Raw genomic sequence first — 284,486 nt, 5'->3', positions numbered from 1 at the left:
TGGTGGGACACGTGTCCTCTCGTTTGGTTGAGGGATCTACACGTGTTCCGGTTTCGTGGCAAAAACCGACGGTCTTTGTCGGTTTAATCTTTGACGCGTGGCTTGGTTTGCCGCGTGGGTTTCGGGTTGGGCTTCAGGCCTTTTAATGTGTCCTTTATGTCGGGTTTTGTTGTATTCGGGCCTTCTAGGTCTTGTGTACTTGGTTTGGGCTTGGTCCGGTTGATTGTCGGGTTTTGTTGTATTCGGGCCTTCTAGGTCTTGTGTACTTGGTTTAGGCTTGGTCTGGTTGAGCCAAGTTCCTTTAATAATAATATAATTCGAGAGGCAAAAAAAAAAGATGGCTTTTTGAAAGATAGTTTGTACCTTTGGGTTGACGGTTTGCGTCCATTCTGGTTGCATACCTCACCCCTTTTATGAAATGAAATACAGCTGTTAAAAGAACAGGAAAGGAGCTTTTGTAAGTGCCCTCCAGCCATGTCGCAATCATTCGTAAGTCGAAGTGTTTCGGTCTTATCCAATTTTCTACTATTGTTTTTTCATATTCCTTTGAGTTATGAAATAATGAAAAAATGAGTGATGATCATTAAACTATATAGTTGTAACATAGAATAATAAGCACAAAGGCGTTTTTGGATTAGTCCAAAGAACACTGTGTCTTTATTCGTATTCATATATTCATAGTCAGATGGCGTTTGTCGCATCCTATCTTTGTCGCTAACATAACAACTCCAAGAACATAATCTTCTTAATACAAGATCATTTGCTCAGAAAATCACAGGATGTGGCAACAAAACTATAGTTATATCATTATAAAATATGGTAGTTAGACCATTAATCCCTACTAACAATTATTGAAACATTTCTTTTTTTGGTTAACCAAAAGTTTCAGACATTTTTTACAGCTCACCAAAAGTTCATTTTCTCAGGTTAAAGACATGTTAATTTACTTTCTTCGAACATTTGATTGTCTTAACCTTGTACGTATGGAGAGAGGCGACCAAAAGGCAAAGCCGACCTCCACCACGTAGAATTGATTGCTTTTATATAAAGATAGCAACACTCTTTTAAACACTTGACATCATTCATTCACACAAAACACTTAAAAACCAAAACAATGACTTTGTCCACTTCCTTCCTTCTTCCTCTCCTCTTCACCCTTTTCATCTTCTCCACCGATGCACTCACATCACCATCCGACGTGTCAGCTTTAAAAGCCTTCAAAGCCGCCGTGAAACCCAACTCAATCCCTCCATGGTCCTGTCTCGCAAGCTGGGACTTTACTGCCTCCGACCCATGCGCCACACCACGTCGAACTCATTTCACGTGCGGCATCACTTGCTCGCCCGACTCCACACGCGTGACCCAACTCACTCTTGACCCGGTCGGGTATACCGGTCGCCTCACGCCGCTCATCTCTGGCCTCACGCAGCTGCTCACGCTCGATCTCGCCGACAACAACTTCTACGGCTTAATACCATCTTCCATCTCCTCTCTCATCACCCTCCAGACACTAACTCTCCGGTCAAACTCGTTCTCCGGGTCCTTACCCGAATCAATAACTCGGCTCAACTCAGTCGAGTCCATCGACATCTCGCGTAACTCGCTAACCGGGCCGCTTCCGAGATCACTCAACTCGCTCTCGAATCTCAGACGACTCGATCTTAGCTACAACAAGCTCACCGGCTCAATCCCAAAGCTCCCGCAAAGCCTCATCGACCTCGCTCTAAAGGCCAACTCTTTGTCAGGACCCATCTCGAAACAGTCCTTCACCGAGTCAACTCAGCTCGAAGTAGTCGAACTCGCCGAGAACTCGTTCGCCGGAACACTCGGAGCTTGGTTCTTCCTTCTACAGTCCATCCAACAGGTCGACCTAGCGAACAACAGCCTCACGGGCGTCGAGGTCCTCCCTCCGAAGATCGCCGGAGGAGAAAGCGACCTCGTGGCGGTGGAGCTCGGGTTTAACCGAATCTCCGGGAACGCTCCGGCGAGTTTCGCGGCGTACCCGAGGCTCACCTCGCTGTCTCTGAGGTACAACATGCTTCACGGAGCGATACCGTCGGAGTACGAACGGAGCAAGACGCTGAGACGGCTTTTCCTCGACGGGAATTTCTTGACCGGGAAACCGCCGGCGAGATTCGTTAAACCGGAGTCGGAGGTGATGGGGAGTTTGGGGAATAATTGTCTGCAGGGATGTCCAGGGAAAGCGAAGATGTGTGCTCCATCGCAGAAACCGTTTTCCATTTGCAAGCGGGCTTATGGTGGGAAACCAAAGTCATAGTTTTGTCGGTGTCGGTCACCTTTTTGTGTCAGTGATTTGTAAAATAATGGTCTTTTATTGAGTTTACTATATAGTCTTGAAGAAATAGTACTGATATTATTTATTCATCGAGATCTTCGGATGTTGGCAGAAAGTAAAACTGCGTTTAACGTAAACAATCTAATGTATAAAAATTTGCACAAAAAAAAAATCTAATGTATAAAAATAGTAATGTAATATTTGTCCAAAAAAATATATAATATCACCCAAATTTAAATTTAAATTTGATTGTGTCAAGACTAATTGTTGCTTTATAAAATGGGCTTTTTTGCTTAATAACCAAAAAAAAAGTTAATTAGATTTTGGGAAAGAAAGTAGAGAGAGATTAGAGATAAAAAGAGAAAGTAGGAGAGGGGAGGTATTTTCAGTTAGTTAGTGAATTTTGTTTTTTTGTTGTGTATATTAGGTGCAATTTGCCAATTTCCCTTATAAAATTTTAGTCCAATTAAAAAGATCAAGCTTATGAATATCACAACGACAGTTCTGAACATTACCTAAATTTTTTTCATTGGTTAATAACTTATTAGTACTTTTCATATGAGTTAGGTATGGAAGATAGTTCTAACTATTTTTAAAATTAAAGATTTCAAGTAATAAAGTTTAGTTTTGATACACTATAGTTTTGGTATTTTATAGACTAAAAATAATACTAGTACTTTGCAACTATTGTTTTTTTAATAGATGTTTTAATCATACATTAGCTATGAAATGCATTTATCAATTTTCACGCTTAAAATTTTATATAGTAACAAATCTAATTTTGGTACATTGTAGTTTTCCCATATTATAAAATCAGTAAATTTATGTATATAGTGTCCGACCTGATACCCAGCATCTTAAAATTTTATATAGTAATAAATCTAATTTTGGTACATTGTAGTTTTCCCATATTATAAAATCAGTAAATTTATGTATATAGTGTCCGACCTGATACCCAGTATGAATCCACAGATTTTATTATTTGAAAATTACTACTAAAAGGCATAGCCAAGTCATCTCCTGACATTGACTCTCTTGAGATTCTTTCTCACTCTAGTGCTGTATCAAATTTATAGTAATTATTTTTTTAACAACTCTCTTGAGTTTTTTATACAGAATATCGATATGGACCGCAGCTCTATAGCTTAGATTAAAAGAAATCTATATAAATACAACACATATTATTTTCAAGCTTAATTCAAACTAGATTAGGATCCGTGCGAATCGCATTCGCACGGTTTTCTAAATTTTTTAAGAAATGTGAATTAAAAAAAAAATGAAGTTAATTTTATTCTCAAATATTATTAAATATTATGATATTAAGTTGTGGTGAGAATATATATTTTGTTATAATTTCTTTTAACCTTATTCATTTTATAGTTTGAATATGTATTTTTATTACATATGTTTTAATAAATGTTACTACTTCATAAATTTCATTATATTTTTTACCAAAATTTATTTTTAGAACTTTATTAATTTAAGATAAATAGTTTTATATCTGAATGCGAAAATAAATGATAATGAAACTTTTTTGGATGTTGTTTAAATTTATAGACGGATTTTGAAAAAGATAAGCTCAAATACAAAACAAGAAAACAAAATGATTATTAGTATTAACAATGGGTGTATAAATTAAAATAGTCAAATAGTCTATAAAATAAATAAAATTTGGTGTAGAAGTTAACAAACTTTTAAATTTTTGTAAATAATCAAGTGTTTTTGATAGAAAATTATTATATGATGTGGTGTGTAGTGATGATTATCTATATTTTCGCTATAATTGATTTTGAATAGAAATATTACACCCATTTAACATACATAATTCGTAGTAAAATCTTTCTTCATTTTATTTTTACAAAAATCTTTCTAAAGCAAGAATATAGGGACTATCTATAAATATGACTTACATTTTTGTACATGTATAAATATATCTATTTAATTTAATTTGTTAAGATGCTAATGAATTGGTCCAAATAGGCATTTGTATAGTATATTTTTTAAATGACTCGATTTTAATAGAGTAGACAGCTTCTGAGTCACTTAGAGCATCAACAATGAAGTCTTTAGAAGGGATTTTAGTGGGAGGAGAGACCATAAATTGAGAGGACAGAGGAAGAAAATCGCCACTAAAGAAACGTTTTTTTACACTATTTTGTGGGTCCCACGACACGTGGCGGTTCGCGATTGGTTCTGTTTTTAATTTTTTTTTAAAATCAGATAAAAGAAAATTAGAAATCAAAAACGGATTTCACCGTTAATGATGCTCTTTGTGAATTGCACAGAAACAATTAACATTTTAACCAAAATATATTTTCACCGAAACTTTGATATTTTGGTTTTAAAATAATTAAAAATGGAAATTTATATACAATCAAAGATGTGTTATGTAAATCAAGACCATGGTTCCAATTAGTTCAAACAATATAAAATATATCATCTGTAGAAAGTGGTCTAATGGCACTTTGAGAGTTTTCCAAACAATTAGTTCAATTTCACTTGAAAAGAATGATTTACATCTTAAACATGGTGTTATAAAATGATTATAGACCAAATGTTCAAAAGTTCCGATTTTTATCAAGAAAAATTAAAAGTATTCAGTTTTTTACATATTTTTACAAATTAATTTAGGTTTTTTAGAAATTTTACAAATTAATTTGGGTTCGGTTTACGATCTAGCATGGTTATTAGAAAATGTAGAGAAAAAAATTGTATAAGTTGCACGACAAGTAAGAAAAGAAAAAAGATCGCCTTATAAAATCCTAAATAAATCATAAATTATCAGTAAAAATAAAGTTATTATTTAATTTTATTATTCAAAAATAAAGTGGTCTGAAATCAAACCGAAATAAAATAACCAACAAAAATTAAAGTCCTGTTTAATTTACCAAAAAAAAAAAAATCAAAGTCCTGTAGAAAACATACGAACTATCATAGCTAAGTTGTTTGTCGTCCCATTAATAAAACTGTTATTTTATATTTGTTATTTTTGGTATTGGTACCAACCAATTTTGTCACTATCAGCATTGGTGGCTTCCTCCGAAAACAGCTGTTTCTTGACTCTCCATTTTCTAGTGGCCAACTCTATAATCAATGTTTTTTTTATTCCACTCATCACACAGTTTAACTTTGATGCTCACCAACAAAGTTGGTAGATTCTCTTCCAATGCATCAGTTAGACCTGTGGCTTCGGGTAGTTTGGATAATTTGGATTAATGGATAGTTCAGTTAGACTCAAATTTTGCAGAATTGAACCGTAAAATTTTTCTGTTAGGTTTGGTATTTGGGTAGCTTTTTTAAAAACTGAAATTAATCAAAGTTTTTGGTTTCGATAATATTTCAGTTAAAAGATTTAGGTAATATCGGTTAGATATGGATAATTTTGGTTAGTTCGATTAATTCGATTCAATTTTTGGTTAATTTGGCTCAAAATTTTGGGTAATTTTGGTTACTTCTGTTCAAAATTTTGATTAATACGGTTTCAAATTTGGTTAACAATTATTTTTTGAAAAACCAAACTATCTGATTACTGAACCGAACCAAAAACCAAAGCTTTTTATAAACCATCCAAATCAAAGCCCTCTGTAAATCTTTTGAATCAAACCAAACTTCTCACTGAACTAACCAAACTAACATAAATTTTGTTCTGCAGGTTCGGTTCGTTCGGTTAAAAATCTCAGCCCTAGCATCAATTATCTAATTTTTTCTTCTTTTTTTTGGATCAAAATCTAATTATTTCTTATGTTTCATAATCATCTATATTTTATATTTTCATACATATTAATAAAATATATTAAACTTTAATTAGAAATGTATAGTTTTTCTGTTTTTATATATCATAGTTCTAATAAATATTTGGTATATGCAATTTTTAGAAAGTTTATTACTAATCATTATTAATTCATAAAAATATATATCTTTTTGGCCAATTTATTTTTTGTTTTCAAAATTATGTAACATTATAAATGAAGTAAGTATTATATTATAGGATTATTTATACACTAACAACTAAATTGTGATAATGATAGTGACCATATATAGTTCGATGTTTAATATGGGAGGGAGCGTATTCTTGGAAAAACCGAACAAAAACAAATAGTGAAATTTATTTTTGTTTGTTTTTGATAAAATATTTGATTTTCAACTGGAAAATAATTTAAAAGTGGAAGTTAAAAAATTAGAGGTTTAAGTATCAACAGCTACCACGTTGATGAATTTCTAAAAGAAAATAGATTTTGATCCACAATTTCAACACGCATATTTATTTTTGGTTGTAAATTTTATCTAACCAAAATTTTAATTTTACATAATCTCTATTTAAAAATTTTATATTCATTTTTATATTTACTTTATAAAATGTAATCTATTTTTCTCAAAAATTTACCACCATCAGTTCAATGAGCTTAAACTATTTTGTATATAATTATTTAAAATTTTCTAATTTAAAAAATGGTTAGTATTATATAACTAAATATATTTATGATTTAATTTAATTTATTTTATTTACTGAACTATATTAAAATATCATATATATTTGTCAATACAATATTTAAATTTTAAATATATCACAAAGTTTTAGTAACATAACATGGAATGTATATCACGTTGAAGCAATGTTAATTTTTAACTATTTTTGGATCCATATCGTTAGTCATGGGTGTATTATCCAAAAACCGAACCGAATAGGAAAAACTAAAACCAAAACTAAACGGGACTAAATAAAAAAACAAACAATTTTTATTTTCTAATTCAAAAATTTGAAACCAAACCATGAACCAAACGAATACCCGAATATTCAAAATATAATAAAACATTGATTTAACTTTGTATTATGTAACTGTGGATTTAAATTTGTATATATACACGAGAATGATGCGTCCTGAGAATATATGAATTAAAAGGGAGGAGGTTATAACATATTAATATTCATAATAGAGATATATTTAGAATAATGGCAGTTAATTATTTAAAAGTAAGTCCAATGATAGAAAAGTAGTATTCTATTGAATAGTAAAGGTAAATCAACACAATAATAATAACACAAGAAACTGTCCTTAAATTTATATCTTCAGTTTTTTAAATATGTGAAAGTGACATATCAAAAAAATAATAATAGTAAACCCAATAAAAAGTTTCATTTTTACACAAACTTTTTCTATGCCTTTTTGATTTTGATTAGTCATTGATTATTTAACCTTGTCAATATGTGGGAAAATAGTCTATTTAGACCTTAATAATTTTAGTCATGCCAAATATAATTTAAACAAGTGGTCAGTGAGTGTTAAAAGAAAAACAAGTGGTCAGTGCTAAATATGACGTTAATTTAATTATAATTAAAAAAACTTTCTGAAATTTTAAAAACGTGTGAAAATCTATATTGATTGTACAAAAATTATTCAACCATTAATAAGATAAAACAACGTCGTTTAGATTTGAAATCTTATTGATTGTAACTGAATTTTTATTTTTATTTATTGGTTAGGTGTGTTTTAATATTTCAAAATTGTACTTTAGTCTAATGGCCAGAGTGTTTGTTTTCGATTCAGGATATTGACTGTTTTAGTAGTGGCAATAAATATACATCATAAAATATTTATAACAAGTACAAAATTAAACAGTCAACATCTTAAATCAAAAGCCATTGTCCCTATAATTAGTGTTCCTCGTGGGGTTTTCAGAAAACAGAGTTAGAATCAGAATGTTTCTCGTTATGTCCACAAAGTTAGAATCATAAGCGTTTTTCCCGTTCTTCACATGTTCTAAGCTCAAATTAGTTTATCAGCTCTATATAGGAGAGAACCCTTTTTAGAGAAAGCAGTGTAGACTCTTGTAGAGAATATCAACGGTTGCTTCTTGATTGTTAGAGGGAAAATGGTTTAAGATTATTTGTTTTCATTGGTGTCAAAATTCTAACAATTCCCTAGATCACTTTGCTTACTCCATCTGAGTTCTGAGAGGGATTTGATTACATTGACTAAAAAAATGAAAGGGGAATCCTTTTGATCGTTGGGATCTCACTTGGTTTTGTGATCGCTGTGGTGCTAGCTAGCTCTTACAGCTTTTTGCTGCTTTATGTACCATATAAAACTATGTGGGATGTTTTAGTCCTTTGGATGAGAATATGCAGCTAAGCAAATTAAGATATGAGATAAGCAAACAATTTTTACCTTTTATTAAATTTGTACAAATACGAAAACCAACAAAACAAATCAGAAAACATATTTACAAATATGCTAAAAATCTCAATTATATAGATGAAGTAAACATAAAATCATCATGATTACATTTTTGAATATTCAACAAAACTTTATAAACACTCGTTCCGCAGCGCGGATATTTAGTTAGTATTAACAGTAGTCTTTTTTAATAGAATAGATTCCCAAATAAAGAAAACCAATATTCAACAGTTTTTTTTTGTTTTGGACGAAGTCTCCAAATATTTGAAGATATATTAATCCACGTGGTAAGTTGTAATAAAGAAAAACAGAAACACTTGCTCAATTTTAAAGATGATATATTGATCAACCAAAAATATATTTACGTGTTTATATATATATAAATAAGAAGAAAATAATTGAGCCAAAGGTAGTTAAAAAAATCAACATGCTTAAAAAAGATATATTTTAAAATTAAAAAGATTAATCAACAAAGCAAAGTAGAATCTGATTAGTACAAGAATTTAGGAACGCGGGTAATCGTGATTTTATGTGTCATCAAAAAGTTTATACATGATTGGTACAGCGGGTTAGAAATTGTTGTTATTGTAAGATACTTACGATTGGTTAACTACCCAATGCACTGATGTTTAAATAATAAATTTATTTATAATTTATATAATTATAAAACTTTTAAACCATGTTAGTATTTTTTAAATAATATTTTTTTAATTATTATAATATAAATTAAAGTATAATATATATTTTAGTCTTTTTATTATTCCAATTTAAAATTTTAATGAATATTTTTATATTTATATATATTTTAAAAAAAAAATTATTTTCCCCTCCCGCAATTACAAACCCTAACTGGAATCAACTTTTAAATTTTAGAAGTTTATAAGGATTTGAAACGATTATATATAGTATTTTTTATGATTGTTACAAAATACTAATAACTGCTACTATTCGTACAAGCTTTTGCGGATGGTAGCGGAGAAATTAGCCATACTCTTAATCAAGATATAAATTCAAGATATAATTGTTTTCAAAGAGAAGAAATAGTGACAAACAAATTTAAAGATGAACCAAAATCATATTTTCTAAACGAAAGCACCCAACTAATTAAACAGATATTTTCTCTAGCACTTGAACAACGTCTTTCATGGACGGTCGCTTCTGAGGCAAGGAAGAGACACAACTATAGCTTAACCTAAAGCATGCAACCACTTCATCCTCGTGGTGAGCCACGTCACTGCTGATAGTCCCATCGACCAACCTCAAGAACCAAGTTTTCTCATCGACTTCAGAATCTCGAACAAAATCTCGATCGACCAAGAAAACTCGACCAATGAGAAGCTCCAGAAAGACAACACCAAAGGAATAAACGTCCCATTTGGGGTTTGGTTTCTCGCATGTAGACCATTCTGGTGGATGGTGATGTGAGCTCGATGTTGGGACAGCAATGAGTGAATGGGCTGAAGTCATTAAGCGGTTAAGGCCCGTATCAGCAATCATAGGCTCAAACTCAGAGTCAAAGAGAATGTTATTGGGCTTGATGTTGCCATGCACGTGCTTCTTGTCATGGATGAAGGCAATTCCTCGAGCTATGCCTCTTGCTATCTTGAGCCGTGCCTTAAAGGAGAGAGGATTTTGGGAGGATGTTGAAGACGAGCCTGATTTTGCTGTTTTCATATCAAAAGAAATGTTATGAGACGAAGGAAACCGACTATTAGGGCTGGGGTAAAAATGGATCCAAAATCTGAATAAGAACTTAACTCCAATCCAAAAATTCAAATACAAACCGATCTGTAAAAATACCTGAACATTCTTTTGTACATTAGTTTGCATATCTGACTATTACATCATCTCCACAATAGAGCACTATTTTTCTTCTTCTATATTTTATCCTAAAATAATTTAATTTCAAAACAGTTGAGTTTAATCTTATGTAATTTTAGATAATGTCTTGTTTTAATCTTTCCAAAAATCTAGAAATCTAAACCCCAAAGGCCAATATCGATAGAGAAATACTCTAGGATAGTTCTAAATATTTTTTTGTTACAAATATAACATCTAAAGATTAAAATGATCAAAATATTTCATTAAAGTGTAAATATACACTTAACCATCTCCAATGAGGTATCCACCCATTGGAGTTCTAAATATATGAGTATGTATATATAGATGTATGTATATGCTATATAAATATATATAGTTGTGGGGTCCACAATTTTTTGGAACCCTAGAGCCAAAAGTTCTAAAAATCTATGGGGAGATGGTCTTATATTTATAGAGTTAACTAATCTAATTCTTAGAGTTTAGAACTAAGGGGTGCGGTTTTGAAACTAGGATTTAAAATTTTATAAAATAAAAAATAAATATTAAAAATTAAAAATAAAAATTTAAAAATAGTTTAGAAAGCATTTTAGAATTTCAAAAAAGAAGTTGAAACAAAAAACTTGGAAAAAAAATTCAAAAAAAAAATTTATAAAAACTTTCAAATTTGAAAAAAAATATAATTTGAAACTATATAAAATTTTTTTTTATTTATTTTAATTTATATATAATCGTCTTTTAGCTATGTATTTTTATTCGCTGATGGCCAAAAAAAAAGAGAAGCTATGTACTGTATTTAAGAGAATTGCTCATGTAAAATATCCAAACAGGTTATATTCGTAAACCCAAACAGAAAAATTTGAAATAACGGATATCCAAACTCCATCCATTCCGACTAAAATGCACTAACCATTTAGGCGTATTTTAGCAAATACTGAAAAATGTAGGCGTTAATGGGAACTTACCGTAGATGGAGGAGCAATGCAAGCTTCCATTTGACACATAATCGGAGATAAGAAGCTTCTCTTCGCTCCCCCAAACGAAGCCACGAACCCTAACGAGATTCGGGTGTCGAAGCTTAGCGAGACCCTGAACCTCTCTCTCGAACTCCTTCAACTTCACCGCCGTACAGCTCTCCGCTCCTATCCTCCGCACCGCCAAAGCCATGCCGTTCTCCAGCACCGCTTTATACACCACGATGCCACCTCTTCTCGTCGTGCCCAGCACGTAAGCTGACGCCTTCAGTAGAGTATCTAGCTCCAGCTTTGTCTCTCCGTCTACCGTCACCAGTTGAGTCTCAGCGTTGTTGTGTTTCTTCAACTCGTCAACTGTTTTCTTGTCTTGTTTCTGGTTCTCTATGTCGCTCTCCGACGATGATGATGTCTCGTCGTACCTTCCCGTCACGCACCACGAGCCCCATCCCGGTTGTTTAGCAGAAGCTGGAGGAGATTCCGTGGCCTCCAAGGCGAACACGCTCTGTTTCTTTGCGGAGAAAGCGTCGTTTTTCTCGAGACAGTCTTTCAAGACTTTGAAAGTGCTGTACTCTTGGTAGGTTTGTCGTTTCCTGAGCTGGTACACGTAGAGGACGAACATGGCTAGGATAGCTAGACCAGCGATATCCGCAACCGTGATTCCCACGATTGTGGTTGGTTTGAGTTTGCTTTTGTTATTAGCTGCTTGCTGGTTTGGTGGTGATTCCGCTTGCGAAAGGTTTGTTGGAGATGAGTGCCTAGGCATGACTGCTATTGCTGCTGGTGAAGTAGTTTCGGAGACGTTTTGTGGGTCTGAAAGCGTAGAAGGGATTGAACAAGGGTTGTTCTTCAGTGGCTGACCGCACAAGCCTAGGTTACCTAGAAAAGACTCCTCCCTTTGGTTAAGCATCGGAGGGGTACTTGGGATTGGTCCTGTGAGATTATTGAACGAGAGATCGATAGTGATGCCTGCTGGAACTTTCTGAGCGAACGTTGGTGAGATGTCTCCGGATATTTGATTGTGTGATAGGTTGAGGTAATGGAGACTTGTCCCTTGGAAAAAATCCTGTGGAAGAGATCCGTCTAGAAGATTTGAAGAAAGATCAAGAACGGTCAGGTTCTTGACGAGGGAGAGATCTTGAGGGAGTTTGCCCGTGAAGGCGTTTGTTGAGAGATTCAATAGCTGAAGAGTAGCCGCGTTGCTGATGCTATCAGGCAGTTGACCCGAGACGTTGTTGTTTCCTAGGGATAGGACACGAAGCTGAGTAGCGTTGGAGACTGAATCCGGGAGTGACCCGTGGAAGAAATTGTTGGAGAGATCCAAGATTGTTAGGTTTGGGATTGAGAACAAGGTTGGAGAAACAGAACCTAGAAGCTGTCTGTTGGGAAGAACCAAGCTTGTAACTCTAAGCATGTCTGTTGGAGTGTTTGGGTTCCCAAGCTCTGTGCAGGTAACACCTGTCCAAGAACATGGCGTTTCATCGTCGTAGTTCCAGTTTTGTAGAACAGAGAGAGGGTCACTGGTGATTGTGTATTTGAAAGAGAGCAAAGTAACACCATCGGCGTTGAGAGCTTGGAGTAGGGTAGGGAGAAGAAGAAGGAGGAGATGGAAGATGAAATGATTAGAGAGGTCCCTTCTGTGGGAAGTCATGGTTTTGAGTTCTTGGGGTTTTTTCTCTCTCTGAGTATGCTTATGAAAACTGTGGATTCATAGAATAGAGAGATAATGCTTTTATGAGATGTGTATTCATACCATAGAGAGGGATAAGAGAGAGAGGGTGAACCACTGCAAGTAAGTGATAATTGTTTTGTTCACCAAATGTGTGAGAGATATTGGAGCAAATCAAAACTATGAGGTGTTGAGAAGGTGGAAAGAGAGAAAGGGGTTGGTTATTTTTATGGGAGTCCTATTTTTATTCCTTTTGTTTTTATTTTAAAATTCCTTTTGTCGTTGTTATTTCTCATTTAGTTCTTTGTCGTTTGTCGAAGTTTGTGAAAATGTCACGAGAAAAATATCATGTTTCTTTTTGTTTCATATGATTTGTTTTTTTGTAGTATAAGTAATTTATACTAGATATGTTTTGTTCCAAGAAATGAGATTTAAAATTTTGAATGTTATGACTGATAGAGTAAACGACGACAATCTAGTGGATTTTAAGGTATGTAAATTTCAGATTCTTAGGCCAATTTATTTTGAATTTTAAGACTTTGCAGTTTTCATTTTATACCATATATGTTATACTTGTGTTGGTTTGATACTAGAAACATTTCAGTTATATAACAAGAACGGTCATATTTAACATATAAGAATTGTTTTTTTTCTGATAAACTAAAAATGAGGTGTAGTTTAAAATTTAAAATATTTTTAGAATTATTTAACACGCTTTATAATTTACATTTAAAAATTTTAAAGAAAATAACCATAAAATATAGTTAAAATATAGAAGAAGAAGAAAATTATATCTTAAAATCAAAATGTTTATGTAACGAGTTAAATAGAAAGTCAAAATAGATTTAATTCAAAATTAATAAATAAAAGATGAACATATTAGCTTATATATATCTCTCATAGACAGAAGATTTTCTTATTTGGATACTGGAAAAGTGAACAGTTTTATAATACACTCAGTTTCCTAAAACTATGCACATAAAAATCATTCAAAATCAAATATCAGGGTGTTGATGAAGTTAGAGATGTCAAGTTAGAAAAAACAATCCAAATTAACCAAGATCTCAGTTGGTTAAACATTGTATGAATTAGTTCTAGATATATAGGTTGTTGGTTTAGGTTTTGGATCCATTCTTTTCAGTTCCAGGTTTTTGAGATATATGAATCTTAGATTCACATATGTACATGTAACATATTTGTCTAGTTTTCGATTGTTTCTCATCAGGTTTTACTTTACCTAAACGAAAATGTTTCATTTCTTGACCGAAATCACATATTACGAATTACAAATAAATTATTATTTTTTAATTTTAAAAATACTCCTGGAGGAGCAAAAGCAAATAAAGATGTTGATGTATATGCATTGTTATTAGAGATCTAGGGATTTTGTCCTCTTTGATTTTTCATGACAATGGTGAGTCTCATTCAATATTGCCATTGAATAGGTTGTGGCGATCTTTTTGGCACATAAAAGGTGTTCGAGTCAAATAAAGATTATTGCAAAGGCTATTTACCATCAAATGTCTTGATACTCTGACTAATTAGTATCAAAGTGATTTCCTAGAACCATCATTAGAAGCAATGAGCATGAGATATGTGATTTGGAGATTAAAAAAATGTATGTTAGGAAAACATACCCATCAAATAGTAGTAGGATGATATCTTATCCACAGTAAATGAGTACATATAATAACTGTGTAAAAAAAAGACCTTGAGAAAAATAAGAAAATCAAAATATGATCTGAAAGGCCGTTAGGTAGGCAGAAAGAGCCCAATCCATTACAATAACATGTCTAAAAGCACAAGTCTCCAACTTTACTTTTTAACGCAAGAGTAATCAATGCCGTCACTTCACTTGCCGACGGCGAGCTCATCCGGCGTATCCGCCGTCGCTCTGCGGCCAGGTTTTCAGCAGCGCCCCCCAACTCGCCTCTTTCCCTCGTTTAATCCGCTCCGCTTGGCTCCAAACCCGCTCATTTCGCCGAAGAGGAGAGCGACAATCTCTTCACACCAATCGCCTTCGTCTCCTCTTCTCTACGGTTTCCAGATCAGAGGATCTAAGGCACCATTCACCGCGGCATCTTCCTATCCAACGTCTCCTGGCTCCGTTTCCGGTGATAGCCAGGTCGACAAGGCAAAGCTCGCTCAGGTTCTCCTTTTTTGATACAATCTACAGATAAATTGAAGGTAGAATGAAAAGAGACTTCTTTTGAGTATGAGTATGAGTGTGCTTGTGACAGGTGGCAAAGAGATTAGAGAAGACTTCAAGATACTTCAAGAGGCTGGGGAGCATTGGTTTCTGGGGGCAGCTTGTTTCAACTCTTGTGGCGGCTGTCATTCTATCCTTCTCCATTGCTGTCACTGGGAAACCCACTTCACCTGCTACTTTCTATGCCACTGCTAGTGGCATCGCTGCTGCTTTTGTCTCCGTCTTCTGGTCCTTTGGTTATATTCGTCTCTCTGACAGGCTCCGTCGAACTGCCGCTGACCCTGCCAAGGTAGTACCCTTCTTCATTGTAACATTTTGATTTATTAAAAAGAAGCATTATTATTAATATATTATCTTGCTTTGACCGGTCTATAAAGGTTATACTTTAGTAGTGAATGTTCAAATTGTTTAAGAAAGGTTACATTATTGTTTCAGGCCCCTCCTCGTGCTGATGTTGTGAAAGGGTTGAGAAGTGGGATAATGGTGAATCTTCTTGGAATGGGAGCTGCTATCCTCGGGATGCAAGCAACTGTTGGCTTCTTAGTCGCAAAGGCTTTAACTACTTCAGCAACCCCTTTCTACCAAGGAGTCTCTCAAGGATACAGTCCCGTTCTTGCTCTTGATGTCTTCCTCGTTCAGGTATATTGAACACATACTCTTGTCTTTTTTTTTACTTTTTTTTATCTCATTGCTAATTTCTTTTTAAGTTTACTGTTTGACTTGTGAGGATTTTGATGCAGGCATCGGCAAACACCTTGCTTTCTCATTTCCTAGGCCTTGTTTGTTCGTTAGAGCTGTTGCGCTCCGTGACAGTGGCTACCTCGGAATCTATCGCAGTTCCCAGAGTTGCATGAGTTTCTACCCTTTTTAGGCATCACTCCTATTCATAAACCTCAAAGTCTGAGACTTGTTTACTATTGTCATTGAGAACCAACCGTTGTGGACTCAACGACTTTATTATTACTGAATTACAGATGTGATTTATGGTATAAATTATCTATAGTGGAGACAACTCGTATAGATGAGTAAATCCATAGGAACTGAGAGTTGAATTTTTATTAATAAAAAGGACCCATATTCGATTGAAATGTCTGTTGAAACCCAAAACAAAATATCTTGAGACCTGCTGGTCTGCAGGTCTTGCTTGTATGTTTTGAATAGGGAAAAATAGCTTATTTCAACATGTCGTGTCTATTTTTTTCAAACTTTGTAATAGTTTGTATCTTATACTGAACTAAATTAAATTTTTTTTTTTAAATATAAAAATTACTTGTTGTACATTTTCATTTCCAAACTTTATACCAGTGCATATTCTATATTAAAGTAAACAAAAATTTTAAAATACTAGATAAACTTTCAAAATCATGTTTATATATAATATTGAAGGTGAAAGATGTTAGTTATCCATCGTGGGAGGAAGATGGATTTGATCCAGATCATGTTCACTCTCTTCTTCTGATTTGATTTCGTCATAGACGATTCTCTTCAGATCTTTTTAAAATTATCCATCGTGGGAGGAAGATGGATTTGATCCAGAGACAAACTAAGCAATCTCAGTCCTAAACCATATCTGAAACAAAAAAAAATTCTAAGTCATGATCCAGAGACAAACTAAGCAATCTTAATCCTAAACCAAAATAAAAATTCCACAAGTTTCAAAAAGCAAATAAAATTAAGTAAGAAAACAGCACAAAGCACTGACCTCCCTTTCCAAAGCTGGTACAACTTATGACGAAAAACCGAGATTTATTAGGCTGTTTCCTAATAGAGCATGAAAACAGAGAAGCATAAATCTATGCACGAAACAAAGAAACATAATTCAAAATAAAAGATGAAATCAAAATTTCACAAGTCTAAACATTGAAATCAATTTTGGATTTGAAAAAAGGAAAAAAAAATCAAAACTTCACAAATCTAAACAGTTAAGCATAAGTTTGGGTACGAGGGGACAAGATAAAAAAAATTGAAACTACACAAATCTGGGTTTCTAGATTCAAATCAACACTATAAACCAACGGAATCAGAATCAAAAATTCACAAATCTATAGATGGATAAAGAGCCAAGCCAGAAATCACTTGTTGGAAAAAAATTCAAACTCAGATTAGAAGAAAGTAAGGTTTTGAAATTGGGAAAGTGAAAGTGGATTTATGTTTTGAATTAACGTGTTTTGTTTTATCTGACAAAAAATGAATTTAAATTAAAAAAGGAAACCATTGTTATTTGTCTCTGGTTAGGCTAGTGTAGTCTGGTCAGAAATAAGGTCATAAAAGACTTTCGACATGCATAATGTGTGTGGCAAGCAGGAAGTGTCTTTTTGAGTAAAACATAAGACATAAAGTGTCTTAGAAAATAAAAAAATCTTAATTTAAAATGATGTCATTTGGATAAATACTGTAAAATTAAAAATTTTAACAATACATGAATTTTTAAAACAGTACTTATATATTGACCATCAAAAGTAAGCATGGACATTTTGTGTATTGTTTTGGTTTGGTTCGATTTGGGTATTTTAGATATCTGATAGTTCAGGTGAAAAATTAGAGGATCCGTTTACTACTTAGCATATTTTCAATTTGGATTTGTTTCAAATTCGGTTTAGATAATTTTGTGTTTGGTTCAGATGGTAAAACCAGGAAAAAAGTTTGATTTATTGTCTTTTACCCAAATTAATTAAAGAATCGAGAATCTTATCATAGACCTCGAATCATGAAACGTTTTGTATCAAACGCAATGACAAAAAGGCGTTTGGTGCGGCAGCAGTAGGAAGCCATCAATATTCGATAACAATCAATCCGCCTAAACCGAAGACAAACCAAAGGGGAAACGCGAGAAACGAGAGAGAGAGAGAGATCTTGGATCAAACGATCTCCCAAACCTCTCGAGGGAAGAAGAAGACAAGGAGGAGGACCAAAAGAAAAAGAAGAAGAAGAACAAGGGAGGAGAAAATGTTGCCCACAACTTCCAGATCTCGCTCTTCACCTTCTTCATCCCGAGCCAACCCAATGTTCCTTCAGTATTTTCGCCGGATCGTCAAGGTTCTCTCTCTCTCTCTCTCTCTCGTTACATCTCAATCGTCGCATATGATCTCAGATTTGTCTCGATTCTCGACGAAAATTACATTAGATTCGTTCATTTCCTGGAATCGGATTTAGCTTGATTTGCGTCCTTCCTAGCTTTACCTCCTGTTACTTTCTAGGTTTAGCGATTTCTGATATTATGTTTGATTAATGTTGTTACATCATATTCTCGTTTTCTTGATCGTTGCAGTGGCAGCAAATGGATGTTGAATATACTTTCTGGCAAATGCTTAACCTCTGTACATCTCCCAAAGTTGTGTAAGTCTCTTTCAAACTTCTTTTGTTCAACCTTTAAGCTTGTTGCATTTGATAAGATTAGACTCACAACTGTTACAAGTCATGCATATATTAGAGAGTTTCTAGGTGAATAGAGTTTTGAGATGGTTTCACTTTCCCTTTGCAATTGTGACATTAAAGAGAGTTTTAACTTATCCTTGTCTAATCCCAACAAGTTGGCAACTTTTTTCGCTAAGGTTTATTACATGGTGAGTTGTTTTATAGTTCTTATTCTCTTACTTTTGTATGTTTTTTTTTTCTTTTTCATGTGGACGCTATGGCATCAGCTATCAACACACTAAGTATCACAAACGTAAGCTCAACTTTTTTTTTATGCTACTGTAGTCTGCTTCTGTTTTTGCTTTTATACACTTTACCCTTCTGTTTCTGAAAGTATCTCGACCCATCCAATGTTTAGTATCAATATGTGATCAGGGCTTGTTTAATCTGACTATGTAACTTGCAGAGAATCATCTCATTGTGATTTTTTATTTATTGGCTTCTCCTTCTCTATATTATCTACTTAATGCTAATGTTTGTTAAGAATAAGCCAAACGTTTGGTATGAGTTTGTAAATTTAAGTGCGTTTTCTTTAATTTCCCTTCTTTCTTTCTCTCAGAGACGAAAAACCAATGGGCACGTGATGACCCTGCTTTTATTGTGATCTGTAGCCTGCTTCTTATTGTTGCAACTTTAGCCTACTGTGCCACGTAAGTCTTTTGTTTATTTGCATTTTTAAGAGTCTGGTAGTTAAAACTATTGCCTTGGAAAATGAATTTGTTCTGATTTTTTTCTCTTTCCGGTTGTTGATTGTAATCTTCTGTCTCTGCTTCAGGTATGACCATAGTGGCTCTCATGCTGTCGTCGTAGTTGTATCAGTGTTCCTCACCCATTTCTTAATCACTGGTGCAGTTATAGCTACATGCTGTTGGTAAATATTTTCTATCAGTGCTTAGACAAACTCGTTACGTCGCTTAAATATTGTGTTGCATCCGACGTCTGCTATTGCTGCTCGTATCACTGTTTCTCCCATACTGATGGGTGCTACTTATCTGATCTTACTATTACTGTTCTGCTCATTGTATACTGCAAGACAAACGCTCTTGAGAACTAGCACTGAATCTCTTACGAACGTTTCTGGAAATCGTTCTTGCATGAACTTTTGAATCCTTCGCTGCTATTTTCGTTCTTTTGATTCCACTGCAGTTAAAAGTGGTTTCTTATATCAAAATTGACGGTTTCTCTAACTTGAGATACGAATTCCCAGGTTTCTGACGAACTCTTACCTTCGCGAGGAGGCTCCTAACAGTCATGTGGTGGAACAACGTGTTGAATGGTTAGTTTTATTGGCCGATTCTTTTCTTTTCAACTCGGAAAAACAGATTTTTCGGTTTTGTTCTTCAGTATCCATATTCTTTATCCGTGTGAGCTTTTGTTTTATGACATACCTTGTATGTATTTCTCTGTAGGCTGTATACGTTTGATGTTCACTGCAACTCGTTCTTTCCAATGTTTGTGCTGCTCTACGGTAATTACTTCTTTAAACACATCACTCAATTTTTCAAATCTGCAAAAGAAGATTTATGACTTATATAGTTCCTTCTTGTATTGTTACAGTCGTACACTATTTCTTATCACCACTCCTGATAACTCATGGATTCATCGCTCTACTACTTTCAAATCTGCTTTTCATGGTCGGGGCTTCGTATTACCATTATCTTAACTTCCTAGGATATGACGGTAAGTCTCACAGATTCTTTCTTTAACAACTGATTCGCTTTATAACTATTGAGCTAACAACATTGCTTGAATCTATACAGTGCTTCCATTTTTGGAACGAACAACCTTCTTCCTCTACCCTATTGGCATCGTGATTGTCCTGTCCCCTATTTGTAAGCTTAAATCATTCACTGGTTTCACAGATTCCTCTTTCTTGAAAGGATGTCATCTTAAAAAGTTTGTTTCTCCAATTTTGCAGTGATCTTAAGTGGATTCAACCCCTCAAGATATTTCATGAATATGTACTTCAGCCAAAGATTATAAATCAGAACAAGCCACATCAGTGGAATCTCAAGGGCTCTGCACTGCATATACATCACCAAGGAAGAAGAGAGTATGAATTTTTTTTTTTTTTTTGGTTACCTGTAACAGATCATCGTCATGCTCAGTTTCTGGTAAAACTTCAAAGGCTACTTAATAGAATCTAGTAACAATTTTTCTGAACTTGACCATATTTAGCAGGGCATCTTTCTATTGTCCCTTACCTTTTTCTTCCTGTTCATGGTCATTTCCTATATGGTACTTGTTGAGATTGGTCGTTGGTTTCGTTGAGTCTTTGGCATAAACTCCAAGTAACTAGAGAAACTGCAAAAATTGTAATACGCCGAACACAACCCCTATGCTAAAAACCAACGCACTGAACTTTGTTCTCTCTATGGACTTTTCCAAGCAATCTTGACATGTGTGTGTCATTGCAAAGTTTATCTCAGGGCTTGTAACAAAACATTGGAAATGTCTATTTGGTTGATGAAATCTTGTTTGTCGACACTAATAAGCCCAAGAAAGCCAAAGGTGCCAACCAGTTGTTGCTCAAAAAAAAAGGAAAAATATAATGGAGTTTCCCTAGTTGGCTAGTTGTGAAGTACAACTTGTTGATGGGAAACTATCACACTATGGAGCTCTTATACCACTTGTTGATGTTTATCTGTTGAGTGCCCAATGCCCATATTCGAACAAATCTTCACCTTGGGCTTTGATCACCTTTGCTTGTGCTCAAAACACATGATCCTCTAGCTGTTTTCTCGGAATCTGGAATCTCTCGGAATCTGGAATCTCTATACCAACCTACCATGACTTGTAGGTATTTTCCATGTTTCTATGGGGTCTTCACATCTTCCTGCTACGGAAACATTTTCGTATCCTCTTCTCCATCTACTCCATCTGAGCCAAACATTTGCCTCAACTTCTCTTGAAACATTCCCTCAACTGCTCCATATGGAACATGTGATTATAGTTCCTGTAACTCTTTCACTCTACAACTTGAATTTCCATCTTCAGGCTTTTACCCAAACTAACTCCATCATGTTACTTTGTTTTTGCAAGATCAACCATAAGCTAATGGAGTTACCTAGTAGAAAAGTTTATATCCAAGTAAATATCCACCCATTAGAAATACTTTTTTATTTTCAAAATTGTCCTTTAATTTTTAAACTTTTATAATTATATCATAAAAAGTTATTTTTATAAGAAAACACAGTTTTTATAAACATAAAATCACACTTTTTATTTATCTAACAATCTTTTTAATGAAAATTTTGTTTAAACAAAGTTATAACTGTATAAAAATCTTATGAAATTAAAATTAAATAGGGTTGATTTGCAACTTTCAAAAATAAAAGGTACTTGTTGTAAAATAAAAATAGAATATTTTGAGAATATTCATTTTTAGAGGTAAAAATAGAAAAATACATTGGAGAGAACACACATTTCTATTTTAGAGATCCTCTATTTAGAAATAGAAATAGAAAAATACATTGGAAATGGTCTCAATGCATTTCTGTTTTGTATGGTGTATTAAGCGCCACATTTGTTCATGGGCTGGATTCTTTTGATCAAAGTTCTATGTACGAGTTAGTGGTTTGCGTATGTTAGTGAGTGACCATTATGGAGACCATACAAGTCAAGTGAGTGATACAAACCTACAAGTCAAGTCATGTTTGCGTATATCCTCTTTTTATGACATCTCCAACATCACTTCAATTTTATTCTAAAATAAAGTAAATTTCATATCTCACTCCATAATGTAATTTACTCTATAAATAGAATAATTTCTTTTGTTCATTAATTCATTATGGACTGAAAAATGGAGTAGAATTGAAGTATTTGTACTCCAAATTCTCTTTTACTATATTTAGGAGGAATGAAATTTTATATTAGAGATGTTCTTATGTGATTATGACTAATAATTGGATTTTTGTACGGTTTGGTATTTTCGGATAATCACAAATTTATTTTAGTTTTTTCTTCATTTTATTTATTTTTTATAATTCAATTTAAAGTCATATTTCTTCCGGATCTATTTTATTCAGTTTTGATATTTTATTTTATGATTCTGTTTGAATAGACATTTTAATGTAACAAGTGCCCCTTTCCCAAAAATGAGACTGGTGCTACAATATTTACTAAAACTTGATCCACGTCCGGACGAATGTTTGATTTAACTTGTATTCAACTTAAACTTATAAAGATGAGACGGCAAATAACCCCTCCTACATCTAGCGAAGGCTAATAAACTACGATTTGGTTTAATCTCTATTAAAAGGATATGTAATCTTTTTTTTTAGGATATGTGATCTTTTACTGAGTTCAGCTATAATATACTCCATAAAACATCTTCTTTAACTATTCGCTGAGTTCTGACATATGAAGACTCTCTTAAATCCACCTTCGAATCGTTATATATGGATACGACAAGTTCAAATTCAGCATTCATTTAAATTTTTGTATATTTATTTTAAATTTTATTTAGTTCTTTGTTTCACATAAGATGAACCCAGTTTTTCAATTATTTCTATTTATACATTATGATAGTTGAATTTTGTCCTATAACAATATGTATTGGTTGTAAAAGAAAAAAAAATGACAAGTCTCTAGATGTTCTCCAACTCAACTACACTTGGTCAAAGAATATAAACCAGTTTTGAATGATTAAGGAAGGTGTGATAATTATTAACTAATCAACCAAATAATTGTGTATATTTTAAATTAATGAACATGAATTCAATCACTAATCTGAATATGCCAAGTGAAGCATGTATTCATTTTCTCAGATTACGATAGCTCTGTTGTACTTTTAATTCTGACTGGATGCTTGGTTGTACATAGACTTACAAGAGTACGGAATCTCGTTCGTACAAAAACCCTTTATTGTAGTTGTTCATATCTTCCAAACACGCAATCATCTTTTACGTTATTGAAAACATTCAATTGCTTTTTATTATATGCACATGCAAACGAAATATAACAGAAACTTCCCTCTGATTCTTTTTAATGTTTTCAGTTTAGTTGCATGTAATCGAACTTTGCGTCAATCCCCATATGGTCAAAGTAACATATAGTTAATATCGAAAAATTGATTGTTTGTTAAATGAAGCATCGAAATATGGTCGGCACACATAGGTCGAAGCACTTTAATATACTCCTTCCGTTTATATTTTTTTTTTTTGACTAAAGGCTTTCCTTCCGTTTATATTAAATTTCATTTTAACTTTTAAATTTTGTTTTCCCATAAATATCGTTTTACATTTCCAATACATATATTAATCAGTTTCAATGTTATCTTTATTTTTAAATCATTAGTTAATAAAACAAAATAAAAATTATACTCCTTCTATTTCAATTTAATTTTTATTGTAGAAAAAAATTTCGTATTAAAATAAATTTCGTTTTAGAATTTTAATGCAAACCTTATTCATGAGATTTTCTAAATTATTTTTCTAGTAGTTGAAATTTGGTTAAATATATATGTAACTGCGTTTTTATTTTAAAAATATATAAAATCATATATTTTCTTAATCTGTGTGTATAAATCTAGAATAACAATTAATATGAAACAATGAATTACTTGTGTGCAAAATTTAAAGTTTTTATTAATTTGTGTGCAAACAACTTAAATGACATTTATGATGAAACCAAAAAATTATTGTCTAACCAAGATGGTACTGCTGAAAACACAAAGGATAAGCGATAATTACATACTCCCTCCGTTTTCAGATTAAGTGTCGTTCTAGGGAAAACTTTTCGTTTCAAAATAAGTGTCGTTTTATAATTTCAATGCAAAATTTATTAGTAAAATTCTCTAGTTTATTTTTCTATTGGTTAAAATGTGGTTAGATGTATAGGTAATTGTATTTTTTTCTTAGAAATATATAAAATTACATGTTTTATTAATATGTGTGCAAAAGTCTAGAACGACAAATAAAATGAAACGGAGGGAGTAGTGATTATTCCTCTTTGTTCATATTCCATACATCATAATCAAATCGTGAAATTCTTTGAAAGCGAAATTTTTCAAAGAAATGATCAAGGTGTTGCACAACTACACAAGGACTACTACATTAAAAGTTGGATTCCTTGAAGGTTAAACACATACCTCTAAAAAAATAATAAATACTCCCTCCGTTTCACAAAGAGTATCACTTTTCACACATATTAAAAAATTCGTTAAAATGTATTTATATTTTCATTAATATCACATATGTAACCAATACTAGTGTTTTAGATAAATAGATTTATTTATAAGATCAATACATTTTGTAATTAATTTTGAACTGAAAGGTTGTATAAATTGCATTGATATTGTAGAATGACATTCTTTATGAAAAAAAAATAAGTTAAAGTGACACTTAATATAAAACAGAGGGAGTAATAAATAAAGGCAATTTATTTTGACTACGAGCCAATAGAGAAGTTCAGAAACTTCGGAGAACAAACACCAACAACAGAAAAATAAACTAATTAACATGTACTAATGGACGTCTGAAATGGGTATTGGTCTAATGACGAAGTTCTCTATTAACAACAAAACGTATTTTAAAATATAACTAGATTTTGACCCGCACGCCCGTGCGGGTGTATTTTTATAAAATATGTTGCTATTTATTTTCTATGTCATTATTAGAGTTGGACAAAAAATCTGAATCCAAAAATTCGATCGTGATATAAAAAGAAGTATCAAACCCAAACCGAAAATTGATTAAATATCAAAATTATTTAAAATTTTGGTATTTAGAGAATTAAAACCGAATCCGATCCGAATTGAAGTATTTCGAATACCCGAATGTATGTGATATATATATATATATTAGATTTAATGTATTTAAAAACATCCATAATATATATGGTACTTTTAAGTTGGTTTAAATAATTGATAATATATATAAATAGTTATATGTAAATAATTAAAATCGTTAAAGTATACTTAAAACACCAAAAATATTTAAAAATAATTATTGATTTTCTATCCAAATATTTAAACCAAACCAATTTATATATTAATTTTAGGTATTCAGACATATGTTATTCAAGTTTATATGTAATATGTTATTTTGTTTATATATTTTGAGAAATTTAAAGTATATAATAAATTTTAAAAATAATTTAAATGGGTAATCCAAACCCGAACGAACCCGTAAAGATTTGAATCAAATCCGAATCAAAATTTAGAAATATTCGAATGAGACTGAAATATTTGATCCCAGGAAACCGAAACCCAAATAGACCAGTACCGGTTGATATATGAAATCATCATTTTAAAATTTAATGTGAAACAAAAAATCATAAGTTAAGTTGATATATGAAATCTGACTTTTTATTGTATTTTTCTTATATATATTGAAAACATTTTTCAATAATAGTTATTAGAAAATATTTTAGTAAAAACCAATTTTTGATATAAATCAACTTTAAATTATTATTTTGATTTGAAATATATATATATATATATAAAGTTTAAATTTTTCATGATTATTTTAGACCAATGATATTTTTAGATAATTATATTAACTAATTTTCGTATATTTTAAAGTTGGCCCAAATAGATAGTTTCTCATAATATAATAGATTTCTAATTTTTCTTAATATTGTGTTTCCAAACAACATTATATCTTTTTTATACTGCTATTCAAGTTTCCAAACAGACCTCTTTTTTAAGCTATTATTTATGTTTACAAACAAACTTATTTTTTTAAACTGCTATTCAAGTTTCCAAACAAACATCTTTTAAAAATTGTTATCCATATTTCCAAACAAATCTAATTTGTATTTCAATTTTAATAATATAGATATTATCAGATATATTGTTTTAATCTCAATTTTGTGTTTTAAATTCAAGATTTTATATCAATTGGAAATGAATTTGGCAACAATCAGACATACTGGTTTGTTCTCGGGATATTTTAACATAGTACATAATGTCCAATTTAGAAAGATTCTTAAAGGTACATTTTTCTTACATATATTAGTTTTGGTTTTTAGGTTATTCATATGTGAATTTGCTAATGGATTATACAAACGCTTGATTCAATTTCGTTTTAAAAGATTTCATGTGTATATTAAATTTTGGTTAGAGATTGAAGATGGTTAGATAAAATAGTAATAGGCTCAGTTATAGGTTAATAAAAGTAAAATGAATCCCATTGAAATGTTGTAAAGAAACGGAATGGGCTTTGCAAGTGTAAGGCCTGCGTAAATGAGTTTGCAAATAACAAAATCTATTGAATTAAAACCAGTGGCAGGGTATTGTAAATAATGAGAAAAAATCAGGGTAATTTCTCATTTGTACTTCACTTTTAATAGGATAGATTAATTATCATCATACATGTTCGCATATCTAAATGAAACAAACATAATTTAAAAGTAATAGGAAAAGGTTGGATTTGGGGTAGCTGGTACGTGTGTCAAAATGTGAGTAGCCTCTTCCTACGAAACAAGCAGCAACGACTTCATAACTGAAAACAAGTTCTGACTCATGCCACCTCTACTCTCTTCTACCACATTGTTTTATTCCTTTTTATAATTTAATTTATTTTAGTTTTGTATCTTAGAGTTGGTTCCGTTGTTATATGAGTGGTTCGTAATAGAGATATTCTGCGTGGTATTAATGTTTTTGTTCCCAAGATGAAAAGAAATTGTATATAAATGTATTAATGTAATTATTGTGAATTGAATAAGTTCATAAGTTGTTCAAAAAAGGAATATGTTCATAAAGCGATTGGAACCAAATGGTATAAGCCCATTTCGAAACATATTAAAAGATTTAACAGTCATGTAATTATCTCCAATGAAGTTCAAGAACATCTCTTTACTGCTGCCTAACATATATTACCAACAACAATTTCTTACAATCAATGCATTATCGCATCAAATATAATATTTAATAAACTTTTGACGAAGTTATATGTGGTTATCATTGAAAATATAAAAAATGTTATTAGGAATATATGTCGTAGCTTCAAATACATATATGATTATATTTATAAGATAATGCAATCATATACCAAGCACATACAGTATATGAATAAAACATACATTTTATTTTAAAATATCAAAATATAAAGAAAATTATATTTTAGTGTTTGTAGAAAATTACTTATTAGGTTGTCGCATTATATGCAAGGGGGATTAAACCCCAGAAAATTAATATAAACTTCAATTTATGTTTTAAGAAAGAAAGGATGAGGAAGGCGAGAGGAAAGGAAAGCGCACGTGATGAACGAAGTCCACGAACTTCAAATCTTCCGAAGATCTTATGGCGGTGTGACGGTTCCTTTCTTTATTTTCCCTGTCTGCGCCAAAATATTTATTGTAGTTACCATTATGTTCTTTCAATCATTTTATCTACAAAATCATTGTTTATTGTAATTTGTTATTGTTTTTGTTTTTCTGAAACAGCAACACGCCAGTAATGCAACATGAAACCTCTGGTTTCCAACTAAATGTTGACCTCATCTGAAATGTGCGGACTGCTTTGTGTGAATACCGTATATATATCATCATGTATATGATTGAGAAGCATTTTAAATAATTATTTTAACACTGTATTCATTCAATTCAAATGAAGGAAAAGCATTGTCCTTACAAAGTTCAAATACTTAAAGAAAGGGATAAATCATCAATAGATGATGGTAATGCGCTTTTGCGTGAAGCCAGGGGCGTCTATGGACCAAGCAAGCGAAGCATAGGCTTTAGACCCCCCATTTCTAAAAGATGTCAATTTTTAAAAAATCATTACAAAACTAAATTCGTGTGAGTTGTTCCAAACAATCAAAACGGCTTATTATTTTGAAGAATTAATAGCAGGTTATCAAACTGATTTATGATTAGTTTTTATATTTTGTTTAGGTATACATACATTTAAAATCAAACACACTTGTAATATTTCACTGAAAACAAAAAAGAAACTCATCATTAGATAAACCTCTAAATATTTTTTGTTTAGGGTCACATACCTCCAGGGACACCCTTAAGTGAAGCACAAGGGGATAAGATTAGAATGTCTTAAAACTATTGGTGATTTTCAGGTCGGAGCAAAGAGTAAGCTCGTCAGGTCTGACCTTCTCGTTCAGGATCCATTGCAGCCAGGACAAGCTCTTCAAAACTAAGTTGCCACAATAATTAGGTAAGATCCATTAGCTTCATCTGATAGGCAAGAAATTTCTTGAGATTACTAAGTTGAATTAGGTAAGTAATACCATTGCCACAATAATAAAAGCTCTTCAAAACTTAAGTGGCCACAAGACAAGCTCCACCTTCTCTCTAAGATCTCCGCTGCGAAATAGTGTTTTCCGGCCGACGGAATGAGTTTCCACAATCACCGTCGGTCCGATTTGTTTTTTTTTCTTTGCTTTTCATGTCTGTATCTGAAGGGGGGGGAGGGACCGCCGAATTTCTCTTCTTTTGGTTTTTCTGACTTCGGGAGATGGAGGTTCTGACAGCTTCGTCATCGCCGACCTTGACTCCAGAGATGTAGGCGTTCTAAACCTTGTGTCTCCGGCTTTCGTTCTCTCGATCCTTTCCCAAAGGGTGTGGCTTGGCTATTGTGTTATGGTGTCTTGGTTTGGGTTTTGTCGGATGAGATCTCGAATACATTGATTGATGCTCTCGGACAAAGAAACTCAGGCGATGAGGAGATATGCGATGGAAGTTCGGGATTGCTAAAATCCGTGATTGGCGGTTTGGTGGCTTTCGCGGAGATCTTCTCGTTTGTCCGATGGATGCTCTCAAAGTAAGCTCAACCGTGGATGGTGATAGCGATGATATATAAAAAACAGAACAAAAACAAAAATATAATATAAAAACAGAAACAGAAACGGAAACGGAAACAGAAACAAGGTATAAAAATAAAAATAGAAACAAAGTATATAAACAAAAATAAAAACAGAGTAAAAAACGCGAGGTCACCTTATTTTCTATGGTGCCATCTTCTTTTCCAAATTCAATTTTGTAAGTCCAGATTTTTATTTCTTCCTTGTTTTTGAAATAAGTGATATGTGTTTGTACGTACGAAGAAGAAACAAAAATGTGTTGAAAAGAGGAAGAAGAAGATGAGATGTGTATTAACGGTAACCACATTTATTATATTGTTTAATTAATATTTATTTTAATAAATAATTCTCACGAGATCACATAGGTCACAAGTGAAAGGTAATATGACTATTTTTTATATTGTAGAGCTGGTATATTGGTGATCTAGGGGTTTTAACTATTGGATGAATTATAATTTGTCTAAAGGTTATACTGCCTAATTTCCCTTAAAAATTATTATAATATTTAATATTTTACCAAAAAGAATTGTATAACTATTTAAGGGTCTATAGTGACACTCTTTACCATTGAGTGACACTCTTTACCATTGAGTTTGCACCATGTGGTCGAGTCCCTACGGTGTTCACCCATTCCTACAACGATGACTTGCTCTGATGAATAATTTTCCAATGAAGTTTTTGTTTTTGTTTTTTTAAACACCCTTAAGAAATGAAGTAATACGCTTTTTCGAGTAGATTAAATTTTATCTCATCAATATCAAAAAATAACTTTCAATTTTTATTTATAAGATTTTATACGAATTATGACATAGAACTAGGTTTCTTACGATTGTATTAGATGATGTTCGTTTGCTCATCTAGGTGATTCATTTGGGTGAAGATGCAAGTTGATGTTCGTTTTGTACATTAAAATGCTACATTCAGATGGATCACCCAACTGCATTTATGAAAATTCACCTCAAATTCTCATCCAAATGAGGGTAAATCTTCAAGACTCATCTGGGTGAAGGTGAGTCTTCATCCAAATTCTCATCCAAATGAGGGTAACAAAACAAATTCCCGTCAAAACCGAAAAATGTAATTTCTCGTTAAAATCGGAAAACACAATTTCTTGTCAAAATCGGGAAAACATAATTTCGCCAAAACCAGAAAATGTAATTTTCCGCCAAAATCGGAAAACGCAATATCCCGCCAAAATCGTTCGTCAAAATCGGGAAAAGGCAATTCCCGGCAAAACCAGAAAACGCAATTTCTCGCCAAAACCGGAAAACATAATTTCCACCAAAACCAAAAATGTCATTTTCCGTCAAAACCGAAAAACACAATTTCCCATCAAAACTGGAAAAACATAATTTTCCGCCAAAACCAAAAAACGCAATTTCTCGTGAAAACCGGGAAAATGCAATATCCCGCCAAACCGAAAAAACGCAATTTCTCTCAAAAATCGGAAAAACACACTTTCCCGCAAAAACCGGAAAACACACTTTTTCACCAAAACCGAGAAAATGAAATTTCCCTTCAAAACCGAAAAACGCAATTTCTCGGCAAAACCGAAAACGCAATTTTCCATCAGAACTCGAGAAACACAATTTCTCGTCAAAACCGGGAAAATGCAATTTCCCGCCAATTTTTTTTTAAAAGTCTATTTTTATTATTTTAGTAACAAGTACAGCTTGATGTAGATGCAAGTTAAAAAAAGCAAACAAACATAATTACATTCAGATGATTCATCTGGATGAATAAACAAAATGCAGAGACGAACAACACCCAGGTGAAGCATCTGGATAAGTCATCTAGATGGACTATCTGGATGTATTTTTCAGATAAATTTTTCAGATGTACAAACGAACACGGCCTTAGCCAATACATGACAAAGTTACATATTACATGACGAAAGCACTATGATTAACCTAAAAAAATTGTGTTACAAAAAAATACCTAAAATTTTAGATATGAAAATAATGATAATTGGTTTATAAATAATTTATAGCAAGTATTTATTTGCCAACAATTAGCTATACTAATTCGATTTAGATATCAATTCACAAAGCCTCTATATAATCAACATAAAATATAGAAGAATGAGAATTTTGAGCACCTAGCTATGTAATTTAGAACAAAGCTTAAAATGTTAATTTTTCCAAAAAGATTAAAAATTCTAAATAAATCAACACATCATGTAATTTACTTTTCCCCCAAAAATATTTTCCACGCTGCACATCTTCCTATGCAGTTCTAATAAAGAAAAGAAAGAAGCAGGCAATGTTGTGAAGAACTTTTTCGATAAAATGTTGTGAAGAAGTTCTTGAGAGTTAATATTTCTCGTTTGTTAGACAAAAAATAATCTTAATATAAAAATAAGGATTTTTTGTTAAGAAAAAGAAATTAGCTTACTGATGTTTTGTAAACTTGTTTTTGGTAAAACATTTTGTCAGTACTTAGAAACCTATATTAAATATTTTTTGATTAATTAAACGAAAATAGCAAATTTTAACTGATTGCTTCTTTTAAATTTCTAAATAGGGAATAGAGAACTGTGATGATCCATTAGTTTGTAATTGTCTATATTTGAAAACTGAAAATGGTGAGGCAAGAAAACATGCATGTATCGAATTAGGCATTTGTCTCATGTGCCCAAGGGGCCATTCCTTTCTGACTACCAAACCAGCAACACGTTTCCCTTTTATCAGGGCCCCGTTTCTCGCTCCTCTTCGATCTCTTTGATTTGAGAGGGCATAAGTAAAATTACCCTTCTCGAATATAGATTTAAAACTAACACCTAATGTTTTTTACTAACCGCAAAAGTTCTAGATTTTAAAACTATAATCTCGATTACCATTAAATTTCAATGGTTCAAAACATCATATTCTTTCGAAGCTCCTACTATATTAACAGAAAATAGTGTTACAATGATTTATTTTGCTTGGAACTTTTATTCATTTTTGGGTAGCTAGTGGCACATGCGACAATCTTCTTGACATGACGACAACAAAACATTAAACTCAATGACCATATCTCAACTCTTCCAACAAGACATGCGAGTTTAGGTAGTTCACTTCTATATGATTCGCTTCTTTTGTTTGTCATATATTTTGATAATTTGTGCGGAAACTGACGGAGTAAAACTATGGTTTAGTTCAGTTAGTTCAGTTCAATACTTTTTTTTGTAAGACAAAAAAAATCATTATATTATTCATATTATGGTGGTTTGGATAACCATGTCAGAATAAAATAACTAACAAAAAAAAATATATATGCATATATTAAGAAATAAAAAAATAGAGTATTTGCACTTCATACACACAAAATCTACTTTATTTGCACTCTATACCCTATTTCTCCCCAATTTTCTTTCCCCTGTCTTCATCATTTTCCCTCTATTCTATGGTATCTCACTTATTTTAGTATATTTAGCTAACTTGATCAAAAAAAATTGATAACTGTAAAGCTGAACTGAACCGTTGGTTTAGAGCTCAAAAGTGAATAAATTTTGAAAACCAAAAGGTCGGTTTCGATTTTATTTGTTTTGGCTAGAAGTCGCATGCCTACTTCCAACTATGATACTCATGACAACTGACCGTCTCATCGTGTAGCGATTCTACCATTAAGAAATCAAAAACCCTAAAATGCTGGTAGTAGTGTGATATTTGAGTTAATATAAATATATATAATGGGGAAAAGAAAGTGGGGAGAGACAAGAAACGCGTAGAGAAAGATGGTGACATGGCTATGGCCTAACCCCACATGCAAATCCCTCTTATCGTGCCATGTTGACGTTCTCTTTGGGTCCTACTTTGTTCCCTTCACCTTCAACATCCCTTCCTTTATTGTTGCCTCATTTCTTGTGTTCTCCTCTTTATTTTTATTAGTATCTAATCTACTAATTTATCTTTTATCATCTCCACAACACAATTCTCCAGCCAGTGTCTTTCCAGTCTCCTTCCTGTCAAAAGCCTTAATTAAATGTTAATTATTTCTAATTTTGTTTAATTTTTATTTTTCACATGTTTGAGTTCTACTACCTCCACTGGTTAACTCAATATCAAGTTAATTTCTTTTCTTTAAATGTGAATATTTAACTTTTCATTGTGATATGGTCAATAGTTACCTCATGCCCACGATGAAAACGTGGACCAAAGGACCCAAATTTTCTAAGATTTACTAAAAGGAACTTTTTTCTTTATCCATAAAATAGTCCCGCTTACCAGTTTACCAGAAAAGTCATATATTCTTTAGTTCTTTGCAGTATCTTGTTTTACCATTGTTGGCGGTATCTTTTTGAAGATTCCGTCCTATCAAGTTTTATACGTTAACTATTAGAATCCCCACAATTAAAACGTGAACACTAGCAAAGCTAAAACTTTGTTTTATGGCAATTAATTTTCTTGATTTGTTCGTTTGTGTTATTTCAAATAATACCGTAATGTAACTCTCAAGATCGTCTCTTATTTGTATTACCTAGTCAAAGTAAACTATGTGTGCAACTGGATTATCATATTTTGGAATGAAATAATGTGGAATAGTTGATTCCATTAATTTCAAATTTTTTTTACCATTTGCTATGAATGGAATGGAATGGTCATTCCACCAATTCCAAAAATAATTAGATAAAATACAAAGGAAACTATTCCAAAACAACTTTGTTCATGAATGAATGAAATGAATTTCATTCCATTTTCTGCAGTATTCTATTCCTTGAATTCCATTTATTTTTTATTCCTTTGATTTCATTTTAATTCATCAGTTACAGTATATATTAACTATTTAGCGTAAAATATGTATATTCTGCTTAAGAAAATGTGTTCACTGCGTTGTGTAATAATTTGATAGATCATAAAAGAGATTTGTCTTAGAGGAGCGCGTGCAATATCTTAGTTAAGATTGGAAAGTAATAAGTTTAGATTGATTATTTGAGGTTATTGTCCGATCTCACGTTTGTTTGGCCATGTGACGTGGCATTTCAGACCATCAGCCTCTATATAAATACGTACCCCCACCAAGCTCTTCAATCCCAAAACACATTCCAAATTGTAATAAACACAGACTTCTCTCTATAACTCAACTTCTTTGTCTTGGTTTAGTTTTTTCCTCTTCATAAAACAGAGACAAGAAAAGCACAACTATGGCCGTAGACTCTAGCCTCTCGTCGCCGTTGGGACCTCCAGCGTGTGAAAAAGACGCAAAAGCCCTCCGTTTCATCGAGGAAATGACTCGAAATGCAGATACGGTTCAGGAAAACCTCCTAGCGGAGATTCTTAGACGCAACGCTGAGACGGAGTACCTCCGTCGCTTCAAACTTGGAGGTGCCACAGACCGTGATACCTTTAAATCAAAGCTTCCAATCATTACCTACGAAGATCTCCAGCCCGAGATTCAACGTATCGCTGACGGAGACCGATCTCCCATCTTATCCGCCCATCCCATCTCCGAGTTCCTCACCAGTTCCGGAACCTCAGCCGGAGAGAGGAAACTCATGCCCACCATTCAAGAAGAGCTCGACCGTCGCCAGCTTCTTTATAGTCTCCTCATGCCCGTCATGAATTTGTAAGTCCTTCACATTGATAAAAACTTAGTCCTATGGTGTTTCAAGGTTAACAAAAAATATTTACCATCGGGTTACAAAAACAGCTGGTCCAAATTCAATCTAATGTTTCTTTACAAAATAAATAATAAACAAAAATAAAAAAAAAACATTGTAGACTACATATTTGTTAATTAAAACTTTCTTTATTATTTAGTTCAAGCGTTGACCATTTTCTCTTCCTTTCTGGAACAGGTATGTGCCAGGACTAGATAAAGGAAAGGGATTGTACTTCCTATTCGTTAAGTCCGAAACAAAGACACCTGGCGGGCTACCGGCTCGACCTGTCTTAACCAGCTACTACAAGAGTGATAAATTCAGGTCCCGACCATACGATCCTTACAACGTGTACACCAGTCCCAACGAAGCCATTCTCTGTCCCGACTCCTTCCAGAGCATGTACTCTCAGATGCTATGCGGCCTCCTTGACCGCCTCTCTGTCCTCCGAGTTGGCGCCGTTTTTGCCTCCGGTCTCCTCCGCGCCATCCGATTCCTCCAGCTTCATTGGTCTCGCTTGGCCAACGACATTGAGTCAGGCTCTCTCGACTCCGAGATAACCGACCCGTCTATAAGGCAGTGCATGTCCGATATTCTCAAACCGGACCAGAAACTAGCCGAGTTCATCCGGCGGGAGTGCGAGACCGAAAATTGGGAAGGAATCATCACCCGGATTTGGCCCAACACTAAGTACCTTGATGTCATCGTAACCGGAGCCATGGCTCAATACATCCCAACGTTGGAGTATTATAGCGGTGGCCTTCCGATGGCTTGCACAATGTACGCTTCCTCCGAGTGTTACTTTGGTTTAAACCTTAACCCGATGAGCAAACCATCTGAAGTTTCGTACACCATCATGCCCAACATGGCCTACTTCGAGTTTATCCCTCTTGGCGGCTCCAAGGCCGTCGAGCTTGTTGATGTAAAGATCGGCAAAGAGTACGAACTCGTCGTCACGACCTACGCCGGTCTATGTCGATACCGAGTTGGTGACATCCTCAGAGTCACGGGCTTCCACAACTCAGCACCTCAGTTTCATTTCGTGAGGAGGAAGAACGTCCTCCTCAGCATCGACTCCGACAAGACCGACGAATCTGAGCTCCAGAAGGCCGTGGAGAACGCATCGAAGCTGCTTCTCAAAGAGTGCGGCACACGTGTCGCGGAGTACACTAGCTACGCAGACACGAGCACGATCCCGGGACACTACGTTTTGTACTGGGAGTTGTTAGTGAGGGAGGGAGAGAGGCAACCGAGTCATGATACGCTGGCTCGATGCTGCCTCGAGATGGAAGAGTCGTTGAACTCGGTTTACCGGCAATGTCGAGTCGCTGACAACTCGGTTGGACCGTTGGAGATTAGGGTGGTAAGAAACGGAACGTTCGAGGAGTTGATGGACTATGCCATCTCAAGAGGTGCGTCGATAAACCAGTACAAGGTACCGAGGTGCGTGAACTTCACACCTATCGTGGAGCTACTTGATTCTAGGGTTGTGTCGGCACATTTTAGCCCAGCTTTACCGCATTGGACGCCGGAGAGGAGGAGGAGATAAGGGCAGGCCCATGTTTTTTCCTTCGTGAAGTCAAAGGCTTTAAATTGATATAAGCGCTTTGGTATTGTAATATAATTAGATTCCTCGTTGGTGATTAGTTTTTTTATTTTATTTTATTTTATTTTTCATAGTGTTTGTCTCATCTCGTTTATTTTTTCCATGTGGATTCCCTGTGTGTAATTTGTTTTCTGTTTCTAGCTGGGACCAAAAATCCTGATTAGAGAAGTTTTTATATACCCAGGGACCATGTATGCTTTGATGGAAATTAATGTCATTCTATCAGTAAATTTGTTTGAAGATGCATTGTGTAAAAGCGTTAGAAGTTTGGCATTAAAGAAAGACTTAACAGTTAACACGAACAAAGCGAGCTCAAGTTTGGATATGAATAGAGAATTAAGTTTGATTCCATATGAAGGTGTTTTAGAGTTTTCTTCTAGCTGTGTCAAGAACCATCCAGAGACAAAATGGATACTTCTGAAAAGTACCTAATAGATGTACCTTATTGAACCATGATGTAAGACAATCTCTCATATGATTTGTATATAATTAAAAAGTTTCTAACAGACTGTAAGTTTCTGAGTGCATATATCAATTTTCTTTTCCAAGTCTTCAGATTGCGCATCATAAAAAATGATGTAGGAATGTGTTTTTGATGTCTATCCATGATGTAAAAAATCTTAGTGACAACTGCTTAAACCATTACGAAGTATCTTTATAAAGTGAGTATTTGAAGAGCTTTAGAAGAAGGTAATCATTAGAAATTCCACTGATTTTGATAGCAAGATACTAAATCCTTGAACTGCTCCAAATGGTCCATAGGATGTTCATGTGAGAGCTCATGATAAAGCTGCTCTCCCACGATTATAAAGTAAGCATGCTTCTACTCGAAATCATGTCTCTAGAAAATATGAGTACGAATTGCATACATGTTGGTGTAATACTAATCTGGACAGTTGTATTCATTAAACATTCTAGATTGAGCGGTTTGACCGGATCCATACTCGTGTCTGTGTCGAGCTCTTACCAAAGAAGATGTCGACGACACTCCTGGATCGAGCGGTTTGACCGGATCCATACTCGTGTCTATGTCGAGCAATACTAAAGACTTTGTATTCTGCTTTCTTGAACATCTACGAGTTTCTTCATCATTTTGTTCAAAATGGCTTTATAATTTTTATAGTGCTCCAAAACATATATAGATCTGAAAAGATGATAAAATAGATGTGAAGCACAATATAAAGACTTTAAAATATACTATTTCTCAAAACTAGTAAAATTCATAGTATATCAAAGGTCGTAGATATCAAGAACCATAATTTCATTCTTTCTCCACTGTGTGATGATTCGGTTGGGGAGCTGCGCCGATTCTTAATGTAGATCGGCAGGAGAGTAAGGCTTCAGCTTGGTCAAGACCTACAGAAAAAGACCATGATCAAATATCCCATTTAGGAAGTCGATGAACGTCAAGATGCATGTCGATCTATTGAAAAGAGCTATTAGTGTCTCACATCGTTTAGATCTATTGAAAAGAGCTATTGAAAAGACCTACAGAAAAAGACCATGTTCAAATGGCTTTATAATTTTTATAGTGCTCCAAAACATATATAGATCTGAAAAGATGATAAAATAGATGTGAAGCACAATATAAAGACTTTAAAATATACTATTTCTCAAAACTAGTAAAATTCATAGTATATCAAAGGTCGTAGATATCAAGAACCATAATTTCATTCTTTCTCCACTGTGTGATGATTCGGTTGGGGAGCTACCGATTCTTAATGTAGATCGGCAGGAGAGTAAGGCTTCAGCTTGGTCAAGACCTACAGAAAAAGACCATGATCAAATATCCCATTTAGGAAGTCGATGAACGTCAAGATGCAGGTCGATCTATTGAAAAGAGCTATTAGTGTCTCACATCGTTTATGATGTGTGTTCCTTGGGCATATATAAGTGTGTGGGCAATCCTCCACTCTTAAGCTAGCTTTTGGGTGTGAGTTAGACCCATCACTAATATGGTATCAGAGCCCATGGTGAAAAGTCCAGCAGATGATTTCCCATATAAATAGTTGTCTACCTATGTAGCCTATATAAATGGCCCATTTTGCTGTGGTATGTCCGAGATGTTGGGTTTGGACTGTTTCCGCTGGACCGTTTCCCATCCACATTTCGAGAGGGGCTATTAGAGTTCCACATCGTTTATGATGTGTGTTCCTTGAGCATATATAAGTGTATGGGCAATCCTCCACTTTTAAGTTAGCTTTTGGGTGTGAGTTAGGCTCATCACTAATAAGAGTTTCATGCAAGTTAACCAATAATTTCAAATCTTTCTTTATTTTTGTATCACTGCAGATTAAAAATCTGCTTGCTTTCAGTATATATCTCTTTCTCTATGAGTACTTAACGTGAAAACCTCACGCAGAGAATATGATTGTAGGGACGATGGATTTCGAAGAACCCTTTGTAAACAATAGTGCAGAAAGGTAGATATACAATTTCTTTTTGAGGATTCTGAAAAAAACTCAAAGCCAAAGAATCGAACCGATTCTGATCCTAAAAAATAGTGCCATACCCGAATTAAAATTGATTAAATATTCTAACGGTTCATAACCCGATTCTGAATTGATCCGAACCAAAATATTTTGGGTACATAAATGTATCCGTAATAGATTTATATATCTAATTATATTAACTATTTTTAAATTTAATATATAAAAATACATAAAATATATAAGATATTTTGAAATTATCCAAAATATTTGAAAACATATAAAATAGTGAAAATTAAATGTTTAAAATAGTTAAACATAGCATATCAAATATAATTAAAATATCTATTGACTTTCTATCTAAACTAGGTGTTTTGCCCGCACCTGCGGGCTTAATAGTTTAAAAAAAATTATAAACAAATCTACTATAAAAAAAATTTTAAACAAATCTACTATAAATTAAAAACCTTATTGAAAAATTATTCTCATGCTTTTGAAATATTTAATAATTAACTAAATATTATTTTTTATATTCAATATTTTTTTTATTTTAATAAAATATCCATATATACATACATTATATTTATTTTTAAAATATATGATGTAAAATATTTTAAATAATATATAATATAATCTTTTAGATAATGATGAATACCAAACTAATGAATTTTTTTATTTATGGGTAAATATATATTAAAAATATAACCTAATTATTTATTAAGAATAATAACAAATTTAACGTTTTAAATTTAAACGTGAGAGCAAAAAATTATTTTGTAAATAATAGTATAAATAATTTTGAATTTTCCGCTAATTCTTTTGGAAATTATCACAACGATTTTAAACATATAATAATAAATTATTATATGTATTTATTATTATATATAGTAATAAATTATTATTGTATCAATGCTTTTGATATTTGTATTATTATAAGTGATTTTAAACATATAATAATAGTATACATAAGTAATTTTATCTAAGTTTATAATTATTTATGGGTAATTATAAACATATATGTAATACTTTAATATTACTAAATTATATGTATAAGTTTCGCTATGATATTATCTTTAGCATATTTTAATTATTTTAAAGATAATGACAAATTATCGGTTAAATCACTAAAATTATTTATTAATTAATATTAATAGTTAAGCAAAAAATATGAGTAAATGTATAATTATGAATAGCATCACAAATAAGCAAATTCACTTCTCAAATAATAGTTTAGATAGATAGATTGTTTAATATATTAATTTTAATTTTTATAATAGAAATAATTATTTTAAGATAACAACACAATATATAAGAATGATCTTATTTTTAAACATAATTAATATTATTAATATAAATTTGTTTTAACTATATAATAAATTCAGATATAATAGTAAATATATAAATAAATTGTTATATATCTTATTTTTTAACTTTTATAACAAAATAATAATTTCAAGATAACAACACAATATATAAGTTATCTTATTTTATTAAAAATTAATCTGATTAATATAAATTCGTTTTTAATTATATAGAAATATCTTAGAAAATATATTTATACAAAATGGTTTTAGTTGGTTAATATTTAATTATAAATAGTTTATATGTTATTTTATATCTTTTATAATTGAAAAAATAAATTTAAGATAACAACACAATATATAAGAATCATCATATTTAAAAAATTCTAATATTATTAATAAAAATCGTTTTTAATTATATAATCAACTATATATAAAATTCATTAAAGGTAATATTGACTTTAACCACTTAATTATTATAAATTGTTTTATATCTTATTTTAACTTTTATGATTGAAAAATATTTTAGTATAACAAGAAAATTCATAAGAATTATCTTATTTAAAAAATAATATTAATAAAAATTAATATTGATTTTAACCACTTAATTATTATAAATTGTTTTATACCTAATTTTTAAATTTTATAATTGAAAAATATTTTAAGATAACAACACAATATATGAGAATTATTTTATTTTTTAAAAAATAAACAATATTATTAATAAATTTCGTTTTGGTTATATAATTATTTATATATATATAATTCATTAAGGGTAGTATAGATATTAACCACTCTAACTTTTAACGTGGGAGCTCCGTTGCGAAAAATTACTTCGCAAATAATAGTATAGATATTCAAAAAAAAAATTTGTGGGTTAAGATTTTGAAAAATTTAAAATATATAGTAAATTTAATTGTTTTTAAAAGATAATTTAAAAAAATTATTTGAATATGAATCGAATCTGCAAAAATACAAATTAAATTCGAATCCAAATTTATAAATATTCGAACGAGGTTGAAATCTTTACCCCAAAAATCTAAAATTCAAACCAAACACGAATATATACTTCAAGCCCATTCCTAGTTTTTCTAAACAACTGAAACCGGATGGCGAATAACAAAACCGGGCTACTACCGGTTCAACAACTAAGCGAAGCCACCGCAGCAAAACGGTTAACAGCAAACCGTCTTCGTCGTTTTTGTCACGTTCCGGTTTGTTTTGTGGCCAACAATTACTCGAAATCAGACTCGCAGAAAGGGAAAATTAGGGTTTGAGCTAAGAGGAAGAGAAAGAGGAGGAAGAAGAATTATCGCCATCAAGCTTCCTGATGGCGATGACGACGACGAATATCTCTTCCTTCTCCCTTTCTCTTCCTCAAGTCTTCACCATCCGTAACAACAAACCCGCAAACCCTCCTCCTCCCTTCCTTTTCCCTCGGCTCAACTCGAGATTCCGACCCCTCACTCTCACCGCTTCCGCCTCAGCTTCTCCCAACAGTTTCAGCGACGATGGCAGCGGCTTCTCCCTCGACGATTTCGCACTCCATTCCGATTCTCGATCACCTAATAAGGTTTCTTTCTTCCTTCTATTCAATCTTCTTTTTTTCTAAAAAAAAAAACTTAATTTGAATTTTGTTTTTTTTTTGTCTCAGAAGTGGTTACTTGCAGATCTAATCCAAGAGATAGAACCATTAGATGTGAGTCTGATTCAGAAAGATGTTCCACTCACTACTTTGGACGCTATGAAAAGAACAATCTCAGGAATGTTGGGTCTTCTTCCTTCTGATAGGTTTCAAGTCCATATCGAATCTCTTTGGGACCCTCTGTCTAAGCTACTCGTCTCTTCCATGATGACTGGGTATGTTCCAGTTCACTTACTACTGTTTTTGTTTTTTTATGGACTGCACAAAACGACACGAAAGAGTGTGTCTTTTTTGATATAACTGTCTGTTAGGTATACATTGAGGAACGCAGAGTATCGGCTTTTTCTTGAAAAGAACCTTGACATGGATGATGATGAGGACCTGGAAAGCCACGCTACAGAGAAAGGGACTGATACGGAACACGGTGACGACGTTTCTGTTGAGAATAATGCTTCTTCATCCACAAAGGATAGCAACCTCTCTGAAATGATTGATAAAGAAGGTCTTGGCAGAGTATCCTCTGAAGCTCAAGAATATATCTTCCGTCTGCAGTCACAATTGTCTTCTGTGAAAAAAGTATTATGAAAATCCATCTCTTTTTATATAATTAAAAAGAAAATGTCAAAAAGTTTCCTGTTCACACATGTTATGATGTCGCTGCTGGCATTACAGGAATTACAAGAAGTGAGGCGAAAAAACGCTGCCCTTCAAATGCAGCAGTTTGTTGGCGAAGAGAAGAATGATTTGTTAGACTATTTAAGATCGTTGCAACCTGAGAAGGTTTGTGTTAAAAATCACAATGCTGCTTTCCTTTTTCCGGTTCTCCTTCTAAACTATGTTTTTTTATCTTAACAGGTAGCTGAGTTGTCAGAACCCGCGGCTCCTGAGGTGAAAGAGACGATCCACTCTGTTGTTCACGGTCTTCTCGCAACCCTTTCACCGAAAATGCACTCTAAATTGCCCGCATCGGAAGCTCCACCTACTGAAACTGTAAATGCTAAAGGCGATGAAGATTGTGCTGAGCTTGTAGAGAACACTTCGCTTCATTATCAACCTCTCATCTCACTAACTCGAGATTACCTTGCTCGTCTTCTCTTCTGGTTAGATTTTGCCTTGCTTTCTCTCCCTCTCTTGCTTGCTAGGGTTTAGCATGGAATTACAGAGCACAAATAGATCCTCGCAAAAAGAAGCTTTATTGTGAATTAGTTCTATTATCAAAGGCATCTTTTAATTATATCACGGCGTGTCTGTTTTTTCTTTGAAGGTGCATGTTGTTAGGACACTATCTCAGAGGTTTGGAATATCGAATGGAACTAATGGAGGTTCTAAATTTGACATGCGATGCTAATGGGTCTGAAAACGTTGCTTGAAGCTTATCTTTATGTTTCTCAATATCTTCTTTTAAATGTTTTGTATCACTGGCCTTTACTTTCATACTTGAACCAACAAAGTGTGCAAGTGGAGGGGAAGACTGGCCAGCGTTGGAGCTTTAGATCATGCACATATATGCATTTTGGAGCTGGCCTGACCAATTCGTTTTGTATTGTATTGTTGGAAGGAATAATTGAACTCTAGAGATTGCTCTTTGCTAAAATTTGTTTTGTATTGTATTGTTGGACCTGTAAAGCAATAAAGCTAAATGTAACTATATTGGGGAATATACTTGTTTGGTCATTAATACATGAAGGAATGAAATGTGAGTGCTCTTATTATACTCGTGCGCATGTGAAAAAAACACATCGAAAGAGCCAAAATTAGAGTTCGTTTTAGCTTCCAAATTGCAGAATCCTCGTAAACTAAAGAATGACTTTTCACATCAGTCCCCAAACCGGTGACGCGACAAATACGAGCAGCTTGTACAAGTGCACAATCACAAAACCAACTCGTCTCCTGGAGGATCGGCATGGCGTTCACCTGACCGCCACTCACGACCGATGAGCGAGACTCACCTATCCTAGTTTTGAATTGTTTTTTTTTTGGTAAAAATGTTATTACCAAGTTTTGAATTGTTAATGTGGATTGATCAGTGCTTTCTTACTTTTAGTAAAATCTCAGAGTCATGCATTCACGGGATGGATGAACATTGTGTATATAAATAATTTTTACATATTATTACTTATTTTTCATTATTTTACATATTATAAAATAATAAGTATATATTAAATAATCAAGAAACTAGTAGATATTACATATATAATTAATTTTTTGCGATCATATAAATCAAAACAATCATTTTTGTTAATTTAAATCATTTTATGGTAAAAAAATTCAAACAAAATAGTATATAATTAAATTTAAACAATATTAACATAAATATATAGTATAATTTTAATATGGTTATATGTTAAATTAGTCTTTTTAATTTCTTTTTCTAAAACCCTAAAACACTGTAAAAGAATATTTTATAGTTGTTTTTAAAAGAAAAAAATCCTAAGCAAAAGAGATTTGTTTCATATTTTTAGATCATAACAAAAAAAAACCGTAAAAACTTATTTGATCAAAAATAAAGCATAGGCATATGTTAATTCCCATTGTCTTTTGATATTATCTTTTGCATTACTTTATTGTGGTTGCATCTTTTCACTTACAATTGGTTTTAGAGCGGGTAATATAAGTTACTGGTGTGATCCTGAAAGGTGAAGATGTATACTTGTTATATGCAGAAGACAATCATATTGGATGATGGCTAGTATGGTCATTAGAAGGCGCGCATGAAGCTGATGGTTCGAGGAATCAATGTGAGTTCGTGGAAAGCTATGAAGATTGGGTGCATGGACACCTGTGAAGACTAGGTGGGGAGCCTACCATAGTTACAATAGGGGGAAGAAGCCAAAGTCGAAAGAGACAATACAAGGAGTTATTCGAGAGATAGTTCTATGATTGCATCAGAGCTTGATACAATATGCATGAAGAAACATAGGGGTGTGTATGTGATGTAAGTCTTGACATCTAAGCATCTGTTTTATCTTAGTATGCAATCAAACTGGGGGAGAATTGATGACGTTATGGTCTAATGAATGCATATCTCATGAAGGAGAAAAAATCATGGTGATAGACGTCCTGGTGTAGATGTTGCTTATCTCATATGGGGAAAAGCATATTTATTGTAGAAGATGAAGATAATGCAAGTTTTGTGTGGGGGGGAGGGGGGGAAGGGGAGGGTGGAGGCATATCGAATGTGAAAGTTTTCAAGTGAGAAAACATGGTTGTTGAACAAGAAGAATAATAAGATTGACTGACACATCAAGTTAAAAGGGGGAGACTGAAGGTGCAAACAAGAACATGTAGATGATCAATGATAGATGCATTAGTCATTAATATATGAGATATGCGGAATGGTAGAGACCATGTGGATGCAAGATTCTGTAGCTTGAGAAGGATAAACTTGAGGGTTTATATCTTGACGAAGTTGTTTAAGTAATTATTGATGCAGTATTTGTCAGAATGCAACAGGAGGCATGCAGAGTGGTGGAGATCATATGGATGCAAGATGCTGAACTAGGGTAGAATAAGTTTATATTGTGGAGAAAATGCAAGAAAACTAATTTGTGGAGTAAGTTTATGCTTTTAATGAAAAAATATTAAGAATTTCAAGAAAAATGAAAGGATGCTTATTAATATGGAAATTGTATGTATTCATGGTTCCTTGGACAAGAGTTTTGGAAATGTGAAGATCACTATAAAATAGCTATAGAGTTGTTTGTATTCCATAAGACACTGAAATTATTATTATAGAGAAATAGTGAAAATCTCTTAAGAATGTTCTTGAATCGCGCTGAAGTAAACGCTGAACTATCGACGATAAAAAGACAGGTTTGGATAGATTATGAAATTTTTGTTAATAGTTGGTATGATGTTAATAAATTGTGTAAAATTGATTAAGCAAATCTTATAATTGATTGTTTAGTCGATTTTTAATAAAGAATAGACTTTTGCTAATTCTCATTATCTCTTGATTTATTTTTATCTGCTTTATTGTGATTGTATCTTTTTGTTCACAGATTAGATTTTTTTTTCTCTGGTATCTGGATACTTTCCAAAGAGATCTGCTTAACGTCTAATGATCGTCCCTAGAACTAAATCGGGGAGCCAACCCACAGATCATGATAGTTACATCTATACTATTAAAGTACAAGCACATTTGAATTTTTTACTAAACATGCCCTTTTTTAACTCACATTGCTTATTTCATTAAGAGCAATCAAGTAATACTAATAACATATCTATATTGGGTCATTTTTTTTATCCAGCCCACTCCCAACATCAGATCTTTTTTGGGCCATTTGGGCCGATCAAGAAATCATATCCAATTCTTATTTTTTCCTCCAAGTTCAAATAATTTATTTTCAACCATTCTTAATATTTTGTGTAGTGTAAAAAAATTAATCACTTAATTATTATGTTTTTTTCTTTTTAATATAACTTAAGCATTCATAAAAAATTTGATTTTTTTCATTGAAAAGTATAAATCTTTATTAAGAGTATATAATATTTTATTTAAAAAATTAACAACATAATAAAATTAAGTTATACCAACTTAGTTCATTAAAAATAAACTTTAATTTTCTAAACATAAATACTCATTAGATCTGAACGTTCGGGTACCCATTCGGGTACGGATCGGTTTTTTCGGGTATCAGGTTTTTCAGCTTATATTCATCACTGTAGGAATCGGTTTTGAAATTAAACTCCATTCAGATATTATAAAATTTTGGGTCAGGTTCGAGTCGGGTCTTTCCGGGTGGGTTCGGTTCTCATGCATAAGAACCTGAAAATAACCAAATAACCAAAGTATCTAAAACGGGTTTGGTTATTTGTACTCAAAGTAACCAAAGTATCCAATTCGGTTCAAATTTTTATATCCAAATTACTCAAAAATAACCAAAAATAACCAAAAATATCCAATCTATACAGTTTTTTGGATAAACTTTTATTCAAACTATCATATTTTATCCAAAAATACTCAAAAGTATTGAAAATAACTACTATATTTAACTTATAATATTAATTTAAAATATTAAAATAATTATAAATATAATTATAACATAGATTTTTAGATATATATTCACATTTCAGATATCTTCGGATACTCATTCAGTTCTCGGTTCGGGTCGGGTTCGGGACCGGTTCTTCGGATATAGCAATTTAGAACTCATTCAGATATTTACCCCGGGTCTGATCGGGTTTGGAACCCTGATTTTCGGGTCGGTTTCAGGTTGGTTCTTCGGATCCGGATATTGTGCTCAGGCCTATACTCATTTAAAATGAAACACGATAAAGAAAAATAAAAGGCTTAAGTCTTTTATAAAAAAAACAAATATATGAAAATATGACATTTACTAAATATTTGTCAATTTAAAAAAATAAAGGAAAATAAATCCGCGTTGTAATTAAAAAAAATAAAAGAAAATAAATTCGCGCTTTGAAAGCGCGGGTCAAAATCTAGTTTCCTAATTAATTCATAAATGACTCGTTTCATTATGCCCTGAAAAATATTGGAAAAATCTAAAAACATAGACAATGAAGTAGTTGAAGCACGTGATGAACCTAACACGATAGTCAGTCTTTTAAAACCTTGTAGAAGTTGTCGCAATTCTCTCATATATTTACCAAACACGTTCATCGCTTTCTTTTAAAAGCATTAGCCCTCACACTCGTTTGTACGTAAAATACAATTTTGGATTAAGAAAATATTTGTGAGAAATAATTTGTTCCAAAAAAAACTATTTATACGATTATTGATTCAAAAAATTATTTATATCACCGATTCATGCAATGTATTGATTTATTGTATGGTTGATAAATACTGTTTTAAACAGGGGCGGACCCACGTTGTGGGAGGGTGGGGCATGTGCCCCATACTGATTATATTATTTTCCTGAGCAAATATAAGTTGTTGATCAATTAGATCAGTTGGTTACCCGTAATGACAATAGTGGGAAGGGATTAGTGTTCAATTCCCCACACTAATAAGTCTTGTGTCACATTTTTCTTTTTATTATCATTTTCTTCTTAGCTATATCTCATATTTTCCTTTTTTCCTCCATTATCATTTCTTCTTGTTACATTTTATATTTTCAATACACATTAGTTTATCAGTTTTTTTGTCAATATGTTATTTGAAAATATAATAAATCATTTTTAGTAAATCAAGATAATTTGGATCTGATTTACAAAATGTTATTTTTTCATCATATAGTTGGTCAAAATCATTTTATATTAAAGAAATTTATAAATTAACGAAAAATAATTTTTATTAATTATTTTAAAGATTCAGATTTTTAAAATAATTGTAAGTTTTATTTTTCTAAATAAAAATTGCATAAACGTAATTTTACTTATCATTATTTTTACCTTTTGTTATATCATTTATTTGTGCCTCATGCAAATATTTAGTCTGGATCCGCCCCTGGTTTTAAAACCCTTTTTACACATTGCAATCATCATTCTGCAAATAGTTTCTTTACAAATTTGCTTTAACCATTTTGACTTGCTTCAATTTTTTAATCGGTGAAATACGAAATATGTGGAGTTATGAATAGCTTCGATTCATTGGTAAGTTTAAAACCAAATTAACACCGGGAATCACTTATCAAAGAAAAAACATCGGGAATTACAAAGGACAATTGAAGGGAAAACCCATAAGGAAAAGATCCATATATAGTTCACCGGATCTTTCTTTTTTTTTATTTATTTAAAAATTTGGATGGAGATCGAGATGTATAATCAAGGACACTTGGGAGTCTTTTTGCTGCTGAGCTTGTCACGATAGCAAGCACACTCATGCTTGTTCCCGTAAGTTCCTGAAGGAACACACTTACACTCTTTGCAGCATATCCCACAATACTTCAAACATCTATCCTTCATACCTGCTTCTTCGCATCTCACTTCACACTTCCCTCCACACCATTTCTCTAACTCTGCACCATCTTTGATCTCCGGCGCTGGAGCTACCGCACCAGTACCACCACCTTCATCATCATGAAATATTAATTCCAGATTTTATTTACACGTATATTTATACCCTTATAAAAAGTTTCGCATGTTATGCAATGTAGAGTAAGTTCACTTATCTTTGCTGAATATTTAATCAATAAGTATCAAAAATATATATATATATATATATATATATATATATATATATATATATATTACCTAAATCAGGTAGACCAAGTAATACCATAGTTAGTTGTGTAAAGTAGATTAAGAAGAAAAGAGTCTTCGAAGAGATTAACAAACCTGAGATAGTTAGCGAAGCAAGAGATGAAGTTATAAGAAGAAGTGAGGCAACAGAGAATATGGAGACTGCAATTATCTTCATGTTTAATTTCACTCGTTCTCTTTAAGTCACTGAGGATGGTTAGCAAGGATCAAGTTTATATTGTCCTTGTGATCTCTTTATTGGCCTTTTATAGGCCAAGCTACCAACTTCATTATTTTTAGTGGACTTATATTACTAGACATTGATCCGCACATCCGTGCAATTATTAATTCTTACATTTTATCAGTGTTTTGAAAATCGGATCGGACCGGCCGGTCGAACCGGTCCGACCGTGACTCGCTGAAGAAGCCGAGTCCGGTTCGGTCTAAAACCCGAATTTGATAAAAACCAGTAAAACCGGCTGAAACCCGGTAAAACCGGTGATCCGGTTTAATTTGAAAACCCGGTTCTTAAAAATGAACATATAATTAAGTGTTTTAATTCTTACTAGCTAAAATTTAATATTTTATAATTAGTGTTCAACTATCACTAATTAATTAATTTTTTATTTTTCTGAGAAAAATATGAAAAATATATTTTTGACTCTCATATACTATTTTTAGTTTGCCATATTCTTAAAATTTAAAATGTTAGTTGTAAAAATAAATAAATATGATTGTTTTAGCTGTAAATCATTTGTTTTTTTTTTAATTTTTAGTTTACATAGTAATCAGATTTATGTTTGTTGTTTATTTTGAGTTAATAAAAAAAGTATAGAGAAAGTATTATATGTAAAAGTAAAGTTTATATAGTATAAATATATAATTATATACATTTTTATATAAATAAAAAACCCGGTTCAACCGGTTGAACCGGTCTAACCAGTCAACCAGTAGCTTCACCGAGTCGGTGTCCGGTCCGGTTTTCAAAACATTGCATTTTATACATCAATATTTACTTTTTATAATTAGTGCTATATATTTAAGATGTCATATAATATAACTAATTATATTTAAAAGACAAGGACCGAATCGGATAATATGGTTATTTTGATACACTATGTGAATCCGTTTTAATTAAACATATTGGTTATTTAGATAACTTTAAGTTTCTATACATCAAAAACGAACTCATCTAGATCCAAAAGGATCTAACTCAAAACCCATAAATAAATTTAAAATATTGAAACAGACCTAATTTTAAAAAAAGAAAACAATATCCGAAAGGAACAACTTGTACCTAAATGAATAACCAATGTTCATGCCTAACTGATTTTAATAAAAAAAAATTTTTTTTTTTTATGTTTGGCTAAATTAAGTGAAATAAAAGAGTTCTTTTATTTAGTAAATTATTATATGGAGTAAAATTTTAAGTGACAGTAAAAGTAACACATTTTTATTATTTTAGTTTTAAGTTATTATTTTATTCACAAAAACATGTCTTTGAATTATGTTTTGACTACGTAATTTTCCAACGAATTGAAACTAAAATAAAAAAATGGTTTAATAAAACAAACTAAACCGAACTTTTAACCATATATAAAATTTAATTATTTATATTTTATTTTATAATTGGCGCAAGTTTATATTGATTAATTAATAAATAAAATTCTGCACTATTATTATTATGGTAATATAATTAATGATGTGAACTATTGTTAAAGTAATATAATTAATGATGTGAATTATTGTTAAGGTAATATAATTAATGAAATTTTCAAACTAAGTAAAATATAGAAATGCAATTAATGTAATATTGCTATCTATGTTTCCAAACAATTTTAATTTAAACTACTATTCATATTTCTGAATAATCTCAATGTGTACTTCAGTTTTAATAATCTACTAGATTCCCTTCCAGTTTCCATAATCTTAAGAGCATCTCGAGATGACATTTTAAAATTTCCAATATAAACTTATTTTTGTTTTCCAAAAGAAATTTCGAAATTTTATAATTGAAAGTTTGAAATTTTAAGTAGTGAAACTTCATATTAAAACTTTCACTTCACATAATTTAAAATTGAAAACTTCATATTTATTTGCACTTTAGTTCTTACAATCATACATCTCATAAGTGATTCTTAAATATTTTATGTTAATCATTTTAATATTTTTCAAAAATTATTGTTCATAGATATTTCAAATTTATTTTCTAAATTTAAGTTTTACACATAAAATAAAATAAAAAATTTAAAATAAAATTTCAAATATTCTAAAAGTAGATGTAAATAACAGCAATATCAAAATTTAAACTTAACAAAAAGGTTGTTTTTAAAAGTACATGACTACATAACTATTGCAGATAATTATTAATTAATATTTTGTAATATTTTTCTATACGCTAGTTATTTATAAAAGTTTTATGAATTTAAATTGATTTTGCGAAATATAAAAAATCATATTATAAAATAAAATACTTTTAAAAAATTTCTTTTGCAGAAAAACACATTTAAACTTTAAATATGAAATTTTGAAAATTTCAGAGTTGAGTGTCTTTTTAGATTTTATCTTAACCCCAACATGTTCTATTGTTCTTACTTTAGTTTTTATTCTATTTTATAATAAATAATTCCAAACCAAAATTTCAGTATAATCTCTAAAACCTGTATAATTACGAAGGTTTTTAGCATAGTGATTTTAATTACTTGGGATCCTAGACTAAAATACATGCTTATTTATGTGTGTTTTACCATTTAAGGGATACTGGATTTTGATCTGCGCTTTACAAGCGTGAAATATTTTACGATAAAAAATTTCACTAATAATGTAATAAATATTTTGTTAACTTGAAAGAATTGTGCATTTAAAATATTTTTCTATTTAAATCAGTGCTTTAAAATTTGAGCCGAACCCGCATTAAACAGTTAATCTGATAGTGATCTGATAATTTGATTTGGATTTTTAAAAGTATCCATATTAATAAAATCACTAAAACCCGAGAATAACCTATTGAACTGATGAATGACTGATATGTAATGTAATTTAATTTAAATTTTTGTGGTTTCATAACTTATCATCTTTTAATCCAAATTTTAAAGTTTCATTGTTTTGCATTTTTTATGAAATTATGAAGTTTTTACAAAATTTTGATAGAGAAAATGATAGATATAAAATAATTAAAAACTATAAATATGACTTAAGCATATTAGTTCTTTTTATATAGCTTGATTAATTTTATTATATTTTTTTTGTAATACATCTTGTTAATAATTTGGTTTATATTATAACCAGTTTAAATTTGTTGTTAACAACTATTGTTGAGCATTTTTCTTTAGACATTTAAAACATTTTTCATAATTATTTGTTATTATATTTGTTGTACTATGTATAATATTTTTAAATTATGTAATGTCTATTATTAAATTATTATGTTACTTAAATAAATTATATAACCATTTTTAGGAAATAAATAAAATAATCTGTAAATTTAATTGATTACTATTGATATTATTGATTGAAATATTTTGTACTATTTAAATCTGTAAAAATAAGTTATATTTATTTTTTGTTGTTTTCTAATTTAGCTGAATTTTAAAAATGATAAAATTTATCTAAATAATTTGAAAGAAAATTGTTAGAAATTATTAAAAAGATAAGATCTAATATTTTGTATTGTTTGGAGAGAAGATTAATTATAATGTTATTTGGAAATATGAATTGTAATATAAAGAAATGAATATATTGTTTGAAAACATGGATAGTTGTATAAAAAAAGAATATTAATAATTGAATGTAGGTTTAACTATATAGTAGAAAATGTATTTAATTTTAAAACTTACAAAATAAAAGTTATATCCAAAGCAATGTTTCTGTTATAATAAGATTGATACAATAGCTAAAAAGGTAAAATCGTTCGGGATCTTGTGGTCAAAGGCTAGGAGATACCTTTGACACGCCAACATACAATAACATTATTTCTAAACATTCACATAAATATTAGTTTCTGTTTTTGGTTTTATTTGCGTACCTCCATAAATCCGAAATGCTTTCGATATATTTTTTTTTTAAAAAAGTGAAATCTCAATAAGAATACACGAGCCGTACTCTCTCAATCTCATTATCAATTCTTCAACAATAGACCAGTTTTCTTTATTTTCACATTTTATATATTTATAATAAGAATATATGCAATTGTTCATTACAAATTTAGTTATTGGTTACCTTTTTAGCGAACTATAAATATTAGCTTGCTTTAAAAAAAATATACTCCCTCTGTTTTAAAGTACTACATATTTTAGTTTTTTCACACATATTAATAAAACTTATTAAATTTCATTTATATATGTATAGTTTTTGTGATTATTTTCTTCCCATTATTTTAAGCCAATAAAAATCCAATAATTCAATTAAGTTTTTTGAAATTTTCAATTAGTAAATAAAACATGCATTAAAAATGTAAAAGTTAGAGTTTTTTGAAACAATTTTTTTTTCTAGGAGGGAGTATTAGCTTGAGTAGTTTGGAATACCATGGCTATAATATTGATAATAAAGATGTAGCGGCCACAAGTAATTGGATCATTCAATTGTTTATATTCTCAAGAATAAATATGTTAATCTATTCATAAATTGTTGAGGGAAACAGGCTGGTAACAGATGGAGGATGAGCATGAACAAACAACGAGATGGTCTCATGAAGTCCTCTTTCCACGCGGTTTCCGCACATGACTCCCATACTCACCTATTTTGTTTGTTTTAGCCAAATGGAACATTTTTCAACAACTATCAAGGACGAATTAAATGTAATAAAATGACATGTTAGTGTACATTCCATGGTATCACATTATTGGAGCCTGAATCTTTGATTATTTATAACATAAGCTCTAACTACTCCTTTTCATTACCAATCAGGTACAAAAACACCACAATATCTAATAAAATTGACCAATTCATACATCAAAAAAGGTTGTGGTTTCGATCAATACACACATTCAGTACCTGTGCAAATTCATACAAGAACACATGATTAATTTAAATTTCATATGCAGACGATCACATTAAGGTTTTTATATATTTTAACTATGATTCCGTTAGTCAAATGTTAGTTGACTGTCAATTAAAAATAATGTGGCGATGACATGACTTAAATTTGGTGAAAACCAAAATGACGTTATTTTAGTTTTAATTATAAAATAAAATTAATCATAGAGTCAAACCCATGTTGGAAGAGTTTTGCGACATAAGCAAAACCACTACACTTACAATATTTAGTGATTGTTGTATCTATATTTGTATTCTTAATGTACTTCCTCCGTTTCGATTTAATTGTCGTTCTGGAGCAAAATTTTCGTTTCAAAATAAGTGTCGTTTTAAGATTTCAATGCAAAATTTATTAATAAGATTCTCTAATTCATGTTTCTATTGATTGAAATACGGTTAGGTGTATAGGTAATCGTATTTTCATTTTGAAAATATACAAAATCATATGTTTTATTAATATATGTGTATAAACCTAGAACGACAAGTAAAATAAAACGGAGGGAGTATGTATTACTCTTCTGTTCCATCTTCTCATATACTAATTACACCACAGTAAACATTTACAAAAACCAAAATTCATGCTTATTAAAGTTATCATCTTTTTTAATGCTATGAGATTAAGCAATCAATACCTAAGAAAACCTTTGCACCATTTTGCTAAATTCAAAACCAAATCAAATATAACTATGGTTTAGGAGACAAATCTGAAACTAACTTGAGTCAATGATGAGGTTATGAAATAAAAAGAAGAGATAATGGGCGTTGGCGCAATCCGCTATACAAAGAAATCCACTAAATCACCCTAAAAAGAAAAACAAGAAGAAGAAGATTAAAATATTAGAATAACAGATGCAATAATTATAAAAAGACTACAAGAGTATATATCAATTAATTTATGTGGCACACTGGTTTATTTTTAAAATTTCTTAAAAACTATACGGACTAATTATTTTGGATCTTTATTTAATACACGAACTAATTTTTGTTATCTATTAAATACATAAAATTTTAAAATTCGTAGATTTTAGCCATTACTTTAGACGGCATTAAATATATTTAATGGAAATGATAACGACGTTACTGTTTAATTAAACATGTTTTTAAATTATGAAATTTTTTTTTTTAAATACACGAACTATTATGAATACTCTTTTAACACACAAACTAAATTTCGTTTTTCATTAAATACACAAACTTTTAAAATTTTACACATTTTCGATTTAAGTGACGTCAACTATGTTTAACATGATTTAGATGATGTCAATAATGTTTAACATAAGTGAAAACGATGTTAGTGTTTAACTAAATATGTTGTTAAACTGTAAAGGATTTTTTTTTAACAAAAATATTATATTGTTAGCTTTCTTCTCCATTACGTTTTCATAGTGTAAATTATTTTCGATGAAGTTTTCATATTAATTGATCATAGTAAAAATAATATATATACAGCTTAATTCATAACACTAAATTTATTTATCAAGTATAAATTAACTTTGATTGAATCATTTATCACTACAATCAAAGTAAAAATAAATTAACTTTGATTGAAATTTTCATATTAATTGATCATAGTAAAAATAATATATATACAGCTTAATTCATAACACTAAATTTATTTATCAAGTATAAATTAACTTTGTTTGAATTATTATTCATGTTAGACATTTAAATATTATAATTTTTTTAAGTTTTGGTATTTTTTTTAGATAATATAATTCTTAACTTGTTACAAAACAATTTTAAATAGTCTAAATTATTTTTGGATATTTTGTAAGTTAAATGAAAACAAACTATAAAATTAATGTTAAGTTAAGTATTTTAAAATATTCAAACTGTTATTTTATTGAATTTTTTAGGAAGAATTTGTGGGATATTCATAAGAAGCAACAAAATAAAGAATATAGCCATACTACAGTATGAACCTATTGAAGTGACAGGTTTCGTCCAAAATTGACGAAAATCACCCTTTAAGCGCGTGCGCATGTGGAAGCAGATGGAATGTGATATCTATATGATAAATTGCGTTGTACTATACTAATACATAGAATAGTCTCTCACTTTTATATAAATGTTGTGAAGTGTATTAGTAAGTAATACTATGTTATAAAAGTTAAATTTATGACAATTACACAAATTATAAACCCTAAACTCTAAACCCTAAACTCAAACCCAAACTCTAACCCCAAACTCAAACTCTAAATCCTAAACTCTAAACCCAAACCCAAACCCAAACTCTAAACCCAAACCCAAACCCGAACTCTAAACCCTAAATTCTAAACCCAAACTCTAAACCATAAACTCAAACCCAAACCAAAACTCTAAACCCTAAACCCAAACCCTAAACCCTAAACTCAAACCCAAACTCTAAACCCAAACTCAAACTCTAAACCTTAAACTCTAAACCCAAACCCAAACCCAAACCCAAACTCTAAACCCAAACCAAAATCCGAATTCTAAACCCTAAACTCTAAACCCAAACCCAAACCCAAACTCTAAACCCTAAACCTAAACCCAAACCAAAACTCTAAACCCTAAACCCAAACCCAAACTCTAAACCCTAAACCCAAACCATATATCCTAAATCTAAACTCTAAACTTAAACCATATACCATATACCCTAAACCCAAACCATAATCCTAAACCCTAAACCCAAACTTTTATTCATTACGTGACTATAATATACATATTATGGTATGCATACTTGACACATCCACAAATTTTGTATATATGAAATTCTCTAATATTTCCTTATATAGAGAGAGATGATGAGTGGCGACGATGTTGAAGGACAAAACAGTGTAACTGATGAAATAGTGAGTAAGAAGAACCAGAAAGTAGAGAAGGAGATACAAATTGCAAAAGAAGATAAAAAAAATGTATCATACTATACTGTAATTTAAAATAGTATGGAATATACAACGGATGATATATTTCATTTAAAATAATATGGCAATATGTTAGTTATACTATATTTCATTTAGAATATTATGGCAATTTGAACGTCCAAAATATGATAATTATATTCTGGCCTTATGTGCTACAAGAGACATCATCAATACTCGTGTGACTATACTATTTATTGCTCTCGTATAGTATATGAGATTGAACTTTTACTAACTTTTTCAGAAAGTACTTGTATCGTCGTTTTGCCCTTTTTAATCAGATTTGAAAAATATACAGGGGTTTCGATTTGAGATAACACACATACATATTGGGTTGTTTAGATACACTTATATGTCCACTACAACTACTAATTCAAAAGGCACGGTGGAAAAAAAAAGAGATCACGAGTATCGACAGTGGTGGAAGAAAAAACAGGGGTAACCATGGTGATGGTGAAGAATCATATAATCCATAAAAATGGTGGAAGATCTGATTGTATAGAAAAATGAAATAATTGTCAATGGTGATTGTGGTGATGTTAAAAGCAGAGATGATTGAAGAGAAAGAAATTGAAATGATGAGAGAAGGAATAGACAAAACCATAAACATAAAAGAGAAGAAGAAATGATGGTGCGCGTGGTGTGAAGGGTAGAAAAGCAATTAATACAGAAATACATATAATATCATAACCAATAAATTGTAATGGTCATAAACCTGATTTCTTTGGTTGTTATGTTTATGTACTCCAATTTCCCAATTTTTTATGCCCTACGCTGCACCACTTACATTGCTTCCTTAGTGGGCAGGGCCTGGACCTCACTCATGATAACATGAGGAACACAGGGACATAACGAGGTAGCATGGTATATTTTTGGCACCGTCGTATTTTTACCTTTGTATTGTAATTGTTGGTGCTGATTTTGGAGTTCTGAAAGCTTCCCTTACGGAACTCTTTTGGAATATAAGATTTTTTATTTATTTGACCCAATAAGCCCATCTTTTATTTTCTTTTAATTTTGTCTGGTGTAGTAATCTTTAGAATTTTTAATCTATTCACCTGTTAAAAAATAAAGAGGTAGTTTCTTTAGAACATCATTAACCCAAAAATCCATTTTGAGTCTCTTAATGTTATTTAAGAAATCTCTTAATCCAAAAATCCAATGGGAATCTCTTAATCCAAAAATCCAATGGAGAAGAAAGGGAACATCATTAACCCAAAAATCCATTTTACAAACCAAAGTAAGGGTAATTTTTTTTTCTAAGAACCCCCAAAATAAGAGACACCAACATTTTTTGCTCTCCAATGAGAATCTCTTATTTTGGGGGTTCTTAGAAAAAAAAATTACCCTTACTTTGGTTTGTAAAATCTCTTGTCATCATCAGAAAGTAAGCCAACATTGTTTGAAACATCCTATAAAAGTAAACCAAGAAGAATACATTCAAGAGTAAACCAAGCTACACATACCTTTCATCCACAAATTTGGCATATACATTCTATAGAAAAACTTACAATGTGCTGAAGGGATTGGATGTTTCCTTTGAGTAATGACTTAGAGAGTTCCAAGATTTCTTTCTGAGATATCAAAGGTCAATAAGTGTCAGAGCAAGCAAGACTGATGAAAAAACTCAAATGAAAATTCATTTACCTCTCGTAGGATAAAAACATGATAACATAACCAACAGGTTGTTGAACATGGGTGCAGCACGCAGCCACTTGCATTACTCATGAACTCATAGATCAGCATCCTGTGGCTTTTATCCACGCAGTATCCTACCAAGTTCACGAGGTTCCTGTGGTGCAGCCTCCCAAGCAAAGATACCTCGGTTTGAAACTCTCTATCTCCTTGACTCGAGTTAGAGACATGAACCTTCGCTGCAGCTACACATGTTATTTATAACAACATTGACAATGTAGGCCGCTTATCTTACAACCAACATGATGCTTTAAGATTCTCTGCCGTATATTCTCTTTGTTATGTTCAACTTCCTTACCTTTGAACTTTCTCTTCTTCTTAGCCCTCCTCCTCTTTCTCTCTTCCTGTGTAAGCTCTGACTCATCCTTAATCTTCCCTGTCCCCAAAAATATTTCCTCTGGAGCAAGCATTGCTGCATCTGACACTGCCACTGGCGCAACCTGTACACATAGAAGATGTTGCTAAGTACAATGGTGCTCTCATCTCAATCAAACAAAAAAAACAGATGAAAGGAAACAACCATAAGACACTACTACAACCAGGTTTGATGGAAAAGTCAAGATTTGGAACGGAGACAGACAGAAGAATGACTCACTTGTAGTGATATTTAGGTATGCCGGATGCAGATACAGTGAGATGATCCTTGTTATGGTTGTTTGTTCCACCATGGCTGTGGTGCTGCATTCTCATGTGGCTGTAGCGATGGTGTGTTTGAGTTTTTGTCGAAATGTTCATTCTCTTTCTCCCTTTTTCACTTGAAGGTTTGGACTATGTTAGTGAATTTTTGTTAAAACGTCATTGAACCTTACTTTATTAAAAATCATGTTGTCTTGATCTGTATGGTTAGAACTAAGTAATTCTTATATCACCAACTTTTTTTTAGATATGTCGGGTCAGGGTGTTAGAAAACATGTCTAGGTATAATTAGAGTTCAATATGATAGTACTTGTGACGGGTTTTGTGTTGTTCACAATTACATGTATTTTCTTTCAATCCTTAAAAACTTATAAAACAGAGAACTCACGCCGTGTGTCTCTTGGTGTGTTCCTGGAAGTTTATTCATTGTTCAAGTTATGTTCTTTCTCGTATTTTCTGTTCCTCTTTGTTGTGAACTCCTAAGTTCCGTATAAGATGTTTGAGAAATGGTTTGTTTCACACCTTCCAGACAAAACCTTATAGGGTTTTGCCAAAAGCATTAATACCCGTTACAAGCTACATAAAATTACTCTTTCCGTTTTAAAATATTACATGTTTTGGATTTTTTCACACAGATTAATAAAACATATTAAATTTAAATATTAAATACATAATTTTCTATAATTATTTATTTTCCATGATTTTAAACCAATAAGAATTCAGTAAATACAATTTTTTTTTTGAAATTTACAATTAATCATTATTATTTGATTGAAAATATAAAAGGATGTATCTTTTGAAACAAAACTTTTTCTTATAATATATATCTTCACGAAACGGAGGAAGTGTTTGAAATCTTTTGACAAATTTATGTGTGTTTTTCCTCTTCTAGGTTTGATTGCCCAATAGTTTTGTATGTGTGTTTGAAACCCCATCAAGAAAGAGGTCAGAGGCAAAAGAACAGGGATAACACACATGGAAGAAATCAATTTATAGTACACTAATAATCAAATAAAAGGATAAGTAGCCACAAAATATCTAAAAAATACTGATATCTCCATCTCAGCACTCGATAAATGATAACAATCCCAAAGAATTCAGTCCCCAAAGTAATAACAATGAACGTTAACAAACATCGACATAAAAATAATTGCAAAGAACACCGTGGAAAAGCCTCCCCCTTAGATCATAAACCAAACGAGAACAGATCCAAGTATCAGGCTGGAAACCGTCTTGGTTGCACCATTCTGCAAAACATAAAAAAAAGTTGGGATCAGCATTTCATTTTTATTGGTTAGAGGAGCATCTTTATTTATGAAGTTATAATTCCATCGAAGTTAATTTCAAAACAGAACTTTTCAGAGATCCTAATCATAAAGTAATTTTCGAGAATTCCGTGATTCATGCATGCTTTTGCACTATTTTATTCACTAAAAAACTATTTTATGACAAAAAAAAAGTAAACTAGATCTACTTTTTTTTAAGTAGATTTTTCTTTTTTTATGAAAGTAGATATAGTTGTACAATAGAAATTGCTCCAAACGTTATGGTAGACTCTCTTTCTTCTCTCTAGAATTTTCTCAAGAGAGAAAGTGTCGTGGTGGTCCCTGTCTTTTCTTTTGTTTTGTATTCGTGGAGGAGAAGGAGCGATGAATCGTTTCTTACTTGCTCCTCTGCTTTCGGCTCCGAGATGGAGATGTTACTAACTCTGTCGCCGGCTTATGACCCCGGGGGGGTGGAGGTTTTTGCAGCTCTGCGTCGCCGGCTTATGTTTCTGGAGGGTGAAGGCTATCGAAGCTCTACGCTGCCGGCGTTCTGTGACAATGGGTTGTGGTTTGGGTTTCAATTGAGGTGTTGGAGTGATACCGTTTACCTCTTGTTTAAGCCTTGTGGTTTCGGTCTGCTAGGATGAGATCTCGACAGACGATGAAGCTCTCTGACGGCGGTGATTAAGAGATAACGGTGGTGTTTGGGTGATGGAGGTTCGGGATCTCTTAATCTCGTGTTTTCGTGGTTTGGCTTGGAGGCTGTCGTTGTGAATTCGTCGTTGTTTGACGGATTTTCCATGATAGGAGTTAATCCGTGCTGTGGTTAGTGGAGATTCCGGTGGGTTTCCGGCGTCCACCGCTAGTTTACCGGCGCCAAGGGAGAAGACCAGATTTGTGACACGTGTTTCACTCGATGGTGAGGTGAAAACACGTGTGTTGTAACGTGTTGGGTTGGTCGGCTTGACCTTGGGTTCGTCGGTTTTTTTGGGCCTTGCTGTTTATGCCCGTGTTTCAGTCTGTTCTTTATGTCGGGCCTTATGTTTGTATAGTTTTGTCTTAGGGCTTGGGCTTAGACCCATTAATAATATATATTAGATGGCAAAAAAAAAAAGAAATTGCCCCAACAAACTTTTAAAATCAAATATTACTGGTCCGGGACAAATGGACACGTGGAAGTTAATTATGTTCACGTGCTGACGTGCATACTGCCAACTCACGTGACTTCTGAAACCCCATGCGCAACGGCTCGAGTTCGAAGATCTCGAGACAGAAGCTACAGCAACGGTCCGAAAATCGGCGAAACTGAACCGGCGCGGATTAGGATTCCCTTGCTAAATTGCGCTTATAAACGCTAACTTTAGAACATACTAAGGCTACCTTTGTTAAATCGCGCTAAACATGTGAATCAAGAACAGTTTTAAATCTAACTAGTGATTATCTATCTAGTGCAAGCTTAAGTGAACGAGTGTTAATCTCAGATCTGAAACGCATTGTGTAAGATCCAAGTCAAATGTAATAAAATGTACGGACCTGGTCATTTGAATCGGTGGAAGGTCCTGGAGAGAGCGAATCGATGCTCGGTCCCGGAGCATCAGTTGCCGGAAGCGGCGGGCTAGACAACGGTGATGAAGAAGGAGCGTCTGGCTTCGTTGTCGGAGCAAGAGCCGGAACCTGAGCGGGAGGAGATGCAAGAGGAGCTGGAGGAGGAGTAGCCACGGGAGGAGGAGTTGCTGGAGGAGGGGAAACGACGGGGGGAGGAGTAGCGACGGGAGGAGGAGTTGCTGGAGGTGGAGAAGCGACGGGAGGAGGAGTAGCGACGGGGGGAGGAGCGGTGGTGGCTGGAGGAGGTGAAGTGGTGGCTGGTGGAGGAGCTGAGACAGGAGGAGGAGTCGCAGCTGGTGGTGGAGTGGTTGGAGTCGGTGGTGCTGGTGTAGCTGTTGGTGGTGAAGACGGAGCTTGACCTCCGACGCCGGCGATGAGGACTATGCAGATCGCAAGGATAACAAATTGGCGACCCATCTCTTTCTTTCTTTCTTTTGTTTTTATTTCTAATTGTGAAGTGCAGTCTGAGTGATGGTTCAATGTACAGGAAATGTACAAGGAGGAAAATGAGTTATTTAAATAGCAAAAAGTGGAATCACATCAAAAACGCAGATACATGGCGTCGTATTGAAGCCATGTGAAAGTTGGCGGTGCTAGATCTGGTGACACGTTGACGAGTTTATCAGATTATAATGATGGGATGTGTATGAGTTGTATGATTGTATCAATTAGACTACACAGAATGTTTGAATCATTTTAAGGTGGGCACTGAGCCTCCCAATATCCAAAATTTTATAGATATTTTTTTTCCGTAAACTAAATTTAATAGATATTCTCGCTCTATTTCGGATGAATAATAAAATTTTCTGATTTGAATTGATCTGCAAAATTTTAGATGTATTTGGTGTTTCGAATTTCCGAAAATCGATACTTTTTTATCAGATATCTAATGCGAACCATAAAAGAATTATAAAATCAACAAAAAATAATAAGATTTCATTTAAATAATTTTAAAACTACATTTTTAAAACTTTTTAGAAAACTAAATAATTATTTTAATGAATAAAAATATAAAGTTTATATAAAGATATACAAACTATGTAATTTATATACATATACATATATATAATAGACTGGATATCCATTTTTTAAATATTAATATTTATAATTACTCTGTTTTTGATTAATATTAAATATTAGTTTTTGCTTTGATTCGGACAGTAACATATATTTTTTTAACGTCTGGATCGATTATTATCGATTAATTATGCTATTACAATGATGAGAATATTACAAAGACGATTATACAGCCGACAATTTTACCATCTTGTGAGAATACACGCCTGACTGCACCTCTCCGAGCCGTCCTATGAGATCCATGTTCGATGGTACGCCATGCACCAAACTGAAGATCTCCTGTAATCTGTTTCTCCATAAACTGCATAATTTGGTATTTTCTGGGGTTTGAACTTCAGACCTCCGGATGTAGAAGTATTACATGAACCTTTAGTCAAACCCATGGACCAAGGAGACTTCCACAAAGTAACATATATTTAGATTTCAGATGTAATTAATGAATACTAGATTGAATCAAATTTAAATCATTCAACATCCTCTTTTTATTTTTACATCATACATCAAATTCTCTTTCTTTCGCACAATCATTCAACATTCATATCTAACAATGGTTTTATTTACAACAATTCAACACTCAATCTTTTTTTGTTTTATTTTTCATGTCTATTGTTATGTCAATACATGTCCATAATAGTTATCAACTAAAATTAAAATAAATAAAGTTAATTAATTAATTATTACTCCATGTCTTTTATAAAAAAGTATCACTTAGATATTTTCACACATACTAAAAAATTGAGTTAACCCCATTTATGTTTTCATTAATTTCATCAATTTAACCAATATAATTTTAGATAAATAAATTTATTTATAAAATGAATGAATTTTGAAATAAATATTGAGCTGAAAGTAAGTATAAACTGCAATGAAATTGTAAAACGGCATGTAACAAGAAAAGAAGAAGCTAAAATGATATTTAATATGAAACCGATAGAGTAGTATTTTAATTATAAATTATATAAAATTGATCTATGTCACCTAAAATTTGATAATATAATAAAAGCATAGTTGGATAATATCAATATTATAGTAACAAAATCAATATATCCAAATTAAACAAACTAATTTTCTATTTATAGATCATAAAAAGTGAAGAATGTTGATATATATTTACTATAATCTTATTCATTTGAATAATGCGATGAATAAAAAATCACTTATTTAGTGTGGACTCCTTTTTAAAATATTCAGCTGAATTAATTCAACCCAAATGAATCTACATCTTTAACACCATCACTATATCCATTCAACTACTCTATTTACATTGTCTTTTATACTAGTTACTCTAATTTTCCAAAACTGTAAACTCAATTTTAGCTTAGGCGCTTAGCTAAGTAAAAACAAAGTTATGGATCTTACCAACTGCATAATTAGGAAATTGTTAATAAAGGAAACGTTGTTTTTTTTGTTAAAAATTATTTAAAATGCTAATATTTTGAAGTTTTGTAGTATATTTTGTTTTTCAAATATATTTAATATTTCTAGTAACAAATATAAGAACCAAGATATATCCAAAAAGATATTAACCAGTTTTAAAAATGAAGACTGAATCAACACAAAACAATATTACGGATCTTCTCCTTCTATCGATTATCGATTATGATACCAGAACAATATATCACAAATCTTTGGTTATCTATTTTGCCAAGTTTCCTTCTCTATCCCTGGTAACCCTTACAATTTTGGTGTTTGGGTCAGTTACAATTATAACTTATTATCAACTCTAAATCTATTAAATAAAAATATTTTGAATCTATTTAAGATTGCAAATATTTTTTTGTTTCATAAAGTGTCACATTGACATCTTTCACATATATTATAAAAATTATAAAATATATTTATGTTTTTATTAGTTACACAGATTTAACAAATATTATTTGAAATAAATAAAATTACTTATAAGATTATTGCATTTTACAATTAAGTATTAAAATAAAAGTAAATATAAATTATATTAAAATTTCAATTATAATGTTTGTTTAGTATAAATACCAAATCAATACTCTTTATGAAATAGAGCGATTATGAATTTTGGAGATTTATTATCCAGACCAGTGATAAAGATCAAATCCCACTATCTAGTAGCATTGTTCTCTCTTTGTTAGTTTTGGAAATTAACCTGAGTTAGTGTGTGAATTTAGATCACGATATAAAAAAACATTGGCAAATACATAGTAAAAGTAAAGTGGAGTATAAATGTGTGCGTGAAATCATAATATCTGTCTACAAACAAAGTCTGTTACTCCTTTTACAAAAAAAAAAGAGTGTTACTTCATTTCGAAGTTGATTATAAAATAATATTTGTTCCTTATGAAATGAGTAAAGGGGTTGATTGATGGAGTAGTTTGGATGATAGCATATCGAAAGTAGGGTCAGGTTGGGTTTCTCGTTCGTTTCGATGGATTCTTTTCAACAGATCGAATAATGTTCATTTCCGATTATTGGATGAATTATTATTATTATTATTATTATTATTATTATTATTATTATTATTATTATTATTATTATTATTATTATTATTATTATTATTATTATTATTATTATTATTATTCATGTGCGATTGCAGACTGCATAATTTTTTCTATATAATCTATGGATATCTGAATCGAGTGCCGATCGACTACTCTGATAGAATCAATCCACTGCCGATAATATACTAGAAAAAATATGATACATTCTAATGAAAATTCTGACGGATAAAAATATTGTCGGAAATTTCTGAAGAATTTCCGAAAAAATACTGAAGAAATTCAATATTAGAAAGTCGTCGGTATTTTGTTGGAAATTTCCTTCAGAAAATATACAGTGCAAAAACATGTTCATTATATACTTTGTTACATGTGCTTCCCTTCTTACCTAGGTAACAGAGCCTAGAGGATTTATCTACTCACAAAAGGAAAAATTTTGATCGTTGTTTGGCTTAGATTGAGAAATATGATTTGTTGGTTGAGATAGCAGAAAACATACTCAACTGTGAGCATCCTTTAAGGTATTACAACATAAATTTTTGCATCAAACTAACCATCATGACTTCATTAGAAAAGATAACATAGATGTCTTTGATTTAGAACCAATCTGGCAGCTGGTCTGACAGATTTGATGTCTTTTCGTTCTAATATCTTGCTTATATATAGCTTACAATACTTCAAAATTCAAATTGGTTGATTATGTTGATTAGTTTCTTAATATGGCATATTAACCTTTCCTCCAAAATGAAGCGACAGTTGCTTATCTTGTTGATGTTGAGTATATTCTTCTTAACATCAGAAAGTTACCAAGCCAAGTATAACATGAGGTATGGAGAGAAGAATACGAAAACCAGTCTTTTTGGATTCAATAAAGCCTCATAATTCGCAGCATCACCCACAACATAACTTATCTCGTATTAGAAGAGAAGTAGACCTCTAACAACAAAATATATACATATTGTATGAATACTCTAATCAAAGGAGAATGATCTATTATTATGAAGAACCGTAATTTATTTACTTCATTTTCATTTAATTTTAATATGCAACCAAATTTCCAAATGTAAATAATCTTGTAGTAACCTTGTTTCAATCTCACTTGAAATTATTTATTTAATTTAAATGACTATAGGAAAAAAATACAAAAGATAATTGGTATGAGATATAATATCTGAATTATTCGTTTGATAATTATTTTTTTTACAAAATTATACTCTTTATGTTTCTTAAAAAGTGTCACTTTGACACTCAGTAAGAAACTTACATATGATCCCATTAGTTAATTTGTAAATAGCAAAGTTATACTTTAACTTAACCAAATAGTCTATATGTTAATGGTATGTAATTTACTAATTTTATATTCCCTGGTTATTTGAATTAATTGACAGTTATGTTATTTGTTAGAAAGATATCAATGGCTAGTGATAATCAAGTTAAATAGTTATCTTCCAACCAGTGAGATTAGTCTAATCATATTGCCATCAGTGACATAAATATCATGATGGATATATATTGTACTCTTTAACTTAAACATAAATACCAGTTTACGTATCAATTATTCGGACAAGTCAAAATAAATATATGCTAACTTTTAAATTAACTTACAAGTTGGAATTTATATTTTTCAGAAGATATTAGAACCAGTCCGATCAAATCAAGGTAACAACAAACATAAAACAATGACACATTCACTTCACCCAACTGATGAGCAATTAGACTGAAACCAAAGATATCCTCTTTTTTTTAGCATTTCATCCCTTGCAAAATTGATCTAGAGCTCTTCCAGGAATCTCGACAGGGCATCCTCGACAAAAAAGTTAACCTCTCATGTCTCATTTGTAAGACACAAATTTTTTCTGTCTGCAAAAGTAAAAGCTTAATATTTATCTAAAAAGAAAACCTACAAAAGCACTAGCTTTATTTTGGTAGTAAACATGTATAAAAACTAAAAACTCACAAAAACTTGAAATAAAGAATCAGTGAACAAGTGTCTTACCTTAATTGTAAAATACCAGCTAATGTATCACTTACTCGATAAAACATGATATATATAAGCTAAGTTTCAGATTAACTTACTTTGTGTTTTTAACAAGGCACTAGAGCAGCGACTCTGTCACGGGTTTGTTGAGTCGGCGGTGTTGGGTACTCCAGCGACTTTGTGATGGGTTCTTTGAGAAAAATTAACCAGAAATGACGAGAAGACATAATGTAGAAGAAGAACACGTGAATGTGAATATGTTTAGGTTATTGGGGAATTAACATTTTTGGCATCGCCAGGGACAGGGGACCAAAATGTGAACTGAAAACGTAGGCTGCAAATACATGACTAGTCTGGACCCACTTCTGTGGAGACCATGATACCTCTATATAATCCAAAAAAAAAGAATATATCTAGGTTTTGTACTAAAGAATGTAGGGATAAGTTGATATTGATGAGAAAAAAAGCAGTGTAATAGTATATTTAGGTAGTTTACTAATTAAAGTATAATGTACGTATGTGGAGTGTAAATACTCTTAAATTTACTTATCATGTTAAGATATTGGATAGGGGCTCTCTCTCATCTCTTTAGCGCATCTCAAAAAAAATTGCCATAAAAATCATTGTTTCGACAAAATTCTGATATTGTTTTATCTAAAGCTTTTTCTTGAAATTAATTCTGACAACCGGAGAAGAACCGGTTGGAGATAAGAAGAACATACAAACAGCCTCAATCAAATTGGGACGACGATGGTCGGGATTCTGGTGAGTATTCCAGCACCGCCCTTTCTTCCACGGATCGAAGAGACGAAGCCACGTGTCGACTTCATGTCAAACATATTCTTCATCATTATCTTTTAGATTACGGGTTTTGTTGGGCCGAAATGTAATTGGGTCTTTATGTAAAATTGCCCTTCTGGGCTTTCGCTTTAATTAAAACGAAATCGTCGAAGAAAAAAAAAAGTTACCACAAGTTATCGTTCCGCATCCCGAAATGCCCCATGCTTTTGGTTGATTTGTTAAGACAAGCAAAGTCCAACCTTGGTAGACGAGAAAGTACTTTGAACAAACACGATTGAGTGATATTCATTTTTATATTATTTTTTTCTTTCAGCTTCGAAAACACGCTTCCCTCAACAATCCCCAGATTCTCGGAATGATGAGCGGAGGAGCCTTGTTCAGAAACGTCGCCGCCCAGCTGATAAGGCGGAACGGTTCGGCATCCGATCCGTTTGGCAAAACCGGAGCAAGATTGCAATCGAGGCGGCCTTATTTTCCCGGTAGAGCAAAAGAAACAAGAAACGATCAAACCGGACTCTCACCTCCTCCTTCTTCCTCGTCTGTTGGTATCGTGGGATGGTATCTTGGTATGGTGAAATCACGCCCCGTTCTCACCAAAGGAGTCACTTCTTGCCTTATTTACATCGCCGCCGATTTGTCCTCTCAGGTTCTTACTTTTTTTCAAAAATTAGGGTTTCCATATCTTCCTTTGATGTGTTTTGCAATTAGAACTTGTTGAAATGGTGATTTCATTTTACTCTTCATTGTTTGTGTAATTGTTTTCTCGAGTCTGTTTAGAACTGAATTTTAAGAGCAGACATCATTGTTCATTGATTCAACAGACCATTACGAAGGAGAAAGCTTCTTCAGAATCGTATGACCTGGTGAGAACAGCAAGGATGGGAGCATATGGTCTATTTATCTTGGGTCCTGTACAGCACCAGTGGTTCGGTTTCATGTCAAGACTCTTCCCTAAACAAGATATCGTCACAACGCTTAAGAAAATGGCCATGGGACAGACTGTCTACGGTCCTACGATTATGGTGATTTTTTTATCATTCAACGCATTACTACAGGGTAAGCTTCTTTAAATCAGTAGTGGTTTTGATTTAACAACACGACGACAAAAACACATCTTCTTTTTGTTCTTTTCTTTTTGTTTGCTCAGGTGAAGGCGGTTCTGATATAGTTGCTCGATTGAAAAGGGACCTTCTTCCCGTGATGTTAAACTGTGTCATGTATTGGCCTGTTTGTGATTTTATAACATTCAAGTTCTTCCCTGTTCATCTACAGGTATCGATCATGAAACTAGAACAGATAGCTTTACTTTCTCCCCCTCCCTCATTGCTGCTTTATCTCAGGACTGACTCAAACTGCTCTCTTGTTTTTATTTTTCCTGCAGCCTCTTGTAAGCAACTCGTTTTCATATGTGTGGTCCATCTACATGACTTACATGGGAAATCGTGAAAAACCAGCGGCAATTTCAAGCTGAAACACTCCGGTTTCTTCTAGCCATTATGTCCGCTCATTGCCTGTGATTGAAAGTAACACAGATATAGCCACTATTTTGTATTGTACTATTATTTTTGTTCCGCTCAGTACGGGGCAACATTCTTGGTGTAAAGTCAACTTGGCTTTGTCCACAGTCATTATTTGAACCCAAAAATGTACTTTGCATTCTACAAAGAGTGTAAAGAAGAATAATTGTATGATGTTATACTGTAGCATTACTTGGATGAGACACGCTCAGAGATGAGGGAGTCAGGACTGTCCCTGATGTGATTACGAAGTTACAATAAGTCTATTGTTTCTTATGCGGTTGACTCAATGTTAAAGGAAGCCACTGGAGTCGTTATGTATATGATTGCAAATTGGTGTAGACCAAACAAGAATACATACATGATACAACTACATTGTGGATGAGTAGTGCACGTTAAACAGGAAATATATGACAAACTGTTTGTTGAAAATCTGAGGAATCTTGATCCACATGCTCCCAAAGACGAGGATCCAAGGTTTGCTGGAATGCATAGTGAAGAAATTGCCATTTTAAAATGGGAAATCGGCCAAAAAAACACTGAACTTTGCAGGAATTGCCAACAAAAATCTGTATACTTGTCTCGCCAATAAAAGCCTGAACTTTTGTTGACTTATTTAGATTATTAAGAAACTTACGATTGACTGGCCAAATTAGCACACCGTTAAACAAGAGTTAAAACAGCGTTAACCCAACGTTAACTGTTGACGTTAAGTGAAACGACGTCGTTTTGTTTTATTTGATTTGAAAATAAAAAAAGGTAGACTCCAAGGTTCGAACCCAGGTTGTTTGGATCAAATGGCAAGGTATTTTACCACTATGCTAGTGGCACATTCAATGTATGAATAAACACGTTTACTTTTATTTGGTATTGATTTTGAATATAAAAAATTCTCTAAAAATTTAAAAAGTCTTTAAAATTCCAAAATTTTGAAAAATAAAGAAATTATTTATAAAATTAATTTTGAAATTGAAATTAAAAATAAAATTTTATTTTTACTTTTAAAAATCAAAAATCTTCCAAATTTTACATTTTTAAAAACAAATTCCAAAAAAAGAACATTTTCATTTAAGATTAAAAATTGAAAATAAATAAAAAATCGAAAAATAACAAAAAAAAAATTATAAAGAAATTTGAATCTGAAAATAATCAGAATCTATAAAAAATATTTTTTTTTTTTATTTTTTTTTTTTATAAAAATGCCAAAAAGAAAAATTTTCATTTTTCAAATTATTAAAAGAAAATTTGAAAAAATAAAATAATTCGAAAACTAATTCAAAAAAAAAGTGATAAAAATTTTCAAATCTGAAAACATATAATAAGAAACTATAAAAAATAAATAATAATAATAATAATAAAAAATTTATAGTTTCTGATTATATGTTTTCCGATTTGAAATATTTTAACTTTTGGAATTTTTTCGAATTTTTTTTCAGTTTTTTTATAATCCGAAAAATGAAATATTTCTTTTTTGGAATTAATTTTTCAGTTTTTAGAAATTTTAAAGATCTTTTTAAGTTTTTAGATAAATTTTTTTATATTCAATCAGTACCAAATATAATTAAATGTGTTAATAGTTTCATTGTTTGAGCCATTAGCCTAGTGGTAAAGTACCTTGGCATTTGGTCCAAACAACTTGGGTTCAAACCCAATGGTCGACTTGATTTTATTTTGAAATCATGTAAAACGACGTCGTTTCATCTTATTTCAAAACGACGTCGTTTCACCTAACACCAACATTTAACGATGTCAACTTTTTCTGTTAAATTTGCTGACGGCGTGCTAAATTGGCAAGTCAACGGAAACATTGTTAATTAATTCTAAAGTCAATGAAAAGTTTGTGTTTTGTTTGACCAGCCCATATGTCCAGGTTTCTTTTGGCAATTCCTGCAAAGTTCAGTGTTTTTTTGGTCGATTTCCCATTTTAAAATGGTTGGGACTCTAGAATCATATGACTGTTTGCTGTGTTTGCTTGTATTCCAATAAGCATATGTGCTTATCAAGATAAGCTACACAAAATTCCACATCTCAAACGTGAAGAGGAACAAAAGTTTGCACAACTATCAGCAAGAAGAAGAAGAAGAAAAATGACGCAATCAAGAAGGAGCCTATCAGGAACAAGCGGCAAAAAGTTTGCATCAAGTTTGAGAAAACCAGCCAAAACATTATTCAAAGGAGTACAGCAGAAAGAGCCAAAGAGGAAATCATTGGTAGAAAGAAACAGACTTTAAGGGCCGAAGTTCTATAGATTCATACTTCAACTCTGACACTTGGATGTTTGACGATTCAGTTTGTATTTTTAAAACAGAAACCAGTCTTGGCAACACATTTTTGATCCTGGTTTTATATCGTTCTTGCTCTTTATTCAACTAAAAACCGAGTTAAAATCCATTTAATTCATCAAGAATAACGTCAGATAAATGAAACTACCAATAAACTGAAACTCTTAAAGACAAAACGTACTCATGTCAAAACATTCATCAATTCATCATAATACAGAATCAGAAACAACTAAAATTACTTGAGATAAACCCAACAAGATGTTGTAAGATCAAACACAACTGTACTAAAACCCTAATCTTGATAATTACAATTCTGACACACAAACCTACAGAACTCGCCTCAAGTAAAAGAAGTTATCAGAGAGAGAGAGAGCAAAGGGAAGAGCTACTCTGTCTTTTCACATGGGAAGAGGAACAAGAGCAAAACAGAGGACTCCTCCGCACCTGAAAGACCAAAGACTAATGCTGTCGCCATCTTTCAATCCATTGGCCTTCACCACATCGTTCCACCCACAAACCAAAGCGTAGTTCCAAGAACCGTTCATCTCCCACCTCTTGAGAAACACACCCCACTTCTTAGTGCCTTGATCAACAAGAACCGCTCCCAAACCCATCTTTTCTCTCTTGCTGATGTCTTCCTCGATGATTCTCGACTCAGCGGGCGTCAAGAAGTCGTTTCGGATCAGTTTGTGGAATGGGATCGAGAGACGGCTCTGGCTTGGTTTGACATCTGTTTCGAACAGAGTCTTCTCGAAGATTAGCATCGGGTCTTGCGCTCCTTTCGTGTCTCTCATCAGCTGGAGCATCCAATCGGGAGTGTCTTTCCCCTCCCATGTGAATAAAGGTGACACCTTTGCTTTCTTGAAACTGCGCTTTCCTCCTTCTTGCACGGCACGTCTCTTGCGGCTGCTTGTGTTGTTCTCTGTTAGGCACGAAGAGGAAGACGAAGATGAAAGGGAACTAGGGTTTTGTGGGTTTTTGACGAGCGTGTTGTTAGTGTCTGAGGGAATCTTGTTAAGATCGAAGAGATGTGAATAAGAAGCACCGTTAGGGTTTTGAAGAGGTTTCTTTACAGATGATCTTGGTTTTCTTTGGAAAAGATCAAAGATTCTTTTCATTCTCTGTTCGTCTTCTTCTTCTTTTCGAGATGTTTGCTTGCGTTCTTGTTCGTGAAGCAACGCCGCAATGTCTACCAACAGAGAGAAATTCGACCACGTCTCCGTGAGATCGTCGTAATACGTATTCATTGTGATCGGAGATAGAAAAAAAAAAATCAAAGTTTTGAGAGAGCGAGAGAGAGAAAAAAAGCTTGAGGTTGAAGGAAACTAGAGAAGAGAGAGAGCGAGCTGAGTTTTAGAATTATGAGAAGAGAAAGTGAGAGGAAGATTTACAACTAAATACTATCTGGTTTGTTGCAATCGAATCAAATCCTATACGATCAAATATAGCCGTTGTTGTTTAGTTTCCATTTTTCACTACCTCGAATTACCATCTAGTCCCTGTTTCGGTAATTTCCTTTTTTACCAGCCTTGAAAATTCCAAAAAATAAAACATGACCGAACAATCCCAAGTAAATTATTTAAGTATTGATGAAAGTTAAGGTTTTTGCTTTGACAAAAGATACGATTCGATTTGGTAATGAGCAAGAGACGAGGCAATTGTTATGTAAAATAAATAAAAAGGCAATTCTAAGTTTCACATGGGATCCAAAACCGACAATATCATACTAAGCTAGGAGTGCCATCTGATCCGTCACAACATGTTAGAAGCTGTTCAGTTCCAAGGTCTAGTATAGATAATAGATTTGATCATGTAATTTATTTTGTAGGAATCGAACTTGTTGCTCACTTTGTCAGGAAAAAGTGCCTCTATTTCAATATAAACTTTACGCGTCGTGCTTATTACTTCACGAACTTTGTAGTAGTGTGTATTCCACACTGAACTAAACAATTTTTTTAAAATACTATATGAACTTTATGCGTCGTGTCTATTCCTTCACGAACTTTATAGTAGTGCGTATTTCACACTGAACAAAACCAAAATCAAAAAATACTACATAGACTCTCAAAATCGTGCTTATTTCAATATTGAGTGTTAAATGTGTTAGTCATCCGTTAATGTATCAGAAAACGTTATTTTGTATAAATTTGTGAAATTAAAAATTAAAAATTAAAAATAAAATACACTCTCAAAATTGTGCTTATATATATTGACTGTCAAAAGTAATAGTCATCATTGATTTTATCAAAAGACTATTTTGGATAAACTGTATGAAATTGTCCGTCGTTTTTTAATTTTTTCATTTTACAAAAAAATTATCCAAAATGACGTTGTTTTAATAAATTAATGTATGACTTGACTAACACCTTTCACTTACTGACAAAGAAAGACTAACATCTTTGACGGTGTATATATATAATCACGATTTTGAGCGTCAAAGGTGTTCGTCTTTTTTTTTTGTCAGCAAATCAAAGGTGTAGTCATATATATATGTATATTAACCGTCAAAAGTGTTAATATTTTTCTGTTTAAGAAATCAAAAGTGTTAGTCATACGTTAATTTATCAAAATAACGTCATTTTTATAGATTTTATAAAAAAATAAAAAATTACAAATTGACGGATAATTTCATAGAATTTATCCAAAATAAAATCTTTTGATAAATTAAAACATGACTAACACCTTTGACAGTCAATATATAAGTACAATTTTGAGAGGTTTTTGGTAAATTAAAGGATGACTGTTACATTTGACAGTCAATATATAAGCACAATTTTAAGAGTCTATATTTTATTTTGATTTTTAATTTCACAAAATTTATTCAAAATGACGTTGTTTTGATAAATTAACGGATGACTAACACATTTAACGCTCAATATTGAAATAAGCACTATTTTGAGAGTCTATGCAGTATTTTTTATTTTTGTTTATTTCAATGTGAAATACGCACTACTATAAAGTTCGTGAATGAATAGACACGACGCATAAAGTTCATATAATATTTTAAAAATTTAGTTTAGTTTAGTGTGGAATACGCACTGCTACAAAATTCGTAAAGGAATAAGCACGACGCGTAAAATTCATGTTGAAATAGGCACTTTTCCCCACTTTGTCATGCACCTTCTCACGAATCAAATACTGTTTTCTTTTTCTCCCTCTTTTGACTTATAGTTCATGGCATATTAAGCCAATGGAATATAGGCCCCAACAACACTTTAGTCCAAATACGGTTTAGGTAAACCGACGGTAAATGAACAGCCATGGTGGGTGGTTGGGTGGAGAGTTACTTTTTGCAAATATCCAAATTTTCGGAAACTAACGCAGCCGGAGCAAAATGAGCCGGGCATTGTTCAGAGAAGTCACCAACGACGCCGCACGGCTCATACGGCGGAACGCTGCGGCGGAAGACCCTTTAGGTAAAACCAGCCATGCTCTTTTGAACCTTAGGCGACTGCAATCGAGGCCTCAGTTTCTTGGGAGAGGAAAGCAAACCGGGCACTCACCTCCTTCTCCTCCTCCACCTCCTTCCTCGTCTGTTGGTTTCGTGGGATGGTATCTTGGTATGGTGAAATCACGCCCAGTTCTCACCAAAAGCGTCACTTCTTCCCTTATCTACACTGCCGCCGATCTGTCTTCTCAGGTAAAGCAGGAAACGTTTCTTAAAATCGTTATTTAATTTTTAACATGTTTAATGTGAATTGTGGGTGTGGTTTTTTATCAGACGATTGCCAAAAAATCATCAGACTCTTATGACTTGGTGAGAACAGCAAGGATGGGTGGATATGGTCTATGTGTCTTGGGTCCAACACTTCACTGTTGGTTCAATTTCATGTCAAAACTCTTACCCAAACAGGATTTCATCACAACGTTTAAGAAAATGGCCTTGGGAAATATAATCTACGGGCCTATTATGATGGTGACTTTCTTTTCACTGAATGCATTACTGCAGGGTAAAGCTTCCCTTCTATGTAATAATTCAGATTGATTGGCTATTGTCACATTGTAGCTTCTGCTTTTAGTTACAACACACTAAACCATGTTCTAAGCTTAATTTTACTTTTCAGGTGAAGGCGGATCAGACATAGTTGCCAGATTGAAAAGGGACTTTCTCCCTGCGATGCGAAACTGTGTCATGTATTGGCCTCTATGTGATTTTATAACATTCAAGTTCTTCCCCGTTCATTTACAGGTAACGATACCCCCACCACCTCGCTTTAGACAAAAATCATAATACAAATAGTTCGCTCTACTTTTGCTGCTTATCTTAGGACAAAACTGAAAATACTGGTTTCTCACTCATTTTCCTCTTGTTTTTTTTTTCATCTATCTTGCAGCCTCTTGTAAGCAACGCGTTTTCCTATTTGTGGACAATCTACATGACTTACATGGGAAACCGTAAAAAGCCAGACTCCCTTTCAAGCTGAAACACTCTTGAGATCTTCTACAAAGCCATGTTTTTTTTTCCACGAATCGATGAGTTTTGGTTCCCCTTATTTGTCTGAATTATGATGTGAAGACAGAGTCTATCGAGGGCTTTAGATGTTAAAATTTTCTTTTGCTTTCATGGAAAATTTGTTACATTGAATTACAGAAAAAGAAGTAAAGATATATCTTCTAAACAAATGGTGATTTAAACTATATCTATCTATTATATATAAACTATTCAGAACTTGTACAGCCTGAAGCCTCTTTGTCCCCCCTCAACAACACTCTACTGACAAAGAATCGATCAATCAAATATCATCAACAGTTTTCAAATGTAGCTAAAAATAACGGCTTGGCTTCTTCTACAAGTTTACGCCTCGGAAGCACGAGAACAGACTTTCTCTAGATGTATAGCCCAATCCTCACCAAGAACCCGTGGATTCAGCTCCATCGCGACACGAAAATCCGACATAGAAACTCGTTTTCGTTGGACCAAACTCAAACAAGGCTTTATCAGCCTTGTAAGAAACGCATCCAACCCGCTATTCAAAACACCAGCAGAGTCCAATGACAACGTTATCCCTTCCATCTCCAGTTTCTTCTCTAACCTAGTCTTCAAGGTCACCGCATCAGGAAGCTCGCCGCTGTTTCGACAAGTCTCGCCCTCTCTGCAAACAAACTTTCTCCCTGCTGCTCCGGTTAAGGAAACGCCTAGCGGCGCGGTTAAGGGGCTTCTTCTTCTGCAGCTCTGTTCAACCTCTTCTCCTTCTTCCATTGGAAGTCTATGTACATTGGACACCGACTCATCATTGGTCGTGGTGATGCTTTGAGGCTTCCCGAGTGGACCAATCGGACTCGGCCGGTCTCTAAACTTCCTCGACCCGCATTTTCGAGGCGGTTTCTTGAGAAACCTCTGTGGTGGTGGAGGAGGAGGAGATTTAGCAAGGGCTGCGTTCTTGAGAATGGAACTTAGCAAACGGTTGTGAAGAGGGACGTGTTCTCTACCGATGGTCTTGATGCAAAGCTTATCGAACTCGGACTTGGTTATCCTCGAGGTGAGGAACTTACCGAGGTGGTCGAAGTAAGTGTTTGCTCTCGAGTGTCCTATTTTCTGGTAGATGAGGGATTTGACCTCGTGGGTATTGAATCTGGAAGAACATTGATCTGATTCTAACCCCATCTTCCTTCTTCAGCACCTGAAAACAACAACTGGTTAGCTTAAGAAAGTGGAAATCAAAAGCATAGATTCTTATCTAATTCATCAAGAATCAAGATTCTGTGAAATTGAGAGAGGATCCGAGAGTTGGAAGCTGTGAAAGCTTTTCTTCCAAGAAAGTGTCAGAATCAATCAAAATTGAAAAGAGAGACAAGAAGAGTAAGGATGATTAGGGCTGAGTACGAACCAGTAGAAGCGATTGATTCTTGCCGAAGTACTTCTTCCTCTTTGTGTCCTGCCCTAAAGGGATTTTTGTTTTTCTTTGTTATTTTTATCGAGTTCGCTTTTTTTTTTTTTGCTAAAATATTTTATTGACATATGAACAGTTTACGACTTAAATCAAGTGAATTTTATATCTATGCTTTATTTATCAAAGCTTCACAAATGATAAAAATATGTTGGATGTCAAAAAAAAAGAATAATCTTTAGTATTTTTCGAAACCAATCTTTTCGGTGGGAGTAAGATTTACGGAGATTTTGTTGATTTTAAAAGTATAAAACTGTTGGATTTGGAAAGAATTAGAGAGAATTTTGTATATTCTAAAAGTTAATTAGATTTTGATCCGCGTACACGTGCGGATTTTGATTTCTTTTTGGTTTTTGTAAAGTATTTAATGATATTTTAAACACATCGTTTATTTACATATTTTTGTTTCTTAGAAACCTACATGGACCAAAGATGATCCGACTCAACCCTCGGAAAATTTACAATATCTGAATTGTATTTATTTGATATTAAATTCTATAAACACGATATCCAAACAAAGATTCGTATTCCAACTGGTGTTTTGATGTCCTGATCAATCTGATTCTGTGAAAAATAAATTTTTTTTTTATTAAATTATTTCAAAAATTATTTTTGTACATAATATTTTATCTAAAATTTAATAACTTGTGTAGATTTTTTCTTTTAAAAAAAGAAATTGCAAAAATCATATATTAATCCGTGTAAATTCATAACCCGCTGATTTTATAAAAAAAGTTTTATGTATATTCTAATGTTTTATAATTTACATATATAGTAGAATATTTTATTTTCTAATATAGATGTTTGAAATATTTTTTTCATTTGTACATAATATTATATTAAAAGTTTTATAACTTGATGCAATTTGATATAATTTTACTATTCATATATTAACATGTTGTTTTGTTAATTTAGTTTAAAATGAAACAACATACTAAGATTTTAATTTTTTGCATTAATTTTGTATGAATTATTATTAGTTTAATGAAATTTTGTTTTCTTGAAAATTGAACTCTTAAATTTTTATATTTGACTAAACTAAATAAGGTAATATAATATTTAAAATTGTTTTATATAATATATACTACATATTCAGTTTGTGTTTTATTTTCTCCCAAAGAAAAATAATTTTCGATTTGGTCAATATATGAATATTGATTTGTTTAGATAAACTTTGAATTTGTAATTAATTGTGATCCAGATGATATTCCTCTCATCAAGAGTTTAGCTATAAATCAAGATATACATAGGAATTGTTGGACTTTTACAAGCCTATGTCCAATTCTACATTGTCCGATTATACCTCTCATTCTTAAATTCGAAGGGTATTTTTCTTCTTACAGATTTCTTATCAACCGCTCTGATACCAATTGTTGGACTTTTACAAGCTCGTGTTCAACTCTACATTGTCCGATTAGTACGATATTGTTCACTTTGGGCCTTAGAAACTGACCCGCATGAATTTATTTTTGATTTTCTTCCCAAAAAGCGTCGTACTAATTAGAGTTGAATATCTCTTTATATATTAGACTTTCTTTTCTCTAATATCCGATATGAGACTTTGTCTGATATATCGGAGGGATGAGTACTGCTAGAGCTATAAAACATTGTTGTTATATGGTGAAATCAGGATATTGGGTGGTGCACAGTGTTATGATTGATGGAGATTCAGAGCTACGCACAGAAACAAAACATGAAATGTACTTGATCATTTTCGTAAAATCGTCAATACAAAAGAACAAAACCCAAAACTTGGATTGAAAGATTAATATCCACAAATTACACCACAAAACAATCCTAGTACTAATATCGGTGAAAAATAATGTAACCAAACCCAACAAGATGTCGGTATGCTTATTTGGCGAAGAAGGCATGATAATCATAAAATGGAAAACCGATGAGTAGAAAAAGCGAGAAAAAGGGAAATGGAGAATAAATGTAAAAGAAGATCAACACAAATCTTCAAGAGAATCAAGGCATGGCCGACTTAGATGGGGTATATAAACAAGAGATTTGACTTCCAACAAGAGGATCCAGAAACTATAAAGTACTTGTTAGTTTTATAGAACTTAGGACGTCAGTATTAATCTAGCGAACATAACACTTGGACGTTTTCCACTTGATTTAATCGTACTTAGAAGTTTCAGGTCTATGTATGTTTTGGAGCTTTGGAGCAATTTTGGGGCATGAGGAAGCACAAACCTGACAATATCAAGTTGGAGACAGTTTTTGATGACAGTGTCGATAAACACACACATTAGTGTCGGTCGACACTTACCCTTGTTTTACGAGAAAAGCCAACTTTGAAGATATTGCAGAAAAACCAGGAGTTTTACTTATTTGCTAAAGAAGCCAAATCGTTTTATACAATTTCCTAGGTTTTTGAGAATTTTATAACATATATTTGTATATGGGAGATTATGGCAGAGAGTGGAGAGAGAGATATGAACTCTTTTAGAGAGAGGATCTTGAATTCCAGTTTTTCTTACTCTATTTAATATATCATGCATTTTATTCAGATTTTTGATTTGTGCTTTCATGATCATTTCTGAATAATTCGATTGTTAGATTTAGGTTTCCTAAAAGGTTATCAAATGAACTATTACACTTTATAGGATTTTTAGGTAATCCGCTAGTTTTTCTTCTACGTTGTTCGTAATGCTAGTTTCCAGATTGATTTCCTTAATCTAGATCTTGGAATAATCGTGAGACATCTGAGTCTGAGTGTAATCAATTGCATAGTCTTAAATCAGATGAGCTAAATGTTTATTCGCAACGAGAGTTGGTTCGGTTTAAAGATTTAGTGAACTGATCAAACATAAGTTTATTGCTTGTCTGAAGTAGTTGAATTCTCAATGAAAGTTAGAATTCTAGGATTTAGAAATTAGATAGTGTTTGCAACTAGAGTTGGTTGATTATTGCTGTGAGTTTGAGTTTGAGACGATTCTTAATTAGATCCCTAGTAATCTATCTAGTTTAGTCTTAAAACGCCTACAGTTACCCTGAATCTAATACCATTAATCTCTGATAACTTAGGGGCTGATTGGTATCCATGCTACAATCCACAAACGTAATGTTTGCGATTGATAACTTGTTGGCGTTTTTCAACAATCACAAAACACTATAAATTACTTCAAATTGCTATGAATCTCTTAAAATCAAAAGATGATTCCCGTTAGCGTTTGAGGTTGTTGACAGTTGCAGTTAGATAAATGAATATAAAAATATTTTCTAGAAGTATTTTAAGATTTTATATTAGATTTTAAAATGGAAACTATAAACAAAAATATATATACATTTTTTATTTTAATTTGAATTCACAAACAATATCATAATTTATTTTTCAAAAATTTAAACTAAGAATATTCACTATAACTTTTAATATTAATATGTATACATATAGAAGTAAATATATATATATATATATATATATATATATATATAAATGAAACAATATATTTTTAAAAAGTTTTATTATAAATCTTCAAAACAAATTTTATTGAATTTATAACCTTCATCTAAATTAAAAGCAAAATGAAAATAATATTATTATTAATTATATTATATTAATAATTATTATATTTTATCACGTTACTATGTTTTGATATTTTTATAAAGTTATATTATGTTAATATTGATAATTTATTATTAAACAGTTACAATATCTCATAATCAACCGGTCGTAAATATTCATCAAACACAATAATTTTCAAATATTGTACCAATCATATAAAACGCTTAATAACATTTGAAACCAAAATCACTCGCATCTGCAACCGCAATCGCGGCATTTAAACGAGTCGGACCCTTACAACCTTCCTGTTTTAGTTACTATTTACTACATTACATCCCTTATTATTATTTATTAGCTTAACGTGGATTTAACCCTTAAATGTTACACAAAAGGTTATTATTATTTATTAGCTTAACGTGGATTTAACCCTTAAATGTTACACAAACCTTTTATCCGAGAGAGTAGCTTAAAGGTTTATTTGAGCATATCATAAACCAACCAAGAAACCTCAAGTCAAAACAAATCAAGATAAAAGTAGAACCAGACAGAAGTACTGAAGGATCCTAGGCTCATAATCTTTCATGAATCAGGGACCCGAACTTGATTAATTTAGTTTTCTCCCGACCATAAGTTAAGTATTTACCCCTTGAATAGCTGACTTGAGCCAAGTTTTTCAATTTTAAAAACCTAATCATCCCAGGTAAAAATTAACTAAAGTTGTAAGAAGGGATCGAACTGAAACGAAACTACTCATTAGTAATGATCATCTTTTATTTGAATACTTATTTAGTACAATATAGATAGAACAAGCTCCTTATCTATGAAGCAAGTAGTAGAGATATGAAGATGATCATGATGGTGGGAAAAAGTGTTTCATGCATCTGCGAGCTTCTTCTTCTGGTTCTGGAATGAGAGGTTTGGGCGGCGGAAATCTTGTTTGGCAGGGTTCTTTGTAGTACCGTTAATAAAGCTTTGGTACCATTTGCCAGATTCTTTGAGATTTCTATCATCGAGGTTTGTCCAGTTAACGTAACTAAGTCCGAATCTAACGGTAAAACCTTTGCAGAATTCATAATTGTCTCCAAGAGCCCATGCAAAGTATCCTTTTATGTTGACACCCTTCTCCCTGGAAACACGAACAATGCTTATGCATGATGATGACCATAAATCAAATTCAAAAGAGAAAAAAACACAGTAGCTTCCAATCACCTGATGACCTTACGGAGAAAACATAGATGACTGCAGAGATAATCGATCCGCTTGGAATCGGCAATAGCTTCCTCACGGGTTTCTTCACCGGGAGTACTGAATCCTAATTAAACCATCATGATACATGAGCAACTGTAGATTATTTGAAACACACATTTACTTAATGTGGAAAAAGAGATGAGTAGTAGTCACCGTTCTCAGTGATATAGATCAAAGGGTTATTGTATTTGGTTTTGAAGTAGTCCATAACGTAATAAATGCCTTTTGGGTAGTAATAGGCATTGCCGTTTTTTGCGTCTTTTACGAACTGAAAAAAGGAAGCATACATATACCTATCAACAAAGAAAGAAAAAAATTTATTGACAAGTAGCAGGGGTGGATCATGCACATACCAGTGGACCAAGATTTTCACCACGTGAATTGTTATCTGTAAAACCCAAGGATGAAATAATTGGTGGTCACTCACAAAGTATATACTATAATTGAAAAGAGTTAGAAACCTATATATATAAAGGTTGTAACTATAAGAGGAAACAGAGTGGTACATGTGAGCTTCACGCCTGGGTCCATCATGGCAGTGTGATTTGCCCATGTAACTGGGTTAGGTTTTTGCTGGGCGTACTGAGTGGTGTAGTAATTGAGACCAAGAAAATCATATGAACCGGCAACGAGTTCTGCTTCTGCTTCCGTGAAATTGGGAAGCCGACTACCCACAATTTGTCTCATGATGTCTGGGTATCTACCCTTTGTTAGCGGCTCCATGAACCTGATCGATGTACATACATATAAGAAAATACTTTCATTTTGTTGATATATACATACATATATATTACCATCCCAAGAAGAATTCTTTCATCCTATCAGCTGCATCTTTGCTGGCTTTGTCAGTATCATCAAATGGAAGAAACCATCTAGTTATCATCACTGGTCCGATCTTCCCTCTTTGAAACTGTTGGTCACAGCATGCGCAATGATATGATTAGATATAGTCATATACGTAAGACTACACCGATATATTCTCACCTTATATTTTGTCCTGTAAACATCGACCGCCGCAGCATGAGCAAGAAGCTGGTTATGTGCAACTATATAAGGTTCTGTTGAAGAATTTCCGCCGTAACATCTGTCATCAACCTCCGGAGAGCATCGACCAGGTGCATCTGTTCCGATTGCATAGCCTCTCGTAGGCACTGTGTACAGCTGGTTGATCGTGATCCAGTTCTTCACCTTTCCACCAAATTCCTTGAAACACAGATCCGCATAATCTCTAAAGTCATCTCTGTACATAGAATAGAATCAAATAATTAACATGAGATCAATTATATATGTTTTTCTTCTTATCTTCCTTGCTAAGAACGCGGCAGAAATGACATACATGATGGTGCGGTTCAAGAAACCTTCATACTCATCTTGGAGCGTTTGAGGAAGGTCCCAGTGGAAGAGGGTAACAAAAGGGGTTACATTCTTTGCGATGAGGCCATCTATGAGTTTGTGGTAGTATTCGAGACCTCCTTTGTTCACTCCCCTACTCACCTTTCCTTCTGCTCATGTATACGTATCATATATTTAATCTTCCCAACAATCACAATCAAATTACGAGTATTTTTTGTATACATAGATCGTTTATGTGTTCATACTTGGAATGATTCTTGACCAGGCAAATGAGAATCTGTAGCCAGTAGCATTGAGTTCGTCCATGATGTCTATATCTTTCTGCAATTTACAAACACACTCGGATATCATTATATATAGTGAGGAAATGAGGAGTTGAGCTGCCATCTCGTATATGACTCAGTGAGGAATTAACCTGCCATCTCGTATATGACTCACAAGTAGTGTCTCCATTCCCAAGATCGGATCCTCCCTTCTCTGATAGTAAACAGATGCATTACTAAGAATCATAAGAGTTGTGGACATATATATATGTACCATGTAGATGATATACCTGGGTATCGGTGAGTGAAGCCATCCCAAACGTTAAGACCACGTCCTCTGCCCCCTTCCACCTACAATAATAAGAAACAACCATGCAACGTTGGATTTAATATTTTAAATGGTTTTCTACGTCAAAAATTGTTGGTTTGTAACATGCCTGGTAAGCAGCAGAAGCAACACCGAAGATAAAGTCTTTGGGAAACTTTTACTGCTTAACTGATCAGTGTTTCCACATGTGAATGGCTCGTTCTCTTGACAATTAATGTCCTCAATAGCTTTGCAACTTGCCGCAGCAAATAGAAAACCTATCAAGGCTAGTCCATGAAGCTTCATGGTTAATAAGTAAATGTATGTGTTTGTGTTGGATGGAACCTTGTGTCAGCCTAGGGTTTATATAGCTAGCCTTTGTAAAGAAGAGTCACGTATACATTTTCTTTTCTTTAAAATCTTGATATTATGGGAGAGGTTTGGTGGGGTGAATTCCGTGGGCTCAGTTACTTTAGCTAAATCAGTATCAGAACTGTTGATCGGTCGTTATTTTTTGTAAAGTTAAATTTGTAAATAACAAGGGACTATTATCTGAATAAAATGACAAACTTGTAAGTAGGTTATCATATTTTAGCAAATAACGAAAGGGATAATTAAAAAAGTGATTAAAAGGTTATTTTATTGAACAAACTGTTAGATTTTTAAATACATAACCATTTGGTACTAAATATAAGTTCAAATATATTAAAGGGCTTATTAGATTAGGGATTTGGAATTTTTTTAATGATTTCATACTTGATGAAATTTAGCTAAATTTATTTGGATTTTAAGGATTTAGAGTAGATTTTGATATGTGCTTTGAAAGCGCGTGGTTTATTTCCTTTTTAATGTTCTTATTTATAAGAGAAAAAAATTGGTGATTATAAGATTGTGTGTTTTCAAATTTTGTAATATAATACATTGATATTGTTTGAATCTTAGTTTTTTTATATCCAATCCAAATCCCTGGACAAATCACTAAAGAAGATGATCCATATGTAATCAGTTTTGAATTTAACTAAAATTATGCAATTTAAAAACACAATTAAACCCTTTGAAAACCAAAAAAAACACTAATAACTTTTTACCGACACTGGTTGACCCGATAAAACAAAAATAAATCTTATATTATTTAAAATGATTAAATTTCCTACATATTTTTAAATAGTACATGAAATTGAATAAACAATTTGAATTGTGATTCTTTGAAATTTGAAAAAATACTATGTCATTTTAAGAAAATGAAAAATAAGTGATAGAGAAAACCAAATTATATTGATATGTTTTTTTTTCACTAGTGATATTTTCAAATATTAGAATAGTGATTGAGAAAACAAAAGATTCTGAATTTTATAATAAAAAATTAAATTTGCAAATTATTTTTATAATTGCTATTAATTATTTATTAACTTTTAACCAAATTTTTAATTATACAGATCATTTATATTTTACTTGAGTCCTATTGTTTTTATATCTGATCCGATTTCGCGGTGGAACAACTAAACCAAATTACCTATGTATAATTTGGTTCAGATTTAAATGAAGTTCCACTATTTAAAATCCGATGAAACATGCTAAAACCTAAAAATCAGGTATAAACATGTCACCTGATACTGGTTTACCCGATGAAAACTAAGATAAATTTGGCCTATATATGATTCAGTTTAGAAATTTAGTATCAATTCTTATAATGTGTTATGGGATTATTTTACGAAATTTCCACTATTTGAATAAGATTTTGGAAATATATTTTGTTGAATTGGAAACTATATTTTTCAAAGATATGAATTGTTGCTGAAAATATGTTTGAATTGTTTTATTTATTAGATATTATTGGAAAATATTCCTCCATCTGTTTCTTTCTTCACATATTTTTAAAATGTCTCATTATCGAATTCAGATGATTGATTTTGATTTCATAATTGTATGAAACGTATAAACTTATATTTTAGTATTATAAGAATATTTTACAAACAAGAACGCATGATTAATTGGTAAGTAAATAATATTACAAATATATGGAACATAAATTTTTTTTAACGCTAGATAATTATGCTATTACAAACTACGATAAGATTACAGATGATTTTATAGCCGACAATTCTATCTGTTTTATGAGGATTCACGCGTGACTTCATCACCTGAGCCGTCCTATCGAATCCACGCCTGACAGTACTTCTTGCGCCATGCTGCAGAATTTCTTGTAAACATTCTCTCCATTAATTCGCATAATTTCTCTTTTGCTGAGACTCAAAACTCATACTTCTTAGTGCAGAAATATTAATGAACTCTTAGTCAAACCACTGGACCAAGGGGGTTTCCACTTATAGAGAACATAAATCAACTGATATGTTTTATAGTATATGATACATTAGGTGGAATTAATGAAATTGCTATATTTTTCTGTCGAGATTAAAGTTGATTAAATTTGATAATATTTAAATCAATAAATTTCCTACATATTTTTAAATAGTACATGAAATTGAATAAACGATTTCAATTGTGATTCTTTGAAATTTGAAAAACAATTACTATGTCATTTTAAGAAAATGAAAAATAAGTGACATTACTGATTATTTTCTAATATTAGAATAGTGATTGAGAAAACCAAAAAAATCTGTTTTTTATAAAAAGAAAATAGATTTACAAATTATTTTTATAACTGCCATTAATTATTTATTAACTTTTAATAAAAAATTTAGTTATACATGTCATTTATATTTGTCTTGAGTCCCATTGTTTTTATATCTGATCCAAGTCTGCGGTGGAACCACTAAACCAGATGATTTGTATATAATTTGGTTCAGATTTAAAAGGGTGAATTTTCTGAATATTCATAAGAGGCAAAAGAATGAAGAATATGTCAATGCTACAGTAACGCGGGACGGATGGGATAATTTACGCACACAAACTGACCGAAATCTCCCACCAAGCGCGTACGCGTGATGTTGAATCTCCAAAGTTAAAGCTGTCAAACTATACTATATACCATATATTAATTATAGTGAGGTTGGATTTCATCCATTACATGACTATACTATACATGGTTAAAACATATTCTAAAACATTTGACACAAACACGTAAGCTTTTTATTTCTGTGTATGCTGACAATGTTTTATAAATTTAGGGGAGGAAATCAAAGTTAGTGTGACAGCTTAGGAATGTTAACGTACATAACAATCTTCTTAAGAACCAAGTTTACTTTTGTCCCAAAGGTGCAGCCACAAAACAAAATTTATAGGATAGAGAGAAGCAGTATGTCGAGAAAAATAAAAGAAACATCAAATACATAAGACTGATGTAAGATGAAAGAAAATGGCATAAAATAGTTTATTGAATGAGTAGGTCCGAACTGACACTGGCGAAAGCTGCAACCGCACATGTATGTACTGCGGCGCCAAGGAAAGCTTCTGTGAGAGTGTTGCACCGATTAAGTAGCACTGTCTCATTGACTTCCAGGAGAACAACCGTCACAACACACTTTAAATTTGAAAAATCTCACAAGTAACACATGTAAGTGAAAGAGACATACTATATACTACATGTACTTTATAGTATAGTCATACGATAAAGTTAACTAGATACAAGGTTGGATTCTATCTATTGCGTGACTATGCCATCGCGGTTTACAAAAAATTGTGCTGTCTACAACAAGCATAGACAATACTTCAGTAGCATGCAAATACGCACAAATGAATATACATCGCTATATTTCAATAGTAAAACACTAGTAAATATACTTGGTTCTATACTATATACATGTCTCTTATAGTCTAGTGTTATCAGTTGTTCTTCCAACCCAGAAACTTCGGTGGCCAAAACCACGACAACCACAGAAGCAAATATGTGAACTTTGCTTTATCAAAATCTAAATAGATTCACAGAACATTAGTTTCGAATGACCAACTATTGTCTGAGCGTACTTTTTTGTGACTCGTCCAACTCTGTTCCAACCGGATCTGCAAAAGAAATGTCGTTTTGGATTAATTTCCTGATAATCCATGGCGGCAAAACAGAGTCGCTTTCTCCTTATGCTATGAAATCAAACCGAACATACTTAGATTCTTTGCCTATAACGCTTCATTTGCCTTGCCGTAAAATTTCAGGGCCGTCAGAACACTTACTGTCCAAATCCAACTTGCGCCATGTCTCGAAACCACCATGTCTCGAAACCACCACGAGACACCAACTTGCGCCATGTCTCGAAACCATTCTTCTTTTACTGTTTTTGCTTTCTTTTGCCATTGGCCAAAGTGAAGTGAAAGTATAAATTTGATGGACACCAACTAGTGGAAATTAATTACAATTTTTTTATCTATAAACAAACAGAAATTCATGTTCAATCAGAGGATGCATGACTTTGATGAACACTAAGTATATGATATTGGAAAAACATTTCTTTAATACTTGTGTTTTCTTTTTCATTATTTTATTTTCAAAATTTTGAGCACTGATTTTGGTTCTAAATAGATTATTTTATTTAATGGTAGAAAGTTTTTAGTTATATTTTTGTTTTATTGATGACATCTGACATATCTTTAATAAATGATTGTTTTCACAAAATGACACTAAAATTCATATAATATGATACCAAACTAAATAGTAATCGTTTTTGGTTTAAAACTGACCCAACGTAAATATGAATTTTGAATAGTAGTTATATCTTATTAACTAAAAAATCAAATATTCCGATTCGAAACTGAACTGATATTCGGATTAGACAGACCTAGTTTTGACCTTCCCACCATTTTCTTTTCTTTTGTTTTCAAACTTGCTTATTTTAAGTTAGCTTTTGATTTTGACTTCTGAGTTTGCTTTGATTGTTTTATTTGCTCCAGTTTTTAAAAATGGATTTGTTTAATTTATGTAATATATTATATTCTTAATATGTGATTAGATTTCTCCTGATGGTTCGCTAGGCTTTTTGTACAACTCTTGCTTGACTGTTTAATCATTTTTCCTTACATCAACTAGTCTAAAACGCACGAGAGAAGGTGCAAACTAACAGGTAGGTCTGGACACGGATTGGATATCAGGATTTTTGAATGTATTTGTGATTTGTCTTGAATATTACGGATATCTAATTTTCCGATTTACTTTGCTTCGGAAAAATACGGATATTTCGAAAAAACGGTTATCCAGAAAATAAATAATTATTTGCGGATATTTGCGGATACTTACGGATATCTCATTTGTTTTGATTATACAAATAATCTTAAAAATTTGATACAAATTTGTTTTGTAAAATATTTGTTTTGCATGATATAAAAGATAAAAATTAAAAGAAATAGTGAATCTACATATTTTGTAAAATTTTAAACTTAGTTAACAATTATAATAATACAAAACTTAAGAAAAAAATTATAATTGTAATAAATATTTTCTCTTCCTTTTATGTAATATTTTTAGAAAAGTAGTAATGTGAATATAATCCGTCAAATCATATGTTAGAATAATAATTATATAGTTTTCTACATTTAAAACTTTAAATATAATAAAAATACATGTATTTATATATTGACGGATCAGATCGGATATTCGCTTCCCAAAATTTTAATATTTGTGATTTACTTCGATTTTAACTGATATAGAATTTTATCATTTGCTTTGCTTCAAAAGCTTACGGATATCCTGAATTTTTGAATCGAATAGCAACGAATCACGGATCGAATCAAATTTAACAGATAAAATGCACAGCTCCAAGTAACAGAAGATAGACCTGAATATGCCATCAGCACATACGCTTAGTGTGAATCTGAGAAACCAAAGTCAAGGTACAACCAGTTAAATGACATTCCCAATCCTTACATATGAACAATATTCCTTGAAATTTTTTATATCAAGTAAATAATTTTTTTTTTTGACATTTATAGAGGATAGACGATATTCGATATATACCCCATACTAAAGTTGGTATTTAAATTTGCAAAAAAAGAAGAATATATAATTATATACCGAGAAGTAAAAAAAAGCTGAGTGGGGCATAGGTGCATCGAAATGATTACGGATGGAATTGCAGAGGCATAAGAAGCAAATTACGTCCGTACCTTCGATTTTAGATTCCCCACTTTGAATTTATAGGCCACGAACGATCATAGTTTTGCCGATGATAAAGCACCTCCAATAATTAAACGATTTTTTAGCAAAAAAATAAAATAATTAAACGATTAAAAAGCAAATTGTTGTTACCTTTTGTTTTCTTTTGGTGTGTTTGGAGGCTGAGTCTCAGGTTTCATGTGACTTGCATCAAGCGGCAAAAACAGATGAGATATGCGTTGGCTGTGAGCGGTGAGGCTCGTGATGAATGTGGCCTTGAATCAATGTATTTGTTAACCAAAGCATAACACCATTTCCAACTCATTCCATATTTCATTATGAAATGGAGTTTACAATAAATAAATGTTTCAATTATATTCTATTTTCACTATGTAATAGAATAAAAATAATTTTATTCTATAAATAGAAATAATATTTTTTATTTCTAATTCAGTATTATGAAGCAATGTTGAAATAAATCGAACTTTAATATAGAGTTATTCCAATTTCAAGAAAAATAGAATTTTACATTAGAAATGCTCTAAATATACAATCACTTCTTAGGAGTTTATCATTATATTGGATTATTTATCTTTGGACATTTATAGATCAAAGTTGGAAGTTGACTAATGTTATATAAAAAAGAAAACAAAGAGCGGATTTTGGAGTTTCATTACAAAGTTGATATCCAAACATGAAGATTGCATTAAGAAAGTTCATAAAAAAGCTTCTTCAAATTATTTTGTGTTATAATGTTATCTTTAGATTTGTATTTGGTTGTATCTTTTTATTTTATGTGTAATTTTACATTTTATATAAAAAAGTAGTTGTTAAAAAAATAGGTAACAAAGGTTTTAAAATATTTAATGACTTTTAGTGATAAACCCTTAACTAAGTTTTCAACATTATAAACCATGAACGGAAAAACTATCTATTTCTTCCTCGTAACTATTATATTACATTAGATCCACACCAAACTATGACCTAGTGCTATATCTCCTCCAACTGAAAATTATAAATTATTTCTCCATGAATTAGAAGTTTCAAACTTGTTTCTCTCAGAATCAATGGTTTGAAACTTAAATATTCATATAACATAATGTTAGTCGGTTTACTATTAACCAAAAAGTCTTTAACCAGATAAACCAACACAAAATCCAATTGTAACAAAATCTGATGCAAATTAAAAAAAAGAATAAAATCCGACCCATAAACTACCCAACCCGGTTTATCTTCTTCATCACCCAAAATCAGATGATCCACATTCTCGCCAACTTTCATATTTCTGAGGCTAAATCTGATGTGTGCTTGGATCGCATTGACATGAGCTTCAGGGTGATGAAATATCAGTTGGATTCGATGAAGATCGGCGGAAGAGGGATGATAAGAGAAGACATGAAGATTGCCGAAGCTCATGGCAAAGAGGAAAATGGAGACTGAGACGACATATTAGCTTCTGTGGAGTCTGAAGCAATGATAATCGGACGTTAGCAAACAATGGGTTTTGAAAGAGAACAAGAGGATTAAAGGAAGCTAATATGTCGGTGTTACCTTTTACAACGATGGGTAAAGAGAACAAGAGGATGAAAGGAAGCTGACACCAGAAGAAGATGGTGGTTCTGATGATGGACAGGAGAAGACGCGGTGGATATCGGTGGGTATCGGTGGGTTTCGGTGAATTTCATCACTGCCTCGAGTCGGGTTCTAGGGTTTCGAGGGATTGATTTGCTTTCGATTTGGGGGAAATGAGGAAAACACTTACGAAAAAGAGAAGGTTTGAGAGAGAGACATGCGGGTCATCCGAGTCGTGTGGTCGGGTCAAATAGAAAGAGGTTAGATCTGTAAATATTAGATTTTACTAAGGGCAGTTTTGATTTTTACCACGTTTTCAATTAAAATATGATTAAAAAGATATTTTTTTTATTGATGAGATAATATAGAATGAACAATAGAGGTAGTGGGGCAATGGAAAATAAATAGCCCCACTTAGAAAATGAAAACACATATTTTTCTAAATGGGGATATTAGAAGATGAACATTTTTTTATTAATCAGAAAACAATATTTTATTAATAAAGAAACAAAACAAAATGAAAGAAATAAAGAAGAGGCAAACGAACTAAAAGGAATGAACCAGAAAGAAACAGATTTGACCGAGTCGGGTGTTTTATGGACCCATGCTTAATTAGATTTGGGTTATTTTCCGTTTACCTGGTTAATATTTTCGGTTAACAATAAAATAACTAAAATTATGGTTTATGGGTAATTAAGATTTTAATTGTTGATTCGGGGATTAATAAGTCTGAAATTTTTAATTTAGGAAGATATAGCACTAGATCATAGTTTGGTGGAAAACTAATAGTATATGATAGTTATAAATGAGAAATAGATCGTATTTCGGCCCTCAACTTATAAATCGTAAACGTATGTCATTCTCCGTCACGATTTTTTTAGACAGAGGGTAACAGACGTTAATAGAATTGAAGTTGAAGACTGTTTTATGATTCATTTTTAGTTGGAAATTTTAATTACTAAAATCCCTTGTTTTTGTATATGAAACATGAAATTCGTTCTTCTGGTATGAAATTCCATCAGCTTATTCAATTTAACCAAAGCATCTGTCCATGCGTGTTTAAATTAACAGTCTTTGTGTGGATTGAGTACAAAGAGAGACAGGAGACAGGAGATAGAGAGATAGTGATATGTGTCCTAAAGAATGTTGCTCTTATGAAGAGCGGACAGAACCTCCTTGTTGTGACAGCTTTTGGTTGTTAATATGGCATTTTTTATCGAGTAAATTTCTTAAAACAACGTTGTGGTCATGTCGTGTAGACAGAACGAGCTAGTGGTTAAACAAGGTAGATAGATACCAACCTATATGTAAACCACAACGCTACGAGTAAAAACGTAGATTCTAACACGTATCAAGTCATTCAGTGACCACAACGATGCGAATTCTAGCCTCTATGAGAGAGACTACCGAGAGCGCACAAAATGTTGAAAATAGAAAATGCTAAGCGTCCATAAATTGCATTTTCGTCTATACCAAACATGTCAAGAAACAGAAACAGATGACAATCAAAGAACCGAATCCCACAATTCTCGAAATTAACATTTCTAGACGTCCAAAAGGATCTAAAGCTGGGCAAACTGATTTGGATAAGCAAGGAGTATCTATGCTGAGCCAGTCTTATCATCCTGTCCGATACGATATTACCTTTCATTGCTGCTCCTCATCGGGTACTTCTTGACCAATTACCCGTTGTGCAAGTCTGTAGTACAAGATCCCCATTGTTGCCATACAAGCTCTGCACATCAGTTACATGGTTGAGTTTAACAATTAGCTTACAGTTGATGATATGAAAAAGCAGTTGAAAAAAAAAACCATAAACAAGGTCTTACATGATTGCTATGAAAAGGAGTATTTTTCTTATATCCATCCTTGATGATCGATGTCTTACACGTCCTTCTGAACCCTCTTCTCCCTTTGTTGCATCTTTACGAGGTGGTGCAGTCACGGGTAGAGTTGGTAATGCATTTGACCAGAATGGTAGTAAAGCCCGCAAAAACTTGTGACGAAGAGGACCTTACATGAAGCAAAAAATCAACAAGTCTTAGACAGGTAAAAGCAGAAACGCATATATTATTTCAGAAAAGACAAGTTTCTTCTCTCACCTCTTCTTGAGTACTTTTTTTTATTCCCGTCTTCGTCGTCTGCATAATATAGAGTCTCAGAGTTCTGTCTGTCCACAGCGGGTACACCTTTCCGAGCAGCAGCAGCAGCAAACTATATACAACATCGATTGATAGTTAAGAGTAATTGTGACAAATCATAGAGGGTAAATACTGGGAACTACAACTAGTTTTCATGGAAGAAAAAACTCATATTTTAAGAAGAATGTCTTACTCCAGGGCTTGAGGATTTCATGTAATTCCCAGCAGAAGCAGGAACATCTATTTCAACTATCTCTGAAACCGCAGATTTGGAATATTCTCCATTGCCAGCTACTGAATAACCATCAGGAAGATTCTTCCCTTCTTGTGTATGAGAAGAAGATGATGATACATTAATCAATGCATCTGACGCAAATGCAGGGGGTGGGCTACGAGATTCAGAGGCTCGCGAAACTGGATGGTTCCCAAATAGATTCTTCTCAAGGCCAGTCTGGCATATATACAAACGAAAAAAAAAAATTAAACTGCCATGATTAATGGAAATAATCTATGCTCTCATTTAGAGATGTCTTGATGAATGAGGACAAACTAATAATTTTAAGTTTTAACTTCTTTCATGAAGAACAACTTGGATAACATGCAACAGCAATTGAGCCTAGAGAATAAAACTGACCTGCAAAATCGCTTCCCTTAACTGTGCATGAAGCCGAGATCCTGCATCTTTTACCATCTTAGGAGGCCATATCTGAAATTTGTCGACAATATAAGAGCTATGATATAACACTCCAAACAGGCATTTGAAGCAAGGTACAATATACAAGCCTCAGGACCAAAAGAACCTAGATAGCTACATCCACTATATTACATCAATGGGTGCAGTAGTACACACCAGGCTAAAGGAAGCGCTCAAAGTCATCGGAGTTTTAGAGAAAGACTTATAATATATCATCAGCTACTCTTATTTTAATTACGTTACTTCTCCAAGATTTATCTATACAAATCAATAGGTCTTACAGGGGTGCTACAAGAAGGGCAGATATAACCAGCAGGTGCAGTATGGGGAGGAAAACTCTTGATAAGAGAAACCAAGCAACTTGTGTGTATAGCATCTGACACAAATAGATTTTTAGTTTGTAAGTATTAAGAAATTAAAAGAAAAAAAGAAAAAGAACCACTAATGATAAGAGTGAGATAACATACGCAAGCAACCCAAACGAGTGACTTGAAGACCTCCCCCCTCATCAAATGTTGCTTGGCATTGACAACATTTCGGCGGGTCATACTCTCCATCTATCACCCATTCGGAATAAGTCCGGACCTAATTGGTTACAAAACGATATAAACATCTTTCACCATTGTCCCTCCATGTCAAAGAAGAAAAAGCAATTTTTTTGATACATTGTTGAACTATAGATGGGGGAAAACACGGCCACAGAAAGATTAGATCAGATGGCTGCTTATGCACACAAATCAAGAAAAGAGACATATAATATGCCCCGAGAAATAGATCTTGATGACAGAAAGGCATCTGTTAGTGACACAGAGGCGTGAAATGAACATCCATAAATGTCTAACAAAACAAAATAAACACCGCAGGAAAGAGCTGAGATACATAGACAGAATCAGACAAGGGAGCTTCAACTCTGCAAAATTATCGGTTATAGTACACCACACAACCCACCATATATTTAGATTAACATTTAATGTCGCATGTACAAGTATTAGTTCTCAGAAGCAGCAAACTTTTTATGAGTCAAAGACTTTCTAATAGAATTTAGCAATTTGAACAAGGGCACCACATTCCAAAAAAAAAAACAAGAGACTTAATTCGCCTAGAAAACAATCAGGTCAGGGTAACAAGAAAGCATATGAGTTTGATGAGCATACCACACAAGTTTGATGCTCCGGGAAGCAAATGCATTCCCCACAAACAGGGACCTTGTGAACAAAGCAATACAGCTTCGTAGCCTGTACAACAACAAGAGAAATTAAAAACATTAGCATTCGACAAATAATTAACACCAAATAGTTGATGATTTCTCCTACAACATCTATTTTCCCAATTTAGATGATCAAAAGAAAGACATGCACACAAATCCAAAACTATTTTCCCAATTTCTTAACCAAATATTGAGATGCAAGATCCGAAATCACCAACAACGATGAAATGAATCACACCTTTCTGCATTTGCAGACCACCATCGGATAATCCCGAGCTCAGAGTGCGATCTTAGGGTCCCTGCTAGATTAACGGATCACACACAGAAGAAGAAGAAGAAGAAGAAGAAGACAGATATCAAATTTGTTAATCAGATCGGGGACTAACAAGAGGAATCGATATTGGAGGTAAGCAAGATCTCTCTCTCGAGAGAGAGAGAGAGAAAACAAAATGGATCGGAGGAGACTAGAGATGATGGAAGATCAGATCAGAACGTACCAAGCAGAAGCGACTGTTTTAGCCCTGATTCGATTTTCCGGAAGCGCTTTACCCTTTATGGCCTATAATGAATATATATATATATATTTTTTAACTTAAACATCAAACTTGTTTTTCAGTATTTACTTCCAACATCAAAAAATTTAAGGAGTAAAAATTATAATTACAGAAATAACAGTATTTTAGAACATAGAGAGTAATAACAGTAATTGCAATGTCATGGCTAGAACATAGAGATTAATTACAGTATTTTAGAACATAGAGATTAATTACAGTATCTATACTATTATTAAAAGGGAAGCAGTCTTAAAAAGTCGACTTATGCAAGTTGTTTTGGACCCTTTCATTTAACTAATTATTTGTTTGGTTTACCCCTATATATCCTAACAACACGTGATATATATCATGGTTCTAATGTTTCCTGTTTTCACTCTAACCATTAAAATGGGTTACACTAATTTAATTATATTTTCTCTATATTTAAACCATTTAAAACAATTCGTAGCCCCTTTAATCAATTTGCTAACGATACAAAATTGTTTGGTTGACTAACCCACAAACCAAAACAATATCATTCATATGCCATCGACCTCTAAACCAATTAATACACATTTTGAAACTTATTTAAAAGAATATATATCATACATAATATTATACTATATCATCTTACATTATATAGTCCAAATATTAACAAATTCAAATTTAATAAAAACACTTTAGCAACCACCAGTTAAAAAAAAATTATATATCTATATATCTATTCTATTAAAGCATATAAATGTTTATGAATCTACCCCTGAAATTTTTAAGTAATTACAAAAATTGTCTGCACCTTTTTTCCAACATTACTTGTAACTAATCAAAAGTCATTATTTTGCAATTACATTAAAAATTATTTAATATAATTAAGTTTTTAGCCTTTTGAAAATTTGTTTCCTAAATGTTTGCACCATATCTTTCAAAAAAATCTTTCACATTATTAATCATTTGAAAGCATTTATTCAATGAAACCTTAAAATAAAATAAATTTGAAATAACAAATGATTAAATCAACAATTAAAATCATAATACTTGTCTGGATTATCTCAACTCCTTAAAAATAGTTTCATTTAAAATAAAAAACTAAATCACATAAACAAAATTTAATACAATTATAGAAAATATTTTGAAACGCACAAATAAATTTTTCAATACAAAAATGTTGAAGATATAAAATATTTTATTTAAATTAAAAAAATCTGAGTAAAATAAGTTTAACTTCGGTTTAAATAAATAAAATCATATTACGGGTTAGAATTATTTAAAGTTTTCTAAAATTTGGTCATATTGAAAATAACAAAAATAAGTCATATAAGTAAATTTAAGATAAATTTCATAAAAAACTAAAATATATAATTTATCAAAAATCATAATTTTTGTTACGTAAAATAATTTTTCAACAAAAAATATACCCGCCCTTTTTAAGGGCGGGTCAAAATCTAGTTTATCTTTTATAATCAGAGCTACATATTTCTCATTCTCTCCTTTTCTTTTTGCTTTATATCTGTTTACAAAAAAATTATCCCCTAACAACTGATTTAAAATTAATTATTTTAACAATATTTAACAAAAAATCGAGGAAAAGATTTTTATATTTTTCAACATATACCCGAATTTGTTTTGCGTGAAATGGATATATATTTCTCAAAAATATATATTTTAAGATAAAAAATTTATTATCAAAAAGAAAAAAGTTATTATCTACTATGTTTAATAATATAGAATAAAATTTAATTTTACAATTTCTCTTCCTCCCTCTTTTTTTCTTTTTCTCTTCCTCCAACTCTCCTTCGTCATTTCTCTAATTGCTTTTATCAACAACATAAACAGACACAAATTATCAACAACATAAACAGACACAAATAAAATTGTACAAAATCAAAATGGTAGCTATATGTCTATGTAAATGACAAAAAACTATTGTTTTTGAGTATTGCATGCAAGAGTATCTGCAGTTTTGTTGTGCGTCTGTGATACATGAATGAGTTACGAATGATTAAAACTCTACTTTATTAGCTGAATATCTTTAAAGTAAATTGCAAAAGCAGATGATTCGTCTTTCTTTGAAATCATCTTCAACAATTAAAAACAATCTCTTACGAATGTTACATACAATTGAATTAGAATCCTCATATTTTTCATTTCCCAAATGAAAGATTCTAATTCCGAGTGGATGGGTGAAAGGCGAGCTCTTGTATTTCTTGCCCTAATTAACCCATCAAAACTCTTTAATATACTATACCATCACTGTTCTAAATGGGTATCATTTTTCTTTTAATGAACCATTTGTAAAACACCATTTTCTAGTATTTGAAGTAGGATTATAACTTAGGGATCCCTTTTTGTGCTTGCTGCTTGAGCCTCATTCCAAAGTATCAAATATATTTCTGCTAGTTGTAGAGTATCTCTGGGATATATGTTTATGTTAGTAAAAAACATGTTATTTCATTTTTTAAATATAAACAAACTGATAATTATCCATATATAGAGAAGTTCTCCAAAACATTAGTCAATATTTTTCCAAAAAGTTTGTAGTGAAAAATTTTCTAGGATTGACAGGATTTTTGAGAGAGTCCATATTTAAATCGTTAGTAGACATTTAAAAAATACATGATTCGTTGACTCTTCCTCTACTCCACTCTTTCACACTAGATATTATTTTGAATACTTCTTGCCTACAGATTAATCTTAACCGTAAGACATCCTAAGAATATGTAAAATGTTGGGTGGACAACAAATTTTTCAAGAATAAACCTTCGAAATATTGAAGTTTAGTCCGTAAACAATAAGCAAATACCTTGAATCACTATGCACCTTCTCTACTTGATAGCCAGATTTAAACAAGTATTTTCTATTTTTTGATAAAATGTCATCTTTCTTTGTTAATCAACTGGTTCCAGTTAGGTGGAATACTTTCTATAATTTTTGCATCATCCGAGTCCACCAAGGCTCAGATTGCTGGTACATTCCATGTTAGCGAAGTGGTATTGATGAGAGTATCCACTATAAAGTGGTGATGATTTTGTTGAATAATGTTTCTTGTTTAACCTTCTGACAGTATATGGGCTAAGTAAATCGTCTTCATTCATACTCTGAGCGTGAAATGTCCATCTCACGTTTGAGAAGGTGGCCGAGGTCGAGAATAGTGATGTCTGAGACAGTTGCATTGAAAACTGAGCGATCCAAGAGGCAGTAGTCGTCTGCAACGTTTCATTAGTAAGCAAGCTCAATAGTTTGAAGGCGGAAGTGAGGGCGGATCAATGACCTTTAGATTTCTAATTCTGCTCTCCGTGCTAGTTTAAAGGAGGTGCATGATTACTTGGATCAGCCTAAGGAAGCGCTGCACAAGAACTGATAAAGGATCTAACAGACGTTTAGAAGGAGAGTTGTGATCTAAGGAACCGCCATGAGTTGGTATTGAAGGCTCACGAGGAGACCCCAAAGATACTATAATGGCCATGACTATGTTTGAATGTGATCTGTTGAAACAGATTCAAGATGTGTTTCAGAAAGATGCTCGCCTTAAGTCATTGATAATATAGAAGCCTAGAACGAAACCATTTTCATGGGTTCACGATATACTGAAGAGGAAGAACAAGATTGAACAAACAATGTGAGATGAAAGAACTCTATATTGAAATGGTTGGTTCAATTAATATCATCTCACCGGCTTTCACAGAACCAAAAATAGCGAATATACTAAATCATCTTTGCTAAAAACATCCAGGGATACAAAATCATCAAAGGTTAAAAAAAAAGGGAGCTTTGAATGTTCAAAGTTGGGGCAAGGGAGGAGCCTCGCCAAATTTGAGAATATAAGCAGCTTGGTGAACTGGTCTCAGCTGCAATATGACCTGGGCATCAAGATACGCTTCGCAGCAGAAGCACCATACTGACAAGTCACTGTCCTCGCCGCAGAATTAAGCATATCAGTTACAGTAAAGTAAAAAAAAAAAGAAAGAACAAGCAAATGTAGTAAACCACTGAAGCATATACCTGTAGCTGAGTGCAAGGCAATGAGCAGTCTGTTGATGATGCATAAGCATATGTCTGTTCACAAAACGGCTGCACAGAACCTCTTTACAACAAAGACATACCCAGTTCTCTACCGGGTTTTCGCACCTTAGCAAGTAAAGATAATTAAGTTAATACAATAGCAATGTCAAAATCAATATACTACCAAACAAAACAACCACAAGATAATTAATAACAATAATATAACACATTATTATTATTATTATTAATTTTTTTTTTTTTGACGTTGTACAGACCAGAACATAAAAGGGATCAAAGGGTAAAACCTTGAACAGGGAGTATCAGGATTTGGTAAGCGAGCTAAATCGGGAGAAAGAGAATTCAAGTGGTCGCAAGATGTTCGGGCTTCGACCCAACCCGACCCGGCTCCGAGAATCCAGTCTTGGGTTTCATCTGCAACTTCCTGAGAACGAGAGTTTGATTAAGAGAAAAAGAACAGAGATCTAGGAACGATATCGGAAGATTAAGAGAGATTAAGGTTTTACCGGATTAGAAGATGAAGAGGACGGTCCTCCGTTCGCCATCGAATGAAAGCAACGCCGAGAATATCTAAACGCACCGTTTGGGAATGGTTTTAGTCTCGGGCACCGTTTTTTAGTTTCGACTCTTTATTTCACCTATATTTATATTTGTGTGGAAATTTGTCAAAGAGTGTTAAATTAGAATAGAAAACAATTATTTTTTTTTGTCAAAGAACAGAAAATAATTCACCTTTCCGAAAACTTAGAAAAAGATAATTTTACGTTTTCAAAAAGTTGAAAACAAATATTTTCCACCAAACTTTTAATGCTTCATTTCAAAATGGCGTTGATTGTAGTTATTGTTTGCAAAAGAAAAAAAAGAGTTCTTAAATAAAAAGTTAATGCTTGGATAAAAATGACATATCTATCTATATTATTAATATTGATGTACATTTTGATACAGTTTGAAAATATGCATGCATAACATGATAAACAATGATTGTTTGAAAATATGAATATTTATATTATTAAAATTGAAATATTTTTGATACTATTTTGAAACATGGATAACGTGATAAATGAGAATTGTTTGGAAATATGGATAGCAAATTAATTATTTCATTTTATTTATATATTTAGCCATTTCATTTATAATAAATTAAATACTTCCTTTTTGTATTTATTATTTACATATTATGCCATTGTATTTAAAATCAATTTAAATTAATTAATTACAAAATTTGTTGTTTATTTGTGGTGAAAAAAATACAAACTAAAATATACATATTAAATATTATATAAAACAATTTTTAAATATAGTATTATCTTATTTATTTAAGTCAAATATAAAAATTTCGAGAGTTCAATTTTCAAGAAAACAAAATATCATAAAATTAATAATAATTCATAAAAGATTAGTGAAAAAATTAAAAAATTTAGTATGCATGTTGTTTCATTTTAAAATAAATTACAAAAAAACAACAGGTTAACATATGAATAGTATAACTACATCAAATTTTATCAAGTTATAAAATTTTAATATAATATTATATACAAATAAAAAAATTATTATCAAACATCTATATTATAAAAAATATTCTACTATATATGTAAATTACAATACATAAAAAGTACATGAATTTTTTTTAAAAAAACCAGCGGTTTATGAGTTTATGTTTAACACAAATTAAATCAAACATCCGTGCGGAGCGCAGGTTAAGTTCTAGTTGTAGTTATTGTGTAAGGCCCTTGTTTTGATAGTTTTAATTAGCTCTTGGGCAAAAAAAAAAACTGAAACCGAAAAATTAAACCGGAACCGAAATAAAATATCTGAAATCAAAATCAAACCAAAATTCTCAAATACTCTAATAGTTCCTATATTTCAATATCTGAATAATCAGAACTGAACCGGAACCGAACCGAGAACCGGACGGATATTCGAATATCCGAAACAAACAAATTTCAACTTTTTGATATAAGGTAAAATGTCAATAAACCCACTAAAACCCGAGTTGGACATGATTAGTACGAACATTGTTGCGACGAGACAATATTATCTTTTATTTACTCTCTGATATTATAAATATATGGTGTTTTGATTTAAAATATAGTAGATACTTATAAAATTAACACCTTTAGTGACTAGAACTCTGGTTGGATTGACTAATATGCAAATGTGTAACCATTAGATCACTTAGATTAACATGTTAACTAATATATTTTGTATATATATTTGATTCATATATTAAATGCGTACCCGGAACCGACTTGAAACTGAACTAAAACCGAACCGAAATCTCATAAATACCTATTGGATATAAGAATGATTTATCCGATATACCCAGAACCAAATGGTTCTTACCCGAAACAGAACTGAATACTCGAATGCGCAGGGCTAGTTTGAATAAGAATTTATTAAAATTTTGCTCACATGGTGTAGTTAAGATATGAATCCTCATAAAACATGTAAATTGTTTGTTGGCGAATCATACGTAATAGTTCTTATAATTTATAACAGCATAATTATTCAGCATTAAAAATAATAATAATAAGTTAAACTATAAAGATATTATCTAAATTTAATAGTAAGATTCTTTAAATTAATATTTAAAAACTTAGTTAAGTAATCTAGACCTTATTATGTCAGTTCCAGTCTAACATATGTTCTTTCTGTCACTTTTCTAAACACAAGAATGTCATTTAAAAGTTGTTTTTTTTTTAATTTTAAAAAGAATGGTATTCTACATTAGGGATATCGATCGGCCTGACCCGGCCCGGCCCAGGCCAGCTCCAACCCTGCAAAGTCCATTGTTATTTGAGCATGGTTTGAACCGGTCCGGCCCGTAAAAGTTTTGAACCTAAATTTCAAAATCCGGGGTCATACCCTAAAAGTAGAATCTTTTGGAGTTTTTGGAGTTTTTAAAAAGATGAATTAAAATTGAATTCATTGAATTTAAAACCAAAATTAATTTAATTCCAAATTTAAATAATTATCCATATATTTAGAAAATCTAAAACTAAACAAATTTCTTACTTAATAAACCAAATAAAATGTAATAGCGAATAGAAATTAGAAAAGAAATTCTTTCAACTCTAAGAGGTAAAAACTATAAGATCCAGATCATGATGTTCTTCATACCTTCCACATTCTCATTGTTAGCAAGGGCAACATATAAAATATAAAAAAAAATTAAATTTTGATACATATACATATATATATATATATATATATCAATATAAAATAAAATTTTATAAATATTAATATTGTTATGAATAATATATTGTGGATGTCCATTAACCAGTCCGGTCCATCAAGAGAAGACAGCCGGCTCATTTATAATAGAGTTAGAGTCTAGGTCAATTTATGGTTCATTGTGTATTAGGTTCATTTGTCTATGACGGTCTATGTAATCCTATATAGCAGAACCCTCTGATTGTGAATATGAGATACAGAAAGGACATGTTTGTTTCTCCATCTGGATAAGCCATTTGGATGAAGATGAGAGTTTTATTTGTTTAGACACTAAAAGTGCAACTCATTCAGATGGATCATTCAGATGATTTTTGGAAATCTAGGTTTAATTTTAAAGTCCATTCAAATGAACCAATTTGGATCATTTGAATGGAGATGGTTCATTCAAAATGGTATAATGTCTATTATGCCCCAAATGCAATTCACAAATTATAAACCTAAACATAATATTATTTTGTCCCACGTAAAAATTGACAAAAGCACAAAAACATTTTTTCTGCCAAAACCGAAAAATTTCGTTTTCCCACTAAAATTGAAATTTGGTTTTCTCGCAAAAACGTATTTCCCGCCAAAACCACAAAAATGCATTTTCCCGCCAAAATCACAAAATGTGTTTTCCTGCCAAAACCGCAATATTTTATTTTCCACCAAAACCGAAAAGTATCGTTTTCCCGTCAAATTGAAAAATATCTTTACCGCAAAAACGTATTTCCCGCCAAAATCAAAAATATGTATTTTCACACCAAAACCAAAAAATGTGTTTGTCCGCTAAAACCGAAAAATCTTGTTTTCCCGCCTAAACCATAAAAAACTTGTTAATTTTTGAAATAATTCTAATGTAAATATATTAAACTAAATAATTAAATGTAATATATTTAAAAATAATATCAACCATATGACTAAACTAACACAAGGATATTTTGGTAATCTGTTTACTAAACTCATTTGAATGGAAATGAAAATAAAGAAAAAACATATGATTCATTTAGCTGATTCATCTAGATGAAATATCTGGATGAACAAACAAACATGTACAAAAATCTGAATGATTTGAAATTCGAATAATTCGAAAAAAATGAATCATCTAGATAGATCATATAAATGAATCATCTGAATGGAAATAACAAATGGTGAAACAAACAGCCCCAAACACATTACTTTCACAACAAATATATTATTTTGATCGCTGACTGTAGATCCTCTGAATCAAATTTCATGTACGAATCAGTTCTTACACATATTTTGGTAGGGGACGGTTGTTATATTTGTTTACTACATAACACTAAATTTAGACTCAGATGCCCCTGTAGTTATCAAAATGCTTAGATCATCACATGTTATATAAATTAATTCACCATAGCACAGCGTTTGACGTTTCCACGATTCTAAAACATCCAAGTTTTCATAGAAATTTTAATCCAGTCTATAAAGTATGTTGCAACATATATATGTCTAAGCGGCCTTTGTAATTTAGACTTTCATTCTACATCATTCATGAATTTTGAAATCTTGTTATAAAAAATAAAAATCAAATCAATCTTAAATTAATACGAAAATATAAGAAAATAAAACTTAGAATATAAAAGAATATTCTAAATTAATATTTTAGAAAGTTAACTATTTTACTCCTACAAAAATTCGGGTTCCTAAGGCCGAGAAGAATCCTCCAAATTCTTATGAGAAACGTTTCAGACTCAAGGTCTAAGAGGAGGATGTCAACCAAGTCAAAGCAACGATAAAATGACATTTTTATATCTGAAAATTTGTATACGTTGCATTCCAACCCAAAATTTTAATGTAGTTCAAACTCATACATAAACTATTAATTTGTGGAAAATCAACATTGACCCGATTCCATGAGTCAGTTGTTAACTGTAGACGTTTCCAATTAGACGTCTTGTGTAAAAAGTAAAAATGATGTCATATTGAAAACATCTACAATTAACAGTTGACTCACGGAATCGGCTCAAAGTTAATTTTCGAAAGAAAGAAAAATTTAGGTATGTTAAAACGCAATTTGGTAGTTAATGTATGAGTTTGAATTACATTAAAAATCTAGGTAGGAATGGAACTTATATGAATTGTTAAGGTATGAAAAAAGGCACATATATTTCGAGTCTCACTGGATTGCTTCTAGTAAGGTCACTAGAGCATAAATGGAATATTTCTTGTGACAATCGACATTTTGCGTATTAGAGAGAATTAAACTATTTGGTTTTACGGGAAAGGTAGATGTATATAGAGGTATTTGACTGGTTAACCTAATGGTTCTCAGAATATTCTCAAATATATCATTATTACTTTGTTTAATAGATTTTGTTTATTTAAAGAATCGTACCTACCCTAAGTGGTTATATTTTTAAATTAATAGTTAAACCTTTTTTGTATATATTTGGCATTTTCTCTTTTACATAGATGATATACATATACAGATTATGAATGAGAGAACTTCGGTGATCAGAAAATATAGAAAATGTAGTTTCTAAACGATATCAAAACTAAATATTGTACACTAGAACCTCTATAAATTAATACTCTTGGACCAGTTCAAAATATGACACAAATCAATAAAATAATAAGATATATTTTTTAGAAAATCTTATGTAAATATATGGTCCCACTAAAATTATAAATTAATAATATATAGAATACATTTCATTATATTGTTAATATTATATTTACAATAAAAATACCTTTATTTTCTCTTAACATTTCAATATATTTTGATAATATTTAGTAAAATTATATAGAAAAATCATATATAAGTTATATGAAGCATAAAAATATGAACCAAATGATATAATAAAAAATGAAAGCCAACATTCTAAAATTTATTAATGTACAATACATACGCTAAAATCAATTATATTTTATTTTATAAATAAAATATTAAATAATAAAAAATCTAAAAAAGAAAACTTTTTGTAAATTAATATCTCTAAAAATTAATAAAATTTTAAAGTCCCAACATTATTAATTTATAGAGATTCTACTATATTTTATATGGTTGTCAATCACTACAATATCTTAGTTTTACAATATAATTTACCGTGTATTGTTCACTGGTTTTCAAATTTAAACCATATACCCTAAAATCTGCAAACCTAAGTCCTAAATCCTAAACAGTAAACCCTAAATATAAAATTTCATATGAAATTGATGTGATTTCAATCATAATATTTATTGAGAAAATTAACCGAACAAGATCGAATAAAAATTGTGTATCTAAACCATACATGTCGCATAAACATTAACTTAAATACTTGACCAAATGATACGTATATGTTTAGAATGTACATCAAATTTCATAAGATGATATCAAACCAAATAAATTTGAAAGCATAATATACTAATCTTATATCAGCAAGTTTTAAGAGTCTAATCCCAAGTGGAATTAAGGGGGGTGTATTGAATCTGAAATTTGTAGTTATTTGATTTTTAATGAGTTTTTAGATGATTGCAGGAGAATTAGAGCATTTGGCGTGATTTTTGTTAAAACACTCTAGAATCTCATCTAAAACAGTGGGATTTGTATTTTTATTTTTATAACTAAAGAACTCCCTTCAAACACTCTAAAAACACTTAAAGCACTCTAAAATCTCTAACTTAAATTTTGTTCAGTAACAGTGGATTTCAGAGTGTTTTATAAAATGTCAAGTTCAATAACACATGATTTTAAAGTGTTTTTTAAAATTCACATTTGAATAACAGTGGATTTGTCATTTTAATACAAATCACTTCAAACCTTTAATTGAATATATCCCCTAAGTGTAATTTGAATTATAAATACATGTCACTTTTGTCATGTGACATTTTAGAACCAATAAAAATTATAATGTTTTAGCTTAAACATATTCTTATTTAATAGTATGATAGGTGGATAGTTTCTTTGGATTGGTTCATTATTGTTTATATTGGAATCTCATTGATCTGATTAAATGGGTTTGTAGGTTCTTCAGCCAAAAGTAGTTTAACTTTTTGAAAATTTCTTGTAAATTTCTCAGATTTAGTTGTTGGGTCAACTTAAAATAGATCATAGCACATGCAATTTGCAGTCTTATGCTTTGATTATTTTTTATGTTTAACTTCGAGGAAAAATAATAAAAAGGAGAAACAAATAAAAGATGCTTCTTGTCTACCGTTGTGGTGGTTTTCTTCTACTGATACCGAGATGCTGTTTTTATCTGTTTATAAATTTGCAGGTTCCCAAACTTCTACGGTTCGAATAAACTAATACAAGAAACATGTGCTTCAAAGTTGGACCTTGAGACTTGAAGAAACACAACACAGTCACAACACAGATTAAAAATCCTATTTTTTAATTCTAAACGTAAGCTGCATTACATTAGTTACAATTAATTAAACAAAGTACAATAAGTCATTAATAGGATGGATCTTGATTCTTGATTCGGATTTGCTCTTGGGACACTTTGCTACGGTATTGTCCCCTTCGGTTGCATTGTTTGGCCGCGCTTCACGGCCATTTGCTGGTCTACAAGGAAGCAATCTGCTTCTCTGATTCGCTCTTCCATTGAAAAGAGAACCTTTTATTAGTTTTGATTATTCTGCAAGTTAACAATTTAATAAAGAGGAAAGAAAAGTTGCATCATGGTTTTAATCTAATTGGTTTTAGAGTCAGTTCTCTGCATTTGAGGCTCTCTTTTTTCTTTCTTTTGGCTTTTTTTTTCCTCCTTTCTCTGTGTTTGTGCTTTTAGATCTCCAAGGGAAGAAGTTAAGTTAGTTGCATAAAAGGAACAATCTGGTCCCCACCCTCAGTTCTTGGAACATCTTTATTTCTATTTTAAGGGGAATCATTTTGGTTATGGTTAAACTAACTTGGATGAAGTGGACGTTGTGATTCTTGAGGCTTTTCTTGGTCTTTCTTCTGATCTGAAAGTAATTGATCTTTAGCTTTTCAAGTCTTTTTTTTCCTAGGGGAAGAAAAATGAAGTTCATGAAAATCGGGTCGAAGCCAGATTCGATTAAAACTGATGGGAATAATGTCAGGTAATATCCAAATCTTTATTAGGTTTGTATTTTTTTTCCATCCCAGCTACTGCGGTGATCTATACTCGTTCTGCTGGTTTTGATGTCTTGTAGAGAGAACATAAACGCTTGCATTTTTGTTCCTTTCAGAGTATTGTAGTTTGATTATTGCTGAGTTTTGATGTTTATTTTATCTAACGCAGGTACGTAGAAAATGAACTGGCTAGTGACATTACTGTCAATGTTGACGGATCGAGATTTTGTTTGCATAAGGTATGTAAATTTTCTCTTCATATGACTTATGTTCACAATCTCTGTGTTCTTTTATTAGCAAGCATTTTATACATAAAGAAAAATGAAGATGTGATTCTAGAAACAAGTATTGGCTTTGAGCCCTTTATCAAAAAAAAAAAAAAAAAAAAACAAGTATTGGCTTTGTTGAGCTTTGATTTTTTTGTTTTATCCTCTGCAGTTTCCTCTTCTGTCAAAATGTGCATGCCTACAAAAGTTGCTCTCAAGCACGGACAAGAACAACGCCTCCGATGAGGTTGATATCTCCGGTATACCCGGTGGACCAACTGCATTCGAGACGTGTGCTAAATTCTGTTACGGTATGACAGTAACCCTAAGCGCCTACAACGTTGTGGCCACAAGATGTGCAGCCGAGTACTTAGGGATGCACGAGACGGTTGAGAAAGGAAACTTGATCTACAAGATTGACGTGTTTCTAAACTCGAGCCTCTTCCGTAGCTGGAAAGACTCCATCATTGTTCTCCAGACCACTAAAACGTTCTTGCCACTCTCCGAGGACCTCAAAATGGTTAGCCTTTGCATCGATGCCATAGCGAGTAAGGCCTGCGTCGATGTATCCCACGTCGAATGGTCTTACACGTACAACAGAAAGAAACTGGGTGAAGAAAACAATGGTGCGGATCAAGTCAGGGCGGCTCGAGAGGTTCCACACGATTGGTGGGCCGAGGATCTGTGTGAGCTTGAGATTGAGTTATACAAGAGGGTTATAATGAACATTAAAACCAAAGGTATACTTGGCGGAGAAGTTATCGGAGAAGCTTTGAAAGCTTATGGATATAGAAGACTATCTGGTTTTAACAAAGGTGGGATGGAACAAGGAGATTTGGTGAAGCATAAGACGGTTATCGAGACACTTGTTTGGTTGCTACCAGCTGAGAAAGACAGCGTGTCTTGCGGTTTCTTGCTTAAACTGTTGAAAGCAGTCACCATGTTAAACTCCGGAGAGACGGTGAAGGAACAGCTTGTTAGAAGAATAGGACAGCAGCTAGAACAAGCTTCTGTCTCCGAACTCTTGATAAAAAAATCTCATCAAGAAAGGGAAACACTGTACGATGTGGACTTAGTGAAGAAGATAGTTGTTGAGTTCATGGCAAGAGATCACAACAACAGTGAGATAGAGGTTGAAGATGATGATGACGAAGGATTCGAAGTTAAAGAGATAAAGAAAATTCCTGGGATTTTATCGGAAGCTTCGAAGCTGATGGTGGTGAAACTGATAGATAGCTACCTTGCTGAGATTGCTAAAGATCCAAATCTTCCTGCATCTAAATTCATTGATCTTGCTGAGAGTGTTTCTAGCATCTCCAGGCCTGCACATGATGGGCTCTACCGTGCTATTGACATGTATCTTAAGGTTCCAAAATCTATCAAACACTCTTTTTCAAATCTTTTAGTTCTGTTGTTCTGTTATAGAAAACTGAAACCAAACAAAACAATTTGTGATCCGGTTTGGTTCGGTTTGGTTCTGTTTGGTTTCAGGAACATGCAGGAATAACAAAGGGAGACAAGAAAAGGATGTGCAAGCTGATGGATTGCCGGAAACTGTCGGTGGAAGCGTGTATGCACGCCGTGCAAAACGACAGGCTTCCGTTACGTGTGGTGGTTCAAGTACTCTTCTTTGAGCAAGTGAGAGCGTCTGCTTCGTCTGGAAGCAGCACACCCGATTTGCCTAAAGGCATAAGGGAACTACGCAGCTGCGGGACGTATGGGAGCTCAAGATCAGTGCCGACAGTTATGGAAGACGAATGGGACGCGGTGGCAACTGAGGAGGAAATGAGAGCATTGAAGAGCGAGATAGCGGCGCTAAAGCTGCAGGAAGAGAGTGGACGGAAGAGCGTGGATAGAGCGGCGGTGACGGCGATAAGCAGAGTGAAAAGTTTGATAATGTCAAAGAAGATGTTCGGGAAGAAGTTGCAGGGCAAAGGAGGAGGAGGAGAGAAGAGCAGTGGAGTGGGTGGTGGTGGCTCGGATTCGTCGGAGAGTCTTGGATCTGTGACTGAAGAGGCGGCTAAAACGGCAACGCCTTCGAGAAACTTGACTAGGAAGGTTTCTGTGTCTTGATGAGTAAGTTGTTTACAAACATGTTTGAAAGGTTTTCCTTAGATTTATATGAATCAACTGTAATTTTCTTTGACTATTTTGTTTTGGTCTGTTTGAAAAAGAGATCCTTTACTATAAGAGATGTTATATGGTTGCCTAAGATTGCTGGATACAAGTAATTGTGTTTTTCTAAACTGAAATATAATGTAATATTTTTTGTATGTTTTGACAGATACAATATAGTTTCATCGTAAAACCATACATTTAATTATAAGATAAATATATATTTTTATTCTATTACTCATTTTTAGGTGGTCTCGTATCAAAATCAAAAAAGAATAACAACAAAATAAATGCTCATATGAAACGATTTTGATGTCCTAACTAAATGATATGCAGTTCTATTACGCCTCCTAAAGATATATGTGATCTTGAAATTTTGGAGCATGTTCTTGAGATCTTTAATGTTTTTTAACTCCATCGAAAAGCTCGCCATTAGTCAAGGTCTCTTTCCATTTCTATTATCTTGATTGTATCAAAGCATTGACACCTCGAATTATGGAACATTCTCTCCATAATCCATCTAAGTGCTTCTAATTCAATATGCAACGGAGATTCTCTTCGTCTATATTTCTTGTATCGAGGAGTTGTGTCTGTCCATCACCATCTATCAATCCATATCCATCTATATCCACTTTATAAAGATCTAGAGATCTAAAAACCATCTACCAAGTAAATACTCTCCAAAAGTAAGACTTAGAGGTGGTATCACAGGCTCAAAAGCTCAAGATTTAAATCTGTAGTAAAGACACTAGCCAAAATCATGCTTAACATTATCCTTGAGGATATCTTATCAACTATAAGATGAATATAAATTAATGTTTTTACATACGAATTTTCTCATCTAAATTAATTTTACTAATTTCGAAAAAAACATATGTTCTTATTTCTTTTCATTTATCTACATAGTTTTTAAAATTATCACATTTATCAATTATTTATATATATTCAAAAAAGTTTTGGAAGATCAAATAATAATATTCCATTTTGAGGTGGAAATTTATTTGAATAATCTTCGCTTTCACCTGATATTTTTTTCGTGAAAACTAAATATGAAATAACCAATACAGTTTTTCACTGGCATTTCGAATAGATGTCCCGAATTCAAGTTGATGACGTTGCATCACTTATTCTTGAAAAGTTTGACATGAATATGAAAAAACGAGATATTATTTTGAAAATTAATACCAGTAGATTCCAGATAATTAGCAAATTCCATCCTGCATATTTTCCTCTTCAATTACCTCTATATTCTCTAATGGTGAATATGTTTTTTTTCTTGGCACTTGATTGGTTTTCAAGACACTATGGAAAGTACTTCTAAATTTATCACCATGTTTTATATTTTGTATTTATAATTTTGGACAGGCGCTGACAAAAAAAAAATCTGGAGAGGCACGGGAAAGCTCCAATCATAACAAGACCATGAAAGTTATTTCAACAGTTTCTTGTGATGGTTACAAAATGATCGAATCAAATCTTTTTTTTTTTGTTTGGTTAGTTAAAGAAACTCCATTGCAATAATTATGGAAGTTAAAAAAAAAAGCGCGGAAACTGGTGGCTATCAAGTTTCAAGAGTTTTATCCCATCAAGATATATGCGGTCAACACTATCTTGATGCAATGTCTATAAATAGGTATTATGGATTTATGACATATTTATTATATATACATGCAACCCAAAGTGGATATAAACTACCAGATATCTTCAACTTTATGGTTTAACCACAAAAGAAAGAGCAGACAAAATTTGTAGAATTTTGAAGTTAAAGTTGATGATCTCATGTCCGGATTGACCATAAAAAGAGGTGGTGTTTTTGGAAAAACTACAGCATGTATTAGCTAGTTTCTACAATTATATTATGTTTACAACATCACATATCGAATAATATTGATTTATTTTAATCACGGTTATTAGACCATCTTTAATTTATTTTACTATTTCTTCATTTATAATAGAGATGTATTTTGCTCTAATATTCTTTTTTATAATAGTAATCTCTTATAAAGTATTTCTTCTTCTATAAATAAGGAAAATAGTAATTTCTATTTTAGAAAAATAAATGATGGTATGATGGAGTAGTTTTGTCTCCAAATGCTATTATAGATGTAAATACAGAGAAGAGTTGAAGATGCTCTTATGCCATTGAATTCTAGAGAAGAGGTCTGTCAAATGCACATATAATATTTTTCCTTGAAAAAGATAACAACATTGCTACCGGCGATGATATCAACCATTTTATATCTGCAGAAATTCTAGACAAGACAAATGAGCCATAGTTGTATAAAATAGTAAATGATAGTATGATGCATGGTACTTGTGGAGACGCAAATCATTGTCAGGATTATATGGCAAAAGGGAAGTGTTCTAATTTTCCCCAATAATCATGGTATGATAACATCTATATATCAAATGGGTTTTCATCTTATAAACGTCGAGACAATGAAAGTTCCATCGAAAAGAATGGGGTCAAATGGGATAATAGATATGTTGTACCATATCACAAGGAACTTATGAGTGGCTGCATCCAAAGTCGGGAAATAAAATATTTGTTCAAATACAGTCATAAGGGTCCGAATTAAGTATCAGCAGCAGCAGATGGCGAGAAATGTGAAGTGATTGATGAAATAAAGCCCTATTTTGATTGCATGTATCATTTAAAAATATTTAATATGATTTGGTGTTATTATTTGTCAAATAATATTACCATCTACCATCTCTTTGTTATTATTTTAGGTATGTTTCTTCATGTGAAGCTAATTTGAAAATGTTAAATTTTCTTACTCATTATCGGTATCTTATCATTAGAAAATTATGCTTCCATCTACCAAACCAACAAATTTATATTCATGACAAAAATAACCCTTATAAAGTATAGTTCATCGTATAAGAGTGAGCGTGTCTCAGTTTTTAAGATGGTTTGAAGCGTGTAAGATTTATACCTAAGTGAAGACCACAAACTATATGAGAAGCATACTATCTTTACATAGAATAAAAAAGAAAGAGCATGAAAACCAAAGAAACAATCTACTGTAATTGGAAGAACTGCACATGTTGGTAGATAAACAGAAGAATTGTACTATTTGAGAATTCTCCTTAATTTTACATAGGTCCATAACTTTTTGAGGATATCCAGACTGTGGTTGGGGTAATATATTGTTTGATGATGATAATGAATACATTTTAGACATTAGGGAAGCGAGCGTATGTACTGGTTTTTATCTACATACGTTTTTTGTTATTATGTTGGCCAGTGATTGTCTTGCACAACTAGAACTTGTGTGGGAATCAACATGGTAATATTTAACAGGGAAAATTTTGTATCACCAAAAGAAAAAATCATAATAATCAGGCTAAAGTATATATCTATCTAATATCTTTAACATTTTCTCTGAGTTGTAATGTGCAATTTGTTTTTATATTTTCACTATCTTATTGAAAACTTTATCAAATTTTGGATTAACGGTAATCAAAGATCAATTAAAACTCCATTCTTTATGATATCGAACATTATTTAGAAAAGAATATTTGCTCTTTAGAGAACTAAACAAAAGATCTCTAAACCAGATAATTATAAAAGTTATAATGGAAATTTTCTTGTACATGATGATCTCAAATAAAACCAAAAAAAACAAAGAGAAAAACAAGAAATATTACTTTGTATGATAACAAATGAGCAAAGAGTTATCTGTAAAGATATATTGGACGATATGGTTAAAATAAAGATGGCGTGTTCTTTTTATATGGTTTTGGAAGAACATTTATAACGTTCTTTGAAGTATAATTTCTACTACTATTCATGGACTAGATAGAATTGTTATCAACACTGCTTTCAATGAAATTACAACTCTATTATTGCAAAGTGGATGTAACGCTCGAAAACATTATATGTTTGATTTTTCAAAACTCTTTAACCAAATATTCTCTATGTCACTCTTCACGATTTCAAACATCATTTTGTTTTGTTCTTCCAAAAAAACCATAATATCCAATGAAAGCTTTTTCTCTTATTCGATGGGATTTGAATATTTCCCCCCATTTGGAAGTGGTAAAACATGTTAGACAAACAAAATTCTTTACAATAACAATTTTGAGGAATAGGGAAGTTTGGAAGTGCACAAACCTACCTAGCTACATAACATTTGAACAGAATATTTACATATTCACCTTCGAAACCACATAAATTGCATCTTGGATCAACCTTCATCCTTCTGCTTGCAAGATTTTCAGTTATTTATATGGCTGCAGAAATAGTTCTCCACATGAAGGTTTGAATCATTGGAGCTTTGGGAACATTCCATAATAGTTCTTTATGAAAATTAATAGAAGAATTAACAGTTGCTCAGTCCAATAAATATTATCCCTTGATACTAAACAATACCTTGAATTTATAGAGTATTCCTCATTTCTATTATGCTTTCAACACACAAAAAATCCCCTGAACGTATTATTGGTAGGAGAGCCAAAATAAATTTTCATTAAAAATATCAACTCTCCAACCAGTATTTTCAAATTCAATTAGATCACTAACTGATAGATCCAAGTTAATGATCCCGATTTTTTCATCCAAAAATTCATCCTACAACAAAAGTCAAACCACAGATCAATTAAAAAAATAGTAGAATAATTTGGAGATATCTCTGAAATAAGTTATTATATATGTGGAGTACATGTTGCAATATATTTCTTATGTTTCAAAATAATGTATATTCTGGAGTTTTTACACTTATTAAGAAAATACGTAAATTTTAACAATAAATGCATTATTTTTCATGTTTATCTATTTCCTATGATTTTGAATCAATCAAAATTCAATAAACACAATTAATGTTTTTTGAAGTTTACAAATTTTCATTATTACATTGAAAATGTAAAATATGGATCTTTTAGAAACAATTTTTTTTTCTAAAACATGGATCATTTTGAAACGGATGGAATATGAATTACAGTATTTTAAAATCTTTTTCTATGCTTAAATTTATGTTTTTTTAAATAAAGTCTTTAGTTGAGGGAGTTTATATATTTACCTTATAACTTGCAACTTCTAATATAGTAATGGTTTTTTAGTAAAAAATATTGACTTTGTGTATTAGTTTTTAATTCGTAAAGTATTTGTAGAAACTTTTTTTTTTGTAAACTATTTGTAGAAACTTGGGTATTTCAGATTCACGTAAGCGGACGAAATTCAAGTATTTTAGAGATTGGACAGCTTTCAAAAAGAAATTCATCAGAAGAATTAATCTAGATAAACTAATCAGTATAATTAGACCTGACCTTTGGAGGAACCTGAAGTAACTTGGCTTGCAGCCTTTAGTAATATCAATTATTTTCAGCAGGTTTACAAAAAAAAAAAATATTTGGTATAATATTGTATATACTATAATTAAGGTTGTCATAGCTCCAAGTTTTAAACTCAAAACAACCCATTTCCTATTTTGCTTCAAATCTTTTAAAGACCGGTACTGATTATAACCTACTATAGTTTAGTTATAGAAGCTTTAAACATATCGAACATGGTCAGATATACTCAATCGTGTCTACGTGAATTTGAGAAGGTATGCACAGCTAGATAAATTTCAGTGGATTATCATGGGCTCATTGGAAATCAGGGCGTCCATCGTTACAGATTCCCGAGTCACTGAAACATCATTACTTCATTACTAAAATTTGGTTCATCATGAGAGTATTGCTATGAAGAAGTCAAATTATGACCTAAGGGGTTAAAATGAAAGTAGTTGACCCAGAAAAAATATACTCCCTCTGGTTTTTAAAGATCCATGTTCTAGGAAAAAAAATTGTTTTAAAAAGATACATTTTTTACTTTTTCAATGTATTATTTAATGAAAATCTGTTAACTTCAAGAAAATTAATTGTGTTTATTGGATTTTTATTGGTTAAATATTATGGAAAATTGTTATTCACAAAAATCAATGCATTTTTAATGTGATTTCTTAATATATGTGAAAAGTCTAGAATATGTATCTTTAAAAAATAGAGGGAGTATGACGTTGTACATATTTTGACCAGGGAAGCCTCCAGAGAAGCTTTAATGATCTTGTCGGGTTATACACCATAGTATATGTTTCTATTGCTAAATAATTCAATTTGTTTTATTTGTATCGTTGCTTGGGAATCTCCGACACACGTGGCACCTTCATCTCCAACCGTGTTGCCATTATGAAGGGAAAATGTTATTTTAGTATCTGACAAAATAAGGAGGAAAGAAACCTATACGTAAATACTCATTTCCTCGGTTTCTACTAAATAAATGTCACTTTAACATTGTTTACATGTATTAAAAATCTAAAAATATATGTAAATGGTTATTAATTACATTTTTTGATTAAAAATATTTGAAATAAATAAAATTAATTAAAAAGTCAATGCAGTTTGTGATTAACTTTTAGCTGAAATTAAGTATAATTTACATTTAAATTATAAAGTGATACTTTTGTGTAACAAAAAAATATTAGAATAACACAAATAGAGGGAATAAAAAAAATAAAAAGATTAAATACAAATTAGCGTGGATGCTATCTCAAACAACAGAGAGGTCGTATGACTATTTTAAGGCGTAAGGGGGCATCAAATTGACAGCTTTCAACACAATACATAAGTAATACTAGTAGTAATCTATTAGTTCATTTCTTAAAAAAAACAGTTCAAAAGAAAAAAAAATTCTATTAGTTCCTATTCTGTTTGTAACAATTGTTGGGTCGTGCGTGCAAGGATTCTCTCGAGTATAAGAACCATCTTAAAAAGCTTGCACTTACTTCAATACAATATCATTTCTTTAAAAACAGTTGTCCTCTGAAGATGAGCAAAAACGGTTTCTGAAAGGATGGCAACATTAAATATCTATATTTTAAGAAAAAATTGAAAAAAAAAAAGAATTTAAAATCTCTAGCAAATGAAAATAATACTCCCTCTGTTTTTTAAAGATCCATGTTCTAGGAAAAAAATTTGTTTCAAAAAGATACATTTTTTACTTTTTCAATGTATTATTTAATGAAAATATGTTAACTTCAAGAAAATTAATTGTGTTTATTGGATTTTTATTGGTTAAAAATTATAGAAAATTGTTATTCACAAAAATCAATGTATTTTTAATGTGATTTCTTAATATATGTGAAAAGTCTAGAATATGTATCTTTAAAAAACAGAGGGAGTAGCATTTAGTACTTTTACTGGTCTGAAAATAATAGCATTTAGTACTTTTACTGGTCTGATTAGTAAGGTAGAATATGAGTTTGAATAATATATATATATATTGAAATATAAATTTCAATTTCAATTTCAATTTGACATATATATATACAATTTAATTTGAGATTCATTTGAATTCTGACGGAACAAGGAAAATAGTTCATACCACATTCAGATATCTCAACTGAATTACCCATAAATAATAGTTTCTAGATTTTCGTAAATGATGTGTTGCCAACGCTTTGTCTCCGTCATTGTAGCATGTGTGTCGCCCAAGGCATAAGGGACATGATGACTTGACGTCATCCTCACCTTCTTCGGCTTATCACCGACAGTCTGTTAAGGGTACCAAACTCAACAATGACAACTAAACACGATAATTGTGCTCGTTGTTGGACTTAACCCAACACTTTATGGAACGAGCTGACTCTAAAGTCAATAATTTTATACTGAGTTCAACTACTTTTTGCTGTTGTTCTTTAGTTTTCTGTTGAAGTATATCCTGCAATCACTGATCTAATTTGAGTATCTTTGTAGGATAGACCTCAACAGAAAACTGAAGAATAACAGCAGTAAGTAGTTAGAATTCAGTAGTTACTCATATAAAATTATTGATTCTAGAGTCTACTCGTTCTGTAAGGTGTTGGGTTAAGTCTTACAACGAGTACAACCATCGTGTTTAGTTGTCACTGTTGAGTTTGGAACCTTTAACAGAATGTTGGTGATAAGCGGGAGGAAGAAGATCCTACCCGGTAAAGCTACAATAATAAGTCACTCGGTAAAAACCTAAAATACCTGAATTTCATCAAAATTTAGCCGAATATTTCATATTTATCTAACCTTTTGTAAAATAATAAAAATAAAATATGAATAACTGAAATAAACATTGTAAACTCTAAATTTGACATTTAAAATTACATATTACTTGAAAATGTTACAAAACAAGAATTGAAACTGCAAACACAAAACGATACAAATAACTAAATCATAAATTAAAACATAGAAAATAGAACACATGAAGTCAGAGTCTTGGAATCATGTTGCTAGGTCTGGTATAATCAGGTTCTTACTGGGTCGAGTCTATTCGGTACTTGTAAATTTTTTGTTCCAATTGTTCCGACAATTGGGTCGGGTCTATCCAAAATATCAGATTCCTTTTTTGTTCCAATTGTTCTGATAATTTTTTTGGGACCTAACTAGGTACTTGTAAATTTTTTTTGTTTGGTTTCAACTCTGATATTTTGGATCGGTTCCGTTAGAATTTTTGGATCCGGATTTTCAACTAATAACAATTTATTTCAAATAATTTAATAAAAAGTTGTAAATATAAGAACCAGTAACACTGAATTTTAGTAAATATTTTAAATGAAGCACTAATCTTATATTAAATAAAACTCCGGATTGATTTGGGTTTATAACTAAAAGTACATGTAAAATACCTATAAGTTTTGGGTAAATCGCTGATCCAGGTTGCTTCGGGTACTTAAGACCTAAAATACCTGAATTGGATCAAAATTTAGCTGAATATTTCATATTTATCTAACCTTTTGTAAAATAATTAAAATAAAATATGAATAATTCCAAACATTTTAAAACTCTAAACTTAAAATTTAAAATTACATAATACTTGAAAATGTTACAAAAATAATAATTGTGATTGCAAACAAAAAATGATAGAACTAAATCATAAATTAAAATATAGAAAATAGAAAACATGAAGTTAGAGTCTTGTATTCATGTTTTAGCTCTTGTATAATCAGGTTCTTATGTCGGGTCTATTCGGTCGATTCTTTATTGTTCTAGTTGTTCGGATATTTTTTTTTGAACCCAACTAGATACTTGTAAAAGTTTTTTCGGTTTCTGATCCGATATTTCAGATAGATTCCGTTAATTTTTTCGGGTCCGGACTTTCAACTAATATTAATATATTTCAAAATAATTTAATAAAAAGTTGTAAATATAAGAACCAATAATACTAGATTTTAGTAAATATTTTAAATCAAACACTAAATTTTATATTAAATAAAACCCTCTAAATGATTTTCAATTTGTCTTGATTTTTTTTTATATTACTAGCGTTTGATACAAAAAGAGCTCCAAAGCATATATAACATGTCTTTGTTTAGAACATGAAATATTAGGGGTTATTTTGTATCAGCTTTTACATGTGTGTTTTGTTCAAATTCAATGAAAAAGTAATGAAGTCTTGGATCGTACGAAATAGAATTAAAAAAAAAACAGATTCACATAGAAACGTAATAAAGTACAACCACAGAGATCTTAACCACCACGAAGATATCTTGTTCAGGTCTAATCTCAGAAGTAACGTCTCGCCCAGCCACTGTTGTAACCACGAGAGGCCACTCCTAGCTATGCATGACCCAAGTCTCTAATCCAGAGCCGGTCCTGACTATTCTAAGGCTGCAAGATAGAAATTTTTTTTTGGCTGGTTTGCATATGTTTTAAGAAAAACTTTGTAAAATAAATGTTGGAATTTCGAACTACATTCAAAGAATAACATAAGGTAACTTGCCACCAGCCCATAGGAACATTATTTATTTTGTGGCCGAAATATTTATGATAAAATTGATGGCCGGAAGCGAATGCTTGATTGGCGTGGTATCAAGGCCGGCTCTGCTCTAATCACGTGTTACACTTGCATTCACAGTTGCATCATGACCATTTGTTAAGGTTCATATTCTTAGTTTGAAATTTATACTGTTTTCTAAAACAAGCATATTATAATATTTTATACGGCCCAGTGAAATATAGAAAGTTATTATATATTTCTTGTCACATTACCTTTATTATTAATTATTATTCTAACTTATGTACTTGTAAACTGTGTTTTCTATCAAATTCTAATTAAATTAGGTGATTTCTCCGTGCTCATATATAGATATAAATATTTATAAAGTAAATATACTAAAATAATTGGTTGATAGTTAGTTTAATTTTTAATTAATTTATAAATTGTATGTATAATTTATATTAATAATATTATATTACTTTCATTAAATATATGATTTTAGATATGTTATATCTAGTCGGTTTGTTGTTTTTACAGTCGTTTAGTTATCATTTGGGTATATTCGATTGCATATGTTTCTCTGAATTCAACTATAATATTTTTTATTCTAAATATATTAAATTTTGATCATTTTCTTATGAATTTTGGATATAAGTTGAATTTTTCGAATCATTCATGTTATGAATTTATTGAGTTACATATATACTTTCAAATTCAAAATGATGTATAAATTTTTTTTATTATAATTAAATCACATCAAATTAGTTAGTTTTATTTATTACTTAAATGTGCATGTATTTTCATAATATTTATCAAATTATATGTTGGACTTTAAAAAATATTAGAAAATAAAGAGATAATCAATAGGAAGTTACATAAATAAGTAATTGATAAATTTTCAGAAGCTCATGAACGCATATCAATATTTACAATAATTAAAATATTTTATAAATTATAAATAAATTTATGCCTTATATTTATTGAATGATAATGTGAAATTTATTTTAAATAATTTTAAAACTGAGAACTCAGATTTGCTTGGGTATTTTTATTCTGGTTATATTAATTTCCACAAACATAAAAACATAAACTTCAAAAACAAACTAAATTTTAAGAAAACAAATAATTTTAATAATGATAAAATATAATACATCTACCTTGTTAAAATGTATAATGTTATGCTATTTAAAAAGCTTTTGTAATTATTTTATCAAAAGATGTTTATTATTAATATTAAATTTTTAGTTTTTGATTTCACTTAAAATAAGCAGTAAAAAAAATGTGATTATTTCTCAGAAAACATATTATATAATTAAAATATAATTTATAGATATTTCTGGATGTAATTGTAAGATACCACATAACTAAAAAAATTGTGATTTTTTTTGAGAAATAATATTATATATTTAAAATATAATTTATAGATATTTTCTGCTGTAATTGTAAGATAGTCAACTAAATATATGAAAAACTAAATAAAACAGTTCAGTAATACTAATAATAAGCTATTTTTATGTCAGTTAAACATGTATTATTTCATTTTACTTAATTATTTTAAGCAATAATCTAAGAAACTAAATAGATATATAAAAATATTTCACTTACTGTGAAAAAATTGAATTGTTTAAAATTATGTTTTAAAAAGAAATAATATTTATTTTTCTAGTATCAAGATTATATGTGTGAATTTTTTTTAATTAAATCACATCATATAAGAGTATATTTTTCATCTAATAAAATATAGATATAAAGAAAGTAGTTTATTACTTAAAAAAATATTTAAAAATATGTTTCAAATGGAGTATTACTATTTTGTTAACTTTCCTTTTTAATGAAATCATATTATATATACATATATTTCGTTTTTAAATTCTTTTTTAAAACTTTATAAATTATCTTTTTTATTATATATGTTATTTAGAATTTTTTAAATGGAAACTAAATAAAAAATCAATAATAGTATTTAAATTTAGTATTTTTAATTCATTGAGTGTACCTCAGTAATTAACCGTCATAAGAATTAGCGTGAACGCGATACGTAAGAAACTGACTTCTCAAATAATGTTATAGAGGTACATGAGAGTATTATATATAAGGGAAAATAGTATCTTATGTAAATATAGTGAAATAATATTTTAGTGTTTAGACCTAATAGGTTTTGAAGAAGCTTATATCCATGTTAAGTTATTTTTTGAATTATATTAAGTTACCTTATAACAGACAACTATTCATTATGTTTGTAAAATGATATTTGTCCTAAATTATAATGTCTATTTTGACATGTAATCTGTAAAATAGATGTCTAGCCTTATTAATTATATAATATTGTCTTCAGTGTATTTTCAGAGAAATTCTCAAAAATATAATAATTCTAAAGACAAGCAAATCAATAGAGGTGGGTTTCTGATATCATTTTAGTTATATGAAGGTATCTTAAATACTCATTTCGTTTCTATATAAATGTCACTTCGACATTTTTCACACATATTAAGAAAGTAAGGGAAATATATGTAAGTTGTTATTAATTATACTTCTCTGACCAACTGTATTTGAGATAAATAAAATTATTTATAAAACAATGTAGTCTACAATTAATTTTCAGTTGAAAGTAAGTATAATTTGCATTAAAATTGTAAAGTGATATTTTTGTATAACAAGAAAAAATGTTAAAATGATACTTATTACAAAATAGAGGAAATATATTACTATTTAATAAGTGTTTTGAAAGTAGGAAAATAATTTTAATTACCAAGAGGATTACTGTGTGTTTTGATATATTGCTTTTAACATTCTCTCACTTTCTTTTTTTCAATTCTTTTTCAAAAAGGTTTTAGAGTTTTTCAGATGAAAACATGTTGGAATAAATTTTTGGACATGAGTAGGGATCAGAGCAAAACAAGGCGAAACTGGTCGTTTTGGGAATGATCGATCAATATGTGCTTTAAAAACCGGCAACCGATCGAAGAACGGCTTAAAAAGATTGATCGCGTCACATGCAAACGGTAAATCACTGTCTAGGATCGGACTGATCACCAAAATATGGGTCCGTCAATCGGAATCTGGAAAGGAATTGCTAGAAATTATATAACCTATGCAAATCCCTGGTGTGAGGGACTTGCGGGAGAAATTACAGATCCTACAATGATTGTTCCCAGGAAGATTCAAGGGGTGTAGGTGATCATATTGGAGAAGAGACACATGTATCAAAATCAGATGGAGAAACATTTAAGGGGAAGCTACAACAGATGATAAATATTCCACCTAACTTGAGAATGAGGTAGTTGAGAACTCTGATGAGACATAGCCTGAAGAAAGACTCATTTCCTCCCTTGAGAAGAAGCACAAGGGTGAAGTATGGCTCTCAGAGTTGAAATAATACACGGTATATGTACTATAACATCAAGGTGAACTCATCATATCCAAGTATACTGCTCAGTTGCTAATCTCTCAAGTGAGCACCATACCTTCTCAAGATAGACCAACACAATGTGACAACAAGTATGAAGAAGCATGCCTAAGTAAAGTTGGATTAAAGAAATGCTGAAAAAATGGTCTCTATACACAAGAATGATACTTGGGAATTGTAGACCTACCTCATAAATTGAAGTTTATAGAATATAATAAGTGGATCTACACCATCAAGTATACAAGCTCAAGGAAAATGGAGAGATACAAGGCAAAGGTAGTATCCAGGGATTATACTCAAAAATATGGTGTGGATAACACATATACATTTGATCCGGTTGCCAAGCTTCACTCGGTAGAGTTCTTCTATATAATGCTACTAAATTATCTTGGAATATTTGGCAAATAGATATCAAGATGCCTTCCTTTAGCAACCTGGGAAAAGAGGTTTACATGGATCAAAGATCTCAAGAAAGCTATGTACAAGGAATCCTAAAAGCCTGGGTATATTCCGTCCTTACTAGATTATTATGATCCAAATCCTAACAACTCTAGCAACATTAGACAGAATAACTTCACAATATTTTCTGAACTGTGTTTACATTTTTGCGTATGTAACTTTATATTAGGTTTAGTTCATGTAACACATAATAGCACATAATAATTTAGAGATTTTTTTTTGACTGAAGACTTGCTCAAACAACTGCTCAATACAACTATACACTGATTATAGATAAAACATGTGTATAGGTCCATGATTTTGGGATTGATACATCGTTTAGATAGTTTCTCTTAACTATTTCTCTTTTCAATGCATTCATTAACTATTATCTTCATCTGTATTTATTATTGGTATCACAGGTACATTTGAATTCGGATGTTCTCTTCCGACGGATGAATCTAGTTATGATCTTCCTTTTCCTGTATTATTTTTTAACACCATACCAACTACGAAAAACATGCTTATCCAATATAAATATTGATGTATCGAGTTACCAATGACAAATATTTTTACTAAAGCTATAAAAGTTTAAACAAAAACAAAAGTTTCTTTAAACTCAATAATTAGCTGTTCATATCTAAATGTATCAAGACCTGGTTACAAAAAATAATTTATTCCAAAAGATGATTATAATGTTTGATTGGTTGACATATTAATTATATACATTACTTCTCATGATCTTATATATAGAGAGGTCATCAATCTCCTCTCAATCATTCCAACAAACAGCATTACTAATTGGATTTTATTTTAAAGATTAATATATTATCTTGATAAAGTCGTGTAGTGCTTTACATCTTCAAAGAATGGAAGCTATGGGAGAATGGAGCACCGGCTTAAGCGGAATGTATACAGACGAAGCTGACTTCATGAATCAGCTCCTTGCATCTTATGATCAACCTTGTGGCGTTTCGTCCCCAAACACAACCGCCACAGTCGCAGCATACCACTCCCAAAACGCTCATTTGACTGGCGGGTTATGCTTCTCTCAGGAGAGCAGTAGCTACAGCGCGGGGAATAGTGACTACTACGCGGTGATGCCACTGCGAGAAGAAAGCAACAATGTAATGGAGGATGTGATGATCAACACGAACTTGTATCTGGTGGGTGAGGAGACGTGTGAATGTGAAGTGGCGGAATACTCCTCTAAGAGCCTTTTGCCTTTGGAGACTGTCGAAGAGAATCAGAATGATAATGAGAGGTCATTGGAGGCGGAGGATGATCAGAAAATGTTCAACGCATGCGAGAGTTCCAAGAAGAGGTCGCGTGCCATAACAACTGACGTAAGTTGCATATATATATATTTTAACATAGCTAGGTGGTAACTGGTAAAAATGGTGCTTGCATATATAGAGTTATATATTTTCTGTGCTTATAATCAAATCAGAAGAACAAGAGAGCCAGCAAGACAAGGAGGACTAAAAAAATAATGGAGATGAGTGACAATAATAACAATATCGGGGAAGAAATGCAGACGGAGAAGGCTTGGGGGGAGAGAAACACCAAAGCACGTAAGATTCAGAAAACTTGTTATTCGGATGAGGAAGCAAACGGTGGAGATACTTCCTCCTGCAAAGAAGGTGGCGAAGACTGTAAGGCTCTAAACCTCAGTGGCAAGACTAGAGCTAGCCGCGGCGCTGCCACCGACCCTCAGAGCCTCTACGCAAGGGTAAGTTTCAATTTTCCAAACGCATTAATGTGTATAAAACATTTAAAGAAAAAGCTACTTATCAAAAAATAATAATAACGAAGTTCCAATTTATAATCAAAACTATGGTTTTAATATATATATATATATATATATATATATATATATATATATATATATATATATATATGAAATATAATCGCAAATGTTGGTTATTATACTAGGTATATAGATTTATTTTAACAAACGCACACTAAACATTAAATTTAACGTTTAAAAAACTCAAAAACTAACAAAGATAATCGAAATGAGCCTTTCTTATGTTAAATAAGATCTCTATTTGCATTTAAAAGAACATTTCTTAAGTACGGCTGAAAAGCTAAAACAAAGACGGATCTTATGACGGTGCAGAAAAGAAGAGAGAGGATAAACGAGAGGCTAAGGATTTTACAAAACCTCGTCCCTAATGGAACAAAGGTATTTCATGCAAATGTTTTAAACGAAATTATTTTTTTTGACAAAAATTTTAAACGAAATTATTACGTAACGACATCAATTTTTCTGCTCGATCTTTTTTCTTCACTAAGACATAATTTGTAACAGGTCGATATTAGCACGATGCTGGAGGAAGCAGTACAATACGTCAAATTTCTGCAGCTCCAAATTAAAGTAAGAAACCAGAGTAAAGAGCTGATCGGAATCATCTATGACATTCGATCAGTCTCCTCAGGATTCTCCTCTCTATCTTTTTTTCATTTTGCAAGATCGAACAACTCTCTCTCTAACTCTTTAGCTAAAGAGGCTATTCGTTTGTCTGTAACAAGCTCATCTGTGGGCTAACGTTTTCTGCACATTGGACTAGGCCCAATTAATTTTAATAGAAATTTCATGACAAAAAAAAAAAATTTCAATTATTTGATGAAGTCCACTATATAAACAATTAAACATTTGGCATTAATATATTCGACATATATATATATATATATATATATATATATATATATATATATATATATATATATATAGACTTTTAAGTTTTAGAAAACCAAAATATTAGTTTAGTAATAGTTTTATAACAAGTCGAAACCATATTGTGGTAAAACCAATTATATTGTCAATAATTGTTTATTCAAAGGTAGAGAATAATACTCTTCATAATGAATAATGTTACAGTTGTTGAGCTCTGATGATTTATGGATGTACGCGCCAATTGCCTACAACGGGATGGACATTGGCCTTGACATGAAACTCAACTCACTCATATGATTTAAGGAATTTTCGGACATTAATTGTAATTATATATAATAACGTGAATGTTAATAGACTTTTCTATTTGCGAGTTCCACCTATAAACTCTCGAGGATGTTAAATATGGGGAGTCGCATGTAACGTTTACTACTGTGTGCAAATCGGGATATGCCGAACATTTTTTGTGGTATTTGAAATATTGGTGTACTACATCGTTTGATACTGATTTCATTTTTATTCATTTTATCAGTTGGTTAACCGTTTCGTTAGTCCAAATATGATGTTCTTAAATTTATCCATAAGATAATTAAATATTCAATTTTTTTTCCAAAATATCAATATTAACCTTTAATATATATATATATATATATATATATATATATATATATATATATATATATATGTGTGTGTGTATTAGTTACATATTTTAAAATAATTTTCCTTAAAAATTTAATTATTAATATACAAACGAAAATATCTCATTTTTCAAATAAAACCCATTTCTTATTTACTTGAGTCACTAAAAAAGTCACTAAAATGTATTTAACAAAGGTTTATTGTTGGACCAATTCATTTGTAACTTAACAAATTAAATTAAATATATATCTCAATTATTAATATCTTGTATTTTTTACTTCCCCCCCCCCATTTCTTATTGAACTATTTAAAATATTTGATTTTATTAATTTTTAAACAATCTTTTTCTTCTCTATAAAAATTCTCTGTCAAACAATATTCATCATATAATTTCTAAAATTTTGTACACAATAATAGATAAATTTGGTTATTAAATAATTATTCGATCACAAACTCTATTATTAAAAATATTTATCTAATTTGTGGGTCCAAATTATGTAGCTTTAATTTATGTACAATATATTAAATAAGTCTACACTATTGATATATCATATTTATATTTTTATGAATTTAGTTACTGGGGAATTATGATCTTAATCCATTTTTGTATCATTATTAATTTTTACTTTCATTAGAAGTAGATTTTCGCAAATATCAAAAGTACGAGGTTTAACTAAAGAAAAAAAATAATCATTTACCTTTGTTTTATATATGTATAAATAGAAATAACTATTTAAACAAATAATGAGAAGAAAATAAAAAAAATATTTTTGAGAGTTTTTGAATTATAGGTTTCCAAATTCAAACTTTTTATAACTTTCTCGAAATTTTTGTTTTAGAATATTTTTCAAAAACTTATTTTAAAGTTCAAAAATTATTTTTGAAATTAGATTAAAAAATATTTTAAATTATTAGTATTTATTTTATTTGTAAAAATCATAAACTCCACCTTCTAAAACCCAACCCTTAAAAAATCCTAAATCTGGATTATTTAACCATAACTATATAAATGTTTATGTATTGCTTTAAAACTAAAGATAAATATGATTAAAATAAACATGAAAAAGGTATTAAGAATGTGCTAGTTTATGTAATTTCTCATGTTATCACCTCATAGAACATTTATCTAATTTTTTTTGAAAGAATTTTAAATTTTATTCACTTCAAAAAACCTTTGTACAACCTAATGCTTCTTTTTTACAGAAAACCTGAAAAAAAAACTATGGGCTACCATCTCTTCATGGCTTTTTCATAATTGTTTCCAGCTCTCTTGCGCAAAGAAGAGATCCTGTTACGGATCAATTTATCCAAGAATAGTATAACTCGAGCAGCCGGCTTGGGAGCTTCCCCCACCCGTCGAGCGTTTCTTTCGTACCAAATAGCCGAGACCACCGCTTGGAAGCAGTATCGAAATAAGAACGTAGTGATTCTGTCTTGCAGACCATGAACAAGACAGTGCACCAGATGTGACCAGAGGACTGAAGAGCCTGTAGCCACCAGACCACGAACTGTGCCGCGCCAAACTTCCTCAGAGTAAGCACACTCAAAAAATAAATGATCTCGCGTTTCAGTGGCAGCATTGCAAAGCCAACAGGTCGCAGTTGCTTGAGGGTTCCACATCAGTAATCTATCCCCCGTTGATAGCCTGTTATGAGCCGCTAACCAACAGAGAAAAGAGTATTTAGGAGTAGCCTCTTTAAACCATATCCCTTTGCACCACGGAACTATTGGGGCACGCCGACGAATAATGCTCCAAGTCTGAGACGTCAAGAAACCCGTCCTGAAATCCCCATTCTCCCGCATCCAAAGACACACATCATCTTGTTCTTCCAGACCTTGCTCTTGTAGATTCAGGATCTCCTACTCTATTTGCATCAAAACAGGATTCCTAAGCCTGCGCTTGCGGTAAGTTTGCACAACTCTTTCCACCGTTGTGTGCATCGGGATACCAAGACTTATACAGCCTCGTTCACCGATCATATTAATTAAAACGCCCAGCTGAGACCACTTGTCAAACCAGAAAAACGTCAAAGCTCCACTATGAACCTCCATTTTCGACAATTGCATGGCAAGGGGTCTAAGCTTTAATAGCTTCTTCCACATCCACGAGCCAAGCGAGCTTGACTCCTTGACACTCCAAAAGGACCCTTTCCTTATCAAATATCACCTTAATACAAATAAGTTTAAACTACATATACATCCTCTTTATTGTTTTGTTTTTTTCTGAGTTCAACAGAAAATACCTAACTTATATTTTAATTGTTTAGCAATGGTCTGTCTTAGTCACATATAGAATTTGTGCTAATATCTTAAACAAATATAGAATTCTGATAACTATAATTAATGACATCAAAGTTTAGTTTTAGCATTGGTTATCGTGTCTTAAGCAAATATAATACTCATCTAATACTAAGACATGTTGAAGCACTTATTTGTACACGTACTTAGTTGGAAGGATTTGTCTTTTGCTATTCACATATTCTTAAAATTTTATTTTGTATTGATAAGAATGTCAAAGTTAAATATATTTTTTTAATATTTTATATGTAGTTCTTGATGACAATGAAAATGTGAAAGTTACTAAAGAACATCATGATTTTGATCATATATTTTTTACTGTTTGGGTTGAATAAATTTTGCTTTAGAGTAAATTGACTCAAAATACTAAAAGAATGTTTTTTTTTAGTCTTCAGTTTTGACAATAATTTTGCCCTTGCGCCATAATACTAGTATCAAACAAAGCTAAAGAGCCAGAGAAGTCAATGAAGAAAACCATAGTTGTGCAAAGACTGCGACAAAAGTGTTCAAAAGCAGAGAAGAGGAAAATGGAGGAGATTTAGATTCATTTTAGATTAATCGATTCCAAGATGTTAACCGCATGCATCATCACGCCTCCCTTTCGTTTCCACCAGAAATTCTTACAAGTTTAGATTTCTTGGACTTGATAATAGATTTCAAGAGCTTAACCGCATCACCATGATGACTCCCTCTCGTCTCCACCACAAGGTACTCGAAACCTAAATAACAGGCTTCATCTCTAGCTTCAGAAAGAAGTAGCTCTTCCTGGCCCGTCTTTATGGGCATCGAAAGGTCGCTGTTCACCACCAGGAATATAAACACAGCTGTTTTTGGAAGCATATGCATGGGCAAACCGAAAAGATCTTTCTTAGTGGGGACTTCAATAAGGATGTCTTCCTCTTTCGCCGTGTATTCCCCTCCCAACATTGAAATGAAATCATCAATCAAGACACAACGCAGGCCGTTATGATCACATAGAAGCTGGTTAATCACAGCATCTTTGCCAGCTCCACTCGGACCACCAATAAAGATGACGATATTATTCGGCGGTGGGATGAAAAGCTGCTCTTCAGTTTCGTCGATAGAGATTAGTCCTCCAACTACTAAGGTCTCAAACGGTGCAAAGACAAGATTGTAATCTTTACGTTTGAAAACACTATAAAGCACATTGGAGAACAAAGAGTCTATGTCTTTGAAACTTAGTGAGAGTACCACCAACGTTGATGGTGTAAAAAGAAGATTGCCTCCAACAACGGTACGCCTTTTCAGTGCCCAGAATAAAATGTCCTTAGACACTAACCAATGTGTACTTCCTTGGGGGTGCGGAAATAATTTCGATTCCCGCTAGCTTGAATTCTTTTAAGAGTTTTTCCGAGGGTCTATTGTTATCATCAACGTACGCCCGGATTGACAAATAACCAATATAACCCTTCTCCTCGATGGCCGACTTGATTGACAGATAAATCAAATAAGGATCACCAGCACAAAGGATTGAAAAATCCTCGACGAGCCAGAAGATGCTTGTGTCACCCGCTAGACAGATCGATGAGATGAACTCTTAATCAATATATATATATATATATACATAAACAAGTAATATCGAGCAAGCCAGAGATCTTACAGGCGTATTTGCTGTTTGCCTTGGGGAAATATATGTCCATGGTTTCGACGGTGGACTCAAAATAGAGAGATGTACGGCGGCTAAAAGAAGTTAGATATTAAGAAATAGGGGTGGGCAGAAAAACCGAACCAAGCCGAATCAAATCGAACTAAACCGAATTAAAACTGAACCAAATTAGTTATGATTTATTTTGGTTGGAAAATTCTATAACCGAATTAAACGAACCGAACCGAAACCAAATCCATAGTGCCACTCCTATTGCTTATAATATTTATATCTAGTTCAAAGATAATAATCTAAAATAAGTAAATTACATTTTAATTTTTGATTTTACGTTTGGTTTTACTTGTAAACATACATAAATTATTGATTTAGTTCTATATTAGATTTACTTCGTATAATTTATTTTTTTATTATCACAACATGATAATTTTATGACCATGCGTTGATACTTCTAAACATGATTTCTCTTAAAAAATTAAACTAAGAAAATCTCACTTAACCGAATCGAAATACAAACTGAACCGAATACAAACTGATCCAAACCAAACTAAATATGATTTACTTTAACTGGAAAATTTCTAAAACCGAATTAATCAAACCGAACCAAATCCAAACCAAACAAATAAAATAACCAAAGTGCTTACCCCTATCAAGAATTTAAAACTTTAGGGCAGATAGTGACAATGGAATGAACAAAATAACGGTCTTATCCCCATTTGCAAAGATCCCTCCTACAGATTTGATCATAGCCACGGTAGCTTCCGTGCTTGACAGGGATAATAGAACAATATTTAGAGTTTAGCTAAATCACTAGATATGGTAAATTGAATTTATATTATAGGGAATGTAATTATGTAAATACTCTTTTTTATTTATTTATGTTCTCTATTACTCCTTCTATTTTATATTACTTGTCGTTATAAATTTATACATACATATTAAAGAACATTTAATTTTACATATTTTCAAAATAAAAATATTATTATCAATACAACTAACTATATATCAACCAATATAAAAATAAAGTAGAGAATATTTTCAATAAATTTTGTATTGAAAACCGAAAACGACACTTATTTTGAAACGAAAATTCTACTCTAAAACGATAAGTAATTCGAAACGATGGGAGTATTGTTTATTTGGCCTATTACAAACATATATAATTTAATAATTTTAATTTATCTTTCTTAGAATGTCTGGAACTCTCTAGAAAACTTTATAGCCCTTTTAAGATCATGCTAGATTTTGAAATACAGACTCAATATTTTTGGGCAGGATCAACCTGATTGACACTCCAAAAGTCTAAGATTCATGAACCCAATACCAGATTGATTGCCCAGCCCTAGTTTCACATAATTCTGCATCTCATAGATTTTAGATGACAAAAATACATTTGCCAAAAAAATGTGTACAATCTTTAGTTTTGTCGAGATGTGTGTTGATACGAAACAATGTAATATTTCCCCTATTTCCAACTAAATTCATCAAAGAACTAAAAGAGAAAGAAAACCACTTTCACAAGAATAGGGACTAATCTTGAAACAAAACCAACAAACTTGAACTTTAGATTCTATCATCTTTCTTTTCTAATTCTCCAAAGCTAAATCAAGTTCCTATTACATAAGTCGCATGGACATAAGTAAAAGACATACGAGTAAAAAAGTATAAGCCATTTGAAGTAAAAGACGTCAAGTTTCAGGCAAACACACTATTTGGTAAAGGAGTTACAGAGATACAGAGGCATCAAGGGCCAAAACGGTTAAAAGAACATGTCACTTGAGCCCTTGACGAGGAATAAATAGATGGATCATTCCGCTCACTCAGGCACGTTCATCATTCACGTGGTTTGGAACCTCCGGTTGGCTGTCCAATGGCATGTACTGTGCCATTATTGCTCTGATCTCTGAGTCCATGTATTGCTGTCAAACAAAGGACACAGGAAAGTTCAAAAGAAATCCCCCAAGCTACCGATATGGTAACCGTGTTAAGGTACAAAGGCGCAATATGAAATTATGGAAGAACTATGTTTCAATAGACATCTCAGGCCACATAACAAAAGAAAAAGATTAAATCTTGGACTTTTACCACAAGGAGGAGAAAAGCTTACCCTTAATCTATATTTGTAAACGAGGTACGCCCCACCAGCTGCAAGTCCTAATGATAACATTATAAGCCAAACGGCCGCCCACGCTGATCTCACTTGTGAACCCGTCTTGCCTATTTAATTTCAAACAAAAGGAACTTGAGCAAAACTGCTGAAGTGTATGCTTAAACTCTTCTAAGACTTCCAAGGGTATAAAAACTCACTGATGCAAGTGTCATGGTCTCTCATGTAGAGAAGGTCCCCGCTACAAGAGCATTCATAGCTTCCCCAAGTATTCTTGCAGCTACATTCCGGGCACTGACAGGCTTTCTTCTCTTTGCACTCATTGATGTCTGGTCGAAAGAAGCATTAAAATGCTTAAAACAAGGACTAAGAAGTATTGTAGTACAAGTTTGACAAAAAGAGTCTAACCTTCACACTTCTTAAAACCGTCTCCTTTGAATCCTGGAGGACACTCGCACTTAACACTGTCCTTGTCCTGAAGGAAATATAAGTTGAAACATGGGTTTCCTATTATACCGTGCTAAAACTGAAGCAACGTACAGAAGAAACACTAACCACACAAGCAGAGAACGCATGTCCATCTCTCTCTTCATGCCAACATCCTCCATTGTTGATCGTGCATCTCCCTGGCCCGCTTGCTGCAATGAAAATACCAATTAACTTTAAAAGCTCAAAGGAGACGTTTATACTATACTAATGGTTTGCCATACTCAGATAGGTACTGAATAACACAACCGCAAAAATAACACTCACGTTCACAGTGGCTGTATCCATCCCCTTTGAATTGCACACCATCAACTCGAGGACACTCACATACTCTTCCACGGAAGGTATCCTGCAAATTAAGAAAATTTAGTATATAACAGATTAGTATATAATGAATACAACAATATACCTTGCAAGCAGTAATGTTGGCTGATTTATCTTGCCAACATCCACCATTGTTATCTAAGCACTCGTTTGACTCCATCTCTGTCATCAAAAGAAATTAAACGTGTGATCAAGCGTGAGTCATAGTCAAAATTTTAGAGTTTTGGATGGTACGGATCAGGTGAGCCCAAGCTTTGGATACTTTCAAACCACAAAGGTTCACCAGACCGGATACACGTTGAAACAAACCAACAATACATACATACCAGTGCTAAGGCATATAGCTGGTTCAGTCGTCTCCTCAAAACCAGAACACAGAGCCTTGAGTACTGCACCCTTCTCCAACTTTCCTGCAAGGAAACATTTATTTTTAAACATCAAGCAAGGAAACAATTCTAAAGTGAACACTCCAAGACAAACCTCGGTACTGTCTGTTGTTGACAACCAATGTAGGCAATATAGTAACATCACCCCTTGAACCCTTGCCAACCTACATAATACATATATAACGGATCATTTGTGTTTCTCAAAAGAATACAACCGTAAGAATGCAACTTGTATACCTGTGCATCTTGTTCTTCCTTTAGAACTGGATTATCCGAATCAGCATTAGGGTCTCCCATACACTTGTCAAGTTTCCTACTATCAATTCCTGCAACGACATTGAAAATATGACTTATTATTCCCCTGAAAAAAAAAGAAGAAGAACAACACACGACGAGACTCACCAAGAGACTTGATAACAGAGTCAGCACACTCTTTGTTATACTTCTTCTCCTTCATAGGGCACCTTATCTGAAAATCAGTGACGTAATCCCACCACACCCATGGCTTCCCCGTCTCATTCGCCACCTTGAAAACACAAAGCTGCCTCAAATTCTCAACCACCACGTCTTTACCATCGTACCCGGAGCTAAAGTCCTGCTCCGGATCAGGAGCGCAGTACCTCCCTTTGTTGATACACTGAGACTTACACTGCCTGCTCAGCGTGAACGCGTGCGGACAGTACCAAGTGATATAATGAGGCCTAAACTGCGTGTAACCGCCTTTCTCCAGTATCTGCGCCGCTCCTTTGAAATCTTTGACGAACTCCATCAGCATGTCGCATTTCACCCCGCACTCGTCGTTGCTGTTTGTCCAGAGCTCGTACTCCACCCGCGCGTCCGGGTGGGGTACGGCTTCTCTCCAGTCGAGATTCAGGTTGACCATGTCGCCGCCGCTGATGGCTTTCTTGAGCTTCTCGCCGAAGGATTTGGTGACGAGAGCAGAGGGGATGGTGATGTTCTCGATGTATTTGGCAGAGGAGATGTCCTCTTCCGGCGTGTCCATCGTGATCAGAGGCTCATCCACATTGTCCGCCACGAGGACGGCGGAAGCTCCGGCTTTCTGTGCGTTCCACACTTTCAATGCGAAGAAACAATCTACACAAACAAAACCATCAATTTAGGCTAATCCTAATCTTGCTTCTGCGCTTCCGTGCAGATGGAAGCGCAGAAGCAAGATTTTAAAAAAAATTTAGGAAGCAGGCACGTGTTGGAAGCATATAATCTGTTTGTAACTACTAAACCTAGAGAATCAGGGTTCGAATCTGCCCAGTGACACCTTTGTTTGACCTCAAGTCAATGTTTAATTGATTCCAAGAAGAAAAAGAAAAACCAATCGAAGAAAACAGTTTTGTTTACCTCCGCGATCGACGAGGAGGAAGGTGGGGAGAGCACCGGGCTGAGACTTGAAAGAGATTGAGAAATCGCTGAACTCTTTGCACGATTTCTGGTTCTCCTTTGGGTAGACGACCGTACCGGCCATGCTTCCGCCGTACTGAGGGATTCCGAAGTTGCCGATCGCACAGTCGTGAGCTCCCTTTATGCTGTCTGGTGACGTCACCGATAAGCTGTTCTTCTCGACCACGAATCGAGATTCGATACGAAGAAGCAGCAGGCATGGAAGGAGGAGAAGACAAAGGAACTGCTTCATCTTCGAGATCTCCGCCTCGCACAGCAAAGGATTAGAGATATGAGAAAGCACAAATTGTGAGATGAACAAGTAAAAGGTTTTGATGGTTGAAATCAGTCCTTTGTCTGAGCTCGATTGTCCAAAGGTTTTATGGTTGAAGGGTGAGAAATGCGATTTGCGGGTGTTTCTCGAGAGACACTGATAATATAAAATTAATAAAAAAATGTTTTTTTTTTCTTTTTAATTTCACGTTTCTGGTGCGACTAGAAGACTAGGAGTCAAAACCGATAAACCTTCTTTGGGGTCAATTGCACTAAAAGCACCACCCGAAGAGAAGAAAAGCGATATAAATTACAAATCCACTTCAAAAAGAAATTAGGATATTACAATTGATTCATAATTCAGTTAAACAGATTTTACTAAAGGAAATACTTACTTCATTAATAAAAACGACTTGTTCTAAAAATCCTGTTAAACATTATGTAATTCTGTTTATGTGTCCCTGACACTTGGGATCTAAATTTTTTTTTCTTCCAAAAAAAAAGAAAATAAGTGAATGAACTACGAGATCTGCGATCATTTAGATTTGATGAAAGTTATAGTGTGTTACTAAAAGATAATAAAGAAAACCACAATTTATTCATTTGACACTGTTAGACTAATTTTTTTATTTAAAATCTATATAAGTTTGTATTTATACTATTTTAGATTAAAATTTAATTTTATAGTATTTTTTATTTATTTATTATCTTATTTTTAGCCAGAGTTCTTATTTGTTATAAAATAAACAAATAATTTATTGGGAAATTGCATTGCATATACATAAGAACACAAACAAAAAAATCTATAACCATAACAACTCTTTGGTTATAATATTCATTGTATAATATGTATAAAGACAAAAAATACCCTTCATCTCACTATTTCATTCTCACTCTCACTTCTATTGTCGATCTTGTTTTTCTGAAATTATTTTTTTCTTTCCAAAATTTATATTAATCTTTGTTCTCTGTTTTTTGTCTCACGATCATTTTAAAGTTTTATGAAGTTCTTGGAAAATGATACTTCACATGTCGTATAATCATCTGCTCTGCTCCAACAACTGTGTTTGATCAGTTTCTTCATATTTTTGTTTGGATTTACAATTTTACTATTTTTCGATAGATGTGGGTTAAGAAACAGATGATGCGTAGAATTATTGGTGAAGATGAACAGTACACATTGCGTTGTACCATTCCATTTGATAAACATAGAATAGTATAACGAAACATGTACTGTTACATCATCTCTCTTCCTCCTCGTCATCCTCCTCCTCCTCTTATTTTATCGCGGCGAGACATCACTGTCACTCTTTCTTAACCTAGAAACGAATAACATTGATATGTTTCATACTATTTTAAATTACAATATAGTATGATACATTTCTTTTTCTCTTCTTTTGCAATTTGTATCTCCTTCTCTGTCTCATGGTTCTTCTTACTCCCTACTTCATTAGTTACCCTATTTTGTCCTTCAACATTGTCATTACTCATCATCTCTCTATATATAAAGGAATTTTAGAGAATTTGATATATACAAAATTTGTAGGTGTGTCGAGTATTCCATACTATAATATGTATAGCATAGTCACGTAATGGATAAGGGTTTGGGTTTAGGTTTAGGATTTAGGATTAGGGTTTGGGTTTAGGGTATATGGTTTGGGTTTATGGTATATGGTTTGGGTTTAGAGTTTGGGTTTAGGGTATATGGTTTGGGTTTAGGGTTTAGGGTTTAGAGTTGGGTTTGGGTTTGAGTTTAGGGTTTAGAGTTTGGATTTGGGTTTAGAGTTTAGGGTTTAGAATTTTGATTTGGATTTAGAATTTGGATTTAGAGTTTGGGTTTGAATTTAGAGTTTGGGTTTAGGGTTTAGGGTTTAGAATTTCGAGTTTAGGTTTGGGTTTAGGGTTTAGAGTTTGGGTTTACGGTTTAGAGTTTGGATTGGGTTTAGAGTTTAGAATTTAGGATTTAAAATTTGTGTAATTGTCATAAATTTAACTTTTATAATATAGTATTGCTTACTAATACACCTCACAACATTTGTATATAAGTGAAAGACTATTCTATGTATATATATAGTACAACGCATTTAGAGTACAACGTTTTATTCTTAATTGTCATAATCTTTGGACTATAATATATGCTATATAGTATAGTATTACAAATTTAGTTTTAAAGCGTCAATATCAAACACACGCGCCTAAAAGGAGTTTTTGGTCAAAATTGTGTGCTAATTGTCCCATCCACCGTTGCAACTGTAGAATGGCTATATGCTTGAGTTTTTTCTCCCTTATGTATATCTCACAAATTCTCCCTAATTTATTTTATGGTGGATAAAAGTAGAAACTAAAACAAAAATTTAAAATATTTAACTTTATTTTCTGTAAAATTTGACATCATCTTAAATTTTTTTAATGATTACTAATATTATGTTTATATATTACGATTTATAAATATTTAACTCGTGATTCAACTACGATCGATTCAATAATCCAGTGACCTAGAAAATAATCTGATTCAGTGTCTGGAAAAAAAATAGTTATCAAGTACTAATTGGTTCTTTTTAATTGAAATGGATATGTGAGAGATCAGCATGCTTTGGAATAGCTAAAGGGGTACATGAACCAGAAGCATAGTTGAAGAAGAGAGAGAGCTTGGCTTGGCAACGGAAGGCAAGATAGGATGCGGTCTCTGATGGCCCGATCAATCATCAAGAACACAATGTCTTCCGAAGAAGCCGTACTAGCTAAAATTTGGTTATTTCTCTCTTTCTAAACCAAGTAAATAAACACCTGCAGAAGCAGCTTGAATCAAGTTGCAACATCAGGGTTAAAATCATCATTTAACTGCCTTTAAAAAGAACAGAGATGAAGAGAAATTTGTAACAGAAGTTGTTTGGTGTCTCTTTAAAAATAACTTCCAAACATGAGATGAGAAAGGGCACAAAAAAACATATGATCATGTGTTTCATCCCCACTGGTACAAAGAACATATGAGGTAGGGACCGCCATACCGCATGACACTAGCTTATCTCGTATATGAAGTCTACCAAGTAATGCCATCCAAATCACAAAAGAGCACCTAGGAATGGAAATCGTAAACCACACCATGCTGCTTCAATAAACTATGCCAAGTCCAAGTAAACTTTGACGAGAATATTGGCGCAAAGTTACTTACTGAACCGCGCCATAAGTGTTCATCACCATCCATTGATGATGAATGGGGTGTCATAGTAAATAATACAACCTGCAACGTTTCCATTTCATCAGATCTTGCTGGAGGAAAATTCCAGAACCCATTAATTATTTCTTCTGCCACCTTAGAGGTTATAGGGATCCTAAGATCACGAGGACCATTCAGACAAAATATCAAGATCAAAGATCCCAAGTAAGTCCAATAATCAAACCAGAAAAAAGCTTGTTCCCACTTCCAATTCGACATCTAGAAAATCAGTTAGTTGAGATCTCAAATGTATCATACTCCTAATTGTAGGAGAGAACCTTTGACCCTCCTGAATGAGCCATATACTTCTACCTCCAAAAAATGTTTGATGCACCCAAGACACTCAAAGAGAACCCAAATTTGCGAAGTAGTTCCATAAACGCTTTGATCTGTAAACCATGTCAAATTCCTCTAGCTTCCGGTTTCCGAGATCCCCTTCAGATTTCAGTTTGAAAATGGCATCCCATGAGACTCGAGCACCTGAGGCAGATGATGTTTTGTTCTTTCAGAGAAACACATCACATATGGAATCTACTTTTACATAAAAGCTCTTTGGAAAGACAAATACCGAACTCCAAATTTCACCATTTTATATATTACTAAAGTCAAGAGAGTGACACTACCCGCAAAAGAGAGATATTTCATAGTCCAAGAATGCAATTTCGATATTATTCACTACAAGAAAGGCTGTAATGTTGCTAAGCTGTCTTTTTTGGGTTTAAGAGTAACCCAAGATAGCGAGTGGGAAATGTTTCTCTCTTAAAATCTGAAATATCATTTGTAACTGCGGCTTGCAGATCATCATATCCACCAAAGAAAAACTCTATTTGGCATCATTAATGTCCAATCCAGACCACATCTTGAAGATCGACATTGTTTCCTTGATACGAGAGATAGTGTCTTGAGCCATCCAAAAATACCAACAAGTCATCCACAAAAAGAAGATGTATAAGCTTTGGGAATAAACATTGTGGATCAGTATGATGGAATTTGCAGCTGCTCTTTCTAACAATTTAGAGAGAGCTTCAATCACCATTATAAGAAAATATGTAGATATTGAGTCTTCTTTGCGCAATCCTTTTTCCTGCAAAGAAATCCGCTAACTCTCCATTGATAACCACATAAAACCGGGGTGAGCATATAAATTATTTGATCCAAGCGATAAACAGCGGAGTCAATTCATATGCTTCAAGAATCTTCAAGACAAAGTCCCAACATACCGTGTCAAAGGCTTGTGGACATTTACATTAAATGTACAGCTACCCTGATAGTCTAATTTTTCATTATTTTTTATCAACTCGAAAGCCAATAAAACATTCTTCCCCAGACTTTGACCTTTTAAAAACGAAGTTTGATTTGGACTAATACATTCCATAAGGAACGGCTAGAGTCTTTTTACAATCAATTTTGATATCACCTTGTACACAATATTGCAGCAACTAATGGGCCGAAAATATCCTAACTTGCAAACCTCCGGCTTTTTGGGAATAAGAGTAATGGCCGTAGTGTTTTAATTCTTTAGCAAGCGACCATTCCTGAAAAATTCAGAAACTGCAGCAACTACATCTTTACCCACAACATCCGCAGAGGCACTAATGAATTCAATAGAGTATCTATCCGGTCTCGAGCTCCTGTCAAGAGGCATTGATCCCAGAGTCTAAAACCTATTTTTGAAGCGCAAGACACTGCAACTGTGAGCAGCGGAATGGAAGAAGATTCTGGAGCGATTCAATGGAGACTGATGAAGTAAGAAGGTATGTGGCTCCTATGATATCCTTAAAATATTTACCTAGTGAGATTTTATGTCCACATTAGAAGATATCAGATCATTTGTCTCATCCCTAAGGAAGTGTATGTTGTTCCGAGCAACTTGTTGCGACACTGTTTTATAACAGAAGGAAGTATTCATGTCTCATACATCATCCCCTCTAATACAAGATCTTTGCCGGTAATAATTTTCCTCAGCTTTGAAGAGATGGTACAATTTAGCTCTGGTGCTCCTCTGTGGCAGTAATCTTATTTGGAGCCGTAAGAATAATTTTTTGAAGTATGTCCACTTTTGCAGATTGTTCCTTAACTCTTTCCGAGATTCCGCTATAATGCCTCTTGTTAAGGTTCTACAGCGTCTTTTTAAAAAGTTTCATCCAGCACACAAGGACAAGCTAAGCAAAACCTAAAATAGAATTTGGAACCCATTCCTGAGCAATTGATTTATGAAATTCTGAGTGATCAATAATATGGTGGAAGAATTTGAATGACTTATGGATCTTTTGGCGGGTTGGCAGTAGATGAATCACACACGGATTGGATTGGGCTCAGATACTCAGCATAAGAATCCGAGAAGATTGTACTCCAAACATGATTGATGAGTGCATGATCAATTTTTGAGATGGAATTATCATCATGGTTACTTCACCAAGTAAAAGGAATGCCCTTAGACTGAACTTAAAAAAGCTTTGCTTCCTGCATACATAAATTAAACTCATCCATCCCAGTGAAATCAACCACAGAAAGTCCATAAGCTGAATGTTATTTAAGCGCAATATCTCGTTGAAATCACCAAGGGAAACCCAAGACCCCTCAGTGACAGTGGTGACAGAAGCATCACCCTCCTTCCCATTATTCCCAACTGCCCCCTACTGAACAACGCACTCATCCTTACTACCTGAACCATGTGGGTCCAAAGGTGTCACTTTGTCTTCGGACCCTTCATATTTAATATTCTGAAGATCGCCATGAAGTTTTCCGACATCTGAATTTATTTCTTGAGCAAGGCCAGGCTTGGAATGAGACCGCTTACGATGCTCCTCTATCCTGGCTTGAGTAGCGGACTTCGACATTGAGCACCTTCTAAGATTACCTTATGTACACTTTATTATATGCAACCACGGATAACCATTGCAGCAACTCGACATGTCTCCTCTGTGTGTCCATACTTCTTGCGTCGGTCACACTTTACACGAAACAAAGGGTAAGACTGATATCACCACTTAGTTACCGTTAGAGAAGCCTCAGACAATTTTCTATGGTAATTTCTTTGTCAAGTCTACTCTAACATAAGGCTTTGTAACCTCAAAAATTTCTTTCCTCTCTGTTTCTGGAGCAAGTGAGAGTGGTTTGCCAATGACTGTTGCTAACCGACTCAGACTCTCCCTAGTGAATAACAAGTACTACACATCATGCTTTCCAGGGGTACAATCACATTAGTTAGAGGAACTTCTTCAGGTGAAAACTCTGACAACCATGGTGCCACAAACATAAGGTGACATGCTATATTCCAACAAGTTATGGGTAACAACAGTTATCGCGTTCTGACATTTGTTACACGAAGAAGAAACGCCCCCTAGTTAACATTGTGAACAAAAAACCTTGGTACCGTCTTTGTCCATAGATCATTCAAAACATCAATAATTTGGCTCATCGCTGGAACATCTCCATGGGATCGAGCAAATATGAAATCCTTGAACTCTTACTTTGCTGCTTCAATGTTGGAGTCTGAAATTAGAATAAAAATGCACAAGACACATGCCCTATTGGTGTACCAATTTCTTCAAGTGCCAATGTTTCCTTGAATAGACTGGCGTAGTTCCCGACCACAGCCCGCATTGTCAAATCCTCAACATCAGCTTCTCGTGATGCTTTTATTGTAGGTAGAGTAGAAATAGGTTGCTCTTTTGGCGAATCCAAACCTGCTTGTCCAGCTGAACCAGAAACTTCATGTGTACATGCAGAAGGCGAAACGATATAAATAGATTATACAGAACCACCAATGGGCGGGAAGACCTTGGAATCGCAACCGCCACTAGGTGTAGATTCCAAATTCGATGCAACTGTAACAGAGACAGCAGATACATGAACCTTGGCGAGGAAAACCACATCCACGGATGAATCATTGATGGGAAGGAGGGTGTAACACCCCGATCGCTCATGGCTAATGGATCACCCACGCCAGCTCTTGGCCCGTGGGTCCCATCCCGTCTGACGGACGGTGTGTTAATTTTTTTGAAGTTCGAAATCATTGTTTACTGACCTTACAATCACCACTTGACATTTTCTCGTGCTTTGGCCTCACTTGCACGCTATCGCGAACCACTTCCTGATAGATCATCCATTCTTCCACTACTCTAGATCAAGCAGGCTTAACTCTGAAGTTCTAAACAGATGTGTGCCGAAAAAAGTAAGCGCACTTTGATTGATATAGATAGCCAAATCAATTCTCTTAAGTCTTTTCATATATCACAACTTGGGATGTGAAGTACATTTTACCGCTTCTCGATTTATATGTGTCGTCTTGGGCGAATATTTTATTCAGTTTTCCTAAATATAAGGTTTTTTGAAAAAAAAAGTAATTAATATAGGTTTTATTGACTAATATTTCTGATTACATTCTTTAATAGATAATATTGGTGACTACATTTCAGCTAAAAACAATGGACATTGTCACGTGACGAAAGAGGCAAAAAAAAAGTATAATAGTTGTCACAGTAAGATCTCGAATTTGATCGTCACATGCATCCTGTGAATGCATATTTATTGCATTAATCACACTGTTTCATATAATATACAATTATGCCATTCAGATAAGTAAAATGAACCATTAATCTCCACGACTAACCCCCCCCCCCCCCCCCCCTCCCAAATAAAAGATATCTTCGAGCAAAAAAAAGATATCTTGTTCTGTCTCATTCACTATGACACATTCCTTCCAATTGTATAATAGGTGTCCTAAACCAAAGTTCGGCCTTTCTAAAAGATAACGAAAATTTGATGGGTTTATAAGAATTTCGTACTATCAAAGTTGGACCTCGGCGAATACTTAATTTTATTTTGTTGGTTATAGTCTATAGATGAACTTTATAAGAGATTTTCTATGTATCTTTTGAGAAGAATTCAAATTGTTCGTAGTCTTCTTACAAGAGAATTAGATCATTAGAATTTCGTACTATCAAAGTTGGACCTCCCCGAATACTTAATTTTATTTTGTTGGTTATAGTCTATAGATGAACTTTATAAGAGATTTTCTATGTATCTTTTGAGAAGAATTCAAATTGTTAGTCTTCTTACAAGAGAATTAGATCATTAGAGTGGTAAACTCATATAATGTAAGAATTATGTTTTCTTTAAAATATAGAAAGAATAAAATATTGGAAAATTGAAAAAGATACTTTCAACTTTTGTTTGTCTATTTAGGATTTTTGATTTTTGATTATTTTGTATATGTTTTACTTTTTTATAATGTAAAAAATAATAAACTAAATTTTAAAAATATAAAAAATCTAAAACTATTAGAAACACAAATATGATTATTTATATGTTTAAAATTCAAAATAGAATTATATTTTATTTTGTATTCTAGTTGTGGTTAGAACACTCATTCTGACAATCTACTTAGTCCAGGAATCGGATACTAAGTTTTATACAAAGATATTATAGATATATAATGCATACATAACTTTTTGTATATTTTATCTAAGTTGCCAGATATTGTTAGTCTACCTTAAACTTGATTACCACTTATAGCCATGACTCTAAAGTTTACTTTTTTCACTACAATTTATCGTAAGTAAATAATATTATTAAGATTCTTAAATTAGTCATGTTTTCTGTATTTTAATTGTACAAAACAGCTGAGACCACACGCACGATATGTTTTAAGAAGCTTAAACAAAATAAGGGAGAGAAAAAGCATGAAAGATCCTTAAATAAGATAAGGAGAGCGTTTTATTATTTTTATCAAACTTACATATTAGTTGCCCCATATATTGAGCCAACTATTATTACATAGAGCTGACAAAGTCGACGATTTCAACAACATCATGGAGCAGAGAGTTGGAGTTCACCACCCTACAGTTTCGTCTGATCTGTCCTTGAGATCCTGTGAGAGGGGTAATGTTTCCCATTCTATCCATCGCCTTTATAAACGCATTGAAGAACTTTTGTGTGCCATCAGCGTATTCTCTCACCAAGGGGATAGTATCAGTGGCATTGGGGCTTGAGAACAGCTCTTGATCGGTTTGGATAAGTCCTTTGAGCTCTTTCAGATTCACATAATATTTGTTGTCAAAAACTGTCGGTGTACGTAGATCAAAATCCACTAGAACGCTCTGGTTACCATTACGAGGGCATAGTCCACGAAGCGTCTGGAGATAAGTAGTGTTGAGGGTAGGGTCGGGTAAACCAGTGTTGGTGAAGTTGTATAGCCTGTCCATAATAAACTGGCATTGGTTTTTACCAAAAGTGTGACCTCCTAAACAAAATTAAGAGTAAATAATATCGTTAGACTAATAGTACCAAATGTGAGTTTTTGTTATTATATCTACAGCTTTTTTTGTGAGAAAGAGCTTAAACTAAAAGCATATACTTACCGGAGAGGGCAACGAGATCAGAAGGAAGGTTAAGCCCGACATTGCTGAAACTGGCTTTAAGTTGGGGCAGCGTGAAGAATGGAGCAGGAAGATTGTTATTAGAAAGATTAAAGAAAGCTTGTAAGCTATCTCGTCTCCCCAAAGGAACCCTCCATGAAGGACCTCCTGCCTAAAATATTTATATTTCAAAATAATTATTTGTTTTGAAAAGTAATGTTGAAGATGTAAAAGTGTTGATGGTTGAAAAGAAAACCATATCATGAAAATTCAACAATTAATACTAAGTAAAAAAAATTAAATTATCTTTATCTTTTTATTATTGCAAGAATATATTATCTTCTTAGTAAGATATGTACTGGTCTTTTTGTAAAGAGGACCACGCGTTTCTAATAATTTCTCAACTACTCGTCAATAATTGTCCAATATTTTAAAAGGAGGAAGACAGTAAATATAAAATATCATGTTGTCAAACAGCCTGCACTATTCAAGTTCTTTCTTCAATCATGCGTACGTTGCCATGTCTATAGTATGTTCAGTGACACCATGAAGGAATTTAAAACAGTCGTTGTCATGAATGAATTAAGAGGGTTCAATAGAGCATACCAGATTGACTGATTGTTGAGCTGCGATAGTTAGAATATCTGCACATGAAACAATCCCCGGACATTGTGCCTCCACTGCTGTTTTCATTCTGTCAACCACTGGAAATCCTCGAGCCGAGTTTGCATTTGGCGCAGCATCTTTTTCCGTTCGAAACGATGTTGTGTTGTCTAACAAGATCGATGCATCGCAACCCTTTTACAAACCAAAAGAATAACAAGTGAGGTTGAGTTATTCATTCACTAAAACAATATGTTCAAGCAAGACCTGATACACATATATGCTGTTTATTTTACAGTGTATAGATCTTTCAACACCAAATTCACACCGTTATTAAGAAGCACACACGTTATAACAACTCGGCTAACAACACACCATTAACTTGAGGATTGAAAATTTATTGGAAATAATAAAAATAAAAGACTTTGTGGGGTTTCGGAGTTCGCGATAAGTGTGAGATGTCTGAATGTTTTCAAAATGTCTTTTTTCTTTATCAATGATTGAGTGATATAAATTCATAACGTGTTTGGTACGGGTTCATGTTCTTCATTAATAGTATAATAATGCAAACAATTCATGTTTGAAATTTTTTATATAAGAGATTAAAAAGAAAAGTCGTCGTTGACGACAAGAGCTGAGATATTCGACAGTAAAGAAACAAATCTTAGTATGTGATGCTTTTTAGCGATATTTTTTTCTGGATCAGATCCGTTAGCCACGGACTATTATCGTAGATAACGTATCATCCTAACAAATACCACCCAATATATATATATATATATATATATATATATATATATATATCTATAAGGAAAATACTGCTAGCGACGTGTATGTTGTCTTTGCTGATATTTATAACTGACAAAGACGTATTTTTGATTTTCTTGAGTGTCTCCAAAACCCGTATAAGTTGTTTCAGAAATCAAGTATATAAGATACATGTTGACAGCAAAATTTAAGAATCAAAGGACTGTCAGAAGAAAGTGTTTTAGAAAAACAAAGTTATCATATTTCAAAAAAAAAAAACAAAGTTATCTTTAAATAAATTATTATAATTCTACGATACTAATGTACACGTAAATTTTGAGCATATATACATTTATTACTAAATAGAGAAGTAATAGCTTACATTCACGAAGCAGTCGTGGAAGTGAAGACGAAGGAGGCTCGCAGCAATACGAGGATCCGATCTTAGCTCGTTGACGATGATTCCCCGGACGATGGTAGACACGTCAGGGCATGTATTGTCGTAGAAAGTAGGAGTTAGTACTTGAGCACTAGAGAAAGATGAATGAAGCATAAGGCATCCCACTGTTATAAGGGTTGTCCAAGTTGACAACGAAGACAAAGAAGAGGAATGCATTTATTCTCCGAAGAAAATTATCTGATTGGTTTTACTGGAGAAAGATGAGGAAACTCTATATCACAAAGAATCCTTTTATAGACAAAAAGGGTCTAACTTGTAGGCTTTTTATATTTTTATTCATAAAAAATGTTTGCTATACATTTTTATGCCAACAACTATATGAAGAATTTCTATACTTTTTCATATATGTATAAAAATTATCTAATTTTTATGTCGACAACTATATACTATATATATATGTGTATGTATTTTAGGTAAAACTGTTAAAATCACCATGTGATTTTAATTCGACGAGAAATAATATTAAAGAAGACGCCTTGAAATTGCATCAAATGTTATTGTGAAATAAGACCATATTATACAACTTTTTTAGTTAGAAGTTCCACAACCTCTTGTTTTTGTACACTGAATAACCTGAAACAGTGAAACTCTCTAATCAGTGAAAATATCTAAGATACTATGAAAACATGCTGTAAAATTGACTTGAAAATCAAGATTACAAAACCAATAAAATAGAATACTGATACATCAGCCCTGTCGAGAATGTGGAAGTTTCACTCCTGGTTGATCGAAAAGATGAGTCATATCTATCACCGCGCCAGTCGCTGGGGGGGGGGGGGGGGGGGGGGTGAGTTCTGGTGAAACCTCTTGGAGAAATTTTACTACATAACAATTTTATACTCCCACTTGGCTCCAACATGCCTTACTGGAATACCAACAATATTTTTATCAAGTAGCGGTGATAAAAACTAAAAATGACATATATGTATCCAGTGTCGGATTTGAGCATCTGAGAGGTATAAACATTTTTTAAGAAAATATTTATAATTTTTTTCATAATTTGAGGATCTAAAATTATGTAAAACCTACGAAATATTTGGAAACCAATGTTAATGTTTCATTGGTTCGACCCAGATCCAACCTTATATGTATCCAAGCTAGTGAGGTTTCTGGGATCTTGTGCTGCCCTTTGAGGAGCCTAGAGAGAGAAACACTCAAGTCCAACCTTACATGTTTGCATTTAAGTCTTTCTTGGATCGTCATGACTCTAGTGTTGAAGAATTTTCAAAAAATACCTCCCAGTGTTTCCCAAGACGTTGGTAGTTTTTGGGGTACATGTCCATTTAATTTCTTCCCCACAACTGATCATGATGCCTGCGAATGGCATGTTTCCAAATATCTAGACGAAGACATAAGTAAAATACCTCCCAATGTGTCCCAAGACGTTGATAGTTTTTTTGGGGTACGTGTCCATTTAATTTCTTCCCCACAACTGATCATGATGCCTGCGAATGACATGTTTTCCAATATCTACACGAAGACATAAGTATACTCTCCTATCATTTCATAAAAAAATATCACTTGATATTTTTCACACAAATTAAAAAAACCATTGAAATATATTTAAGTTTTTATTAATTATACGTATTCAATCAATAGTATTTGAGATAAATGAAATTATTTATAAAATCAATGCATTTGTAATTAATATTAAGCTAAAAATTACATTGAAATTTCAAAATAACACTTTTTATAACAAGAAAATAACATTTAATATAAAACCAATTGAGTTTTTTTTCACAGCAATCCATGAAAACATGTGTCAACAATTAAATCTCTCCTTGTTTTCTACTCTCTCTTTCTTCTTTCTTCTTATAAGATGTTTTAGTATAAACACAAATTAAAAAAAATTACTTTTACTAAAAGCACTTGATTACAACCAAAAAATAACCAAAAGTAATTAACCATTACTATTCTAAACAGCTAAGACAAAAACTATATATTAAATTTTAATATTTTAATCAATTGAAAAAAAATTACGTAAAAAGTTTTAAAACATCATACAAACTGAAATAAAAATATTTTCTAAACATTGTAAAAAAATATTAAAATATTTTCTAAAACATCGTACAAAAAAACTGAAAGAGTATTAATCTAGGGGTATCTAAAGTCTATGCAAAAACCTAAACTATCTCCCAAGAAACATGCAACTCATGGATAAAGTCTTTGTCTGGTATTTAAATAAAACCTAAAAGATGACTTCATATTGACATAGGCACAAAGTAAAGTATAATGGTGTATAATCAAACTTGGATTGCTTAAGTTTTTAAAATCCGCCTACCTAAACCACCACCTTGTGGTTCACTCCCTAGTTTTCTTTTTGTCAGTCATCATGAACCGTAGTTCACTGTGTAACTTTTAGATTTAGCAAACAGAAAATTGTAAGAGTAATTTTGATCATTCATATAATACAAAGTTATTATCTTAGCCTTTAGTTTTTTATTTTATTTTTGAGAATGGGCTTTACTTAACCTTTAGTTACTGACTGCTAATAACTATCGTAGACATTTTTATTTATTTATTTATATCATTTTATTTAAATAATCATCCTTTTAAATTTGCTACTGGGCAGATGGGAAAGGCATACTTTATTGTATTTTTGGACATAAGTGGCTTTTGTTTGTTGCTAATGTTTATTAGCCAGTGTCTGGACATTTAGTGTTTGGTTCCAAAGATGGTAAATAACTTTTCTTTTGAAACAAATAGGGTAAATGACTATGAGATATGACAAATAAATAAAACAATCCAAACCATAATGATTTTTGGTTTCCCACTGTGGTCTTTCCCGGCTAGTCAGTTTTTCATGATGCTTCACATTTCGCAATATGGGTATATTCGGACTGTAAATGACTAAATTCGTCACCAAATAAATAATTCAAATGAGAACATAATTTCAAAAGTATTTAAAATATTTCAAATGAAGAATTGAAAGTTTCAATTGTTCACTGTTTCAAGAAACCTAAAGTTAGGAAATAAAATATGCTAACGTGGAGCAAATAGATCGCTTGTGACATTGACCTTAAGATATTCAATTTTCATCGCCCGGACAAAGAGGAAATGTACGAATTTAATATAAAAAACTAATGAAACCGTTCAACTAATTTGATGACTAATGAAATTCAACGATCGCTTGTAGCTGTCTTTTTGGACTCTAATGTAAATTGATTTATGGTACTTTAAAAAAAGACATAATTGTGTATTACAATTTTTTTTATAATTGTGTACTACAGCCATTTTTGTGTGTTTGAATTGTGTATTACAGCTACAATGTAAAAAGTCACATTTTGTTCACCAGTTCATGTTTGTGGATGGGGTTCACTCGCAGAGCAATATAGGGCGTTTAGTTATCGCTGGTCCAAGCAGAATTTCGGTTAACAACTTAGAAATAGAGCGACTGAGTGCAAAATCAGAGGAAATAGAGAGAGCAAGCTAGAGTTTGGATCAGTGTAACATGTTAATATCATCTCGTAGACAGGACCGTCCATGAGTACAAGCCCGTGTTTCGGGCCGAGAGAGTTAAATATATTTTAGGAACTAATTTGAGAACAGATTGATTGGTTCAGTTGAATTTGATCTAGTCATTTGTTCAGTTCGTTGACAGGTTTTATTTTTCCTTGGTACCAGTTTCACCCAATGTTATACTAATAAATGGCTAAAAGAAAATTTTGTTTCTAGGCCCAAAAAAGTCAAGCACGGGCTCTGCTAGTAGATTGAGATATGTCAAGATGTATTTATACCTGATGAGGAACTCGTAAAATCCTAGTGTTCTCGGTTCACTTTCAAGTCGAAACCTTCACAAGCCTCCACCAAATTCAACACCAATTGATGACGTACATACGGAAAAGCTAACAAGTGGTCTCAAAGTCAAATTAAGGCAAAGAGTTGCAAGATTCGCATACACAACGAGATCCTCATGTTTTACTTTTAAAATCTCTTCTTTACCTTGAGTAACATTGTCTCTTTTTCTTGTCATCAATGCAGATAAAGATGGTAACTCTGTGTCCATTGAACCACAAATGAGGGTTATTTTCTATTATTGTGTGCTAAGCTATCCGCTCTTGAATCAGAATTTTGATATTTTCTAAATAACTTGTAAAAACTGGCAAATTTTTTGACTCTGAAACTATTTTCACCAATTGAGAATAATTTGTTGTAAATGTAACATGAAATTGACTTAAATTTATTATACATTCAATTACCCAACTGCGTGCTTCTATTTTCGAGTGATGGGTTGACAGACTAGTCATAATGTTTCTTATCTCTATTAGTCTATAAAAAATTTCTAGCCTGCTATACCAACATTATCTTTAAGAAAGTTTTTGATATTTCATGATCCATTCACAAAACACAGTGTGCTTTTTGAATACCATCGTCTCTAAATGAGAAATCAATGCCAATCTTCAAATTTTGGAGGCAAAAACGTAAAAAATGAAAGCCACTATTTTATATCATGAAATCAATAATATCTCATTGTATTAAATATTTAAATATTAAAAATACAAAATACTAGTAAAACAAAAGAAGTTCTCAGACTTGTGGAAGTTCTCTTGGTCTACTTGTTTGACCAAATGTTCATTAATGCTTTTACACTAGGAGATCTAGGTTTCAATTCTCGGAGAAAGCGAATTATGCAGAATATTAAAGAAAAGGCTTACAAGAGATTTTCGGCATGGCGCAAAACGTACCATCAGGATCCATTCCTCATGTAGTATCGGCTTTGGATAAAAAAAAGTTCTCAAGTAAGGAAACTTGGAATTTGATTAAACAAGACAGGCCGTCATGTGGATGGGCGCTAGGGTTTTGGTTTCATTATTATTATTATTATTATTTTTGAACAAACTTTGGTTTCATTATCCACCTCCCAAGTTCTCATTCATTGCACCACCTTGGACAGATTGTGGATGTTAAGTGTGTCCTTTGTAACAGCCATAATGAAGAGGAATCATGAATCATTGGTACACTACGAGCTGGGATGATCTCATTGTGTTCATTTCAGATCCAGGGTTGAAGTTCACAAGGCGATTCTGTATCTGTTACTTGTTTCAGGTCAGTATTTATTCTTTATGGAGGGAGAGGAACTCAAGAAGACATGGACAAACACCAATCTTATCGCAAGTTCTGACCAGAAATATTGACAAAAGTCACAAAACCATCAGAAATTTGATTGAGCACACTATATGGTGGGCAAAGGAAGACAGGAAGTAGGAGGGAATTTTCAGGCTTTAGTTTTTAGTAGTAGATAAAGAAAAATTGTGAGATGCTTTTCTAATTATGACTATTATGCTCAAATACTTTTTGATGAATATAATTTAACATTCATTCAAAAAAAGAAAAAATATTAACACAACCAATGAATAAGATTGAAGAACAAGGGGTTTAAGTAGCATTGTGGTGAAACTGGAAAAGACTGCATAGTGGTAATTTCATGGCTCCAAAAATTATAAGGAGAAGGAACTCCAGATGTGTATATCAAACGAGGATGAGAGATCCGTATACACAGTACACCGAATCCAGATGTGTACGCCTATAATAATGAGTAGAAAAGATGTAATTCAGACTTCAGAGAATTGAAGATGGGACAACCTCGTCGTCTCTGGTGTAGCCATTAACCAAGAAATCAGAGCAGTTTCTTCGCCAGCCATGGTTATAAGGGTTGTAGAATCTCCCATCAGGTCCCCTCAAATAACTGAATCTTTTCGTGTTCCATAATTCGTTGGTTGTAATATTCCTCGCTATCTGCACTCAGACAATAACAACAAGAACAACAGCTGTTATACAATCTTTTCCAGAGAGGGGAGAGAGTAAACTCTTTACTTGAGGTGAGAGAGAGAGCTCACCATATACGCCTGTGAGATTGTCAACGTCATTGTCGCAATGAAAATAAGCAAGTCGAAAAACAGAAACACGGCAGCACCGGGATGTTCAATGAGCACATGCTGAATCACCGAGTCACTGGGGTGTAAATGTGGGTTGCTTCTCCATATTCCTATTTACAGAAACAGAAGATGCTTTATAATATAACATTATTAATCTCATGGCGAGAAAGAGTTGTTTGTTTCAGTCCATACTTTGAACAGCAGTAGAGCCACCAACGAATGATGTTAAAGCTCCCATGATCACAAAAACTAAGAAGTCCCGTTTATTCTTCTGCGAGATGATTAAATGGTTAATAATGTCCTTATCGTTGGCAATTAATTTGCATAACGACTACTCAGAGAGAGAGATGGGTAATGCAGAAAACTCTTACCTTACCAACACAGTTTGAAATCCAAGGGCAGTGATGGTCAAACTGCTCAACGCAGCGTTTACAGGTAGGACAGTGCTTAGATCGTACCGGTCTAATTACCTGAAGAAAAATATGATAAATGGTAGTATGAAAATAGAGCAAATGCAGATTTTCTACACCAAAATAAAGATTGGGTTCTGAGGAAAACCTTGCAAGTGGGGCAGAGTTGGGACCAGTTTCCTTTCCATGAGGGGCTGTTGAAATTAATATCAATCAAAGGATCCTGCAAACATCGAAAAAGTTAATGTGAATCAACCGTAGTTCAGGCGGAAAGAAAACTTAGTACAAGAAACAGTTATACACTCAAAATGCTGGCATTTCTCGACATGGAAACAAGAGAAGGAAGTTAAAACTTACGTTGGCAGTGTGATCGCTGTCAACTTCATTACTTCTTTTAACGTACCCCGGATCTTTGCTGTACGGAGCATTACAAACAAGACGCTACTAAGTATATGTAGGAGTATAAATAATAGTTACAGCCTCACAAAGTCTACCTCATTTCTTGCCAGAGTACATCATGAGATTATATGCTCTTTCATGAAGTAATATAAATTCTAGCATCCTAGTAACTTACACCAAACGAAAAATATATGCCATATGACATAGGCAAATGGCTCAACAGAGTTATAGTTACAGTATTAAGGATACCTGCTACAACGACGGAAAGCTATTAGTGAGCAGACGCCACATGAAAGACCGAACCATGCCCACAGTCCAGCCATAGCAGTTATCTTAGGGAGGTTCGAAGCTACATAAATGTCAGGTAGAATAATGTAATCACAGTAGGAAAAGAAACACATACTCTACCCATTATGTTGAATGGGACATTCACCTGCGACAATGGATGTGAAGAAAAGGACCATTTCAGTCACTATTAAACAGAACAGCAGAGGAGCATAGCTTGCCTCTCCCAATTTTCCACAGAAGAGCTTGTTTACCAAACTATTACTACGAGTTTGCATTGCCTTCGACTGAAAAAAAAATCGGATTCTAAAAACGCACATCATATCAAATGAAAACTGTTACAAAAAAAACACACACAACAGTGGCCGCAAACAACATTTAACACATTCTACCACCAAAGGTATCTCTGCGAACACTTAAAATCTACGGTGGCCCAACAACAGAGAGTGGAACATGTTTTCTACCAAAATGATTTTCACTATATCTGAAAGCCAGAGCCAAATATCTGGTTAGAGCTACATATGAAAAGCAAATATCACAACACTGCCTTGTTTTCTGCGTTTTAGGCTTAAATATCAAACTATGTTTGTAAAAATACAAATTTCCAGAGCTTTGAAGAGGGAACATTACTGCTAATAGCCTTGTTAAACTAATAATCTATATCTAATGAAAAAGAACATAAAATAAGAATTAAGAAGGAGGTATTGATTCAAGGAAAGAACCAGCAAGTAAATGATCAAATGGTAGCAAGCAACACTATAACATTACGTACAAGGAACAGAGTGAGCTGCCTGTGACCTTTATCAGATGCAAGCTTAAGTGGCGTGGATCCAGTGTTATCCTCCAATATCAGTTCCTCCTTGGTTCCAGCATGAACTAGCAGAGTACAAGCCTCAACATTTTCCTTAATAACGGCCCAGTGCAAAGGAGTGCAACCTAACTAGCAAAGTGACCAGCGTAAGACTTCCGAGTTTCAAAAACTGAAGTAAAATATACATCAACCGTACCAAAACTCTACAGATTTTGCAAGTCAGAAAGAGTCTGGAATGCGATCACAATCCCTTTATATACAATTTATCAGCACGAAGTTCAGAAAGTCTTTGTCCAGTTTTGCATTTATATTTACACATCAAAGGTTCAGTCATCTAATATAAGCGTAAGAAGAAGAAACACAGGAAGCTATTAAACATAAATCACATCTAGAGCAGACAAATAGATTAAAGAAAGTGATTGCCTGTGTGGTCTTGTCTATTTTGACAAGCATCGCGGAAGAGAAGTAACCGGACGGTTTCCGTGAATCCATTGTAAGCAGCCCTGAGCCATACCACAGCAAGGAAAAGAAAAAAATACAAGTTCACTTGCTATTCTTCTTAAATTGTCAATGACAAGTAACACGTGCAACTAAACAAGTCTCATTAACATGTATGTTGGGAAAATTCATGCCAATCAAATCCAAATCAATAGACCAGTTAGTATATAGAGTCAGTCTCATATATACCAATGAAGCGGGCTCCTCCCTCCAGTATCTAGTGCGTTATAGTCAGCTGCATATTCCACAATAAGGCGATTCAAGAAGGCTGTCTGTCCATATTGAGAAGCAACATGCACTGCCTGCACATTAAAATAACTAAATAAAAAATTATAAAACACAGATCCAAATCTTTGCTCATACAATACAAATTAGTCACCAATAAGAAGAAAGGATTTTTTACCCTATACCCATTCATATCATCAGCTTCAATTCGAGCTCCATGTAGCAATAGAAGGTCAGCAACATCGACGGAGCCCTTAACTGCTGCCCAATGCAATGCCGTCTGCTTTGTATTATCCGATGCATTAACATCACCACCGTGCTGCACAATATTTATAAAGATTGATCAGATCTGAGGAGGAGAGGAGAAATGGTCTCTCGAGAACGAAACGTAGTTTACCTCGATGATGTATTGAGCGACGTGGAGGTTATTGTTAAGCGCAGCCCATTGGAGAGGGTAGTAGCCGTTAGCATCGGGGAGAGACACTGAAGACCCCTCGTGCTCGACGAAACGCTTGAGACTGCTGAGATCGCCGTAAGCGGAAGCTGAGAAGACGTCTGTGATGGCTGGCAGGTGGTTAGGGTTGGAATCTAAAGGCACCACTTCGATCTCCGACGAGTCCATCTCCTTCCGATGAGGGAGGAACTTGTCAAAGGCTAGTAAAGTCTCTTTTCCGCTTCGTCAATATCTTTTCACGATATGTTAAACCGAATATTTACTGAACCGGGTCTGGTCTTTGATTAGTTGGTTTGGTTTGGTGGCCTGTTACTTGCACTATTTTTTTTTTTTCACAAATTTCATTAATTCAAATATAAGGCGTTACAATGATTATAACCGGAGGTATACCCGACGGTAAGATGAACAACAATAACAAGAAAACAATAAAGTTTAGGATAGAAGTGTTAAAATGAGAGGCTAATTCGAAGTACATTTCAATCCTTAAAACCATAGCTTAAGAAAACTTGAAATAGTCTAAAAAGATGTTGAAATACCCTAGTGAAAAGAGTTTGAAGAGGAGTAGGTAACCGACTGAGGCCAATGCACCCGTCAAACGAAAGAGAACAGCTCTACAACTGTCTATGTTGCTCCGGAAGACTAGGTGAATCTCAATAGATTCGGGTAGCAAAAAGATCGGTAAGCTAGATGATGAGACGACGGTTGAAACAATTTTCATCTCCGATTCCATTGGTAAATTTGGCACTGAAACGAACAGAGTGGTTGAAATAGCCGGAGGGATTTCTTGGACCGAACCATGGTATGGTGACCTTGACACCTAAACTTGAAGAGTGTGCTAGAGCTTGTGAGGAGATTTATGGTACAGTCACCTGTGAAGAATGGGCTATAGTTACTTACACTACTATATCATCATTTTCTCGTGAGCCGCAGGAGCAGGAAAATTTGTATTGAATACCAAATTAACAGCTTTGGCACCCTCATCAAAACTATTCTTTTTTTTTTTATCATGCGATTGAGATTACTAAACTTGAAAGTGTAACAAAAACATTAAAAGATTAATCAATCTTTTTCTCAGAGAAGAAAGATTAAACAGCCTTAATAGTTAATAGTCATAGAGTCACAGCCATACTTTATATGTATTATATTAGGTATTTTCTTAATTTTTCACTTTTTGAGCCAATTTACTAATATATTTACCTGTTTTTATTTAAAGTTTACTAAAGATATTTCTGTATATTTTGTCTATTTCTTTTTTTTTATTGCAGTTTTTTTCCCAATTTCTTATTATTATTGTTACTAATTTTAAATTTCTTTTTTTTGTCTATTTTTTGTTCATCTATTAGATGTGACACACAAAAATTCAAATTTGAGAAGATTCTTCTTTTTATTTTTGTTCAGAGAGCAGTTACTTTCTTTCTAGTGCTTTGCAGCACTATCATGACAGTTTCTTTGTGCGTATCACTTTTCCGAAGTGATAAAACTAGTCCAAACTAGAATAATGATCTGAGTCATAAGTCGGCGGCTGTCATAGATATCAAGCGATTGAGATTACTAAACCTGAAAGTGCAACAAAAACATTAAACATTAATCAATCTTTTTTCTCAAAGAAGAAAGATTAAACAGCCCTAATAAATTAGTAGTCATAGCTTAGGCGATTTAATTATGGTTGTTAAAGAACACACACAATGTCAGAGACAGAAAAGAAAAAAACATGAACATATAAAATTTAGTGGGTTGCGGGCGACGTACTCAAAGAGCCAATTGGCGAGGACTCTTCCCGGAAAGCAGCTCCTTCATCGTTGGAGGTAAAAGCTTGACAGTTACTCTCCAGCCTCCCAATCCTCCCACGTTAGTGCCATTGAGTGCCAGAGCCTTTTCTGCTGCACCTTCTCCACGGAGTGTAACAACAGTACATCTATAATCATAAACAAAACACTTTTGTTAGTAAGGAAAAATAGTTAACTTGAACAAATACAAGAAAAAGACACAAACCTGTGGTTAATTGCATTGGTTAAAGGATGTCTGGGCACTTTAACGTACTCCACAGGATCCAAAGTGTTCCACCAGTGATCTGTCGAGATCATAAGGTTAAAGGGAAAGGTCATATCCCTCAACGCTAATCTGAACCTTGTTTTTGACAAACGAGTAATGACATTCGATGAAATCCACCAAGCCACCACCGCGGTCAGGCATCTCAGACACGAGGGTACTAGTAGTAGTTGAGGTAGGGGGAGCAATTTCTGTAGAGACATGGATGAAGGGTTCCTTAGCAATATCATTGACATCGTCCTCCAATGCACAGTAAGCCATGGTGGGAATTCCAACTTCTTTAGACTGGACGTCAACAAGGACCAGCACTGGATTGCCAACATAGCCTCGGAACATAGCATGAAGATCCAAATCGTTCCCTTGAAATGTAAAGCAAGTGCTGTACCAACCAACCACATCCTCCATGGCATTAATTAAGATTACATCTCTCTCTCCTTTGTTCATATTTCTTTTGCATATGCGAAAGTTGATACTATTAATCAAAGCTCTTCTTTCTTACTCTCTCGTTGTTACACCAAACATAAACATACATTTTATACAGATACATCTGAACTACTAATTCACAACAATAGCCACCGTTATTAGGGTTATAAACATTTATGAAGATGAAGAAAAAATAACTTTTATGTCTCTTATTAAAACTAAGTTAAAAAACAAAGAATGACCACTTGGTTATAACGCATACATTTGCACCAACTATCCTTTTAGTGAAATTGCCTACGATTTATAGTTTCTATCAAATAACCTTAGATAAAACTTGTAAAATAATAGTCCCTGAATAATTGATTGGACGCTGTGCCCTATCCGACCGCACACTAGGTTCTATCTGATTGTATGCTTTAAGCCTAGTGTAGTTTTGAACAGAGCTAAAATCAAAACGAAGTGTTTATTTATTTTACGCATGTGACTACGTAAACGGAAGTGATATTAACTCAAAATGGATACAATTCATTTATTATTTCGAGAAATCCAAAACGAAAATAGCGAGGTTGGGTTTTATTTAGTGCTTCTGCGATGTAGGCATGGCAAGAGATACTGAAGTCGGAATATCCTTCCACTGTTGTGTCACAGTCTTGATCTGAGTGAAAAAGTCTACTCCAGCTTTGCCTGCAACAATTCATCCCACTTGACCTTTTAAGCAAATAGAAACAAAACGTAATCTTCTCTATAAGCTGTGACAAAACTTTATTACCATAGAAATTCAGGTCTCCTGCAAATGAAGCTTTGTTCCCAGTAAAGGAGAAGAACGGTAACGGAACCGGGATTGGAACGTTTATACCGATCTACACATAAACATAAAAAAGAACAATAAAAGAAGAGATCTACCATCTCAAATGCATACAAGAAGTAAGTTCTACATACCTGTCCTGCTTCTATTTCCATCTGGAACTTTCTTGCCGCAGCGCCCGATGCAGTGAAAATTGCAGCACCGTTCCCATACCTGTTGAAGGCGTAAATAGCAGATTAATTAAGAATATGAGAGGAATATATATTAGTATTGTTATACAAATGTGACAAGAAAGGTGTTTACTTGTTTCTATTCAGTATGTCTATGGCTTCATCAAAGCTGCTTGCCTGTATATCAAACAAAGGTATTATGGAATGAAAATAACAACGTTATATGAAAACCAAACGAATATACTTTCTGATTGTAATCGAAAATATTTTATATTTTCAGTCTGACCTCCATGCATACAAGAACGGGGCCAAATATTTCTTCCTGCAATGTGCCAAAAGGAGAGAGGAAAGTAAGTTTCCAAGTAGAATGAATACAGATGATTTACTCGAGTATCAGAATAATACCTTGTAACACTCCATGTCCGGGGTAACACCAGATATAATGGTAGGACCGATAAAATTCCCTTTCTCGTATCCAGGAACCTGTTTATTATGAGCGATGAAGTAAAGCTTCTCAGACCAGTCAATTGTTTCTTTCAAGATTACACAGCAACACAGATTATTAATTCAGCAATATCAATTTAGCATAAATTTATAAGGCTATTGGTTACTATTCAGTAAGAAAGTAAAGAAAGGAAATTACCACAATATTTCTTCCGTCAAGCAACAGTTTAGCACCATCGTCCACACCAGACTGAATCAAGCGACATATCCGTTCTTTGGCCTAGCCAAATAAAAAAAAAAATTTAGCAATAAGGTATATGAGTAGTAACAGAGGAAAATGCAAAGACTAAATGTGATATGAGCTCACAAAAATACCTGTTTACTAATCACAGGACCCAGGTCTGCATCTGGCTCTGTTCCACATGTGACTTTAAGGGCTTTAGCTCGCTCGACAAGTTTATCCTCCCTAGTTCGTATTAGACAAGTTGAAGCTAATCTCTCAGAGTACTATCCAATGTAAATTTAACAGGCATCACGCAGCTTTCTCCAGTTACTTTTAACACAAGGACAAGAGCATAGTAAATCTAAACTAATCAAAGAAGTGATTTCCTATAAAATCCTATATACGGGTTATGCACATAAAGCTGTGGAGCTCAGAAGTCAGAAACCAGAGGAGAGGAAGAGATTAGAGGGAAAAAATAACAAAAAATATGTAATATTCTACAAAGACTTGGTGTAATGTGAATATGGAGAAAAGAAAGTAAGCACGCGGTACCATGATTTTGAACTGCCAACAAAGACCACTGTACTCAGAGCCATGCATCTCTGTCCAGCGGCACCAAATCCAGCAGCAAGTAGCGCATTCAAAGTAGCGTCGACGTTGGCATCAGGCAGGACAACTCCATGATTTTTCGCCCCCATATTTGACTGAAGAGATATTTAATAAGCATACTGACATCGAGTGGTTTCGAAACACTAAAGACGAATTTTTACACGGGAAAGTAACTATGCAAGATGTTGTTACCTGAATACGTTTGCCTTTCGCTGCTGCTCTTGCATATATATGCATTCCAGCCTTTAACAAAAACAATTCAAATTCGGAATACACAAGTTAAATAATATATGAGCGCAGCGGAAAAAAAAACATATCTGCTATCAAAGGAACTTTTTATTCATCACAACAGCAAAAACCAAATATACAGGCTTAGAAACGAGTAACAAGAAAAATATACTTACAGTGTTTGAGCCAACAAAGGACACAGCCCTGATATCATCATCATCACAGATAGCATTCACAGTATCCTGCCATGCAAGAGAGATGCATTATTATGGAATCTTTAAGAGTTATAGTTTTGGTCACTGTAATTTCAGTAAAGAATATTCACCATACTATCTTCCGATGGGAATCTTTCTTTAACATTTCAAAAAGTTTAGGAAAGAACAAAGATTTAAGCATAAACCTACATTGGTACCGTGAACGATATTAAGAACCCCGTCAGGTAGTCCAGCTTCCATTGCGAGCTCCGCAAGCATTACAGAAGCACCTGGAGAAATTAAGTAATATCAACAATCGGTATGAGAGATAACATCAGGTACTATACAATAGACAATCAATCTGGCAGTTAGTCAATTACAAAGTGTGGTATATCTAAGAGCATTCAGCACATCATATTGATCTTCTTGCTAGTAATATATATGTACAGAGGTATCTTGAACTTCACAAAACGAAATTAAACATCAAAGGAGTAGATACCAGGATCCTTCTCTGATGGCTTTAAGACAAAGGTATTGCCACATGTCACCGCAATGGGAAACATCTGCATTAACAAAAAAAAAAGAATAGATAATCAGAAGAGGATCACAAAAAAAAAAAACTTAAGGAGATACAAGAAGGGATTATGGCATTTGTTGTTACCCATAAAGGAATCATAGCAGGAAAGTTGAAAGGACAAATGCCAGCACAGACACCTAATGGCTCCCTAAGACTATACGTATCAACTCCGTTTGACACATTGGGGACATATTCACCCATCTGTAGAGTTGCCATTCCACAAGCATGCTCCACAACCTCTGCATAAAACCAATCACGGGGTAAGGATCTGCTCTGCTCTGCTTGTTCAACTATATAATCAAAACCTCCGAATATAACTGACCTAGCCCACGGAAGATATCACCATGTGCATCCTTTAAGGTCTTCCCTTGCTCGGTTGTAATGCTCAAAGCAAGTTTATCCTAGCGGAAACATTAAACAAAATATATATCAGAGAAGAACATATGTTTCAAGAAGATAACAGTTTTGTGTTTTCATATTAACTAAGACCATTTTACTACGTATAATAATTTTTTTTCTTTTAAAAATTATTTATAGAAGTAGAGTTGTTTTTAATATTTAAAAAAAAATCCAAAACTACAAGTAGATGATGATACCATGTTTTTACGGATAAGCTCTTGAAACTTGAGCATAACACGCTGACGAGTGGTGATGGGGGTGTTTCTCCAAGAAGGAAAAGCTTGCTTCGCAGCGGACACAGCGGCCTTGAACTCATCCTTAGTTGTCAATGGGACTTGAGAAACAACTTCTTGGGTTGCCTATAACCACAATCAAAACCACCAACCTTCATGTAAACAAACACAAACGATACCATACTAGCAAGAGAGAGAAAGAGAGAGAGAGAGAGAGCTTACAGGGTTTATGACATCGATATGTGAAGATGCTTGAGAGTCAACGAAAGATCCTCCAATTAGATTTGGTACTCTCTGTAACCATATAATAATAATAATAATAATAAGATTAATCAAATAAAGATATGCTGTAGCAGAGAACCAAAGTGATTACGAGATAAACTCACAGGAGGGTGAGTAGATGATGACATAGTTGATAACAAACAACGGAGAAAACGAGGCCTGAGATTGTTTTTCCCTGCAAACACCAAACCACCAGCATCAGAGTCCAGAGAGTTTGAAAAACAGAGGATCTAAGATTATTACCTTGCTGGAGAGTAGTTCGGAGAAGCATCTTCTGATTTGATTTTTCTTTTTTTTGTTGATTTTCTTCCCTTTTATGGGGATTTGAGTTGCTGAGTGAGTGCTGACTCAAAATGTCGATCCGGAGGCAAGTGAGATCAGATAGATACCATCTTATAGCTCATCTCTTTGATTTCTACGTGGTTAGATAACGACCGTTTGATCTATTAATGATTACAGATTCTTTTGTTTGACATTGACCAACCAGTACGTTAGAAACGCTTTGTTTTATTTTTTCACCACGATTTATTTTAGAGAAAATTAGCAAAATATCGTATTTTTGAAGCCTAACTAAATCAATATACATAAACTGAAAAATAATTAGGTGATCAGGGGCCGTCGTGTAAAATTAGGTAATTAGAGTATCTGGCAAGATTATTTTGATCCACGATTCAAAAAGACAAATTTCTTTGGATTATAAACAAAGTGCGGTATGAATTAGTATTTTGGTGTTTTGTATATTATTATATTATAAAGTCGTATATTATACTGAATAATGATTTTTTCAAAAATTATACAATTTATTAGTTTATAAGAAGTTTCTTTATATAATTTTATTAGTCACTAGTGGTTTTCCGGCGCTACGCGCCGGATTCGTACATTGTGTTATCTAATAAGCTGGAATTGCATTCTCTGATTGAATTTGTAAACCACATTAAGTTGATGTATTCATATTTTGGCCTATTCAATTTTGTATAAGAGTGTTAATAAGAAAATACAGCTAGGTAAAGTAGCGAAGATTTATTGGAAGGTCATTGTGTTTTGTAATAACAGTTGTCATAGTTGATGTTTTAATTTTTATATATTTTACATTTGTATGTATGAAATGTTTTTGGGGTTGCTGTTTTTTGGATGATAAAGTAGGAAGTAGGAAAATAATTAGACGAAGACAAATAATTTAGCAGATTTTAAATAAAGAGAGAAAAATTCCAAAGTAAAGAAAATAACAAAAGTGCTATTGGAAATTAGAACCCACAAACTATTGTAAGACGTGCAAGCACCATAGATTACTTTCTCTGCAAACCGGACAACTTATTTTGGTACGAAACCACTGATCAATGCAATTAAAATGAAAATTACGGCCGCAAGTAAGAGAGCAAATATGGTTTCCATCTTGTAATCTCTGAAGCATACAATGCATATATTGTTTATCTCTTCAGTAGTTGGAGGTCTATTAGTACTCTTTAGATCGGTGATGGTGAGATCAACATCTGAGTCTTGATGTTGCGTTGGGGTTGTAGTCTATGATAGTTAGACTAACTTGGAGATCATTAGCTAAGATATTTTTGTCGTCTCTTATTTCATTCATTACGTATTGGGTTGTTTTTTCAATAAAGTATGTTGAATTGGGGTGATGGATGTCATGGTATGTTAACATGAATTTCATGTTCTCAGTTATTGAGTCATTAAAATACTTGAATTATTTGATTGAGTATGAATAGTACATGGTTAAGAGACAATGTGTACTTTTTATGATATTATTTCTTTTTTTCAAACTAATTTTTTAATTAGTCTTGATTATATATTAATATATTAATTTTTATTAGAACTTTCCATGATAATATGTGAGAAACAAAATCATGAATAGTTATTATTGAATTTTCATTATATTAATCGCTATTTTATATTTGGTTATATTTAAACTGCACTATTTATATTTAAATATTTTTAATCAGATATAAACAAAACATAAAATATAGAAGTTTCAGTAATATTTTAGATGATTCAGGAATACTCCAGTTGGAAAACTATTTTTCAGGAGCATTGCTAAACCTGAGACAGTAAGAAGCATTCTTAGCCAGGCATTTGACAATACTGTTGTAAGTTGCATGATTATTTATATCTTTTAAGTGAGCTTAAGGACTATTTGTTTGCAATTTAGTGCTACTATGATAGCTCAAGTAACGGATGAGCTAGTTGAGGCAATTCTACGGTCAGGTCTTGAGCCTGGTGCAGTTGATGTCGTCCTTGAATTCATGGTTACTCTGGTCGACCGCTTGCCCAGCATGAACTGTCTACATGTGAGAACTCAGCGTGACAAAACAGTGACTGTATGCATATATTTGATGAAGTAGAGAGCTCAGATAAGGAAAGAAAACCTTTTGCTCCAGACTTGCTATCAAAATAATAAAAACCTGCACTCATTTTCTATAATCCAAAAGCAGGAGAATCTTATCTACAGCCGAACAAAACAAAGATCTAATTAAATAAGTCTTTTCACGTCGTTAACCATTTCAGTAGCAACATGCTCTCTCTTGTCCTACCACTTTCATCCGACCAGCAGACACCACCTGAGACATCCTTCATAGGTTTGTTGTTGACGAAGCAATGTTTCCTCCAAATACTTGTCTGATACATTTTCACAGCCTGTATATTTTCCATGGGACTTTGTTGAAAGTCTTATTATCCCTATTAGAAATCTGAGACTTCTCAGATCTTAAAGTTTTTTACTTTACCAGTAATTTATCTCACGTGATTGTGAATCTTGTGCCTCAAACTCTCCTAAGACAAATTCCTCCGGTAAACTTTAGGGGTCGATCGGAAACCTGAAACAGGTTCAGACAATAGCTAATCAGGCCTGGTTTTTTAAACTGGGTTTGTTTTGAATGATGTAAAACGGATCCTATAGCCAATTACAATAATCTATAGATGACAAAACAGTTTATCAACAGGATCCAGAATTCAAAGAAATCAAGATTTTACCTCTGTAGTGGTCTTCTTCTTGAAAACGTTAATACACGGAAAAATTCAAGACTCGATAATACATGGAATATTACAATGATACAATCGTCACAACAAATTATTCTAATATCAAATCTAAAAGTTGACAAAAAAATATCAAATCTAAAAGTCTTCGTCGAGAGAGAGCACATGATTATCAAAAGCGCCACTTCCATTAACGCTCGACATAGCAGAAACCTTCTGGTAATCACCAACTCTCTTCTCGAAGAAGTTTGTTTTACCCTGAAGAGAGATCAACTCCATCCAATCAAACGGATTCGCCACAAACTCGATATACTGACTCATCTATGTCATGGTTCATCCCCACCAGTGCGCACGGGAGCGCGTAGCACACAAACTCCCTCTCGATCTCGACGGCGTCCCAGACGATCGACTTCACGCGCTCCTCCGTGAGATTCGTCCTCAGGAGTGTATAGATCAGGCAGGCGAAATCCCAGCAAAGCCGTCGTCTCGAGAGATCAACTCATTGGAGAAGGTCAAACCAGGTATGAGCCCTCGTTTCTTGAGCCAGAAGATCGAGCAGAAGCTACCGGAGAAGAAGATCCCTTCGGCACAGGCGGCACTCCTCTCCGCGAAGGTTTGAGATCCGTTGATCCATGTCATCGCCCACTAAGCTTTCTTTCGCGAAGCAAGGAACCCTATTTATAGGATCCAATCCATGAAGAATCCGAAGAGATAGAAGGATCTAGTGAAATGAGAAGTCGTGGGGGAAGAATTAACTGAGATTAAATCGTACTGCTTCCATTACTCTGTTTCAACGATGAAGATTATAGAAAACCCAACGAAACCAAAACGCGTGACTCACACAAACCAACCAACGTGGTTTCGACACATGGCGCAAAATGCCCCCACCCTCTTAGGTGACGTGGACGCAGGAAAAGGCAGATATGCCTACTTTATTGTATTAGATATGTACTTTATCCATATACAAAAAGCTGAACCGAAACTAATAGAAAAATACACATTCTGGTGTTTGATTGAGTAAAATATTTATTGGGTTTTATTTTTATACATACGGATCTTTATTGGGTTTTGTTTTCTTGTTTTTAGGGTTTTTAATAACTTTTAAACTTATCATTAATTAATATTTTATTATAGATATTTTTTTATAAAAATTAGTTTAACATAATATATATAATTTTTAACGGATGGTTTACTAAAGTGTTTTTAACAAATTTTATTTTGTAAATATTTGAAATAAGATGACATGGTATAAATGTTGTATAATATATGCTAACTCATTTTTATAATTAGTGTGTAAATATTGTAAGTCTATATTTTTTTTATCTTGTTTGTAAGTCTATATTGAGCATAAAATATGATGTATAACATTATTGCATGACAACCATAATATTAGGTGATAATTTTTTTTAGAAAATTATGAGTAATGATATGATTCATTTAATATATTTAAAATTTTGTATTGTTAGTGTGATTAATGATAAGAAAGAATAATAATAAATATTTATTTATGGGTGATGGGTCTAACAACTTTTTATAGCAGATTTTTAGAATCGTTCTTTTTTTTTGTTGGTTGATCAAACCAGAGGAGTGAGAGAATTCTATATCATTTTTTATCTTGTAACTCGGTCCGTGTTATTTTCACTTTGATCTTTGTTTCTACCAGAATTTACGTTTCACGATGGTGTTGGTCTTTCCTTAAGTGGAGAATCTTCTATTTGCAGTAGGTAATAATTTTTTTTTTTACATCAACTCTGAACGTTTACAATAAAAGAGGATACCACAAGACACAAATCAAGAATCGAGGAAAAAAGTAGTAACAGATTAAGAGGAAGAAGCAATAGAGTTATAAAAGAAAATCAGAGAATAGTTTTTAAAGAAGAGAACAAGTAGAGGTGAAGTAATCTCACTTCTGTTTTTTACCACCAGCAAGGATACGTTGAATCTGAAGGCCACGGCTAAATGCTTGGTTGAAAAGAAGCCTAGTCTGAAACTCGGAGACGAAGGGGAACCAGGCGAGAATGGTGACTGGCATGAAGATGACAACCCCCATTATGTACTCATACCCTCGAGCCAATGCCTTAACCGAGCCCCACATTCCTACAGCCTTCATCAGTGTTCTTCCCACCTGCGAGATCTGAAGCAGAGCCCATCCGGTTGGTAGAAACGCTAAGAAACTCTGCAATATATCTCCCACTGTAAGTTTCAGGAAGTGAAATAGCATTCCAACTATCACCACTGATCCTATGAAGAGAAACAGCTTGAGCAATCTGAACATCAGCTGGAAATCCGCGCTAAACTTCTTTCTCCCCATCGACACTATCTTCAGTACGATCATCACTGCAACTATCACCAGCCATGAGAGTCCGTAAACTATGATGCTTTGCTGTTTTCCGAGTCTACTCTCTTTGGTTAAGTTCAAATGGTAGACAATTCCATATTGGTAGATGAAGTAGCGGAGAGAGAGGAAGATCTCCCAGAACTTTCCGAAAAAGCCAGAGTGAAGCAAATGCTCTTGTTCTTCTTCCCACCATGATTCCCAGCTTTTGACTGCTGGCACTCCGATGCCTCCTCTGCTGCTTATCCATTTGTTCCAATCATCCCAGTCATCTACTATCTTCTGCCACTCGAATCCCGAGGGGTTGAAAAGGAACGGAGAGAACAACCAGGAAGCAACCAGGAACCAAGTTGATCCCAGAACAAGCACGTACGCTACTGAGTCCTCTGTTGCTTTACCATACAGCCTGTAACATATCAGAAGAACCATCAACTCCAATCCTTTCACGAAGTGGCTTCTCGAGTACATCCTGTAATTCTCTGCAAACTTCTCGTGCCTCACCACAAAGCCACGACCTGTTGCTCTGTACTTGGCTCCTCCGTGTAGTATGGTTCGTCCGTAGTAATGCACCTTGGTACCAAGCGAGAAGGTAAAGAAGACGGGCGCTAACTGAAGCTGCATTATGAGTAGGTCGCACAATGCAGTTCTGAATCCTCTCTCTAGCCCAATTTCCATTATCATTGGAAGTGTCATAAGCATACCCAGTTGCACAACGGACTGTGAGGCCATCGCTGCCCTGAGTGAACTATCTCCTTTAGCCGCTGCATACTTCACTATTGCCTCTTCCACACCACTCAGTGATAGATAGAGTCTTCCATACAAGAATGCATAAACTGTGAGGACAACAATCTGAAATACAGAGAATTAGAACTCAGTTTATGTTAAACCAAATTATGAGCCAAAGCTAAAAGTTCAGTTTTGACTTTAGAATTATCAGAAGTTACCATCGAGCTGATGTAGAAGCCTATGGTTGTGAAGTAGCAGGACATCATACGGAAGAAATCGAAGCGATGCCCAAGTCTGTAGAGATCTCTACTCAATGTTTGCTCCCCGTTACCACAAGCAACCTTGGCTTCAAAGAGGGATATCTGGTTCAGTCCAACATCTCTTCCTTTCCCGACTTGGATGTACTCGTGATGAGTGATATTACCACGCCTCAGAGTTGAGTTGAAACCTAGATACACATACGAACAATATTTTTAGTAGATAATGGAAGAATTATATAACTGGATTTTCCTTACACAACAAGTAAGGTTCAGAACCCAACCAGCAAAGATGTCCTCGCTAAGATTTATGCCGCGTGATGCTTTGCTGATGCCACCACGAGTAATGTGGAAGATTCTATCAAAGACATCAGGGTGACCATAGTGAAACCGGACCCTGAAATCAGAAATCAGAAATCAGAAATCAGAAATCAGACATACGCTTCATATTTTGTAGCTATGCTATATTTTGTGTTAGAATGAAACAACGGAAACCAAGACATACTTCAGAGGACTTGCGAGGACTCGCTGACCAATGGTCACAAAGCTTGTTTCTTGATTCGACATGAACCAGGCTAAAGAAGAAACACTGGAAGTACCATATGTCAAAGCGAAACACATACACATGTCAGCTAGAAAATTGAAAGAAGTTTTATACTAGTCTTTATAACATGGAAACATAATAATCAAATACCTGCCAGTAAAAATATGTTCTCTGAAACCAAGAATAGTGGGTGCACGAACTCCATGGTCTTCATTGAACTCTTCGAGCAGGTTCCTCATTTTCAGTGCTTCTTCCAGGTAATGGTCCTATTAATTAGATACTATGGTAGGTAAGTAACATTTTTTTCCAACAAAGAACAGTGCATCATGTTTCCGTTAGGCTAAAATAGTTTCACCTGATTCATGTCAATAGCCTGGAGAGCTTCTCCTCTTGTAAAGATGAGAGCATGATTCTGATTTTCGGGTTTTCCTTCTCCTATTTTTGCTGGACCAGGCAATTTGACCCGATATATTTCCTTAAGAAGTAAATAAAAGTTACATAGTAAGAAATCGGGGAGTTCTTTATTAATAGGCCACACAATATAATCTGTTACGATTTCCAATGGTAAAATACCTGATCAAGATTATCAACAGCCTTGATAAGCACCGAGTAGAACACTTTGTGCACTTTTCCGCCTTCACGTTCCTCAACCTCATCAATATATGCCACACGGAGAGAAGGGTTGCTGCAGCATAGGATATGATAAATGAAACTCATCAGGGAACCAACCAACGGATGAAAGACGAAGAAGAATTTAAAATTTCTGGAATCTATTCAGAAGAAAGGATGGAGGAGGGACTTACTTAACCATTAGATTAAGGATGTCAGTAGCTCTCCGGTCTCCACTTCGCTTCTGATTTCCATAGTTCTGGCAAGTAGCAACGTAAGTAAATTTGAGATCTGCTACTGCCTCTAACTGAGCGTACAATGATCTCTGACTTTTCTTGTCCTCCTCAGTTGGCTCTGAAATGGCTTTGTACCCTTCTAATATTTCTGTAAACACACAAGACAAGTTATAACATTATAACAGTTTCCTTATTTCAAAATGTTGAATAATTAACACATCCATCGCTACTGCTTCAGTATTTTGGATTTCAACACTAGTTAAGTAACCATGTCTCACCTTTTTCAGTAGCCATGTCAAGAAAAGCCTGAAGCTTCAAAGCCCGCCTATAATACATCATACCTCTAACTGCAAGATACAAATGGGAGTCAGCAATAAATAAAACCATATAGCAATATAAGTAGGTATGTAAAGTACCTGTTCTAAACAGAGTCTGCCCCCTTAGAGAAACCCAATGGCGAAGCTGCAATATATTTTCGTCACTCTCCAAAACCGCAGTTTCATCTTTACAACCAAGACGCTCCAAGAAGTTGGTCCACTCATCTGAAATGGTGGACCATATATATCAACTATGAAAGCAATGAGAAGCAATCAGATCCAACAAGAAGAGCTCATCGGTAGGACATACCTGGGAAGATCTTCTGCAAATAGTACACAACTGATATACCATCTTCATTCTCCATTTCCAGGTCGTTCTTAGAGTAGACGGTCTCTTCACTATAGTACGGAGTTAGAACACTGTAAATGCAAAAAGAAAACTCTTATGTTACTAATAAGGTAGACCTCTCTGTTGCAGGAATTCATAATAGTTCCATAGTATCAACTACATTGATTGTATGTTTCACAGTCACTCCAGCCCACCAAAAACAAAACAAAACGTGAAAATATGGATTTCTACAATTTACAGAAATTCAGAATTTTGAGAAAAATAGATAGCAGCAATTGGTATCATCCGAGAAGCATAGATTCTATTAAAAATGTTGATAACTGGAGCACATACCTGAAGGAAAGCATATTTCTGACACGAGGAGCTCGAGGCATATCCATAAAAAGTGAATTTGAGAAGAAGGCAATCCTTCTTCGTGCTTCAAGGTTTGTGGGAACATCCATTGCAGATTCTTTTACAGTCAAGAGTAAATGAAGGCGCCTTATCTACAACAAATAACAGAATTATTATGTTGTAAAGGGTCTCATGGATACAGAGTATTCCTAAGGATTAGCCTTAGTGTTTTCACCTGTTCATCCCATTGAGCTGTTTCCACTGGAGGAAAGAGTATAGCAGGTTTTGCGTCAGTACCAGCAAAAAGTTGCCTTCCGGATTCCTTGTTAGTATGCCCAAGTTCCACCAATTCACTGCAGAAAGGTGCCACTCAAGTTACTCTTGTTTGTCTGGATAATATATATTCACATAGACACTAAACAAACTTTCCAGTAATATAACTATAGATATACAGTCCACTAACCGGTTTTCATTTTGCATCATATCTCGAGTAGTGACTTCCAACATATCTTGCAGCAACAGCACCACTGTGTCTCTTTTGGATGGATCCGCATCTTTCTGCACCATCATCAGTTACCCATAGTTATTTAGTTTCTAAGATAACATTAAAAGTTCACAAGTACTCTTACTTGCATCAAACTTATCCTTAATCTTCGTTTTTTTTTAACTTTCTCCATATCAGTACATCAGTTGGCAATGTAGCGAAAACTAAGGAATCTAGAAAACGGTTCACAACATGATTTCCTACTGAAACTGGCAGCCAGCTTGGCTTATAATCATAAGAAGACCTATATCTAGATAGAAAGTATTCACTTCCACGAACAATCTAAAATCAATATCATTGATAAAAAAAGATGTGATTCACTTACCAAGATTTCGACAAGCTCGACAAATTTACTGCAAAGAGCAGGCAAAGGAGCCATTCTGAAATTCGCGAGGAAGGAATTCTTTGATATGTTGCTCTCCACCTCTTTGATGATGATACCAATAATCCTGTGGTATTATATCTTATCTTAGAATCTATCAGATGAATTTAAAAATCAAAGAGGGGACTGAAATCCCAGGTTGAACCGCATATATATGCTAAAGGTGAAAGTAACTACTCTATGATCAAAACAGAGGAATGCGGAGGAACATATATATGCAGTCTTAGAAGGAGAAATGTTTCTACACTATATCAGAAAATAACGTTGAGACATTGTAGAGAACATTTACGATCAAAACTAGTTAGAGAACGTGATTATCCTCAAAATTTTTAATGAATATTCTAACTGTTTCATGAATCATAATCAAGAACTTCTTTGATGAATGAAGATATACCTTTTCTCATTCTCCCCAATTACCAAAGTATGCAAGACATGTTTGAAAGATTCGTAGCATTCAATAACAGCACATTTCATGTATTCGTCTGCACATATGCGCTTCCAGAGGTCAGAGTCTTTTGTTCGAAACTGAGCTGCCATATCCAATGCTATGGGGATCTGTTCCAAGAAGAGAACTTTGTCAATAGTCAAAAAGAAAAGAGGTATCTGAAATAACAAAAGAAGACCACAAACCTTGCTTGCAAGCAAAAATGGTGGCCATTGAATTAGTTTCAAACTAGGATCTGAAGTGTAAGGAACAAGCAACAGATCCATCTCCCTGAACAAACAGTATGTTTAAGGACATGGAAAATATAGGATTCATAAAAAGGCGGTTTAGTATCTAAGTTATTACCTGTCACTAATGAGATCTTCCTCTCGGAAGCTGCTAATTATTTCATTCCAGAGTTGGGAAAATTTTGCCGCTTCAGTTCTTCTTGCTGCTGTGACCTGCATATAGATAGAATTTGGTATCTTTATAGAATACTAGTAGCATTGTTCAAGAAACCACTTTATAGAAGAATCATCTTGTTTAACCTCTGCAAATCTTTTCGACAAGGAAAACCCTCTTCTCCTTGTTTTATCAGAAGGAACCAGATACGTGTTAAATGCACCAGGTAATGATTGGAACCTGGACCTTAGCATTCCCAGCGTTCGTATCTGGAAGAAATTAAAATGAGTTTGTGTGGAAAAGATATTGTCACGCAGGACGACCTTAATTTCATCGTAGTGACATAATAACGGTAAAATAAGTGAGTGGAATGGATCCAGCAAGAAAGTATCACCTCTCCCAATCGATCAAAGGCCCCAATGACGCCACCACATATAGTAGAGAAGATAGCATACCAGATTTGAGTGTCCATAAAATAAACCTGAAGCAAATTAAGGAACGTGAGATATCCATGGAATTGCTAAACAATTCCTTTCGATAAGTGGTTAAGAAAGATATACCAAAATCACTGGTAGCCACAGGGACACCACTGCTCCATAGTTGTGCTCGGCTGCATGGATAATGGAAAAAATTTAGCTTACCAAAAGTATTAACAGCAAATAAATAAATAAATAAACAGATTCCCAAGCAAAAAGCTTAAGTCGTAATATTACCATCGGGAAAGAACTCATGCCATTTGTACTTTACATGGCGAATGCTCATAATTGCATTTGTTGGCTTCACCAAAAGTTTCACCTGTAGAAAGTAGCTAAATGCGAATTTGCAGAAGAAAAGCAACAACCAGAAAATCGTATACCTGGAAATTCCAAGAAACATATTAGCTCAAAACAATCTTTGGTCACATGTTCACATAAATTTCTGTATGTGCTATCAGTTTTACAATAGATCTTATTTGGTTCAATATACTTACTTTATGAGTGAAATTTGACTTTCATGCATCCCCCTTCCAATGTAAATTCTTGGCTGAAGAGAAAAAGCATGGAATGAATCAATAAATGGGAAATAAGATATTCCCCCGGGCATCACTCAAATTCAGAAACTTAATACTTTGATATATCCATAATAAAAGTCAAACTTTGCTCTTGACTTGCGTAGACAAATAACTAGCATGCCTAAGGGATTTGCTGACTTAATAGAATCATAACTTTCATCCAGGACGAAAAGAAAGGAGTTATAAATCCAGCCTCATACCTGTGACCACCACAAAAGCAATCTAATTATATGCCAGTCTGAATTCTCAATCCAGCGTCGAAGCATAGGGAAAATGAACATGATAGCCGCCAGCACATTTGGGAGCAAGTAAAGAGCGACAGCCAAGATATAGAGCGGGGGAACCCCTTTAACTCGTGGAAGGAAGGATAGCCATTGCTTCAGCACCCCAGGAGCAAAAGAAACGGACTGGGCATAGCAAAGCGGTAATACCACACACCAAGCGAGACTTACAAGGATCTTGAGAATATTTCTCAAAATTTCAGTAAATTTCCACCTGTGGAAACCCGGGAAGTTTAAGATAACGTCCAGGAGACCTAGCATAGAAGCAAGAAACAATGTAAGCGTTATTTCCTGGAAAATTAACCAAATGATGAAAACAGAAGAACTCCAGAAAGGGAAAGTTTTGTCGGAGAATTGAGGGTGACGTACTCTGAAGGAAGCGTAGAAAAGCTGCTGTAATGAAGATACTGGAGAGAGAATATAAAACATCCTTATTTAAGATTTCCCTCAGCTCTACTCGTTCAAATGCAAGAATGATCATTGCCTGTATTCAAAATGGGAATGTCACTTTTGACTGTCTCATGTTATTAGGAATATAGCTCGTGCCAGATTTCTTACTTGGAGTGCTAACAAATAGAATGTCCAGAGTCGGTCAAAACTGTGATATATGTGCCAAAATGTTCGAGTCTCGGTGAAATTTGATTTGCCTGTGTTTCCCGCTTTTCTTAAAGACCCTTTTTTCCCCTGTAAATGAATTTAAAAGTGGGAAAAAAACTGATCAGCTCAGTGGAGACAGAGAAACAGGTAAACAAAACTAAAAGGTAATACTTGTGCCCTATCACGCGTTGATTTGAAAAAATCTCCATCATCACGCATTGGCCAGCCCAGAGAGAAGCAATCCGGAGACCTATATAACAGGGATGTGCAAACGACACAAAACGATTAAGATATCCGACCAAGTAAATATTCAATTTACAGACTTGAGTTCTAATATACCAGAAGTATTCATTCAGATCATCATAGTTGGACCAATCTGAGTGAGCAGCCTTGCCATTGGCACTCTTACTTGCTTCCTAGTTCATAAAAAAGTCAACTATGTAGTATAAAAAACCAAGATTAGTAAGATGTCATTGACCTATCATTCAAACATGTACCTTTTCAACTACTCGATAGATTGGCGTAATGACCTTGCGCAGAAATGCCTCATCATCTCCACCGTAAGAAGGCTTAATGTTTTCTCCAGTAACGATGCTGACATTTCCAGCCAAGAGACCGTGGAGTTCATAAGCCATCTAAGCATAAACAGGACCAATTATATCAGCCAGAACAGATTAACAAAAAGGTAAATGAAAGAAAATCTGAATGTATTACTTACGTTGTGGAAAATATAGCATAAACATTCTGGCATAAAGCGAACATTTGCAGCTTCACCCCAAATGAGTAGATACAAACCCATATACAGTATCTTCCGCTGTTGTATATCCTCAGCAGCTTGAGGAAGCCTTCGCATAATAATAAGTGAATTTTGTTTTAAGAGTATAAAAATCATGTCCCATCCAAGCCATTTATGAAATAAAATAATCCTTGTACCTCAAACTATGTTTACGTCCTAAAAATTTGCACCAGTTCTTGTAGTTCTTAAAGAGCTTTGTCTTGACGGCATCAACGGCTCTATCGTCCAGCTGCATTTATACATCGGATTAATAAAAATTTCATTGATAAAATGTGTTTGACAGATGAGTATGTATCTTTTTTGATGGAATTTTGAGATAATGCTTTGCTTTTTTACGCATCACTAGTGTCAGTGGGTCTCAGAGAGCACATGCCCAACTGCTCTATAGGTGAACGGAGGAAACTATCGAGGTACCTTATTCAGGGGCTCTGGCCTGGGGGTCAACCTTATATGATTATCAGCAAGTAAACAAACCAGATGCTCCCTCTGGTTCCTGACATTGTCTCTCTGTTAAAATCAATGAAATAATAAGAAACATATCTCACAGGTTCAACATGAATTCATTAGATCATCTTGTTACTCTTCTTAGATCAGCAACTTGCCTGGAATCCAAACATAGCTCTTAACCAGTCAAGAAGATCCAGATTTCCGGATTTCTTTTTGTGCTGCTCAAATCCAGATGGCCAGTTCAATCCACGAGTGTTCCCCAAGGCAGCTACAGCAGCTTTGACCTAGTTATAAAGCAGAAATAAAGGTGTAAAAATAGATAATACACTCATTAGATTAAAGCATTGGGAGACTCATTCAAATAATATACACCTCCTCAAGCTGCATAGCAGACTGCGAGGCTCCAGCAGAATCCAGTGGAAGAATGTTGTACGGTGCATAAATTTCGTTCTTTTCTTGGACATCTCTAGCAGCTGCAATAATCTTTTGAGACACACATATGGAAATAATTCAAACTCCATTCCCAGTGAACTGAATAAGTATTATATAGCTGTCCTGGTTGCTTTGAAAACATATATTTTGGACACAAACCTCAGGAGCTACAGCTTCAACTTTTTCGCTCTTGTTTACTGCCATGAGCACTTCAAAGAGCACTCCGGCAGTCTGGTATGCTTTACCAAGCTGAGCTCTGCGAGAGTTGGTCCACAAAACCCGTCAGAATAAGATCACTACTAAAGATCTTCAAAAGTCCTTGTAGTCCGAATATGATAACATGTAGTTTGGAAAACACACAACGACCATCTTACCTGTCTGCTTGATCCCCTTGGTCAAGTGCCCTGACATAGTGCTCATAATATTGTTGATAGTAGCTCTCTACTTCCCGTCCATCGGTTTTCTTCACCCTAGAAGCAAGACTCGAAGCATTGTCCTGTATAGTAAATCTTTTTATCAGCTCCACTTACGCTAGAAGAAAAGGCCATTTACCAGTATTCATTTCTAAAGGGTACACTCAAAGTAAAGTTAAGACAAAATCTGCTCTGTAATCCCCATTTTATGAGTTTATTTGCAAACAAAAGCAAATGGAATTTGTCCAGCAGTGGTTTGTATCAAAAGATGAAGGTTTGAGGACAAGGAACTATTAATCTGGAGTGTGAATTCATTTGAAAGCCTCCTTTGTGAAGACTAAGCTAGGGATTAACAAGAAAACTAATGAAGATGCAGCAATCCTTTCTAATGGTTCGTCAATGAACAGAGAAAAAAAGTAAGAGAGGATCTCACCCTTTCTAATCGTTGGAAGAGAAGTGTCTTGAACTGCCTAACACCTCGGCCACTGGAGCTTGGATCCAATCTATGAGCTTTCTCAAATGCGTAAAATCGACCTTTTTTAATACAGAGACAGAGAAATAGAAAGTTAGCAACACAAAAATTAAATAAAAAAAAAAGCAAAAACAAAAAGGGAGAAGAATGGAATCATACAGAGGTAGGCAACACGAGGACGCTCATGTTCAATCTCAGCAGCAACACGAAGAATGGGGGCAATGGTGCCAAGGGAGGCAGGAACAACCTCATGGTCAAACACTTCGATTGACATAGTAGTGGCGGCACTACGAGATGGCCGCCTCATCAGGCCCTGAGGGCCAGAGTCATGCGATACCTGACTCTGAGCCATCTCTCCCTGTAAGTAAGTAAGAGACATTGAATCACAATGAAACTGAGTAAATAATCAATCGTTCGTCTAAAATATGATCGCACAAAGCTCACACCAGGAAATTCGAAATCCACACGGAATCGGATCGATTCCTAAAAAAAAAAAGTTCGATCTCTGATAACAAAAGATGTAACGATCAACTATAGAGCTACGAAATAAAGAAAAAACACGGCAGAGCTCAGGCGAGAGAAATCGACGTGGTTCGTTTTTCTATCAAAGGGAAGCTGAATCGACATTGCAAATTTCTGAAGCGGAAAGCAAAACAAAACGGAGAAGATAACTCACGTTGGACGCAGAGCTGTTAGATCTCCTTCCCTGGATAGATTGAAGAAACGATAACAAACAAAAAATACAGAATGAGTTAACGTAAGGAAGGACGATGATGATATCGTACAAATTTATCGCCGGAGAGGAATCGATTTACCTGAAGCAGCAGCGACGAGGAAACGCGAATTCTCGCGAAGAAGCATGAATCAGAGAAATCAACGAGAGAGAGGAAAAGAAGATTGTGGGGAAGGGAGGAAAGTGGTGCTTTACGGTTTTAAGAGGGAGGGAAACGAGAGAATGTTTTTCAGTTAGAGAAAATCCACGTGGCAACAGAAGATAGAGGGTGTATTATAAGTTGGAACTCCTAAAATAGCGATGGTTGTGGAGAGAGAGAGGATCAAATCAGATCAAACCCCTCTCTCTCTCTCTCTCTTTCTCTACTGTTTTCTTGAGACATTACGGAGCGATTCTTCTGCGTCTCGCCATTGGACATCCGTTTCTTTCTCCCTCCTCTATTAACGCTTCCTGTAACCAAATGAATTACTATTCAGTGCTCCGCAAACATTCTTTTTATCCAATAATAACTTACATATTATTTATTATTGTAATAGTTTTTATATTAAACATATCCAAACTATATAAATACCTATCTATACTATTACTTGATAATCAACTGATTTTGCTTCTTTGTCATTTTCACATGATCTTAGGCTAAGCATACTATTACTTCATAAATGTTTGCTTATTTAAATGTTTTCCATAAATAATTTTAGTGATCTACATGTTGCTTTATCATTATGTTCTGAATAATTAGTAAACTATATCTATAATATCCCAGTTAAATTTATAATTTATTTAGTTTAGTAATATTAAACATATACTACGTCTTAATATATATAGTAAATAAATTATAATAATTTATTAATAGTTTACTTTAAAATTTAATTCATTTTATAATTTTATTTATAGTTATATTAAAAATGTTATGTTGTTTTAATTAGAAATATAATTTTGGATATGTAATATCTAGTCTGTTTGGTTATCAGTTGGGTATATATATGGGTGAGCGTTCGGGTTAGGATCAGATATTTTGGATTTTCGGGTATTTCAGTATAAAGGTATAGAACCCGTTCGGATATTTCTTTACTTCGAGTAGGGTTCGAGTATTTTTAGTTTGGGTTCGATTATTTCGGGTCGGGCTCGGAAATTTAGATTTTGAAAGATTTTTTTTTCATTTTTTAAGTTTATTGTATTTAAAAATATTGACTTCATTTAGCTGACTTTTATTTTATTTTTAATAGATTGAATGATTAATAGATTTGAAGATAACATTTTGAAAATAAATAAACATTAATTTGGTTATTGTGTTTGAATTTTGGATATGACTTTTGTTAATACATGAAATAAAAAACTTGACACGCATTTTAAGTGAGTGTCATTGTGTTTAAATTTTGGATATAACTTTTGTTAATACATGAAACAAAAAACTTGATACGCATTTTAAGTGAGTGTCAAATCATTTTTCATTTTAAATATGTGTAACATCAATATAAATATTTTAAACAAAATGAGAGATGTAAACTATAAATATAAGAGTAAGTATACATATGTTTGGTTATCTTCGAATATCCATTCAGGTTCGGATATTACCCATTCGGGTTCGGATATCCGATCTCTCTTAAATCAATACCCGTCTGAATATTTTGATATTTCGATTTGCATTTTTTCGGTCGGGTTCAGATATAGGGTAAAATGTCCACCCCTAGGTATATATACCAAATATCATTAACTTCTTTGAATTTAATAATAATATTTTTATTCTAAACAAATTAAATAAGATTAATTTTAGGAATAATTATAATTTTACCATAAACTTGATATCATTTTCAAATTAGATTTATTTTATTTATCTCAATAGTTTAGTTTTTAATCTTAGATGTGTAAGTATACTTTTAAATATTTATAATAGTTTGATACATGTTGAGTTTTTCAAAATATTAGAGAAAAATAAAGTGATGACCAGTAAAAAAATTTATAAAATAAAATAACCGATTAAATTTTGAAAATAAGTGTATATCAATACTTACAATAATTAAAATATCTAGCAAACCTTAAATAAGTTTATATCTTAGATTTATAAAAGATAAAACGAAAATTATTGTAAATAATATTAAAAATAATAATTTAGATTTACTTATGTACTTTTATTATGGATATATTGTATTGTACCAATAAAAATCAAATCAAATTAAATATAAAGTAAAAATATATTTTCTAATAGTAGCAAATATATTATTTTTATTCATTATATGTATCTAGAATTATGCTATTTAAATAGATATTTGTAATTATTTGATCAAAATTTGATTATTGTAAAATCAGTTGTAAGAAGAATATTATTTAACATTTTAGAAATAAATAACAATTCTTTTTTGTGAATTTTTTGGCAAATCATGTTATATAAGTAAACTATTTTATAATTATTTTTAGCTTTTTATAATTATAAAATGTTCTAAGTCGACTAAATATTATAGAAGAAAATGAATAAAACATACCTAAATATACTAATTATTATTATTCAACTAAATATTTATCGGTTTATGTTATTTAAATTATTTTCTGTAATTATCTAAGAAAATAGATTGTTATAAGGAACATAGTTTTATTACTTTGAAAATATAATTTATGATATTTAAGATTATGTTCTAGAGGAAATATTATTTTTCTTAATTTCAAGATTTTTTGCTAACTTTCTTCTTTTTAATTCACATTATATATAATTTGTTGTCCAAATATATATGTAATTTTTTGAATTTTTTATTTATTTTTTTTAATTTATAAATTTTTCATTTTAAATATATATATGTTATTTGAAAAAGTGGGAAACTTCTAATTAATATAAATTAATAAATAAAAAGGAAAATTAGTTTTAACAATAGCAATTAGATATACTATTTTAATTTAGTAAGGATACATTTCTAATTAATCATTTTAAAAACTAACGTGAACGTGAAACTGATTTTTCAAATAATATATATATATATATAATTTTCATCATATAGTCTATGAGTAATACATGTAATTTATTATTTTTTGTTTTTATATCATAATTTCTAAGATTTAAATTGTTAATAATATATGATGTTGATTGGTCATTATTATTTTGTTGATGTTTATGAGTTGTAAATGTTTACATTGCTTTGAGTGCCACTGTCCATTGATATTGTTTTGCAATCCACAATTATAAGAATTGATTGATTTCAAATGTAAGTTCACAACCGGCTTTTACAGGCGATCGGACCAGCGCATGGGGGGAGGTTCAAGGTTGCAGGCTCTGTGGGGAACCTGATGAGACCCGAGACCACCTTTTCTTCGCTTGCCCATACTCATTCACTGTCTGGACCGACCTGACCGGATGTCTCCTTCCACGGCCAAGCCCTGATTGGAACATCACCATGACCACCCTGCTATCTCCTAGACGTAATAAGGTTGACTCCTGCCTGCTTCGGTTGGCTTTTCAAGGATCAATCTACTTGCTCTGGAAAGAACGCAATGGGCGCAAGCATAACAACTCGTGGAACTCGCCGGCCAAGCTCGTGAAGTCTCTAGACAGGACTATTCGTAATAGGTTATCCTCCATACGAATGAGGAATGCTGAGTTTGCAAGTCTTCTAATGCAGAGATGGATGGGAAGAAACTAAGCTCATGTAATGCATTTTGCAGTTTAAAAGTTTCCGTATTGTAAACATTTTTTTCTTTTGTTGATATATAAATTTAACATTTCAACAAAAAAAAATGTAAGTTCACTAATGATGTTTTGGCTATTAATAGAGAATTTTTTCATCCACATGAATAAAAAATGCAAAGAAAAACTATTACATCAAAAATTATTAAATTAGATAATTTATAATAATAATTTATAAATAAGTTACAAATATCTAAAATAAATAAAACTAATACCCATATCAAGGGTGTCAGCCAATATGGATTTGCTAAAATACATTTGTAAGATTGAAAAGAGATGACAATAAACAAGAGTAGACAAATTCTCAAACTCAGCTATCGTGGATTCTCTAAACCATATGCGGGCCTTGGATGTTCATGTGAGTGCATCGGACTATCAGGCAAATCCATGTCATCTTCTTGTCCCGACAACCCAACATACTGCTGAATCACAAGGACCGAGACAGTGGCTGCAAAATCTGAAGAGGCAAGCAAATCTCCAATGGCACCAAGCTCAGGACACTCACTCCAATCAGTTAAACCGGCGGTGAGAGGAGACAACATTCCTTCTCCTCTTCCAACTATAAACAGATCATGAGAACTATCCATTGATCTCACCGCAGCAACCGTCTCCTCACCATTGCTAACCACTTTGTCGACGTAAAGAATTGACTCATGCTCCGCATTTGCTGCTCTGAAAGCATTGATGTACTCATCATCAAGCTGTCGCTGCTTCTTCACGGAAACAGCATCTGTTGTTACATCTTCATCAGGAATAAAACGCAACACAGATAAAGTAATGCCAGGATGTTCAGCCATTCTCCAAGCATAAGCTAAGGCTTCTCTATCGTCCGGACCACCGAAAAACAGAACAGCAACTTGGAGAGAGATAGTGTTTGAGGTCAACCTCGTGGCACCATTGAGCCCTCTGTCCACAAGAATCCCAACGGAGCAAGGCGAGTTTTCAAGTAGGTTTTGGTTAACCAAACGGTAGGCTGGATTGGTTGCTTCCATCCCTCCATCCACCGTTTGCTGTTTGTGAAACGGTATGATTATAAAGGAGACACGTTTGTCCTCTGCTAAGCTACACACGTCCTCGTGCATGGTCGAGTAAGGTGAAATAGCTGTCAAGGGTTGAACAGCAACAAAGGCAGCATGCTGTTCATAGTTCTCAAAGGCGTTAATTATGTGATCTGATTGAGCTTGTGTTCTGTTAAGCGCCGGTCTTCCGGATTTTCGAGTGCTGTGGACGATCAGCATTGCGGATGCTCTACCTGTGAGCTCAACAAGATGGAGAACGTATATGCATATGGGAGATCTCTTTGTAGCATGCGAAGCTTCGAGAAGGTTTATTATAGTTGGAACGTTACGTGGTGTATGGACACATACCAGTACTCGAAGCTCACTGTCTGGCTTTGTCTGTTGGATTGTCCGTCTCTTGTACGAAACCGAACGCCTTACTGGTTTGTAAAGAACGGTTACAATAGGAGTTATGACTCCAGTCATAACCAAGGCTATAAGCACCATTGTAGCAAAAGTCTCATCATCTAAAACCTTTTGGTCTTTGCCAACATTAAGGACAATCATTTCAACAAGACCTTTGGTGTTTAATAGCAAGCCAATAGTTATCCCTTCACGAACTGGCATTCCATGGAAAAATGCAACAATAACGGTACCGATGACTTTTCCAGCACACGCTAGGAAGATAACAAGCATCAGAGTTAGCCATGTGGCAGGACCTTCGATGGAAGCTATATTAGTCTTGAGACCACTTATTGCAAAGAAGAGAGGTAGGAGAAGTCCAGAGACAAAATCTTCAAGTTTCTCTATAAGGGTAAGACCAAGTGGTCCGTTTGGGATCACAAGACCAAACACAAAAGCACCAAAGACTGAATGTGTTCCAATTGAATCGGTAATGAAACCAGAGATCATGACTCCTGTCAAGATGAGACAGATGTACAACTCACTAAAGTTCTCGCCTTCAGGGGTTTTGCGTATGATCCAAGAAATGCCTGGTCTGACAACAAATACGCAAACGGCGATGAAAGCTGCACTAGAAATCATGACCCAAAGTGAGGCAAATGAAGTTTTCTCACTCTCGGCCAACGCGATGGCTAGGGCCAGGAGAATCCAAGCAAACATGTCGTTCACCAAGGCTGCAGACATGGATATCCGACCAATCTCGGTATTGATGAGCTTGAGCTCAGCGAGAATCCTTGCAAGGACCGGGAACGCGGTAACAGAGAGAGCTACACCGAGGAAGAGTATGTATGTGCCTTGCCCTAAATGGTCATCAGATCTGTGCATAGAGAAAGAGAAAGCAGCGCCAATGAGGAATGGTAAGACCATACCACCGAGAGCGATGGTTAGTGCTCGCCTCCCAGTCTTGCGTACCACCATAATGTCCATCTCAACACCCACCAGGAACAAAAAGTAAAGTAAACCAACATTAGCCATTGTTTCAAGTACCATCACACTTCTCTGAGGGAACACGGTGTTGGCAAATTTTTCGTAACGCCCAAGCACCGATGGCCCCAGCACGATTCCACCCTGTACAATTAAAGACCAAAATATTTTTAATAAAAAGTTAAATCATCTACTAGTTTTGATATTCTAACAAATAAAAATATGTAAGCTTACTCACAAGGATTTCGGAGATGACACGAGGTTGGCGAAAGGGTTTGAGTACAAAGACAAAAATACGAGTGACGAGAACGATCAATGTAAGCTGAAGAACAAAGAGAGGCAGGGAGAAATCGAGAGGGTTGTCTCCTTGCCAAACTCCATTGGTGGTAATCATGCTTGGAGCGTAACATATTATGGAGGTGGCCGCCGTACTGTTTTCTTCTGCCATTTTTTTTCTCTAGCTCCTATCAAACCATGAATTTTTTTTGAGTGTTTATTCTGTTAAATTATCAGGAAGAAATACATAGGCATATGTTGGAATGCAATAAATTGATTCAAAGTTGGTGGTATTCCGTATCATCCTCTTTCCTCAACGAGTCAAACAACATCATTTCATATCTATTTTTGGTCTTCTTTCTTTAATTAGATTCACAATTTTTTCAGGTGTTTAGCTAACTTTTTTATTTGTTAAATTAAATAATTATTTTATTAATAATTTTATTTTTTCAATATGTGTTCTATTTCTTTTCAGATAGCCAAAATCGAAAATGTGTGCCAAAATTGGAAAATAAAATGAAAAACGTTATGGTAAACCTGTAAAGAAATTAAGTATTTATGTGTGTGTGTGTGTGTTATTTATGCAACTAGAATCAGTTTCAATTTTACAAAAAAATACTTGATTTTTAAAAAGGAATTCATAGTAATATTCATTCTAATTGGTTATATATATACAAATTGTTATAAAGTAAAGAAAGAAAAGACAAGAGAAGAGAGGAATTGGTGTATCTTATTCCATGAATAATGACCTCCTTATATATGATACAATAGCTTGGAGACAAAGCTTAACTTGGAGTGGGGAACAAGTATATCTAGGACTTTCCATATGGACATCACTACAATATTTATAACACTTCCCCTTGATGTCCAATATGTCGAAGTGCTTTTAAAACGCCGTAGATGCTGCCTCGTTAAAAACCTCACCAGGAAAACCCAATGGGAAAAACCATGGTTAAGGGAAAAAGAGTGCAGCGCGTAATGACTTCCCCTCATGTGTACATTCGTCGAGATCTTTGAGATGATGTAATCTGATCAGGTGAACTAACTTCTCGAAAGTAGCTGAGAGTACCGCCTTGATGAATAAATCAGCCAATTTGTAGGACACGAATATCACCGTTCTTCTGCAGTGCTTGAGTCCTCCTATGACTTGATCATTTTCTTCGATTCTCTTGCTTTCAAAGACTTTAAATCAGCATTAGAGTTTCAAATACTCCTTTCTGGTGTGTATCATTTGTGTGTTCTTTGTTGCCTCGTTAAAACCTTTTCATGGGAAAACCAAATAGGATAAAAACCATGATAAGGAAAAAGAGTACAACCATACACATTTCAATATTTCTTCCCCTGAAAACAATATCTTCAGGATATGCATTTCAATCAAATAAATTTCCTTTGAAATTAGAATATCATAATAAACTCTTTCTATTAGAGTATTCAAGACCTATGGACTTCTGGTCCAAAATTCTCATTTGATATAGCTAATAATTTCTTGGTCTATTTAGACTTCAAACCAAACATCTTACATACAGTCTCCTGGACATTCACCTCGTACATACGAGTTATTCATTCATAACTATAAAAGTTATTATTATGACTTTCTTTCTTGTCATATGAAATTACATCTTTCAGTTATGAAAGAGAATAATAACTTGCTTAAATAACTTATGGCAAGGGACTTGTATGGCTTTAATTCCAATACCTTGGACCATTATGATTCCCTTTTATCCACTGATGCAATCATAAGAGCTCGTGCTTACATTTCAGTCCCACAGTGTAATCTTATTACTTAAACATCGCAGTCCAACTTTTCTTTGATGGCGTCTCATGACCATCTTTACCATTTGCTATAACTATGCATAATGATAGTTGATACCTCAAAACCATATCATGTTTTGGGTTGGCATATTATTCATCTCTCATGGATGATTGGACTTGAATGGAACCGGATATGACCTTTGATTGTATGGTCTTTGGCGTGAGCCTTAATGGTTCTCTTTTTCTATCTCTGTGATCATCTTATATGTCACTTAGGGCGTGCTGATCTCAGTCATACACATGTCCACGGCTATGGTCTCTGCTGCAAGTCATTGCAGTCTTATCATATGTAAAACATAGCTTGTTTTAAGTATGGTACTTCAGGACCAGTCATATATATGATCATCTTAAAATATTTAAAGATCTTTTAAGATAACATCTCTTATTCTAGATGTCTAGTTTGGAACACATAACAATGTAGTCTTTTCAAGATCTTTCTTCCAAACAAACAATTTGTTATAACTCTTCAAGAGTTTGGATTTTATTCAAATCAATGATTCTATTGATTCATAATTTCTTGATAAATACAAATGGATGTACTGATTAACTTCTAATATTTCACATATCCCATAAAACATATTTCGATTGAATAGCTAGAGTTCTTGGGAATATAATTTTGATATCATCAATCCTTCAAGGATTATATCTCTTAGGGATTATCAGTTTCCAATGGGTTGTATAGTTCAAGTTCTTCCTTTATTGCCAGACTAGTAAGAAACTTGAAAGTAGTTGCATCTACCATATGAGACTATGTCTCTTCACAATCAATTTCATATTGATCTTACTTTGGTGCAACCACATTTCTATCCCATTTATTTTACACCTTCTAGTGTATGGACTACTGGTCCAAATACATCTCTCTTTAACAAGAGTTTGTATCTTTTGTCTATTACTTCTTTATGATTTGGCCAATCATTTTTGTGTGTACACTTTTCAATAGACTTTATTTCATGATCCTCTTTCTTATTCATCATATCAACTGCTACTTTGCATGCATAAATATTATCGACGTCGATTTTCTTATCGGTTCCATTTTATTTCATACATGACATAATTTATTGAGATCTCTTTGTTGTCTCAGGTACCTGAATTTCTTTCAGTCATGTTTAATGTCTCTTCTGGAGATCATTCAAAAACTCTTATTCCTCTTGACCATTATTAATGTATGCTCCTTTTCGTTTACGAGGATTTTTATCTTTGGAACCAATATGTCTACTACGCTTCAGGCGTAACTGGCAGTTTGATATTATTCTTCTGGAACATCAATTCTTATTTAGAGCATTTATAGCTGGTATATGTGACTTGGTCACACTATATTAGGGTCATTAGTTGCTTCTGGCAACTGATTTACTAAGCTATAGAATTATCTTTTAGATTTCTGATTCACTTTTTCTTTAGTCTGAGGATCAATGATAATTCCATTCAACTTGTTTTCTTCTCCAGCTTTTTATTTTCTCCTCCTTATGTTGGAAATACTAATTCAGTATTTAGCATTCATATCGAGCCTTGTTTATATCCTTCGGGGATGACTATAGATGCTTAAGTATCAATGGAGATTCATATCCAACATATATTACCAACCTCATTTGAAAACTCATCTTATTTTAAGCTCTGTGGTGGAGCATCTGGAATGTATATCGCCATCCAACATTCTTAGATGAAAATGGTTGGTTTCTGACCCAATACCAATGATGGGGAGAATTAATGATTACTTTTTGGCTTGATGCAAATTAATGTTGCTCAAAATATTTAACACTTATCCCAGTGAATTTTTTTTATAGTCGTCAAAGACTTAGACGTGAATTCACCAATAAAGATGCATAGTGGATGATCAGTCCACCAACATCTCCTTTATTCATGCCAATAACTTCATTTGGCTGGTGAAAACCGTATTTTCATTTTATCTTATGAGCAAGAAACATTTGTGAAATTATTCACAAGAATCTTCTGGTTCTTCAATGAATATTCACATAAATCTTTATGTATCATTTCGCATCATCACTGAACCAAAATGGTCTAACTGGTTCATGCCAAGTATTTTGTAAACTTCTGGTTTACTCTATATATATCTTCATTACACTAATCTTTGTGTAGTACAATATATAAGAGGATGTAGATACTTTTTCTAAAATGGTTTTACTGCCTTGAGAAATATTTTTGGAAGTGAATTCCTCTGCTTAGTATCTAAACATAACTTGTCTCAAAATTTCATAGATTTACTTTGAGAAAGATTCATCAATCTAACTTTTAGTGTAAACATAATCTTCTGGATGTTTCACTTATTATAAAATATGAGATTCTTTAACTCTTCCCCTCGAGATGATATCACTACAGGTTTATCAATCTCGATTGAATCTCATATTAGAATCAACAAGATGCCTTACATGGGCCATGTACTCTTTCTTAGATCCTTCTTACTTTTGAGACTTATAAGAATATAATACATTAAGGATTTTAAATTGCATTCTTATGTGCAATAATATTATGTACTCTTCAGGAGCATTCATATATATCCTCTTCTTGAACTTTCTACAAGCTTTATACTACTTGTATTGTACTCACAATAATTTTCTTTCATCTTTATCTATTCTTTATTACCATCTTTATTTTATCAACTTCAAGTGAGAATTTGAGTTCTAAAAAGAAACTCATTGGTCTTGACCTTATTTATATCCACATTCACGTCTACAACCACTTCTATGATCACTTTCTTGACCAATACTATTTTGTGGATTTTTTTTTTTCAATGTCATATTTCTCTTCAGGAGAATGGTTCATAATCAATTAGACGTGATTATATCAATAGCTCATTATTTTTATCAGTCTCAAAGAGACAAAATATAATATAAACTTTTTTAATTTCTTTTCTCAATCATATGTCTACTGGACACATTGTTTGTGTAAAAGTTTCTTCGAGAAATTTTACTTTTAAACTTAACATCTAATATAGTTGAGATTTATTTACAGACTTCAGGTCTTGTAAAATGCATAATGAGCTTTAGGTAATCACATTCAGGTGATAATACCTTTTTAGATTATTTTCCAAGACGTATGGATCTTTTAAGGTCAAACCTTAAACTTAATACTCTTATATATACAATGATAATAAAATATAACATATGTATATCAGTATATATATCAGATTATATTACTATTAACATTTTACTATGAGTGATAAATCCTATTCATCCTTCTTTTTTTTTGTTTACTATTATAACATTTATTAAATCGTACTATCATACTATTAATCATCTTTATATTGATTACTTTTCAATCAATTTTCTAAACAAAAAAAAAAATATATATACATATATATATATAGCAGATGTCATGTGCAAATTAATACATCTAATCAAATTTAATAACATGAATGTATACTGAGCATGATCAATAGAACTTATCTCAACGAGGATGACATGAATTGGAGATTGTAGACCTGACATATTAGAAACACTTCATGTTTCGCAAGTGGTTAGAATCGCGTCTAAAATTTTGTCTTTCACAAAAACATATATAATCCTGAATCATTAAAATAAATTGCTCATGGAAACATGGCTGTTATGTTAGTGAACATTAATATTTAATATCAATCATAACACTAACTTGATAGAACAATACAACCACTCGTTTGATAATTTAAAGCAATAAAAAATAACCCATAAAGCATGTTTTATCAAAACATATTAAGAGAATGAAACATGTATCAATATTTCGTATGCAGTAATCGTAATAACGAGTACGTTTGAATAAGCATATGCGTTCTAGCATCACGATGATAAACTATATATCCATCTACAATTATATTCTTAGTAAAAGCAAGATAGACATAACCAATGACTTATCAAACTAATTCAGACTAGTGATTTGCCAAACCAAAAAGAAAAATACCATATCAGTAGATTCGTTCAGCAATTAAAGTCACACTTATAAACTTAAACAATTCTAATATGTAATAATTCCAATATGTAATAATACAGTCCTTATACACGTTTCTATATAATCCTTATACCTTTTTTTTTTCTTCATACGAAGACCTTTAAATCCAATATGTAATAATTCTTAAACAGAACATGCCCTCAACTATAAAATAATATTACACATACGGTGAGTCACAAACAAATAGTATTATATGCAATCAGTCAGATTCAACTTAACGTGATGTATTCTATGCATATTAAATATAATTTCAAACGTATGGCTAATATAAAATAAGCATATATATTCAACTGAAGTTGAATCAGTCGTGAGATAGGTCTTATAAAAGCCATAAGCATATAAAGATGTTAACCCAATAATGAGATCAACAATAAACGAGTGATGCAACAACATATATAAGCAATTATAAACTTAAAGTAAATCACTAAATAGCACTGTGCAGTAAAAATATTAAAATCATTCATACGAACATATATGAACGTAATCATTATGAGATTGAGCATCAGCTTATAAGTTGACATGATCGCATCAAAGATCGGACGATTTATTACCTCGGATGAGGGAGAATCGATGTCATCGACTAAAGCTTCATTAACTCAATATTAGAGATTCGTGCTGATAACGTGTTATAAAGTAAAGAAAGAAAAGACAAGAGAAGAGAGGAATTGGTGTATCTTATTCCATGAATAATGACCTCCTTATATATGATACAATAGCTTGGAGACAAAGCTTAACTTGGAGTGGGGAACAAGTATATCTAGGACTTTCCATATGGACATCACTACAATATTTATAACACAAATACAATATACATTATAATGCGGACGATATGGATCAAATAAAATAACTTACGTAATATATTACTTTGATTTATTGTCAAAATAAAATTTTATTTTAACAAGTTCACATATATAAAAACATTAAAATATCAAGTATCAAAGTCTAGTGTTCTCATTATTGAATAAAACATATAATCACCCTTCTTTGCAATTATGTTCAAATGTTTTTGGAAATAAAATATTTGGTGTAGTGACAGGTTTCGAGGGAAAAAAGATAACTTTATTACTTTTGTTTAAGATTTTAAGTTGACCTTTTCTTTCGAAAAAGGCTTAAAGTTGATTTTGTTTCTCATTTTTATGATGGTTCTGAAGATGTTTATGTTTGAGAGTTCAGTATTGATATTTTACTTTGAAAATGTCGTTGGTGATATTGGTAGGAGAGTAAAGGACGGTTTGTAATAGCAATAGCGCCATTACAAAATGGTGAAAACGACAATTACACTAAAGATGTTATGGATGAATGCAAAGAGACGTGATATTATATGCTTTAGAACCTTTTAACTAATACTAATCAAATATGATAGAGATAAATTAGTCATATAATATTTTTTTCTGTCACGTAATTAGTCATATAATCTTAGTTGATAAATATAAACTTCAAATATCAACTAATATCAAACAAAGAAAAGCCGCATAAAACATTTATAAAATGAAACGAATACACTATACACCCTGAAAATATGGATAGAGAAAGTACAAATGAAGTTGATCTCTTGTCGACAGCTTAATTTTTGGAGGAGTCGGAGGCGATCCAAGAAGAAAACTTTTGGAGAGTGGTGTTGTCGACTCGATAGCCAGACTGGGTAAATCTCTGGAGCTGATGCCATGTGAAGTCAGGGTATTTTCTAGAAGCTTCTCTGCCTTCCACAAGTTCAGGAGGAGGAATGATGAGCTTGTCTTCTCTAGGACAAGAAAAAAACACCAGTGACCTTCTTACTTTATCCATGTTAACCACTGCTCTATGGAAACAGCTCTTGTAGTTTCCGTTTGACAATGCCTTCCGTATCATATCCAAAATAACACATTACTTCAACTAAAATTATTTGATCAAATTGTAATTCTATTTCAAACTCAACGTTAATATATACATAAAAAATATGTATACTTGTCTTATCAGTACCAAATAAGTATCATATTTCAAAAATTCTTTAAATATCGTATGTTATAAAAGAAAGTATTCAAATTTATGTTTTTACGGTACTGTTATTTGGAATTTTAATGTAGCCACAGGTAATAAATATCCCCTTTTTTCAAACCTCTGGTTTTTGCATGAACTTAAGAAAAAAACTTTTGATAATTTGTGTCTTATATTTTTTAATTGTTGAGAAATTTTTGTTGTTGTATTAATAAAATAGAAACGTACCTTTTCACAAAAAAAAAAAAAAAAAACGTACCATGAATGTGTCTCCAACATTGACAACAAGAGCACCCGGACGAGGGCGCACGGTCTGCCACTTTCCACTAGCAAAGACTTCCAAACCCACAACATCGTCTTGAAGCAGAATAGTTATAGCTGTCGGGTCATTATGAGGGCCAACACCAAGAGCTTTTTCCGGCTGTTTGCATGGCGGGTAATAGTTGCATCTAAAGATAGCATTTCCGTCTTCAAAAAATCTCCGGAAATATGTCTGTTCACTTAAACCCATACTTATTCCCAGTAGCTCCATCAGCTCCAAATTCAATCGGTTCATTGCCTCACAGAATTCCTGAAAGACTTGACTGAAACAAAAACAAATTTTGTGACCAAAAAGTTCTGAAGAATAAAACAAATATCGTATTCTCTTTATACAATAAAATATGTAATCATATATCGACTAGCGGACTAGGTTTCTCCTAGCACTATATGCATGCAGTTGATTTACCCGATCTCTTGACCACGTTCGCCTAGCTTTGATGTTAGAAAATCCTCAACGACTTGAGGTGGACCCTCTTTGAAGGCCAAAGTCAAAGTCTCATTCCATGGAAGATTGGAGGAGAATCTCTGGCTATGACCTGCAGTATAGCCAGAGATATTCCCAGGGGTCCTGTAAGCTTTTAGTTTCTCATCTTTGGATAGTCCGAAGAACAAACTTGATTTATCAAGCGCTTTCTCGGCTAAACCCAACTTGAAGCCATGATTGGTCACTAAAAAGGTACCGTGAGTCATGCACGCTTCTCTTACAGCCTTCGCTGCACGCTGTGTCTCGACCGCATCCCCATTCAGGAATCCGCTCATGTCGATGATTGGAAGGTTGAGGTCTCCTTCTGAAGGGATCAAATCGTTTTCCGGCCAGAAGAATTCTGGAGGAACATTTGGCTGGCTATTTAGTAGAGAGAAGTTAACGTCTGAAGAATTCATTTCTCTTGATATTATGGGTGTTGCGATGAGTCCTTCATCTCATATTTTTGAAAGGATTTAAATAGAACTGTGTATTAAGTTGATAGGGACGGAGAAGGTAACAAAAATCTATAAATGCACATATTTACAAATTTTATTTTTATAGTTATCTTGATGTATATGTGTACTAAAATTTTATCCTAATTGTGTTGGCTATGTTTTGCAAATCCTCCTATATATTAATTGAAAAGTCACTTAAGTAGATTTTGCTTATGTGTAATTTATATGTGAAGTTTAGAATTAATTCTCTTAATTTGATTGGTTGTTATTATTTGAATTTTTATTTATTTAGTAAGTTTTTTTAAAAGAAACTAATCTTAGAATTATCTAATCTACTTAAGTGAGTTGTCAATTAATAAATAGGAGGATTAACTCTAAACTTCACCTATGAATGACACATAAGGAGAATCCACTTAAGTGATTTCTCAATTAATACATAAGAAGATGTTTAGAAATAAACAGATACTTTTAATCATTTCTAGAAGTGATAACTCAACTATACTATCAATATTTGTCACTGAAAAATGACTGATTTTTTAAAAAATTGTATATGTGACAGCTTCGCATTCATTGAACATATTTTTAGAAAAATATATAGTGTGTATAAGAAATATTATTAGGTTTAAGTTAATCAGACATAAGATTTATTTTATTCATTGTTAATTTAATTAATAAAAATATGCTTTAAATCGTTTATCAAATTATTTCTATAAATCATATTTATTTATATGTATATTCTAAATAGACATAAGATTTATTCTAAATATGCTTATAATGTAATCTATGATATTTAATTGTTTTCATAAATAAATTATGTTAATTCATCTATATTTATGATGTTTAATTTTTTGATTGGTAATATAGATTACATTAGATAATTATAAGATTAGTTTCCTTAAAAAACTTAACTAAATAAATGAAAATTCAAATAATAACAACCAATCAAATTAAGAGGATTAATTTTTTTTTTAAGAGGATTAATTTTAAACTTCACATATGAATGACACATAAGCAAAATCCACTTAAGTGACTTCTCAATTAATATATAGGAGAATACAATTAAACATAATAGATAACATTATAGATATTTAGAATATACATATAAATAAATAGAATAATATTATAGAAATAATTTTATAAACGATTTTAAGCATATTTTTATTAATTTTACTAATAGTGAATAAAATAAATCTTATATCTGATTAACTTAAAATTAATATTTCTTATACACACTATATATTTTTCTAAAAATATGTCCAACGAATGCAAAGCTGTCAAATATACAATTTTTTCAAAAATCAGTCATTTTTAATGACAAATATTAATGATATAGTTGAGTTATCATTTCTAGAAATGATTAAAATACCTGTTTATTTAAAAACATAAAAGTTATTTGGCAAGTCTTTTAAAATAATAAATAAAATTTTATTATATATAAAAATATATATAAGTTAAGCGAACACCCACACTAGTGTACGAATCAAAATTTAGTATACTATTAAAATAGAATCTCTCATAGAATTCTGCCACTGGTCTTTGAGTTATTTATAATGTTATGCTATTCTCATTTAATTGTATTATTAGTATTACTTATTTAAACTAAATTAAAATTTGTGCCATTAAATTTTGTTTACAAAACACAATCTAATAATGGAAATATTTAGAAAGCACAATAAATCCATCTAAACTACATAACAAAATGTGATATATAATCATGGAATATATATTAAATATACTATAGAATATATATTAATATATACTATTAAAGCAGGACCTTAGGGATTTCGCCACTGGTTTTTGAGTTATTTACAATGTTGGGCTACTCTTATTTAATTGTATTTACTTATTTAAACTAAATTAAAATTTGTGCCATTAAATTTTGTTTATAAAACACAATCTAATAATGAAAATATTCTGAAAGCACAATAAATCCATCTAAACTACATAACAAAACGTGATATTTAAATATGGAATATATATTAACTATGAAATCTATTCGAATTATATCTAAGATTATAAAAATATTCAAGTTAATATTATTACAGCAAGTATCAAATATGAAAAGATATGTTGCTATTTTATGAGATAATGCTTATCAGTATTTTTGACAAAATAAAAAATAAAAATCAATATAAATTTGCTTGGATACAAAAATATTTAACAAAAATTAAAATACTAAAAATTTAATTATTATATTATATTACAAATTATGCTAGATGTTTTTACGGTTAAATTTTTTGTAGGTTATTCTATGAGACATACAAAATAATTATAAATACAAAATAAATTGAACAAAAATAGTTGATCATTTTCATCGTAACATAATAAAATAAGAAATAATCAATATAAGAAAAAAAGATTAATTATACTTCATTTCAATTCAAATCTTATAAAATAAACATAACCGTTATACTATTTTTATTTTAGTTTAATTATATTCATATGAACATGATTTTTATCATATTGGGTTTCATATCGGTTATTCATCGGTTCAACTGGATAACCTTACATTTTAGCGGTTTTTTGCGGGTTTGATCGAGTTTTTCTTAAAATCCAAACCGAGTTACATATCGAATCACAAAGTTTACCAATTCAACCGCGGATCAGGTTCGATGATTTAAATGCAAAATATTTTAGATAGACAAAATTTTAAAAATTAACAAACATTTGTAATATCTATTCTGTTAAAACATAAACATGATCTATTGATAAATGTTATGTCAAACTATGTATTTCAATTATTTAAGGAATTATTCCATCAAATTAAATTAATATCAAACACAAATATGATTAAAAATATAAAATTAAATTTTTTTTTCAAAAAGTATATCCGCCTATTGAAGAACGGGTTAAAATCTAGTTTTTATTAATAAATGAAACGTTTATTTTTCAATGATACTAATTAAGAAATAGAAATATGATAAAAATAAATGCGGGTCGCAAGGAGTTCCAAATTTGGCAAGATATCCATAAATAGGCAATTTGCCTAGTTCCATGCACTAAGCTTAACCATAAAATCATATCCATCTCATGCATGTTACATATCACGAAAAAAAAAAAGATGACTGAGGAGAACCCAGAAGAAGACCATGAATCTCCTGAAGGAGCTGAAACAAATCCAGAAAACCCTTCTTTGAAGAACAACAGCATCAACAATAAAGAACAAGACCGGTTTCTTCCAATTGCTAATGTCGGAAGGATCATGAAAAAGGTTCTTCCCGGTAACGGTAAGATCTCAAAAGATGCCAAAGAAACCGTTCAAGAATGTGTATCAGAATTTATCAGCTTTGTTACTGGTGAAGCTTCTGATAAGTGTCAAAGAGAGAAAAGGAAAACCATCAATGGAGATGATATCATTTGGGCCATTACCACTCTTGGTTTCGAAGACTATGTGGCTCCATTAAAGATCTATCTCGGGAAATACCGAGAAACTGAAGGAGAGAAAGTCAATAGCCCAAAACAAAGACATCAACAACAACAACCGCAGGATAATCATCATTTCCAGTTTCAAGAACAAGACCATAACAACTTTTCATGTACTAGTTACATCTCTCATCATCAACCTTCTCCATTTTTGCCCGCAGATCATCAACCTTTTCCAAATCTCCCTTTCTCTCCTAAATCATTGCAAACACAGTTCCCGCAACAGCATGATAACACTGATTCCGTTGGACAGTGGTCAGTGTAAAACTTTTTTTTTATAAATTTTTTTTTTTGTTTTATATATTATTATATTTTATTGTTTCCGGTACATCTTATATTGTTGCAATAACACATTAGATACGTACACGGTACATCTTGACATTTTCAGTATACTTATATTTTGTGTAACAGAATACTTCTTGATATTCTAGTCAGATAACACAATGTTAATCTTAAATTGTGCAAGTGAATTAAATAAAATATATTTTCTTGGACTGATTATAGCTAAGCTGGTCTATCAAATCTACAAGTGCACTGTCTACATATAATCGCAGCAACTATGAATCAGATTGGATAAAAACAGAACAATTATATTTCTCTTTATTATTACATATAGATAAGAGAGCAGTAACTATGAATCTGATTGGGTATGAAATAACACAGTTATATATTATTTGCACATAAATAAGAGAGAAGACGTATTCGTCTTAGGAACCAAACTTAGTCGTCTTTGTAGACCAAAGTCGGGTACTCTGGACTCCACATGTTGTTTTCCACGTAAGCCATAAGCTCCTCCTGAGGAACACACAAGCTCACTCACATCAGCATAACTGACATTTTGGTTTGAACCCTAACCAAACCGCTAAACCTGAATCTTATTCTCGTTTATTTGTTCTTATATAACACTTAAATTATGTTATATTTCATTCTCTACTATCACAACCCTTTGTTCCCAACATATAAACCAAAACTCAGTCTCCTCTCTACGAGGAAAATACACAGCTGAATTACCTCATTAAGCTTTTTGAGCTCTCGAGAGTCCATTTCTCTGTATCCACCAACCAAATCTTCCTCAATCGCTTCCTTAATTACTGCAGCCGCTATTCTTTTGGTTATGTCTCGTATCCTGCAATTTCAATTCTATCAGAACATTCCTTCTTATGCAACACTCAGACCATTCTTCCCTTGGGTTACCTTGATATTTGAGGGTATATAATCCCCTTTAGCACTTCTTCCTCGCTCATATATGCTGCTAGGCTGCAGTTTTTTAGGGGAACAATGTCATGATCCCGTATTCACAAAACATGAGATTTTTTTTTTTCTTTCTAAATCTCCACAAATACGAGTTTACATCATATATGAAACCTCAACTGAAAATCGAACTACATTGGTCGCTGTTTCGTGAGTGCAGGTAAGTTATAGTATGTGACATCAGCCAAATATGTGAATGTAGTATCCAGTCTTCAAAATTATTTGAATTTGGTCCGTAGTTACATTTCATGTCACCCAGTTCAGCTTCAGATGAATAAATACAATGAAAGATAAATGCAGTATGTAAAGAAAGGAGCTTACCACTCAGCTGCAGCCTGAAGCATGCCGTCAGAGACAATGGGAGTACCAGATAGAAGAACGCCAAGTCCAATACTACATAAGAAATTTTACAATATAAGAAACTCTTTCTTTTTCTTAATGCATCCAGTGAAGAGTGAATGCGATTTTTTCATACGATGTATAAGAGGAACTAACCCGGGAAATAGGTACATGTTGTTTCCCTGGTTGCAATGTCCTACATGGCCATTCCCTGCAACAAGAAAAAGTACGTACTTATATATATCAAAACACAACTAAGTAATTAATTATGTATCTAGAGCCGTCCCGTCCATTTTAAAAACACAACTGAAAATTATATAGGAGCAATCAGGTTTTTCATCTCATATAACAAATGCGTGTAACAAATTATGTAGCGGTACTTGTACATACCAAGATCCACATTCTTGAATGGGCTTCCACTCGCAAAAATGATATTGTCACCTAATATAGAAAATGCCTCTTGAGCCGTGCATTCAGCTGAAATTTTAAGCCAAAGTAACAAATACATCAATTCTGGAAGGAATCACAAATAACCGCAAACCACATTTCATTCAAACGAAGGGGACAAATTACCATTTTTTGTGGGGTTTGACATTGCAAAAATAGCTGGTCTGGTCGAGGTTGAACCTTTCATGGCTTCCAAAACCTTACACACATCAACATGTCAGAATCATGAAATTAACAGGTAGCAAAGCCTCACTAAGAGTTGCGATTCTATTTGCTAGCTCATCTAACTAGCAGTTATAATAGCAATCAGATAATGAAAGACAATGTCACTGAAGAAATTATCGTAATAGATCATTTCTGTAGCATAGTACCAAATCATACTTTTTCTGCTATGTTTAGGCTTTTGCGAACTTTGTTTACCTCTTTTGAGAATAACCCTCCAACTGCAGACAAACCCAGAAGCACATCAGGTTTAACTTCTCGAACCTAGTAAGATGAAACAGAAAACTTTTAGTTCCTTGCTTGTATTAAGCAGAACTTTCTAGAAGGGTGAATTTCTGTCAACCAAAAAAACTCATTGCCAACTTAGATTTAGTATACAGACCACTTCAACAAGACTTGCTCCTTCTTTTAATCCTTGACGCTCCATTTCTTTAGTCTTCCTAGCAAATGGCAGAGCCTCTGGGTCAATATTATCTCGTCCTTCGGTGATAAGGCCCTGATTAAATGCAACAAAAAGAGTTAACAACTTCGGCTCCTCAAGCTATTGCAAAACATACGCCACAAAAGAAAAACAGATGATATAGTGATATGACTAGTAATAAAACTAGAGGGAAATCCATTTACTGACGGAAAACTTCTCATGAGCTCCCTAAGTTCCTATTACATACCTGAGCATCAACCACCCAAAATTGACTTTGTGCACTTTCAAACGCAGTTTCAGTATTTCCCAACATCCGTGCCATTGTCTTCCTTGCAGTATTTAGAACACCAATTCCCGCACTACAAAAATTATAGATTTTTATTAGCTAGGTAGTCGGATATAACTAGTCTTAGCTACTTCATGTTTCTTTGCATAAATGCAATCACATCAACTTAGATTAATGTAGTGATGCAACTCGAAGTTTCTATCTATAAAAGGCTTCAAATCATACTAAAAGAAAATAAAAGAAGAAGATCCACCAATAAATTAATAAACAATTAGCCCAGCACCAATTTTTTTTTTTGTCAAACCCAGGGAAGACAATCAAAAAGAAACAGAGAACGGCTTACCTTCCAGCGCCAGCAACAACAATCTTCATCTTTGGAAAATCAAGCATAGGCCGCCCCTGTGCTCTAACAGCTCCAAGAAGACCAGCAATCGCAACCCCTGCTGTCCCCTAAGGCAGATCATGAAGACGAAATAATATTAAAACCAAGATTTATGTATCAGCATTTAGATTTTCAGTTCCCTTCCTATTGTCTCTATAATGCAGCTGGTCATATAGAAGAGGTTAAGAATAACTATTGAACGAGATAAGATGCTGGTTTGATCACATGAAATACAATATTTTAAACATAGGCACGGCTAACTAGTTCAAATGCAGTAGCCCTTGATAAATGTCCACAAAATTTAACTAACACATTGACATAAAAGCCAGTAACGGCAAGTCACCTTCACAAGAACCTAACTAAGGCGGAAGGCTCATTACCTGGACATCATCGTTAAACATTCGGTAGCGGCTTCTATACCTCTGCAGTAATTTGAAAGCCCACTTGCTCTGGAAATCCTCAAACTGCGGGTAGACAAATAGTAAAAGGTTCATTATAAGAAACATCTGATATACCGTACATCAATGCAGGATCATTTACCTGCACAATAACATGTGGCCACCTAGTAAACACTGCCTCCATAAATTCGTCGATCACTTCTATATATTCCTCATTCTCTAGACGATGTTGCTGCAGACCCAAGTCTGTCAAGAAAGAAAACACACAGAAAGAATGTTAAACATGACAGATAATAAGCTAATCTCAAACATTTCTCTGCACTACTGAAAACCCCTAAACAATCAAAACAAACGTAACAAGTCGAACAACCAAGTACTTTGCTTCAAGAATCAAGACTTCAACAAATAAAAAGACAGAATAATATAATAGACACCTACATAATACTACAAACCTTTTACATTAAATAATATATATATGTATGTATCTATGACAATATGTATGCATACACTAGTATAAAATACACATTCGCTACGTCCATCTGTGAAATGATAGATAATTAATATGCTTCACCATAGTAAAATCTCAAAACATCAGCAACAGTTACATCATATATGTATTCGGAAAGAAGAAAACCTTTTCTATGCACCAAAGAAAACCATTATATTCATCTTCTATAATAAACAGAGGAGCAAAATAATCTTACACAAGGGGTCCTTGAGTAGCTTTTCATTATTTGTTCCAACATCAATCATGACAGGAAGTACCTAAACCAACAAGTATGGCATCACATTATCAGTGAGAAAAGTGAATGGGGGGGGGGGACTAGGAATAAGAGAAGAAGCTGCAAGTACCCGTTGAGGATTAATTCCAGCTGCGGCGACATATAAATCAAGCTTGCCAACAGAAATCCCAATTCCATGAATCCCTAGATCTCCAAGACCCAAAATCCGGCTTCCATCGGTAACAACAATCATATCAACCTAAACGTTAAAAAATCAGGAAACTAATGATCACTAAAAGATATATATCAGAAATATCTTGAAGGAGAGAGTATGAGAGAGAGACCTGTTCAGCAGGCCAGTTGTAAACCATTGACATCATCTCACCACGATCTTCAGAGCTGAAGTACATTCCTCTAGGCCTCCTAAACAAGCCGCTGTAGTTCTGGCAGACGAGACCAACGGTAGGCGTGTAAACTATTGGCGCATATTCCTCAATATTCGCAATCAAAACCTAAAAACACATTTAAAACAAGAAAAGGTAAAAAAAATAGCCTCCCTTCAAAAGCAAGCTATCAAAAAGAGAGATCGAATTTTGTTTGACCTTATAGTACATGGTCTCATTACGGTCATGCAAGCGGTTAAGAATCCGCCATTTAGCGAGAGCGTTGGGATCAGAAGGTCCATCCCTCGCTTGCTCCTCCAGCCTCTTCAGGTCAGTCACTGTCCAGCAGATCGATCATGTCAATTTAACAATTTAAAATAAAAAAAAACAGTAATTAATTAATTAATTAATTTGAACTCACTGAAACGCTGAATTTGCTGGTCAGAGTCCATGACACTAGGCGGAAGCAGTCCCCTTAGATCAAGACGATCTCGCTCCGTCATCGTAAACGCAGTCCCCTAACAGAGACAGAGACGAGAGAGAGTTTTCGATTTCGATTAACAAAGAAAGCTCAGTCAGATTCAGATCAGATTAGTTGGATACCTTGTTGAACCAAGGGTCATGGAGGATGTCGAGGCTTCGTTTGTGGACGATGGTGGGACGGTGACCTTCCGTCGTGGTGAAGGATCTGGCGGATGAGTATAGTATTCTCCGGTGGAGCATACGGCTACTCAGCCGGAGCTTGTTACTTATTCCCATCGCTTCGGGAAGGGGTTCTCCGGCGATGAATCTGAGTTCACACACTCTCTCTCTCTCTCTCTCTCTCTCTCTGTGAATGTGATGACTGATTGATGATTAGTATAATTTCAACGAATCTGGATCCTTTTTCTTTCCATAGTTTTAGTCAGAATTAATATTCCTAAAATCTCCTTTATATGGAAAAAGGTTTTTTTTATTCCCTTCTCAAATTTCACAACAACCCTATATAATTTGACAAATATCTCATCTTCCTATATATTAAATGAAAAATCATTTTATTAATTTTATGCGTCACTTAAAATATATGATATATTTTAGAATGTTTTTGATGTTTCAAAATAGATGATTTTTTGATATTTTATATTAATCTTATTTTTATTGAAAATTTTATGACCAATGATGTTTTATACTTATTTTTAAGGATTTGCTGAATTAATTTTGATATATATATTTTTAATGTTACTTTTTCGAAAAGAGTGTATATCTTAATTCTTTTGCATTCAACCAAAACATCAAGTATTTTGGAACAGAGAGAGTATGTTGTATTAATTGTCTTTTTGAAATTTTGGACCTTAATTTGCAAATTTTTAGAAAATATGGACCCTAAAATACAAAAGGAAAATTAATTATAGGGGTGAGACCCGGTGCTAATGCACTGTCCGCACATTCCTAGAGCCGGTACTGGTTGTGGTAAGTTGTTGTGCAACAAAAAAACACATACTTAGTTGGAGACTTCATACCGACCCATATTGCCTCCTGCGTGGCTATCATACGGAAAGTAGAAACAGTGTAACTATGCTTAGAAGTCTATTTTTCAGCATTCCAATAGATATGAGAGTTTTACCCCAACCCGAAATATCTATTTAAACCTGAACCGGAAAAAACGAAAGTGAATCCAAACTATAATACAAAAATATCTGAACGGAACTTATGAGTTTAGTTGGTAGAATAATTAAGATCACATCATCAGTTATCCGGACATTTATATACATTAATATTTCTAAACTGATATAAATTTGGCTTGGATCCAAGACTCCCACCAACTAATTTCCACAACTTGAAAAAAGAAATTCAACAACTTGAAGAATATTTCTTCTTCATCAATGGCAGTCGGTATGCATCTTTATATATAAAGAAGGCTTTCTATCTCTCCCGCAGTGTCCACGTCGGATTCCACCTAGATAATTCATGCTCTTTAGCGTCGACACGTGTTACGTTCGGTGAAACTCGCCGTTTCATTAAACGTTGGCGTCATGGGCTTTTGCATTTGAGCTGGGCCTTTTGTTTCTACGATTATGCCAACCTATCAAGTGTTTTTACGTATTAGGTTTTTTCTCTCTTCATCTCTGCCATTAGAATGAGACAGAACCAGAGTTCCGAGAGATGTTTCATCTTCTTACTATCAAACTATACCAATTACAAATTCCCCATCTTAAATTCCTTCTTAAATGATCGCCCATGATTTACCTTGAATGCGAGTTTCTTCATGCAAGGCGGTTGGATTTTGATTATAAAAAGGTAAGCTTTTTCTGCTATGAACAAGACAGTAGACTTATATCCAGAAAATTTCTAGCGCATCGATATTTCTTTTCGACCTGAAGACCGACGATGCTCCTCCTTGTTCAAGTCCGGTTGTTCAGCTTCTGGGAGGCCAGGAACGTACATGGGAGTGGATATGCTTCTACTGAATTCTCTGGTTACTTTTAAATCTCAGCTTCAGTTCATTTTTTTTTAATTTTATAATTCTAATTTTTACGATTCCGTTGTGTTGAATCTTTATTACCAATTTTTCCTGTTTAGATCTTTGTCTGACATAGATTTTTTTCTTGATTAAGTCTCTGGCTGCTTCCCTTAATAGGTTTTATGAAATTAAAACTAAAGTGAAGAATATTCATTCTAATCAAAGTTCTCCCAGTTAACTAATTCTCTTTTGAGCTTCTGATATAAAACAAAAGTTGTATTATTATTGTCAATGTGAGGTCCTTTGGTAACTCGAGGTTTAATTGAGAACGTGTGTGGTATGTCACTAGGAGCGAGATGGAGGGCTACGAGCAAGCGGCGGAGAGCAAGTCAGCACTCGGCAAGGCAGCTCTCGGCGGAGAGAAAAAAAGAAAGCGGCAGAGAGCGATGGAGCCAGTAGTGGAGAGCAAGAGCGGAGAGCGATGAACAAACAGTGTTGAGATGGATCAGCTGACGGAAAGAGTGAGATAGTAGCCATGGAACAAGCGACATAGAGTGTGACAAGAGATAGGCTCTCGGATTACATGGGAGTTTGATAGGCTCTCGGACAGGTAAATTAATCACTCTTTTGTGGGAAAACAGATTACAAAGGCCATGTCTAATTGTGCTTCTTTCTTTCAAAGTAGATACTCATGATAAGAAGATGACGCCTAACAACATATCGAATCTGTAATCTTTGTATTTGTTCAAATTTGATGATTCTTATAGGACTATTAACTCATATGTTTAATTATGTTGCCACTTTAACAGGAGTGCTGAGATCACATAAGCTCTAATGATACAGATGGAAGTTCTGAGATCACATAAGCTCTAATGATACAGATGGAAGTTCAGAAACATCTCCCTAAGCACACAGTGTGTATAGCTTGCGATTGAATGGGAGTAAGTGGAAAGACTTCGGCCAGTGGAAAACCGAAGAACTATCAAAAGAAAACTTTGTAATAATACGAGCGCTCATATACATTGCATTTGTAAATAATGATAATTTCAGCTTAAGCACGTATTAGATATACCTCTGTAACTTTCAGTCTGTTTAAACTTAGAAGTAATTGTCTCTCTTTGTATATCACAGTTACCGAATATTGATGGAAGTTTGGTGTTTGTTGATTAAAAAATTATTGACCAGGCCAGGTATTATATTCTTAAAGCGTGGATGCAAGTAATGTTTGCTTCTCTACCATCCATCTGAATTTATCTAATATTAAAATATTTATTTATTAATATTTACTGTTTTGGAAATGAACGGCATAATAATTGTTGTATTGCAGCTGAGTTTTACAATTATATAAAATAGAGATCCTAAAGATATCGTCACCATCTGTGGAAATTAATAGTGTCCGAATTGCGCAACATTAGTATTCTCCAGTTTAAAAAGAGAGTGAAAAAGTTCTCTTTCGAATATTGAATTTTTAGACTCTAACTTAATATATGTATGGTTATATATACCACAGAGTTGAATCTTATCATATAATCTCTCAACACCCGATCTTCTTGAACGAAATTTAGTATTCTTTATTTGAACTTTATGTTTTTATTATGTAAAACTGAAATATAAATAATAATAGTTTATATATTATTATATTTTATGAATTATGTTTGCTAATTTTGCATTCTCAAAAAATAGAAAATAATGAAAGTTACTGTCATTTTAATTCAAAAATATTTATTAAAAATAACAATACGATTTCAGAATTATTTTCATTATTTGTTTGTCTATATCATCATCTATTATAATGATTTTAAATGCTTCATAAGTTAATATTAAATAGTTTTTATTTTAACTTTCCGCCCGTAGGGCGGGCTTGCTCTAGTTTTCACATAAACAAATAGAATTTATTCTAGATCTCTTTACTGTGCATTAAAATTAATTGGGTCAAGGCCAAAACTGTAAAGCTCAACGACTTGTAATATTTTATGTGTGTTTCTACATTTTCAATAAGAACAATTTTCAAAATATATATAAATTTTAGATAAAAGTACTTTTTGAAAGTACTTTTGTCATTTAAAAAATACATTTTGAAAAGAATTATTAGAGTTTGTCTTTTGTTTATATCAATGGATCTCAATCCTTTTTCTTTTCTCATTTTCTTCATTTAGTTTAGTTAGAATTAATATTCTTAGAATCCCATTGGACAAAAAAAATTCTGAAATGTCCTTTATATGGAAAAAAATTATTCTCAAGCATCAATTAGTCAAAAATTAGAGAATAATTTGTGATCATACAATAATAACAAAGCATTAGAAAGACAGGAACGAGAAACAACACTTAGATCACGAACAAACATAAAAAACATAAAGATAAGAGAAGCCAAATGTCTAGATAACAACACATAGAAAATTACTGATCATGTTTAAATCAATCAATGATGTTCTTTTTTCTTTTTGGCTTTCAGGCCAATCATCATAATCTGATTTGGATCTGGTTAGAGGTGCAAGTTCAGTATGCGTTTTTTTCACAAGGATTTCTCCAAAATTGATTGTCACTTTATAGGGCTTTGCTTGATCTTAGTGAGCATGAATCAATTTAGAGGATACTTCTGTGTTTTACTTGTTTCACAATTTGTTTTCCCATTTGGACACCTGGTGATTTTTAGGAAAAAAAGATACTGAAACAAAAATTATATTAGGTATGTAGCAACAAAATTCGGAAAGACATAAATATATATTAGTTTATTAATATAACTATCAATATTGCTGACAAAAAAACTTACAAAAAAAAACTACATCAATAACATTGTGGTAGTTTTCCCCTCTGGTTTTGTTAAAAGAAACAAACATAATGCTAAAATCATTGTTATTAAAAAGTATTATTACTTTTTATAACTATAGTTGTAGCAACAACATTGTGGTAGTTTTCCACCTTTTGTAGCATCACATTGTCCTCCAGCAAAGCGATGGTTTGTGCAGTATATGTAACATACCCTATTTCCATAAGTTCTCGAACATGGCACAATGCATTGATAATCAGTTTTCTTGATTCCTGTAAAATATAAACAAAATTAATATGTAAGAATTTTGGTTTTACAAATATTATATAACTATACAATAGTTATTACTAGTTATATCTTATAAAATATACAATATTTATTACCAACTATATCTTATAAAAAGAAAATATTTTAACCATCACTTCGAATAAACAAAAATAATTGAACAATATCAACTTACCTGGTTTCGCCAAAATACAGTAGCTAGAGAATGAATTCATCAGTACTAATACAAAGAAAACAGTTACTAATGCTTTTGTAATAGTCATTATATTTTGAATAATATATTGATTTCGAGAAAGTAGTATTGTTATATTTAGATAGATCCTTACAAAAGCTCTATTTATATGTTCTTTTCCAGTAAAATTCAATTTTCAACGTTACAATCTCGTTTATTATTTTCTAGTAATGAATAAAATTAATGAGTGTTGACTAAACCGTATTATCTACCATGAATATAAAATTTGACTAAAAATAACATTCATGGTATAAAACCAAATAAATGATAAACTTGACTAAAAATAACATTCTACTAGATTTATACACAACCTATCATGCATTGCATTTGAATGAACAATGAACTTTGGAAAACATGCTTTACTATCAAAATAAATGCAAATTATGTTGAAATTACGTTACATGTTTAGTAAAAAACGGTACAATTAACTTTTACCCAAAAAATATCGCGGATAGAAATTTATATATCTAAGCTTTTAAAATATTTTGTTATGTAACTGTAAACAAAACACAAAAAACATTATTTACAAATACAAAAAGCTACATAGTTTAAATATAAGCAGTTAAGTATGTTTAAATTAAAGATTCTATTTATGTAGCTTTATTTACAGTTACCTAACAAAATTCTAAAGACTTAAACATAGAAACTCATACAACAATATTTTTGGGTAAAATTTAATTATGCCGTTTTTACAATACATATAACCTATTTTCAACATATTTTCCATTTATTTCGATAACTAAATCATGTTTCCAAATTTTATTCTTCATTCAATGCATATTAGTTGTGTGTAAATCTGGTCGAACACTTCTATACCACAAATGTTGTTACTGGTAAAGAATAAGAGTTTGTGTTGAAATTTACCGAAAGATAAATTTAAAATATGTTGAAATTAGGTTACATGTTTGTAAAAATGACATAATTAGCTTTTGCCCAAAACAATATCGCGGGTATGATTTTCTATTTCTAAGCTTTTAGAATATATATTTTGTTAACAACTAGAAAAGAACATTATTTTCAAATACAAAAGATGTATAGTTTAAATATAAGCACTTACATATATTTAAATTAAATAATCTATTTGTCTTACAGTTACATAACAAAATTAACGAAAATATGTTAAAATTAGGTTACATGTTTTGTGAAAACAGCACAATTAACTTTTACCCAAAACATTATCGCGGGTATTGTGTATATTAGTTTCTATGTCTAAGTTTTTAGAATACTCTGTTACAAAACTTGAAATATAAGCTAGATAAATAGTTCTTTACATTAAATATACTTAAATGCTTATATTTAAACTATACAGCTTTTTGTATTTGAAAAAAAATGTTTTAGAATTTTCTTTTGCATTAAAATATTAATGTTTAACACTTAACTAAGGAATTTACACTTTACAAAGTAAACCAAATATCTAGGTAAAATAATTAAACTGTGTGTTTAGCATATGTGAAAAAGGAAAATGGTGTTAATACAGTAAAAAGTACTAAAGAAAATAGTTATTTTATATTAATATATGTGAAATATCCAAAAACAATATTTTAAATACATGAATATATTTCTGGTGAATTTCAATGGTTATAATTATTTGAAAATAAATCCATAACAATAAACTGACTTATTCTAAAAATCATATAAAATATTAATAATTATGTAAACAATAAAAATATATTCAATAAAATTGCAAGTAGAAAATATAGATAAAGAAGTATTGCAATAAAAAAATATAGTACGAATATTTTATGTGTGTTTCTACATTTTCAATAAGAATTTTTTTCAAAATATATATAAATTTTAGATAAAAGTACTTTTTGAAAGTACTTTTGTCATTTAAAAAATACGTTTTGAAAAGAATTATTAGAGTTTGTCTTTTTGTTTATATCAATGGATCTCAATCCTTTTTCTTTTCTCATTTTCTTCATTTAGTTTAGTTAGAATTAATATTCTTAGAATCCCATTGGACAAAAAAAAATTCTGAAATGTCCTTTATATGGAAAAAATTATTCTCAAGCATCAATTAGTCAAATATTAGAGAATAATTTGTGATCATACAGTAATAACAAAGCATTAGAAAGACAGCAACGAGAAACAACACTTAGATCACGAACAAACATAAAAACATAAAGATAAGAGAAGCCAAATGTCTAGATAAGAACACACAGAAAATTACTGATCATGTTTAAATCAATCAATGTTGTTCTTTTTTCTTTTTGGCTTTCAGGCCAATCATCATAATCTGATTTGGATCTGGTTAGAGGTGCAAGTTCAGTATGCGTTTTTTTTCACAAGGATTTCTCCAAAATTGATTGTCACTTTATAGGGCTTTGCTTGATCTTAGTGAGCATGAATCAATTTAGAGGATACTTCTGTGTTTTACTTGTTTCACAATTTGTTTTCTCATATGGACACCTGGTGATTTTTAGGAAAAAAAGATACTGAAACAAAAATTATATTAGGTTTGTAGCAACAAAATTCGGAAAGACATAAACATATATTAGTTTATTAATATAATTATCAATATTGCTGACAAAAAAGACTTACAAAAAAAAACTACATCAATAACATTGTGGTAGTTTTCCCCTCTGGTTTTGTTAAAAGAAACAAACATAATGCTAAAATCATTGTTATTAAAAAGTATTATTACTTTTTATAACTATAGTTGTAGCAACAACATTGTGGTAGTTTTCCACCTTTTGTAGAATCACATTGTCCTCCAGCAAAGCGATGATTTGTGCAGTATATGTAACATACCCTATTTCCATAAGTTCTCGAACATGGCACAATGCATTGATAATCAGTTTTCTTGATTTCTGAAAAATATAAACCAAATTAATATGTAAGAATTTTGGTTTTAAAATATTATATAACTATACAATAGTTATTACTAGTTATATCTTATAAAAGTATACAATATTTATTACCAACTATATCTTATAAAAAGAAAATATTTTAACCATCACTTCGAATAATCAAAGATAATTGAACAATATCAACTTACCTGGCTTCGCCATAATACAGTAGCTAGAGAATGAATTCATCAGTACTAATACAAAGAAAACAGTTACTAAGTGGGGGTTATTGGTTCTGGTAGTTTAATGGATTTATAAATCCTCATTAGATTTAGAAATCTTCTATAAATCTAATGATTTTCAAATCAAACAAGTGGATTTGAGAATTTACTGATATGAATTGCAAAATCAAAATAACTGAATTGTTATAGATGAATCAAATGGATTTATAAGTAGACCTACGAGTTTAGGAGAGAAGATGCTTGCGTCTGGAAAATTTGTTATAATATCTCAAACCGTAAGCAAGTTAGGCATTGAGTTAGCATTATGAATTGGCTAAATTTTCTCAATTATCTTTCTAAGGCTATCATAGAAATGAGATATTGGCCAAATGTAATTTAACATCTGTTCGAGATGTTGATCAAATAGATGTCTACATGAGATATTGACAGGTAGAGAAATTGTCATGCACGTGTTTATGACAATGAGTACACATGAGTACACATGATTTGAAACCACAGCTAGCTGAGTTATACACATAATTTATAGAGTCAAACCCAGCAAACAAAGAAATAGTCTCTGGAACCAGAACCCGGAAGACAAAAGTGACCTCTGGAAACTAACTGATATACAAATAGCTTAAGTACAATAAAAACAGAACACAGATTATAAGACCGAACACTTGAAGAGATGAAAGTCACTGTGAACCAAAGGAGAATAACAGAGACACATCATAAGCTGGACTTTATTGAGGTTGCAGGCTTGCAGCACAAACCAGAATTCATTATGCGTGGAAGAGCCAAGGCCAAGGGTTGAACCGGTGGAGGGAAAAACCAGGAAAACGAGGATAGACATTGATATTACCCTGTGACTTCCAACGAAGTGATGCAGAAGGAAGAGCCAAAGCTTCCAAATCCTTTGAATGGAGCCGAGAATCACTGCCGAGACATATAGATTAGAGACGGTGACTATAGTAACTGAACCGTTGCAACAGAGATACACAGATAAGAGCTCCTACAGGATACAGCAACATCATCACCAAAAAGAACCATAAAACCCAGCAAGAAACCATCAAAGCAGCTTTGATGTTCATCTTGTCATGCCATACGTAAAATAATGGAAAAAACCAAAAATACAAATCCAATCAAAATATCAAGGTTATGTTCAATATTTGTTCATTTGTATTTTTATCCTTAAAATCCAATCAAATACAATTTCAAATTAAATCCATACAGAAATCATTGCTATTGAATAACACTTGATTTTAAAATTTATTTATAAATCATAAAACCAATAACAATGGATTCAAATATGGATTTTAAAATCATATAACCAATAACACTGAATTTGGATTAAATTTTCAAATCCACTAAAGTACATAAACCAATAACACCCCCTAATGCTTTTGTAATAGTCATTATATTTTGAATAATATATTGATTTCGAGAAAGTAGTATTGTTATATTTAGATAGATCCTTACAAAAGCTCTATTTATATGTTCTTTTTCCAGTAAAATTCAACTTTCAACGTTACAATCTCGTTTATTATTTGCTAGTAATGAATAAAATTAATGAGTGTTGACTAAACCGTATTATCTACCATGAATATAAAATTTGACTAAAAATAACATTCATGGTATAAACCAAATAAATGATAAACTTGACTAAAAATAACATTCTACTAGATTTATACACAACCTATCATGCATTGCATTTGAATGAACAATGAACTTTGGAAAACATGTTTTACTATCAAAATAAATGCAAATTATGTTGAAATTACGTTACATGTTTGGTAAAAAACGGTACAATTAACTTTTACCCAAAAAATATCGCGGATAGAAATTTATATATCTAAGCTTTTAAAATATTTTGTTATGTAACTGTAAACAAAACACAAAAAACATTATTTACAAATACAAAAAGCTACATAGTTTAAATATAAGCAGTTAAGTATGTTTAAATTAAAGATTCTATTTATCTAGCTTTATTTACAGTTACCTAACAAAATTCTAAAGGCTTAAACATAGAAACTCATACAACAATATTTTTGGGTAAAATTTAATTATGCCGTTTTTACAATACATATAACCTAGTTTCAACATATTTTCCATTTATTTCGATAACTAAATCATGTTTCCAAATTTTATTCTTCATTCAATGCATATTAGTTGTGTGTAAATCTGGTCGAACACTTTTATACCACAAATGTTATTACTGGTAAAGAATAAGAGATTGTGTTGAAATTTATTGAAAGATAAATTTAAAATATGTTGAAATTAGGTTACATGTTTGTAAAAATGACATAATTAGCTTTTACCCAAAACAATATCGCGGGTATGGTTTTCTATTTCTAAGCTTTTAGAATATATATTTTGTTAACAACTAGAAAATAACATTATTTTCAAATACAAAAGATGTATAGTTTAAATATAAGCACTTACATATATTTAAATTAAATAATCTATTTGTCTTACAGTTACATAACAAAATTAACGAAAATATGTTAAAATTAGGTTATATGTTTTGTGAAAACAGCACAATTAACTTTTACCCAAACATTATCGCGGGTATTGTGTATATTAGTTTCTATGTCTAAGTTTTTAGAATACTCTGTTACAAAACTTGAAATATAAGCTAGATAAACAGTTCTTTACATTAAATATACTTAAATGGTTATATTTAAACTATACAGCTTTTTGTATTTGAAAAAAAATGTTTTAGAATTTTCTTTTGCATTAAAATATTAATGTTTAACACTTAACTAAGGAATTTACACTTTACAAAGTAAACCAAATATCTAGGTAAAATAATTAATTTGTGTGTTTAGCATATGTGAAAAAGGAAAATGGTGTTAATACAGTAAAAAGTACTAAAGAAAATAGTTATTTTATATTAATATATGTGAAATATCCAAAAACAATATTTTAAATACATGAATATGTTTCTGGTGAATTTCAATGGTTATAATTATTTGAAAATAAATCCATAACAATAAACTGACTTATTCTAAAAATCATATAAAATATTAATAATTATGTAAACAATAAAAAATATCTTCAATAAAATTGCAAGTAGAAAATATAGATAAAGAAGTATTGCAATAAAAAAATTATAGTACGAATATTGAAAAGAGAAATAATAAAGAAGATCAATAAGAATACAAGGAAAAACACAATTTTAATCACGAAATCACCAATTTCAGATATTTTTGGATTTTAGTTCGGATTTTGGTTCAGTTCGGGTTGTATCAGAACCCGAAAGTATCAAGCTTTTAAGTCACATTAGGATATTTTTATATAGCGGTTAGGATGCGGTTTTGGTTTTCGGTTAGGGTTAATGTCGGGCTTCAGTTAAGGGTAAGAACCTAGTAGAAGCAATTACATTTATAATTAAAATGACTAAATTATTCAATTTAAATACATGTAATTATTATATTACTATACTTACTTATTTTGAAATAGTACTATATATGATTTATAATCAAAATATATTTTAGATTTGCTAAAACAAAAAAAAACAGATAACTCAACACATTGTTTTAGTTTCCATTTTCCTCAAAACCATTGAACATTAAAAAAATCATTAAATTTTCCAAAATCGAAAAGCATATTTTATTAAATTAGAATCATGACCAATTGATATTTGTTCAGTCCAATTAATTATTTTAAAACTATATTTAAATAACCATTTTTAGATAACTACTTTCTAAAATTTAAACAAAAATATACCCATCATTTGAAAAGATGGATCAAAACTTAGTTTAACATTAAAAATCATTCTAATACTCAAACCGGAGAACAAAAAATAAAAACAAAAACAAAAACAAAAATCAACGATAAAATCTAGTATTCTTAGCTAATAGATCGGCTGTTGCATACTGCATGCATGAGAAATACATGTCAAGTTGAAGGATTGAATGCATTCACTTTGTCTTGCCAACTCGTCTATTCCTGCTGAAAACTATGCCAATGTTCAAATTGTCATGTCAGAGAAATCATTTCTGAGCTATTAGTGCCAAATTTTGAATGATGTAACATTCCCCAAATTAGCGCTTCAAAATCTTAAAGAAGAGAAGATAGACGTAGAAGAATTACGAACACCTAAAAGCTGATTACCTCTCTCTGATTCCTTTCCAAACGTCAAGAACTATCAACCATACATATATATTTTTTTTTTGGTAAAATAAAAAATGGTTTTATCTCTTAGCCGGAAATTCTAACATGGTAAATATTCTCTCTCACCACAAGTTAAATATGGATAGTAGCAGTTATAGCCGGAACCCTTTAGGCCAACTTACTTTAGTCTCATGCATATCTTTGCAAGCATAAGGTTTATATGGGTTGTTGATCACTTTGGGGAACAATGATGTCTCCATAACTGCTTGCATAATGCCAAACACTACATTCAGCTCTACATACAGACATAATATTTTTGAACCCTCTTACAATTTTACATTGCATCATGTTTTCTTTTTCATCGTGTATTGATGTGTTTTCTTTTCTCTATTCTGAGTAGTTTTCTTGTCATGTTAGGGTATTAAAGAGATTCCCGATCCATGAACTAAACATGTATAGATATGGATTCATCTTAAATGTTTTTGCCTATTGTTAAATTTAACGCTGAAAATAAACTTAACACTTAATCTCTGATTTGGTTAACCATTATTCGAAATGATTTGAAAATATTATTGATCAATCAATCTATAACTAGGTGCTTTCCTACACCATGTGCAAGAATAAAAGTTTTGAAATTTAGATTATATTTAAAACATTTTTTAAAATTTTAATTATATGTAAAAAGTTAAGATAAAATAAATAAATTTTTATTTAAATTTATATTTAATAGTATTTATGTATATATTTAAAATTATAATCTTGGAAATATTTTTTATTTTGGTTAAAATATATTAAATCAAATTTTATAAAATTAAGAGAAATTTTGTTAGATATATAATTTTGAAAATATAAAACTAAATAATATTTCTTAAATTTATAATATTAAAAAGAATATATTTATAATTTTGTACTATTAAAAATAATATATGAGTTATTAATATATTTTCATAATTTTTCCAAAAATAAATATTTATATAGAAATTAATGATAATATATAAATTAATAGTCATTGCCAAATTTTTAAAAAACCTTACCAAAAACTATAAAGTTTATAAGGAAAATTGTACATGTCATAACTAAGTTAATTTCATGTCATATTTTTTTGTAAAACATGTCATTTTTTAACTGAAATAATGTATAGGGGATTTGAACAAACAAACCAAAAAGAAAAAAAGACCAAAAATCGGTTCGGTTCGGTTCGGTTCAGTATGAAAACTGGGGTTAAGCTGCAGAAAATGGAGTAACCCTAAAATAATATCATTGTCGACCCGTGGGAAAAAAGAGACCAAAGTCCAAATATAAGGGATGATTGATTAGGGGTCCGTCTCATAATATACCAAAACGAAAAACACAATTAGCATCCATCCATCCGGTAAAATCCCCCAATCTCTCTCTCTCTATCTGCACGCTTTCTCTCACTAAAAAATCAATCCCCTTCCCTTCTTCGCCATCCAATAACTCGGTAACCGGCGATCGTCTTTCTCCCAATCAACGGGACGAGACACGATCTACCGAGCCTCGGATAAAAGCTCCCTCACCTCCTCTTTTCCGATTAGATTATATCCCCCCGGTGAGATTCCTCTCCGCCTCCTTGTTTTCTGAAACGTTTCCGATTAGATTATTATACCTTTTGTTTTGCTCCTTCCCGATATATCTAGGGTTCCTTACAATTGAACTTTCGATCTCTGCTTGAATATGAATCTCCTGATTGATTGCTAATTAATTGTTTTGCCCCAATTGAACAAGATCTGCTTGAATTCACAAACCCCCATTTCATCTCACTCACGATGAAGCTTTGCTTCGCTTTGCTTATGACAATGATAAACTTACTGTTAAGTGGCAGCTTTAATAATTCAATCTTCTTTCTTTGTTGTTTCAGAGCATTATTGATTGCTTTCATGTGAGAGAAGATGGCTTTCTTTAGGAACTACTCAAACGATACTGTAGTATCACCTAGTGTTCTTGACGAAAATGAGGACAACCCTCCTCCTACTTTACATCATCAACAAGGTATGGATGATGCTACTTACACTGAAAGAGGTTTCGACATGAACTTGGACATGCAGTATCCAACTGAAGCAGAGCCAGGATCTAGTATTAGGCATCCAGGGACGACGACGACGGATAAGGTACCTCTTCCTCCGGGGAGGAGAATGGGTGTTTCTGGGAAGTGGGGTTCCACCTTTTGGAAAGACTGTCTGCCTATTGGGCAGAGAGACGGCTCTGATTATCTATCCAACAGCCAAAACTTTGATTCTGAAAATGAAAACGAGGAGGAGGATAAAGCAATGAACAAGCAGCAGCAGCAGAGTGGTCAAGCTGATATTCCAGCTGAGGAGATGCTTTCTGATGAATATTACGAACAAGATGAGGATAATCAAAGTGACCATGCGCAGTACAAAGTGTATGGCAATGCTACGAATTCTAGATCACTGCCCAAGACGGGATCTTCTATCGGTAGCAAGTCGAGGACCTCTAGAGCAATTCAGAAAAATATTCACTACGGTGATGGTAATGATGACGACAACGGTGATGCTGATATCGACTATGAAGAGGAGGAAGATGGTAAACTCTTTTAATTTTTTTCTTTTTTCCTTTATAGATTCACTGCATTGTTTAATTAGAGTTTTTCACTTTTTCTGTGAACACTTCTCATGCCAAATACTTAGTTTGAGCTTCAGTAACATTGTGATCTTATTCTTCATCAGAGGATGACCCTGAAGACGCTGACTTTGAGCCCTATGATGCTGCTCCTGGTGGTGATGCAAGGAAGAAGGTTTAACTTCTTACAGTTCTTGTGTTGGGATACAGTTTTTTCACAATGACGTAGATACTTTCTGAGGCGTTTTCTTTACTAGGTTTACTGTTTGAAACGAGAACGCTTCATTATAGTAAAGTGTTGTGTTCTAGCGTAATTTTGATGAGATTTCTTCTAAACTAAGTGGTTGTTTGCTTTTAGCATGACCAAGATTGGGACGTTTCTGATGAAGATCCTGACAGTGATGATGATTTCGATCTTCCCGATTCCGAGGATGACTACGACACAAAAAAGCCTAAGGTTAGGCAACAAGGTAAAGGTTTCCGGAAGTTAAGCTCTGGACTCGATAGGAAACCAGCCCAGGCTTCTAGTCGTCAAAAGAGGAAACCATCATATCAAGAGGACTTCTCAGAGGATGATTCTGACAATGACATTGACGAGGGTTTTAGAAGCATGCCCAGAAGAGGTACAGCTCTAGGGAAAAACAATGAAAGGTCTACAAGACAGAGTAGTGAAGTTCGGAGCTCCACCAGATCAGTTCGTAAAGTGTCTTATGTGGAGAGCGAGGACAGTGAAGAAATAGATGATGGGAAAAATCGAAAAACCCAAAAGGTATGAATTAGTTGTTTCATTTCAAGGTTAGATACTTGACTAGAGCCCTTTTGAAGCGAAGCCCGGATTTTGAAGATTCACATCCTCTATGTTCCTTGTCTTCGATATATATTTGTTAGGATGACATTGAAGAAGAGGATTGTGATGCCATTGAAAAAGTGCTTTGGCATCAGCCAAAGGGCATGAGCGGAGATGCTCACACGGATAAAAAATTAACAGTTCCCGTCCTACTAAGCCAACTTTTTGATAGTCAACCAGATTGGAATGAAATGGAATTCCTAATAAAATGGAAAGGTCAATCACACTTGCATTGTCAGTGGAAGTCATTGAGCGATCTCCAGAATGTATGTCCGAATGACCTTCTTTTTGAAATATTTTTGTTCAATGTATTATACCCACGATGTTTCCCTCCACCTTTACAGCTAGGAGTATCTGCTGTGTAGACTGGTTTGAAAAATTGTATTTGTGATGATGTTGATTTCTTTTCTAAATCATTGTTTCGTTGTGTATGCTGTGTTCCTGCAGCTTAGTGGCTTCAAGAAGGTACTTAACTACACAAAGAAAGTGTCAGAGGAGATTAGGTACAGGACAGTACTCTCACGAGAGGAGGTAATGTTTGAATGGCGGCAACATTTTTTGAGTTATTTTATCCTTATATTTACAAGGGATTGTTCTATAAGATAACACTGATGGTCCATATCATGGTTCTATTTCTTATTTTTTCTTGTTAAAACATGTGTACCATGTTAACTTTTTGTTTATATATAGGCACCATCGTATTAGACATGTGCTGCCACATATATATATTTATATATATATATATATATATATATATTATATATATATATATATATATGTCAGTAACGTTGTCATGGTATATCTAATATCTGAAATTCTTATTTTTTTTCAACCTTTTAGATTGAGGTCAATGATGTGAGCAAAGAAATGGATCTGGACATCATTAAGCAGAATTGTCAGGTTAGTTTTATTCAGTACAGTTTTATTCAGTACGTCAAATTTGCAATCTCATTTACATCTCCTCCCCCTTTGTTTGCATCTATCGTTTTTTTTGCATTTTATGTTAGTATTCCTCATGTGAGCTAATTTGGTTTCTGTTATTTAGGTAGAAAGAATAATTGCAGATCGAATCAGCAAAGATGATTTAGGTGACGTGGTGCCAGAGTATCTTGTAAAGTGGCAAGGGCTTTCTTATGCTGAAGCTACTTGGTATATTTTTTTCATCTATCTTTGGAATAAGTTTCCACAACCTTTTTGTTGTCGTTAATTTTTTAATGAAAGGAAATGTGAATGTCGTGTTTTTTTTTGATATTCCTTGACATTTCAAGAAAAATGAGTAGTTGTGAAATGATTTGTTTCCTCTTTTGATGCGCAAGTAAAGACTTTCATAACTTGGGAAGCCTTTTCCGCTGCAGTTTCAGTCTCTTAACACTATGCATCTTGTTTCTTTTTTCCCTTTTTTCTTTTTTGGTTATATGGATTTAGTTTTGTTTCATATATTAAGATCTTTTTATGAACTTCTAATTGCGTATCCTTCTATCTCCTCAACTATCAATTCTCTTTTGGTGTTTATATAGGGAGAAGGATGTCGATATAGCATTTGCACAGGCTGCTATTGATGAGTTCAAGGTAAGACATTTTTAGGTTCAGAATCTGCTTTAACTTTTCAATTTTGGCTTTTATTTTGCAATTCTTTGTCCAACTATGACGGACATATTCAAATTCTGTAGTTATAAGGTGATGGCTGTTAGTTTCTTTTCTCGTTCGTTGTAGTAGTAATATGACGGACATATTCAAATTCTGTAGTTATAAGGTGATAGCTGTTAGTTATTCGACATATGCAGTTTACATCTTCTCTTATTCACAAGAAAATTATACAAGGAAAAACTCATGCTTATAAAATATGAACCTTTTTAGCCAGCCTAAAGAATTCTTAGCGTTCTGCTTATTGAAGTTGTCTGTTATACTTTGTCTATCCCTTGTCTACCCTGCATAGGTCCATTTCTGCAAAATCAGGTCCATAAAAGAATCCAGGTTGCTCTAATGCTTGAGAATTCATTTTCTCTCTTTGATTCAGGCTCGTGAAGTTTCAATTGCAGTGCAAGGAAAAATGGTGGAACAGCAGCGTACAAAAGGGAAAGGTCTGTTACGTAAAAAGTAGTATTTATATTTTTCTTTTCTATTTCCCATATTATGGAAATCATAGAAGAGTTGTTTATATTGGAGAAACTGCTTTTTACCTTGTAAACTGGTTCTTGCCTGTTTGGTTTCTTCATTTGTTGCCTCTGGAATTTGAACAAGATGCTAATGTAATTTTGATAAAAGGCTTTACTAATTCACAAAAGAAGAATTTTTCATGATGCTTTCTTCTGTGGTTCACATGATTGTTTTTTTATTTTATTCTAAGCTGCTCATGAATGAGAGCAATACCGTGTAGTAGAAAAATTGTGAAAACTTTGGTATGTTTATGTTGATTGTCGTAGTTTTCTGCGGTTGCAAAGTTGTATTTTCTCTCCACCTTTATATCTGGGATTATAGGGAAGGTAAACATAACTTTTATCTAATACTTTGTAATGGTTACTGTTCTAGCAAGTCTGCGGAAGCTTGAGGAGCAGCCTGAGTGGCTAAGCGGAGGTACGCTACGGGACTACCAGCTGCAGGGTTTGAATTTTCTCGTCAACAGGTGTGTTTCTTATCTCATTTCATAATTGCCAATCATGCTTTACTTGTCTGCTGGTCTAATGGTTCGCTTCCTTTCATTTTCCAGCTGGCTTAATGACACTAATGTCATTTTGGCTGACGAAATGGGTCTTGGTAAGACTGTTCAGTCCGTTTCAATGCTTGGGTTTTTACAGGTTAGAATTCTTTTCAAGTGAGCACTCACGTTTGCTCATTAGTTGAGAATCTTGTTCTCAGCATCCTACTCTTCATGAGTTAACATTTCTCTATTTATCTATTTATTTATTCGCAGAATACCCAACAAATACCAGGTCCCTTTCTTGTCGTTGTGCCTTTGTCAACCTTAGCTAATTGGGCTAAAGAATTCAGAAAGTGGCTTCCTGACATGAATATAATAGTATATGTTGGCACCCGGGCGAGTCGAGAGGTGAGAAACTAATGAAATGAGTATATATCTTCTAAAAGGGTGTTAACAGTCGTCTGGTTTTTCCATTGTCTATCTAATTCTTTTATTTTCGGGCCTACTCAACATTATTCTATCTAAATTCAACATGTGCTTTTTCTGTTGTTTTCATTTTGATTTGATTTTCTGTTTCCCCCAAGTTTGAGTAAAACAATAACTTCTTACGACATCTTAACTCCTCTCTCCCTCTTTGTTATTGAATATTGATTTGTGTAATCTTCTGGCTTCAGGTTTGTCAGCAATACGAATTTTACAATGAAAAGAAAGTTGGCCGGCCCATAAAATTCAATGCTCTGTTGACCACCTATGAGGTAGTTCTTAAGGATAAAGCTGTTCTCTCCAAGATTAAGTGGATTTACTTGATGGTGGATGAAGCACATAGACTGAAAAATAGCGAGGCACAGCTGTACACGGCCCTTTTGGTATGTTACTTATCCAATAACCTTTATCTATTTTAAAGATTCCTTTTTTGGTTGTTCAGAATGGTTAGTGCATTTTATCTGCAGGAATTTAGCACGAAGAATAAATTGCTTATTACTGGTACTCCACTACAGAATAGTGTCGAAGAACTGTGGTATGCTTTCTCTCCTTGTTTTTATAGTAATCCTATAACTCTCGAGAAATTAACGGTCTTTGTTTATAACCTTCGGCAGTGTTGATTTGTTTATTCTATGTTGTTAATCCACCCTTGTTTGATGCAAGCTATGATCTTGAGAATTCTGATGATGCGTTTCTACTGTCTCTAACAAGCTTATATTGGATTTTCTTAGTGTTATGACACATAATGATTCACTGCTAACACAGTTTATTCTACTTTTGTGCCATTGTACTCCGCTCTTTTGATAAATGGCATTTCTGTTTTTGCAGGGCTCTGCTCCACTTCCTTGATCCTGCCAAGTTCAAGAATAAGGATGAGTTTGTTCAAAACTACAAGAACCTTAGCTCATTTAATGAATCTGAGGTAAGCTTTACCCATTGCATAATCGCATGCTGTCTTGATAAAATATAGTTTAGCTATTATGCAGTCGTCCACTAGCTTATAGTTCTTTCGATTTTAGCTCGCCAATCTCCATTTAGAATTGAGACCTCATATTCTACGACGAGTGATAAAGGATGTGGAAAAGTCTTTGCCTCCAAAAATTGAGCGTATTCTAAGAGTTGAGATGTCCCCTCTTCAGAAACAGTAAGCATAACTCCAGCCAAGTTATGTTGACTCGGTACCTTTATTTATGCTTATAATTCCGTTGTTCTGTTTTAGGTACTACAAGTGGATACTGGAGCGCAACTTCCATGATTTAAATAAAGGGGTGCGCGGTAATCAGGTACGCGACTTTATGATGCACCCAGACTCACATGTTCATAGTTATGAAATAGTTATTCTCTTTTAATGCCCACTGGAAATTAGGTGGATCTCTTAAATTTGCACCCAGCTTTGTTTTTTAATCTGCAGGTATTATAAATATCAGCTAACGACCTCTTATTTACCATCAACAGGTTTCACTTTTAAACATTGTGGTGGAGTTGAAGAAGTGCTGCAATCATCCTTTCCTATTTGAAAGTGCAGACCATGGATATGGTGGTGACATTAATGATAACACTAAACTGGATAAGATTATCCTAAGCAGTGGAAAGCTGGTTATCCTAGATAAGCTGCTGGTTAGACTGCGTGAGACTAAGCATCGCGTGCTTATTTTTTCCCAGGTGTGGGTTCAGTGGCTTTTCTTTTTCCTAGTGGTTTACAGTCTATTTGCATGAATGTGTGATTTATCATATCCAATATTCTTGTGCTGTTCCTTTGTTTGCGTGTTTTAGATTAAGTAGCGTGTGCTTATTTTCCCGCAGGTGCAGTTGATGACATTTATTCTTTACAGTAGATTTGGGTTTATTGAAAAGAATACTAAATGATATTCCATTACTCTCTTGCTATTTCTTGTAGTTGCAAAACTAATTTCTTTTATTTTTGACATGTATGTTACGTATTACAAATATTTTTATAGAACTTTGCCTTGTCGACAGTTATATTTTATTTATGAAAAGGCTGGAAATCCTTTAAACTTAGGAGCCCTTTTTAATTATCTCGTGTTGTCGATGTTTGGAACTTTATGAATTAATCATGATGCTTGTTTGCTTCACAGATGGTAAGAATGTTAGATATCCTGGCAGAATACCTCTCTCTTAGAGGTTTCCAGTTCCAGAGACTGGATGGTAGTACCAAGGCAGAACTTCGTGCGCAAGCAATGGATCATTTTAATGCTCCTGCTAGTGACGACTTCTGCTTTCTTCTTTCTACCCGAGCTGGTGGTCTGGGTATCAATCTTGCTACTGCTGACACAGTCGTTATATTTGACTCTGACTGGAATCCACAGAATGATCTGCAGGTATCTCCCTTTGGATTTTAATTGCTCCTTATCACTATAGGTTTATAATGGAATCCCAATATAATATCAGGCGATGAGTCGAGCGCACAGAATTGGACAACAAGAAGTTGTGAACATTTATAGATTTGTCACGAGCAAAAGTGTTGAGGAAGAGATCCTAGAGCGCGCCAAGAGAAAAATGGTACACTAGTTTTAGCAGCAGCAATGAAATTCTTAGTCTTTCATTCTCTTCATTTGCGTTGTCACTTATTCGTGTTGTAAAATCTATGTTTGAAAATGAATTACTTAGGGATGAGATAGCGCTTCTAAAACAAGATTTATATTTAATATCTAGTCCTAACTATTTTGGTCCGCGCTTCTTTAGGTTCTTGATCATTTGGTTATTCAAAAACTAAATGCGGAGGGTAGGCTGGAGAAGCGGGAAACTAAAAAGGGAGCGAACTTTGACAAGGTAAAGAAAGCTTTTGAATCTCTGTCAGATTTTATTCGATGTTTAACTTCTATAAGAAATAACCACTGTTTTTGTTCTAGAACGAGCTTTCTGCAATATTAAGATTTGGAGCGGAAGAACTTTTTAAAGAGGATAAAAATGAAGAAGAAAGCAAAAAGCGGCTTTTAAGTATGGATATTGACGAAATCCTAGAGAGGGCAGAGCAAGTAGAGGAAAAGGATGCTGGCGAATCAGAGCATGAACTGTTGGGTGCTTTTAAGGCAAGTTCATATGTTTTTCCTCTTTTTTCCCGTCTTGCCATAATTTTTGAATCTTCTTTTTTTTTTTCCATTGCTTGTTTGTATAATATCTTCCTCTGCTAACTTTTCTGTGCATTCAGGTTGCTAACTTTTGTAACGCTGAAGATGATGGGTCTTTTTGGAGTCGTTGGATAAAACCTGAATCTGTGGTCACAGCTGACGTAAAAGTTCTCTCTTCAATAATATATGACCTCCTTCCTATGTCATAATTTTTTTTTTAAACTCAAGTCTAATTATAAACGCTGTTTGTATTATCTTTTGTACAGGAAGCTCTTGCACCACGGGCCGCTAGGAATACGAAGAGTTATGTGGATTATGAGAGGATCAATCCTGACAGGACCAGTAAAAGAAAAAAGAAAGGATCTGAACCTCCAGAGAGAAGTCAAAAGCGCAGAAAAGCTGAATATTTTGTTCCCTCAACTCCAATATTAGAGGGGGCTACAGCTCAAGTGAGAGGCTGGTCCTATGGAAATCTCCCTAAGAGAGATGCACAACGATTTTATCGAACTGTACGTCAGAAAAATATTACTGAATCCATTTAAGGCTCCTCGAACTGTTGAGCCGAAAATAAATCCATGGTTTTGACATATTATTCAATTGTACTTCAAGGTGATGAAGTTTGGTAACCATAATCAAATTGCATATATTGCGGAAGAGGTGGGTGGTGTTGTTGAAGCAGCCCCGGAAGAAGCACAAGTTGAGCTATTTGATGCTTTAATTGACGGTTGTCGGGAATCTGTTGAAACAGGAGAGTTTGAATCAAAGGTAAAACATCTCAATTGTAAGGCTCATTATTTGGTTCCCACCGAAATAATATCTCCAATATTTACTGTTTGCTATTTTAATGCAGGGTCCTGTGTTGGATTTCTTTGGTGTGCCAGTAAAAGCAAACGAACTATTGAAACGTGTGGAAGGACTCCAGCTCTTATCAAAGCGTATTAGTCGATATGACGATCCAATTACACAATTCCGGGTGCTGTCGTACCTTAAACCTTCAAATTGGTCCAAGGGTTGCGGTTGGAATCAGAGTACGTGGGAGAGAGCGTATTCAATAACTTTGTCCTGTCTTATACTTTTCCATTCTAAATCTTTTTTCTTATTGACATGTTTGGTGTGTCTCTCAGTTGATGATGCGAGATTGCTTTTGGGAATACTTTATCATGGTTTTGGGAACTGGGAGAAGATAAGATTAGATGAGAGCCTTGGACTTGCAAAGAAGATTGCTCCTGTTGAACTTCAACACCATGAGACTTTTTTACCTCGTGCTCCAAACCTAAAGGAGCGTGCTACTGCACTTCTGGAAATGGTGGATGTTACTTGCTTACAGTTTATTTCTTTTGAGATACTTTTTTTTTGTTTCTTAATAACGTTCGTTGCAAATGACATTTCGCAGGAACTTTCTGCAGCAGGAGGGAAAAACACAAATGCCAAAGCATCACGTAAAAATTCCAAAAAGGTTGTTATCAATCAATTGAAAGCACCTGCAAGAGACCGAAAAGGGAAATCTGGTCCTGCCAATCTGACAACAACAAAAGATGTTGTTGGAACTCGGAGAACCCAAAACGCTGAGCCGTTGGTGAAGGAAGAGGGAGAAATGTCTGATGATGAGGAAGTGTACGAGCAGTTTAAGGAGCAGAAATGGATGGAATGGTGTGAAGATGTATTGGCTGGTGAAATCAAAACACTTGAACGTCTACAAAGATTGCAAACAATTAGTGCGGATCTGCCAAAGGAGAAGGTTGTACTAATTTTTTTTTCTTTCTACCATCGTCTATAGTTCTGGTCGTGCTGCTTCTTGGTCTGATAATTTGTCTCTTCAAATTTCCATACAAATAGGTGCTTTTCAAAATCCGGAGATATTTGCAAATCCTTGGGAGGAGAATAGATGAAGTTGTTTTAGAACACGAAGAGGATTCGTATAAGCAAGATAGTAAGTAACATCTCTCTCTTGGTGTAGATGATAGTGGGAATAGAGACCTTTGCTTAGATCTAATAAGTCTCAATCAAAAATATGCAGGAATGACAATGAGATTATGGAACTATGTTTCAACCTTCTCAAACCTATCAGGGGATCGACTCAATCAGATCTACTCCAAATTGAAGCAGGAGAGAGAGGAGGAAGAAGGGGTTGGACCATCGCAACTAAATGGCTCAACAGCCGGTAGGAGGCAACAAAGATTCAAAACACCAGGACCTCCGCAAGTTCACAAGGGCATTGACACAGCAAAATTTGAAGCATGGAAAAGGAGAAAAAGAACAGAAAATTACGATGTCCATCATCAATCTGAGCGACCACCGATAAGCAACAGCTCTAACTCACTGGGAATACTGGGCCCTCCACCATCTGATAGAAGCCATCGGGCACGCCAAGCTGGATTTCCGCCAAGATAAGTTTACTCTGGTACTTAACCAATGCAATATGTATGCTCCGTGCAGCTGACGGTGAACTCTGGATTCTCAGTAGTTCGAAAAACATAGATACCCCCCGGAAGATTCAATTTCTTTTTCCCAACACAGCAGCAACCTTTGGTTTTCTGGTTGCTCAAATTGGAGATTGGCATACCCGACCAGCTGATGCGGAATGATTACATAATATTATATATATCTGAGAAACTCACAAATTTGTTATTGAGCCAAGGGATAGTACTTCATGCATAGTGCTTTGCTTAGGTGAAATAGCTGTGGATGTTAGTCTGAACTCTATTTCTTTTATATATGTTATTACCCTTGGAATAGAGCAAAATCAAACTGTATATTACCAGTTTTGTTTATTTTAATTTCTAAAGTTCGTTGCAATTGCGCCATGATCTCTTTGTGTATTTCCTTCTCTTTCGCTTTTGCGGAAGAAAACAATTAGTTCAACTTTGTAAACAAGTTCTGTCAAATATGTAATATGTCCCAATATTCAAGTTTAATTGGCTGTAATGCTATAATACATATAAACTTTATGATAAGAAACGCAAGTTCGACAAACTTGAGAGATCAGGTGTGATCAGCAGTGAAATAGAGACATTTGTTAAGAAATCTGACAAATTTTGAAACTGAATGCGCATCTGTTATCTAGTCCTATTTCATCGGGTTTTTATTATCATTCCTCTGTTGAGCTTTCTCCCAAAAGTAAGGGGGTGTTATTGGTTAATGCATTTTAATAGAGTTTAAATCTAAACACAATCTATTATTATTCGAATGATGATTTTAAATTATATTTTTAAATCTAGTGTTATTCAATGAATAATTTAAATTCAGTTTTTAAAATCTAGTGTTATTCAACTTTTAAGCATTTTAAAATTCTTTGTATTTTCAATTGATTTTAAATCGTTTCTTATGGAGTCTTATGAATAAATGAGTGAACTTAAAATCCAAGGTATACTGTAAAGATTTTAGAATTCTTGAACTTAAAATTTTAAAATGTGATGGATTACAAATCACTAATCGAATAACACCACCTAAAACTCAAGATTGTTTAGTTCATGTTAATTATATAAATTAAACAAAATGAAAGAGGATATCCAAATTATTATCAAATCTTTACTATTCAAAATTATTAACTATCATATATATCTTAATTATATTAGGTAGTTTTGTAGTTTTTGTTTAAGAAAAGAAAAAAAACTGTAAGAATACACTAATAATTATTTTTGACTAATTTATTAATTTTTTGACTAATTTAATGAGAACTATAGTATATATTTAGATGAACCAACATAATTTCTAAAATCTAAAAATCATTTTCGTGATGGCACATGTGGTATCTCAAATGCTGTACTATTTCTCAAATAGTATATAAATTTTTTGCCTAATCATTTAATTAAACATATCAATTGGTCTTGATTCTTCCCTAAACATGTAATTTTTACTAGCCAGAGCTAAAATCCATGATCAGTGGAAAGTTAACTTTATCTTCGCCATAGCTTAACCTGCAAACATTTTTTTATTTGATTTCACATTGTTGTTACTTTAATTTTATTGAATATAGTTATTTTTAACTAATGGTTTTGCATCGAATGGACTAACACCCGGTTTATCTATTCTATTAAAACAGAAACATGAACTATTGATAAATGTTATGTCTAACTATGTATTTCATTTATTTAAGAGACTATTTTATCAAATTAAATTAATATTAAACATAAATATGTTTACAAAAAAAACTCAAATATAAGAACTCAAATTTTCAAGAGAAAAAACCGCCCTTTGAAAGGATGGATTATAATCTAGTAATAACTTTATTGTTTCCTTCAGATGCTACAATGGTTTCTTTTTTGTATTGTTGCCTTTGATGACTCTGAACTAGAGTTAAAAAATGTTTTATTTGATGACACTTACAATAACTATTTCAGAATATTAAAATCTAGCCTAATTTAAATTTCATTGACTTCCCGTTGTAATTTTATTAGTATTACTATATGTATTTAAATTATTTTTGGATATTTTTAGTTAATAGCACAATAACTTTAGATTTTGTATACATATTAAATTTGAATTTAATAAAATATGTTAAAGAGGTTTTTTGTAAAGATATATATAAACTACATAAATTAAGAAATAACTTGAAGATGTTTCCCTATTTAGTTATTTTAAAATTTAAAAGTTTTTGCACCAAATATTGGAAAATAATTTGATATTCATTACTATATGTTGATAAAGTAAATGTATAAGTAATTAAATATTAATTATGTCGAATGAAAAATAAGAACTATAATATTTTAAACTTAGATAATATAAAATATCGAATTTTATTTATCATATAATTATTATAAAATAAATATACATAATTATAAATACGAAAAATTTCACACATTTTTTTAAAACATACAGTAACCAATCAAATGACGATAGCCCTGTCTAAATAGTAACCTTGCATCGTCGTTAAACCAATCAAACGACGATACAAGATTAGGTAGATAATTCAATTCGGTTTAAACTGTTCTAAATAGGTTGAAATTGTATAAAGTTGTTTGTCTTAAAACTTTGGTCTGAATTATATAAAGAATAGTAAAGTTTGATCAATTTTTATATTTATAAACTACATAATATAGTGAATGAAAATTTTAATAATTGTTTATTATTTTAATTATTCTAAAATAAAATTTAAATCTTAACTAATTATTATCACTTACCAAATAACATAAATGATATTATAAATAATAATTTTGGTAGCTAGTTTTCAAAACTATAGAAAGTGTAATAATTTTTAATCAATTATTTTGTATTTATATACTATATTAAATAAGGAATATAAAACTTTATAGAAATAGATATAATGATTTCATATTCATATAAACATATAGTCGTATCTATAATAATTATTAATCTTTTATAATGTACATATATGTTTTATATATAATTAGGTTTTGAAGATTTGATGAATTATATTGGACAGAACATGTGAGAACTTTGATTATAAAATATTTTGCATTTAAGTCAAATAATATAGTGAATAAGGTAATGTTATGATTGAAAATAATTATAAGATGAAGTTTTGGTTCATTGATCGTATGATTTCTATTAGTATTTAGAGAGAGAAATATATATTTGGCAAAAATATTTACAAAATTAGGAAAATATAAGCAAAATATGATAAAAAACAGAATAATAACAAAAAAAAAATGCCGAAGAATATATATAATATGTGTTGGAGAAATGAATGTGATAATTATATATAATTCCACAAGTATATATAACTCCTCAAATGGATCGAAGTTCTCAGTAGCTTCTTCGACCTCAGCCAGAGAGAAGTGACGGCAACAAGCTGTTTAAGGCTCAGGCTGAGGAGGCTGACGTACGGCTATATTCATGTCTATATTCATGTCGACATTTGAAAGCAACAACAACTGTGACACCTAATACTACCACAGATAATAAAACCAAACCTGCAATAATCAACACCTTCTTGAAACGGTGGTGTGTGGCTCGTCTGACTTTATGTAGTTGTGGAGTCACCGGTGGACTCTAAAGGATACGGACCGGCAAGATTGCCATCTGAATTATTTATCTTGAAAATTTCAAGACCATTGATTATGTCGTCAAAGTAGACGGGGCTAACCTCATTTGGATGAAGAATAAGAAATATATTGTTATCATTGGCGACGTCCACAATGAAATCCCGGTGCAACGCCATTCCATTACCACCAGACCATCCAACTACATCAGCCTTGGGCTCAGCCGTCATGTTGTTGAGGAAAACGGAGAAGACTCTCTGGTTGCTCTTATCGATACCAGGAGCAATTTCACAAAAGTGGAATCTGACTAGATACCGAAACTTGGAGTCCACGTTGAAGCTCCAGCTCAGATTGAACTTCAGGTTATCTTCCGGGGAGGAACTCATGGATCTCGCAGTCTTATAAACCTCATCCGGCGCATAAAGATGTATCGTTTCTGCGACAACAGTCCCAACTAAACTGTGTCCATGCCCGGAACTGGAAAAAACGTCATTGGACCATGTCCAGTAAAGCCCAGGAGTGTCTTCAGATGGAGCAATATCTCCCCCTCCTCAGCCTGTATGATTTCTATTAATATTTAGAGAGAGAAATAAATATTTGGCAAAAATATTTAAAAATTAGGAAAATATAATCAAAATTTGATAAAGAAGTGAAATAATAACAAAAAAAAGAAAATACCGAAAAATATGTATAATATGTATTGGAGAAATGAATGAGATGATTATATATAATTCCACAAGCATGTATAATTCCTCAAACAGATCGAAGTTCTCAGTAGCTTCTTCGACCTCAGCAAGAGAGAAGTGACGGCCACAAGCTGTTTAAGGCTCAGGCTGAGGAGGCTGAGACTTACGTCTATGTCCATGTCTACATTTGAAAGCAACAGCAACTATGACTCCTAATACTACCACAACTAATAAAATCAAACCTGCAATAATCAACACCTTCTTGAAACGGTGGTGTGTTGCTTGTTTGACTTTATGTAGTTGTGGAGTCACGTGGACTCGGTAAAGGATTCTGACCGGCAAGATTGCCATCCAAATTGTTTATCTTGATATTTCAAGACTATTGAGTATGGCGTCAAAGTAGACGGGGCTATTGTCATTTGGATGAAAATCAAGAAAGATACTGTTATCATTGGCGATCATCGGTAAGCTAGTAGTAGTTATTAAAACATACAGTAACCAATCAAATTTCACACTTTTTTTTATGTCCTGTATCTGGATGCACCAAGGAACGCTCGACTAATACTCGGAGCCTACCGAAGGCATCCACAGGAGTTGGTAATCTCTCCATATTAATCCACCAGTGATCAGAATATGAACTTAGATGGCGGAACTCACAACTGTGAACTTTTTACCATTATGCCACAAAGCCCGGTTCACACATATCACATTTTACTACATAATTTTCGTTTTTTTTACTTTTTTTAGAAAGAGCATATAATTTTTATTTCTTGCAAATTATCGGATCCCCAAAATCATTTTTATTCTGAGAAATCATTTCCAATGCGTCTTAACTTAAACCACTATTTAAAATTTAAACGATAGCAGTTCAGGTGGAGTAATCTATTCGAAGCGGTTGAAAAGAGATCCAAACATCATCGTCATACACTTCTTTTTTTTCACCTTCTTCACCTTTAACACTTGACTAGGATAAGATCCGCGCCTTGCGCGGAGTGAGATTAAATTTGAGGTTTTACGATATTAGTTATATTAAATTTAGGTATCAGTTTGGTTTTAGTTTTTTTCTTGTTTTTTTTAATTGAGGGGGATAATATTTTGGACATGCTAATTCAGTGTTTAATTTTATTTGGGTCATTACAATGTTTAAGATTTTTTTGTTTTTTGGATGTTAACGAAAAGACTGTTTGTAATTGTTTGGTTGAATGTTATAATATTTTTGAAGACATTCCTAATGTCAACGAATATATTAAATATTATAATTTCCATAATAATCATAATATAAACAACTTTATATAACTCCAAAACAATAAAATAAAATTCTAAAGACAAAACAGCGAAATGAATATTTGAAAACATTATTAGTATATGCTACGCCTCATTTAGAATTATTCCATGCAGTGAATATATAGTTGTTACATATATAATAACTTCAATATGAATATTTAGGTGTGTTTAAAAAAAAATTAAAATGTTGCATGAATATAAATGTAGACTTCTTTTAATAAATATTAAAAGAACTTTAATTTAATATAACAAAAGAAAACAAATTATAACAAAAATATGCAAAGGTTTTATATAATTAAGAATTATAACATGAATTCAAATATGAATTGGGCTTTTTCCAATTCATTAACATAAACCCAATTTGTTTTACATATGAAGTATTTTCACTTAGGGCCCATATTAAAAATCACCACTAAACATCAATTTCTGTTCAAACAACGCCGTCTGATCCCAATTACCTCTTCCTCTCCGCGAAAGACCAAAAAGTTTGGATCAAATTATCAGTTCCGGTGATCCTGTCTTTTTTCTTTCTTGGTGACCATTGTTAGAAGAAGCGTTCACGGATTACGATTCAATTAATTCCATCACCACATTCTTCATTCCTTACTCCGGATTAGATCTTCGACATTTCGGAGGAAAATCTTAATTGGATTGATCAATTAAGAGATGTCTGAGAAAAATCGAGCAATCTGTCTTCACCAGAAGGTAATTTACCTCAATCGAAATTTCGTTATCATTAATGACTGTTTCCGGTTTTACGAAGATTATTAGTTATCATTCTGATTGTTTCTTTTAGGTTTGATATTTTCAATTCAACCAAAATTTCTATCCTCTGATTTTTTGACTCTGACTTCTCATGTAAAAACGGCGAGTGGTTGCCGCTGGTATCAGCATCAGCGTCGGTGTCGGCGTCAGCGGCTGCATCAAACTCGTTTATCTGATGTTCGTTTGGTTGCCGCCGACGCTGACGCCGACGCTGACGCCGACACCGACGCTGACACTGATGCCGAAACTGATTGTTGTTCGTTTTGAAGACGCATGAAATTGACGCAGCCGAAGAACGCCGACGCATAACGCTGTTTTGGGTTGTTCGTTTGGTTGATGCTGCGACTATTTTCAATTATTCATATTTTATTTTTAAAAATTTGTAAAATTGTATTTTAAATAAATAAAATGTAGTTTAAATATATTTACATCCATAAGAATATTATGTTTAATTGGTAATAAATTTTTGGTCAAAATATTAATATTTGATGTCATAAATCATAAGCTAAATAAAAATAAAAATAATACATCAAACTACTTTATAATCATAATCAATCATACTAAAAAAATTATACTGAAGTAAATATGATAAAATCATACATTTAATTTTTGAAATTATCACTTCAAACAAATAAGACAAATATGTTTTAAAGACAATGATTTTTTTTTTTTGTAAAACAAAAGGGTTAAACCCGGGTCACTATTGGAACCAGACCTAACCCCCAGGGGAGTCGCAAGCCCGCGGATGGACTCCTTCTCCTGGGCATTCAAATGGATCCTAAAGCATAGACCCATATCCGCATTAGGTGAACAGAACAATGTGACTTAGTTTCGCATAGCAGGAGAATCGAACCTGAAACATGTTAGCGTCCCAGGTCCGTCCACTGCCACTTGACCACAAGGCCCGTTCAAGATAATGATTTTGAATTCTGGTTCTTTCATGATCGTCAAGAGAAAGATAATGGTAATTGATCAAGTAATAGTGCTGAGAGAAGCTTTTGCCATATCCAAATGGTCGAATTATGAAGAGAGGATTATAGGTTGAATTGGGTTCAATCTGGTTGATATAATGAAGCAAAAACCCATTGTAGATGGGACTCCACCAGTTTTTATCTGCAATGTAGAATCATAGTATTCAGTTGTGTAATTGGGTGCTTGCTTCTGATGAATTTGTATTAATTATAATTTGGTAACATTGCTGCTTCTGGTTTGTGTAAAGACGTTAGAATCAAAACAGCTTAGCCTTTGCTGCGAGTCAAACGATCTCAACAGGTCTCTTGTTTACTGTAATACGTTTTGTTCTCCACTGTTGTGTGAGAATGAAGGAGAAACTTCACAGTATCTTTACTGTAACAGGTCTCTTGTTTACTGTAATTACAAAGATCAGTTACCATTATCTTTATCTTATAAACCTATGTTACATGTAACTCACAACACAAACGTGTTTTCTCTTTCTCTATTCTCTTAGCTAAAAAAAAGAACACAACTACACACCTTTTAATTCATCACTAGCATCAAGCACAACCATAAACCAAAGAAGAAAAGTAATATCACCTTTGAGATATGAATGAGAGAAGCTTGAGTGAGAGAAGCTTGACAGAGCTTGAGTGAGAGAAGCTTGGGAGAGCTTGAGTGAGAGAAGCTTGGGAGAGCTTGAGACCTGCAAACACCAAACAAGAAAAACCCATCAGTAAAGCATCAACATCAGACACAAACCCATCTCAAAGACACATACTTTTGAAGAACAAAACAACAATTGTCAACAGAAAAAAGAACACAACTACGCACCTTTTAGCAAACGTTTACTCCAGTAGCACCAAGGAGCATAGAAATTAACAACCTGAGAGTGAGAGCCTGAGACCTGAAAAAAAAGACAAAAACCCATTAATTTCATAACTCAAGACAATTTCAAAACAAGACATATAACAACAGAGAAGAACATCAAAATCAGTAACATCAAAAACAGAGAAACCTATGTTACAAGAAACAAGCTTCTTTTATCAATAAAGCAAAGAATATACTTTGTCAACGTCCTGGTTACAAGCATACAGTAGAGCATCAGCATCTGTGTTGTTGACCTGAAAACATCATTGACAACAATTAATAAACAGCAAGAATCTCAAACCTGAATTAAAAAAAAAATCATCTGATTACCTTACAAGAGAGTGAAAGACAGACAAAGCTTAGGAGAGCTTGAGACACACACATAGAAAGCTATGGAGAAGCCTGAGAGAGCCTGAGACAAAGCAAACACACATGTAAGTTTCTCTGTTCCATTACAAACAACTCAGAGAGAGTCTCTCACCGTAAACTTGAGAGGGTCTGAGCTTGGAGAGAGTTGAAAAAAGGTCAGACCGGAAGAAGAAAGAAGCCAAGATCCTGGAAAGTAAGAGCAGGGCGATGAATATAATGTACTCCTTTAGCAGCTAAACCATGAATGTACTGCACATACAAACCAAAGTGTCATTACAAAAGTAAAGTGCACAAGCTGTCTCTCTAACCAAAGTGTATAAACTAAAAGAAACAGGAGAGTCATCATTAACACACAGCAGCATAAAACACAACGATCCAATGTAATTTGAATCTGACAACAACACTGAAAAAAACAAGCTCAAGACTTTTACCTGTACGGCGTCGTCTGTGGAGGAGACGAGAGAGCTCGAGAGGCGTGTCTGTGGAGGAGAAGAGAAAGCTCGATATGGGTTTGGTCGAAGCTCAAAGAGAGGTGATGACCTTGAGAGTGATGACCTTGAGAGAGTGCGTAAGATGGTCGTCGAGAGCTTGAGAGGGTCTGAGCGTCGTCGAGAGAGTGAGAGCCTGAGGGGTCTGAACTTGAGAGGAACGTCGAGAGAGAGAGGCTGAGACGAGATAGATCTACGGAGAGCGATGGAGAAGCTGAGACAAGAGAGATCGACGGAGAGAGATGGAGAGAGGCTGAGAAAAGAGAGCTATGGCGAGACGGTGAGAAGAGCTGCAATGGAGAGACTGAGACGACAGAGAGATGGAGAGGGCTGCTTCAAAATGGAGCTTCAAACAGCGTCAATAGAGATTTAGGGTTAGGTTTTTTGTAAATAATCAAATATAATAGGGTTGCCTGCCTATTCCCCTCTATAGATACATATGCCCTATATATTCCCACCCAAACTATTAAGTTCTTCCTAAACCCACCCAAACATATATTTTCTCTTTATATTTCTCTCCAAACTTTTTTATTCCCCCTCTCTAATTGAATTCTCAAATCGTGATTATGGAACAAAAATGGCGTTTAGGAAATACAGATTGCTCAATTAGAAAACCTGACCCGACAATTAAAAAACATGTCCCAAATTTTAAAATCTAATTGGGACTATTTTTAAAGAGTTTCTTCTGTGTTCTTTTTTTTGGTCAAATGGGTTTCTTTGTGTTCTTCTTCACTTACGACACATACAATGAAGAACAGAGGAGAGAGAGAGACGAAAAGCAGAGGAGACATAGAGAAACCGAAAACAGAGAGAGAGATACTGAAACTTAGATCATTTAAATATATTCATAACTCCAAATACAAAATGAAACTTTATTGGGTGATTCCTTTGAAATATCTACAAAGTCTCACATGTTTCAATTATTATCATCACAGATTCACAAACATCAAAAGGAGCAAGACAAAAAAAAACAGAACGATTTTACCAAACCATTAAGAGGAAGGTTTCAGAGTTTGTGGATGGTTTTCATGTCTACAGCTTCATCTAGAGTTCCTTTCTCATCATGATCCCACCACTTCATCAAGAAATTGTCCACCACCAATCTGAACCATGGTGACAACTTCAAACCTTCCTCCCTGGCATCTGCTTTCTTCACCATCTCCTTCAACCCTTCCCATCTTAACAAACAATTACATAAAGCTCATCGCTTACATAAGTTTAAATACATACTATACCAAAATAAATAAAGCTCATCGCTTTATCTTACATGTCTAAACACATACGCTGATCTTTGTCTCTCTCTTTGTCTCTCCCTTTCTCCTCTGTTCTTCACCTCTCTCTCTCTCCTCTGTTTTTCGTCTCTATCTCTCTCCTCTGTTATTCGTCTCTATCTCTCTCCCCTGTTCTTCATCACTCTTCTCATCGTTGTCGTCTCTCTCTGTTCCTCGTTCTTGTCTATCTGCTCGTTGTATCTCCTTTGTTCCTCCTCCTGGTCTCTCTCTCTCTCTCTCTCTCTCTCTCTCTCTCTCTCTCTCTAATCTGTGTCTGTAAGTGAAGAACCTGGGTCGGTTTTTTTTTAAATGTCGGTCATGTTTTTTTAATTGGGCAATCTGTATTTCTTAAACGCCATTTTTGTTCCATTAATCACGATTTGAGAATTCAATTAGAGAGGGGGAATAAAAAAGTTTGGGGAGAAATATAAAGAGAAAGTATATGTTTGGGTGGGTTTAGAAAGAACTTAATAGTTTGGGTGGGAATAGATAGGGTATATGTATCTACAGAGGGAAATAGGCAGACAATCCAATATAATAAGGCTAAAAGTGTAAAAACATACTTCAGATGCTGAATTTTTGATGCCGACGCAGGTTTTTTCGGCGATCAACGCACGGACGCGGCGTCAGACACAGTTACTTGCGTCAAATAAACGAACAAGAATTGACCGCACGAACAGACTCAATACTTTATTCCCCAACTTTTGTCATAGGTCAAACAAAGTCCGCCCCACCCATCATCTCACAATTATTCTAGAAATACACTAAAATAAGGAAGAAATATAAAATAATAAGAGTAGAAGAGCAAATATGCAGAAGTATTACAAATACATTATGAACCATACGTACCTAACCGTAAAAGATTTTTCTCCTTGCTCTTATCCGCCACGCGTCTAGAGAGTCCAATAAGCGACGCTACGTGATTGGGATAAACCACCAAATAACAAAATAAAATACTTTAAAACATGCAAATGAAGTCAAAATATATGAGTTATTGCTTTCGACTCATTTGAATGCCCAGGAGAGGGTCTATTCGTGGACTGTACCTCCATCCGGGGGTTAGGCTTGTGTCATCATTGATCCGGGTTTAACCCTTTTTCTTTTCAAAAAAAAAAGTCAAAATATATTTAAAAGGGAGATATATATTAAAGAGTTCTGAGAAGAAAAGGCCCTCAGGAGCTTCCGCCTTATTCCAGAGGTTAACTTCTTTCTCCTTTCTGATTTTGACAGAGTTTGCTACTTCGACTTCTCCGCTTGTTACTCTATTACGTATAATGGTCTCATAACTCTTTGAATCGATCACACATATTTATTGGTTTATGAAATAGTAATCTATGTTTCTGTTATTGCTTATTTGAGTTGATCGTAGAAGTAATACATACATATCACACCATGGTCATGTATGCATATACTCATGTCTTAGCTCTTTCCTATGTTTTGGGATTACGTAAATTTTAGAAATTTTGGAAACTTTAATTTTGTAGTGCAGAGAAGGAGAAATAAGGTTAGGAAAAAATGGATTATATGAATGGACCAGGGAGACACCATCTGTTCGTACCAGGACCAGTGAACATACCGGAACAGGTAATCCGGGCGATGAACCGAAACAACGAGGATTACCGCTCACCAGCTATCCCGGCACTAACGAAAACATTGTTGGAGGACGTGAAGAAGATATTCAACACAACATCTGGGACACCATTTATGTTTCCCACGACCGGGACTGGTGCTTGGGAGAGTGCCTTGACTAACACGCTATCTCCTGGAGACAGGATCGTCTCATTTCTGATCGGACAATTTAGCCTGCTTTGGATTGACCAGCAGAAGAGGCTAAATTTCAATGTTGATGTGGTTGAGAGCGAATGGGGACAAGGTGCTAATCTCCAAGTCCTGGCCTCAAAGCTCTCACAAGACCAAAATCATACCATCAAAGCCATTTGCATTGTCCACAATGAGACCGCCACTGGAGTCACCAATGACATCTCTGCTGTCCGAACCATCCTTGGTCATTAATTTATCACAACCATATTTCTGTTTTTCTCTCTTTCTTTCTATATTATTATTCACTTACACAGCTTTATACGGGCATACACACAGATCATTACAAGCACCCGGCTTTGCTTCTTGTGGACGGTGTCTCGTCCATATGTGCGCTTGATTTTCGAATGGATGAGTGGGGAGTGGACGTGGCCTTGACTGGCTCACAAAAAGCCTTATCTCTGCCAACAGGCCTTGGGATTGTGTGCGCCAGTCCAAAAGCCTTGGAAGCAACCAAAACTTCAAAATCTCTCAAAGTCTTCTTTGATTGGAATGACTATCTCAAGTTTTACAAGCTTGGAACATATTGGCCATACACACCTTCCATTCAACTCCTATACGGTCTTAGAGCTGCCCTTGATCTTATCTTTGAGGAAGGACTTGATAATGTCATTGCCCGTCACGCTCGTTTGGGAAAGGCCACCAGGTAATTAAGTTTATAGCTTTGCAACCATATCAATACAATTTAAACAGCAACCCCATATTTTTAATACTAAGTGTAGCATTATGGATCTACTTATTATGTATAGTTAGAAAACAAATAACTGACCCAATTAATATATCTATTACCTATAACGACACAAATAGTTAATCTTCATATCATCCCTCACAAAAATTTAGGAACCACTACCTCTTACTATATCATTGCTATACTATTGTTATGAAGATATATAGCATAGCTACTATAAATAATAGAATACGAGGATTATCCAAATACACGCTTGATAACACACAATATATTTATCCCCCTTGTATTACCATTAGTTATTGTATACATTCAAATTTTTATAGTTTAAATTATATGACAGCAGCAAATATCCAATTTGCAACCGGTTTATATATGTCGTTAAATCTTAAAACTAACATCATCAAATGAACATGAACAAATGTAAATCTCGATAAAGAATGAAAAAAAATCATCTATAATTTCATAAAAACTAAAAATATGTATAAAAATTGATTATTTTTATATTATAAGTTTCATTATACAATACAAAATATAAACCGCCTATGCGATTGTTTCTGTATAACAATAACTAAACATTTTTTGTTATATAATTTATTATGGGACAAGACTTAGGTGGTGCCCTATGGTGAACCTTTAAATTCACCACTCCCCCTAAATCCAATCAAAATGCCATGTAGATAATTAAATAAAAAATGTTAAATTATTAAAAAAAATAGTTAAAAAAAAAATAAAGTCAGTTTTAATGATGCAAACTAAACCCTAAACCCTAAATCATAAATTCTAAACCCATATATATCCTAAACCCAAAATTTATACCCTAAACCTAAACCATATACCCTAAACTCAAATTCTAAACTTTAAACCCAAACCATAAACCTTAAATACAAACCCTATACTCTAAATCGATCATATATCCTATACCCTAAACCCAAATCCTATACCCTAAACTCAAAACGTATATCTAATTAAACCTAAATTCTACACTTTAAACCCAAACCCTAAACTTAAGAATTTGGCTTTAGGATTTACGATTTGGGTTTAGGGAATAATATTTGGGTTTAGGGTATATGGTTTGGGTTTAGGGTATATAGTTTGGGTTTAGGGTATAGGATTTGGGTTTAGGGTATAGGATATAGAATGGGTTTAGGGTATAGCGTTTGGATTTAGGGTTTAGAATTTGAGTTTTGGATATATGGTTTGGGTTTAAGGTATAAGATTAGGGTTTAGGGTATAGGTTTTGCTTTAGAATTTAAATTTAGGGTTTAGTATTTAGTTAACGTTATTAAAATTAACGTTATTTCTTTTTTAAACTATTTTTTTATAATTTAATATTTTTTATTTAATTATCTACATGGTATTTTGATTGGATTTAAGGGGAGTGGTGAATTTAAAGGTTCACCATAGGGGGTGAACCTAAGTCTTGTCATTTATTATGCCTAAACTAATCGAGATACCAGAGATCATTAACTCGACTGGAAATGATTCTGAGTTTTGTGTCAGACTGGTTGAAACGTAGGTATTGAGATTACAGGAATTTGCGGTTGTGGGAGACTATGGTTTCTAGTGTTATTAAGCAAATTGGTCTGTTTGCAGGATATTTATAGATTGACTATGAGATATTATTGCGCCTTAAAATTTAAATAATTATCATCATTTATCTATGTGGCAACACATGACTAGTCTAGACCATTTCTGTGGGGCCAAGATACCTCTATATAATTCACAAAAAAAAAAAAAACAAAAACAGAATCAAATAAACAACCCACAAATCACTATATTTTCACGTTATCTCAAAAGCTACGACTATTTTACATATATACACAATAACTAGAATTATTCATCTAAATTTAAAACACATAATATTTATTTCTAATGGGATTTAACAAGAAAACATATCCAATGAAATTTAGTTTAGTTATCATCTCAAAATTGATTTTGAATATCTACGGATTTCCGATTCAAAGCCATTTAGAAGTGGAGACTGGAGAGGCCTATATAACTTATTGTAAACATAATTTTATATGAACTCTGAGATCTTTAACATCTATACTGATTTTTTTTTTTGATCAAATGGTTACTTGCATTAAAAACTAAATCAAAGAGTTTATGGCCTCAGGCCCAAAAGAAAAGAGACAAGATTTAGCTAAAGAGTCCGCTGGGCCATTGCAGGCCCTTGGAGTGAAAATGAAAACGCAAGAGACGAAAGGGGAAGAAAGGGAGAAAGCCAGCGAGTCGATGTCCGATAAAATTCCATAGAGTTCTGTCGATCTTCTTCTCGTGGTAATCGCTCTGACGAGCACTTGAGAATCTGTGCGAATACAGATGTTTGTATGATGGAGGGAAGAGGCGTGGAGCAGAGCTTCTCGAATTGCAAGGGCTTCGGCCATGCAAGCGGATGAGACGTTTGATGCGGGTTTTGAGGCTCTGTGTAGTTCTGTGGAGTTTCGATCCGTGAAGATCCAACCGAGGCCAGCCAATTGTCGATCTGCTCTCCAAGCGGCGTCCGTGTTGCAGAAGATGGTGGTGTCATCGTGTCTCAGTGGAGGCCGTGGGAGAAGAGGAGGGGTCTTAATCTGTCCGTTTGTTTGCGCTAATTCCCATTCTCTCTGGGAGGAGATAGCTTTGATTGCAGTATCATGTGGCGTGGGCGCTCTATTATCGAAGATCAGGCCGTTTCTGGCAGTCCAAATTGTCCAACATAACCAGGGAAAAGCATTGCCAGTGATCCCATACGGAGGCAAGTTCTGCCATGTCCCTGACCTTTCTATCATTGGCTTGAAAGAGGAGACGTCAGATGTATGTATGGTGTCGCTCCAGGGGCCACAACGCCAGACTTCCCTAGCAAAGTTGCAATTGAAAAGAAGGTGATCTATTGTTTCCCTCTCGCCGCATCTTGCACAGTTGGTGTTGTTTAGGATGCCTCGGGTTTGGAGATTTGCCCCCGTTGGTAGTGCATTGGAGGCTACTCTCCATAGAAAATACTTCAGCTTTGGCAGGAGCTCAGGTGTCCAAATGTGTTTCTTCCAGTTCCAGGGAGAGGCGTGTGACGGAGTCGTTGTAGATGAAGGGAGTCGCGGTGCCTTGATAGAGAAGTAGCCTGATTTGACCGTATAGGTCCCCTTTTTGTCCAGAGGCCATATGTAGGTGTCTGGAGCTCCCAATAGACTAGGCTTCACTGCTAGGATTTGTGAGGAGAGTTCGGGGAGGAGGCTGCTGATTTTCGCTTCATTCCACTCTTTGCTTTCTCTTTACAAGATGTCTGCAACCATTAAGTCTCTATCCACGAGGAAAACTGGTCCTATGGGTTTGAGGTTAGCTTCTGGTTTGATCCAAGAGTCCGTCCAGAGGTTTGTTGATTCGCCATCTCCAATCGCTTTGCCCAGGTGTTGTAAGAGCAGGTCTCTGCCTGCTAGGACTCCTCTCCATCCGTGTGAGATTGCAGAGGCCTGGGGGGTTTTGAGGAAAGGGGTTTTATGGCAGTACTTCCCTAGGAGAATGCGTGCAAGCAGGCAGTCTGGCTTTGTCAAAATCCTCCAGCTTATCTTGGCAAGCAATGCGTGATTGAAAGCTTGCACGTCACGGAAGCCCAAGCCTCCGAGTCTTTTAGGTAACGTCATTTGATCCCAAGAAATCCAGCTTATTTTACGTTATCCATCTTTCTCATCCCACCAAAAGCGCGTAAGGACCGATTGAATTCTCTTACAGAGACTAACCGGTAATTCAAAACAGGTCATCGCGAAGGATGGTGTAGCGGAGAGTACAGATTGGAGCATGGTAGCCTTGCCTGCTGTTGAGAGAAACTGAGAGGACCAAGATATTGCCTTCTGCTTCATTTTGTCAACGATGGAGGAGAAGAGGTCCTTCTTGCGCCTACCAAAGTGCTCGGGCAATCCAAGGTACTTGCCAACGCCTCCCTCTTTATCTATACCCAACTGAGCCTTAACTCTAGCTCTGATGTCAGGAGGCGTCTTAGAAGAGAAGGAGATGGAGGATTTCTGAGCGTTAATCATCTGACCTGAGGCAAGTTCGTAGCTGTGGAGAATCTCCATTAATGCGGTACAGCTCTGAACCTCAGTCTTAGTGAATATCATAGTATCGTCTGCGAACAATAAATGGTTTAGCTTAGGGCTGTTTCGGGCAACACGTAGTCCTGGTAGTGATCCATCCGCTTGTGCTTTTTGACAGAGACCAGAGAGGACTTCAGCACATAGGATAAAAATATAGGGCGACAGAGGATCACCCTGGCGTATGCCGCGTTGTGGGATCACTTCACCAACCACCTCGTTATTGAGAAGGAAGGAATACAACACCGTTGAGATACACTGCATCATCCATAGGATCAAGGTATCACAGAAACCCATTCTCTCTAGGACAGCACGAATGAAAGACCATTCTAGTCTGTCGTAGGCTTTACTGATGCCGGTCTTGACAGCCATAGAGCAATGTTTGACAGCCCCTGATCCTTTTAGATAGTGAAGCACCTCGTGGGTAATTAGAACGTTGTCTGAGATAGCTCTGCCCGGGACAAAAGCGCTTTGGGTCTCAGAAACAACACTCTGTAGTACCGGTTTGAGTCTCAAGGCTAGGATTTTAGAGATAACCTTGTAGTAGACGTTACATAGGGCGATAGGTCTATAGTCAGAGACTAGCTTAGGGCTGAGGATCTTTGGTATGAGTCTGATGTGCGTAGAGTTGATCGAATACGGTAGAGCACCCGTTGTGAAGAAGCACTGAATTTCTTTTACAATTGCAGGTCCCACCACCTCCCAATTGGATTGGAAGAAGCTTGCTGAAAAACCATCGGGCCCTGGAGCCTTGTCGGGATGGATGGCAAACATAGCTCTTTTAATCTCCTCTGAGGAAGGTATCACAGTCAATGACTCATTTGTTGCTTGCGAGATGCAGGGAGTAATGGCTCTCGTAACCACTTCTGCCGCAGGAGGATTTGACGAGGTAAAGATATCCTTGAAATAAATTGAGATCACTTGCGCAATTTGTGCATCTTCATATACTGGAGTGCCTGAAGTTGTTTCCATTGTTGTGATTCTATTTCTAGCTCGTCTGCTTTTGGTGGATGCATGGAAAAAGCTCGTATTCTTGTCGCCTAAAGTGAGCCACAGCTGGCGGCTTCGTTGCTTCCAGTATTCCTCCTCTTCTCTATACGCTTTGAGAAGGTTTTGGTTGATCAGGGAGATTGTATCTGTATCCGCTGTTCTTGAGGTCATGGCAACATCCAAAGAGTTCTTTAGCTCGGTAATCTTCTTTTGACTGTTGATATAGAAATCTTTGCTCCATTTGACTATTGCTTTCCTGCAGTTATTGATCCTGTTTGCTACTGGCAGATCTGTAGAAGTTTCCCATGCAGTCTTGACTAGTGCAGTAACCACTTCATTGTTGCGTAATCGGCGATCATAGCGAAAGATGCCAGAAGATTTCTTCTTTTTCGAGTCAAAGGTTGACAAGATGGGTCTGTGGTCTGATCCCTCAAACGGGAGGTAGTGCGTTCTGCCATTGGGAAAAAGGTCAGACCAGGAGCTATTTGCCAGAGATCTGTCTAGGCGACAATGAACCAAATGAGAGTGTCTCTGGCCTCGCCATGACAAGTAGTCTCCTGTATGCTTGATGTCGAAGAGATCACATGCTGATAGGAATGATCTGAAGGCATTAAAGGAGTTCTCTGGTCTCTCCGTTCCACCGGCTTTCTCAGAATTGTCGGTAATCTCGTTGAAGTCTCCAGTGAGGAACCAGGGAGAGTTTCGTGTTTCTGATATATCTGAGAGCAGATTCCAAACAGCTTGTCTGTCTGTTATTTCAGGTGCCCCATAGACGAAGGTGGCATTGAAGGTCGTCCCTTTGAAGCTGATAAGAGTATCAATAAAGTTCTGATTTGTCTCGAGAATCTGGATGTCTACATCACCTTTCCAAAGAAGCGCGAGTCCACCTGAAGCCGTGGGGGTTGGGGAGAGGAGGAAGTGATTTTCATAGCGCAGCTCTTCCAGTTTTGATAATACCACGTCGTCTTGGTTCTTGGTTTCGGAGAGAAAAATGATGTCAGGGGAGCATTTCTTAGTGAGGTCCTTGAGCCTTTGAACTGTTATGGGGTTCCCTAAACCATAACAGTTCCAGCTCAGAACTACTAAGGAAGACGCGGAGGAAGGGTGTGAAAACCCTGATGAGAGCTTCTTGAGCTTGCATCTGATCGCTGTGGGGGTTGTCCTTGTGGAATAGGAGGTTGGCCTGTTTGCACAACGTTGCGACTTCTGCTTATCGGAAGGACTGGTGAAGCGTGAGGGAAGCCATGTGATATATGGTGTTTTATACATCATTGTATATATGTTTTCTAATTGGTTTTCAAGTCTTTATCGAGTCTTTCTAGTCTTTTTCGAGTCATTACAGGTCTGGAGTTGCACTGGATGGGAGATGGACCTGCTGGAACAAAAGAAGCAGAAAACAGTGCAGTTTGGTGATTTTCACGCAGAACAGTCTGATGACTGTTCCCGATCAAGCGGAACAAGCAGACGGAGTGATCCCGCGGTTGTTCCCGACGAATAAGGAAAATACAACATCTCGGGATTTGCCCTAATTATCCTCTTTTTCTCTCTGGCCGCCTGTGGCTTTTGATATAACTTCTTTTTCTATTTTTCTACATCATTCTACGCTTTTTGGAGACACAAGAAACCATTGGAGACTTTTAGGATTATTGAATTTGCTTATTGCAAAGGGAGAAGGCTCCATCTCTCTCTCCATAGAGAAGATTATCCTGAACCCTCTCTTTGTTTCTGTTATTTTTATGAAGTATTATTCAGTATCCATGTCTTTGATCTCTTGTGTCATGGCTGAGTAGTCGGCTAGCTTGTCTAGGGTTCTAGGGTGTTGATTTCGTGAGCTAAACATAGATAAGTGAATCCATTGATTGTCTTCATTCATAACTGTTCTTATTGCTTGCATTAAACTGGCCGCTTAATGTTAGATCATAGGTTTAACCTGTTCATTAACCGTGTAATAGGTTGCTAGATCTGTTTTGAATGAGCATTGCAACCCTAATCAGCGAAAGTAGATATTAGGGTGTTCTGTGAACCTATCGGACTTGATCTCTATTGCTTGTTGTCGCTTTCTCACCTCAACGACAGTTAGACGGTGAGATCGATCAGCATAGGGAGCAGTACCACGACAGTGGACTGTTCTACTTGAGTGATCCGAGTTCTAGACTGTTCTTATTAGCACTTGAATAATTGTTTAGCTCACAAGTATTAGCACCCGATGAAGTAACCCTAGGCTAGCTTCTCTTTAAATTGAATTCTCATTTATATTATTTTACTTGCTTTGCACGTTACCATCAAAACAAAACCCCATATTTGTTTTAGCTAAGTATTGATCCAATAGAAATAAAGTGTAAGAGTTGGTCTCTGTGAATTCGATCCTAAAGTGCCACATCGACATACCATTCGATTGTGGTAGTGTGCACATTAGGTTAATTGGTGTGCGTGAACACAAATATCACCATGCCTTTGAGAGGTCCTCGTGTGGCCTAGAATTCTGTTACTAGCGCTACCTCCGAATTGAAAGCTAGGACTTGCTAAAGGTCTCCTGGATCTTGTGTTTCTTCCTATACTCCTTCTTGAGTTTGGGGTCGGGAGCCTCCTTTGTGGTGCCGGGGGAGGAGGTGGAGTTACTAAATGGGAAGCTTCAGACCTCTCTGCACTTCGCTCTACGTTCCGCTGTGCTGCAGCAATGATCCTTGTAGCGGTTTGTTCCATTATACTGATTACATAATAGAATTTTAAAGAAAATTATCGGAATACTGGATGAGTTCTTGATACTTATATATAGTAGTAGTTAAATGATCTCTGACTACGATGTGAAATATCTCAAACAAGAGACTTTTAGTACACCAATTGAGCTACAACTAAAAGTTGTTTGTTAATGTGTTGTATACGTAGGCTGGCGGTGGAAGCGTGGGGCCTGAAAAACTGTACACAGAAGGAGGAGTGGATAAGTAACACAGTGACAGCCGTCGTTGTGCCACCGAATATAGACAGTACGGAGATTGTGAAAAGGGCGTGGAAGAGGTACAACCTAAGTCTTGGTCTTGGTCTCAACAAAGTGGCTGGAAAGGTTTTCAGAATTGGGCACCTTGGAAACCTTAATGAGGTACGTTTGTCTATATGTTTGTAATCCAGTTTTTGATTAATATAATCACACACTAATCACAGTACCAATTAACACGCAGTTGCAACTTCTTGGGTGTTTGGCTGGAGTGGAGATGATGCTGAAGGATGTTGGGTACCCGATTGTATTGGGAAGTGGAGTTGCAGCTGCTTCTACTTATCTTCAGCACCACATCCCTCTCATTCCTTCTAGGATCTAATTCATATTCCTGTTTCTCTGTCTTTCTTTTCTCCCTCTCATTGTATAATATAACTTTGTTTTATCTTTTCTCCACTTCTTTTATATATTACTAAATCATCTATCTTTTATGTGCAATTATTCCCAACAAATTTTTAAAAAGGGTCAAATGTATTTCTTATTCACGACGAATAATTCAGGACGTTAACTTTAGCTGATAACACTGTTAGTGGATCCAAACTCGACCACTCCCTCCTTTTGGGTCTTTCACACCAATTTGGTGCAAAAGAAGTCCAGAGACCGTCCTTTCGGTTGCTATTATCCGCTTTTCAAAATGAATATTTGGAAAACCGAAAAAGGTTGAATGAGTAAAATGCTAAACCGGACAAGCAAAGAATGAAATCTTGAATGAATTATTTGTTTTTGTTATTACTTTTTTATTTAATTAGTTATCAAGTATTTTAATCCCTTGAATCAAATTTTTAAAACTCTGTAATTAATCAGAAAATAACAATGAAAACACAATAAACCTCAAAAGATAATAGAATAGAAATCTAAAAATAATGCGGAAGATTGAGGAAAAATAGTAGTCAACGGAAAGCGACCCAATTGATTCGGTGTCTAAAATAACAAAACCAAAACAAGAAATTAATTAAAAAAAAAAAATCCTTTCTGGCTTAACATTATTTTTGGGTGCCTTCGTCAAATAGTTGATTTTACATTTTCACCTTCATGCATTGCTTTCCTTCGTCGTCCCCTCCAAGGACGACGACGGATCTGTCTTTGCATCCACCGAAATAGTAAATTTCATCTTCTCCGTTTCCTTTGGTTTTACAGATAGTTTTATCAAAGGAAAAAAAATGTCTTTTCTTGCGCCTTGTCAAATTTTGGAGATGAATATTATATCGGCCCAAGAGTTGGCGCCAGTGGCACGGTGTATGAAAACATATGCGATAGCTTGGATTGACCCGGAGCGTAAACTAACTACTCGGGTAGACAATACGGGTGGAACAAGCCCTACATGGAATGACAAGTTTGTGTTTCGTCTAGATGAGGAAGCACTCTACGATGGGACATCAATAGTTGTTATAGAAATCTATGCATTGCATTGGTTCAAAGATATTCACGTTGGAACGGTACAAACTTTGATCAGCGATCTTGTGGACCCTTCTTCCGGTATGAGATTCGTTACCCTTGAGGTTCTTCGTGCGTCAGGCCGCCCTCACGGCCTCCTAAACATTGCGGTTGGGCTCATCGATAACTCGGGCCAAAGCATGCCTCTTTTGTACGAAGAAGATTTGATGTTTCACAAGAAAAACATACCTTCAAAAAAAACTGTAGGGCTTCGACGTTCCAAAAGTGATACAAGCTCAATGGTGGAGGTGACACAACAAACCCATGTGAGTTCTACTACAAACTCAGGTTTTGAGAAAGATGAGTTTTCATCTGATTCTCAAATGGTCGTGTATGAGCCGCCACAAAGAAAAACGCCAAATACGATGTGGAGGCAAACAAAGAATATAGTTCATGGGACGCCGATGAGGCCAAGGAACACGAATGCATACACTCCCAAAAGGAACCGGATTGAATATGGAACACCAATGAGGTCGAGGCAGGTTGTAATTACGGAGTCTGATTTGGGACCATCAGCCTCAGTGGTTGCCGCTCAAATTGCAAAAGAGAAGGCTTTGACAGGGAGAGACGCAGAGAGTACTGTGATTAGCGTTGGCGAACGAAGCGTTGAGGGTCTCCGTTCTAAGCTAGAGAGGTGGCAAGCGAATTTACCGGTCGTTTTAGACGTTGGTTCAAGTTATCAACCAAGTTCTGACTACAAAACAAGCTCTAACTTCAAACCTAAATCAAGTTACAAGAAAAATGAAACTGTCCCACGAAATCAACAGATGGTTGTAGCTCCTCTTCCAAAGCAGGGTGGGAGGAACAAGAAAGGTGGAGATAATGGATTGTTTTCATGTTTTGGTAACATTTGTGGCATCGAGTGTTCTATTGTTTGTGGTGGGTCTGGTGGACAAAAAGCATCCAAGAAGAAGAAGAAAAAGTGAATTTTTCTAAACCTTATTCCTTTTCAGTTATCTATGACTATATATTCCCATTATGTTTCTGTTTCTCAAGCTTGTCGGTTTTGCTACTCAATAATCAAAATCATAATAGTAAGACATGGACAACGGTACAGTACATTATCTCATTATTATTTTTTATAGTAAAAAAGAAACTTTATTTAAACCATTCTCATTTCAAAAATATCAAAATGCTTATGCCAAGCATTTTTCATTAAGCGAAAATGTGTACGTGTAAAGTCTTGAATGTAAAATTATATTCAAACAAACAAACAAAAAAATCTGTTACAATGAATGCATCTGATTTATGTACTATACAAAACTGATACGCTTGAATGTAAAATTATATTCAAACAAACAAACAAAAAAATTGGTTACAATGAATGCATCTGATTTATGTACTATACAAAACTGATACGGCTTTGGTCCTTGAATTACTCAAAGGAAGGTGGATCGAGGTTTGACCTCGAGGATACTAGCTCTAGTTTTGATGGCCGTCGATAGTCTTTACAAGATTTATGGGGTGTTCAAGTGTTGTTTACGGAGTCAGTGGCCGACGAGTGTGCGCCTTGCTTGTAACCTTTAAAGATATAGAAAAGCTTAATAGAGTATGTTTAGATCACCTTTTGTGTAAATTTATCTTAAAACAAAAGTTGTAAGTTCTTAAAAGCCGAAAACCGGTAAGTTGGTGGCACATACATAAGGGGAGAGAAACGCGTTTGAGAGAAGCCCCGACGTCCGGCCGTGCGTCCGAGCGCGTGCCGGCGCCGGTGGCTCTCTTCCTTAGAGTTCCTGCCTAGATTTCTTTCTGTGTGCTTCGATCTGTTGTCCTATCCGATATACTTCCGGATCTGGGCTAGGGTTTTGCTCTGGGATTAGCTTTGCTTACGGCGAGCTTCTAAGGTGGCAGTTCTCCTTTTCTGGATTCGTGGTGAGGAAGCTGGACGGCGGCTAGTCGCGACGATCTTTGTTCAAGTCAGTTTTTGTTCCGGGAGGCGGAGGCTTCGTTAGCTCCGCCGTCGCCGACTAAGCTTCCGGGGAGCGGAGGCTCCCTCAGCTCTGCGCCGCCGGCTAAGATTCCGGGAGGTGGAGGATTCTGAAGCTCCATCGTCGTCGGCCTTGTTGTCCGAAGAGTGAAGGCGTTCTTGGCTTTTCACCATCGGCTTTTGGTTCCCTAGATCTATCATGGGGTTTGATTTTAATTTTAGCTGTATTCATGTTCTTGCGGTTTCATTCTGGTCTTGGCGGTTGAATCCTCATAGTAGGAGGAGAGATGTCTTCGGTGGTGAAGATGGTGAGGTTCGGGGCAAAGTCTTTTCCTCTGGTTTGGGCTCAAACGGTGGCGGAGGAGATCTCGTGATAACGATTGATTCGCTCCGATATAGTATTCACTTGAGGAAAAGGCTTTTGCGGTTAAGTCTGGTTGTATCTCATGGGTTTCGGTGTGGTCCGAAGACTCGATGATGTGGGCTTTTCAGAGGCGATTCCGGTTAATCTCCGGTGAGGTCGCCGGCTATTTGAGAAGATGAAGGGACTGAGTGACACGTGTGCTCTGTGCTGAAGATGGAGACACGTATGCTTGAAGATGGTCGACGGTGTCGACGTTGGTTACGGACAAGAGCTTTGCTTTTCTTTTCATGTATGGGCTTAGCCCATTTTAATCATGTTCTCTTGTTCGTTGTATTTGGGCTGCTGACATTGTTGTTTTCTTGTCATGGGTTTGTACTTTGTTTGTGTTGTTGGGCTCGGCCCTTTATATATATAAAATCTAGATGGGAAAAAAAAAAAAAAGTTCTTAAAAGCCATTTAAGTTACAATGTTATTTTGGACTTAAAAGACTTCATTCTTACATTAGTCAAAACTTTAGAAAGAAACATAGTTGATAATCATCAACATCAAGATTCAGATTTGCAAAGAAACTCAAAGCACTAACCATACACTTGCAAAAGATTAAACGAGAAATCTAATAAAGATTCAGTTTTAAAAAAATCTAACAAAGAAAACAAAGATAGCAATTACGTGTGCAAAGACGCAAACCTGAAAAAGTAGTAGAAGCAAAAGACGCATATGAAAATTGTGATAAGACAGACATCACAACTGCATTTGTCGTATATATCAGAAACATCATTGATTACAAGTAGGAAATAGAAAAAAACATTTTTCATAATACAGTAGCTGTGTATGAACACAGAAATTGTGATTCTATGTTCTGACTCTTTTTCATATTTATTTTTGAGCAGTGTCTTAAAATTAAATTGAACTATAAAAAAAATTAATTTCAAAATTGGAAGAAAAATATTGATTTTTAATTTATATTAGTTGTTTCGTTCCCCTATGCAGACATAATCATATTAAAAATATGTAATGCTATATTTATTATTAGTTCATAATCAAAAATTTTGTAATTTTATTGTTTATTACTTAATTAGTGTTTATACATTTTCTATTTTCTAATTTTAATTTATATTATTTACAATTTTCTTTTGAATAAGACTATAATATATATAGTAATTGTTTTTCTTTGTTTAATATGTTTTTATTTTTTGGCCAGTTTATATATATATTTATAAACAATTATCTAATAAATATTTAATTATTTAGTATTAATTAAAGGTATAAAAATATAACCACTGTATTTTTTAAGGTGAGAGATTATAATCAAAAATTCACTTTGTCGGTGGAAAAAACTAAGGTTTAAAATCGTCGATGAGAAAAAAACAATTTATTTTTATTGTATCCGCACCGGTGGTTTTTGTAGCATCTGCACTAGAATCTTTTTTTTTTTAGTATTTTGCTTTGATTTTGTTTTTTTTTTTGTAAGTTTTCAGAAGATAATTTCGTTTGTTGCCGGTTTTTTTAATCAAATATATACTCATTTTTCTCTGATTTTCATTGTAATAGTTATCGCTGATTATTTGACAGATTCTATAGAAATGTTTCTGAAAAAATATCTTCCAGAACAGTTTTAACGAAAGCAAAAAAAACTACCTTTGTTTATCTTGTAGACAATGAAGATGAATACAGCTCGTATAACGCAAGAAATCAGATCAATTGTTAAAAAAATACTGATTAAGATCAATATGACATCAGTGTATTGACAACATTCAACCAAATTTTGGTTTAGTCTTCATCATTAATTATTTTTTGTAATTATATTTATTAGATCATATTTTTTAACGGGTTAGATTATTTCTCAAGAGCTTTTTGTTTTTGTTTTTTTGATAAGATATATCATATCAGTTTTATATTACGAAAGTAATAGTAATATAGATTTTCGTAATATTTTTAAATTCAAAGTAGTTAATAATAAGATTAAAGAATAAATGAAGCTGATTTGGAATTTACCTTTCTAGTCGCATTGTAATTTTACATTTAAAGATATAAGTTGATTTAGATTTCATTTCATTATGGTCTTTACCAAAATATTATCTTGGAAACTCAATTTTAAACTAATGGTAATTATGAGAAGTTTCACAAAAAGAAGATGAAAAAAGCAGACCGTCAGATTATCTGTGGCCGTAGGTTGAAGTGTTGAGTTGTCGTTGTTTTACAGTCTTTAAGCGTGAGAGCTGCTTGCAACAAATACCATCAGATTTCTTTTTTAAGTTTATTTGCCAAATATCCATTGAGATAAAAGGATCACCGCTTCTTGTGGTTCTCATCTCTCCTCTTCTAAATTACTCCAATCTCGTAGCTAAGGAAAATCTGAAACCTCGATAAATCTGGAATAAGGTATCTTCCTTTCCCTTCTGTTCTTATATTAAGATTTCTGGGATTTTCAAGATTCTATTGAGTTTCTTGTTTCACTTATAGAGTTCTATTTTTTTCTTAGTTTTTTTTTGTTTTTCCAATTTGATTATATTAGTTTCTGTTTGATCTGAAGAAAAGAATCTTCGTTAAGGGTATGCAGATAATGACTTTACTTTCACAAAATTTTGCTTAAACTTGGTGTAAAAAAAACAAATCTTTAGCTGTTTGTTTGTTTGTCTGTATATACGCAGGGAATGAAATGAGTAAGAGAGCGTTGCCCAAATCGCCACCTAAACTTGTTCTATTGCCAGCTCTTCTTATCCTTTCCTCAACATGTTTGTTTGGCATCCTCACAAACCTTCAAACCTTATCATATCTCTTCCGTCCTCTCTGGGACAAACCACCACCACCATTCAGACGAATCCCGCATTACTACGCCGAGAACGTCTCCATGTCACACCTCTGCCACCTCCACGGATGGACTCCCCGTACTTCTCCAAGGCGAGTCTTCGACGCCATCATCTTCAGCAACGAGCTCGACCTCCTAGAGGTGAGATGGCAGGAGCTTGGACCCTACGTTTCAAAATTCGTCATTCTTGAATCCAACACCACCTTCACTGGCATCCCCAAGCCTCTCTTTTTCGACTCCGCGAAGGCGAGATTCGCCTTCGCGGAGGGTAAGATAGTCCACGGGGTGTTCCCCGGGCAGAAGCGTAGTAGTTTACAAGAAGAAGATCCATTCTTGCTCGAAGGCCGGCAACGGGTTGCTATGAACTGGCTCCTCAGAGAAGCTGATGTCTCTGATGGAGACGCGGTGATAATGTCTGATGCGGATGAGATTCCCAGTCCTCATACCGTCAAGCTCCTACAGTGGTGCGACGGGATACCGGACGTGATGCATCTTGAGATGAGGGATTACATGTACTCCTTCGAGTTCCCTGTTGATTACAGCAGCTGGAGAGCGTCCGTGCATTTATACAGCAGGAAATGGACTCACTACCGCCACTCCCGGCAGACCGACTTGATACTGTCTGACGCCGGGTGGCATTGTAGCTTCTGTTTTAGACGTCTCGGCGAGTTTGTGTTCAAGATGAAAGGGTATAGCCATGCGGATAGAGTGAGGCGCAAGGAGTTTCTTGACTACTCCAGGATACAGAAACATATTTGTAAAGGATATGATCTCTTTGACATGCTTCCTGAAGAATACAGCTTCAGAGATTTGATTAGCAAAATCGGACCGATCCCACCTTCTGCATCTGCTGTGCATCTACCTGCGTTTTTGATTCAGAATGCCCCCCGCTTTCGGTTTCTCCTACCAGGAGGCTGTCTCAGAGAGCCTTTAAGCTAAGTGAGGATAGGAGGATCTTAGTACAAAATAGATAAGCAATGGTTTCTGCTGAAAAAGAAAATAGATCGTTATTACATCATGTTAATGTGTTTCCATTAATGTTTAGTATCAAACTTTTTCTGGGCACCACCACCATCATCAGTATACCAATTTATTTCGAGCAAAACTGAATTTAACGCAATCACCTTATAATAAGAGAAATTAGAATTTTGAAGAGGTAACTTACCTCAGGTAAGCCGCATAGCTTATATAAGACACTCGAAATACGATGAAGGCATGAAGCAATGAAGGTTGCACTCACCATTGTTAAAAAGGCAACAGACTCAATTAAACTTGGAAACTTATCCAAAGTAAATTGGTTCATAGTGTACGAAATGTTTGTGTATTTGCCTAATTGTTCATATATCCGTTTTGATCCAATCTTTGCAGACTTGATTTTTTTTTACCGATTTTAAGTTTATCTATATATATATATTCCCTCCCCCCTTATCGATATTTTATTAACCACTAGATTGTTATTTTTTAATTATATTTTATATTAATTAAAAATTTAAGTTTTTTTACTTTTTCATTTTCTCTTTATCCATCAAAATTTACAATGTTTCAATATAATTATGTTTTAAAGAAAAAGATAAGTTTAAAATTTATTATGTTTTTTATTAGGTAACAATGATAATTTGTAAATTTTGAAAAGACATAATTTAACTTACCATTGACTGAATAATAAATGTTTTATTTATAATTGAGGCCATGTAAATGGAATAAATGTTGAATGCATGACTTAAAACCTTTTTTGAACATTTTGACATAAAACCTTTGGCATCAACATTTTGTTATGTGAGAATTGTATGTTCATATTTATGATTAAATATTTTATTTTCTTTTACATGAATTATAAAAAAAATTATTGTAATGTATCCGTTATTTTTTATAATATATTTTTTTATTGTCTTATTATTTTATAGATTTTTGAATTATTCGTGTGTATTTAAAACCTACATATAAGTTATGTTCATCAAATAAAATTTTGTTGTTATTTGAATAATAATATATTAAAATAAATTAACTTTAGTATTGATTTTTAATTCATATTTAACTTATTGAGTTTGGGTATAGTTAGTAATGGTCATCTACCTTTTTTTTTTGGTAAGAAGAATAATCTTTGAGACATCATAATAACAATAAGATATGAAATACATGATATTACATGTACTAAAAATGTGTAATTATGTTACCATGTTTTTAGTTCATCTTTCGTATCTATTTTCTTATAAAAACTAATTTGTAAATTAAAATTAAATAAATTATTTTGATTAGGATTTACACGAAGCTACTCTTCTAAAATAAGTATTCCATAACTAATATCATTCAATGAAAATATTAGTTTAGTTATTACTCCGTCCGTTTTATTTTTAAGTGTCATTTTAAAATTGTGTACACAGGGAAAAAAATAATTTTGACTATTTTTTTATATAAGAACATCTTAGAATAATAATTAATGATAACAAAAATATAATTAATACTTTTGATCCACATGTTCTAAAAGAAAAGTAATTAATAACAACTATTTTAAAATGATATTGATTATTATTTACATGGTGTGAAACCACGATTATATAATTTTGTACAAAGTCACCTACGATTTATATTTCTTATTCTCTTCCAGGATGATAAAACTCAGCCAATAATGATATTGGTTAAATTTTATAACATGACTTTTCATATTAGATTTATTTTCTATTAATAATTTACTATATTTATTAATAGATACAAATATTTTTAAATTCTTAGATATTCTTGTATTTTTAAAAATAAAAAATTTATGTATATCAAATGTTATAATTATTATTTAACTGTAAGTGTCGATTTTAAAACAATTAGTCATCAAATTTGTCATTCTTAAATATAAAATTTTAATACTAATATATTTGTAGGTTCGGAATGAACTTCTGAAAAAAAATTTCGGGTTACTTGGAACACATTTTTGGGCGAGAGTTTTGTTAGTCAATTTGACAATGTTATTTGTTTGTCAGCTTACTAACACGTTCGAAGGTTTTTATAAGCGACACGGAGTACTAAACCTTTTGTATTGAAAAGTTTTTAATTACATGTTAAATTTTGTGCTTGATTGTAGTATATCTAAAAGTATTATGTTCGTGATTATGAGTACGTCTCTAACAATATTTTTATTCAAAACTTTTCTTAAATAAATGGTAAAATCACATTGTTTTCCTAATCTAACATGTTTTATCTTCTCGAGTTTTTTTTGTTTGGTCTTAATATAAAAAGGTATTAACATATTTTACAAAATAATCTTTTTATGGTCATGGTTAGCTGAGATCAAAGGAAAGTATTGGTCTTTGACTGACACCTTGAGATCGTGTTTATACATGATAAGATCAACTGGATGCTTGTCTGAAAAAGCTTGGGGACACTTTGATTCTCGTTCCTTCATTTCCCTCCACTTTACCTTCCCAGCATAAATCTTCATAGCCACGTGAGAGACTCTGAACTTGAAAGTATTGCACTCTCCCATAATGAAAGGTTTATCAAAACATCCCCTCTTTCTCATAGCCAGGGTACTCGCTCTTCTCAAACGCCACACATTGTTTCAACACCAGAGAACATCTGTCAGCGATCTCTTCGAGCGTCCAATGATAAAAAAAGGTGATTTTTCCTTGTGAGAGACATGAATTCTTCCATCACCTCTTACTAAATGGCCTGCACCATTAAGAAATCCAAACACCAGGTCAATATGCTTCCTACAACAAACACACAAAGAACATGTAATAAAATAATAGGCCCTAAACTTGCAGTAGCAGCCATTGTTCAAAATCATATGCAAGACCACACAACAGTACAGCACCAGTCTCTGTAAGACCTGAATCAGTCTCTTTGTCTTGGAAGCCGGCGTGAGAGAAGTTGAAAGATGACTCGGTCGAATCTTCTGCAGTTAGGATGAGGGTGTAATGTAAAGCAATTTGGTTGCATCAACTCCATGTAAGAGGGGAATCTCCACGTCTCTTAAAAGTTCCACGTATGAAAGGAAAATATAAGAATGATTTGGATGCAGACCTCCGAAGTAGCTCCATAGCAGTAACTGAATCAAATCCAAGAAGCTGAAGACCTTGCCACACGTCCTATCAAAAATATCACAGCAACTACACCATGAATTAGACTAAATGTCAAGTAACAAAGATGATCAGCAACTACACCATGAATTAGACTAACATCTTGCAGCAAAGTCTGGTTACTACTAACCTCTTCATTTACCGACTCGTCTGTACTTCTTTGGACCCGCTTCTCCAGCTCTATCATTTCATTCCTTAGAAGTTCAAACTGATAGATCCCATTGGGTTTGGAATCCAAGCTATCAGCGTTTTCTCTGGATCTCTCAGTAGTTCATCTGCCTGCTTATTGTCAAAAAAAGCCCAAAGATATTAACACAGCATCTTCTCACTTGGTTAAAATCAAATTCGAAATATCAAATACAAAGATATTATGTGTAAGATATGCTTCACATTAGATAGGAAATTAAAGAATACCAATAAGTTTGGAGCAGACTTTCTCACCCCAGAATCCACGATTCCTACTGATGTAGATGCAAGAAAGTACATAAGTTGAGCAAGAGAATAAATGTGAACCCACAGCATATAACTCATAAACACAAAAATATATATATACAATAACAGAACCTGCAAACATACCTTATGCTTTGATCTACAGAACTAATTGGATGTTTGTTTTCATTCTTACACTCTCCTCTTCATTCTTTTTTTCTAGGCATCAGTCGATTACGTTAGTTTAAACCCTTCACAAACAAAAAAAAATAATTATTAGAGTGCAAAAAAACAAAAGAAGACTTCTTTCATGGGTTATGTAAAGATGTTATTTGTTGTGCTTGTAAAGGAAATAGATTAAACAGAACCTGGCAAGTCAGTTTGTGTGTTGGCCAAATCAGATTGTTTCAAAGTTGCAGAACCACCGGAAGCTTTTTGTCGGTTCCGTTCAACCGTCGCAGCAATCTCAACGAACATGGTTTGGTCTATAAAACTAATTGCAACAGAGGCGTCAACATAGATGATTCGTGTAACATAAGAAACGCTTGGCTAATAAAACGACAGTGAACCTCAAACCAATTAGTTATTTTCCAATGAAGAAAATCTCATGTGGCAGATTGAATTTAGGATGCGCCAAAACATAAGCTTCTGGAATAAACCAAGTGAAAGATGAATGATAATACAATGGCGGGGGAAGGAAGGAAGGACTCACAAAGGCTGTAACTTTCAACCCAACTCGTAGAAGTAAGGACATCGTGATCAAAGATCCACACATGCTTCATCAGCCTGCATCTCCAACCTCGTCCTGAATAAACACACACAGAGCTATGAAAGGGTACAAAAAAAACAAAGTACTTAGGCAGCTATCTGGAATCTAAACAGTTCAAGAAGGTTCTAGATAAAAACACTAAGAAAGAAAGAAAGATTCTGAATGCCACTCAAAACATTAACAGTAGGAAGCTGACTTACTTTTGACCGAAACAGGCAGGAAGGTTAATGGAGGGGCACATGTCAATCACATAAAATAAAATGACACTTAACTTACATTAGCTTTAGTGGCCTCTGAAGTAAAGTATGTGGTGAGGAGGCCATTCAGTTTGGGTATAATATCAACTCTGCCACGGGATTGTCTTTGAGAAGACCCGTTGCTAATACTTCTTCCTGAAAAAAGCCAATTAACAAAAGCTTTGATACAAAAAGACATAATTAAGATGTGAAGATATGGTTCATAGATAAGCTTTATACCTTCATTGCTTCAGATCTTGAAGTTGCGTCAACAGCAAGAACAGCTCTTCGAGCTCTCGCACAGTCTGTCTACCAGTTCATATGGCAGCAATTCTCCTCTATGCTGCTGTGTGAACCTGAAGAAAGCTAAGAAGAGTAATCCCAAAATCCAATCTTCAAGTTTGATGCTTTAAACAAAAGCGAAAATAGGTTTCTATATACCTTATGACTGAGACATCGCTGCAAGGGTTAACGCTCCCTCAATGAAAAAGTGTAGTTAGAAGCAACTTAATGCCATAAAATGCTATGTAATCAGATTAATAGAGATAAGAGAAGGAAGATACTCCATTGAACGCTTACTCCAAACAATCCTTAGGCCTAAAGACGTTTAATGATCCTTCCACGACGCATCACTGACAACTTTTCCAATTTATCCAGTGAGATGGTTATTGTCCTGGCGAAGATGTTGATGGAAGAGTAAGACTCGAGTAGTAAATCCACAGATAACGGACAGGGAAGATAAAAGGAGCTACTTCTTCGCCGGAGAGAGAAGAGATGATCGCGGCGTAAGCTTTGTAGGAGAAATCATAAAGAAGAAATTGATGGATCGAGATGTAGTGGAGTATTGATTGTGGAGAAGTAGATCGATAGAACTGAATCGCTTTGGTATCAAACGGTGAAGACGAAGAGGCAGAGGCTCGTAAGGGAAAACCGATTGACAAAGCCCAAGCGTAAAGCAGACGAAGCCCAGCGTAAAGCACCTAAGGCCCAAACGCAAATCAATAGACTTAAGCCCATCTGACATGTTTTTAATGAAATATTCTGATTGGCCAATTTTTTTAAGTCGACGTGGACATGCTCAGGGAGCTTCATATTGCCCTTTTAGTAGTGTAATATTACCTTAATTTTTTAAGTCGACGTGGACATGCTCAGGGAGCTTCATCTTGCCCTTTTAGTAGTGGACATGCTCACAGACATAAGAACATATCTAAAATTTATAGTTACCTTAATTAACACACTAGAGTTTGATCCGCACATTTGTCATATTCTTATTAATTGTTATTACTTATTAATATATTTTGAGTTCAATACATAAATTACAATCTGAAATAACTAATCTTTTTAATATAGCTTTTTTATTTTTTTAAATTTGCCTACAATACATTTTAAATTTATTTAGTTATACAGTAGATGGATATTTGTTTATGATAATTTATATATCCATATTGTGTTTAAAAATAACACTTTAACATCTATCACTTTAGTATTTTTCAAGATTTTATAAGTAAATCCATTTTTTATATTTAAATAATATAACTCTAGTAAATTGTATACATAGTAGTATCTAAGGGTGGGCACTTCGGTTCGGGTTTCGGTTCGATTTGGTTAATTCGGTTCTAGATTTTTTTTCTAGTTGAAGTAAACCATGATTTAGTTTGGTTTGTATCGGTTTCAGTTCGGTTGTATTTGGTTTGATCTGTGTGTTCAGTTCGGTTTAATCGAATTTTCTAAATTTAGTTCTTTTGAGAAAAATCAATTTTTGAAACATCAATGCATGGTCATGAAATCATCATGTTGGTGACAATAAAAAATAAATTATGTAAATTAAATCCAATATAGAATTAAATCAATAAATTCTTTGTGTTTAAACGTAAAATCAAACGTAAAACCAAATATTAAAATGTAATCTATTTATTTTAGATTATTATCTTTGAACCTAATATAAATATTATTGGCAGTAAGAGTGGCACTTCGGTTATTTTATGGATTCGGTTCGGTTTGGTTAATTCAGTTTTAGAATTTTGCAAACTGAAGTAAACCATAACTAGTTTGGTTCGGTTTTGACTCGGTTCAGTTGGTTCGGTTTAACTCGGTTCGGTTCAGTTTTTTCGCCCACCTGTAGTAGTATCTATCCTATTATTTTAGTAAATTTTATCAATATACGATATTATTTGTATGTAATGGTATTAAGTTTTCTGACTTTTACTATTAAATTAAGATCTCAAAATAATATATCAATTTTAATTTTTACAACTTAATTTTTTTGTGATACATTTCAAAAATTTATATTTTAACTTGTATGACTTTATATTTTATAAAACTTGGAATATTATCATTTTGAGTTTTAATTTATTTTTTAAATTGTATACTTGGTCAAGAGGCATTTAGAAAATTACACAATTATTTTTTAGTTTGGAAGATTATATGATTTTTGATTTTTTTGTTACTAAACTAATTCAGTATTTTCTAAAAATATATTTGAATTTTTTAAAGATTTTCTTATTTTTTCTAAAAAGATTTTGTTATAAGTAAAATTGACTAGTCACTAATTATTTTAATTAATACTAAATTTTTTTTTTCTAGTAACAAAATTTGTAAAAATACATGAATTAAAGCTTAGTTATATATAGTATATTTTATATATAATTATTTACAGATAATATATTGCTGTGAGCTTCAAAATAAATAAAATGATAATATATAGTTGTAGATATAAAAATTTAACATATTTTAATAATTTTAGTTTTTTATAAAAATTACATTTCTTACGAATTATAACCCGTTTTAACAATGAATAATAATTTATTTAAATGAACTGTTTTAAAATAACTATGTTTATCTACTAATTTAATATAATTTTATCATATTTGATTTATAGAGAACTTCTCTTTTAATATAATATAGACTATTATTATAAAATTTATAAAATATCACACTACAAGAAAATATGTCCATAACAACGAAAATTTATGAGGAAATATTTTCCTTGTAAATCTACGTGTAATTTACAACGACTTTACGAGAAATTTAACTTTCGTCGTAACTTCATTGTAAAATTACAAGGAAATTATTTTGTCGTAATAAAATTGTAACTTTACGACTTAATTACGAGGAAAGAGAAAATTCGTTGTAAAGTCTTTATAAATTTACAATGTGTTTATGATGAATCATATTACCGTTATTTTTATTAAAAACATTTTAGTGAGTTTCACCAAACTGATTTTGTTGTACAATAGATGTCAAGGTCTTGTAAAACCTTAATAAATTCTTTCTTTGTAAATTCGTTGCTATACCTCCACCTAGCACACTCGAGAATTTTATAAATATAAGTCCATTTTCAATTCAAAACAACATACAAACGAAAACAAAGGAAAAAAAATTAAAAAAAAAAAATCGAAGAAAAAAAATGTCTGATGGTAGAAATATTTACGAGTTATAAAGTTGGATATATATGCACAGATATTCCGTCAGTAGAGTGACGAATGTATAGATATTCATGTACCAGGCGGGTACACCGATCACGCAGGAAAGCACTAAGATGTTCTGTTCTTGTCGGAAGCGTAAGAATTCAAAATTTTCTGTAGTGAAACTGTATAGAAGTATTTAATAAACATATGTTTTACACAATAATACTATATTTGGTTTTAAGATGGAGAGAGTTATACTGGAAATGAAACTAGTAGTAGTAATTGTAATTTTCAGGATGCTGGTAATAATGAAGAACATAATCATTTGCATAATGAATATAGTTACCATCAGAATGAACATATGGTAGATCATGATAGGGCTCACGACATGATTAGTGATGCATTTTTAGAGACTTCAACAACAATAGTTGATGAAACTGGAAATGTTAAAGAACCAATTTGGATGCAAAAGTTTTTGTGAAATGGTAGATGCTCCAAATCAATCAATTCACACTGGTTGCAGAGAAGGTGTCTCTGAATTGTCTATAACATTTAGGATGATAAATACTATAATTTACTTGAGAATTATGATGCATGGACCGAGTTGTTTAAAGAGTATTTGCCGAAAGACAACATGTCAGCTGAATCTTATTATGATAGATGTTTGCATCGATAACTGCATGATCTATTGGAGAGACGATGAGAATCTAAAAGAGTGTCGATTATAAAATAAGCCATGATTCAAACCGCAAGGACGTATAAGGAATATGGTACCATACGAAAAGATGTGGTACCTACCAATTACAAACATGTTGAAAAGATTATATCAATATGAGAGGACTGCTGGAGCGATGAGTTGGCGTGCTGACTATGTCCAGAGGGATGGCGAGGTCGCTCATCCATCAGATGCAAGAGCGTGAAAACATTTCAACACAGTACATGATATCACTCAAATTACCATAAGGAGTGATTTATACTCTCTCAAATAAGATGTCGAGTTGTAGCACTTAAGGATCGAATCCACAGAGAGTTAGAGCACACAATAGATCTAAACAGTTTATGAATAAGCTAGGCAAGTAATTTAATAATGCAGTAAATAAAGCAATCAAGGTGAACAAGGTAGTTATTGTTAAATAGATTGGTAAGTTGATGGAATGATGGTTTTCTATATCTAGGGCTTCTATTCAGATAAGCATGATTATAGTGATACAGAGACTAAAGTTGCATGCATGATATTCTAGAACTCAAACTAAGTAATAATCTATCAGCTGCCGCTTGTTTAGACTATTTATTGTCTATATATGGAACCTCAACTGTCGTTTGTTGATCTTGAAAAAGTGTCGATCGATTATTCTATAGGAATATCGATCGATACACTTTTCACGACATCGATCGATTAATTTATTGGATTATCGATCGATGACGCTTCTAGCAAGAACATGTTGAATATATGTTCACTAGGTTTGGATAAATCAGATGTCGCTTGTTTCTATCAATCCTAACTCAAAAGAATTAATTCAGGAAGTAAATCATGCTATCGCTTACGCCTAACTATCCTATGATTGATATCTAACAACTTAGCAATTATATATTTGAAGTTAATCCCTCATAACCTATCTGAACTCTAAACCTAACAGGTGGATCTATTCACACACGATAGTTATCACAGAAAATCATAGAAAGAATAGATGAATAGAATAAATAATATAAAACTCAAACAAATGGAGTTCCAAAAGGACTCTGAAGGATTTTCTCTCTTCTCTCCTAAATAAGAATCCCCTTATTATTAATCCAGAAGCATTTTAAAATTTTAACTTTTAAAAAATAAACTAATTTCGATGTTGCCATTATGCATATGTGTCACTCTCACAATCCTCCTCAGCCATCATTTAAAATTATCCTTAATTTACTAGAGTAATTACATATAATGCCATTGGTCCTATTATATTTGTTATATTCTCATTCCCAACACATTATTTGGCTCCTTCTTTATATTATTTGACACATATGCATTGCAAACATGTTATATAAAATGAGTTGTCGAGTCCAAAGACACATATGCATTTCGAGTTTTTTATTACATTTTTCCTTTGCATCTGTACGGATCATATTTTTTTGTATGCTAATTATCACATGCTTTGCTGATTTTGCTATCATATATGTGTACATAACTTATACATTCTTTTATATATTCTTGAACTTATACATTCTTTTATATATATTTTTTTATTCTTACTGACATTCTTTTATATATTCTTGAACTGATACATTCTTTATATATTCTTGAACTTATACATTCTTTTATATATTTTTTTTATCCTTACTAACATTCTTTTATATATTCTTGAACTTATACATTCTTTTATATATTCTTGAACTTATACATTCTTTTATATATTCTTGAACTTATACATTCTTTTATATATTTTTTATCCTTACTTATATTCTTTTATATATTCTTGAACTTATACATTAGTTCTTTTATATATTCTTGAACTTATACATTTTTTTTAAATATTCTTGAACTTATACATTCTTTTTGTAATATATACATGTATGCTTACTTGCAATATGAAATATGTAAAAATGCATATATGTATACATATACTTATACATTCTTTTATATATTCTTTAATTATACATTCTTTTATATATGTGTGCTCTTTTTTCAACAATTTGAATTTCAAAAATAGAAACCACATACAACATTATTGCATGTTTTGGAATATGGGAAGCATATAAAATTAGGAACCAAATTTATAGTGATTTGGGGGTGATTGATATTATTTGAGCAAAATATCTATAATTTCGAGGATAATTTATCAATCTTTGACCATGATATTTATGCATTTCCTAAATTATGAAAGATGATCTACAATAAATATAAACTTGCTAAAATTTGGTCAAGATATGAAATATGAAATATCTAAAAAATGCATATATGTATACATACTTATTATTCTTTTATATATTCTTTTAACTAACATTTTTATATATGTGTGCTCTTTTTTTCAACATTTCGATTTTGAAAATAGGAACCACATACAACATTATTGCATCTTTTGGAATATGGGAAGCATATAAAATTAGGAGCCAAATTTATAGTGATTTGGGGGTGATTGATATTATTTAAGCAAATATCTATAATTTCGAGGATAATTTATCAATCTTGACCATGATATTTATGCATTTCCTAAATTATGAAAAGATGATCTACAATAAATATAAACTTGCTAAAATTTGTTTGAGTAACAGAATAGCCGTTTGCCGTACAAAAAAAAATTGCTAAAATTTTGGTCGTTAATAATGGAAATTGGACAAATATATTAATTAGAATTGTTGGATAGCTGTGTTGCTCACCAAATTATGACTGTGTATGACACTTGTATTTATGTTTATAATCGCATACACTCATTGCTATTTGGTAAGGCTTCGGTATATAAGTGGACTATTATTTTTCAAAGAGATGCATTGATAATCAACTATTTTAGCACAAGACCGAACATATACTTTAAAGTCTAAGGTATATTATTTTACTAATAATGTTAATCCCTGTATATTATTACTCATACCATTTGACAATTTCACATATAGAATACGTAATGTTCCCTAATTTTTTTGAACATTTTCATCCTGAGCAAGGCGCATGTCATATCCTAGTAATAGAATAAAGCCTAACCATCAACAATGACTTAGAAATCACATAAATAGGGTTTTAGGTCGTGCATGGGCATCTTGGTAATTTGTGGTAACTTCTGGGTTTCAGTTGGTCATGAAATATAATCGGCCCGCATTCTGGCATCACCATCGATCGACATCAAAGCTGTGTCGTCGATCGACGTTCATTCATCTTCTCGAGAGCTTCCTCTCGCTAGGCAGACTGACCACTCTTCAGTAAAACATGTATAACTTTATATCTAACCGTTGGATTGAACTCCAACCAATGGCATTGGAAAGCTAATTCAACGCTCTATCTTGTGTCAAAAGATAAGCTCAATATCACCAAGAGAAGGTCTCCATCCATATCTAAATATCTGACGCGTCTGTGCAGCTCTACACTCCAAAAGGCACCAAAATCACCACTTTACTCCAAAACACTCATGAACCTGTAAATATACTAAATAGACTCCAAAACATAATAATTATATCTAAAACACTCATATACCATGGTTGAAAACAGGTAAATTCCATGGTATATCAACTCTCCAGACTTATCATTTTACTTGTCCTCAAGCAAAACAAGAGTACTCTTAATGAAAGAGGTTTGAAAACAACAGGAAATCAAAGATTTAAGTTGCTGAGGTTGGTAGTGATCGATGCTGAGTAGGGATGGCAATCAAAGACCTGGACCGCGGGCCTGGCCCGTAAAGACTTGCTACAGGACGGGATTGGGCCTCCATTTGATAAGCCCGCAAATTGCGGGCCTCGCGGGACGGGCTCAAAGCGGGACGGGTTCAAAGCGGGATGGGTTCAAAGTGGGACGGGCCGAAAGCGGATGGGTTAAACCGCGGATTTTGAAAATCCGCAATTCTAAGTCTTCATTTCTGCTTTCACCTGAGAGAGAGAGAGAGAGAGAGAGAGAGAGAGAGAGAGAGAGAGAGAGAGAGAGAGAGAGAGAGAGAGAGAGAGAGAGAGAGAGAGAGAGAGAAGAGAAGAGAGAGAGAGAGAGAGAGAGAGAGAGAGAGAGAGAGAGAGAGAGAGAGAGAGAGAGAGAGTGAGAGAGAGAGAGGGGATTATACATTATGGAGCTCTGTTGATGGTGGTTTCATGGTCGATGATGCTTCCGGTCTCCCAAGCGCTTCTGATCTGCACCGGTGGAGTTTCTTCAAGCCATCATAAATGATAATAAAAACATTTGTTTTGTATAAGCTTAATGTATTGATCTTATAAGAGTATGTTCGATCATGTGCAAGTTGAAACTCAATTCTTGTCTATGTTTGTTGTTCATGTAGAAACAAGCAATGTAATATTTGATGTCCCGCGGGACGGCCCGCGAAGGCCTGTATATTTCGCGGTAGGGGATTGGATAGCTAGTTTGAGTACCGCATCCCGCGCGGGACAGGCCCACCGTATACCGCCAGAAGCCGAACCCGCAGTGGTTCGGGACAGGACGGGACGGGAGAGCCCAATTGCCATCCCTAATGCTAAGGTTGTGGTGTTCATCGATGTTGAAGTGTTGGTGTTGAATGATGCAGAGGCCGGATCACTAATATCGGCTTATTCTACTCTGATTGGCTCTCCAAATCCATGTTGTTCATAACCCTCTACTGTATAATGGTTGACCAGCTGTCCTCTGTTCAGTTTGTACCTCTGTGTACTCTTATCTTCATGTTGAACATGAATGTCTGGCTTCTTGATGTGAGTGCTCATGGTTTCAAATTCCCCATTCGGCTCAATGTAGACTACACCCAACATATGACTGAAACTAGACATGGGTTCCTTCTCTTGACCTTTAATAATCTTGTCCAACATATTATCATGCTTCCTCTGTCGAGTTGCTGCAGCTTCATTGAGAAATTTATTGAGAAATGCAATTTTAATGTCCACCCAGCAGGTTAAAGATCCTAGTTGTAGTTGACTGAACCAGCTAAATGCATCTCTAGATAGAAAATAAGGGAAGATCTTGAAAATAATGTGATCTACAGATACTTCATTCTACTCGTTCGTTGAGGCTAACTCCTCAAGTTATTTGATATAGTCTCTAGGATCTTGGTGAGGAAGACCATAAAAGGGGTCCTGACTTCTCCAATCATACAATTCACGGCTCAGATAAAATTCGTTCATCTCAGCAACAACAATCACATAAGGGATTACAGAGCTCTGCGATTAATCAATTGTTCTGAGCTGTTGCGAGTGCAAATTTCTTCGTTTCTTAACACCTGATGATTAGTGTTGTTCGACGTCGGATTAACAGTGTTTGGATGACAGTGTCGCGATGAACAATAGCCAGGGGTAAAATCAAGTTTCCATATTTTCATTAAATAATAAAGAGTATTGAGATTAGTGAATGATATAGTGGACTTTTTTTCTCGTATAAGGACATATGAGATAATGTCTCTTGAATTTGTAATTAGTTTAAAGTTTTAAGCTTTTGCTGTTTTACTCTTTTTCAATTTAAATTTAAATATTTTAAAAAACATTTGAAAAGTAGGGCTATAATAGATTTTTCCAAGGCCTTTAGGGTCAAACAAGAATTTGTTCCGAATAATTAAAGCAAGACTAGATATATTTTTGACGCAATAAAGGTTGGAAATGCGGTCCGAGTTTGCTTTGTACAAAGGAAAACACCCTACTATTTTCATATCATGCCAAAACGTGTTCAGCATTTCATAGCTTTTAGTAACAAATAGTTAATGAACGCTAATTTCATAACCAAAGAACACTGTTCAACCTAACAATCATTGTTCTTTCAATACTGAAAACACTCAATTCAAAACAGACATAAATATTTGTTAATTCAGTGTAAACTCACATAAGTCAGAACCGACCAATTCGGTAAAAGTACAAGGCATGTGGACTCAAACTTTAACGATACAATTTTACGAACCCCAAAACACTGGACTAGCCCGGTACTTTTTTTTTCTATCTTTCATCCTTTCAATAGAAGAATCTTAAAAAAGGAAATGCAAGACAACGTAAAATGAGAGGGAAAAGATCAATGGATCAGTGCCTCACGTGTAACGCAGAGGATCCGATGTCATCACCTTCTCCTTTGTATTCTGTCACAATATTCTTTACATTTTATCCCTGTCATTTGAAAAATTATTGTGATCTTTTTATTTAAGTTTATTTTTTTCCATATATAGTCCGTCTAAAAATTCAGATTTTTTAGGCTCCGAATAGAATAAACAGATCAAAATCAAACGTAGTGGATCTAACCGTCTAAAATATACAAGTGGATAAAAATGATCCTTGTATCAACTAAAAATAAAAGATATAAAATGTTATATTATTAATTATCTTCATAATTAAAAGTATTTTTAGTAATTTATAAATGTAATATATATATATTATTGTAATTTATATAAGTATTACTATAAATTAAAAATTCATCTATTATGTACTCATATTATTTAGTGTATATAATAATTACACAAAACTGAATACAAACATAAATAGTGCAACATATTGCACAAATTTACATTCATTCAAACACTTAATGGTTTATTTTGGAGTTCTGATATGGATTTTATTTGAGATAATATAATTCAAATGCTCTGTTTTGGTGATTTCTGAGTCAGCCACAGGTATATAGCATCAATAGAATAAGTAACCGAACTAAGATTGGGATTGACCCCAACCTCAACAGTGTTTCCATCGTGTATTTTCTTGCTTGAACTTTGTTACCGTGTTTATTTCATTCGAGACTAACAATTATTTCAAATAAACTATTTGAACTATCAAATTCAAGCCAAAATCAATTTTGATTGAAATAATGTTGGTCAGCCATCTATAAATATATAAATAAAAAATAAAATACAACCAAAAATCTATAAATCTATAAATATCCAAAAAATACAAACAAAACCCCAAGAAAACTATAGATACCCAAAAAAAGCAAAAATATATTTTATTTAAATATATTAATTACCAAAATATACCGAACCTCAAATATACTGGAAATCCCAAGAAAATAAAAATCTGAGATTTTAAAATATATTATAATACCAAAATAAGTAATAAATTAGATTACTCAAGTATTTGATCGAGTAAAATAGCCATATGTGAATCTAGATCATGTACTCTTGGGAATTTTGGCATCGTTTATGTATTGGTTCCTAACAGAAAACTGATCATGTACTCAAATAATAAAAAAAAGTATATGTGCTAGGTGTTTTTATGTATTACATTATATTTTTGTATTTCAGTTCTTTTTCCTTTTTTTGGAGTTTCAGATATAGTTTTAGTTTTTGGGTATATTTTTGGATGTTGGATATTTATATTTGATCACATATTTTTGGTTATATTTTGATTTTGCGAATATTATGGAAACCAAAATTTACACAGCCAAATTTATAATGGATAAAAGCATTGTTTCTTTGGAACCACGACAAGTGATCAAATAATGCAAAAAATAAAAATAGATTACACAATTTTGAAAAAAGTAAATCTTTACTTCAAACTTGCATATGAACGTTCCAGAAATAGAAAAGTACACGATGTTCGTTCGGAAGCGAGATTACAATGGAAATCAAATAATATAGACAGTAAAACTTAACTAAGTTCGCTATCAAATCCACCTATATCAAAAAAAAACTATGTAAGCCGCAGTTCTTTTAGCAAAAGACAAAAATAAAGCCTAAAATTTTTGAGTGTAGAGAGTTTTTTCTTTTGGTCAAAAGTGTAGAGAGTTTTAAGAGGCTAAAATCTTCTCTTTTTTTCTCTGCTCGAGATGTGCTTATATATACCTCAAAAATTAGCCACTTTTCCGTATCCGTCAAGATTTGTGTTTATCATCTCTGAATTTTTTTTATCTCCTCGCGATTTGAGTTTATATTCATAAAATACCAACTTTCGTTTGGAAGAATTGGAAAGGAACTTTCCTAAGCTCCAACCAAATGGGAGCTGAAGTGATCGTTCGGGTTTGACTGGAACAACACCCAGCTCCCATTTATCCACAAACATTGTTTGACCTTCGATCTGCCAAAGCCTCTGATTGATGACCCTGTTCCTTGTTGCAGCATTAGGGATACGGAAAAGAAAAGGAAAACTTTCCATTATCGAAACTACAATATCTCTGTGATACTTGCTCCATATTCCGTTCACTATATTATGCAGCGTGCCTTGAGAAGGAGGATCTGAGTAGAACTGACCTATTACAAACAGTTCCCATGATCGTCTGTTCTTTTCTATCACGGAATTTGGTATCTTGATACATGCTTCGCCGGAGGGAAGAGTGAAAGCGTCACCTTTCTTGAATTATTTCTCTTTTTGCCGAGATAGGTTCAAACTCAAGATGTTTGCTATGCAAAATCTTCTTTCATTTATATGATATTTACAATTTAGCAAAAAAAAACTTTCGTTGGGAAAATTTTAAAGCGAATTTGTGTTTGACTTTCATTTTAAATCCCGAACTTGTGTTGACTGATGCAAATTAAACATACTGTTAAGTAGGTTAGTAAAACTAAAAATAGAGTTAATTAATAAATACGTGTAGGAAAGTTTTGGTGGTTTGATTGTTGATTTGTAACCAAAAAAATAGTAAGATGAATATTACTTTCTGTGAACAAAAAAAAGTGAATAGTACTTTCAACTGGGAGTAAGTTTAACTAAATTATATCTATTCTTATCAAGGTAACAATAAATGATTGATTATAAATTTTATTAGATTGAGAGACAACAATTCATACATGCAACACAAGACTATATGGTGAAAATAAACAAAAAAGAAGATTTAAAAACAAAAGCAAAATTTAAAACGAGAACTTTAACAGAGAGGAGATCGTTGAGGAATGCCTTTGCGCCGATTAATGCAATTGGAAATATCGTCAGGATCCTCCGAAACTACTTTATAACTATTAGCCGATTTGGCACAGAAGCAGAAACCGGTTCGCTTTTTCCTAACGACATGGGCGGTGGTCGCAGCATCTCCTAGTTCGGAGGAAGTAGACGACCAGCTCATGGAATCATCACCGTCTACGACCGTTGATCGTGGAGTCTCGTAGGCAGCCATATTATCATCTGCGTGTAAGTCTTGTGGGATGATGTAGTCAGGACCTAGGGTAAGAGTGTGACATGGCTTTATGAATGGATTTATATCCCTGTAACGTTTCATCACGAACTCCACCTACATGTGTATTAAACAAGACCTTTATAATGTTCAAAAAAAAAAAAAAAAACAAGACCTTTACTATAATAATACATCTTCTGAACTTTTTCTACATTTTAAATTCTATGAATGCTCAAAAAGCTTAAATGTGTACGATATTCAAATTATATATGTATGTATGAATGTATGTGTGTGCTTGTGCATTCACGGTAATTAATTGAAACATGATATATTACAAAGTGGAACATAACAGGGATTTGAAGTGTGGTTGTGTCCCAAAAATATTTGTGCCAAACATAAGTTCTAACGGTAAGGTGTGAGTGAACATATTATAAAGCTATCAATTTTAAATAAATAATACCCAACTAATTTCGGATTTTTTGATGTTTTAAACTAATACATATTTCAAAGACAAGATTTTGAAATCCATAAATATATTTATACATTTAAATTCAATATTTTACTATAATTAGGTTATTTTTGTCCTATATATATTTTTAATTCCTTTCACAATCTTTATTGTTAAAAAACAGAGCATCATCACTGGAAACTAACAAAATTGGCGGATTTTAAACACTTAAACCGATAATCTGAAAAGAAAACTTGATTCAGGAAAAGATCGAACCAATTTTCATTTCATACATAGAAATGAATCAACTCATTTAAAAAAAAAAAAATCAGAAACCAAAGCTCTAAAGTCAGACGGGATATACTTATGTAAGTATTTGAACACATGTATCAGAACAAAGTAGCTTTGCGAAGTGAGAGGTGATGAGAAATAATTAGTTTTGCGAAGTGAGAACTGATGAGAATCATAAAATGAGCAGAATTGAGTCGAATATTAAATAGGACTAAAGGTAGGATGAAATAACCTTACAGCCCAATGAGCAATGGATAAAAGGTTCTTGAAGACTTCGGTCACACGAAGTGCAGTAGTTACCAGCCCCTTTGAATTGTCGATTCTGTGGTCTCTTCTTGATGAACACCACTTTGGCACTATTTATAGTATAAGCCTGTCCAGTTCACCCCAATGGAATTTTAATAATCGATATGTATCTATATCTATATACAGTCCTGTCTATATATATATATATATGAGCGAAAAATACACACATATATATGTACTAAGATTAATAATTCATCCCTTACTTGAACGTTAGAGCAGTCGATGAGTTTCTGAAGATCTTCAAGCCGAATAACTTCGTGATACACATAGCGGCGAACCTGAAGGAGTCTGTGATATCTATGTGAGGGCACACAGTGAGGACAGAGACTGATGCAACAATCAAGACAACACACGTTCTTCTCGTTTTTCTTTGCCGTCTCATGGTACGGACATCCCACGAAGAATTTCTCTGCGTAAAGCGCATCCAACCATGCCGGTTTCTGAATTCCGCAACAGACACCATTTACACAATTTTATAATTTATTTAATTACCCCAGATATAAACAAAACAACACAATTTCATACCATAATTCAATTCTTTCCTTTATCCATCATTAATATCTATAGAAAGTACCAGTGATTTTAAACATGTACATGGAGCCAAGATAGAGTTATAGCCACAAGTATAAGGAATTGTGTATGAACGTATAATGAATCGAATGAAAGTGAGAGATTCACTACTTAAGCTGGTATATAATTGAAGAAACAAGAGTAGAAAAGTTAACCTACCATGAGAACACAACTCAAAGTAAGCTTTGGGAGATGGGAATTTGGCCACTTCTCACTACGAAGAGTAATATTATGAAGAGAGAAAGGTAAGTGTGTTAGAGATGATAGGATTTATGGAGGATCACAGGAGAGAACACGAAAAGTATATGTTAAATTATTCCTCGAAGATATAACTCTTTAAGACATTTTAAGTTTTTTGTTCATTAGTGCGGGTAAGATGAGAGAAGAGGGGAACGTGAGAGCTGTTTCCGTGTCTCCTACTTTAACATATATTTATTTGGCCATCTCCTTGGATTAAGAGCTCAATTAGGTTAAACCCTCTTTGAAGAAGCTGCTCTCCTTTCAATTTTTAACTAACCATTCTGTATCTTATATTAATTCTCCTAATTCTATCTTATTAAAACAGAAACATTGTGTTGGACCTAACATTTATTTTGTAAGTTTTTAAATTAAATACACATTTATACTTTATAGTTAAACCTACATTAAATCACTAATGTTTCTTTCTTTATACTACTATCCATGTTTCCAAACAATATACTTATTTCTTTATACTACTATCAATGTTTCCAAACAATATATTTTTATACTACTATCAATGTTTCCAAACAATACAATAATTAATCTTAGTTATTTTATATCTATCATTTTCTCTTTAAAATTTTGTAGAAACGTTATAATTTTATAAATTGCAAAATAATGAACTTTAAAATTTGGATTATAAGACTACAAAATATGAAACTATTACAATTTAAATTCAATTAGATTACATATCAGTCATCCATCAGTTCAATCGGTTAGTTTCGGGTTTTAGTGATTTTTTTTAATATGAATATTTTAAAAACCTAAATTGAATTGTCAGATCTCCGGATTAACCGGTATAATCACAATCGGGTTGAATTTAAAAACACTGATTTAAATGAAAAAATATTTTAAATATACACTCTTTAAAAATTACCAAAATATTTGTTAAGTTATTAGTGAAATTTTCATCGTAAAATATTCCGCGCTTCCAAAGCGCGGGTCAAAATCTAGATTTTGATAGTTGCAATTACATAATATATTTAATTCAGTAAAGTTATCAACGTAAATGATTATCAAGTAAATTAAAGTGAACGTGACATATTAAAAAATGAAATACCTAAAATAATAATTTCATATATGTTATAGGATATGGCTAGTTTTGTTATGATCGTTAGTTAATCGACGAGCATACAAAACTACTATGAACTATCATCGGTCCAAGCATACCGAATTGAATACATGTTGTGTTTCTCTCTATATATAGTTAGATAGGCATGATATATATATATATATATATATATATATATATATATATATATATTGCCCAAAAAAAAATATACATATATATATATATAGATGCATATAATGTTATTCTTAAATCTAAAGAATAATGTATCAAACAAACATTACATATTGTTTGACTAGTCAAATTATTGCCTAGCAAAAATATTACAATAAGTAATGTTGAAGATAGAATCTATGCCACCTAGTTGGGCTAATTAACTAAATATAATGAACCAAATATATATTTGTATTGCAATCTCTTTGTTCAGAACAAAATAGGCATTGTAATCTTTACATCCCTCAAAAAAAATTTCAAAATAAACACACGTATATCATAAGTTCATCCGATCATTTACAAAAATCAATCTAGCAACAGATATACTAATGTCTATGTATGTAAATTACTTCTGGTTTGTTATCTACAAAAATCTGGTGTATTTTGGGTTCAACCATTTCAGATTCATGTTCTGAAAAGAAAAAGAAAAACCATTTCAGATTCATGAAAACGAAGGCACCGTCAAACTCTTAGTTTGGTATATTAAAAGCAAATATTTCCAGTGACAAAAAAAAAGCAAATATTTTATGTGTGATAAAAAATATTTCAGTCTAATAGGTGTAGAAATGTACAGAGCATATGTTATTCATAATGTTACTAATTTAATAGTTTCAGTAACCAAGGAGAAAACATCAAGAAAAAGATTCTTCTGTCTTACTCCAACTTGTTCTATTTTATTGGCATAAACGTCAAAGTGGCGCTGGTAAAATTAACTTCTTGAATGTACTTTTTGAGTTCTTGTTATGGCAGATGATTCTATTCACTATGTGACCAAACTAAATTATATTATGCAAAGTATGTGTTTGTTAAAATTATGGAAGATCCGTTTGGAGTATATTTTAAAAAATTCTTTTCGTAATTTTGAATGTTCTACATTAATTTTTTTAACCACTAGTTCTTCAAAACATCTACTTCCTATCAGCACAAACGATAAAACAATTGACAATAGTAGTTTGGCACAGTGATCTGAATGTTTTAAGTTTTTATTTCCATTTACCATCAAAAAATTAATTAACTTCTATTTAAATTTGGGTAAATTCATTAGATAGTAGAAATTTTCTTCTTCGATATAGAGGTTTAGGCTCCACTATGGTATTTAAAAATTTTGGTTCGATTTTGATTTAGTTAATTAATTGTTCGGTTCAGTTACAAAGTTGAGAATTAGTTAATATCTAAAGTAATTTTGGATTCCATTCGGTTTCGATTAATACGAATTTAAAAATATGAAAATTTGGGTATTTTCACATTAAAATATCAGATCTTTCGAATTTTTGGACAAAATTTTGAATAGTACAAATAATTTTTAATTAATCTTTTCGATAAAAAGTATTATAGTAATTCTGTATTTTGATCTATAAAGAATATTTTAAATTATTTGATTATTCTGAAAACAAAATATAGTTGAAATTTATAAATATATAAATTATATTATACAAATTTGGGTACCTATTCATTTTTGATTTGGTTACAGTTTGGTTAATTTTGGTTTGGTTAAGACATACGATCCTTCGAACAACTGATAAGATTCAAATCCGAACTAAACCTTATTTTTTTGTTTGGTTCTTCGATTCTTGATAAATGTGTCCATGTCTGGTATCATGTAATTTGATCAAACAACACGCAAAAATAATACGGTAGCTAGCTTACTTATTTAAAAAATTTCAAGTCATTGTTCCTCCGTTAGTTGTGCTCTGAGTTGGTTTTTACTTTGGTATAGTTTCTAGCACTCTTTGGTTTTCTTTAAGTTTTTTGTTGCTGTTGAGTTCTTTTGGTCTAGGATATTGTAACGTCCGACTGTCTACGGTTAATTAACCATAATTAACCATTCACGTCCGCTCTCTCAGCTTATAGATCCATTCCGTTCCAACGATCACTTTGTTAATTTTTCTAAAGCTTGAAATTATTGTTTACAGATTCTGTAATTACCACATGACTTTTTACCGTGTTTTTACTCGTATAGTATCACGAATCACTCTCCGATAGGCCATCCATACTTCCACTACTCCATCTCAAATATGCTTAACTCTGGAGTTCTAAACGGATGTTTGACGGAAATTATAAGTCAACTTTAGTGACATAGGTAACCAAATCAATTCTTTTAAAACTTTCCATATATCATAACTCAGGATGTTACAATTCACCCCTCTCAAAGAACGCAACATCCTCATTGCTTCACACGACAGGTCTCAATACACTTCTCGGATCAGAACCAAAATGGTTAACCAGTTCTAATACCATTTGAAACGTCCGATTGCCCACGGAAATTGGACAATCCACGCCCGCTCTCTCGGCCCGTGGGCCCTACCCTGTTCCAATTACTCACAATCCCAAATCTACAAAAGTTCTCTATAAAATAAAAACTTTTCAAAAATATAAGTTTTTCAAAGAATATTTGAAATTACAACAAATTGATGAAAAATTCTGAAAAAATATTTATCTATCAACAAAAATTCTTGTTATCCTAAACTCAAAATAAAAATCTAAAATCTACTATATTTCTATATAAAATGAAAACTTTCCGAAAATAGCATTTAAAAAAAAAAAAATACAACCCATTGATGAAATTTTTTGAAAAAATACTCATCTATCTAGAAAAATTCTTGTTATCCTAATCTCTAAGTCACAATCTCAAATCTACTATATTTCTCTATAAAATGAAAACTTTCCAAAAATAGAAATTCTTTCAAAAATATATTTAAAAATAAAACATGTTGAACAAAAATTCTGAAACATTACTCATCTATCAACAATTTTTTTTTTGTTATCATAATCTCTATATCACAATCACAAATTTACTATATTTCTCTATGAAATGAAACTTTCCAAAAATACCGGTTTTAAAAATTATATATTTAAAAATATAACATGTTGATGAAAAAGTCTAGAAGAATACTCATCTATCAACAAAAATTCTTGTTATCATAATCTCTAAATCACAATCCCAAATCTACTATATTTCTCTATAAAGTATAACTTTCTAAAAATAGCATTTTTATTCAAAACAATATTTTAAAATACAACACATTGATGAAAAAGTCTAAAAGAACGCTCATCTATCAACAAAAATTTTTGTTATCATAATCTCTAAATCACAATCTCAAATCTACTATAATTCTCTAGAAAATGAAAAGTTACCAAAATAGATATTTTTCCAATAGATATTACAACCAACTAATGAAAAATTCTGAAAGAATACTGGTCTATCAGCAAAAATTCTCGTTATCCTAATTTCTAAATCACAATCCCAAATATACAAAAGTTCTATATAAAATGAAAAATTTCCAAAAATAGAATTTTTTTAAAAAATATATTTAAAAATAGAACATATTGATCAAATATTTTGAAAGAATACTATCAACAAAATTCTTGTTATCTTAATCTCTAAATCACAATCCCAAGTCTACTATATTTCTCTATAAAATGAAAACTTTAAAAAATATCAAATTTTCAAAAAAAAAAAAAAATTTAAAATACAACCTATTGAAGAAAAAGTCTGAAAGAATACTCATCTATCAACAAAAACTCTTGTTATCATAATCTCTAAATCACAATCTCAAATCTACTATATTATCTATAAAATGAAAACTATGCAAAAATAACAGTTTTTAAAAAATATATTTAAAAATACAATTTATTGATGAAAACTCTAAAAAATACTCATCTATCAACAAAATTTCTGTTTATCATAATCTCTAAATCACTATCCCAAATCTACTATATTTCTCTATAAAATGAAAACTTTCCAAAATAGCATTTTAAAAAAAAAACCCATTGATAAAAAATTCTAAAAAATACTCATCTATCTACAAAAATTCTTGTTATTCTTATCTCTAAATCACAATCCCAAATCTACAAAAGTTCTCTATAAAATGAAAACTTTCCAAAAATAGAAATTTTTATTTAAAGAATATTTAAAATTCTAACAAATTGGTGAAAAATTCTAAAAGAATACTTATCTATCAAAACAAATTCTTGTTATCCTAATCTCTAAATCACAATCACAATCTAAAATCTACTATACTTCTCTATAAAATGAACACTTTCCGAAAATAGCCTTTAAAAAAAATTAAAAGTACAAACCCATTGATGAAATTTTTTGAAAGAATACTCATCTATCTAAAAAATTCTTGTTATCCTCATCTCTAAATCACAATCCCAAATCTATTATATTTCTCTATAAAATGAAAACTTTCCAAAAATAAAAGTTTTTTCTAGGGCTGGGCGTTCGGATACCCATTCGGGTTTCGGTTCAGTCCATTTGGGTTTCGGGTTTTCGGGGTCAAAGATTTCAGCCCCATTCGGATATTTCTAAATTTCGGTTCGGGTTCGGTTTGGATCTTTGCGAGTTCGGTTCGGGTTCGGATAACCCATTTAAAATGTTTTTAAATTTTCAAAAATTCATTATATACTTTAAATTTTCAAAATCTATAAGAAAGATAATATATTACATATAAATTTTCATAGCATATATGCCAAAATACCTTAATTTAAAATATAAATTGATTTTCTTTAAATATTTAGATAAAAAATCAATAGATATTTAACTATTTTGGTGTTTTCAGTATACTTTAGCTATTTTAAACATTTACTTTTGACTATTTGCATATATTTTCCGAGTATTTTGGAAAACTTAAAGGTATCTTATATATTTTTAATATTTTTAATATACATTATATATAAAAATAATGTATTTATTTAAGTATATAAATTTATTTTGGATACATTCGGGTACCCAAAATATTTCGGTTCGGATCGGGTTCGGTTTCGGTTCTTTAAATACCGAAATTTTGAACCCATTCGGATATTTAATCAATTTCGGTTCGAGTTCGGTGCTACTTTTTCGGATCGGGTTCGGTTCGGTTTTTCGGGTTCGGATTTTTTGCCCAGCCCTAGTTTTTTTCAAAGAATATTTAAAATTACAACAAATTGATGAAAAAGTCTAAAAGAATACTCATTTATCTAAAAAAATTCTGTTTATCCTAATCTCTAAATCAAAATAAAAAATTTACAATATTTCTCTATTAAATGAAAACTTTCCAAAAATAGAAGTTCTTTCAAAAATATATTTAAAAATAGAACATATTGATCAAAAATTCTGAAAGAATACTCATCTATCAACAAAAAATTCTTGTTATCATAATCTTTAAATCACAATCATAAATCTACTATATTTCTATATAAAATGAAAACATTCCAAAAATATCAATTTTTAAAAATATATATTTAAATATACAACATGTTGATGAAAAAGTGTGGCAAAATACTCATCTATCAATAAAAAATCTTGTTATCATAATCTCTAAATCACAGTCCCAAATCGACTATATTTCTCTATAAAATGAAAATTTTCCAAAATAGCATTTTTATTCAAAACAATATTTTGAAATACAACATGTTGATGAAAAAGTCTGAAAGATTACTCATCTATCAACAAAATTCTTGTTATCCTAATCTCTAAATCACAATCTAAAATCTACAATATTTTTATATAAAATGAAAACTTTCTGAAAATATCAATTAAAAAGAAATTAAAAATACAACACATTGATGAAGTTTTTTGAAAGAATACTCATATTTCTACAAAATTCTTGTTATCTTAATCTGTAAATCACAATCCCAAATCTACTATATTTCTCTATAAAATGAAAACTTTCCAAAAATAGAAGTTTTTTTCAAAATATATTTAAAATTACAACCAATTGATGAAAAATTAAAAGAATACTAATATATCAACAAAAATTCTTGTTGTTCTAATCTCTAAATCACAATCCCAAATCTACAAAATATCTCAATAAAATGAAACTTTCCAAAAATAGAAGTTTTTACAAAGAATATTTAAAATTCCAACAAATTGATGAAAAATTCTGAAAGAATACTTATCTATCAACAAAAATTCTTGTTATCCTAATATATAAATCACAATATAAAATATACTATAATTCTCTATAAAATGAAAAATTTCTGAAAATAGCATTTAAAAAAAAAATAAAAAGTATAACCCATTGATGGAATTTTTTGAAAGAATACTCATCTATCTACAAAAATTATTGCTATCCTAATCTCTAAATCACAGTCTCAAATCTAATAAATTTATCTATAAAATGGAAACTTTACAAAAATAGAAGTTTTCAAAAAATATTTAAAATTACAACCTATTGATGAAAAATTCTGAAAGAATACTGGTCTATCAACAAAAATTCTTGTTATCCTAATCTCTAAATCACAATCTCAAATCTACTATATTTCTCTATAAAATGAAAAATTTACAAAAATAGAAGTTTTTTTCAAAATATATTTAAAATTAGAACCTATTGATGAAAAATTCTGAATGAATACTGGTATATCAACAAAATTCGTGTTAACCTAATCTCTAAATCACATTCCCAAATCTACAAAGTTCTCTATAAAATGAAAAATTTCCAAAAATAGTTCTTTCAAAATTATATTTAAAAATAGAACATATTGATCAAAAATTCTTAAAGAATACTCATCTATCAATAAAAAATTCTTGTTATCATAATCTCTAAATCACAATCATAAATCTATTATATTTCTCTATAAAATGAAAACTTTCCAAAAATATCAGTTTTAAAAAATATATATTTAAAATACAACATGTTGATGAAAAAGTCTCGAAGAATACTCATCTACCAACAAAAATTCTTGTTATCATAATCTATAAATCACAATCCCAAATCTATTATATTTCTCTAAAAAATGTAAACTTTCCAAAAATAACAGTTTTAAAAATTTATATTTAAAAATACAACCCATTGATGAAAATTCTAAAAGAACACTCATCCATCAACAAAAATAATTGTTATCATAATCTCTAAATTGCAATCGCAAATCAAATATATTTCTCTATAAAATGAA

At 33.1% G+C, this 284,486-nt stretch overlaps 33 protein-coding genes, 3 long non-coding RNA genes and 2 pseudogenes across 48 annotated transcripts; 14 read left to right on the top strand and 24 right to left on the bottom strand.

Annotated features, from left to right (window-relative positions):
• The first annotated feature begins 858 nt into the window (after window positions 1-858).
• LOC108828690 (probable LRR receptor-like serine/threonine-protein kinase IRK) lies at window positions 859-2,383 on the top strand. Its single transcript, XM_018602448.2, has one exon. It carries the CDS (start codon window positions 1,115-1,117, stop codon window positions 2,276-2,278), a length of 1,164 nt encoding a protein of 387 aa, XP_018457950.1. The 5' UTR covers window positions 859-1,114; the 3' UTR covers window positions 2,279-2,383.
• Window positions 2,384-9,469: 7,086 nt separating this feature from the next.
• Window positions 9,470-13,117, bottom strand: LOC108828042 (receptor protein kinase-like protein At4g34220). The gene is made up of 2 exons (XM_018601590.2): window positions 11,256-13,117; window positions 9,470-10,136 (listed from the first exon to the last, which is right to left on the bottom strand). Exons 1-2 carry the CDS (start codon window positions 12,910-12,912, stop codon window positions 9,577-9,579), a joined length of 2,217 nt encoding a protein of 738 aa, XP_018457092.2. The 5' UTR covers window positions 12,913-13,117; the 3' UTR covers window positions 9,470-9,576.
• Window positions 13,118-14,726: 1,609 nt separating this feature from the next.
• On the top strand, window positions 14,727-16,141 carry LOC108828043 (protein TIC 21, chloroplastic). Its single transcript, XM_018601591.2, has 4 exons — window positions 14,727-15,079; window positions 15,171-15,428; window positions 15,575-15,778; window positions 15,880-16,141. Exons 1-4 carry the CDS (start codon window positions 14,771-14,773, stop codon window positions 15,991-15,993), a joined length of 885 nt encoding a protein of 294 aa, XP_018457093.1. The 5' UTR covers window positions 14,727-14,770; the 3' UTR covers window positions 15,994-16,141.
• Window positions 16,142-17,935: 1,794 nt separating this feature from the next.
• On the top strand, window positions 17,936-20,787 carry LOC108828044 (uncharacterized). The gene is made up of 10 exons (XM_018601592.2): window positions 17,936-18,175; window positions 18,408-18,475; window positions 18,781-18,806; window positions 19,113-19,203; window positions 19,329-19,424; window positions 19,761-19,829; window positions 19,963-20,021; window positions 20,111-20,233; window positions 20,314-20,385; window positions 20,472-20,787. The coding sequence occupies exons 1-10, from the start codon at window positions 18,086-18,088 to the stop codon at window positions 20,534-20,536; spliced, it is 759 nt and encodes a 252-aa protein (XP_018457094.1). The 5' UTR covers window positions 17,936-18,085; the 3' UTR covers window positions 20,537-20,787.
• Window positions 20,788-34,340: 13,553 nt separating this feature from the next.
• On the top strand, window positions 34,341-36,740 carry LOC108827184 (probable indole-3-acetic acid-amido synthetase GH3.1). Its single transcript, XM_018600541.2, has 2 exons — window positions 34,341-34,860; window positions 35,093-36,740. The coding sequence occupies exons 1-2, from the start codon at window positions 34,439-34,441 to the stop codon at window positions 36,441-36,443; spliced, it is 1,773 nt and encodes a 590-aa protein (XP_018456043.2). The 5' UTR covers window positions 34,341-34,438; the 3' UTR covers window positions 36,444-36,740.
• Window positions 36,741-41,450: 4,710 nt separating this feature from the next.
• LOC108834671 (uncharacterized) lies at window positions 41,451-43,553 on the top strand. 2 transcript variants are annotated; one of them, XM_018607999.2, is made up of 6 exons: window positions 41,451-41,803; window positions 41,888-42,090; window positions 42,187-42,451; window positions 42,548-42,655; window positions 42,731-42,975; window positions 43,140-43,553. In XM_018607999.2, the coding sequence occupies exons 1-6, from the start codon at window positions 41,561-41,563 to the stop codon at window positions 43,243-43,245; spliced, it is 1,170 nt and encodes a 389-aa protein (XP_018463501.1). In that variant the 5' UTR covers window positions 41,451-41,560; the 3' UTR covers window positions 43,246-43,553. The 2 variants fall into 2 exon arrangements, with proteins under 2 accessions (XP_018463501.1, XP_018463499.1); XM_018607997.2 differs by having other exon boundaries at window positions 41,453-41,803; window positions 41,885-42,090.
• Window positions 43,554-48,447: 4,894 nt separating this feature from the next.
• Window positions 48,448-49,273, bottom strand: LOC130500382 (gibberellin-regulated protein 7). Its single transcript, XM_056995382.1, has 2 exons — window positions 49,115-49,273; window positions 48,448-48,846 (listed from the first exon to the last, which is right to left on the bottom strand). The coding sequence occupies exons 1-2, from the start codon at window positions 49,194-49,196 to the stop codon at window positions 48,602-48,604; spliced, it is 327 nt and encodes a 108-aa protein (XP_056851362.1). The 5' UTR covers window positions 49,197-49,273; the 3' UTR covers window positions 48,448-48,601.
• A 10,973-nt stretch (window positions 49,274-60,246) lies between these two features.
• Window positions 60,247-62,635, bottom strand: LOC108823940 (classical arabinogalactan protein 9). Its single transcript, XM_018597258.2, has 2 exons — window positions 62,064-62,635; window positions 60,247-60,512 (listed from the first exon to the last, which is right to left on the bottom strand). The coding sequence occupies exons 1-2, from the start codon at window positions 62,550-62,552 to the stop codon at window positions 60,447-60,449; spliced, it is 555 nt and encodes a 184-aa protein (XP_018452760.1). The 5' UTR covers window positions 62,553-62,635; the 3' UTR covers window positions 60,247-60,446.
• A 5,635-nt stretch (window positions 62,636-68,270) lies between these two features.
• LOC108832419 (protein SYM1) lies at window positions 68,271-70,174 on the top strand. Of its 2 annotated transcripts, none has more exons than XM_056993737.1 (5): window positions 68,271-68,423; window positions 68,773-69,105; window positions 69,281-69,515; window positions 69,607-69,731; window positions 69,841-70,174. In XM_056993737.1, the coding sequence occupies exons 1-5, from the start codon at window positions 68,409-68,411 to the stop codon at window positions 69,928-69,930; spliced, it is 798 nt and encodes a 265-aa protein (XP_056849717.1). In that variant the 5' UTR covers window positions 68,271-68,408; the 3' UTR covers window positions 69,931-70,174. The 2 variants fall into 2 exon arrangements, with proteins under 2 accessions (XP_056849717.1, XP_056849718.1); XM_056993738.1 differs by lacking the exon at window positions 68,271-68,423 and adding an exon at window positions 68,608-68,702.
• A 2,482-nt stretch (window positions 70,175-72,656) lies between these two features.
• LOC108825094 (B3 domain-containing protein At3g25182-like) lies at window positions 72,657-73,523 on the bottom strand. The gene has a single exon (XM_018598436.2). It carries the CDS (start codon window positions 73,503-73,505, stop codon window positions 72,657-72,659), a length of 849 nt encoding a protein of 282 aa, XP_018453938.1. The 5' UTR covers window positions 73,506-73,523.
• Window positions 73,524-75,511: 1,988 nt separating this feature from the next.
• Window positions 75,512-76,877, top strand: LOC108824060 (protein sym1). The gene is made up of 4 exons (XM_018597393.2): window positions 75,512-75,898; window positions 75,980-76,208; window positions 76,323-76,447; window positions 76,593-76,877. The coding sequence occupies exons 1-4, from the start codon at window positions 75,593-75,595 to the stop codon at window positions 76,680-76,682; spliced, it is 750 nt and encodes a 249-aa protein (XP_018452895.1). The 5' UTR covers window positions 75,512-75,592; the 3' UTR covers window positions 76,683-76,877.
• Window positions 76,793-78,204, bottom strand: LOC108824058 (uncharacterized). The gene is made up of 2 exons (XM_018597392.2): window positions 78,087-78,204; window positions 76,793-77,879 (listed from the first exon to the last, which is right to left on the bottom strand). Exon 2 carries the CDS (start codon window positions 77,861-77,863, stop codon window positions 77,054-77,056), a length of 810 nt encoding a protein of 269 aa, XP_018452894.1. The 5' UTR covers window positions 77,864-77,879; window positions 78,087-78,204; the 3' UTR covers window positions 76,793-77,053.
• Window positions 78,205-82,396: 4,192 nt separating this feature from the next.
• LOC108824111 (myrosinase-like) lies at window positions 82,397-85,169 on the bottom strand (annotated as a pseudogene). The gene is made up of 12 exons (XR_008938548.1): window positions 84,962-85,169; window positions 84,815-84,875; window positions 84,677-84,738; window positions 84,507-84,582; window positions 84,245-84,410; window positions 83,893-84,148; window positions 83,703-83,818; window positions 83,415-83,635; window positions 83,262-83,296; window positions 83,062-83,176; window positions 82,870-82,972; window positions 82,397-82,786 (listed from the first exon to the last, which is right to left on the bottom strand). The product of XR_008938548.1 is annotated as a myrosinase-like (transcript).
• A 3,177-nt stretch (window positions 85,170-88,346) lies between these two features.
• LOC108825980 (uncharacterized) lies at window positions 88,347-90,871 on the bottom strand. Of its 2 annotated transcripts, XR_008938761.1 has the most exons (3): window positions 90,788-90,871; window positions 88,890-90,587; window positions 88,347-88,791 (listed from the first exon to the last, which is right to left on the bottom strand). It is a non-coding gene; the product is annotated as an uncharacterized LOC108825980 (long non-coding RNA). The 2 variants fall into 2 exon arrangements; XR_008938760.1 differs by having other exon boundaries at window positions 88,890-90,862.
• Window positions 90,872-91,886: 1,015 nt separating this feature from the next.
• Window positions 91,887-92,673, bottom strand: LOC108826842 (uncharacterized). Its single transcript, XR_001945553.2, has 2 exons — window positions 92,420-92,673; window positions 91,887-92,333 (listed from the first exon to the last, which is right to left on the bottom strand). It is a non-coding gene; the product is annotated as an uncharacterized LOC108826842 (long non-coding RNA).
• Window positions 92,674-93,851: 1,178 nt separating this feature from the next.
• On the bottom strand, window positions 93,852-97,038 carry LOC108823884 (uncharacterized). Of its 2 annotated transcripts, XM_018597180.2 has the most exons (10): window positions 96,980-97,038; window positions 96,721-96,781; window positions 96,430-96,510; window positions 95,743-95,860; window positions 95,557-95,651; window positions 95,216-95,287; window positions 94,775-95,032; window positions 94,543-94,654; window positions 94,270-94,453; window positions 93,852-94,175 (listed from the first exon to the last, which is right to left on the bottom strand). In XM_018597180.2, the coding sequence occupies exons 2-10, from the start codon at window positions 96,742-96,744 to the stop codon at window positions 94,088-94,090; spliced, it is 1,032 nt and encodes a 343-aa protein (XP_018452682.1). In that variant the 5' UTR covers window positions 96,745-96,781; window positions 96,980-97,038; the 3' UTR covers window positions 93,852-94,087. The 2 variants fall into 2 exon arrangements, with proteins under 2 accessions (XP_018452682.1, XP_018452683.1); XM_018597181.2 differs by lacking the exon at window positions 96,980-97,038 and having other exon boundaries at window positions 96,721-96,953.
• A 3,594-nt stretch (window positions 97,039-100,632) lies between these two features.
• LOC108826000 (uncharacterized) lies at window positions 100,633-101,684 on the bottom strand. Its single transcript, XM_056993356.1, has 4 exons — window positions 101,539-101,684; window positions 101,320-101,456; window positions 101,015-101,140; window positions 100,633-100,921 (listed from the first exon to the last, which is right to left on the bottom strand). Exons 1-4 carry the CDS (start codon window positions 101,575-101,577, stop codon window positions 100,792-100,794), a joined length of 432 nt encoding a protein of 143 aa, XP_056849336.1. The 5' UTR covers window positions 101,578-101,684; the 3' UTR covers window positions 100,633-100,791.
• Window positions 101,685-108,643: 6,959 nt separating this feature from the next.
• LOC108826808 (BTB/POZ domain-containing protein NPY2) lies at window positions 108,644-111,766 on the top strand. The gene is made up of 4 exons (XM_018600160.2): window positions 108,644-109,273; window positions 109,456-109,525; window positions 109,725-110,918; window positions 111,044-111,766. Exons 1-4 carry the CDS (start codon window positions 109,212-109,214, stop codon window positions 111,623-111,625), a joined length of 1,908 nt encoding a protein of 635 aa, XP_018455662.2. The 5' UTR covers window positions 108,644-109,211; the 3' UTR covers window positions 111,626-111,766.
• Window positions 111,767-126,009: 14,243 nt separating this feature from the next.
• LOC108825088 (transcription factor bHLH84) lies at window positions 126,010-128,356 on the top strand. The gene is made up of 5 exons (XM_056993984.1): window positions 126,010-126,590; window positions 126,695-126,976; window positions 127,367-127,432; window positions 127,559-127,624; window positions 128,129-128,356. The coding sequence occupies exons 1-5, from the start codon at window positions 126,114-126,116 to the stop codon at window positions 128,219-128,221; spliced, it is 984 nt and encodes a 327-aa protein (XP_056849964.1). The 5' UTR covers window positions 126,010-126,113; the 3' UTR covers window positions 128,222-128,356.
• Window positions 128,357-129,787: 1,431 nt separating this feature from the next.
• On the bottom strand, window positions 129,788-130,363 carry LOC108837248 (uncharacterized). Its single transcript, XM_018610308.2, has one exon. The coding sequence runs from the start codon at window positions 130,361-130,363 to the stop codon at window positions 129,788-129,790; it is 576 nt and encodes a 191-aa protein (XP_018465810.2).
• Window positions 130,364-134,018: 3,655 nt separating this feature from the next.
• LOC108836101 (vacuolar-sorting receptor 3) lies at window positions 134,019-137,607 on the bottom strand. Its single transcript, XM_018609305.2, has 12 exons — window positions 137,142-137,607; window positions 136,188-136,880; window positions 136,023-136,111; window positions 135,880-135,949; window positions 135,726-135,809; window positions 135,485-135,561; window positions 135,343-135,424; window positions 135,145-135,227; window positions 134,998-135,064; window positions 134,790-134,918; window positions 134,590-134,699; window positions 134,019-134,401 (listed from the first exon to the last, which is right to left on the bottom strand). The coding sequence occupies exons 1-12, from the start codon at window positions 137,431-137,433 to the stop codon at window positions 134,303-134,305; spliced, it is 1,875 nt and encodes a 624-aa protein (XP_018464807.1). The 5' UTR covers window positions 137,434-137,607; the 3' UTR covers window positions 134,019-134,302.
• An 8,746-nt stretch (window positions 137,608-146,353) lies between these two features.
• On the bottom strand, window positions 146,354-149,072 carry LOC108828710 (peroxidase 32). The gene is made up of 4 exons (XM_018602468.2): window positions 148,765-149,072; window positions 147,639-147,830; window positions 147,036-147,204; window positions 146,354-146,917 (listed from the first exon to the last, which is right to left on the bottom strand). Exons 1-4 carry the CDS (start codon window positions 148,996-148,998, stop codon window positions 146,448-146,450), a joined length of 1,065 nt encoding a protein of 354 aa, XP_018457970.2. The 5' UTR covers window positions 148,999-149,072; the 3' UTR covers window positions 146,354-146,447.
• Window positions 149,073-154,180: 5,108 nt separating this feature from the next.
• Window positions 154,181-158,016, bottom strand: LOC108823537 (probable protein S-acyltransferase 23). Of its 2 annotated transcripts, none has more exons than XM_056995288.1 (13): window positions 157,744-158,016; window positions 157,532-157,665; window positions 157,311-157,439; window positions 157,047-157,126; window positions 156,585-156,748; window positions 155,961-156,099; window positions 155,777-155,876; window positions 155,486-155,543; window positions 155,277-155,351; window positions 155,090-155,188; window positions 154,911-154,989; window positions 154,680-154,828; window positions 154,181-154,578 (listed from the first exon to the last, which is right to left on the bottom strand). In XM_056995288.1, exons 1-13 carry the CDS (start codon window positions 157,966-157,968, stop codon window positions 154,402-154,404), a joined length of 1,608 nt encoding a protein of 535 aa, XP_056851268.1. In that variant the 5' UTR covers window positions 157,969-158,016; the 3' UTR covers window positions 154,181-154,401. The 2 variants fall into 2 exon arrangements, with proteins under 2 accessions (XP_056851268.1, XP_018452271.1); XM_018596769.2 differs by having other exon boundaries at window positions 157,311-157,423; window positions 157,525-157,665; window positions 157,744-158,015.
• Window positions 158,017-159,419: 1,403 nt separating this feature from the next.
• On the bottom strand, window positions 159,420-160,563 carry LOC108825086 (uncharacterized). Its single transcript, XM_018598428.2, has 2 exons — window positions 159,793-160,563; window positions 159,420-159,715 (listed from the first exon to the last, which is right to left on the bottom strand). Exons 1-2 carry the CDS (start codon window positions 160,257-160,259, stop codon window positions 159,550-159,552), a joined length of 633 nt encoding a protein of 210 aa, XP_018453930.2. The 5' UTR covers window positions 160,260-160,563; the 3' UTR covers window positions 159,420-159,549.
• Window positions 160,564-160,716: 153 nt separating this feature from the next.
• Window positions 160,717-164,835, bottom strand: LOC108828677 (methylmalonate-semialdehyde dehydrogenase [acylating], mitochondrial). The gene is made up of 19 exons (XM_018602430.2): window positions 164,680-164,835; window positions 164,541-164,611; window positions 164,377-164,448; window positions 164,119-164,280; window positions 163,845-163,923; window positions 163,607-163,761; window positions 163,445-163,508; window positions 163,156-163,235; window positions 162,928-162,993; window positions 162,716-162,766; window positions 162,467-162,618; window positions 162,067-162,157; window positions 161,891-161,971; window positions 161,653-161,730; window positions 161,534-161,569; window positions 161,381-161,424; window positions 161,212-161,290; window positions 161,042-161,132; window positions 160,717-160,956 (listed from the first exon to the last, which is right to left on the bottom strand). Exons 1-19 carry the CDS (start codon window positions 164,705-164,707, stop codon window positions 160,850-160,852), a joined length of 1,587 nt encoding a protein of 528 aa, XP_018457932.1. The 5' UTR covers window positions 164,708-164,835; the 3' UTR covers window positions 160,717-160,849.
• A 2,615-nt stretch (window positions 164,836-167,450) lies between these two features.
• Window positions 167,451-168,291, bottom strand: LOC130500173 (ribonucleoside-diphosphate reductase small chain C-like; annotated as a pseudogene).
• Window positions 168,292-169,144: 853 nt separating this feature from the next.
• Window positions 169,145-180,542, bottom strand: LOC108823626 (callose synthase 5). Its single transcript, XM_018596876.2, has 40 exons — window positions 180,184-180,542; window positions 180,045-180,074; window positions 179,528-179,726; window positions 179,330-179,430; window positions 178,858-178,979; window positions 178,643-178,739; window positions 178,424-178,534; window positions 178,207-178,335; window positions 178,019-178,111; window positions 177,742-177,833; window positions 177,527-177,653; window positions 177,306-177,443; window positions 177,148-177,224; window positions 176,980-177,058; window positions 176,770-176,895; window positions 176,581-176,695; window positions 176,131-176,465; window positions 175,850-175,902; window positions 175,593-175,735; window positions 175,440-175,489; window positions 175,274-175,360; window positions 175,026-175,148; window positions 174,844-174,938; window positions 174,684-174,768; window positions 174,448-174,608; window positions 173,997-174,120; window positions 173,591-173,685; window positions 173,363-173,480; window positions 173,128-173,279; window positions 172,756-172,865; window positions 172,545-172,670; window positions 172,407-172,475; window positions 172,087-172,276; window positions 171,857-171,968; window positions 171,639-171,758; window positions 171,434-171,549; window positions 171,245-171,328; window positions 171,024-171,136; window positions 170,701-170,930; window positions 169,145-170,605 (listed from the first exon to the last, which is right to left on the bottom strand). Exons 3-40 carry the CDS (start codon window positions 179,718-179,720, stop codon window positions 169,325-169,327), a joined length of 5,772 nt encoding a protein of 1,923 aa, XP_018452378.1. The 5' UTR covers window positions 179,721-179,726; window positions 180,045-180,074; window positions 180,184-180,542; the 3' UTR covers window positions 169,145-169,324.
• Window positions 180,543-184,085: 3,543 nt separating this feature from the next.
• LOC108826943 (cation/H(+) antiporter 15) lies at window positions 184,086-186,603 on the bottom strand. Its single transcript, XM_018600288.2, has 2 exons — window positions 186,394-186,603; window positions 184,086-186,299 (listed from the first exon to the last, which is right to left on the bottom strand). The coding sequence occupies exons 1-2, from the start codon at window positions 186,601-186,603 to the stop codon at window positions 184,086-184,088; spliced, it is 2,424 nt and encodes an 807-aa protein (XP_018455790.2).
• Window positions 186,604-187,150: 547 nt separating this feature from the next.
• Window positions 187,151-192,841, bottom strand: LOC130499869 (uncharacterized). The gene is made up of 3 exons (XR_008938725.1): window positions 192,731-192,841; window positions 188,128-192,323; window positions 187,151-187,691 (listed from the first exon to the last, which is right to left on the bottom strand). It is a non-coding gene; the product is annotated as an uncharacterized LOC130499869 (long non-coding RNA).
• Window positions 192,842-193,697: 856 nt separating this feature from the next.
• On the bottom strand, window positions 193,698-195,368 carry LOC108827014 (gibberellin 20 oxidase 5). The gene is made up of 3 exons (XM_018600360.2): window positions 194,881-195,368; window positions 194,413-194,737; window positions 193,698-194,015 (listed from the first exon to the last, which is right to left on the bottom strand). Exons 1-3 carry the CDS (start codon window positions 195,354-195,356, stop codon window positions 193,743-193,745), a joined length of 1,074 nt encoding a protein of 357 aa, XP_018455862.1. The 5' UTR covers window positions 195,357-195,368; the 3' UTR covers window positions 193,698-193,742.
• Window positions 195,369-198,450: 3,082 nt separating this feature from the next.
• LOC108827161 (nuclear transcription factor Y subunit B-7-like) lies at window positions 198,451-199,201 on the top strand. The gene has a single exon (XM_018600508.2). It carries the CDS (start codon window positions 198,457-198,459, stop codon window positions 199,081-199,083), a length of 627 nt encoding a protein of 208 aa, XP_018456010.2. The 5' UTR covers window positions 198,451-198,456; the 3' UTR covers window positions 199,084-199,201.
• Window positions 199,202-199,363: 162 nt separating this feature from the next.
• Window positions 199,364-204,545, bottom strand: LOC108827160 (NAD-dependent malic enzyme 1, mitochondrial). Its single transcript, XM_018600507.2, has 19 exons — window positions 204,273-204,545; window positions 204,091-204,187; window positions 203,889-204,007; window positions 203,631-203,798; window positions 203,417-203,545; window positions 203,269-203,329; window positions 202,707-202,810; window positions 202,547-202,630; window positions 202,128-202,234; window positions 201,746-201,857; window positions 201,460-201,573; window positions 201,276-201,341; window positions 200,982-201,054; window positions 200,799-200,885; window positions 200,565-200,619; window positions 200,391-200,462; window positions 200,013-200,075; window positions 199,830-199,944; window positions 199,364-199,613 (listed from the first exon to the last, which is right to left on the bottom strand). The coding sequence occupies exons 1-19, from the start codon at window positions 204,426-204,428 to the stop codon at window positions 199,539-199,541; spliced, it is 1,857 nt and encodes a 618-aa protein (XP_018456009.2). The 5' UTR covers window positions 204,429-204,545; the 3' UTR covers window positions 199,364-199,538.
• Window positions 204,546-217,864: 13,319 nt separating this feature from the next.
• Window positions 217,865-228,973, top strand: LOC108827159 (protein CHROMATIN REMODELING 5). Its single transcript, XM_056994329.1, has 31 exons — window positions 217,865-218,089; window positions 218,399-219,084; window positions 219,228-219,295; window positions 219,479-219,889; window positions 220,009-220,233; window positions 220,415-220,498; window positions 220,808-220,867; window positions 221,013-221,116; window positions 221,485-221,536; window positions 221,985-222,048; window positions 222,497-222,590; window positions 222,675-222,762; window positions 222,879-223,013; window positions 223,280-223,471; window positions 223,556-223,623; window positions 223,917-224,010; window positions 224,108-224,232; window positions 224,308-224,371; window positions 224,544-224,750; window positions 225,185-225,427; window positions 225,498-225,608; window positions 225,792-225,878; window positions 225,959-226,138; window positions 226,258-226,338; window positions 226,444-226,686; window positions 226,787-226,942; window positions 227,028-227,205; window positions 227,302-227,483; window positions 227,571-227,915; window positions 228,014-228,107; window positions 228,195-228,973. Exons 2-31 carry the CDS (start codon window positions 218,430-218,432, stop codon window positions 228,566-228,568), a joined length of 5,064 nt encoding a protein of 1,687 aa, XP_056850309.1. The 5' UTR covers window positions 217,865-218,089; window positions 218,399-218,429; the 3' UTR covers window positions 228,569-228,973.
• Window positions 228,974-231,818: 2,845 nt separating this feature from the next.
• On the bottom strand, window positions 231,819-239,282 carry LOC108825085 (uncharacterized). 5 transcript variants are annotated; one of them, XM_056994326.1, is made up of 8 exons: window positions 238,521-239,281; window positions 237,479-237,881; window positions 237,160-237,296; window positions 237,009-237,090; window positions 236,876-236,932; window positions 236,643-236,715; window positions 236,409-236,514; window positions 231,819-232,675 (listed from the first exon to the last, which is right to left on the bottom strand). In XM_056994326.1, exons 4-8 carry the CDS (start codon window positions 237,060-237,062, stop codon window positions 232,645-232,647), a joined length of 321 nt encoding a protein of 106 aa, XP_056850306.1. In that variant the 5' UTR covers window positions 237,063-237,090; window positions 237,160-237,296; window positions 237,479-237,881; window positions 238,521-239,281; the 3' UTR covers window positions 231,819-232,644. The 5 variants fall into 5 exon arrangements, 3 of the variants coding, with proteins under 3 accessions (XP_056850306.1, XP_056850307.1, XP_056850305.1); XM_056994327.1 differs by lacking the exon at window positions 231,819-232,675 and adding an exon at window positions 235,552-235,967; XM_056994325.1 differs by lacking the exon at window positions 231,819-232,675 and adding an exon at window positions 236,010-236,222 and having other exon boundaries at window positions 238,521-239,282.
• A 566-nt stretch (window positions 239,283-239,848) lies between these two features.
• On the top strand, window positions 239,849-249,784 carry LOC108825810 (serine--glyoxylate aminotransferase). Of its 2 annotated transcripts, none has more exons than XM_056994324.1 (5): window positions 239,849-240,004; window positions 240,296-240,811; window positions 240,904-241,270; window positions 249,253-249,463; window positions 249,543-249,784. In XM_056994324.1, the coding sequence occupies exons 2-5, from the start codon at window positions 240,322-240,324 to the stop codon at window positions 249,678-249,680; spliced, it is 1,206 nt and encodes a 401-aa protein (XP_056850304.1). In that variant the 5' UTR covers window positions 239,849-240,004; window positions 240,296-240,321; the 3' UTR covers window positions 249,681-249,784. The 2 variants fall into 2 exon arrangements, with proteins under 2 accessions (XP_056850304.1, XP_056850303.1); XM_056994323.1 differs by having other exon boundaries at window positions 239,850-240,004; window positions 240,291-240,811.
• A 556-nt stretch (window positions 249,785-250,340) lies between these two features.
• Window positions 250,341-251,899, top strand: LOC108833484 (uncharacterized). The gene has a single exon (XM_018606904.2). The coding sequence runs from the start codon at window positions 250,519-250,521 to the stop codon at window positions 251,716-251,718; it is 1,200 nt and encodes a 399-aa protein (XP_018462406.2). The 5' UTR covers window positions 250,341-250,518; the 3' UTR covers window positions 251,719-251,899.
• Window positions 251,900-255,199: 3,300 nt separating this feature from the next.
• On the top strand, window positions 255,200-256,997 carry LOC108823388 (uncharacterized). 2 transcript variants are annotated; one of them, XM_018596575.2, is made up of 2 exons: window positions 255,200-255,465; window positions 255,735-256,997. In XM_018596575.2, exon 2 carries the CDS (start codon window positions 255,743-255,745, stop codon window positions 256,829-256,831), a length of 1,089 nt encoding a protein of 362 aa, XP_018452077.1. In that variant the 5' UTR covers window positions 255,200-255,465; window positions 255,735-255,742; the 3' UTR covers window positions 256,832-256,997. The 2 variants fall into 2 exon arrangements, with proteins under 2 accessions (XP_018452077.1, XP_056851347.1); XM_056995367.1 differs by lacking the exon at window positions 255,200-255,465 and adding an exon at window positions 255,488-255,635.
• A 17,147-nt stretch (window positions 256,998-274,144) lies between these two features.
• LOC108825084 (protein RGF1 INDUCIBLE TRANSCRIPTION FACTOR 1) lies at window positions 274,145-276,386 on the bottom strand. Its single transcript, XM_018598426.2, has 4 exons — window positions 276,248-276,386; window positions 275,722-275,958; window positions 275,445-275,585; window positions 274,145-274,590 (listed from the first exon to the last, which is right to left on the bottom strand). Exons 1-4 carry the CDS (start codon window positions 276,248-276,250, stop codon window positions 274,231-274,233), a joined length of 741 nt encoding a protein of 246 aa, XP_018453928.2. The 5' UTR covers window positions 276,251-276,386; the 3' UTR covers window positions 274,145-274,230.
• Between the last annotated feature and the right edge of the window lie 8,100 nt (window positions 276,387-284,486).

The sequence above is a fragment of the Raphanus sativus genome, chromosome 9, assembly GCF_000801105.2.
Source record: "Raphanus sativus cultivar WK10039 chromosome 9, ASM80110v3, whole genome shotgun sequence".
NCBI classification, from domain to species: Eukaryota; Viridiplantae; Streptophyta; class Magnoliopsida; order Brassicales; family Brassicaceae; genus Raphanus; species Raphanus sativus.
This window is presented reverse-complemented; position numbering and strand designations above follow the sequence as displayed.

Coding starts and splice junctions, on each gene's coding strand:
- LOC108834671 (XM_018607997.2), top strand. CDS start 41,561: ATGGCGATGACGACGACGAATATCTCTTCCTTCTCCCTTTCTCTTCCT. Junction 41,804..41,884: donor ATTCTCGATCACCTAATAAG/GTTTCTTTCTTC, acceptor TTTTTGTCTCAG/AAGTGGTTACTTGCAGATCT. Junction 42,976..43,139: donor CTTGCTCGTCTTCTCTTCTG/GTTAGATTTTGC, acceptor TTTTCTTTGAAG/GTGCATGTTGTTAGGACACT.
- LOC108823884 (XM_018597180.2), bottom strand. CDS start 96,744: ATGGTGGTCTGCAAATGCAGAAAG. Junction 94,454..94,542: donor AAAAAAGTACTCAAGAAGAG/GTGAGAGAAGAA, acceptor GCTTCATGTAAG/GTCCTCTTCGTCACAAGTTT. Junction 94,176..94,269: donor CTCCTTTTCATAGCAATCAT/GTAAGACCTTGT, acceptor ACTGATGTGCAG/AGCTTGTATGGCAACAATGG.
- LOC108825084 (XM_018598426.2), bottom strand. Junction 275,586..275,721: donor TCGACTGCTCTAACGTTCAA/GTAAGGGATGAA, acceptor TGAACTGGACAG/GCTTATACTATAAATAGTGC. Junction 274,591..275,444: donor ATTGCTCATTGGGCTGTAAG/GTTATTTCATCC, acceptor ATACACATGTAG/GTGGAGTTCGTGATGAAACG.
- LOC108828044 (XM_018601592.2), top strand. CDS start 18,086: ATGTTGCCCACAACTTCCAGATCTCGCTCTTCACCTTCTTCATCCCGA. Junction 18,807..19,112: donor ACACACTAAGTATCACAAAC/GTAAGCTCAACT, acceptor TCTTTCTCTCAG/AGACGAAAAACCAATGGGCA. Junction 20,386..20,471: donor GATTGTCCTGTCCCCTATTT/GTAAGCTTAAAT, acceptor CCAATTTTGCAG/TGATCTTAAGTGGATTCAAC.
- LOC108823626 (XM_018596876.2), bottom strand. CDS start 179,720: ATGGCTCAGAGTCAGGTATCGCATGACTCTGGCCCTCAGGGCCTGATG. Junction 171,550..171,638: donor AGGCTATTGACATGAATCAG/GTGAAACTATTT, acceptor TCTAATTAATAG/GACCATTACCTGGAAGAAGC. Junction 170,606..170,700: donor GCTTCTACATCAGCTCGATG/GTAACTTCTGAT, acceptor TCTGTATTTCAG/ATTGTTGTCCTCACAGTTTA.
- LOC108827161 (XM_018600508.2), top strand. CDS start 198,457: ATGACTGAGGAGAACCCAGAAGAAGACCATGAATCTCCTGAAGGAGCT.
- LOC108824058 (XM_018597392.2), bottom strand. CDS start 77,863: ATGGGGTTAGAATCAGATCAATGTTCTTCCAGATTCAATACCCACGAG.
- LOC108825094 (XM_018598436.2), bottom strand. CDS start 73,505: ATGAATACGTATTACGACGATCTCACGGAGACGTGGTCGAATTTCTCT.
- LOC108825088 (XM_056993984.1), top strand. CDS start 126,114: ATGGAAGCTATGGGAGAATGGAGCACCGGCTTAAGCGGAATGTATACA. Junction 126,977..127,366: donor CTCAGAGCCTCTACGCAAGG/GTAAGTTTCAAT, acceptor ATGACGGTGCAG/AAAAGAAGAGAGAGGATAAA. Junction 127,433..127,558: donor TCGTCCCTAATGGAACAAAG/GTATTTCATGCA, acceptor AATTTGTAACAG/GTCGATATTAGCACGATGCT.
- LOC108825085 (XM_056994325.1), bottom strand. CDS start 237,062: ATGTGTGTGTCTCAAGCTCTCCTAAGCTTTGTCTGTCTTTCACTCTCT. Junction 236,515..236,642: donor GAGTAAACGTTTGCTAAAAG/GTGCGTAGTTGT, acceptor TGGTGTTTGCAG/GTCTCAAGCTCTCCCAAGCT. Junction 236,223..236,408: donor CTCTCATTCATATCTCAAAG/GTGATATTACTT, acceptor TTGTAATTACAG/TAAACAAGAGACCTGTTACA.
- LOC108828690 (XM_018602448.2), top strand. CDS start 1,115: ATGACTTTGTCCACTTCCTTCCTTCTTCCTCTCCTCTTCACCCTTTTC.
- LOC108828042 (XM_018601590.2), bottom strand. CDS start 12,912: ATGACTTCCCACAGAAGGGACCTCTCTAATCATTTCATCTTCCATCTC. Junction 10,137..11,255: donor GCATTGCTCCTCCATCTACG/GTAAGTTCCCAT, acceptor ATATGAAAACAG/CAAAATCAGGCTCGTCTTCA.
- LOC108827159 (XM_056994329.1), top strand. CDS start 218,430: ATGGCTTTCTTTAGGAACTACTCAAACGATACTGTAGTATCACCTAGT. Junction 222,763..222,878: donor CAATGCTTGGGTTTTTACAG/GTTAGAATTCTT, acceptor ATTTATTCGCAG/AATACCCAACAAATACCAGG. Junction 224,372..224,543: donor AAGGGGTGCGCGGTAATCAG/GTACGCGACTTT, acceptor TACCATCAACAG/GTTTCACTTTTAAACATTGT.
- LOC108825086 (XM_018598428.2), bottom strand. CDS start 160,259: ATGCCATGGAGGATGTGGTTGGTTGGTACAGCACTTGCTTTACATTTC. Junction 159,716..159,792: donor ACCAATGCAATTAACCACAG/GTTTGTGTCTTT, acceptor TTATGATTATAG/ATGTACTGTTGTTACACTCC.
- LOC108836101 (XM_018609305.2), bottom strand. CDS start 137,433: ATGAAGCAGTTCCTTTGTCTTCTCCTCCTTCCATGCCTGCTGCTTCTT. Junction 134,919..134,997: donor CGGTTTTAAGAAGTGTGAAG/GTTAGACTCTTT, acceptor TCTTTCGACCAG/ACATCAATGAGTGCAAAGAG. Junction 134,402..134,589: donor TTTACAAATATAGATTAAGG/GTAAGCTTTTCT, acceptor TTTGTTTGACAG/CAATACATGGACTCAGAGAT.
- LOC108826000 (XM_056993356.1), bottom strand. CDS start 101,577: ATGGCGAACGGAGGACCGTCCTCTTCATCTTCTAATCCG. Junction 101,141..101,319: donor CCTGATACTCCCTGTTCAAG/GTTTTACCCTTT, acceptor TTACTTGCTAAG/GTGCGAAAACCCGGTAGAGA. Junction 100,922..101,014: donor TGCCTTGCACTCAGCTACAG/GTATATGCTTCA, acceptor CGGCGAGGACAG/TGACTTGTCAGTATGGTGCT.
- LOC108828043 (XM_018601591.2), top strand. CDS start 14,771: ATGCCGTCACTTCACTTGCCGACGGCGAGCTCATCCGGCGTATCCGCC. Junction 15,080..15,170: donor ACAAGGCAAAGCTCGCTCAG/GTTCTCCTTTTT, acceptor TGCTTGTGACAG/GTGGCAAAGAGATTAGAGAA. Junction 15,429..15,574: donor CTGCCGCTGACCCTGCCAAG/GTAGTACCCTTC, acceptor TTATTGTTTCAG/GCCCCTCCTCGTGCTGATGT.
- LOC108823388 (XM_018596575.2), top strand. CDS start 255,743: ATGAGTAAGAGAGCGTTGCCCAAATCGCCACCTAAACTTGTTCTATTG.
- LOC108827160 (XM_018600507.2), bottom strand. CDS start 204,428: ATGGGAATAAGTAACAAGCTCCGGCTGAGTAGCCGTATGCTCCACCGG. Junction 203,330..203,416: donor CTGGAATTAATCCTCAACGG/GTACTTGCAGCT, acceptor TTGTTGGTTTAG/GTACTTCCTGTCATGATTGA. Junction 201,342..201,459: donor GAGCAAGTCTTGTTGAAGTG/GTCTGTATACTA, acceptor TCATCTTACTAG/GTTCGAGAAGTTAAACCTGA.
- LOC108828710 (XM_018602468.2), bottom strand. CDS start 148,998: ATGCATTCCTCTTCTTTGTCTTCGTTGTCAACTTGGACAACCCTTATA. Junction 147,205..147,638: donor CTCAACAATCAGTCAATCTG/GTATGCTCTATT, acceptor TAAATATTTTAG/GCAGGAGGTCCTTCATGGAG. Junction 146,918..147,035: donor TGATCTCGTTGCCCTCTCCG/GTAAGTATATGC, acceptor AATTTTGTTTAG/GAGGTCACACTTTTGGTAAA.
- LOC108823537 (XM_056995288.1), bottom strand. CDS start 157,968: ATGGACTCGTCGGAGATCGAAGTGGTGCCTTTAGATTCCAACCCTAAC. Junction 157,440..157,531: donor GAAGCTGATGATATGAATGG/GTATAGGGTAAA, acceptor TTTTTTATTTAG/TTATTTTAATGTGCAGGCAG. Junction 154,990..155,089: donor TTTCAAACTGTGTTGGTAAG/GTAAGAGTTTTC, acceptor ATCATCTCGCAG/AAGAATAAACGGGACTTCTT.
- LOC108825810 (XM_056994324.1), top strand. CDS start 240,322: ATGGATTATATGAATGGACCAGGGAGACACCATCTGTTCGTACCAGGA. Junction 240,812..240,903: donor TGCTGTCCGAACCATCCTTG/GTCATTAATTTA, acceptor GCATACACACAG/ATCATTACAAGCACCCGGCT. Junction 249,464..249,542: donor ACCTTGGAAACCTTAATGAG/GTACGTTTGTCT, acceptor ATTAACACGCAG/TTGCAACTTCTTGGGTGTTT.
- LOC108827184 (XM_018600541.2), top strand. CDS start 34,439: ATGGCCGTAGACTCTAGCCTCTCGTCGCCGTTGGGACCTCCAGCGTGT. Junction 34,861..35,092: donor CTCATGCCCGTCATGAATTT/GTAAGTCCTTCA, acceptor TTTCTGGAACAG/GTATGTGCCAGGACTAGATA.
- LOC108832419 (XM_056993737.1), top strand. Junction 69,516..69,606: donor ATTCAACGCATTACTACAGG/GTAAGCTTCTTT, acceptor TTGTTTGCTCAG/GTGAAGGCGGTTCTGATATA. Junction 69,732..69,840: donor TCTTCCCTGTTCATCTACAG/GTATCGATCATG, acceptor TTTTTCCTGCAG/CCTCTTGTAAGCAACTCGTT.
- LOC108837248 (XM_018610308.2), bottom strand. CDS start 130,363: ATGCGGGAGAATGGGGATTTCAGGACGGGTTTCTTGACGTCTCAGACT.
- LOC108823940 (XM_018597258.2), bottom strand. CDS start 62,552: ATGGGTCGCCAATTTGTTATCCTTGCGATCTGCATAGTCCTCATCGCC. Junction 60,513..62,063: donor CCACCGATTCAAATGACCAG/GTCCGTACATTT, acceptor TATGTTTTGCAG/AATGGTGCAACCAAGACGGT.
- LOC108833484 (XM_018606904.2), top strand. CDS start 250,519: ATGTCTTTTCTTGCGCCTTGTCAAATTTTGGAGATGAATATTATATCG.
- LOC108826808 (XM_018600160.2), top strand. CDS start 109,212: ATGAAGTTCATGAAAATCGGGTCGAAGCCAGATTCGATTAAAACTGAT. Junction 109,526..109,724: donor CGAGATTTTGTTTGCATAAG/GTATGTAAATTT, acceptor TATCCTCTGCAG/TTTCCTCTTCTGTCAAAATG. Junction 110,919..111,043: donor CTATTGACATGTATCTTAAG/GTTCCAAAATCT, acceptor GTTTGGTTTCAG/GAACATGCAGGAATAACAAA.
- LOC108828677 (XM_018602430.2), bottom strand. CDS start 164,707: ATGCTTCTCCGAACTACTCTCCAGCAAG. Junction 163,924..164,118: donor AGCTTATCCGTAAAAACATG/GTATCATCATCT, acceptor TGTTTCCGCTAG/GATAAACTTGCTTTGAGCAT. Junction 161,731..161,890: donor TTGACGGAAGAAATATTGTG/GTAATTTCCTTT, acceptor CATAATAAACAG/GTTCCTGGATACGAGAAAGG.
- LOC130500382 (XM_056995382.1), bottom strand. CDS start 49,196: ATGAAGATAATTGCAGTCTCCATATTCTCTGTTGCCTCACTTCTTCTT. Junction 48,847..49,114: donor TGCTTCGCTAACTATCTCAG/GTTTGTTAATCT, acceptor ATGATGATGAAG/GTGGTGGTACTGGTGCGGTA.
- LOC108827014 (XM_018600360.2), bottom strand. CDS start 195,356: ATGAATTCTTCAGACGTTAACTTCTCTCTACTAAATAGCCAGCCAAAT. Junction 194,738..194,880: donor GAACGTGGTCAAGAGATCGG/GTAAATCAACTG, acceptor TTTTTGTTTCAG/TCAAGTCTTTCAGGAATTCT. Junction 194,016..194,412: donor ATGTTGGAGACACATTCATG/GTACGTTTTTTT, acceptor ATGATACGGAAG/GCATTGTCAAACGGAAACTA.
- LOC108826943 (XM_018600288.2), bottom strand. CDS start 186,603: ATGGCAGAAGAAAACAGTACGGCGGCCACCTCCATAATATGTTACGCT. Junction 186,300..186,393: donor GTGTCATCTCCGAAATCCTT/GTGAGTAAGCTT, acceptor TTAATTGTACAG/GGTGGAATCGTGCTGGGGCC.
- LOC108824060 (XM_018597393.2), top strand. CDS start 75,593: ATGAGCCGGGCATTGTTCAGAGAAGTCACCAACGACGCCGCACGGCTC. Junction 76,209..76,322: donor ACTGAATGCATTACTGCAGG/GTAAAGCTTCCC, acceptor TTTACTTTTCAG/GTGAAGGCGGATCAGACATA. Junction 76,448..76,592: donor TCTTCCCCGTTCATTTACAG/GTAACGATACCC, acceptor TCTATCTTGCAG/CCTCTTGTAAGCAACGCGTT.